We start from the raw sequence: 210,708 nt of genomic DNA on the forward strand, positions 1-210,708 counted from the left end.
TAAAAACATAATTGATATAATTTATCATCGTGTTTAGCTACAAATATTTACAAATATTTTCATTTCAACCTGTCTCGACGAAATCCAGCGTTGATATACATTACATAAAGTAATTCTAAAATTGGGATTAAGGAAACACGTATTGTTCTCAAACTTTCTTGAAAATTGTTATAGACCTTCTAACTTTTACCCAGAAACGTTAAATTGGCCATTACAGATAATTGTTATCTTAAAAGGGTAACTTCTTCCGGATTGTACGAACCGGAAGTCCGGAAGTGATTTCATCGAAGTTATGGTTAGTTAAGGTAACATCCGAAATTGTATTTGTACCATCATTTCCGCAAAAAAAAGCAAAGATTGTATCCCGTACGCCCAATTTGGCGAAGAATGGTCGCATTCTAGTGAAACCAGGAAGCGCTAGAACAATCAAACGAACTACGATGAAGATAGTCTATGTGAAAGAATAACTATATTCGAAACATTGTTATTACGATCCTCGTTAGCAAAGAAGACCATACAATATTTTAAGTCGGAATTGTAAATTTCTTCATCCAATTCGATATTACATTGCAAAATAGTGAGAAAAAGAACATAAAATGTTTCAATATTCTACAATAATAATATGTGAAAAATGTTGCAAGCTGTTTCAGAATGGCAGACTTATCATTTTGTTCGAATATTTACGAACTATAGCAAATTATTGTAACATTTTGGTAGCTGTGCTTCTACGTATTTACAGATGTATGAGAATATTATATAAACTAGAATTATCTATGTGCGAAATTTTAAAGTTTTGTTTCAATGATTCAGATTATTTGGAAATTATGAAGTACCTATATAAAATTGAATAACTATTCATGCTTAATTTAATGAATATTAAATATGAATGAATGAATATTTATTCATACTTAATTTTATAGTTTATTGAACTATAGATACATATCTATAATATGAAAAGTACGTATATCTTCGTGAACTCGGCGTTTTTGAGTTATTGAATGTTCTAACAAACATGTTCAAGTAGGCGTGAAATAACAATTTAATTAACTCTAATCACAATTTGACGTAACGTGCTCGTAATTTCTACGCAATTATGATAAACTCTCGTGTTACACATGTGATTTCACGTTCCGTTTACCTTGTTTTCCAGACTGATACACCGTCTAATCTTCTGATGCTACAAATGCTTTCGTGTTTGTTAAGATATATGGATATGGCTTCTTTTGTATCATAGAGTATAAAAAGTAATTCTAAAATACTATTAAATAAGTACAAAGAATTTTGTACATGCTTTCCAGCAATCAATTAATGTTATTTTAGTTTAATTAATAGTATTTCATTATGTTTACTTTTTATTATTATTGTTGTAAATTATATGAAGATTACTGAATTTTAGAGAATTTTTTATAATTTTAAGCATTCAAAAACTGTATCTACTATTTATTATAATATTTATGGGAAGCATCAAGTGCGATATTTATCTTGCTCATTCTACTTCACTAAACTATTGTTACAATTATTCTAACTGTAGTGTAACATTCACTTTCTATCACTAATGATGATTTTCTTCTCTTGAGCCTTCACTTACATCGCGTGTAATATAGTTTGTGCATTAAACCTCAAAAATGATTTCCTTATTAAACAATAATAAAATTATTTCATGCATTAAGGTATTTCATAAATATTATAATATCTGAAGGTTATTATTATGAGTAAAGAGAAAATATTTATGTAAATTTTCATAATTCATTCATTTTCTAAATACGAATAGGTAAGAATAATACAAATAAAACTAAATATTTATTTTACATTTTGAAAACATTGTAACTTACATTTTACTTTCAATATTCTGTATATTTTATAAATTATTGCATTCTGCTCGTTTTGTACATACCAATTCTTCTTATAAATTAAGTACGCTTTGTAGGTATGTTAAAATATTATTTCACTATAAGGCCCGATGCACATGAGCAATATTTTGACACACGACTTCATTGAGATCATATGTCAGTCTTCATTACATGTAATTAAGAAAACAAAGAAAAACATATGATCGCTCGTGTGCATTTACCGTTATACTGCTATGTCATATATTCTGCCTATTTCCAAATAATTATTTAGCTTGTTTTTCAAAAACTTCAAAAACTTGTTTGTTGCTTGATTAAATTGTAAAACTCCAAACATTATATAAGAGATAATAATAATACAAATTTGTATATTTCATGCTGTAACAAGCACAGTCCGTTTCGAGTTCCATTAACATTTATTTACTTAATTGACGTAATTTTATTCCTTCATTTAGAGATGGAGTCTGTTTTCCATGTAATAGTACGTAAACTTTTTAGGTTGTATCATATCTAAATAACATTCAAATACTTACCTGTACCTTTAAAAAAGAATTCCATATAAACAAATACTTTTAATAATTCACAAATACAACTTAATGAGATGCTAGCAAGGGAAATGAATTTTAATGATGCATCACGACTCACCAGTGTTACGCAAACGAGAGACAAGTTACTCTGATACCCTATTCGTAGATTTCTCTCCCGTTCTCTAACATCTTGAGTTCATTCACCCACGCATGATTTCGTTCAGATCAGAATTACTTAACACTTATAAATGCTTGTTTTCAACCGTTTCTCCTAGATACAGAAAACAAGAAAATGAAAATAATACCAACCACAAAACCAATGACAGAAACTTCAATGGGACAAGCGCAAACAGACAATTACAACACATATCACTCAAAATCATGCTGTCCAAGCAAACCTAGAACATGCGACATAATATGAAAACTGTGTTTCTGCTGTGTACTATGCTCCTAATAAAACACGCCACCATGTAACTATACCTCCACGTCAAACTAATGGTGAGCATCAGGAGAACATGATGCCGAAAGAGGTATTTCCAATTCTTAATACTTACGAATATGTTGCTCGGAATTTGGTGAAATTAAAGGTAAGTATCAGGAGAACAGGATACCGAAAGAGGTATTTCCAATTCTTAATACTTACGAATATGTTGCTCGGAATTTGGCGAAATTAAAGGTAAGCATCAGGAGAACATGATACCGAAAGAGGTATTTCCAGATCTTAGTACTTACCAATATCTAACTCGGCATTTGTCGAAATTAAAGGTAAGTATCAGGAGAACATGATACCGAAAGAGGTATTTCCACATCTTAGTACTTGCCAATATGTTGCTCGGAATTTGGCGAAATTAAAGGTAAGCATCAGGAGAACATGATACCGAAAGAGGTATTTCCAGATCTTAGTACTTACCAATATCTAACTCGGCATTTGTCGAAATTAAAGGTAAGTATCAGGAGAACATGATACCGAAAGAGGTATTTCCACATCTTAGTACTTGCCAATATGTTGCTCGGAATTTGGCGAAATTGACGGTAAGTATCAGGAGAACATGATACCGAAAGAGGTATTTCCAGATCTTAGTACTTACCAATATGTAACTCGGCATTTGGCGAAATTGAAGGTAAGTATCAGGAGAACATAATTCCGAAAGAGGTATTTCCCCATCTTAGTACTTGCCAATATGTAACTCGGCATTTGTCGAAATTAAAGGTAAGTATCAGGAGAACATGATACCGAAAGAGGTATTTCCAATTCTTAATACTTACGAACATGTTGTTCGGAATTTGGCGAAACTAAAGGTAAGTATCAGGAGAACATGATACCGAAAGAGGTATTTCCAATTCTTAATACTTACGAATATGTTGCTCGGAATTTGGCGAAATTGACGGTAAGTATCAGGAGAACATAATTCCGAAAGAGGTATTTCCCCATCTTAGTACTTGCCAATATGTAACTCGGCATTTGTCGAAATTAAAGGTAAGTATCAGGAGAACATGATACCGAAAGAGGTATTTCCACATCTTAGTACTTGCCAATTTGTTGCTCGGAATTTGGCGAAATTGACGGTAAGTATCAGGAGAACATGATACCGAAAGAGGTATCTCCAGATCTTAGTACTTACCAATATGTAACTCGGCATTTGTCGAAATTAAAGGTAAGTATCAGGAGAACATGATACCGAAAGAGGTATTTCCAGATCTTAGTACTTACCAATATGTAACTAGGCATTTGTCGAAATTAAAGGTAAGTATCAGGAGAACATGATACCGAAAGAGGTATTTCCAGATCTTAGTACTTACCAATATGTAACTCGGCATTTGGCGAAATTGAAGGTAAGTATCAGGAGAACATAATTCCGAAAGAGGTATTTCCCCATCTTAGTACTTGCCAATATGTAACTCGGCATTTGTCGAAATTAAAGGTAAGTATCAGGAAAACATGTTACCGAAAGAGGTATTTCCAATTCTTAATACTTACGAACATGTTGTTCGGAATTTGGCGAAATTAAAGGTAAGTATCAGGAGAACATGATACCGAAAGAGGTATTTCCAATTCTTAATACTTACGAATATGTTGCTCGGAATTTGGCGAAATTGACGGTAAGTATCAGGAGAACATAATTCCGAAAGAGGTATTTCCCCATCTTAGTACTTGCCAATATGTAACTCGGCATTTGTCGAAATTAAAGGTAAGTATCAGGAGAACATGATACCGAAAGAGGTATTTCCAGATCTTAGTACTTGCCAATATGTAACTCGGCATTTGTCGAAATTAAAGGTAAGTATCAGGAGAACATGATACCGAAAGAGGTATTTCCAATTCTTAATACTTACGAATATGTTGCTCGGAATTTGGCGAAATTAAAGGTAAGTACCAGGAAAACATGATACCGAAAGAGGTATTTCCAATTCTTAATACTTACGAATAGGTTGCTCGGAATTTGGCGAAATTAAAGGCAAGTATCAGGAGAACATGATACCGAAAGAGGTATTTCCAATTCTTAATACTTACGAATATGTTGCTCGGAATTTGGTCAAATTAATGGTAAGTATCAGGAGAATATGATACCGAAAGAGGTATTTCCAGATCTTAGTACTTACCAATATGTAACTCGGCATTTGGCGAAATTAAAGGTAAGCATCAGGAGAACATGATACCGAAAGAGGTATTTCCCCATCTTAGTACTTGCCAATATGTAACTCGGCATTTGTCGAAATTAAAGGTAAGTATCAGGAAAACATGATACCGAAAGAGGTATTTCCAATTCTTAATAGATACGAATATGTTGCTCGGAATTTGGCGAAATTAAAGGTAAGTATCAGGAGAACATGATACCGAAAGAGGTATTTCCAGATCTTAGTACTTACCAATATGTAACTCGGCATTTGGCGAAATTGAAGGTAAGTATCAGGAGAACATAATTCCGAAAGAGGTATTTCCCCATCTTAGTACTTGCCAATATGTAACTCGGCATTTGTCGAAATTAAAGGTAAGTATCAGGAGAACATGATACCGAAAGAGGTATTTCCAATTCTTAATACTTACGAATATGTTGCTCGGAATTTGGTCAAATTAATGGTAAGTATCAGGAGAACATGATACCGAAAGAGGTATTTCCAATTCTTAATACTTACGAATATGTTGCTCGGAATTTGGCGAAATTAAAGGTAAGTATCAGGAGAACATGATACCGAAAGGGGTATTTCCAATTCTTAATACTTACGAATATGTTGCTCGGAATTTGGTCAAATTAGTGGTAAGTATCAGGAGAACATGATACCGAAAGAGGTGTTTCCAGATCTTAGTACTTACCAATATCTAACTCGGCATTTGTCGAAATTAAAGGTAAGTATCAGGAGAACATGATACTGAAAGAGGTATTTCCAATTCTTAATACTTACCAATATGTAACTAGGCACTTGTCGAAATTAAAGGTAAGTATCAGGAGAACATGATACCGAAAGAGGTATTTCCAGATCTTAGTACTTACCAATATGTAACTCGGCATTTGGCGAAATTGAAGGTAAGTATCAGGAGAACATAATTCCGAAAGAGGTATGTCCACATCTTAGTACTTGCCAATATGTAACACGGCATTTGTCGAATTTAAAGGTAAGTATCAGGAGAACATGATACCGAAAGAGGTATTTCCAATTCTTAATACTTACGAATATGTTGCTCGGAATTTGGTGAAATTAAAGGTAAGTATCAGGAGAACATGATACCGAAAGAGGTATTTCCAATTCTTAATACTTACGAATATGTTGCTCGGAATTTGGCGAAATTAAAGGTAAGTATCAGGAGAACATGATACCGAAAGAGGTATTTCCAGATCTTAGTACTTACCAATATCTAACTCGGCATTTGTCGAAATTAAAGGTAAGTATCAGGAGAACATGATACCGAAAGAGGTATTTCCAGATCTTAGTACTTCCCAATATGTAACTCGGCATTTGGCGATATTGAAGGTAAGTATCAGGAGAACATAATTCCGAAAGAGGTATTTCCCCATCTTAGTACTTGCCAATATGTAACTCGGCATTTGTCGAAATTAAAGGTAAGTCTCAGGAGAACATGATACCGAAAGAGGTATTTCCAGATCTTAGTACTTACCAATATGAAACTCGGCATTTACCGAAATTAAAGGTAAGTATCAGGAGAACAGGATACCGAAAGAGGTATTTCCAATTCTTAATACTTACGAATATGTTGCTCGGAATTTGGCGAAATTAAAGGTAAGTATCAGGAGAACATGATACCGAAAGAGGTATTTCCAATTCTTAATACTTACGAATATGTTGCTCGGAATTTGGTCAAATTAATGGTAAGTATCAGGAGAACATGATACCGAAAGAGGTATTTCCAGATCTTAGTACTTACCAATATCTAACTCGGCATTTGTCGAAATTAAAGGTAAGTATCAGGAGAACATGATACTGAAAGAGGTATTTCCAATTCTTAATACTTACCAATATGTAACTAGGCACTTGTCGAAATTAAAGGTAAGTATCAGGAGAACATGATACCGAAAGAGGTATTTCCAGATCTTAGTACTTACCAATATGTAACTCGGCATTTGGCGAAATTGAAGGTAAGTATCAGGAGAACATAATTCCGAAAGAGGTATTTCCACATCTTAGTACTTGCCAATATGTAACTCGGCATTTGTCGAATTTAAAGGTGAGTATCAGGAGAACATGATACCCAAAGAGGTATTTCCAATTCTTAATACTTACGAATAGGTTGCTCGGAATTTGGCGAAATTAAAGGCAAGTATCAGGAGAACATGATACCGAAAGAGGTATTTCCAATTCTTAATACTTACGAATATGTTGCTCGGAATTTGGTCAAATTAATGGTAAGTATCAGGAGAATATGATACCGAAAGAGGTATTTCCAGATCTTAGTACTTACCAATATCTAACTCGGCATTTGTCGAAATTAAAGGTAAGTATCAGGAGAACATGATACCGAAAGAGGTATTTCCACATCTTAGTACTTGCCAATATGTTGCTCGGAATTTGGCGAAATTGACGGTAAGTATCAGGAGAACATGATACCGAAAGAGGTATTTCCAGATCTTAGTACTTACCAATATGTAACTCGGCATTTGGCGAAATTGAAGGTAAGTATCAGGAGAACATAATTCCGAAAGAGGTATTTCCCCATCTTAGTACATGCCAATATGTAACTCGGCATTTGTCGAAATTAAAGGTAAGTATCAGGAGAACATGATACCGAAAGAGGTATTTCCAATTCTTAATACTTACGAATATGTTGCTCAGAATTTGGCGAAATTAAAGGTAAGTATCAAGAGAACATGATGCCGAAAGAGGTATTTCCAATTCTTAATACTTACGAATATGTTGCTCGGAATTTGGTCAAATTGATGGTAAGTATCAGGAGAACATGATACCGAAAACGGTATTTCCAGATCTTAGTACTTACCAATATCTAACTCGGCATTTGTCGAAATTAAAGGTAAGTATCAGGAGAACATGATACCGAAAGAGGTATTTCCAATTCTTAATACTTACGAATATGTTGCTCGGAATTTGGCGAAATTAAAGGTAAGTATCAGGCGAACATGATACCGAAAGAGGTATTTCCAGATCTTAGTACTTCCCAATATGTAACTCGGCATTTGGCGATATTGAAGGTAAGTATCAGGAGAACATAATTCCGAAAGAGGTATTCCCCATCTTGGTACTTGCCAATATGTAACTCGGCATTTGTCGAAATTAAAGGTAAGTATCAGGAGAACATGATACCGAAAGAGGTATTTCCAGATCTTAGTACTTACCAATATGAAACTCGGCATTTACCGAAATTAAAGGTAAGTATCAGGAGAACAGGATACCGAAAGAGGTATCTCCAGATCTTAGTACTTACCAATATGTAACTCGGCATTTGTCGAAATTAAAGGTAAGTATCAGGAGAACAGGATACCGAAAGAGGTATCTCCAGATCTTAGTACTTACCAATATGTAACTCGGCATTTGTCGAAATTAAAGGTAAGTATCAGGAGAACATGATACCGAAAGAGGTATTTCCAGATCTTAGTACTTACCAATATGTAACTAGGCATTTGTCGAAATTAAAGGTAAGTATCAGGAGAACAGGATACCGAAAGAGGTATTTCCAATTCTTAATACTTACGAATATGTTGCTCGGAATTTGGCGAAATTAAAGGTAAGCATCAGGAGAACATGATACCGAAAGAGGTATTTCCAGATCTTAGTACTTACCAATATCTAACTCGGCATTTTTCGAAATTAAAGGTAAGTATCAGGAGAACATGATACCGAAAGAGGTATTTCCACATCTTAGTACTTGCCAATATGTTGCTCGGAATTTTGCGAAATTGACGGTAAGTATCAGGAGAACATGATACCGAAAGAGGTATTTCCAGATCTTAGTACTTACCAATATGTAACTCGGCATTTGGCGAAATTGAAGGTAAGTATCAGGAGAACATAATTCCGAAAGAGGTATTTCCCCATCTTAGTACTTGCCAATATGTAACTCGGCATTTGTCGAAATTAAAGGTAAGTATCAGGAGAACATAATTCCGAAAGAGGTATTTCCCCATCTTAGTACTTGCCAATATGTAACTCGGCATTTGTCGAAATTAAAGGTAAGTATCAGGAGAACATGATACCGAAAGAGGTATTTCCAATTCTTAATACTTACGAACATGTTGTTCGGAATTTGGCGAAACTAAAGGTAAGTATCAGGAGAACATGATACCGAAAGAGGTATTTCCAATTCTTAATACTTACGAATATGTTGCTCGGAATTTGGCGAAATTGACGGTAAGTATCAGGAGAACATAATTCCGAAAGAGGTATTTCCCCATCTTAGTACTTGCCAATATGTAACTCGGCATTTGTCGAAATTAAAGGTAAGTATCAGGAGAACATGATACCGAAAGAGGTATTTCCAGATCTTAGTACTTACCAATATGAAACTCGGCATTTACCGAAATTAAAGGTAAGTATCAGGAGAACAGGATACCGAAAGAGGTATCTCCAGATCTTAGTACTTACCAATATGTAACTCGGCATTTGTCGAAATTAAAGGTAAGTATCAGGAGAACATGATACCGAAAGAGGTATTTCCAGATCTTAGTACTTACCAATATGTAACTAGGCATTTGTCGAAATTAAAGGTAAGTATCAGGAGAACAGGATACCGAAAGAGGTATTTCCAATTCTTAATACTTACGAATATGTTGCTCGGAATTTGGCGAAATTAAAGATAAGCATCAGGAGTACATGATACCGAAAGAGGTATTTCCAGATCTTAGTACTTACCAATATCTAACTCGGCATTTGTCGAAATTAAAGGTAAGTATCAGGAGAACATGATACCGAAAGAGGTATTTCCACATCTTAGTACTTGCCAATATGTTGCTCGGAATTTTGCGAAATTGACGGTAAGTATCAGGAGAACATGATACCGAAAGAGGTATTTCCAGATCTTAGTACTTACCAATATGTAACTCGGCATTTGGCGAAATTGAAGGTAAGTATCAGGAGAACATAATTCCGAAAGAGGTATTTCCCCATCTTAGTACTTGCCAATATGTAACTCGGCATTTGTCGAAATTAAAGGTAAGTATCAGGAGAACATGATACCGAAAGAGGTATTTCCAATTCTTAATACTTACGAACATGTTGTTCGGAATTTGGCGAAACTAAAGGTAAGTATCAGGAGAACATGATACCGAAAGAGGTATTTCCAATTCTTAATACTTACGAATATGTTGCTCGGAATTTGGCGAAATTAAAGGTAAGCATCAGGAGAACATGATACCGAAAGAGGTATTTCCAGATCTTAGTACTTATCAATATCTAACTCGGCATTTGTCGAAATTAAAGGTAAGTATCAGGAGCACATGATACCGAAAGAGGTATTTCCACATCTTAGTACTTGCCAATATGTTGCTCGGAATTTGGCGAAATTGACGGTAAGTATCAGGAGAACATGATACCGAAAGAGGTATTTCCAGATCTTAGTACTTACCAATATGTAACTCGGCATTTGGCGAAATTGAAGGTAAGTATCAGGAGAACATAATTCCGAAAGAGGTATTTCCCCATCTTAGTACTTGCCAATATGTAACTCGGCATTTGTCGAAATTAAAGGTAAGTATCAGGAGAACATGATACCGAAAGAGGTATTTCCAATTCTTAATACTTACGAACATGTTGTTCGGAATTTGGCGAAACTAAAGGTAAGTATCAGGAGAACATGATACCGAAAGAGGTATTTCCAATTCTTAATACTTACGAATATGTTGCTCGGAATTTGGCGAAATTGACGGTAAGTATCAGGAGAACATAATTCCGATAGAGGTATTTCCCCATCTTAGTACTTGCCAATATGTAACTCGGCATTTGTCGAAATTAAAGGTAAGTATCAGGAGAACATGATACCAAAAGAGGTATTTCCAGATCTTAGTACTTACCAATATGAAACTCGGCATTTACCGAAATTAAAGGTAAGTATCAGGAGAACAGGATACCGAAAGAGGTATCTCCAGATCTTAGTACTTACCAATATGTAACTCGGCATTTGTCGAAATTAAAGGTAAGTATCAGGAGAACAGGATACCGAAAGAGGTATCTCCAGATCTTAGTACTTACCAATATGTAACTCGGCATTTGTCGAAATTAAAGGTAAGTATCAGGAGAACATGATACCGAAAGAGGTATTTCCAGATCTTAGTACTTACCAATATGTAACTAGGCATTTGTCGAAATTAAAGGTAAGTATCAGGAGAACAGGATACCGAAAGAGGTATTTCCAATTCTTAATACTTACGAATATGTTGCTCGGAATTTGGCGAAATTAAAGGTAAGCATCAGGAGAACATGATACCGAAAGAGGTATTTCCAGATCTTAGTACTTACCAATATCTAACTCGGCATTTGTCGAAATTAAAGGTAAGTATCAGGAGAACATGATACAGAAAGAGGTATTTCCACATCTTAGTACTTGCCAATATGTTGCTCGGAATTTTGCGAAATTGACGGTAAGTATCAGGAGAACATGATACCGAAAGAGGTATTTCCAGATCTTAGTACTTACCAATATGTAACTCGGCATTTGGCGAAATTGAAGGTAAGTATCAGGAGAACATAATTCCGAAAGAGGTATTTCCCCATCTTAGTACTTGCCAATATGTAACTCGGCATTTGTCGAAATTAAAGGTATGTATCAGGAGAACATGATACCGAAAGAGGTATTTCCAATTCTTAATACTTACGAACATGTTGCTCGGAATTTGGCGAAATTAAAGGTAAGCATCAGGAGAACATGATACCGAAAGAGGTATTTCCAGATCTTAGTACTTACCAATATCTAACTCGGCATTTGTCGAAATTAAAGGTAAGTATCAGGAGCACATGATACCGAAAGAGGTATTTCCACATCTTAGTACTTGCCAATATGTTGCTCGGAATTTGGCGAAATTGACGGTAAGTATCAGGAGAACATGATACCGAAAGAGGTATTTCCAGATCTTAGTACTTACCAATATGTAACTCGGCATTTGGCGAAATTGAAGGTAAGTATCAGGAGAACATAATTCCGAAAGAGGTATTTCCCCATCTTAGTACTTGCCAATATGTAACTCGGCATTTGTCGAAATTAAAGGTAAGTATCAGGAGAACATGATACCGAAAGAGGTATTTCCAATTCTTAATACTTACGAACATGTTGTTCGGAATTTGGCGAAACTAAAGGTAAGTATCAGGAGAACATGATACCGAAAGAGGTATTTCCAATTCTTAATACTTACGAATATGTTGCTCGGAATTTGGCGAAATTGACGGTAAGTATCAGGAGAACATAATTCCGAAAGAGGTATTTCCCCATCTTAGTACTTGCCAATATGTAACTCGGCATTTGTCGAAATTAAAGGTAAGTCTCAGGAGAACATGATACCAAAAGAGGTATTTCCAGATCTTAGTACTTACCAATATGTAACTCGGCATTTGGCGAAATTGAAGGTAAGTATCAGGAGAACATGATACCGAAAGAGGTATTTCCAGATCTTAGTACTTACCAATATGTAACTAGGCATTTGTCGAAATTAAAGGTAAGTATCAGGAGAACATGATACCGAAAGAGGTATTTCCAGATCTTAGTACTTACCAATATGTAACTCGGCATTTGGCGAAATTGAAGGTAAGTATCAGGAGAACATAATTCCGAAAGAGGTATTTCCCCATCTTAGTACTTGCCAATATGTAACTCGGCATTTGTCGAAATTAAAGGTAAGTATCAGGAGAACATGATACCGAAAGAGGTATTTCCAATTCTTAATACTTACCAATATGTAACTAGGCACTTGTCGAAATTAAAGGTAAGTATCAGGAGAACATGATACCGAAAGAGGTATTTCCAGATCTTAGTACTTACCAATATCTAACTCGGCATTTGTCGAAATTAAAGGCAAGTATCAGGAGAACATAATACTGATAGAGGTATTTCCAATTCTTAATACTTACCAATATGTAACTAGGCACTTGTCGAAATTAAAGGTAAGTATCAGCAGAACATGATACCGAAAGAGGTATTTCCAATTCTTAATACTTACGAACATGTTGTTCGGAATTTGGCGAAACTAAAGGTAAGTATCAGGAGAACATAATACCGAAAGAGGTATTTCCAATTCTTAATACTTACGAATATGTTGCTCGGAATTTGGCGAAATTAAAGGTAAGCATCAGGAGAACATGATACCGAAAGAGGTATTTCCAGATCTTAGTACTTACCAATATCTAACTCGGCATTTGTCGAAATTAAAGGTAAGTATCAGGAGAACATGATACTGAAAGAGGTATTTCCAATTCTTAATACTTACCAATATGTAACTAGGCACTTGTCGAAATTAAAGGTAAGTATCAGGAGAACATGATACCGAAAGAGGTATTTCCAGATCTTAGTACTTACCAATATGTAACTCGGCATTTGGCGAAATTGAAGGTAAGTATCAGGAGAACATAATTCCGAAAGAGGTATTTCCCCATCTTAGTACTTGCCAATATGTAACTCGGCATTTGTCGAAATTAAAGGTAAGTATCAGGAGAACATGATACCGAAAGAGGTATTTCCAATTCTTAATACTTACGAACATGTTGTTCGGAATTTGGCGAAACTAAAGGTAAGTATCAGGAGAACATGATACCGAAAGAGGTATTTCCAATTCTTAATACTTACGAATATGTTGCTCGGAATTTGGCGAAATTAAAGGTAAGCATCAGGAGAACATGATACCGAAAGAGGTATTTCCAGATCTTAGTACTTACCAATATCTAACTCGGCATTTGTCGAAATTAAAGGTAAGTATCAGGAGCACATGATACCGAAAGAGGTATTTCCACATCTTAGTACTTGCCAATATGTTGCTCGGAATTTGGCGAAATTGACGGTAAGTATCAGGAGAACATGATACCGAAAGAGGTATTTCCAGATCTTAGTACTTACCAATATGTAACTCGGCATTTGGCGAAATTGAAGGTAAGTATCAGGAGAACATAATTCCGAAAGAGGTATTTCCCCATCTTAGTACTTGCCAATATGTAACTCGGCATTTGTCGAAATTAAAGGTAAGTATCAGGAGAACATGATACCGAAAGAGGTATTTCCAATTCTTAATACTTACGAACATGTTGTTCGGAATTTGGCGAAACTAAAGGTAAGTATCAGGAGAACATGATACCGAAAGAGGTATTTCCAATTCTTAATACTTACGAATATGTTGCTCGGAATTTGGCGAAATTGACGGTAAGTATCAGGAGAACATAATTCCGAAAGAGGTATTTCCCCATCTTAGTACTTGCCAATATGTAACTCGGCATTTGTCGAAATTAAAGGTAAGTATCAGGAGAACATGATACCGAAAGAGGTATTTCCAGATCTTAGTACTTACCAATATGAAACTCGGCATTTACCGAAATTAAAGGTAAGTATCAGGAGAACAGGATACCGAAAGAGGTATCTCCAGATCTTAGTACTTACCAATATGTAACTCGGCATTTGTCGAAATTAAAGGTAAGTATCAGGAGAACATGATACCGAAAGAGGTATTTCCAGATCTTAGTACTTACCAATATGTAACTAGGCATTTGTCGAAATTAAAGGTAAGTATCAGGAGAACAGGATACCGAAAGAGGTATTTCCAATTCTTAATACTTACGAATATGTTGCTCGGAATTTGGCGAAATTAAAGATAAGCATCAGGAGTACATGATACCGAAAGAGGTATTTCCAGATCTTAGTACTTACCAATATCTAACTCGGCATTTGTCGAAATTAAAGGTAAGTATCAGGAGAACATGATACCGAAAGAGGTATTTCCACATCTTAGTACTTGCCAATATGTTGCTCGGAATTTTGCGAAATTGACGGTAAGTATCAGGAGAACATGATACCGAAAGAGGTATTTCCAGATCTTAGTACTTACCAATATGTAACTCGGCATTTGGCGAAATTGAAGGTAAGTATCAGGAGAACATAATTCCGAAAGAGGTATTTCCCCATCTTAGTACTTGCCAATATGTAACTCGGCATTTGTCGAAATTAAAGGTAAGTATCAGGAGAACATGATACCGAAAGAGGTATTTCCAATTCTTAATACTTACGAACATGTTGTTCGGAATTTGGCGAAACTAAAGGTAAGTATCAGGAGAACATGATACCGAAAGAGGTATTTCCAATTCTTAATACTTACGAATATGTTGCTCGGAATTTGGCGAAATTAAAGGTAAGCATCAGGAGAACATGATACCGAAAGAGGTATTTCCAGATCTTAGTACTTATCAATATCTAACTCGGCATTTGTCGAAATTAAAGGTAAGTATCAGGAGCACATGATACCGAAAGAGGTATTTCCACATCTTAGTACTTGCCAATATGTTGCTCGGAATTTGGCGAAATTGACGGTAAGTATCAGGAGAACATGATACCGAAAGAGGTATTTCCAGATCTTAGTACTTACCAATATGTAACTCGGCATTTGGCGAAATTGAAGGTAAGTATCAGGAGAACATAATTCCGAAAGAGGTATTTCCCCATCTTAGTACTTGCCAATATGTAACTCGGCATTTGTCGAAATTAAAGGTAAGTATCAGGAGAACATGATACCGAAAGAGGTATTTCCAATTCTTAATACTTACGAACATGTTGTTCGGAATTTGGCGAAACTAAAGGTAAGTATCAGGAGAACATGATACCGAAAGAGGTATTTCCAATTCTTAATACTTACGAATATGTTGCTCGGAATTTGGCGAAATTGACGGTAAGTATCAGGAGAACATAATTCCGATAGAGGTATTTCCCCATCTTAGTACTTGCCAATATGTAACTCGGCATTTGTCGAAATTAAAGGTAAGTATCAGGAGAACATGATACCAAAAGAGGTATTTCCAGATCTTAGTACTTACCAATATGAAACTCGGCATTTACCGAAATTAAAGGTAAGTATCAGGAGAACAGGATACCGAAAGAGGTATCTCCAGATCTTAGTACTTACCAATATGTAACTCGGCATTTGTCGAAATTAAAGGTAAGTATCAGGAGAACAGGATACCGAAAGAGGTATCTCCAGATCTTAGTACTTACCAATATGTAACTCGGCATTTGTCGAAATTAAAGGTAAGTATCAGGAGAACATGATACCGAAAGAGGTATTTCCAGATCTTAGTACTTACCAATATGTAACTAGGCATTTGTCGAAATTAAAGGTAAGTATCAGGAGAACAGGATACCGAAAGAGGTATTTCCAATTCTTAATACTTACGAATATGTTGCTCGGAATTTGGCGAAATTAAAGGTAAGCATCAGGAGAACATGATACCGAAAGAGGTATTTCCAGATCTTAGTACTTACCAATATCTAACTCGGCATTTGTCGAAATTAAAGGTAAGTATCAGGAGAACATGATACAGAAAGAGGTATTTCCACATCTTAGTACTTGCCAATATGTTGCTCGGAATTTTGCGAAATTGACGGTAAGTATCAGGAGAACATGATACCGAAAGAGGTATTTCCAGATCTTAGTACTTACCAATATGTAACTCGGCATTTGGCGAAATTGAAGGTAAGTATCAGGAGAACATAATTCCGAAAGAGGTATTTCCCCATCTTAGTACTTGCCAATATGTAACTCGGCATTTGTCGAAATTAAAGGTATGTATCAGGAGAACATGATACCGAAAGAGGTATTTCCAATTCTTAATACTTACGAACATGTTGTTCGGAATTTGGCGAAACTAAAGGTAAGTATCAGGAGAACATGATACCGAAAGAGGTATTTCCAATTCTTAATACTTACGAATATGTTGCTCGGAATTTGGCGAAATTAAAGGTAAGCATCAGGAGAACATGATACCGAAAGAGGTATTTCCAGATCTTAGTACTTACCAATATCTAACTCGGCATTTGTCGAAATTAAAGGTAAGTATCAGGAGCACATGATACCGAAAGAGGTATTTCCACATCTTAGTACTTGCCAATATGTTGCTCGGAATTTGGCGAAATTGACGGTAAGTATCAGGAGAACATGATACCGAAAGAGGTATTTCCAGATCTTAGTACTTACCAATATGTAACTCGGCATTTGGCGAAATTGAAGGTAAGTATCAGGAGAACATAATTCCGAAAGAGGTATTTCCCCATCTTAGTACTTGCCAATATGTAACTCGGCATTTGTCGAAATTAAAGGTAAGTATCAGGAGAACATGATACCGAAAGAGGTATTTCCAATTCTTAATACTTACGAACATGTTGTTCGGAATTTGGCGAAACTAAAGGTAAGTATCAGGAGAACATGATACCGAAAGAGGTATTTCCAATTCTTAATACTTACGAATATGTTGCTCGGAATTTGGCGAAATTGACGGTAAGTATCAGGAGAACATAATTCCGAAAGAGGTATTTCCCCATCTTAGTACTTGCCAATATGTAACTCGGCATTTGTCGAAATTAAAGGTAAGTCTCAGGAGAACATGATACCAAAAGAGGTATTTCCAGATCTTAGTACTTACCAATATGTAACTCGGCATTTGGCGAAATTGAAGGTAAGTATCAGGAGAACATGATACCGAAAGAGGTATTTCCAGATCTTAGTACTTACCAATATGTAACTAGGCATTTGTCGAAATTAAAGGTAAGTATCAGGAGAACATGATACCGAAAGAGGTATTTCCAGATCTTAGTACTTACCAATATGTAACTCGGCATTTGGCGAAATTGAAGGTAAGTATCAGGAGAACATAATTCCGAAAGAGGTATTTCCCCATCTTAGTACTTGCCAATATGTAACTCGGCATTTGTCGAAATTAAAGGTAAGTATCAGGAGAACATGATACCGAAAGAGGTATTTCCAATTCTTAATACTTACCAATATGTAACTAGGCACTTGTCGAAATTAAAGGTAAGTATCAGGAGAACATGATACCGAAAGAGGTATTTCCAGATCTTAGTACTTACCAATATCTAACTCGGCATTTGTCGAAATTAAAGGCAAGTATCAGGAGAACATGATACTGATAGAGGTATTTCCAATTCTTAATACTTACCAATATGTAACTAGGCACTTGTCGAAATTAAAGGTAAGTATCAGCAGAACATGATACCGAAAGAGGTATTTCCAATTCTTAATACTTACGAACATGTTGTTCGGAATTTGGCGAAACTAAAGGTAAGTATCAGGAGAACATAATACCGAAAGAGGTATTTCCAATTCTTAATACTTACGAATATGTTGCTCGGAATTTGGCGAAATTAAAGGTAAGCATCAGGAGAACATGATACCGAAAGAGGTATTTCCAGATCTTAGTACTTACCAATATCTAACTCGGCATTTGTCGAAATTAAAGGTAAGTATCAGGAGAACATGATACCGAAAGAGGTATTTCCACATCTTAGTACTTGCCAATATGTTGCTCGGAATTTGGCGAAATTGACGGTAAGTATCAGGAGAACATGATACCGAAAGAGGTATTTCCAGATCTTAGTACTTACCAATATGTAACTCGGCATTTGGCGAAATTGAAGGTAAGTATCAGGAGAACATAATTCCGAAAGAGGTATTTCCCCATCTTAGTACTTGCCAATATGTAACTCGGCATTTGTCGAAATTAAAGGTAAGTATCAGGAGAACATGATACCGAAAGAGGTATTTCCAATTCTTAATACTTACGAACATGTTGTTCGGAATTTGGCGAAACTAAAGGTAAGTATCAGGAGAACATGATACCGAAAGAGGTATTTCCAATTCTTAATACTTACGAATATGTTGCTCGGAATTTGGCGAAATTGACGGTAAGTATCAGGAGAACATAATTCCGAAAGAGGTATTTCCCCATCTTAGTACTTGCCAATATGTAACTCGGCATTTGTCGAAATTAAAGGTAAGTATCAGGAGAACATGATACCGAAAGAGGTATTTCCACATCTTAGTACTTGCCAATTTGTTGCTCGGAATTTGGCGAAATTGACGGTAAGTATCAGGAGAACATGATACCGAAAGAGGTATCTCCAGATCTTAGTACTTACCAATATGTAACTCGGCATTTGTCGAAATTAAAGGTAAGTATCAGGAGAACATAATTCCGAAAGAGGTATTTCCCCATCTTAGTACTTGCCAATATGTAACTCGGCATTTGTCGAAATTAAAGGTAAGTATCAGGAGAACATGTTACCGAAAGAGGTATTTCCAATTCTTAATACTTACGAACATGTTGTTCGGAATTTGGCGAAATTAAAGGTAAGTATCAGGAGAACATGATACCGAAAGAGGTATTTCCAATTCTTAATACTTACGAATATGTTGCTCGGAATTTGGCGAAATTGACGGTAAGTATCAGGAGAACATAATTCCGAAAGAGGTATTTCCCCATCTTAGTACTTGCCAATATGTAACTCGGCATTTGTCGAAATTAAAGGTAAGTATCAGGAGAACATGATACCGAAAGAGGTATTTCCAGATCTTAGTACTTGCCAATATGTAACTCGGCATTTGTCGAAATTAAAGGTAAGTATCAGGAGAACATGATACCGAAAGAGGTATTTCCAATTCTTAATACTTACGAATACGTTGCTCGGAATTTGGCGAAATTAAAGGTAAGTATCAGAAGAACATGATACCGAAAGAGGTATTTCCAGATCTTAGTACTTACCAATATGTAACTCGGCATTTGGCGAAATTGAAGGTAAGTATCAGGAGAACATAATTCCGAAGGAGGTATTTCCCCATCTTAGTACTTGCCAATATGTAACTCGGCATTTGTCGAATTTAAAGGTAAGTATCAGGAGAACATGATACCGAAAGAGGTATTTCCAATTCTTAATACTTACGAATAGGTTGCTCGGAATTTGGCGAAATTAAAGGCAAGTATCAGGAGAACATGATACCGAAAGAGGTATTTCCAATTCTTAATACTTACGAATATGTTGCTCGGAATTTGGTCAAATTAATGGTAAGTATCAGGAGAATATGATACCGAAAGAGGTATTTCCAGATCTTAGTACTTACCAATATGTAACTCGGCATTTGGCGAAATTAAAGGCAAGCATCAGGAGAACATAATACCGAAAGAGGTATTTCCCCATCTTAGTACTTGCCAATATGTAACTCGGTATTTGTCGAAATTAAAGGTAAGTATCAGGAAAACATGATACCGAAAGAGGTATTTCCAATTCTTAATAGATACGAATATGTTGCTCGGAATTTGGCGAAATTAAAGGTAAGTATCAGGAGAACATGATACCGAAAGAGGTATTTCCAGATCTTAGTACTTACCAATATGTAACTCGGCATTTGGCGAAATTGAAGGTAAGTATCAGGAGAACATAATTCCGAAAGAGGTATTTCCCCATCTTAGTACTTGCCAATATGTAACTCGGCATTTGGCGAAATTGAAGGTAAGTATCAGGAGAACATAATTCCGAAAGAGGTATGTCCACATCTTAGTACTTGCCAATATGTAACACGGCATTTGTCGAATTTAAAGGTAAGTATCAGGAGAACATGATACCGAAAGAGGTATTTCCAATTCTTAATACTTACGAATATGTTGCTCGGAATTTGGTGAAATTAAAGGTAAGTATCAGGAGAACATGATACCGAAAGAGGTATTTCCAATTCTTAATACTTACGAATATGTTGCTCGGAATTTGGCGAAATTAAAGGTAAGTATCAGCAGAACATGATACCGAAAGAGGTATTTCCAGATCTTAGTACTTACCAATATCTAACTCGGCATTTGTCGAAATTAAAGGTAAGTATCAGGAGAACATGATACCGAAAGAGGTATTTCCAGATCTTAGTACTTACCAATATGTAACTAGGCATTTGTCGAAATTAAAGGTAAGTATCAGGAGAACATGATACCGAAAGAGGTATTTCCAGATCTTAGTACTTACCAATATGTAACTCGGCATTTGGCGAAATTGAAGGTAAGTATCAGGAGAACATAATTCCGAAAGAGGTATTTCCCCATCTTAGTACTTGCCAATATGTAACTCGGCATTTGTCGAAATTAAAGGTAAGTATCAGGAGAACATGATACCGAAAGAGGTATTTCCAATTCTTAATACTTACGAATATGTTGCTCGGAATTTGGCGAAATTAAAGGTAAGTATCAGAAGAACATGATACCGAAAGAGGTATTTCCAGATCTTAGTACTTACCAATATGTAACTCGGCATTTGGCGAAATTGAAGGTAAGTATCAGGAGAACATAATTCCGAAGGAGGTATTTCCCCATCTTAGTACTTGCCAATATGTAACTCGGCATTTGTCGAATTTAAAGGTAAGTATCAGGAGAACATGATACCGAAAGAGGTATTTCCAATTCTTAATACTTACGAATAGGTTGCTCGGAATTTGGCGAAATTAAAGGCAAGTATCAGGAGAACATGATACCGAAAGAGGTATTTCCAATTCTTAATACTTACGAATATGTTGCTCGGAATTTGGTCAAATTAATGGTAAGTATCAGGAGAATATGATACCGAAAGAGGTATTTCCAGATCTTAGTACTTACCAATATGTAACTCGGCATTTGGCGAAATTAAAGGTAAGCATCAGGAGAACATGATACCGAAAGAGGTATTTCCCCATCTTAGTACTTGCCAATATGTAACTCGGCATTTGTCGAAATTAAAGGTAAGTATCAGGAAAACATGATACCGAAAGAGGTATTTCCAATTCTTAATAGATACGAATATGTTGCTCGGAATTTGGCGAAATTAAAGGTAAGTATCAGGAGAACATGATACCGAAAGAGGTATTTCCAGATCTTAGTACTTACCCATATGTAACTCGGCATTTGGCGAAATTGAAGGTAAGTATCAGGAGAACATAATTCCGAAAGAGGTATTTCCCCATCTTAGTACTTGCCAATATGTAACTCGGCATTTGTCGAAATTAAAGGTAAGTATCAGGAGAACATGATACCGAAAGAGGTATTTCCAATTCTTAATACTTACGAATATGTTGCTCGGAATTTGGTCAAATTAATGGTAAGTATCAGGAGAACATGATACCGAAAGAGGTATTTCCAATTCTTAATACTTACGAATATGTTGCTCGGAATTTGGCGAAATTAAAGGTAAGTATCAGGAGAACATGATACCGAAAGGGGTATTTCCAATTCTTAATACTTACGAATATGTTGCTCGGAATTTGGTCAAATTAGTGGTAAGTATCAGGAGAACATGATACCGAAAGAGGTGTTTCCAGATCTTAGTACTTACCAATATCTAACTCGGCATTTGTCGAAATTAAAGGTAAGTATCAGGAGAACATGATACCGAAAGAGGTATTTCCAGATCTTAGTACTTCCCAATATGTAACTCGGCATTTGGCGATATTGAAGGTAAGTATCAGGAGAACATAATTCCGAAAGAGGTATTTCCCCATCTTAGTACTTGCCAATATGTAACTCGGCATTTGTCGAAATTAAAGGTAAGTCTCAGGAGAACATGATACCGAAAGAGGTATTTCCAGATCTTAGTACTTACCAATATGAAACTCGGCATTTACCGAAATTAAAGGTAAGTATCAGGAGAACAGGATACCGAAAGAGGTATCTCCAGATCTTAGTGCTTACCAATATGTAACTCGGCATTTGTCGAAATTAAAGGTAAGTATCAGGAGAACAGGATACCGAAAGAGGTATCTCCAGATCTTAGTACTTACCAATATGTAACTCGGCATTTGTCGAAATTAAAGGTAAGTATCAGGAGAACATGATACCGAAAGAGGTATTTCCAATTCTTAATACTTACGAATATGTTGCTCGGAATTTGGCGAAATTAAAGGTAAGTATCAGGAGAACATGATACCGAAAGAGGTATTTCCAATTCTTAATACTTACGAATATGTTGCTCGGAATTTGGTCAAATTAATGGTAAGTATCAGGAGAACATGATACCGAAAGAGGTATTTCCAGATCTTAGTACTTACCAATATCTAACTCGGCATTTGTCGAAATTAAAGGTAAGTATCAGGAGAACATGATACTGAAAGAGGTATTTCCAATTCTTAATACTTACCAATATGTAACTAGGCACTTGTCGAAATTAAAGGTAAGTATCAGGAGAACATGATACCGAAAGAGGTATTTCCAGATCTTAGAGCTTACCAATATGTAACTCGGCATTTGGCGAAATTGAAGGTAAGTATCAGGAGAACATAATTCCGAAAGAGGTATTTCCACATCTTAGTACTTGCCAATATGTAATTCGGCATTTGTCGAATTTAAAGGTGAGTATCAGGAGAACATGATACCCAAAGAGGTATTTCCAATTCTTAATACTTACGAATAGGTTGCTCGGAATTTGGCGAAATTAAAGGCAAGTATCAGGAGAACATGATACCGAAAGAGGTATTTCCAATTCTTAATACTTACGAATATGTTGCTCGGAATTTGGTCAAATTAATGGTAAGTATCAGGAGAATATGATACCGAAAGAGGTATTTCCAGATCTTAGTACTTACCAATATCTAACTCGGCATTTGTCGAAATTAAAGGTAAGTATCAGGAGAACAGGATACCGAAAGAGGTATCTCCAGATCTTAGTACTTACCAATATGTAACTCGGCATTTGTCGAAATTAAAGGTAAGTATCAGGAGAACATGATACCGAAAGAGGTATTTCCAGATCTTAGTACTTACCAATATGTAACTAGGCATTTGTCGAAATTAAAGGTAAGTATCAGGAGAACATGATACCGAAAGAGGTATTTCCAGATCTTAGTACTTACCAATATGTAACTCGGCATTTGGCGAAATTGAAGGTAAGTATCAGGAGAACATAATTCCGAAAGAGGTATTTCCCCATCTTAGTACTTGCCAATATGTAACTCGGCATTTGTCGAAATTAAAGGTAAGTATCAGGAGAACATGATACCGAAAGAGGTATTTCCAATTCTTAATACTTACCAATATGTAACTAGGCACTTGTCGAAATTAAAGGTAAGTATCAGGAGAACATGATACCGAAAGAGGTATTTCCAGATCTTAGTACTTACCAATATCTAACTCGGCATTTGTCGAAATTAAAGGTAAGTATCAGGAGAACATGATACCGAAAGAGGTATTTCCAGATCTTAGTACTTACCAATATGTAACTCGGCATTTGGCGAAATTGAAGGTAAGTATCAGGAGAACATAATTCCGAAAGAGGTATTTCCACATCTTAGTACTTGCCAATATGTAACTCGGCATTTGTCGAATTTAAAGGTAAGTATCAGGAGAACATGATACCGAAAGAGGTATTTCCAATTCTTAATACTTACGAATATGTTGCTCGGAATTTGGTGAAATTAAAGGTAAGTATCAGGAGAACATGATACCGAAAGAGGTATTTCCAATTCTTAATACTTACGAATATGTTGCTCGGAATTTGGCGAAATTAAAGGTAAGTATCAGGAGAACATGATACCGAAAGAGGTATTTCCAGATCTTAGTACTTACCAATACCTAACTCGGCATTTGTCGAAATTAAAGGTAAGTATCAGGAGAACATGATACCGAAAGAGGTATTTCCACATCTTAGTACTTCCCAATATGTAACTCGGCATTTGGCGATATTGAAGGTAAGTATCAGGAGAACATAATTCCGAAAGAGGTATTTCCACATCTTAGTACTTGCCAATATGTAACTCGGCATTTGTCGAAATTAAAGGTAAGTATCAGGAAAACATGATACCGAAAGAGGTATTTCCAATTCTTAATAGATACGAATATGTTGCTCGGAATTTGGCGATATTAAAGGTAAGTATCAGGAGAACATGATACCGAAAGAGGTATTTCCAGATCTTAGTACTTACCAATATGTAACTCGGCATTTGGCGAAATTGAAGGTAAGTATCAGGAGAACATAATTCCGAAAGAGGTATTTCCCCATCTTAGTACTTGCCAATATGTAACTCGGCATTTGTCGAATTTAAAGGTAAGTATCAGAAGAACATGATACCGCAAGAGGTATTTCCAGATCTTAGTACTTACCAATATCTAACTCGGCATTTGTCGAAATTAAAGGTAAGTATCAGGAGAACATGATACCGAAAGAGGTATTTCCAATTCTTAATACTTACCAATATGTAACTCGGCATTTGTCGAAATTAAAGGTAAGTATCAGGAGAACATGATACCGAAAGAGGTATTTCCAGATCTTAGTACTTACCAATATGTAACTAGGCATTTGTCGAAATTAAAGGTAAGTATCAGGAGAACATAATTCCGAAAGAGGTATTTCCCCATCTTAGTACTTGCCAATATGTAACTCGGCATTTGTCGAAATTAAAGGTAAGTATCAGGAGAACATGATACCGAAAGAGGTATTTCCAGATCTTAGTACTTCCCAATATGTAACTCGGCATTTGGCGATATTGAAGGTAAGTATCAGGAGAACATAATTCCGAAAGAGGTATTTCCCCATCTTAGTACTTGCCAATATGTAACTCGGCATTTGTCGAAATTAAAGGTAAGTATCAGGAGAACATGATACCGAAAGAGGTATTTCCAGATCTTAGTACTTACCAATATGAAACTCGGCATTTACCGAAATTAAAGGTAAGTATCAGGAGAACATGATACCGAAAGAGATATTTCCAGATCTTAGTACTTACCAATATGTAACTAGGCATTTGTCGAAATTAAAGGTAAGTATCAGGAGAACATGATACCGAAAGAGGTATTTCCAGATCTTAGTACTTACCAATATGTAACTCGGCATTTGGCAAAATTGCAGGTAAGTATCAGGAGAACATGATACCGAAAGAGGTATTTCCAGATCTTAGTACTTACCAATATCTAACTCGGCATTTGTCGAAATTAAAGGTAAGTATCAGGAGAACATGATACTGAAAGAGGTATTTCCAATTCTTAATACTTACCAATATGTAACTAGGCACTTGTCGAAATTAAAGGTAAGTATCAGGAGAACATGATACCGAAAGAGGTATTTCCAGATCTTAGTACTTACCAATATGTAACTCGGCATTTGGCGAAATTGAAGGTAAGTATCAGGAGAACATAATTCCGAAAGAGGTATTTCCACATCTTAGTACTTGCCAATATGTAACTCGGCATTTGTCGAAATTAAATGTAAGTATCAGGAAAACCGGATACCGAAAGAGGTATTTCCAATTCTTAATAGATACGAATATGTTGCTCGGAATTTGGCGAAATTAAAGGTAAGTACCAGGAGAACATGATACCGAAAGAGGTATTTCCAGATCTTAGTACTTACCAATATGTAACTCGGCATTTGGCGATATTGAAGGTAAGTATCAGGAGAACATAATTCCGAAAGAGGTATTTCCCCATCTTAGTACTTGCCAATATGTAACTCGGCATTTGTCGAAATTAAAGGTAAGTATCAGGAGAACATGATACCGAAAGAGGTATTTCCAGATCTTAGTACTTACCAATATGTAACTCGGCATTTGGCGAAATTGAAGGTAAGTATCAGGAGAACATAATTCCGAAAGAGGTATTTCCAGATCTTAGTACTTACCAATATGTAACTAGGCATTTGTCGAAATTAAAGGTAAGTATCAGGAGAACATAATTCCGAAAGAGGTATTTCCCCATCTTAGTACTTGCCAATATGTAACTCGGCATTTGTCGAAATTAAAGGTAAGTATCAGGAGAACATGATACCGAAAGAGGTATTTCCAGATCTTAGTACTTCCCAATATGTAACTCGGCATTTGGCGATATTGAAGGTAAGTATCAGGAGAACATAATTCCGAAAGAGGTATTTCCCCATCTTAGTACTTGCCAATATGTAACTCGGCATTTGTCGAAATTAAAGGTAAGTATCAGGAGAACATGATACCGAAAGAGGTATTTCCAGATCTTAGTACTTACCAATATGAAACTCGGCATTTACCGAAATTAAAGGTAAGTATCAGGAGAACATGATACCGAAAGAGATATTTCCAGATCTTAGTACTTACCAATATGTAACTAGGCATTTGTCGAAATTAAAGGTAAGTATCAGGAGAACATGATACCGAAAGAGGTATTTCCAGATCTTAGTACTTACCAATATGTAACTCGGCATTTGGCAAAATTGCAGGTAAGTATCAGGAGAACATGATACCGAAAGAGGTATTTCCAGATCTTAGTACTTACCAATATCTAACTCGGCATTTGTCGAAATTAAAGGTAAGTATCAGGAGAACATGATACTGAAAGAGGTATTTCCAATTCTTAATACTTACCAATATGTAACTAGGCACTTGTCGAAATTAAAGGTAAGTATCAGGAGAACATGATACCGAAAGAGGTATTTCCAGATCTTAGTACTTACCAATATGTAACTCGGCATTTGGCGAAATTGAAGGTAAGTATCAGGAGAACATAATTCCGAAAGAGGTATTTCCACATCTTAGTACTTGCCAATATGTAACTCGGCATTTGTCGAAATTAAAGGTAAGTATCAGGAGAACATGATACCGAAAGAGGTATTTCCAATTCTTAATACTTACGAATATGTTGCTCGGAATTTGGCGAAATTAAAGGTAAGTATCTGGAGAACGTGATACCGAAAGAGGTATCTCCAGATCTTAGTACTTACCAATATGTAACTCGGCATTTGTCGAAATTAAAGGTAAGTATCAGGAGAACATAATTCCGAAAGAGGTATTTCCCCATCTTAGTACTTGCCAATATGTAACTCGGCATTTGTCGAAATTAAAGGTAAGTATCAGGAGAACATGATACGGAAAGAGGTATTTCCAATTCTTAATACTTAGGAATATGTTGCTCGGAATTTGGCGAAATTAAAGGTAAGTATCAGGAGAACATGATACCGTAAGAGGTATTTCCAATTCTTAATACTTACGAATATGTTGCTCGGAATTTGGTCAAATTAAAGGTAAGTATCTGGAGAACATGATACTGAAAGAGATGTTTCCAATTCTTAGCACTTACTAATATGTTGCTCGGAATTTGGTGAAATTAAAGGTAAGTATCAGGAGAACATGATACCGAAAGAGGTATTTCCAATTCTTAATACTTACGAATATGTTGCTCGGAATTTGGCGAAATTAAAGGTAAGTATCTGGAGAACGTGATACCGAAAGAGGTATTTCCAGATCTTAGTACTTACCAATATGTAACTCGGCATTTGGCGAAATTGAAGGTAAGTATCAGGAGAACATAATTCCGAAAGAGGTATTTCCCCATCTTAGTATTTGCCAATATGTAACTCGGCATTTGTCGAAATTAAAGGTAAGTATCAGGAGAACATGATACCGGAAGAGGTATTTCCAATTCTTAATACTTACGAATATGTTGCTCGGAATTTGGTCAAATTAAAGGTAAGTATCTGGAGAACATGATACTGAAAGAGATATTTCCAGTTCTTAGCACTTACTAATATGGTGCTCTGCTTTTGACGAAATTACAGGAATTTATCAGGAGAACATAATACAGAAGAAGGCATCTCAAGTTCGTAATGAATGCCGCAAAGATCAGCTTTTGATTAATTACGACGGTTAGTGTTAGGCAAATATTAAGAAGCAGCATTATGTGAAAATAAGCGGTAGTTCGAACTGAGATCATATTAGAAATTATAAGGAAAGGGTAAATGACAAGTCGTATGGATTATATATGTTAATATATATTTAAAAATGACTACTTACACATGTAAAATGACAAATATACAAAGAAGGAACGTTTTGTACTGTATTATTTACCGTAATACAAATTATCAAAGGAACTGACATAGTCCTAGGGTTAGGACGGAGATACTGCCTGTGGTTAATAAAAGACAGAGATATCTGCCTGTGATCGGCACTCGGAAGAGTCTGGCGCACATTTTTAATGATGAAGTATACAAAAGTATGGTATCTAGATCTTCGCCTGGTGTACACTGATAAACAAACGGTCGAATACGCACTTCGTGTCCTATAGTTTGAATCATGGAACAGGCCGTCGTTAAACGCGCTGCCTATTAAAAGTCAAGGTAATTGGTATGACCATCTTGTTCTTGTATTCTTTTAATTGTTCAACATGTAATACATGCATTTTTCAAGTGCTGTATATTATTTAAAAAAGAATTATATATTACTTGGAACATACCTGCACGAATGGAGCTATTGATATTAAAGCCCATAAAATAACGTTAATTATTCCAATCCAAGTGACAGGATTATTCTGTATCTCGCTATTGTCATATTGGAGCAACCATACTATTCCTGCAGCTGCCCATGATATATTTACAACGGTGTAGATACACACAGCTGGCCCCAATTCGTCATTGAAATATTTCAATAGCTTTTTGAACTCACATATTTCCTACAATACAAGAAAACTTATTAATGATTTTATTCTTATTGTCTTATGGCATGCAAGAGAAAGAACTGTAAAGGAGTCAACATACCCTCATCCAATCAATGGGAGCTAATGTATGATGGAGTAATTTTCCACGCAAGAAGTACAAATGTGCCAATAAAAGTTGTCCTTGTAAACAGTAACTGGTTATAATTGTTCCTTGAACCATATCATGCCATAATGTGCACACAATCAAGAATACCTTCAATGTTATTTTTACTTGATATGGACTGTGCAGAAAATAAATTTGGAAGAAGTGCAAAATAACGTAATGCATGCTGTGTAAATAGATATCTCAAAATATAGAATACAATTCGACGCTTAAATAGTTGCACCTTGCTATGCAAACGATAAACTTAATTTGTCTGACCAAGCCTGTATGTGTACAATTACCTGTGTTCCAGCCACTGAAACACAATGCTTCCTTGGGCCATCAAAATGTTTACTGTAACTAATGTCATAATTATCCATACAACACTGAGTGCTATGAATAACCATAGTATCCGTACAAGTTTCTTCTGATTTCCACGATTTACAGGATTAGAAGAGAGAAGGAATGCTCTCTCCATTAAATTCTGTAGTTGTTCATTTTCTTTAATACGAAATAAATATACAGTATATAAATATGCTGCTAGATGCAATATACTGGGAACAAAGTAACTGAATATAATATTTCCAAAGCAAGCAATGTTTTGAATAGATTCAGCAGTGACATTTGACACAAGTTGAAGTTCCAATGGTGGTGTTTTATAGCAAAATCCTCTATCTCTCCTAAAGTAGTAATTATATCTATGAAAAACAAGCATATTGTTAATGTATAATAGTTGATAGACTTACCTGAAGCATGCCATATATTGTAAAACATATCCGATGCACATGAATATTGTAACTTGTAAAGTATGAATATTCACAAGTACACAATAACAAGAATAACGATCAGAGTCATCACTGCTAACAGATCTTAGCCCCATCACTCCTAATAATCTAAGATATGGTCTTAATATTTTATGTTTGCAATAGTGAAGTACCGCAGAAGTGCTTAATGTCTCAAAATCTGGCATTTCAGTTATTTCGCCAACCTATTCTTAAAGAAATTATGGTTAATATTCCTGTAACTCTTTATATCATAGAAGAAGCTAAGAATATATAATATTACTTCTGTACTTTGCAGTTGTAAATCTGATAACCCAGATGGTGTGGACGAATGTGTCTGATCAAAGGCTTGCTGCGGAGGATCTTTCCCATTTTTTGAATCATTATTTGAACTGCCCTGTAAAATGTACACATTATATGACTGTATTATATTCATTAAATTATTTTATTTTCCGATATAAGAACACAACAGCTTGATAAGCAAAGTTTAGTGCAATAATTATTTTAAACTAATTACATTATTTGTAATATAATTGCTATCATCCATGCAAGATGATAATAAAAAAGAATTATGCAGTCCTACAGGTTTCATGAAAAATTTTAATTTAACTATGGACTTTCAAAACCAAAATAAACAGCGATATTAGTGGCACAAACAAGATCATCACCTTGAGTCCTTATCCAAATACATATCATAACAATTCTCAAAATTCAAACTTGATACAAATACATTTGATTAATATAGAAAGCTATAATCTGTAGCTTGTAACGTGGTAAAGAAGACGTCGTTAACAAAACAAAGGATTAAATAAAATGATGCACAACTTACCATTGTCATTTTTCTCGGCGGATGGGCACAGTGGTTTTGAACTTGAAAAGAAAACATTTGTATCGGCACCTCGTGTGATTCACCCTAACGTATGAATTTCATTATATCGCTCTTTTGTGATGACACTTCACCTCTGTCAAGATATCCATATGCATCGCGTTGAAACAAATTATTTTATCCTTCCTATAGGCAATCTGTTGTACGGAACAAGTTGGGGTAGAGGAGGATTTGGAGGAGGTAATCGTTCTTAGTACTAACGCAAGAATAACAGCGTAAAAACATTATTTACTTTACAAAACAAAAGTATTTTGTTAAAAAAATCAATACAGTAATAAATATTAACGTTTCTTTTTAAACAAATTGCCCGCTGGTCTCAAAAGATGTTTGTATTCTTTCCCGTGCCTTTTGACTTGCAATTTTGCGCGACCTGTTCGTCGTTTCTGTAATGTAAGCATGTGTATCAATGTATGACAAAAAAAATAATATGAACTTTGTAATATATGTGTATACGGATAAACAAATGTGTCCATATAAAAATACGTACTTTTTCGATAACAAAAGTCATTTCTCTGTTACCACGAGAACCAGAAACTGTAGCACTATGAGCTTCTTGAGTTTTTAATCTCTCACCCAAAGCAGTCCTGGATAACATAAAAATAATTGTACAAAAAATTCACGATACTACACTGTTTTTTGACAACTACACAATAATATACGTACTTATTTTGTTTTTTCACTACCGGTTTTGCATCTTTGAATTCCACATTCTCCTTAATTTCATAAAATTGCGGCTGATTTGCAGAACCTTGATTCTTACTTTCGGTATCGTCTTCATCCGTCTCTTCGTTTTGTCTTTCATTTTTCTTTATCAATCGATATTGTTTCTTCACTTCTTTAACCCACGTCTTTTCATCTTCTGAGCTACTATCATCATGAATGAAACTTTCGTCTGAACTATTATCTGAAAATATACAAATTTAAACATTGAAATAATTTTTCAAATAAGTATAAAAATGAAATTTAGAAATATGTAATACCTTGATGATCATCATTTTCACGATCAATCTCCATTTTTTGTTGCGCTTCTTCTCTAGCTAACTGAGCCTTTAATTTCTTTGCTCTGCTTCTTTCAAGTTGAGAAATAACAGGATTTAACAACGCATATTCTTCAGAGTTTGTATCCACTTGGAAGTCTGGGTTGCTAAACAGTGCTTTGAAACGATCATCTTTGAGAAGACTGGCGGAGTTCTTTTTCTTTTTCTTTACATTCATTTCATCGTCCATTAATTTCAACGCAAGTTCTTTATTCACATTGGGCATTTTTTGTATCTATAAATATGTAAAACGAATATGTAAAAAACATTTTAGGTACTAGTTTAAAATAGCTGTTATAATAGAAAATATATACATTACCTGTACTCTACTACCACAAGTCTCCTGTATTTTTTGTTGAATTCTCTTTTTCTTATATTCTTCAAATTCGAACGGTTTCATCACATCTCGTGCCTTTCTATACAACCGAATATCCATAAAGTATCCATGCATATAAGCTCTGAGAAGATTTGTACCCTTCAGATGTGAAAGTCCTAGTTCTTCTAATTCCTTCTCTGTGACAAATTTATAATCATCATAAATAGTTTCATAATTCATTTCTTCTAATTCTTCTGTCAGATTATCCAAAAAGCTGCACCAATAAGGAGCTGGTCCAAGACTAGGGATATAATAGGTTTGCATTTTGGTATTTTCATTGGCGATTAAAATCATTCCAGTGTTAGGTACAATGCACATATCATTAAAATCATTCTGTGCTTCTATCGACGTGTATAGTTTACCCTGTAAAATATGATTCCGATTTAAGAATTTCAAGTATTCTTGTTTGTTTCTGTTACCTGGATATATATTTTCTTACATTACTCTTTTCCCATATTTTCACTATGGAAGTGTCCATAGAATAAACCATATCCATTTTTGAATGAAAGTCTATGGACTTAATTGGCAATCCGTACATATGATCTTTTATCATGAATGGTTTATTCGAACGAATGTCATATAGTAATACTTGGCCTGTTGATGTACCCACTCCAAATGTTAAACCTCCTTGGAATTTTAAACTAGTAATTGCTGGAACTGCTTCTAATCTACATAACATTAAAATAATCACTATACTTCTAGAAGAGTAAATATTTTCTTTAGTGTATTAAATTATATCACTACTTTACTTGCTATCTTCTGTAACACAATGTAGAGCACAGTCCAAAGCAGCCACTTTATTTCTCGATCGAGGGTCCCATGCTTCAATCCTTCCATCTTCAGTTCCAACAACAAGTAGGTGATGCACTGGATTTATTTCACATTTATTTATGGAAGTTGACTCTGATGAGAAAGACTGTAAAAATTGCCCTCTCTCAAGATTGATTCTATAAATATCATTACTGTAACAAATTAGATACAGGTTAGCTGAATATTACCTTAAACAATTAGAAATAAAAATAATTACGGACCTGTCTCCTACTATAAAAAGGTCACATGATGGATAATGATATGATAGGTCTCTTCCAAATCGAGGTATCCTAAGTCTATAATATTTGCCATGAGCAACATGAAATTCAATATGTCGATCGCATTGCAAAAATACCAACTGAAATATAGAGTATACTGAAATACACATGTTCAAACAGTACTGTGTATAACATTACCTATGCATATGTTTACCTTACTGTAGTCATCTGACAATATATCAAACGCAACAACTTCAGCATCAAAACATCTTTCAAATTTTAAAGACAAGTTTTTTACATCATAACATTTTACACGAGGCTTATATATTCCTGTAGCTAAAATGTATTGTCCATCTTTTGAAACTTTAATATTTGTGCTAACTGCAGGCATATCAAAGTCCTGGATGAGTTCAATCCGACGTCGTATATCTATTAAAATATGACAATTTATACACCTTTTACATATAATTCTATTCTACAAGCGACTTTTTCACTCACCGACATTCTTCTTCAATAATTTCCGTCTTTTGCGTTCAGATAACCACTGGAGAAATAAAAAAAAAAATATAAAAACGATTAATACTGGAGCGACAACCGAACAAAATTAATACAATAAACTAAGTGTTACCTCTGGCAAAGATTTCCCAGCACTTAAATTATAAATTTTTACATCATTTGGACAAGACACTTGCATTGTGACCACAGATACGACAAAACTCTAAAATCTGTCAAAACTCTCGTTCATACTGTCCGAAAATAATAACTCCAAAACTTGAAAGCACGTGCAACATCTATTATGATACAAAAATTAGGTCCCACTTATGAAAGAGGTCGCTAGTATCGCTCTACTTCCAAACATAAAAGTTTCTAGAATCATGACATTTTCATCGAAATCTGCACACAGTAAATTGTTCATCACGATTCTCCGTTTCTACAGATCAGAAAATGCCTGATAATTCTATTTCAGAACGAATGCTTCAAAATAAAAGAAGTATTATTCTCAAAATAAATCCTAGATGCTTCACAATGAAATATCACTAGATCTTAAATTCGGAAAAATGGACAATCTTAACACCAGAAAAACGCTTTAAATTAAACGATGAAATAAAGAAATGAATGAATTACTTCATCACTTTACGGAAGAAGAATACAAATAAAAACAATTCAAAAAAATTTTTTTTGAAATGTTCCTTCTTGAAACTCGATCTGAATTTTACCCTAGATTTCGATATCTCGATCTTTTAGTGAAAATTGGTACCCCTGCGCGGCAGTCAATTTCTATCTAGTAATCGAGGGTGGGGAGAACGCGATGGTGAGTTCCACGAGCTGCGCGGGGGCCAGAGAGGTGAAGAGGGCGAGGAACGAATAATCGCGGAGGGATAAGGAGGGGTGCAAGAGAAGTGTGACCGGCGTTCGGCAGCGCATATAGGTAGTCGTGAGAGGAGTCAGTCGGTGACGGGTTGTGTCTCTAGTGCGGTAGTGAACAGTTTAGTCGAGCCACTTGTGTTAAAAAATGAGCTGGCAGGATTACGTTGACAAGCAGCTGCTCGCGTCTAGGTGTGTTACCAAAGCTGCGATCGCAGGACACGATGGCAATCTCTGGGCAAAATCCGAGGGCTTCGAAGTGAGTAGTCGTCGTACCCGAGCCGACAAAGGCCTCGGGACCTAGCTGTTACCGCTATTACTGGCCGACAAGAGGGAAAGTGCGCCTGTGAACGGTCGCCGAAAAGGCTTCGAGACGCATCGTGTGCCTCCTCGCGTTCCTCGCCTACCCTACGTCCTCTTTCTTTGTTGATCGCCGCGGTCGCCAGTCGGCTCGACCATCGAACATCTTTCTCCATTCTCATCCACACGCATATGTAATACATCGAATACAGCAATCCATCCAGGACCTCGTCCGTCTCGAGCGATCGAGCCCACGAGATGACTAATCGGCATCTCCCCCGACACGTCCGGCTGAAACGCCGACGAGTCTCACGGCCGCCGAGCATGATCGGTTTTCATTGTCAAAATACGCCACGCCACGTAGCCATTCCCCTGCGTGCTTTTTGAAAACAGTATGAAAGCTAGATACCCATCCAGCTCCTCGAAAACGTCGCAAACGCTCCGCGTGTTAACGCGGACCGGCATGATCGTGCCTCGTGCTACCTACGCCGGTTAGACGGGAAAGCATCGCAGGGCCTACGAAGTTTAGGTATATTCGTATCTCTCGAGCGACTGGCTCGAGTCGTATTTCTCGAGGAGTCCTCGATCCACCGCCCAAATGCGTCCGCAGGACCGGCCATCGTCGATCCAGCCCACGAATTGTCCCTACCCGGCTGAGGAGATTATGTCGGCGCGATAGGATCTACAGATTCCTTCGTTCAGTACTTTTTCGAGTGACGAACCCTGTTCGACCGAGAAAGGTCTCGCGCGACAGGGTGTGGCTATTTTCGCCACGCAGAAAAGTTTGCCTGGTCGAACTTGAATGGTTTTCGACAAAGTTTAACATGGCTGCCTGCCGGGCACGTTGCCTGGACGTCCCTGGCTCATGGAAATGGTGGCTCCTATTCATCGGTGGGACCGGTGCGTTCGTAAAACTCGCGATCCTGTGACTCGATGGGCGAAAATTTGTTGGAAATCGTGGATTTCTTTGGGAAGCATGACTCATCCCTCTGCCGTACCGCCTCTTCGCTTTTGTATAGAAAAGGACGCTAGGCGTGCATAGGTGCGACGCGTGAATTTCGCGATCGTTAGGTTAAATTTTGTCGCGATTATAACGCACCGTAGACACCGAAAGCGAGAGCGAGGAAAATCGTGCAGCGTATGGCGATAATATCGAACGAGATCCCTGAATGTCGATAATTCGATGAGTCAGCAGGCTCGGCAATCGATTCGAGGCACGGTTTGTGTTTTGGCAATCGTCGACCGTTCAACGGTGAAATTATTTAAAATTGTAAAATCGACAGTTCTAGAAGGGCTCCTGGGTCGATCGCCGCGCCATCCGCATTGCAATTCTAAAAGCTTTTGCGAATCGTGTCGGTAAATCCTCACGCTGCCGCGTGATAGCCAAAGGAGGCGAGGAACGAATCGCGAAATAGCAACTTTGTCCGTCACACGAATTTCTCAACTTCCATCCTACGTTCTAAGACCTCAAATTTCTTAACCGCCCATATTTTAAGCCTCTTCACGCCTACGGTCAGTTTTCGCGAATTAGGAAAGCTTAGAATAACTCGACCGTGAATCGTTGACGATGCAATCCGTTCCGACGTCTAAAGATAGCTGCGGAACGCGATTTTCGGTTACGCTCCATTGGATAAATGTCAAATAGACTCGGTTGCCATGTCACGGAGGGAGGGGATGCCACGCAAGGGACGAAAGTCGGGTGTAGTTACGAGGTGAACTGTTCTTCCAACGGTGCTCGAGGAAAGCTTTTATGCAGACGGTGAAACGTAGAGATAAAGGTTGCCAGCTGCAGCGTGGCCTCGCGCGCCGTGTCGTGTCGTGTCGCGCCGCGCGCACACTTTCCGGTTACGAATGCCAAAATGGCGATGCCGGCCGGCCGGTCGGTGGGCCGCCTGTTAGGCCAGCAACCTTCCACAGTGACGTGATTCGAATCGCGAAACGGGTGCCTGGGCGCCCAGACGAATCGAGAAAAGAGAAAACAGTTCATTTCGTTGCGTCCTTCGTCTCTAATATCTTCTTTTTCTCTCTAATATTATGTCCTCGGACGCATGAATCACAGAGCAACAATTTTGCTTCTCGAACCTCCCTGCGGTATAGACGCGCTATTCTATAATTGGGCGAGGCTTTTTCCAAAAATACCGCGTTTCTCGACATTTTCCACCAACCAATATCATTCTGCCATGTATCTGTGCTTGGAAAGTAAAACGACTTAGGTCACGTATTTCTATTTTTGAGATATCGACGTTCCAAATTTTGAATCATATGAATGTTGTCTTATAGGCATATACTTTGTTATATTCCCAATCTTTCGTAGATACAGCTGTTATAATTAGTCTGCGTATGATGGAACTACAGATTTTCCGTTAAGGCAAGCATTCAAATTTGTTAAATGTGACTCATATCGTTTTACTTAACAGCCACAGCTATTAATAACGAATTTAAATTTGTGCCATTAGTTTTGTAATGTGGGCTCATTATTGAGCATAGATGAGGGATCAGCTGCACCGGTGTCTGATTCATAGTCATCGTCAGGACTGCGCTTAGCTTGTTGTTATGCTGATAAACTCGCGTCAAGTAGACATTGACATCGTTCTTTCTCGTTTCACCTTGACGAGTTTTCTCGGTCTACTCGGAAAGCTGTGCAGACTATCGACTCTCAGCGGCGGTAGGACACATGCACGTAGGTGTTCGTTCAGTTCGTTAACGCGATTCAATGCGAGATCGTTTAAAGCGACCTTGAACCGTGATAAACGTGCCGGATTACGAGCCGTGTGGACGCGTATCCCTTCGTCGATCTTTCCTGTTGCTACTTGCAGATATGTTCTGCGTTCTGCATATTGCTATATTATAGAGTACTCTTAACAAGTATTTCCTATTGTCATCGTGTCTGATCTTCGGTATTTTTCTCGAATAGAAATTGGAATTGAAATACATATTACGAGTCAGAAAAAAAAGAATCAAGTAGGAATCTTCTTTTCGAGATTTTAACTCGCGAAAGCTATCAATGACCTCGCAAGTTAAGTCCTGGTCTTTTTTGTCTGTCCTCTGTTCGACCGTTACTTCGTAGAAAGTAGGTCTCGGTGTGCTATCTTTGCAAGGATTCGTTTCAATCGCGGCTCTGTCGTAATCGACCAAGAATCATAGCAAGATTCCGTGTTTTTCCCCTCTCCGAGTATGTAATCGCCCAGCTAGACGTCGCTGCGGTTGACTGCGTCAGACACTCGAAACGGCTGACGCTTTAAGGACTTTTTACGCGCAAGGTTCCTCCTCTAACTAGTCAACTTGTTATTGAGAACGACGCGTATGGACACTTGCCCATACCCGGCTCGACAGGAACATTTTTCCTAGATTGCCTTTATCTCTGCTAGTATCGCGGACCTTATTAAAACCGAGATAGCCAACAGTGGACGCGAGCACGAAAAATGCGATAATCTCGTCGATAATCGTCGCAGTAGGATTTATATATCAAACTTTCGAAAAATCAGTCTCGTACAAGGTCGTTGGGGTAGGGACCAAACCGAGGCACCATCCCTAAGCTCCTCTCCCCCTTTTAGAGACCCACAGGCGGATCTCGAGGGTGGTCTGGATAGTAGGAGGATTATCCTCCCAAAGTGCAAAGACCGAGGAAGAACGACCGCGTTTCCGTGAAACAAACGCGCACGTACTCTCGATGTTTGCCAGTTCACGCTCTACTAATCTTCATTTTCCTCTTTCGTTCTCGTAGTCCGTTTACGTGAAAGCGAACGCGTGACGATTTCTGTGTGCAGGTAAGTAAAGAGGAGCTGGCGAAGTTGGTCCAGGGATTCGACGAGCAGGACCTCCTGACGTCGTCGGGCGTCACCTTGGCGGGCAACAGGTACATTTACTTGTCCGGCACGGATCGAGTGATAAGGGCAAAGCTCGGCAAGGTCGGCGTACACTGCATGAAGACGACGCAAGCCGTGGTCGTCTCCCTCTACGAAGACCCTATACAGCCACAGCAAGCAGCGTCAGTCGTTGAAAAACTCGGCGACTACCTCGTGTCCTGCGGCTATTAGGTTGGTATATGCGTAGAGCGTAATGAGAAGCTTTGAAGCGCAAGGACGTTGACGGTGCCATGGATGAGAGGTGTAGTCGGCGGTAAAGAAAATTCGGAGTTGTAAATTACCTGAGTTGATAAAGGTCGTTTCCTCTTGAGGGGTCGGCCCAGCAGGGGTCCATGGTCTCAGTGTCGCATGTACAGAACGTACAACAGGAATTAATTTAACCCATCAAAGACCAACGTTGCGTTAATGCGACATTTCATTGGCAATGTTTCTTCAGTTATTTTATATAGCATTCTGTATTTTTAAGAATACTTTGTTACGAATAAACTACTATTGGAAGATTGTATTTCTTGCTTTTAAATTTTCGAATTAAATATATTTTTTTTGTAAGTTCTAAACGAATTTTCTGTTCTTTCCTATGTAATTTTGTAATAAATAAATAATTTTATGCGTTGACCCTGCATTATTTTACTGCTTGGTCCATAGCGGGTTACTTGTGTCTGTTATTGTAAGACAAAATGACATAAGTAGCATTTTCAAAAAATTGGGTTTATGACTTAGTGAAGTCAACAGAAAATAGGATTTGTATTTGTAATAAAAGCAAATTGAATTGAAGGAAGTCTTTTCTTAATGAATGAGGTTACACTCAAATATAAATCTATAATAAAATTAAAAATGTTGAAAGTCAATAAACTAGTCTCTAAAATAGAAATGTGATTTATGTCGTTTTGTTCTACAATCACAGATTGAACCTAACAGTGAGTAAGGCCCTGCTTCCATTTACGGCCCTGTATATTTTATGATTCCGAATTTTCTCTACCGTTGATTATACAGACTTACTCGTTATAGTCTCGCAACTCGCCTTATAGATTGAGCTTACAGAGCGTAACAGATATGTTCCTAAAATTAATTTGTGTTCCATGATTCGTATTTGTTTTATCAGAGATGAAACTGAAGAAAAACGGGAAGATCTCTAAAAGGAAAAGAAAAGTGGTGCAGATAACGACGAGCTTATACCGAGTAAATACTGTATCTTTGGCTGTAAGGCAGTACGACATAAGTTATACTTTGAACAGATTGAAGTTTATGACTTGATTCAGGTATGAAAGATAGAATTTGTAGTTTCTAGTAGAATGAGAATGTGTTCAAGGAGCTTTGTGCGTTGAAGGCAAGAATATGATAAAATCTATCTTGATGAAAAATTCATGTTCAAAACGTGAAACATTAGTATCTTGAAAATGAAAATATGTGACTTATGTTGTTATGCCTTATAAATAGATTGTGGATGTTTATGCATATTAATAGTTTTATAAATATTAGATTATTTTATAAGTAATATAAATACTATTTTTTTTTTAAAGATGAAGTAGAACAACTTATTTAGAATAATTTACTAGACATATGTAACCATCAATTATCTATATATTTTCTATTAGTTTCTGAAATAGTTTCTTATCTCTTTAATTTGTTCTTTTTCTTGTTCACTTATAATTTATATGAATGTTTAACTATTAGCATTTTGTAGAATTATTTGCTTTATTTATATCATCAATCGTATGGGTTAGTTTAACGAAATCTAAATAGGGATATATGTATTTTATTCTTAATACTTTATTTTCGATGTTTCGTATATTTTCGTATACTATGTGTATTCTGTTATCTTCTTTGAAATTTAAATTTCCTATAAATGCATAAGCATTCGTAGTCAACTTACAAACGTGGATATAAAATAGACCTATCACTTTATGAAAGTTCATGTCACTGAAACATCAACATAGTAAAAAATAAAGCCATTTATCTCGATCGGGATATTGATAAATTTCATAAACAGAAACCTATTATAATGTCCCTGCATTAGTAGAAAGAGCTTAAAAGGCATTAACCTCTTCAAAGATATCGATACACATAAACCTTTCAGTAGCCAAATTGCTTAACTGCACAAAATAATACATCAGAATTTCACATCATTTACAAACATCGTTTTTTAAATTTAAGATCAAAGTGGAGGAACAACAAGTGCATTAAATGTTAATCAGTTTGACTTTCTGACAACCTTATACATACATGCACATTTAGTTTCCTTAAGTCCAAGTATTGTTAACCAAGATATTCCAATGTATCAATATTTGTTACGCAACTCTTGAACAAGAAAATAAGAAATCTTGCAAATCCATTAAACGATGAAAGTAGAATAAACAAACAAATTAGATCATCTTTTTTCATATTAAATACATTCGTTTATGAAGAGGTTAAAGTTAAAGGAATAAACTAAAGATAAGTTAACTCACTAAGCGATTAAAAATGTTTTCTCTTTCACTGTTTCATCATCGCAGTTAGTTTCAATCCTTACCACCAACGGCGTTGCAATCATATTTCACTTCGAATCGGTGACATAAGGGGCCTACTGAGGCCCCCGACCGTGAGACAGAAAAATTGCATTGGATGCTAGGTCTATGCTATATCCGTCGATTATCCTCGATTCTTTGTTTCCTTTTCGCGACTCGACTTTCAAGAAGCAAGCGATTCAATCGAATCGAGGCGTATCGTGCGTACAAATCATCGCGAATAGCCGACTAGATAAAAGAATACTTGGTGCTTGAACACAGATGCATCGTCAATTCGACCAACGATTGGCCTGAAAGAAGTGGTAGATCCAAAAACCTTTAAGGGGAGGGAGGTAAAAATGTCTAAAATACATAGCTATATATTCTAACATTCTCTACACGAATTGGAATTAGTTTGTAATTTATATTTTAATATTTCTCTTTAATACTATAATTTAAATAATTTATTGTATATCTAACACATTTTTCAAAATGTAGTATTTTTTTTAGATGTTATTACTTTTGAGGGGGATGAAATCGTCACTTATTGGCCTTTCTTTGGATTCGCTACTCCGCGTATCGCCAACCATAGATAATATTACTAGCAATGCATCTGCGTGTTTAGACGCTAGGTATTTTTTGGCCGCATGAGTGAGTCACTCGTGCATAATTTCCACCGACCACTTCTTTGGCCCGATATATCGACTCGGCGCGGTGACTAATCGCGCGATACGCTCGCGCGTTCGCAGCGAGCAAATATTTTTCTTCGATGACCGAGACAAGACAAGAGCGCATTGCCTTTTATCCGATTTTTCTCGTTTCATCTCATCGTATTTTATCTCCCCCCCTCTGATATTTATTTATCTGAAGTAGGTGTGCACAAGTTCGCGATGCTAACGCTTAGAACGCGCTATAATGTCTCTAAATGGTCATGTAGTGAAATCATTGAATATCTCATATAGTTTACGATTTTATCTGACGCTTGGAGCACCTGGAACTCGAACTAGTCTGAAATAAAATTAGCAAACGTATGACTATCGAAACTGTACACTGTGTATAACACTTCGCCATGATGTTGCGAAATTGCATACAAAGTTTACTACGAACTTGCAATCAAGTTACACGATAGAAAAACAGCATACATATGTGATAAAATGTGAACAATTAATATTTGTACTTCCACTTTTATTAGAGAATATATTTAATAAAATAATGACTGAATAATTTATTACTATTTGCAAGTTGACAAAAAATGTTAAAAAATAAACTATGAAACAGTTTGATAGATAAAAAAGAAATTGTAATATTTATTACACATATAGTACATTCAGAGTAAAAAAGCCTTTTTGTCTTCTTCGGTTAATCTAACATGTTAATGGCGAAAATTGCAAGTAAAGTGAGCACTAACAGTGCTCACTTAGGTCAAATGACTAATCATACGGAGAATAAAACGAAAAATTAACTGTGGTTTCAAATATAGACGTATAACGTGAACTTTAGTGATATATTCAATGAATTATAAAACGTATTCACCTAGAGACAGATAAGATTAATCAGATTGTTCTTAAGAAAAATATTTGCTACTTACAAACGTCTCGTAATTTTTAACAGACAATGAAACACTCTTTACCGAAATTCCTCCTTTTTATGGACTTTCCACTAAAGCTACGTAACGATTTTAATTTCCACCTTATAAATTTCTTATATATGGCGAATTCGAAAATATTAACGAAAGTGTGTATACCTACCTCACTTATTTATTAATTTCACAACACTTAAGAGCTGCATCCTTACGATTGCACGCACGAGGAAATTAACGCGGCCCGTGTTCCGTTTTTTCTGTTTCAGTAACCTCTGGGACCCAACACAAATATCTAATATTAATATTAAACGATACGATCGATTATTTTAATGAACAGCGAATGGAATGCGTCATGCCGCACGAGTCGCGCCGGAACTGCCGCAAGCTTGCCGCGCGACACTCGATGAGAAGCAACAACACCACCGCAACAACAGCCACAGTAACAGCTATCGTACTCCAGTCGTCGTTCTCTCCTCTTCGATATTGACGCGACAATCTGGGAACAAGCCCACGTGCGATCCTCGCGGTTCATGAAAAAGCACGCGAGCCACGGGGCCGGCGCGGGGCGGATTTTCGAGCCGCGCGCGCGGAACTGTGCGCGAGCCGACGACCGCTCGCTTCTTTGTTCTCGCTTCGACGCAGCGCCTGTATCTTTCTTTTTTCGTTAGCGCGTCGTGAATCAGAAGCCCCATTCGGCGAGAAGTCTAATTTCAATAAACGATTCGACTTTTTTCCGCGCGTTGAGAGGAAAGGAAAAGCGAGAGAGAAGAGAAAAAAAAAAGAGGAAGAAAAACGCAGAAGAAGCTACGCGCGATCTACGCTTGTAAGGCTACGTGACGTCACACGTTCCTTCATTCCGCGAGCGGTCGAGCGAGGGCGTTGATTCGTCGATGGAGAGGCAACCACACAAACATGCATTAAACATAAGAAATAACAATAATAAATAATAGTAAACTATTGCGTTAGGTTTACGGTCTTTTGTAGAGCACGAGCGGATGCGAGAGAGGGAGAGAAAGGGAGAAAGAAAGTAAGGGTGAAAGACAGCGAGCGAGAGAGCGTGCGAGAGAGAGAGAGAGAGAACGAGAACGAGAGCAAGAGAGAATGAGAGTCAAAGACAGAAAGGGCGTAAGAGGAAGCGAGTGGTTCGTGAAGTAACCGGCGAGTTTTTGAGAGAGGGAGCGAGTGAGCGAGCGGCCGAGGGTGAGAGGGGGAGGCAAGACGCGAGGAAAAGAAGCGTAGAGAAGAACGAGAAAGCGATCGGAACGCGAGAGAGAAAAGCGTCGATTTTTGTTCGAGAGTCGAACACCACGGCTAGAGGGATCGAGAAGCGCGGAAGGAGGAGGCAAGAGGAGGAGGCGGTGTCTGAAGGTGTGCGAGAGAGCGCGGTAAATGAATAACGCAGAGCAACAAAGCGCAAAAGAGAGAGGATGGCCGAGAAGGCGAACGCGCGCGCGCGCGAGCGCGGTTTTTTGATGGCAGCGCGACGACGACGGACGAAGACGGTTTGACACGGTGACGGCGACGGCGACGACACGGCGACGACAGCGGACCAACGATATAAAGCGGAGCAGGCGAGCGTGCGGCAGCGGGTGAAACGGCACGGATTGGCCGCAGTCCTGGCCGCCTCCCCCAGAAATCGATACAGTCCTTTTAGCTATTTACTGTCTTTACTATTGCTATGTGTAAGAAGAATAAAACAAAACGACGAACGATGTGTCATAATTGCTAAGACTTTTATCGATGAGAGGGAGAAATACGAAAATGGTAAGGGCGTGATAAGAGGAATGAGTCGCAAGGCGTACATCAGAATGGTATACATAAATCTATATATGAATATATAGATATATATATATTATATATAAATATGACATACGCGAGCGCGCGCGACATGCATACAGAGGAACACACACGCAACACACACACACGATCGCGTAAATTGAGGGACTATGTACACGGCGTTCTTCCTCAATTTTGGCGGGAGTTCCTTCTTTTTCAAATCTGTTTCGTTTCGCCTGCCTATGTCTTTTTTTTCTTCTAATCTCTGTCTGTACTGTCTATTTCTATGCAACTCCCTACGATTTTTTATCATCCTGTAGGTGAGGATTGTTAGCCTAGCGGCATCGTGTTTTTCGTCACCAATACATTCGCACAAGTTAGAAAACGCGTCAGGCCGCCCATATTTAGAAGAATCTTTGTTCGCGCTGTGTGGATGGTTCTCCTTCGATTTGCGCCGGGGCCCTCGTAACACGTACCAACATACAGAGAGGCAGCCACAGTCATACCTACACGTACACACACACACGATACCGCTACCACTTATATTACTATGATACTACTGCTACTACTATTACTATAACTGGTTGCTTGTCGATTCGTCTGGCGCCAAGCAGCAACCCAAACTACTATGTAACGATTTTTATTGATAACAAAGAAAAGGAATAAACATTGAAATAATAATTGTAATTAAAGGTGACTCCCAGGCGTTGTCCAAGTATATCTGCATCGGTGTCGATCTTTTAGGGGCTTGTCCTTCGATACGAGAGAAAGACTGATATATATATATATATATATATCGATCGTTTCCTTCCGTTTTTCTCGTTCGGCCGTCGAGACCGACGGCGATGACACGCGTTCTCTCGCCATCTATCGTGCGAGCACAGTAGGAAGGAAAGTGAGAAAGAGAAAGGGAGGAGAACGAAAAGGTCGGGAGCAACGCGACACGCAAGAACAGTTTATACGCGAGAGACTTCTACCTCTTGAACGCGGAGAGGAGGCCAGTGGGTGAGCCTCCCGGGAGGGAAGGATAGGGGAGTAAAGAGCTAGCGAGCGAGCGAGCGAGACAGAGAGAAAGAACGAAAGAGAGGTACTTGTGTCGGTGAAAATATTAGGTATATGACATTGTAAAGCTGATATGGTTGATATCTTCCTCTTAAGGTTCTTTTGCATACGTCGATAAAAGTTTTGAAACCGTAGCAAGATTAATGTTTAAGAGAACAATAAATTTGTATAAAGCGGTGTAAACAAGGCGTTTTTTGCTTTTCATTTGAATATTGCACGCTGCTCACCGAGAGCCAACCGTTCGTAGATAGAGATCGTGAAAATTCCTCGCTGTTATCCGCCGGAAGTCGCGGTCGTGTCGAATCTCTGATAAAACGCGACACGTCTCTTCCGTTCGTGGACGCGATTAAACCGCGACTTGTCGTTTTTCGGCCCTTCGAACTTTATCGTTTTCCTCGTTCACGTGGCTTGCTATCGTGGCCGTTTATTTTTGGCCATTTCTTTTCAGCCCATTGAAGCGTGCTTGGTAACCTTTTCTAACGAATGCTCAGTGTCCCATTTTCGAATCACCGAACGACTCGATTCTTGTTTACGATACGTAACGTCGCCTATACGTTTCTGTGATAAATCAGGAGAAAGAAGTGGTTTGGTTCACCGAATCGATGTGCATGCAGCATTCACACACATACACAGAGAGGCATGCACACATGCACAATTATATACGGTGCCGTCTGCAATTTATTTTATAAACTTTCATTTAGTTTATTGGTAGATTAAAACGTCAAATAAAATTCTTTACAAAATTATGGAGGAAATTCACATAAAAATCGCTCTCGTTTATTCGCACCGATTCCATTCCTAAAAATTGTTATCCTCTAAAGCTCGCGAACGAAACGTTCCACTTGTCCTCGTATTTTCTCTATCGATCAATCTCTCGCGTCCATTTCTCTAAATCGTTCTTTTCAAACTCGCTCTACAAACGGATGACAGATCGCTGGGCCAGTTGTCTCGCGTTCGACTGAACATCGCTGACGCGGGCCCCATTTTTACCTTCTGCGCGAGAAAACGAAACGCTTCGGGAAAAGAGAGAACACGATGCGACGACGGTGCATTAGGCACGCGCGTTCCAACGAACCAATGGCACATACCTGTCCACGTAACTAGATCGATGGATTTTCACATGGTATATTTTCGGTTACGAATCAATCGGGGCAATATCGTCGATGTTAGCACCGAGACAATCGGGCGCTTCAAGATGCATCATATCTACGCGTTCATGCTCTTCCTTTCCTCCCTCCATTTCCTTCTTCTTTTTCTTCTCCCTTCCTCTTCTTTGAAGTGGTAAAGCTATCGATTTTGTACTAACCTTTTTTCACTACTCCCGGATTGGCCCGCTGGCCATTGCTACTTGCGCATTCTACATTTATTAAAGGGGTTACAGTAAGTTGGAAGCTTACACTTTTTTACTTTTTGTAAAACTTGTAGATAAATTATGGTCTTTCGATAGAAGATCGATTTGTGTTAAATCAAAATTTCGAATAAGTATTTTAATTATAGAGAACACACTGGTGGTAAAATGGTGGTCTTTATTTATGAATGTATTGTTTGCTTTTTGTTCGCGAAGAATTTTTTTGAAAAAATTAAAAAGTAAAGTAAGTAAAAGTTACTTCTGTTCTTTCAATTTTAAAGACTGTGTATCTAGTAAAAATTATTAGATGTATGCAGAAAAAAGTGTAATCTATGCGTATGTGCTCACCATTTTAAACAAAGAAACCAACTTTCTCAGAAAATAAAGATACGTTATCTGCAAATGATACATTCTTATACAATAGAAGAGCAAATTTTTCGTAAATGTTTGTTATCTACAACAAATTCAACAAAGAGCTCTTAAAATATTGTTTAAGTCTCCAATTTGGTGCATCCTCTTAATGGGCTCTCAGATAATCAATATTCATTGTCAATAAATTAATATCAGTAATGCTATTGAATATGAGGAAAATATGATATTCAAACTGAATATTAATATTTAATCCAATCAATGAAATTATTTGAAATCATTGATTAAAGTCAATTCACGAGACACTAAATTTATTAATATCAAATAAATTAATACAAATGCTGATCCCAGACGAATCATCAATATCAATTTTTTTAATATAGATTCAATATTGACAATAAATATCAATCGTCCAAGAGCCTTTTTAGACAAATTTTTTCCAAATATTCATATTTTACTTTCTCTCCAGTGTACCTTCGTCTGCGTCAATAAAAAAGAATTTAGAAAAAAGCTGCGCCCAACAATCCGGCTTTAACATCGCGATTGGTTACATTGTATAGCTTTCAACATAGAAACGACGAATCGCGAATTCGTTAGGTTCTACCGATAAACCAATCGTGGATAATCGTAGCGTAAAACGTGTGTTGCAAGATGAAGCGTCATCTAAATACATATGAAAATGCCTCCAAATTTTTTCATGCCGTAGTTTACAAGGAACACTCAGAACACTCACAAAGATCGACTGGAATTAAAAAAATAGATACGACGATGAGAGACACGAAACAATGCTTCATTTCGCGTGTCTCGATCGACGTGACACAACGTTGACCAGTATTTTCACCACTGATTGTCGATATTCCTTCACAATAGTCGAATCTCTCTTTTCCTCCTCTTCTTTCTAGCAAAAGGCATCGTGTGTACACAGAGGACTTCTACAGAGGCGAAACTGTTGCTTCTTTTGGGATTCAATTTTTAATGCAGATGTGTGTTTAAGAATCACTGAATCGTAGATATAACTTCAGAATTTAGTGACATTAATAATTAAATTAAATGAAATTCCTGAAATTATACACATATATTTTATATCTCTACATCAAAACTTTCATAAGTCGAAAATATGAGGAGAGTTAAAAGAGAATTTCTGTTTAAAAATTTACGCATTTACTGCGTTATGAAATTGACGCGAAGTAAAATTTACTTAAAAATTTATTTTATTAAATTAAAAATAATGATCAATCTGTGTGTTAGACAACCAACGGACTAAACTGAAAATTGAAAGATTTTTAACTGTGGCAGTTTCCTCGTAGGATTGCGTTTTCTTAAATACAATATTTGTAACTTAGATAGTAAGTTCTGATTACTAAACAGAAAATAATTCAAGTGCTCAAATAAAAAATCCACTTTTCACAGTTTTTTCTAGAAGTGCAACAAGTACATTAGCATCTTAAATTTTTGTTCAATGAATCAAAATTTGTTTAATAAAATATTCATCATATTACGTTTTTGATGGTATAGGTTCCACCTACATATATTGTGGAAAAGATGTTACAAAAATATTACAAAATGTAACAAGGATCATTTTTGTTGCGAGTCCCTCAATTACTTGTTGCAATATTACTTTTTAAATATTGTTATGCTTTCCACTCCTTTTGCATTGACTCTCCTTCTTCTATCAAATATGCAATAAAACATCGTGGAGTTAGACATATATTTCCAAAGAACCCATTAGGCTACCTGTCTGGGTTACCTCAAATTTCAGAGTCGCAGCATCAAAGGTTCCCTCAGAAGTGTCGCCTCTCTACAAGTCCTCTGGGCTGTTTCTTCCTCCCGTAGTCCCTGCAACTGAGCACTAGTCATTTGGAGCCATTTTCATCCCTCTACTCCAGGACTCTCGTCCTGCATCTCACAGCTGGCGTCTCGGTAGCATCTTCTCGAGGAGGCGCTTCGTCGTTCCGAGCAGCGCGAGGCCAACCCCGAACCGCGGCGATTCTTCAGTATAAGGCATACGGTTTGGTACTTAGACTCTAATCCCTCAAATCGACCCCATTCCATTCCTGTCCGATCCCTGAATCCACGCCTCTGCCCTTCATCCTTTCGTCAGATACATGATCGACGACGATCGACGCGCTTTTGCGCGCGCACTTGAAGGAAGCAAGGTCTACGCGAGCCACGGAACATCGAGTCACCCGGACGCGCGAGGTCGAGGGTCACATCGGTGATCCATGTTGCTGGATGATCGAGGATTCGACGTTCCGTTCTCCCTTGTCTCGATGATGCTTATACGACGAGACAGCACTGTATAGAGCTGATAAGTTGACAGACGGGAAGACTCAGAGGCAAGAGGAACAAAGCTGCTTGCTCCAACTATCTCCACCTTTGTCACGTGACGCTACAGCCACGGATTAGTAGACGTGACCGAATCGGTCAATAACAAAAGTTCGCGTTGTCCAACTCTATGATTGCGTCCGAATAGATTGACTTATCTCGCTACGACCGATTAGACCCGCATTTCTTCCGTCTGTCAACTTATCAGCCATGTACAGTAGGAAGTTGGGGGGGCGGGGCGTTCGTAGCGGGGTGCACGGTGGTGGGTGTACACAAAATAAGACACCACCCTCGGCGGGGGAGTTTGTTACTTGAAAAACGTTCGTTTAATTGGCATTAAATTTCAGCAGCGTTAACCTTTAATAAACTACCTTTAACGTATAGGGTCTTATCAGGTAGGTATTGATGCGTGCCAACGGATGTACGACAAAGCGCGGCCAATGTTCGTAGCTCGGCGTGGCCGATGCTTCTCGAATGCCCATTCTCGCCGTCCTGACGCGGATCCACCGAGATGGATCACGCGCGAACGGCTCTTCTCTACCCTTTTACGTCCTCTTACCGCGTATCACTTCGCCATCGTTATTTACAGGATTCCTTTCTATACTGTACACTGTAGCAAGACCGCGTTAAACCGCCGTAACAACAAAAAAGAGTCGCGGGAAAGAAGAAGCAACGACGCGCGTTTTCTGCGCTCGCTGGGGTCTCAGAGATCAACCAGACGAGGCTGCGGGGGAAAGAAAGATACGAGAAACGCGACTTGTTCGCCTCGTCGCGCTTCGTCGAGGGTACACGCGCACGTGGGTACCGTGTGCAGAGGTGTGCTCGCTTGTAGTTACGTTCAGCTGATTTGAGTGGGGAACTATGCCTGAAACGATGATTTTTTTAATCCTTTAGTGTGGTAGTTCGAGGAGTGTTCAGGTGTAGTGTATAAAAATCCTACAGTTCTGATTGTGTCTCAGTAGAAGTCCTGTGGAAAGCATTACCCTTGAGTTGTTCTGCGACACATCTTGTGAGACAAGAAGCAGTACTTCCACACTTATGGATGTTTTATGCACAGGGTGTATTGATCACCAAAATGACTATAGACTTAGCAAACGAAAGGTTAAGAATTGATTGCAAGAGAGAATGACCTATAGTGTATTTTTCGTTATGAGCTTCTGCTGTGGCCATTATGTTATTTTCATGTTCTTCTACTGATATTTTTGATAACATAATCCTGTAGTTAACTTAGAAAATGTGTTAAGTGATGTAAGATCATCATCAATCAGATATGAGCCTGTAATGAGGATGCACTACATCTTAAACATTTTCTCTCTTTGTAAGTTTCTTACATCATATCACGGAATTCAGTGACTTTGACAAAATTAATTTCAACTTACTGCGTCTTACAAATATTTTGACTTTAACTGTCTAGAGTTACATAACTGTTAAAGCTACTATATGTATAGAATAGCAAGATCCTTTTAATGAAGTGGAATCAAGTACAACTTTATTCAGATTACTTTTGTAAATATTTTTTATTTACACAGTGTTGTAATAAAAGAGTTAACCCTTATCGAACGCTGGCTTTTTATAACTTGTCGCTGAGTTATAGGTCACGATGTGGTAGGTGTCATCTACGTGACACTCGATTTCCACGATAAAGTTGCAATGTCACGTCAGAGGTGACATACAACCGATAAAGCGAAAGTTAAAAATAATCTGAGTAAAGTTGAAATTGAATTCTTTTTCATTATTAATTTGCTACTATTAGGCAACAATATATTCTTGTTATAAGTTTACTGCTATCCAATTCTTGAAATGACTGTCTCATTGACTCATTTTCACCTTTAACGAGATACCTACACATAACTTGTTTATGTATCAATTAACCACGAATGTGTCTATTATCTGTTATGAGCTCATTACTGCTAGGCATAAACCTTTCAGGAGACAAATTAATTAATTTTACACTTCACAAAATTTTTAATTTTAACACCTAAACGAGATTAATGGTTAATTTTTCAAAAACCGAGAAATAATAAAATTATTTGTAGTTGACGAATTTTTAGTTCTTAGTCAAGAATTTAATATTTCAGCTCCGAGACTAATCATCTTTTAAATAACTCACTAATTATATTACTTTGTTCACTTAATTTAAACTAAAAATAAAAAATAAACAATTAAAAATAAATTATTTCTCTTAAAATAAATCATTTGTTATTTTGCATTGTCAATTTTCTATATACTTGTTTTATAAAGATAATTGGCTTCTTATCTGAGTGACTCATACTTCAAAATAGTAACAAATAAAAGTTCGTATATACAACTGATTATAGATCACGCTGAGAAAACAAAATGGAGTAGTGAAAATGCCCTGTGTGTCTCTAAATCCGGAGTATAGCGTGTAATTACAATCAGGCACCTCTGTACACAGTATGAATGGGATCTCGCTGGATCCCCAATGGGTATCGAACGAATATAATATAGCAAGAAACGATAACTTTGTGTTTTGTTATTTTTTCTCCCTGTGCAAGTACAGGCCGAGAGCTGGACACACCGCGACACAATCTTTGGCATTCAAGCGACTCTCCGCGTATGATCGACTTTGTCAGATATCCGAGGAGAACCTGCTACATCCGAAATTATACTAAATATAACTTTATAGTTTACCGTTATTATCGCCACCATTCGTTTATATTATTATTGGCTATGTAATCTCAGTTGTCTATATGTATTATTAATAATATTAATAATAGTAATGATGATAATGATGATGATGACGGTGATGATGATGATAATAATAATAATGATACCGATTACCAATAATAAATATAGGTAATTAATTCATCCGTTCGTTAATTCGTAATAATTAAGTGTTATCGTTTCGTAATTGATGATTCGTTATCTTGTGCAATCAGCGTAACTTGCGTTTCTGCATACGTACGTCTTTCAATCGTCTCGGTAGTAATACTAGGTATCGATAATGGTGATAACGATCATGTAATAATAATAATAACAACAACAACAATAATATAATAATTCGAATAAATAATAATAAATAATAATAATTGCAATGACGATGACGACACTACGGACAATGGTCGAAAGGAAATAGCGATAGTGATGAAAATAACGTTAGCGATAGAAGCGGTCCTGGTAATAGCAAGTCGCAATAATAATGACGACGACATCAAAATAATTAATCAAGAAAATAATGGGAGTTCTATAGTTAACGAGTTAAACGCGTTTATAACCTTCTCGGGAGAAATTACAATCGTATCGATAATTATTCGTCGCACGATAATCATTGTCCCGTTCGTAGCAACTAGGTTTCCTTATCGCACACACTCACACGTTTCCTACGCTCTCTCTCCTCTCCTGCCCCTGTCACACACCGCCTAACGTAAGCAGACATTAAATACTCGAATACTTTAAATACAAGTCTGTTAATACTTTATTACTCGCTCTCTATAACGTGTCCCCGCTCTGAATACAAGTACAAAAAAGGAAGATGAAAGGGAACGCTTTGGAGAGCTCGACGACCGCGACCTCGCCAGCCGATCGACTGATCGATCGATCGACAGGTTGGCCAGCCACGACCGCCGATCCTCGGATGCGTCAATAAGAAAGTCGATTATTGCGTTTCTTGTAGCATTGCTAATCGAGTAGCCGCCCATTCCAATCGACTGATCTAACCTTCTACTACCGATCAGAAATCGCTGCTTAATCGGTGAGTTTCTGCAAAGCAGAAGTTTCGCGTGCCGCGAAGCACGGGGCATCCCCATTGAGCTCAGCCTTTATTGGGTTTGAAACGCGAGCGCGACAGAAAACTGAGCTCCGCCATGTTTAAACTTTGATTCAGCGGTCCACGGTACCAAGACAAAAATGTATAACACAGGGGATTGAATTTTAAAAAATGAAAGAGTGAATTGCTTTGTAGGTATGGGTCACGGCCATGGTGAACGTTTTTGGAAAGAAGCTACTCTCAAAATGTAGGAAGGAAGAAGCACAAGAGAGAAATCCTAGAATATTAGGCGACGCTCAGCTATTTTGGTAAAAGAAGTTGAAGATACAAATTTTTAAGTCGATAATCGACTTGGTTTTTTTTTGTACATTGTAGATCTTGATAAGAGAAGAAACAGTTTTGTACGAAAATGTTTTATGATTAGTAGTTTACTTAAAAGATTCAATATTTTTTAATAAAGAGGTCAGAATGCACCACAAAATGTCAAGTATGAATATTCTTCTTAAATATATTGTTCTCTGGTTTGCTAAGATTCTGTGAAAGACTTTTTATGTTTCTCTAGATGCAATTTGAGCATGAGATCTCCATTACTATCACTTTAATTGTAGTACCCTCATATGTATAATATTCTCGAACTTTTTTCAAATGTATACAAGAAAATGGTTAAAATAGACAAACAAAAAAATAAACTTTTGACTAATACGAATATTAAAAATTAATTTAATATTAAAATTAACGAATATTAAATACAAAAAGCTATGTGAAAGAAGAATATTCTTATAGAAAATCGATATTTGATCTATAGCTAACATAGCTTTTGGTGTATACAGAGTGATCCAAACAACTGAATTATATCTTACTGTTTTTTATTACGAAAAGAAACACCTATTAGAACTTTTTTTCCAATTGTAACAATAAAACAAATATAACCTAACTCAAATAGGCATATGTTAGGTGCTGCCTCCCAAGATGATTACTATCGTTAGTCTCTGAAGAAGATCGTCGTTATTCTTTGTACTTTCTGCGACAAGTGGAGGCGAATTTGAGGGCATGTGACAATGAGAAGCCATAAATTAAAATTAAGAATAAAATACTAGTTTCTGAAAAAAATCACGGCTAGTCTTGAGGTACGATTTTCTTGAAAGACAAAACTGTAACACCCTGTATAATACGTTTCATAATATACCAAGATCATAAATCCAGTCAGACGTTAAAGTAAATATTATTAATGATTCTATTTCATCGCATAATAACGACCATTAGTCATATACTACAATTCACTGTATGAAACCCTAAAACAGAATGCAGCACACTTAACTGAAAAAAAAGTCAAGAATTTAATCTACAACCTCATTATACAATGCTATATATAAATCTCTGCATCAGAAACCATTCTTCAAAAAACCAGCCGAGCGTTACACCTAACAACCTCTTCAAACTTTCCACATCTTGAGTGTAACTTCAACCAAAAAGCGCTCGCTGAGGTCATGACACTTGTTAACCGAAGTGTTAACCGATTTTCACACGAGTCCGCGGGAAAAGCAACAACACTCGCGTTGTCGAGCGTCCAACGGAGAAGAACAGAACGAACGAAGGCAAAGGGGCGAAACGTAAAGTACGGAAAGAGATTTACCCACGGGTCGGTGCACGTAGCAGCTCACGTGGGAGCTGGAGCCAGAGGTGGCCGCCGATCGGGCGGAGCAAACGGTCGACGAAATGGACGAAGATGGGCTACTGAACGATACAGCAGCAAGTGCTGTTCGCTAGAGCGCTGGTAGCGACGCGCTGCTGTGGGTAACGGTGCTGGTTCCGCTGCGCGTGCTTCTGTCGCTGGTGGCTCGTCACCCTGCCGCACCTGGGCTATTGGTTCTCCAGCGAATAGTGGCGGGACCTTTTCCAGAAGCCCTTGAAGAATCCTTTCTTCTTCGGCGCGTCCCCACACTCGGCCGCTGAAACAGAAAGATCCCAAGGTTTTCTGGATCGCTCGCGTCCACACTTTCTCCCACCTTGACTTTTCACACCTGAGAGACCGTAGGAGCGTCACCGTTAACGTCGCCACCACCACAACCTCCCCCCCTACCCTACATGGATCGCTTGCTTTCTTCGGTCGGAACATGCGCGCGAAATGTTTTCGACGACCTTTCGGGACCGTTGACCTGAGGGCTTAGGCCACCCTCATGGCTTCGAAAAATTCGAATTCTGTTTCCGTGAAATGATCATTTTAGCTATTCAATACTTGGGGAGTGTTTAAGCAATTATTACATACGAGTAATTCATAACGTTTCGTCTGATGTTCCAAAATGAATTTTCTTCCCCATCACATATGATTTTGGATATCGTAATTGATTTTATAATTATAAATAAATATTAACTTTGAAACTTAGTTGTTCTTATTTTTGTTCTACATATTGTTACTTTTACAATTATTGGAATTTGAAAAAATCTGGACATCATATGATAGCAAAAGTTTGTAATATTAATTCATATTTAATATTCATGCACTGTGGTGATACGAATACGGAGGACATCTTCTTTTCTTATTTATGGATATGGATATCAATATGAATGTGAATCTGTATTTTCCGTAGTTCCGTAAAAATTTCATTTTAAACAAGAAAATCGCTCCCATGGTATAAACTCATAAAAAACCATTCTATTTTGACGCCGCACTGTCCTCATTAACAAATTATGAAAATCCGTCTGAAGACTCGAACTCTGAAAATTGAAACTGATGGTAGATCTATATTTAACTCTTTACCTACCGATAAAGACTATTAATAGCCTTCTCATAGGGAAAGTGTTAAAAGGTATTTCACGTAAATAAAATGAAAACTGAAAATTCGTGACATTTTTCTGATGGGAAAGCGATATGCAGAGAACCCTAACCTATCAAAAAATACGAAAACGAGGAAATGGATTTTTTCAAAGATGTACGTGAAGTTTCTTCACCACGGCGAAACAGACTGTCCATCGGCATATGGGCTGTCATGTATTTTAGCCACGTTTTTACTCTCGCTATATGATAATAAGGGAAGCGTTGGCAATTGTTCGCTACCTGCATAATAATCGACAGTCTTTCCGGCCTTTGCTTCGAATCGAACATCAAGCGCCATCGATCCCCTTGTCGACGGAATCGGCGTTTGTCAGATGGAAATACAGAGGTGTTTGTAGTTACACGTTTTATCCCCAGTTACAGTTACGTGAAAAGTTACTATTTACAGAAGGAGTGAAGGCCATTATTCTATCGTATTCGCCCTCGATAGTATTTATTAAATATTTACACACTCTTTTTTTACTATTTTTTGAGGGTGTACCTTCTACTCTACATACTAAGTTGATTTTATTCAAGGACTTGAATTTAAAAAGTGTGGCAAATCAGAGGATTTAAAAAAGTTTAATATTTGAAGTTGTGAATATTTGAAAATGTGTTTATTTGAAACCTTGAAATAGTGAATATTTAAAAAAATTTAATATTTGAAACTCTGAATATACAAAAATTTGAAATGTTGAATGTTTAAGAGCTTGAAAATTTACTTTGATATATTAAGATATTGAATACTTAGAACAACTTGTGCTCAGAAAACAAAAAGCGTGATGGGAATGTCACTAGTAACTATAACCCCGAGTGAGAATCGTAACTATCACCAAGCATCCTTGTGTAACTAGATATCCAATTCTATCTGTGCAACTAGATCTAGGAGTAAACGAGTATTTGACCAAAGTGGTACTACAAGGCAAGGAGCAATTTTAATAGTAACGATCTTATCAAATTTAAACACTCAATCAAAAAACACTTTGCGTCCTAACGCAAATAAATTGCTAATAAGAAACCTATAAGGCTACAGTTACAGTGGATACGTGTTCTGACGAACTGCTGTTCTGAAGACTATGTTTGAACTTGTCTTGCTTGTACGATAAATAGTTAGAACATATTTGTCAGAACATCAGTTTGTCAGAAAATACATTCACTGTAACCCAAGTCTAACTCTGATCCTATGTATTTCATCCAGCTTTGCGCTACTGGTTGAATTGACAATGCATTTGTGTTGAAACTCAAGTTATTTTTTATCCGATTGTACATAAACGTGTTACCAAGCAGTGTGCTAGTCAACGTATAATATTTCTCAGAATTTAAATTCCAAATTATAAAAGAAAGTCCAAGCTTCACTGCTCCTAACAGTTTGATACAATTCTTCCTTGAATGATAGATTGCCGGGTGATAGATCACGTACTCCAAGATCGAATCACGTTTCGCAAACTAAGCAATGGCTCATGGTTAAACACCATGTTTGATCGTACCTCAACCGTGATGCACAGTGACAGTATGCCAATAACGATTCGTAACGCGATCACATGCAGCCTCGGACTACAATGTTCCCTCCTTATAGGTTCATTCACAAATATTCAATATGACTTGCCAGTAATAAAGTTATAGCAAGCAGCACACTTCTGAGATCAAAGATGTAAGTAACAAACATAACAAGCAAAACTCGCTTGTTTTAAATAATTTTAATATACAGTGACTATAACAACGAGCTTATAACGAAGGAATACTGTACTACCGAACAAGGTTACAAGTGTATGGTTTTCAGACACTAAGCTTATCTGTTCGATCATCGACCCTGGACTGGATCCCTCAATCTCGGGAAACTACACTTTACCCAGATAAGGAAGCAAAGTGGCGAGGAAGTGGATCCCTGGTTGGACTGCAACATGTCCAAGAGTACTAGGAAGTGGATGACTATTCGCGAAGGCCAATGAACGTGCAAGGAAAGAAAGGAGGTAGGAGGCAAGACCGCGGTGGAAGAGATATAAAGCGGCGAGAGAACTGTGCGTATGGATCAATACCAATAGCAAGCGGCTACACAACGCTTAGTAGACGCAGACTCTTGGGTGTGTCTGGGTTAGGTCTGACGCGCAGCATCCCGGCGCCAAGGTGCGCTCTGTGCGCTGCAACGCTTCGAACCTCGCTTGCACTGGGAGATGTCGGGACTAGGAAGACAATGGTACTGTCGGATTCTGTTGGTGTTGATCAACCACAAATCGATCTTACATAAAACGAAAGCTTTCAGGGTGATTCCTTGATTTCTAAAGGCTTTTAGCAACACGTATTTGTGGTTAAGTATCCGGAATCAAATGAATTGATTATACAGGGTTGAAATGAACTGATTATGTTCGGCTACAGGTGGGATAAATTTTGAGGAGTGGTTCTAGACCACATTCAGAAACTGGTTATATTCGTCTGAAACTTGGCAAATCGAATGATACGATAAGTAACAAAAGTAGATCTTATGTTGAAAGAATTGATTTGGGGACCAAACGTTAACTAGATGTTTTATTTTTTTTAATGAATGTTAAAAGCCTCTAATGTTCTAGACCTTGTTTTTTAAATACTCTGTGTTAATTGGAATACTGATATCTATAAAAATTATTTATTATATTCGAAGTATCAATACTTCTGATATTAAAACATTTGGCATGATCAAGTAATGCATGAGAGAATTTCCGTAGATCTGCTTTTGGAATTGCTTTGAGTACCTTGTCACGGATATGTGTATGTATGGTTGGAATGTTATCGTATCACGACCGTACGTGAATTTTTAGCCAAAAAGCAAATAACAGTGCTTAACCAGCCATCGTATTTGCCTGAATTGGCTCTCTGTAATCATTTTTTACTTTTAAAACCCAAAATTGTAAAATAAACTTGACTCGCTGCAATAACATTTTAGCTATACAAGTAACTGTGACAGAAATACTCCAACTGATTTCAAAAGCAAATCTTCAGAAATTTGTCGATAAATTGATTGGCCATGCCCAAAGTTTCATTAATACCGAAGGAATATACTTCGAAAAAAATGGACGATATTTGTTTTTGCAACTATGATCAGTGTATGAATTAATGTGCTGCCAATCGCAATTCCAATCGATTATTTTTCGAATTCTAGATATTTTCAGTAGTTTGTATGTATAACTATGTAGTCAAAATCATACAACTTAATTGTACAGTAATACTTTAATTATAATGTAATGATGACGTTACATTTTTTAATCTAATTAGCAAATAGTATTCGTTGCAACAGCGAAACAGAAAGACCTATTTAGTGAACTTCGTCCGTGTTCAGTCTGCAAGAGAGAATGCAATTATCGCGATGAAGTGTCACCTAACGAAGATAGTATCTCACTCAGCAATAATGAGTACTGAGAGTAGTATTTGAAACGCTTGAAACTTGTTCGCCTGCAATATGGGATATACAACAAATATGTATATTATACGCAGTGTTCATTACAGATAGAATAAACGATCAAAATTTATAGTACTCAGAATTGTAGATTGTAATGCAACACTTAATGATACATGTATGTAGAAACTAATTTTAATGAATTTATAAGGAAACTTTTGGTACAAATTACAAATAAGAATTCTAGTGATATTCTAAAATATCCTTACTAATGTCAGCTATTTGAAACTTAGTAACAATTTGACAAGAACAGGAAAGGTAAATAATGGTCAAAGAGATACACCGGTTTTAACTAATCCTCTCGGTGGAGTCTTTCATCATTTGAAGTAACGTAACAACACTCCAAAGGATACATTTTGAACTCTGAATTCAAAAATCAAATAACAAACAAATACCAACATACAGAAAAGAGATATGTACCTGGAAACATAGTTCCTAGCTATTGTATACACAAAATATATCTATTTATAACGTTAAAAGTTTCCAAATAGCCAAAATCGATTGCTGCAGTTTCTATTAAAAATATCTTGTTTTCTTTTAACCAATGTCAAAATAAAACTAAACATAATTATAATTAAACACTCCTTCAATTATATATCTGTCAAAAATTTCTCATTTTACCTTCCCCGATAAAACAATGCAGATATAAGTACCGATCGTTAATAATTCTAGTGTTGATTATTAATCTCAAACTTAACTCGCCCCAACTAAATCACTTACATTTCCAATATCTCTAAGCATCATATACAATGGACGTGGACACAGAAATTTGGAGTTCCCAAGAACTAGCCCAATGAAACGTTTACTCGAGGTACTACTGTACTTCGAACATGTACCATTGTCAAAGCCTGTACATAACCACAGTTCATCGACCATTTTCCAATACCTCCGTCTTTTGCTGACGAATACTCGAGCGCGTGACTCGAAACAGACAGGGAAACGATTATCGATCGGTTTACCGCATCGTCCCAGCTTGTCGGAAGTAGAGAAGGACGCGAGTGCTGTCGCGATAGGAAGAGGCCAGGGAAATTCTCGACGGGGAAAACCGTTTCGATGGATGAAACTAATCGCGGGTACGCGTACTTCATAAACAGGGTTGGTCTGTTTCTTGGTAAGCGGTAGTTGCCGAAAATAACCGGAGAATATTAATAGAGCCATTAGGTCCAGAGATCGGAGGAGAGTCGGACGCATTGGTGTTGAACCCCCCAGAGTGTGGAGAGGGAGCAGATATTTTCGAACTCCATGATTCTGTAGTTATGTTATGCGTGGTGCACGGTCGTATGCTAAATTCAGCTGAGATTAGGAAAAACATGTCTCGACTGAATGGTAGTACGGTGAAACCTCGATTCTTGTTCAGTGGTAGTGTTGAGCGCGTGTACAAATATCGAGGTCTTCATGATTACTGAGTAGTCTGCTATCGATACTAATTTATTGCTTTGCCACTTTTTTAATGAGGATTATAACTGTTGAAATTGGATTGAACAAATAACGATTCTACTCGTTAGGTTTTTCTTTTGGAAATCAATCAATTTTTACCTATGTTATACGTATCGGAATAATAATGGATTTTAGATGAATGTGAAATGAGGAACATTTTGAAGATTATCTTAAGAACATGATGTAAAGGGTTACAGAAAGAGCGGTTGAGAAAGAAACTGTCATATATCAGTTAATAGTACCTTAAAAATAGCAAGAATCTCAAATATCTAAGTACTATTTATTGTTGATTTTGAAAATTAAATTACGTTAGAGAATTTATTTTGAAAATTAAATTACGTTAGAGAATTTATTTTGAAAATTAAATTACAGTAAATAAAGGTGTTCAAATTTCTGGCGCAATGTATACTATAGAGAAAAGAACGATTGTACAAGTAACAATATCCACTCTAGTTAACTATGGTGAATTAAATTTCTCCAACAATATATGAAAAGAATTTTACTTTTCGCGAAGAATAACTTGTACTTAAAACATATTAATTTTGCTAATATTTGATCGACCTCGTGTGTATTCATTCATAATATCAAGTATCGAGATGGATTCGATAAGTTTTTTATGATCAAAACTAAAATCTGTACTTTATCTTCTAATATCGTTTTTATTTTGCTCATTCTTGTTATCGAGTAAACATATCCATCGTTTCCTTGCGAAAAGGAATCGTGATTCAGTAGCAAGTGACAAGGTTTAACCGTAAACCGCAATCGCCTGATTTAGAGGTGATCATATATCCTAAACATCGAAGTGGTTTCGTACTAACAATTCTATGAGTATACGACAAACAGGCGACTGTTAACGAAATGTTATTACAAACAATTGTGTTTACAGTGGCAGATATAATACGAAAAGAAACATGATAGTGATGCAACTGTCGGACAACAACACTATTATCAGTGGGAAGTCCTTGTAACAAAAATAAGTGCTTAAGTAATGTGTAATGAGCTTTTGCATAAGGATGGAGCTTGAGATATTGATAGTTAACGTTAATATTACAGATATGGATAAACATGATATGAATTATTCTCCTAACAAATATAATATCGTTAAATATGACATTAGTGCTGATAAAACAAATATAATTTCGACATATGATTTTTACAATTATTTAATGAACCTGTACTAAATATTTTATTTTCCAAAGTAAAAAAAATTTATTTCAATCACTTTAGTAAATATAAGATACAAGAGTGTCTGTATCAGTAAGCAACTCTAAATAAGTTAACTCTTTATCTTTACGTTAACCTTTGTAGTGAGATTTCATACTCTTTTTCGTTATACTTGATATAATCATTTTTTCCTATTTTCTCTAATAAATATTAATTTCTTATTATCATCTATTATTTATATATTATACAAAAAAATTGCACACAATGTTCATAAATTATTCTTCTCATATTAATTTTAATGTTTTCCTAGATCTATGTCTCGATGCATATCTTTGATGCTCAATAGCATGTAACGTGGCACTACAAAAACGTAAATAAAAAAGCCATTAATAATTAAAATATTCATTGAAAACTAATCAAATGAATTTAAAAAACACTACCATAACTAAGTGAATTCTTTTTTCCTATAAGAAAATAACAAAATTCAGTGCCTCAAAAACTATCAAGTTACAGAGACTGTTATGCTAACCTCCTACGGTGTCCAACGAGCGCAAAGGGTTAATCATGTATCCTCAAAATAGGAATACAGTATTTCCTCACTACAAGCTTATCACTTCTTATCAATAAGAAGGTCATAAAATAAAAGATACTTTTGTGAAACCATTTTCAGTATCAGTAAAGAATTTCTAACTCACTGAAGGTGAAAGTAACAGAAGAGATATGGAATACACGAGATGAGCCACAGATATAATAAAAACAACTACGAAAGCTTCCATCGAGAAAATACTGTACCAGCTCCAAAATCCCCAAGCTTCATCATCTCGCTAAATCCCACGTAAGATCGGAGTGAGATCAAGAACCTCCCTTGCAGGCCCTATCAGCCGATTCGAAATCAGCGCGAATTCGACCGCGGTGTCGTTTCGCCTCGGTTCACGCTCTAGGCCCGAGGCTGCCGCGAGAGAAAACTGTCGCAACCAAGGTCGCGGCGTGGTGCCGTTGCCATGTGCATCGCGACCGAAACGAGCCGCCTCTACACTCGCGGCGATCCAGTTTATTTCGGTCCCCGCTCGTGGGTCGTCGTCGTTGACAATATTTCGACCGTTTCTTAATGCCAACCCGACTCGGAGCAAAGTCTGTCACGGCGACTTTATAAATAGCCGACCGGTGCCACCCTCCTGGAAACGAGCGAGTCCTTCGAAATAGGAGGGATTTCATTGGACCCGAGCGGCGGCGACGACCGTGACGACGCAAATTTGATCGCAACCATAACGCTCATTTACTGCAACAATGATATAACTGAATGGTTTCGACCTTTTCTGATTTATCAATTCTGAGTACTTAGGCGGCACAACAAAGTGCGCGCTGAAAGGTCATAACAGAAACTATTCTTGTTCATTTTTGTTCTTTTCTTGGGGTAGCAAAACATACTCTAACATTTTTCATTTTTGTTTAGTAAATTAAGATTCTTTAGACTAAATATTTATTGTATTACGAATTATATTACGTTTTTGGTATAATAGTATAGGTTTACTATATATGTTATGAGGCCCAGTTTTGACCACTAAAATGTGTTCTTATTGAAGAAATCATAAAATCTGACAAGTGTTAGATATGGTAAGATCACAGCATTTGAAGCTAACTCAAAATTTTGTATTTAATATGACAATTATTCATAAATACTGCATGAAATTACTCAACTGAAAAATGGCAAATTTTCTGTATGCTATTTTTAATCAGTTTTTATGATAGAGTCATAATGGAAGATCCATATTCTGTAGTAGTATTAATATACTGGGTTGGTTTTATAGTTTTTAAATTAAATAAAATGAATTTACTTTATATTGAGGTAACACAAATAGCAGAATGTTAATAATTTATAAAGAAGAGAGAGATCTATTTCGAGTGGAAAATTAATTCTCACTGCTTTCACTTTTACTTAAAAATTCAATCCTTTAAGTGATCCCACTGTGCACGATATTAAAGTTAATTTCAGAAGCGCAACATCTTTTATTCATATCTTTTAAGAGATTTTGTAGAAACATTCTGGAAGGTAAATATTCAAGAACGAGATGGTTAATTCACATTTGCAAATTGTGAAAAAGTCCAAAAAACAGAAAATATATTATAGCGATGATATGGAACTAAAATCCACTCCAGCACAATGCAATATAACAGAAATATACATAGTTTTGTAAGTAAGAATAAAAGTTATAAATGCAAATACATATTATATTTAAGGTAAATTGTCTTACTTTACAGACTACTGATACATTACTAAAAGTCCATTAGTGCAAAATGATGTCTTCATAGCTCATTTTAAAAACTATCAGGTGTTACTGCTTAACCTTGTTGAAAGAACAATTTTTACACTACAGCAAATGACGATATAAATGCTAGATATTGGTAGTCAATAATAAAAATCAATTCCTTATTAAATTCGTGTAAACTGAACGGTGTATCAATAAAAGACCAGTCAATGCCACCTCGGGAAGATGCAGAAATTACAAAAAAATCTAGCTACTGATACGACACGACAGACGTGAATTCAACTCATTATCAGTTAATATTTATTATCATATTTCTCTTCAAATTATGAGTGTTTAATTACGTGCATCATTATTGCAGGAAATGAGCGATAAGTTATAATTGATTTCTACCGAGTTTCTGTGATGGAAATTTACACGTCCCTCAAGTAATTGATGAATAGAGTTAAACTCACCAGCGTAAGGGCCACACGGTGAGGCGTTGTCCTTTCCACCTTTGCCATCCTTGCTTCCACTTCCTGAAACAGTGAGCAAGGGTTCCCTCTTGCGATCATTCTCATCTTCGTAACACGACGTGAAAAGCCGCAATGATGCTCTCGATAAGCCAGCAATTATCCTACGGGATTCGGGCGAGCAAACGCAACCAATATGGCGGAAGGAATGGAAGACGTTGGAGGTACCGCGAAAAAAAGAACTCGAACGCAACAGTTAAGCTTACTTACGAGCACGCGAGTTCCTCTTGGGTTTTTGCCAAATAAAATCGGCCGTTTGCCGCATACCAAGTAACGACCACGCGATTCTGCGTAGCGAGCAGCGATTCTAGCGAAATTACGAACGCGCAGCCTTTGGTAATTACTTTGTGAGAAACGGGAGTTCAGAGACTGACTCATTGATGGCTTTCAACAAAGTCGATTCATAGATAGAAATCTTTTTCTTTCTACTGCTTTTCTCTTCCTATTTTAGGAGGTAATCTAAAACAGCAATATGTATACCTTCTATGCGCAGTATTTTTTCGTTATGAACTCTTTGTTAAATACTCATTTAGAGTTTATAGAATTATTTAGAGTAAACGAATTTTACTGATATAGGCACTTAGATATTTTTAGACATCTTAGACAATATTCTCTTCGTTATGAACTCATTTCCAGTGAGTGCTGAATTTATAGCAAGGAAACACCGCATACAAAATTGAATAGATTTATTAGTAAGACACAATAAGTAACGTGAAGGTCTTTAAAAATTCAATTTGAAGTATAAAGTATAAAAATAAAAATACTGGGATAAGTTAATTAATTTAGTATAAAGAATTCCTGCATCGCCTATGTTTTGATTTAGCATGTACTATTAGTACATTAACAAATTAACAATGTGAACAAAATACTAGCTCACAATTCATATGTTTTACCAGTTTTCATAAGTCACTCGCTATAAGCTCAGGATTCAGAATAAATAACGAACTCACATCGAATATGCGGTCAGTTCATGCATTGGTGCTTAGATCTTATTTTACACAGTTGGGTATTTTTAAAAAATATTAGTAACGAGAACATAACGAGAAAATAGCGTGATAGCAACAGCCTTTCGCAGAATTTTTACTTCGTATCAAAGTTAGTCATCGATAATGAATCTCACCGAGGTTCTTTGTCATATTTCCATCGAGTTTATTCGGTCACGAGTACTTTCTGCCCCCACGACTCTATTTCTAGGAAGATATTAATAATCTTCATCTTGTATCACCAGCTAGTATGGAACGACAAACCTCGACTTCCTTGCGAATAAAGTTTCAATTTTGTGAAATTTCGAGTCGATCAGTAAAGTCATTTAATTCTCCCCTAGCGAATGGAAAGTTTATTTGGACCATATTATGTGTATACTATAATAGTATTCTCGTGTACAGTAAAATTCCATTTATTCGAGCAGTGTTATTCAATACGTGACGCATTGCGGCTATGAGCACTTATTTGAACTGTTGTCCAGCATCACCCCGGTTATATGAACGTTTATACTAATTCGGCTTTAAATGGGAAGTTAATACATTGACATAATGAAATTTTAATTAATAAATTCAGCAGGGTTAATGTACTATATAATATGATTATAGAAAATTATAATCTTCCTATAATTCCCTTTTGAAATTTACGTGTTCTGAAATTCTATACCTTTCTTGGTATTTCTACTTTAAAGTTATATTTACACTGAAGCAATGACGAGGAACATTGTGTTGCCTCTTGTTGCTTATAACGTGTAACTAAAAAACTATGCGTTCTCAGACCTTTGTGCATTTGAACTTTTTACTTTCCTTCTTTGTGTGTAGACCCTGTCTTCCAAAAGTATCCTATGTTTTTCTTATTTTTTACATAAGAGGCGAAAAAATATTTGTCGTTGATTCAGTGTAGACGTAGCTTAAGATTGCAAATAATTTAATCATACAGGAAGACACGCTTCCAGGAGTATCGTAATTACATAATAATAAAGGAAACAAATTATTAAAATATACTATATTTGAAATTGTAATGTGGATAAACCTATAATGTAATCTTAGTTACAGAAAATTTCATAAGAATAGTAATAAAAAATTGAAGTACAGAATCAAAGATCTATTTTTCAAAGTAAATTTAAGTTTTAAGTAAAAAGTAAATTTATCTTAAGTGGTCTTGACTGACTTTGGAAGATGTACATGTTACAGGTCAATGAACTCATTTCTGAGTGGACTACACACGCCTAGTTCACATAAAGGGAAACCCGTTTCCTGTTACATGGGGTCAGAAAATCTCAAAATAAACCTCTAATACTATTAGAAGTAGAACCTAAAATTAAAGTTATGTTTACAATTCTACTTATGTGAAAGTTTTCAAAATATTATAAATAATATTTCTCAAATAAATTAAAAAAAAAGCCGAATGACAAACTGATCATAAATATTTGAAAACTCAAACACAAATCTTCAAAGACTTTGTAAAACAATTTTTGAAAATGAAAAAGCTCTTTAATTTTAACGTAAAAAACGAAAGCTCAAAAAATACCATTTGATTTTATCGTAAAATTAGAAAAAAATCACCAGTTTTGAATTTTAAAAATTACTGATGAACTATGTTGAAACTTACTTATTTTCAGCAGCTTTCACCAAATTCAAACTCATAAAAAACCTGAAATCCTAAAGCATCCTTCTTTAAGTCAAATAATGAAGACCTAATAACCTTATTATATGCACCAACCTAATACCTAACCGATTCTTTGGTTTTGTTCAATAGCTTTGTTCCATTGTCGCGTGTTTGCAACGAAGGACATCTTCGTGGCAACTGAACAAAGGTCGCAACAGTTCGAGTTAGCGCGCTACCTCGCGACGATCGTTTCGAGGTCACGGCCGTATCTAGGCTTTCTGTTCGATGCCATGGTCAGCCGAGCATCGTTTTCCTCGCGGCCATTCACAGAAAGAGATTCGGTCGATCAGATGGGTACGCGAGAAGTTCAAACACGGCGTTGCTCGCGATTCCGCAAAGCTGACTTCGCGTGCACTAAAACACTAGGATCAGAGATAGCGAGAGTGGCCGAGGACAATGACGCGTGGTGCTCCGACGTTCGTTGCTGGGGGGAGTGATCGTTCACCCTCGAATAGATCAATAAGTTCTCGCAACATCCTATGCACGGCTCTCTTTGCACTGGAAATTTGGTCGCTGCACAAATTTCGTTCACGATTACTGGGGATGGGTTTTTCGAAATGTTAAAACCTCGAAATTTTGCACCTTCTCGTGATTCGAAAGTTTCGAAACCCAGGAAAGAAAAAGATATACAAATTTAAAGAAATTATCAAAAAGATATCTTATCAGGCAATCATTGACGACGTTTTCTGAAAGACATTTCAATACATCTGGTACTATAGATAGTTGATAAGGAAAGAAATGTATGTAGATTAGATCCAGAAAGCATCCGGATGTTAGGGTTCTTGAACAAGTGGTATGAATAAATTAAGTTGAATTTTGGTTCATCTTCGAATTTTGATTAACCAATATGATTTACTGATGCACAAATGCACTAGAAGTTCATATTCTATTCTTTATAAGCTTATTGCTAAATAGTAACAAGTATGCTGCAATTTCTATGAATTTTCAGGTCACCCATGTGAGGGAGGTGCAATAATTCATAAATTCACACTATTTAAAATATTAATTGTGTAAATTACTGTGGTAAATTTTCTATTTTATCTATTCCACTTGAAATTTGAGTATTCACCTTTTAATTAGTTTTTTTAACTTTGTCATAAAGAGTAAAATATTTTTAGAAATAGGAGGTGTCAATTTAATCATTTTCTGTGAACAAATTTGTATGTCTGTGAAGATTTTACGAGATCACGAGCACTACAGAGCATTATAGATCAACATATATTGGATATTATGCATTATTGTTAGCTAAAAAAATTTTAGAATATATTTTGGACATGAATAAATCCAAAGAAAAAATGTTACAATTTTATGCGTTCTTGATTTCTTATACAAAAAACTTTTTCCTAATAACATTCGTCATTTGTTTTAATGCCATTCAACACAAAAAAAACTGATGTTCTTCATTCATCATTTTATGAAGTTACAGAATCCCCTAAAATATGTGTTAATAGTATCAACATAACAAATAAACTCACGAAATAATTATTTTTCATCTACAAACCAGTATACGCATAAATCTCGTACAAATGATGATAAAACTGTGTAACAATTTCCTGCCACTAAATGAAATTCTACTATGCAAGGGTTACTAAATTATACAATACAAATAAAAACTCATTTTATATACACACTACACCAAAACTCATTTCCCTTTAAAGGTGATTCCCAGTTTAATATTGGACACACTGCTCGTTGAAAAGGTAGTGAAATTAGTTGTTCAAGGACGAGTGGGAGTATCCCTCTCCGCACATGCTGAAACCAGCTGACGCCTCAATGCGCCTAAACGCTGACGGCTTGGCTCACCCAGCAGGCTGTCTACCCTTAGCTGACCTATCCTCCATGTTCACCGATCGACTCTGTCAAACACGTTCCTTTTCCAACTGTTTCCTTCTATACGATAGATCAAAGTAAGACGACAATTTCTCCTGTGACCCTGAACTCAAGGACGACAGGTCGGTATCGATTAACAAACAAGTGCGAACGAAGCAAATAAAGAGCACAGAAATACGTATCTTAACTGACAAATATAGCAAAATAAAATCAGATTCCCTCACAGGAGTAACGAAACTAATATTTGTGTTTATCTCGAGAACCTCACAGATAGAAGAAGAAACAGGCAGTAAAGAAGCGTAATGCTACACCTTTGGTATCGCAATGGGAGGGTAAAGTGTAAGATTACGTAGTTACGTTGCCATGAAACAAGCTCGATACGAACTCAGTCACGTTATTTAATATCGTTATTTGAACGACTTAACCATCGACTAAGGCTGATGAACTAATTTACACATATCCTGCCTGGGAAATGTACAGCAGCCTTATTATTGGCTACAGCGACGTCTATCGGTGTATATACACAGTCTGCATAGACTAAACGCATATCGACAATAATGGCAGTCAAAGGCTCAAACACGACAACAATAATCTTCAGAAAGCCAACCTACAGCAACTCTACCTCGAGCCACCCGTTAGATAAAGCACAGCCACTAACGTAAGTGCAGGCGTATCGTTGCGTCTTGCTGCGTGGAGTGCAACGACGTAGGTGGTGGTATAATTAGAAATATCGTGTCTGCAAAGGCATAGTTTCTCCGAAAAATCTGTGTCCCCTGCGTAGGCGTACTCCTGCAGCAGTTGTCCACCGCTGGAAACTCCCTACCAGAGAAATTGGGGGATACTGTTTTCTTGCCATCGAGGGCGAGAGAGAAAGGCTGGAAGTCAGTGGGAAAAACCCCAGCAAGAACAGAGAGAATCGGTATAGCAGGGGCAAAGGTAGTCCTGTATTTTCCAAGGGGTCGAGAGACTCTCACGGTGAATGCTCGACCGTGATGCAACCGGCTTTGGTAGGGGCGGTGTTCGGTCGGCTGGAGGGTTGCTAGTTTGCTAGACGTTCCAGCAGACGGGAGTAACGATTGCCACCACCCCTTGCGCACGACGAGCTAGTCACCCCTTCCCCACCATGTCGTTCCGGCTTCCCGCGCCCCTGCGCTGCTGCCAGCCCGTCGAGCCAACCGGCCGCTTCGCCTACTAACCGTCCCGAAAACATCCCCTCGCTGGTCAATCGCCTTCGCCTCGCGACACCACGATGTTCCTCCCCTCCTCACCACCTCGTCTTCCCTCTGTCCATCCATCCGTCTCTTTCTCTCCCAAAACATCTCTCACTTCCAGCTCCGCCCACCCTCTCTTCCGCCTACCCCTCCCACTCGATCGATTATTTTTAACATCCACGTTCCCGAACGTCGAGTTTTCCGTTCGGCTTTTCCTTTCGACGAAAGCGATCCCCGTTGCCCGAATGGAACGCGGCAACCAAACAGAGCCAAGAGCCGAACGAAACGACTCGGCGCTTGCGCCTCGACTCGCGGCGTGTCGCGTTCAAAGGCGTTTCTCTACCTTCTGCTATCGCGTATCGTTTGCGTGCGATATGACGCAAAACGATACGAACGATACGAACGAAACGGCGAGCGTTCGGCCCATCCACGGTATGATAATCATGGTACAGCTATAGCGCTATGTTTTCATTCTTGGAAGAACGTTGATCGATGGCAGACGTTCGGAGAAAATCGATTTCGATCCGAGCGCGAGGATCCTGCAAAAAGCTACGTGCCAACGAACCGCGATTGTTCAGACTGCTTTTTTCTGCAAAGATACCATGGCGTTTTATAAATAACCGACGGCGATAAGGCTAACGTACAGGGTCGCGCGCGCGCACAGACACACGTTCGACGTGTCCTCGTGTTTCGTTACCCGATCGGTCGAAACGAGGAAACCGAGAAAGGACGTGGGCCGAAAAGAGACGCGTGAACACTTACGTAAATGTAAACGCGAAAGAACGCGTCTTCGGATTGAGGGACACGTAATTTGCGAGTTTTTTCGTTTGGCTTGGAGAGTATGTACCTATTTCTCGATTTCGGATCGAATCGAGCTTCGTCGGTAATTTGAGATCCGAAGAAAACGGTGGGACACCTCGGACGACGCTATCTCTCAGCTTGGATAAGTATTGATCGGTGAGCGCGCGCGCGCGCGCACACCACCCGTCGTTTTCTCTCGCGACCAATGCAACCAAATTCTCGCTCGACGCGAATTGTTTGCGTGCTTACCCAACTCTTGCATTTAACGGCATTTAGTTCCAGAAAGCATTCGTCCCTCACGCATCCGGCGTGCGATGTAAAATGTTTGTCAGTTGGACAACTCGATGGGCTTAGGGGGAGTCGCATAATGGATGGACGAAGTTTTCCTTCCCAGTTATTGATAAGGGGAGCGCAAAGTGAGGACGGTGCTCGAAATTGCAACGTTTCTCCGAAAAACTCGTACAACGCGCGCGCGCGCGCGCACGTGTAAGAGAATCCGGTCTCCGCGACGTCGCTAGGTTTCTAGGGAAGGTTCAACGTTTATCTTTCTTATTATACCGGTTCTACGACTGCCCTGACTGGCGTATATTGCGCTATTCCAAAGGAGGGAAGAGCTCGTCCACGTTACAAAACTCGAAGACGATGGATCGTCTGGAACATGAAACAGCGCGAGGCGTTTTAAAACGAGGACTCAGCGAGGCTCGATAACGCCTCGAAAAACGAGGCGCAATGATGATCGCTCGTTTCGAGGAAGCAACGGAAGCGAATGACGCATGTAAATGTTCGGATCTGCCTGTGGTGTGTAGCGCGGAGCAGGCCCTGTTTCTCCGTCCTTCTCACCTCGTACGTTCGTATTTTCAAGGTCGGTCACTTCGGTACGCGAGCAAGACAAGTAATTTAGAAGGCGTCGCTAGATGGTGCCACTGCACGGGCGGGGAGACACGTGACTAACCGGAAACTAACCTATGCTACTACCGAAGATTAACTTTATCTTCTCTTCTGAGTTTAAAAACACAACTTCTTCGTTATCGTTTCAATGATTTCGAAAGAATTGTGCCAAGACTTAATATCTGAAAGCTGATAACTGTTTTAGTGTGCGAATGAAAGCATGAATGAAAACCTAACCTCTACGAAGAGCGCTACCAGTGAAGTTTAAATCGCCATCTAACCGCAACTGCACAAACTGAATTGCCCGCGCGACACTTTTGAAATTTGCTCGACAGACGATAATGAAATTAGTATTGTTGCAGTAAATTGAATGTAATTCCAGTGGCTGCGTTTCATTGACATTGCGGTACAGTTAAGAAATTCTACAAGCTCGCTGAAGCGTTCCAAAGTAGCAACTGAATAGTACAGCGTCTGAGTAAAAAACAAACTCCACCGAATGTAATTTAAAAGCGATGCAAGACACGCGTGCACAGTTTCCTAGAAGAGCACGTTGAGTAAGAAAGAAGCTGACTTTTTTATTGAGGAATAGATAAGGAGAATCCCGCCAATCAGTTTCTTTCTTACGATTATGCGAAACATATCGAAGCTGATAAAAGTTAGATATTTAAATGAATCTACGAAGGAGTAAAATAGCTAGAATTAAATTGGTGGCGCTCAAGTGCCACGAAAGGTCACGCAAGAAACAAGTCGGAGATACTTTTCGCGCGTTATGTTACGAGAGGTTACAGGTTCCGAGAAGGTCAGTCACTCGAAAACTCGATGCAGACGGCTTCCGAAATGACGACCGATAGACGATTATTTCGGAAGAACCGACGTATCGTCGAATCTACCAGAAACGATTCTTCTATGACAAATACAATTTAAAAAGCTCTAGACAAAATATAAAAAATATCTACAAAAAAAAATGTATTCTTTAATACCATCGTATGCGCATTAAAAATCTCTATATCTCTCGTATAAGCACACGCCTCTATCAGTACGCTGAAGTGGATGCGCAAGACAAGCCTCACATAATCTCTAAACAATAATTATCAATCGTCATTTCTGAAACCTCCTCGCACCAACGTGCGGTTCGCTATCGTGTTTGAATTGCGAAATGCCATTCTATGATCCACAACAAATTTAAATTCCATTTTCACACAGTATCTTAGTTTTCTTGACCACCATCAGGATGTCGCTAGTGCGTCGTTTAGGATCATTAAAACGGATTCGCCAGACAAACAAGAAATTGTTCGAAACCGAGTTGGTCCAGCGGTGGACATCGTGTTTCCCAGAGGCCCGCGATCGGGATCAACCTCGAGGTTGAAATCGCGATCGCGGGCTCTCGCAATAGCGCAAATTCCAGCGCTTACCTTTCTTGATGAGTAAGCTAGTGACCCTCCGTAGCGCCTCGCGAGTGCTGGAGGCGGAGCTGTGCTTACTTTGGCCGAAGTATTTGTTCGGTGTGATGTTCGTAGGTAAAGTCAATGGTTTCCTCTGGTCCCCAGTGCCTGCTAGCCTCGCGTCGTAGGCGTTGTTCAGCCGTTCGAGGTGCTCGATGGACGCTGGTCGCGGCTGGTTCGCTTTTCTCGTTGGATACCATCCTCGGTTCGGACCACCAGCCAGTCGTAGCAGTTCCGTGCCAATTATCGCCTGCTCCAGACCAGGGTTGTTTCTTCTGTACCTGATGCAAGGAATATTCATGAAATATTTCTTTTTGATGGTTTACTTGGGTTTAGATATTGTCGTTCGGTTAGAAGAGTGACATGACTGAGAGTTTGTATCCACATGAGAGTACATTACTGTATATTACTCTTGAAAAATTCTCAGATTTATGTGTATCGTAAAGAAATGTTTCTGTAAATCGATGTGAAATTTCATATAGTAGAAAATTGTTAATTAATTGTTACAGTGAAAATAAATGATTGTTACTGTTTCTATGTATTGCTTACTATTTAAAAGGGCTTTAACTTTCAGCTAATATGCTACGATCATAGCACTATACTAATTTAATTTCTAATATATGGATTGTACAAAAATATTATGATGAATAACTTACAGACCGTTAAATAGAATAGTTGCAAATTTTTTATATACTATTATAAATCAATGTTTTTAATAGAATATAAGTGATTCTATTGTAATTCTGTTGTAATAGTGATATCATACCAGTTGAGGGTAAAGTAACTCTACTTTGAAGTCTAACTTACTATGGCATGTAGAGACGAGTATGTATAGTTTTGTATGTATGTATAATATTTTATATGCCAGTGTGCATAGATTCTGCAAGTATTTTAAAATTAGTAATTTTTGAAAACTGTCACTTTTCTAGGCTATCGACGAATACGATTGCTATGTCTCGGTTCGAACATGACACTACACTCACTGTGTTTCTATATGAATGTTATAAAACAACAAACTTGAAAAGACTTACAGTTGTTAGTTTCTTCGTGGGATTCTAGCTTCCGACATTAAAATTTGTTAACAGTGTACGACGTTAAGTTGTGTTACAAATGGCACGCAGCCATGTTTGCGCGGGAAACGATACGTTCACGCATGCGCTTCACGCGTCACCATGATGACGAGTATTCAGGCGCAATTTTTTGAATACTCGAAATCTGGTTAATGTAACTACACCACTAAATTATCATGACATTCTTACATAGAACATTTCAGAAGGGTAATACAAACAGAAAGGAATAATTCTATATAGATAATTAAGTAAGGAATATACAATATTATTTTTAGATTTGCTTCTTCTTTTTAAATTAAGTTTAAATTTTAATTAAACACGCCTGTATCAAACTACGCCGTTTTAAATGCTATACCTAAATATCTTATTTCCCAATTTCAATTAATTTTTTTACGTAGGATCATTATCACTGGTCCTGCGTTTCCTGTATACTTCATTTTAATTTTCCTCTATTCACCAAAGAAGTATAGTGCATACTTCTGCGATTATACGGTGAAATGATATAAGTCACATTTTCAACAAAATTGGATTTATAGCTCAATTTAAATCCAAATAAAATCTGTACATTCAGCCAGAGAAGATTCAATTAAGGCAAATACTGTTCCCTTAAAAAACGATAATTATTATCACGCTAGTCCATAATACAGAACTAAAATTCGAAACTTGGAATGTCAATAACTCCAAAAGAAAAATCCATGTGTGTCTTATGCTATTTTACCTTACAACCCATGACTTCTCTACTATTGTATCATATTTCAGACAAACGAAACGGTAAAAAATTCGCAACGGGGAGGTTGAACAAAATTTGTTCAGGGATTCTTGAAAGTGACAACTCTCTCTTACCCAGTGGTCGCCGTGGTCGGAGCGTACCAACCAGGTTGTCGACGCGTCTGTGTCGGATTACTCGCGTGCTGGGGAGTCCTAGGAATGTCGCTTCCTCTGGCGAAGACGGGTGTCTCTGGAAGTGAGCAAGAAGTTTGCATCCCGGAACCAGTGGAGACGTTGCCACCAGTTCCAACACCAACGTTACTGCAACCACCGTTGCTGGTTCCATTTCCCGCGACGCTCCCGCCGCTGCCCCCGCCGCCACTTCCGCTAGAAGAGCAGGGTTCCGCTGACGGCGAGTGTCTCTTCGTGAACGGTCTACGTCGCGATGGTCCAGGAAGATCTGTCGGTAGAGTCCGTCGCTCCACGGGTATTTGCTGTAAATGATCGATTCGAATTAAAGACAGTCCTTGTTTTCTTATTTTGAAAATACATGAAATTACAAAATGGAGCCGTCAGAATGAAAATTGGAATCATTTTGGTCACTTTTGTGGGTGTAAATGGTTACACACTTTAGAGAATGCATTAATATTTGACGATTTAAAAAATTGATATTCAATTTTTTTTGTTACTTCCAGTTCTAAGCGGTTTAAAATCACCTCAACTTTCTAATGGAAATTAAATTCTGTTTTGCGAGAAAGATTAAATTTTGTTAGACAATACAATCGGCAATACTTGAAATTTTAACATTTTAGGTATCATGTCAGTTTTGTTTGTAGGATATTGAGTAATGTTAATTTAAAGAATTGCAAGTGGCTTTAGTGAAAAATTATAAAAAAAGATACTTGACCAACACTAGAATTATAAAACGAATAGAACTAATAATAAATAAACTTATTTAATGTTAGAACTATTGTTTATGTTTTAAACAAGTCGTCTACTGAATAAAGGATTAACAAAGTTTAATCATTCCTCATAATATTTAAAATTCCTATTTTAGAAAAATAATATTGTAAAATATCGTGGGATATGTATTACCTATCAAAGAAAAGACTAGCAACTGTGTCAATTGAAATTTAGTAGGAATATTTATTAATTACATCTGCTTAAAATGTTCATTAAACATCGTGCCACTTAACATTATTATATTAAATTGTAGTTATTGCTATACTTAAATAGCAAGCTATTACTTGATTTTATATTAGCTACAACTTCCATTATAAAGCAAATTTGATTAATATTTAAGACATTAATAGCTTCTAATATGAATAGCTATAACCGAATAGTGAATCACGAGGTTTTCTTTAAGCCACACAACATTCACCTGAGTCACTTTCAACATAATTACTATAATATATCCACGTTATAAATTTGTCGTTTATTCATTACAAGTTGAAATCACATACTTCGAGGAACTACGGTTTCGCTATTATATGTACAGTTTTACGGAAACTCATAAACCTATAACGAGAAAAATTCTATCTATAAGGGTATTAAACGGGTTCTAATTACATAACCCCCTCCACGTATTCATATTTGTATGTTTCACAGGATTCCTCATAGTCATAAAATGAGTATTAAAAAATGTAAGCGTAACAATAAGATCATTTTCGCACACGTTAAAATCGAAATAGTAAAAAAAAAAGAGAAGAAAGAAACCAAGTAAATCCCAGGCAATGTGCCTAATGAGAACTTCACGATTTAGCGAAGCTCTCTACACTAGACCTGCACCTTTTTATTCCTTTTTGTTGCCCTCTACCTCGGAACTTTTCTTTGTCTTTCTTCGTTCATAAAACGGGAACGTTACGAAGCTATTTTCCTCCAATTCAACGTTCCTCGCGATCAGTTAAATTGAATCGCGCGAGTAAAATTAGTATGTATCTTCTTGTGCCTCATTTTACTTTACACGCTCGAATCGTCTCCTCGGATCGATCAATTCGGCTATTATGATTACCACGGGAAAGTTGAGAAGTTCGTGATTCCGTTGCGATCTTATGACTCATTTTTTATTCTCGGGAGATTAATTACTGAGCTACTCGAACGGTTAACGAACGCAAATTGGACGAGGGGAGGTTGCATTGAGGATTTTCTTTGGCCGAACAAAGTCTACGAAGCGAACCTCTTCTTGGTTGCTTCGTAGTCACAGTTAATTGGACTCTTGTACTTCTTTCGTTTCGCGTTTTATGCAAAGCAACTCATGAGAAACGGAACGCATAGGTATTCTAACTCCAAGATTCAAGGCAGCACAAAATAAAATCACAGAAATAAAAGAGTTACAGAGTTTAACCCATTGTGGAGCAGCTACTCAATTAAGCTGTTGCATTGTACGTAATTTGTTAAAAATTACTATTCCAAGGCTTCTTTGGGTGGAAATGTGTGCATAGAATACATGAGACATTGTGGGGTAGTAAAGGCGAACTCAATAAATCCGAGTTTCGAGAAAAACGCTTTTTATTTATTTTTTATAAGGGCGAATAAAAAACAGTATTTTTGAAATTGTTGAGTTCTTCTTTACGTGTAAAGATATTAAATGATACAAGAAACAATAATCATTTTAAAGACTAAGTTTTGTATAACTTTGTCTCTCTCAAATTATGATCATCCGTTAGATTATTTAAAAGAAATGGATTTTTTCTTAAAGAATATCACAGACTGATGACTTCATTATGTGTACGTTACATTGGAAAAGATTCTCAAATTCAAAGGTTTAAAATTCAAAATCATTTGATTGGGAATCAATATTTACAGATATTTTGAAGAATAGGGAAAAATAAAACTTCATAAATTGTGCATGCATTTTAAAGTTCCCATTGCTGGTCCTTAGGCTTCTAAGTACAAGTTCATTTAAAGATCAGAACAGCTACTATTCGGTAGTGAACTACTTTTGACGTCAATTGAAACACGTGAAGCTAAAAATACACGATACCATTTAAGAAACAGTGATGAGCTTTGTATACTCCCGAAGACGATGTTAAAAGAGAATCTTCTCATATAAAAACACATTTATCCCTTTGAACAGTATAATTTTTTTCTTTACCAATTTTTGATCTTCATACTCAATAATACACGAATATACGATAAGTAAATCGCATTGCGCAGTTAAGCAAACTTCAAATTCGATTTTCTCGAAAACGAAACCTTGGAACAAAAAATTCTATGTAATACTTTTTCCTTATTTTTTTATGTTAAATAATCCTCTGGCTAATTATACTACGATTCTCCATTCACCCTGTATAACCTTTTGATAGCTACTTTCATTATCTTCGTGAGGCTACTATTAAATAAGACCACTGTATAAATCTCAATCAACGTTCCGCTATATTTCCATTCTTATTACATCCGATATGCGCAGTTAAAAAGCAAATCATAAAAGACGGAAATTCCGAATAACCGAGAGTCGATTAATCGACTTTCTGCTATACTCCATTCGCTGCCGAACGTTTACGGAAGTGCAGATTCCAATAACAAAATCGATGCTGCTTCCTGTCGTTCACGTTATCACCGTTCTCAAAATGTGACAAAAAATCGCGACGAAATCGGTACTGGCTTTCATTTCAGCCCAGAAGAACCGATTTCGGCGAAACGTCGCCAATAGCCACGATACCGATATATATCCTATCATCGAGCACTCGCATCAATTCACGTTTTCCGCTCGTGTTCTTCATCTCTCTCGTTCAGCAATATTCCGCGTTCTATCGACGAGTGGATCGCTTCCCTTCCGCCCGGTTGGGCCGCTTCATAACCATCGATTCTCGTTCTCCACGACGAAAATTATTCGGGCTTATTGAACGGGAAGCATCGCTCGACGTCAGGGAGCCAACCAGCGTCGCGACGAACGCTCGAGCGTGCCCTTGCGTCGGCGAAACTGCCCATTTCTCCGTTACTTTTAACTACTTTGCAGTCAAAGACGTCAGCCGTTGGCTTAGACCGACTCGTCGATTCGACTCGATCGGCCGAGGCGCTATTGACAGAGCGCAATTAAAGGGAATTGCCGAGACGTCTGCGTGGCATTCTTCAAATCTGTTCGGTTTGACGCGTTAGCGTCGCCCCACTGCTCGCCCATTGACGCGCTGCAGTTCTGAAAAGGCTGTCTGGCCGCGAAAAATTATATTTTGCCAGAAAAGAAATCTGGTGGTAGTAGTAGACGTTTATTTCATTGCCTTTCGAGCTTTGAAAGAGGGTTACGTAAATACATACATAAACGATATATTATACAATGTATTGAACGTGCAATTTTCGTATCTTTGACTTATTATTATTACTGATGTTATTTTAATTGTTATCATTATTAATATTTTATACTATTATAATTACTATTATTTCTTTTATTTATCCTTATTTCGTTTTGATGCTATTTCTCTTGCCTCCCAGATTTTCCTGATACATCTAGATCCTTCTCTTGTGTCTGTGAGAAAGTCTGTTATTGAAATCTTATTGTTTGTTCCTTCTATAGCTTCGTACTCCTCTATTAGGTATTCTAGCGTTTCTGGTTTAGTTTTGTATACCTTGCATAAATTATTCTCTGTTCAATTCCAGCATCTATTGCTGGAATTGCAGCCCTTCCTTCACTTCCACATTTAAATATTGAGATCATTATTTGGTCTCTACCTTTGTACGATGCTTGCAAAATATTTTGCTTTCCCTAAGAAATCTAGTAATACTTGAGAATAAATTAATTTATTGACGATTTAAACTTTGCTTTGTTAGGTATTTTCTAACGAAATGGAAATATTTGAAATAAGGAGTGAATTATTTAACTAAAGAAATAGAAATTCTAACAATGTATTATAAGTATTTAAGTTATAAACGTTTCAATTTGTTTATTTTAGAGATGTAGGTATTATTGAAAATTTTTAAGGCATAAAATCTCGTTCAGATTTTTGACGGCTTCCTTGACGTTCACACGTTTGTCAATTTATTTGAAAAGTTTGCCCTGTATGGTACAGTACACATCATGGTATACAGTATATATTAATTAATGTGTATTTCAAAGCAAGGAAAAGTTGAAAGAACGTCAATTTCACTTGAAGCTTGAAAGGATATTTCAAATCAAGTAACACAACACGTTCGCATTGGTCAAATTGCTCCAAATCATTTGTATTCAAGTCACTCGAATTCAACTAATTTGACTAATCTGAACAAGGCTTTATTAGATACTAACTGGCAATTATTTGGAAATTCTGTTACAGGGACAGAATATTTAATACCACTTCGCTTATAATAAAAATTGTACCAATGATGGAATTTGCAATAATGCTTTCAGCATAATCCCCATGCAGCATATTCGACAACAGGTGTCAGAAAGTTTCAAGAGTGATTCTACAAGCTAAAATTGAACGAAAATCAGGAACTACGAAATTACATTTGCAGCTTCCTTTCCAGTTATTACTTGTTGGAGGTACACCTAAAATGCGCCTGAAGTTTTATACTTGAAAGACTTATTCTACTGCCGCTGAACATTAGCCGAGTCAGACGCAACGACGCTAGTAGAATAAGACAGTAGAATATATCTAGTCAGACATACTTCAAGCGTTCTTTCAACTATTAATATCTCGAAAACGAAACCTCAAAGTCAGTTTCACTATTCTTCATTTTTGTCTTACTTTGACATGTAGAATCATTCTTTAAAATCTCTGATTATTGTTGTCGAACACTCCCTATAGTCTGTTAATAATAATTGCAAATAGGCAAACGATGTCCGTTATTTCCAACATTCTAAAAAAACGTAATAAAAAGTATCAGCTGATTTTTACAGAAACCAAAGAATTAAATCTAACGATAAACTACAAGTTAATGTTGAAATCTTTATCCCAGTGTACCAGAATAAGTTCTACTTTGAAGAGTAAGATACTGCACGAAAAATTGGTTACAATTTACATACTCTTACTTTTTAAGTACGTCTACTCATAATTTTTTAAATTTTTTACGTTCGTGCACAGAATCTATAAAGACAGAAAAATAATTCAATCTTAACAATAAACATAAGTCATTGAATGGTATTTTTAAAGACGATATTGTGTGGAAAATTGACCTTATTCGAACAATAACTTTTATAGACAAATAACATTTGAAATAAAAATCCAATTTAGGAACTTCAGAAGAGACACCAAAAAGTAAGTAATGTTTTAGAATCTTTTTCACAGCTAAATACTAAACGAAAAGTTTAGTTCTTCTAAGCTTTACTTTTACTTTTTCATCTTTTAAGCGTGAAAATATTATGAGGCAACATCAAAAAGGCAAAGTTATTGGCATCCTCCCTTAATGACACCAAAAATTAAATAATTAGAAGTGGTCAAAATTTTAATTTCTTCACGGCCAAACCAGCACTTTGAAATACTACGCCGCCTCCAGACGTTTCGTATCGGTTCGATAACTGGCTTGCTCTTCGTTCTTACGCTCGTTGCTCATTACTCGCTGCTCGTCGGCACGTTTATTCGGTTTTTCGCGCCGCGGTAATTGCTCGACGGTAATTACTTCGGTATTTTGTCCGTCTCTATCGTTGCCACCGCCTATCCTCTCTTCGCTCGGTGTTATCGAGGGTAAAGGGTGCGTTAAAAAGACGTCATTTTACTTTTGCTCCGTGGAAGAGGGCAGAGCCTATAAATAGGACGACCCCTTCCTGAAACGAGTCACGTTTATGATCCAATTTTAACGTGCCATTGAAACGGTGCATGAATGACGGTGATTTACAGGGTGACTCAGGGTCAGAGGTCGATTGAATTAACCGTGGAGGAATTGAGGAAAACAGTTTTGTTTGAGAAATGTACGATTTAGTAATAACATGTATCTCCCTTCAGAATATGTTGGAAAAATATAGAGATTTTTTATACTTTTTTACTGTATTCTTGTACACTGATTCATAAATGCGTTCCCATGTATGCATGTATTCAAGACGTCAGTTAATTGTAAAAATTATTATGGTATATTTTTCCTTGTAGTTTCTCTGCTTATAACTTTCATGTTTAATTCTTCTCTGGATTCTCTGATTTTAATAGAGTGAGTAAATTCTTTTAGAGTTTGAGTAAATGAATTTAATAAATTTTTGTGAACAAGTTCATGGGTGAATGTATATTTCCATAAATTATACCTTTATCAATTATCTTTTCAACTATTTATTATTCATTTTCTTACGAGAAATTGTCGCGAACAGTCTATCTCCGATTTGGATAAAACTTTGTAGGCTTGTAAAATAATTGTTAATAATAAATGCATACCTTTCTTGGTTTAAACCAAATTTAAAGCGTGATACTATTCTTTACAGTTGAGGATTAAAAAACTATTTTATTAAGTAATTGAAGGATAAATAGTGATAAAAAATGTGTTACCAGCGAAGTTGCTTAACTTTTGGAAATGGATTATATAACACCTAAAAACTTCGAGAAACCATAAATGATTCGACAATATATCAAACAAATACAGTTTCTTCAGTGTTTTGTCATAGAATGAATTTTTTTCAATCAAAAATTTATTTATATGTATAGTAAGCTAAGTTTAACTGAGAAATGCATAATCTGTTCAATTTTCTGAAACCAAAATTTAAAAAATAAAGTTATCTTTCACTGTTCAACGCTCATGATAATACTTTAATGATTAGTGGGAATTGAAAATCTTTTTAAGTATGTGATTATTTAAAGAAATATTCAAGAGGCATAATATGAAGTCACTTCATACGTATATGTAAGACTATGTTCACCTTTAAGGTACTAAATATTTATATCTCCTACCCTGACATTGCACGGCTATTTAATATTAGAGCTATCAACGATTATCGTATATCTATTTCTATCAGCGTGATTAGATTAATAGGTTTTTAAAAATATATGCAACTCAAGCGAATGATGCTCACTCGCGTACCTCATAATTTCATTTAGCATCAAAAGCATCTACTTCTTTTGCTATGTTGATTTTTTTATACTACAAAGATTTAACGTGGTTTAGAGAAAAATTTTCTTTTTATATGGTTTACTTTAAAGTAACATAATTCCAATAGTGTCTTTATAACAATTTTTATTTGAATTTGTTTCTGGAAAAACATTTCTGTTAGAGAAAAAGTTTCTAGAATTTACGTTTATAATAACATTCATAGTACCTACATTATAATAAGATATACACTGTGTGTACTAAAATCTTCATGATGAAAACTACATACACTAATTTTGCTTCAAAAATTTTCTCTATTTTATGAAAAAAAATAGTGTAAAACTTATGCAACTGAATGCATCTATTGGCACAAAATTTATGACGAATAAAATTTTATTCATAAGTGTATGTAAGTCACACTTTTCTGCACTTTGTATTCTTTAATTAGCGATATATTATTTTCTTTATGAATATTATGATAATATACTTTATACATGTTATTTTTATAAGTATATAAAACAAAAAATGTGTTCCAGTAAATAAAAATTTGCCCTTTTTGCTTGAAACCAACTTATTATTTGCACTGTTTTCACGTTCTGAACTAATTTTCTATTTTTCTATACACTATAGTTTTTTACACATTTTTTTGTACAGTTTTTTCAGGATTCTTATTTATCGTGTAAAAAGAAGATTAAGTGGAACAAATCGTTCTGATAATTAGTATATTAATATAAGTACATTTACAAGTTAATACCTTTACTATCAATACTTATCCCTTTTTCAAATTTAGATATCCATACATAGATATTACTTTTCAAATTTTACGAATACAGTATCACCCACTAATAACGTACTAATACAGCTAGTAATATGCATGCAAGATCAGTTATGTAAAAACTAAGACCACTTCGTGAAAGTTTTAAACAAGAACGGTTACTTAATGCATTTCAACTCCATTATAAGTTTGACCTCTTAACCCCAGAATATGAAAACATCAGCGGACGCAGGTGTCCGACCTAGCTGTGAAGGTGTTAAACTTGATATAACAGCTGGAACTCTAAGAAAACTTCCCCTATTTTATTTAATGTATATAACAATCTTCTGCGAGACTAGTAGGTACTATAGTACTCCCAAACATAATACATGACCTCGTATCTACCATATGATCTTCCTGTTTCTCAAATTATAGGCCACAACCTCCTATTCTTCTGTGTGCCAGCAGGTATCACCTGTTTAACCTTTCCCCGTACCGTGGGAACTACAATTTTCATTGTGTTTGTTGTCTATGTACATATATTCACGGCAAATATCATCAATTTTCGTTTCTCCTCTGAGTTTGACATCAAATAATTTTACTAAACTGAGTGAGGTACCTATATTAGGTGTACATGCATGATTAAGAACGCTTTATGATGTATAACAATGTACGAAATTGACAAGATATACATATTTGCAAAACGTACAATGTATCATTGTGTGCTTCAATAAAAAGAGAGCATTTGTGGTATAGGCAAGATCACCTCCACTTTTCTTATTTGATACAATGTTAAATATTTAGATTCAAAAATTTGAAAATTTGAAAATTATAACAGTCGAATATTTTAAAACTTCAAACTTTGAGGATTTAAAGATTTGATATTAAAATATTTTAAAATTTTAATATTGCAAAATTAGAATACGTTGCAATATTTGAAAATATAGTACATATTAGAAATTTGAATAATGAAAAACTTGAATACTCAGATATTGAAATATTTGAAAATTCAAATACTTACATATTGGAATATTTAAAAATTCAAATATTTAAATGTTGGAATATTTGAAAATTTTTAAATTACAAAAATTTTAATGTTTCAGCAGTTGAAAATACATATAAATATTAGTATTCGTGTTGGCAGAAACATAATCATAAACCAGTGTGAAAATTGTAACTACTAAAAAATCGACTACTTATGTTTCAAATGACAAATAAAGAAGTAGCCTATTAAACTAATAAAGAGAAAAGTATACTTCACTTTTAATTTCAACTATTTTTTTCACCCAGAAGCATAACACATCATTAGTTTGCTGCACCAATGACATAACTTACAAATTATAGTACAAGAACCACTTTTTTAATATGTATGATAATATAAAGATCGCTATCCCAGTTTTTAAGAAAACCTATATTTTTCATCCTTCCTAGACTCTTTCGCATTCGCAACTGCAAAGAAGTGATTCTCATCCACAAACCAATCTCCCAAGCACTCCATCCATATATTCCACCACGCAATCAAATGTATCTTTCTCCTTCCACAGTAGTAGATACACCAATAATTTTTTCTATAACAATAACTCTCAAAATCGCAATGTCATTAGTCATGCCACTATCACAGCAAATAAACAATATGCCAGAAAAACGATTACAAGATTCCACCAACGTAAGGAACTTTAATGTCAACAACCTGTCCGATCTTCGAGGGCAATTTTCATGCAGCAGCGATAACGGCGGCGGCGAAGACAACAGACCCGGCGAACCTGGAGAAACTCCAACAACGAGGGTATTGCGGATTCGTTTGAAGGGTAACCGCTCTTTCGAACGAACGGAATACTTTTCAAACAGAAACTCCGAAAGGGATGCAGAGGTGTGTTCGTGCGTCGTGCCGCGCGCACTTGAATGCCTAACGAGTTCCAACGAAGCCAGATGTACGCCGTGTGCCATGCGCCCACACGAACACGTACCAACGTATATACGTAATCTTAACTCGAATTCATTCCGTTTGTATTTCCCGTTTCAAGCGCTCGTCGGTTTATTTGCAGAGCCACGCTTACGCGGATTTATCCCACATATGTGCATTAAAGAATCTGTAAATGGGAGTGTAGCGAGGACTTTTTTCACCAGCACTCGTTCTTTTACGAGATTCTAACCGCTATCGAAATCTACGTTTAGAGACGAGGCTGAACGGTGGAGAGACCGAGAGATACCTAGCAACGAGGACCATTTTATTTGGCAGTAGTTTGCGCGATTAACTCGGTATTTCCTCGTTATAAACTCGGTATTATATACAGGATGTGTTGGAGTTATTTAGAGCAAATAAGTTTTGCTTTCATGTGGTTTCACTCGTAGCCTTGGCGAGATGAAAATGAGTTGTCAGCGGTGGGGTGACTTTAGATGTTTCTCGTTAATGAGTTTCGAGTCTATAGCGAGGACATAGTAAAGTGTTGTTTTGTATTAGCTCAACGGGTCATGGTTCGTGTGACCTTTGGCTTTGAGAATTCAAACTCGAGTTGCTGTTCCAGAGATTGATCTTAGTAACGAGTTTCCTGGATCTTTCAAGCTCCTAACTGTTTCCAAAATGCGAGCTTGTATCGAGATAATACTGTTGATGACGTAGTACAGAGGTTCCTCATTAGAGTAACGCGTTCTACCTCTGTTGATGGCCATGCAAAATACAGTAGAATTCGATTAACCGAATTTCAAATATTCAAAAGGTGCAATAACAATAATGATATAGTAGAGCAACTACTAAGATTTAGATAGTGAAATAATAGTAGTTTGCTAAAGAAAAAAAGCTAGATATCAAAAAGATGCTTCAGATTTGGATCTTATGGTATTTCGGATAATCGAGGTCTTACTGTATTTCTGTCACTTTTTTTGTTTTTTTTTCAGTTCGATTTAAGAACACTGTCCTGCTTCACTTATTTCAAATATAACTTTTCGACTAACTTTTAGAAGACTATCTACCTCTTCAAGAACACACTACTTCTGTTAAAAGTTCGCTACTATATTCGTTACATTTTAAAATTAGTTAAAAAAGCAAACAAGTTTTGCTTGTTATACACTGATAGTCGCATCTTTGATAATACTAAATTGGGCTACCAGCTGACCTCACAAATGTGTCTCTCGCTATAAACTTATCAAGAAATCATGAGTCTATTTAGTAATTTCATGTATGGATAGTGCCTTATCATGTATATTAATTATAACCGGGCATCTTTGTACTTCTACTGCTGACCAAAAGTCAAGTTTACTAATGTAAAATCAATGAAGAAATATATTACGCTCTATTGTAAAAACCTTGCTACTAGTAGCCTATAATTAGTTCTACGTGTTTCTTCCAGGTCTGTGATTAATCAACTTGACAATATATTTGTATTAGAACGTAAGATATTTTTGATTAATGCAACACAGGATTGAGCATACTTCTTCAGAGTCACTACTGTGAAAACCTCTCAACTATACTCATTTAGGAGATTAAATTACTACTATTCCTTTTGCAAGTAGCAAACTGTCCATTGAAATAGTCTTGAATTAATTTGACCAATAACCATTTTGAAAAATATTTCGTTAAATAACTAGCAAACGCTATTTAATAAGTAGTGTGAATCCTTTATAGTACGACACAGTCGTCAGTGTTTCAATGAAAAACTTGGCTCAAGTGAATGATAGAGGAAGAAAGTAGTTAAGAACCCACCTCACGTCTGGAATTATTGGCAACAGGCGTACGTCTTCCACGAGAGTATCCAGCGTCCATGGATCTCGTATTCAGCGACGTTTGATGATCTTTTGAATCAGAGGAAAGACCAGTCGGTGTACGATGTGGCGGCACCCTGGGTCTATACTCCATCGTTCGATTGCTATGACTTTTAGGCTTCGGTATAATCACAGCGCTTTGACCAATGTCTGAACTCTCCTCGTCGGCTTCCTCCACGGGTGAAGGTGGTAACGGAGGAAATTCGAGAACCTCGACACTTACCTGCAAACAGTCACATTTATTGAAAATACTTGAATGGAAGTTTTTAGTTAAAATTTATTTTTAGTTTATTTTGAAGTCTAATTCTGACAAGGAAACTTCAGTATTCTGAAAATTCTGATGCTTCTTTAGTTTTCCAATACTTGAAAAATTGATCGATACTTCTGAACTCCACTAGAAACTCATAAAGTTTTACACAAGGTAAGAATTTTCGGCATGCCAAAGTTTCCTCGTGAGAAAGTGTCTCATAGTTTCTTTAACACCGTGTATAGGTGCTATAAATTATTTATATCTTTAAAACTATGGAATATCTACACTTAATGCATTATAGATAGGAAGAGGCTTGTACCATTCTGCAAAAGCAGGTGGCAATTGGAGGAAGACACTTGAGAGCCCTCTCCTGTTAAAGTGCACTCGACTAGGCCGCTACACGTTCTTCCTTACCTGAAAATCAGGATTCTTCGAATCCTCAAGAATGGCATCGATCACATTCTCGATTTGCTTCTGATCGTTCTTATGGCTCTCGACGCCATTCTGTCGCGATCTTCTCCCAGAGGAATAAATATCCGTCCCATTCGCTCTCCTTCCATCCAAGTCCGTCTGTGGACTAGTCTTGGAGGTCTCCGAGTCGACATCTGAATCGCGGTGCTTCTTCAAGCGAGTGTCCAATAGGCCATCGATTATTTTCCGCTCGTTAGGATCATTTTCAATACTATTCCTCTTGCTTAACTTCGCGTCCTCGTTCCTCCACCGTTTACCCTCCCCATACGACTCGCTGTTCTTCACGCTCTCGATCTCCTTGATAGCGTCGCTAACCTTCTCCAGTTGCCGACGATTCTCCTTCAGAGCCTTCTTCACGATTTGGTCCTCGATCAGTAGATTCACTGGGATCTTCGAGACGCCTGATCGATGATCGTTATCAAGGCTGGGATTCGAGGACTTCCTCGAAGCAGCTTCTTCAGCAGCAATCGCAGCGTTTTTCGAGGCTGAAAGTGCGACACCGTTGCACTCGCTTGGCCCATTCTGATCGTCCATTCGACGCTGGTCATGGGACAACATTGCAAACGATGATGTCGATGGAATAGCGTTGGCGCCAGAGGACAATCGGACCAGCTGAATGCCTTCGCGCGTTTTGTCTTTGTCTGAAACGTCTGATGACGTCTCCTCTTCCTCCACCGTCACTTCCAGCTGTCCCCGAGTTCCGGTTTCGTCGTTGATAGCTGGAAGAGACACTACTCTGACTAGGTCAGGCGGAGGAACACTCGCCGTGAATTCCGTCGGTGGATCGTTCATGGGCTCCAGCTTCCCCTCTCTGAGCAGGCTCTTGATGTTGTCGAACGTGCTGGAGTACCGTTTCACGTCCGATAACCGATTCTCCTCGCCATTCTCAAAGGATAGGCTCCTGGTCTTCGTAGGCGCTTTTGGCAAAGACTTTCGTTCCTTCTTTCGGCCGCGACGTATCACGTAAGTGCCGTTCTTTGTCAGCTCACGAGGTCGAATTTGATCGAGTTCGTTTGTCGACGAGTCTGAGTATGGAGAGATCAGGTCGTCGTCGGTGGTGGAGAGCCGTGGATCCTGCCAGTCGTCGAAGTCGCGAAGCTTAGACGCGGAACCCACACCTGAAAGATTGCCAAGGTGTTAGAGCGATTAAGAGTGGTTGGAGTGTTATTGTGGTTAATGTTGCAGCCTGGTAAACACGTTCACTGAATTTTTATTTACTTGTACGTTTTTGTATTTGATTTCGGAGCTATACTTCTGGGTTCCTTGAAGGGAGAAAATTTAGAATACTTATCAGTTTTTTTCTTTCTAAATATAGATTATAGGTAATTTTGTCTCTTCAAAAATTTGATCTGTTGTGAAAATTTTTAACAAATTTTTTTATCTAGTACCAATTGTATTTATTTGATAGAAATATTGTAACGTGGACGCAAGTATATTTTTTTATATGATCGATTTAAAATGTAACAGCTTTTTATGATATGGAATCAATCACTCAGACTAAAAATTTAATTCAATTAGATTAGATTAAGCACAGTATCACTGATCTTAAGTGACTTTAATTTGTATGTCATTAAATTCTTCTTAAGAAGTAATATAAAATATTGGTTAAAAGTAGTTTCACTTATCGAGAGCTTTTCTAATGTACTAAAATTGTGAATAACTGAGATATGTATTTTACATAATAATATTAAAAGGAATAAGTATAGAAAGTATTCTTTAATTCGTGGAAATCATTAAAATTGAATATTTTTCTAGCAATTAATAAATTATTGAGAGATACAATATAATATAATGTAGAAACTCAAAATTTCGAAATGTTAAAATGAAATTCTCTATAACATTAACTTAAACCCTAGTTCTTCAAGTTTAATTCTTCAATAACTAATTCTATAAAAACTATTTTTCGTACCGTCTCAGATAAATTATACCTACATTATCATCTACACATATTTGGAGACTTGGTAGAATTTGTTTAAAACAATCATATTTTCATTTTGATGAACATCTCTCTAAAATCTTACGAATAATATGATGACTAATAAGCAGTTTAAAATTACACATCACATCATCCAATTTCAATTTGATCAAGAAATTGCGGGATGAAACTGTGTAGAACAGTGAAGACGCTCGGAAGAAGATTACAGATAAAAACGTTAAAAGAATTGCTGAACTACCTGACATAATCAACACCCTACTTGACAGGCTAAAAAGATATTTCATAATTTTTAACAGGTAACATGTACTAGTTCCTTTAGACATTAATAATACCTAGTTAGGAAGGTTTCCATTAAAATAAGGATATGACCATTTCAATCAACTTCCACCAAGTATCGAAATATGTATTGACAGTAATGTACAAATTGCCTACCATCACCTAAACTCCATCTATCTTCTATTAAAACTCTTAATCCATATTACAACTCTCCTGACCTAGATACGGGTCAGTGAACGTAACACGCTACAGCTATCCTGATCCAGATACGGGTCAGTGAACGCATTAAACGAAGCCATATCGCATAAACCCAACATAAACACGATCGCATCAGAGCAACTCTCGAACAACGACTTACTAGAGACATCGCTGCTCTTACGTCGTCTCCTACCGATCACTTTAGTACTTCCTGGAGCGTACAAAGGATCGTCTTCCAGGGGCACTTCCCAGGCTATAGAATGCCTCTTGCTGATCGGCGGCGGAGGTGGCAGCAGCTCTTCCAGCGAGTCATCCGAGAACCGTTCCTCCTCTGACTGTGTCCTGAAATCTGTCGAGTACCTCGTGGAGAAATCGGAGTTCCTGGTGGAGAACATATCCGAGTAGCGCTCCTCGGAGCACCTGTCTGAGGTTGGAGCCGAGAATATCTCGCTAGAGTCAGCCCTGATCGGCATAGGGAACGACACGAAGTCCAGGTTCCGAATCGAGAAGGGATCAGACGTGGGCACGGAGACACGATCGTTCGAGCTGGCGCTGGCGACCGCTATTGAGAAGTCCGAGTGGAATCTCTCATTCGAGGTTGAGTTGGCCCTGGAGAAGTCGGAGGAGTCGCAGGTGGCCCGCATCGAGAACCTCTCCACGCTGACGGAGCTCGAGCGAGGAATGGAGGATCTCTCGGACTCTGAATTCCTCGAGAATCTGCCTTCGCTGGAGTCCGAGTCTGTCCTCCTTCTGGCGTTCTGATCGGTCCTGTCGTGGTTCATCAGCAACCTGTCCTCCACGCTGCTCGACTTCATGATCTCGTTCTGACGCTGCTTCCGCAGGTGCGACGCCCGATCCTTCTCGAAGTTCTGCCGATGGTTCTTGCTCTCTCCTCTGTCGGCAGGCCCTTCGAGGACCTCCTCCTCAGAGGAGCGACGACGCACCTCACGATGCTTCTCCACGGCTGTCGGGTTGGTTCTCGGCGGGATCCATCCGAAGGACACCTTCCCGTCGTATGGCAAGCTGGCGAATTTGCTGGGGGGACTTGGAGGCTGGGCCAGCTTCAGGGCCTCGCCGTTACCGTTCTCCCAACCGTACGGTCTCTGGTGGCGCGTCTTGGGCTGCGCGAAATTACTGGTTACCTACAGCGTGTGCGACAATAGGCGGGAGAAGATTTGAGGGTTGGTTCTTAGTGGCGAAATGAGGTAAAATCGAGAGCGATGAAATTGTGGCTGAGCTCTAGGTTTGTGGTTGTTAATACTAGAAAGACTGAACTGGATAAGACAATCTATTCGGGATTTTCCGAAAGCAATTTTTTGTAGTGACAAGTAGTAGCATTTACAACTTGTTAACTCTGGTTGCATCTTGCATGTTTACTTATGTTTGTATTAATATGAGACGAGTTCTTTAATTATGTTTTTAATTATATGGAAATATGCCTAGAAGGTTTCATTGTACGTAACATATTAAATATATCACTGAGCTACGGAATTTTGTTTTTCAACAAATGAAAGAGTATAAAGAATGTCGAAAAATTACACAGAGTTTCCCATATTAATTAAAATCTACAAGATACTATTTGTACTTTTAACCAAGGAAACAAACTTTCTCCAACAAAGAAGCAAGAAATGTAATAAAACAGGAATTTGTACAGGGTGATACAGAGTGATCGATCAGTTTAACTGGAAACCTTCTGAGTGTTGCCAGCACTTACTTAAATGCTGTTAGCATTGTACGTGTTGGCAAAACTCATTAGAGGATTTCCAGTTAAGCTGATCATCCTGTAACTTCCCAATATACGTATTTAGCATATCTTCCTAAACTGATATAATAGGATTTGTGGTTTTTGAAGGTATAAAAATACCAAAGCTTCGGTACTTCTAGTATTACCACTTCTGACTTATAATGTTTTTTTTTAAAACACTTACAATAAATATAAACTAAATATAAATATAAATTTATGAAAAAAAAGGTTGTGTATTACTGAATCATAAAATATTATTTTTTTCTAATAGTATAAGTTGGCATAAGGAAAAACAGTGAAAAATATAGAAAAGTTGGTTGACAAAAAGCGTAGTAACGTTTAAAAAGTCTGGTAAAACATATGAAGCTTGGCAATCCGCCGAGCGAAGACCAGCATTCTCTGAGCCAGTAACCGAATACTATACCTTTATTAGAGAGGATATAGCGTGGTCGTAAAATGTGTGAAATGACACTAAAGTTAACACGTTTCAAGTATCAAAATGAAAAGTTTGATATTTTTTTGTTAAATAAGACTTTCAAACTTTACTTAAAGTCATATGATGCTAAATATGATTCGGTTTTCTTAATAAAGTGTTCTATATTTTAACAATTTCTTTCATTATGTATATTTTACGTTACATTATGTATATTTTAATAGAGTATATGACTATAAACTATTTTACATTATTTTTTATATTAAGCCGGGTTAAAACAAGATGAAATTACGTATTTTTCTGTGAAAATTATTTTTTAAAAGTGATTCAATTTTGAAAACGTTAAGATCGTTGATTATTATGTATTTATTACGTATGTCGTCCATGTAGAGATAGTAAAAAAAAGATTTCAGGCTATAACACAAATGCAATGGTAATTCAACCAATCGTAAGCCTAGAAAAAACGCGAAACAATCATAATTTATGTTACAAACAATCATAGCCTATGCCACTAGTAATTATAGCAGCAATTATTTCAAATTAGAACCACGTTATAAAGCCTTTCTAAAAAGGATAGAAATCTCAGAACACTTATTGCAAGCACAGTTCACGATGATAATCGTACTTCAACTTCTTCGACTTTAGCCATAGAACTGTAATATTAATGTAACTAATTCTCTAAATTAGGACACGTGAATCAACTCAGAATATTTTGTAAAGCATATATTTCTGGTCATTCGCATAAAATTGTGTCCAGACTACACACTCGTCTACTAATTCCATCAGATTCACTGAAACACCGAGCCTGAGTCACGACCCAAAATTCCAAATATCAATACATAAGTAACTACTAGCAAAAAAGAAAAAGAAAAAGGAATTTCATTGCTCCTAATTTTCGTCTAATTTTCTCATACAGAATCGCCCCTCAAATTTTCTCCCACCTGTTGTTGGACACCCTGTACATGAAAACAGCGCCGTCGTTGCGGAATCCTGCGTTCTTTGCGATGAATCAAAAAGCGAAGGACGAATTCCTTTGTCCAATTGAATAACACGATCGAACTAAATACTCACGAGTGTCGTTTGAGTGGTAACCGCGCTACCATTTCCATGTCGTATACTATCCTTCATGGCTACCATCCACTGCTGTCGTCCGTTTCGACGATCCGAGTCCGAATGGCTGCTCCTTTTCGACGAGTTTCCTGGGGATACCCTGATGGCACACATTAGTCGTTTTCGTGAAATGCGCCGAAACAGGTTCAACCCCGAAATTCTTATAATTTATTTAAACGAATCAATGAATTGGTCCTGCGTGCTGCAATACGATTAAGTCTAGATCAAAGGAAAGGGATGAACCTAGTGGATCGAGACGATCGAATCGATCGACCGGTTCTTGGCTTCCGACTTTTAGTGACATTCCCAGCGACGAGTCGAACGAGGGAACGAACGAATAAAAGAAGCTTGCTTTTTGCGCTGACAGCTTCCAGCAAGAGATAAATATTTCTGCTGGCATCACGACCGTTTGACAGAGAAGAAGTTCGTGGCAATGAAGCTGGAGACAAGGGTTCAGTATCATTATCGAATGAATAGTAGAAGCTCGCTATTTGCGGAGGAATTGTTTGTTGTACTTCCTTGAAAGAATAGTAAGTGAGAATATGGTGCAGGTAATATTGTTCAGAGGTACAGTGACTCACGAATTTGTTCACAAAGAATTATTAAATTCATAAATTGAAATTTTGGAAGTACAGTAAAGTTTTCTATATTTGAACCTTCTATTCTATAGAATATAGAATCATTTGAGTATTCTTGCATCTGAACAGAGTGTCTTCATACAGTCTTGCCTTTTTGTGTTATTAATATGTAATATTCAGCTGCATATAATACATGTATACTCTTACGTTTTTGTAATATATAATACGTAACAGATATACAGTAGGTACATGCATGTACATGTGCTTCCTTGTAATAAAGACGATAATAAAGACGGAGTTATTATGCATATAAACTTTATACCAACCAAAACAATAAACAAAATTGATGATTAAATGCCTTTCTTTGTCGAAGCGTTCCAGACTTTATGGTTTGAGATATAAAAAAGTAGTAACTCTATAAAATTACTTGTGTTGAAAGACTCATGCAATTGGGTTAAAGAAATATAGAATTCACAAATATTGCAAAATTGTCAAGTTTGTTGATTTGTATTAGTACAAATGAAATTTAGAAAACTGTCTTATCCGAACGTAGTAGAATTTTTAATACCCAAAATACCACGAGATTCGAACCTAAATCATTCTTTTGATAGCTAGTTTTATTATTATCAACAGACTGGTACTAGTGAACCATCGTTAAAGTTTCAATCAAAGTTCTATCATACTTTTATTGTTATTACTCCGAATATGTACAATATTGAATAACAGAAATTGTGAATAATGGAGGTGCTATTGTACTTTTCTCTGCCTATTAATTCGTACATGAGAAACTGCTGTATATTGATTTTTGTAACAAAATTAAAGAAACTCAACAGGGATTAAACGTTGAAACTGATAATGGAGTACATGAAAGCAAAAATACATCACAGCAGATCAGACCATTAATTAGTGCTCTGAATCCACATGAACGAATCTGTGAGTCATTGTATAGAGAGGACGTCAATCTCGAGAAATCTTCCAATTGTGAATCCACGCTGACCAAGGTTTGGAGTTTCTACCTCATAAAAAAGGTATGAACCTTCTTGTTCTGAAATCTCAGAATTGTAAGTTTTAGGGATCCCACTGTCTTTACGACCTCGCTATGTCACGTCGCGGCGCCTTGAACCAACAGTAAGGTTTTAATTATTTATACTCTAAAGATTTTCCATAGCATATTGAGCCAAAGCTACCTTTTAGAAGGTTTTGTATCGTATTCAATAAATGCTTCTTTAAAATATGCTATAATAAATTCAAGGACAATTGTTTCTGTTACCAAATTAAATTTAGATTATTTATAAACTCAATAGGAAATTACTACATTAACATTTACGCTGCCATATTCGACTATGATATAATCGAACTACCCAATTCGACTTCAATCATTTAATCCACATGTCGTTAAAATTTATTCTTATATTTCATTGTGACACTCATCAATGTTCTATTTCACATCTAATGAATTGTTTAGTATTTGAAATCCACTCTCGACCTGCTTTTACAATTGGAGTATAATACGTTTGAAAACTAATTAGAGAAATTAATTATGCAGCGTAAAGGTTAAAAATAATAATCCTTCAGGTAACGAATTGTTAAATGCTGTGTGAATAGTTGAAAGATAAAGAGTAAAACAATTAATCAGTTACTGTGACAATCATACCCTGATACTTGCACGTATTGGAGCCATTTTCTACGCTGATCGAGGTTTTGTTGTGTCACGTGCATGAGTGATCGCAATTTAAGAAATATAACTCATAATTGTATTTAAACTTACATTGGCAACAGGGTAGAAATGATTCGCTCGGCTTCTTCTGGTGGTGGAGGAAACTCCTGCGTAGACACACCCGCGGGATCCTGCGGTTCTGGGCAATCTGGTACTGGACGTAAAGCTATCAACGCCATTCTTGCTTTTCGTCCATTCATACTCATGTAACCGTCGTCTTCGGATTGGTGTCCTATAATACAACAAAAATCTATGTATTATTATTAAAAATAATTCATTTTTTAATCTTTTGCACTTTCATATCGCACGTGTTCTTCAAAAGTGAAATAACTTATAAAACGTAATTTCTGAATTACAGCTGGTAAATGCAACTCTATTCATTATAAAAAGTTAGCTAGTTAAAGATCAAAATTATAGAATTTATTCAAAGAGGTCTTCAAATGTAAATTAGAGATTATTTAATTAATAGGAAAATCATTTAATGCAAGTAACATATAACTATTTTTTAGACCAATGATATATTAATGAGATAATAAGATAACTTTCCTTAAGTAAAACTACTTTTTATATCAGTATTCTGTACGTATTTAGTAAATCATTTTCTCTTAAATACATAAATAGTTTTTTGTTTTCTCTCAAAAAAATTTGTTTGACTTGTGTTACTTTTGTAACATTTGTCTCACACTTGTTGACCAGTTTTTTTTCATTTAATTCTTGCATACTATTTGGGATATTCTAATCCGAAACTTAATTTTTATCTTCGATATTTTTTTGTTAATAAAGATTCACTTTACATGAATCATCTTCTATTTGAGTGTAGAAAATTTGAAATCTAAAGACAAAAACATAGAACCAAGCCAAATACAGCTCTAACCTCACAAGAACATATAAAAAATACAATTAATTATTTAATAGAATCTAATTTATTTGCTAAAATATAATCGAAATCGTCGCTAATGACCTAGGTATCAATGTGACGTTAAACTCTTACAAAACAAACAAAAAATTCGCTGATTTTGAGTAATAGTATTCAAGATATATTTTTTTTATATAAAAATACTACACTGCTTTATGAAATAGAAATTTATTCGATTATATCTGTACGTAATACAAGTTACTTCAACAATGCACAAGGATTAAAAATAAAAAAATGTTTTCTTCTCGACCTAATAATAGTATCTAACTAGTTGTTATGTAATATACTTTTTATTAAATAACAGTCCAATTTAAATCAGGATCAGTAAACAAGAGGCGTCCACCTTTTTTACATTATCATAGATATCAATATTAATATAGCTGGGGTTTATTATCATCGTCTATCACTATTATACCGTTATTTATATAGCCAATAAGGCAAGCTCGTTATGTGTTAGAAGGCTCTAGTCAGGCACACTTCTTGCGTGAAGCCAATAAATTTGATTCTAATGTCATTACCAGACACCTGTCGTATAAAGAGAATCACACGTACGTAACTACTGTTATACTATTAGCAAAGTACCACTAAAACTTGCGAATGACCTTAGTAACTCTAGCATTATATATTTATATTAACTAAATTTCGTGGCTTCTCTACATTATCGATGTTAAAAAATTGTATGAATAGACTTCATTAAACGATAGTATCTTGGTTTATAAAAATTTAGCTACTGTGATATATTCTCGATTTCATGTTAAACGCAGGAAAACGACTCGACAAAGCCATTATAAATCTCTCTGTTTCATTCAACCCTTAAATGAATGTCGAATGGGCGGAATAAACCGCGGTTATAATACAATAATGTACAGTTTAAATATTCATGCAGTAAAGGCCACAAGACGTACTGCTGATTTAATCTTTCTTTTTAGAACCATTAATGGCTTCATCAATTCCGCTAATATGCACGGATCAATTTACCCTAATACCTCTCCGAGACTATTGCGTAATCAATTTCTCTTTCGTATGGATCAGAACGAATTTTTCTTCCGTTAATCCGACCACCGAAATTGATAACATGCATATCAAAGCATCGAAACATAACGGCGGTTATGAGTAGATTGGGGGATGGAGTTTGATTATGCCTTTAGGGGAAACTGAAATTTGCAAAATATTACCTACAGAACTGATATAATATTAAGATTATAATATATAGACATAAAACGAAATTACGTTTAGAATCTAGTTAGACTATATTGTTTTATAATTAATAGATTTTTTGTTTTATTGCTTTAGTGCATTAGGCTTTCACTTATTACAATCTTAACTATGTCAGATGTGCTCTAAATTTAGATATTAATTTAACATATATTCCATATATTGCTATGTTTTGTAATTGTTATTTCTAATTACGCAAATACAGAAATATAAAATATAAGCTATAATATAAAATATAGAATATATGTGCCCTTTGACATGAATATTTTCAGTCTTCTAGACATCGCGATCTGAAGCTTATCACATATGTTAATACAATACTGCACTCTTCGTAATTCATCTTTCTTGTCCCTAGTTAGAATTTGTGTAATTTGGATAGTTTTGAACCTCGTGGGTCTAGTTTCTGCGTAAGCAGGGCACCTTAGTATTATGTGTTCAACTGTCTCAGGTTCCTCTTTACTGCACATTTAGAAGCTTCTCCTTCCTTAACAGTATGTAGCGACCTATCCTAGCTTCCTATTCTCCATTCAAATTTTCCTGTTAGTCTCGGTTAAGCTAACGTTCTCCTATGCGCTAATTAATAGAATATCTGGCACTGAGAAGAAGTCTCAAATCATTTTAAGAATTATAACGAACTAAACAATCTTTCATTGAATCAATAAATTGAAGTATTTAATTGTGAATAATTGTGCTCATTCTTTTGACTATGTTGCTAAGAAGAGTGTTGTAAATATTGATTATGAAACGGAGAATACTTATGAGAACTGAGGAGTGATTTCAAATTTTTATCCAACAGTAGATGTGTGTTGATTGCCTGTGTGGAAAGTGCAAATGATATTGCAAAACTGCGGATTTTTATGCAATTTCATATCTCTATAAACACAATTAACTCTCCGTTTATACTTCTTTTTTTACCGACGCCATCTGCAAACTGGGTCCATGCAGTTCTTTTTATGTTTTTCTATTTTAAAAAAATCTCTACAAAATTCTTAAATACCTTTTCAAATTTGTAGAATATCATCCAATAGTTTTTATTACTCTATGTTACCCTAATTTTTTTAGACAAGACAGAAGAAAATTCAAGAATAAAAATGGTCTGATTGTGTATCGTAAATGACCAGCTTGCAGACGAAGGGTCGAAGAAATGAGACGCTAATAAAAATTTGGTTCATCTTTCAAACACCATAATTTGCATTTTGCTTTTTATATTTTGTATATTTTTGGATATTACATATATGCATTATGTAACTTTTTATACATTGAAAGCTTCCATAAATACATAAAAATCCTCAGTCTAGACATCACTTATTTGTTGCAACAGTAACATACATATACCTACAATTAAAACATCGTGATTGCCGAAGAAATGAGGTAACATTACCATTTAGTGCAAAAACTTTCGCTGTACTAACAACTAAAAAATAGAAAGGTCTCTAAACCTCTATTACTGTAATTGTAATTTATTTCTAGCTAGGAACTAGTTAATTCTGTGTATAGTTTTTTTTATCAATATTTCATAAGCACTCTGTATATCCGATTAATTATTTGTATCGTTACAATTTCCTTTTTTGTGTGACACTTTAACTACCATGTTATTTATATACCAATAGCAGTCTTATTTGCACAACTGTCGGTGATATTACTTTATACAACCATAAATCAATTAAATGAGAATTCCTAATGGAGTCTAGAGGCCAGAAGAAACATTGCTTAATGAAACGAATAATTGACTAAAAAAGGGGTTTGCTTAAAATTACGATCTTCTATTTTCAGTAGAACCTGAGTTATTTGCTATCAGATTAAATCAGGATTCTGATGTATTGTACAATGATAAGGATAGTAGAATTTCGATTAAAATTTCAACTAAAATTTAACTGTAGCATGAACATGAAAAATTAGTCTATCCAAAAGTGACATCGGTTTTAAAATTGATGGGAAGTCAATTATTCCTTCTGCATTAAAAGCTTTTAGTGCGTCATGAATTTCCCACGAAAAAATGATCCACCAATTTTTTCGAAATATTTCAATTTTAAGATAACATAAACTTTTTTCTTTCTCATTATTGTATATGAAAAGATCCGAACAAAATTAAGTGTTATCTACTTGTACATAAAATTTCTTATTAAAAGAGCAATTGAAGTCTTTTTGTAATTAATACGTAATCACTGTCGTGGAGTGACCTAATAATTTTTCTCTTGATTTTTAAAATTTGTTTTCAAAGATATGATGTTGAGGCTTTTTATTAATTTTATCTTAATGCACTATTTTGACCCAAGTAGTAAGAATTACTAAATAATTCCCAACTTTTGATCGATCACTTATGCATTTGTCTCTTTCAATCAGTTAGGTGAAATTTTATTTTCACAAAAGGAACCACTCCATCTTTATAACAAGCAAAATAAACAATTTCTCGAAACAAGAGTGACTTTTGCTCCACCCCATTGTACTGAATGTCACTAAAATATTTCAAAATAAAGTTAATTAGCTTCAACAAAGAAACTGTGTATGCAAAAAACGTGTATGAAAGAATGCAAGTAATTAAGAGTCAGATACATAAATTTCTAGCTTGCTTTCTCTACTGTATTTCATCTGACGCGACCCAGACGGCAGTGACGCGGGAGAATAAAAGAAAATAAACTCGTTTGAAGCGTTTCTCATGATTTTTGAAACGGTTTAGCGATCTCACACGGTCTATCGCCCTCAAAAGAACTCTGAAACTTTGTCTTGAGAAACCATCGCGCTCGCTTTCGTTTCAAATAGTCTTTCCCAGAAAGATAGCTCGTTAAACCTTTGTCTCGAGCCGTTTCGTCTGTCCCTTTCTGCTTCGCGTTCGCTTCTTTCTTGCGAAAGTCGTTTTACTTCTTCGCCTGTCCATTCCTCATCGGCCATATCGTGCAACGTCCAAGAAATATAAACCAGCATGCGTTTAACTCGGTTTACAGGTACCGAGAGCAAATCGAGAGCAACAAAAACGTTAAGTATTCTCAGTGAAACGAGTTGCCCGTTATTCTGATCTCTAAGAAGTTAATTTCTCGTGCTTTCGTGCTCTGGGAATACTGTAATTTAGAAGTCTGAAGGACTGGATTCTTCCTGATGCGTTTTTCTTGCGGTTTGAAGTCTTGAAAGTGTCTTAAGCGGTACAGACGTTCGTAAAAATTCTACAGTATTACTTAGATAAATGTAGGTATCTACGCGTGCTGCTATTATTAAGGCGCAATTACACAGAGGCAACACCCTGCGACTTCTGGCCTACCATAATATTTTTTAAGTTAAATAATATATACGCATTTTACAATAACTGAAAAATTATTTAGAAACATTCTCGTAAACAGAGCCATGACACGATTTTCTAATTAATTCTTTTATCTATAATTGTAATTTAAAAGTTTACATTTGTTTCTTTGGAGGCTATGTTTCTGTGGCTAGCTAAGGTGAATTTTTAAGTGTTAACAAACAGATATTTTATTCTTCTTTTTTAATAAAATTAAGAAAACCGGACAAGAGTTGAATGTTGCAATTGGAAATGGAGCAGATAAAAAGCACTATGTCACAGTGGTTTATACAAAAAGTGGTGTTTTTAAGCTAGCTTATTTTTCTGTGTGAAAATTGCAAATTTTTGTCAGGGGATTAAATATTTCCCTTGTCATTGTCTCTGTTTTATCATTTGACTGCGGATTTCTATACATTCATGGAAATATGAAATATGTACAAAATTAGAGAATGCAAATAATATTAAAAAATATAGAAAATATGAAAATTAAAGTGAAATTATAGTACTTTAAATATGAAGCAAACTTTTATTTAGGTTCCATTTTTTGAACTATACTTATAAAAATATAATATTACGTAAAAATCTGCAGTCTATTCATCATATTCAATGTTATTAAATTTTCTCAATTTTTCATTTTCTTCTGGTTAATCTAGTTTTCTCTTGCCGTGTTGATTTTTTATATTTTCTGGCTGATCCAGTTCAAACAACAATGACATTGTAGTATGTTCAATCTAGTGATATCTAAGATAACTGCAAACAACGTCTAAATTATGTCTAAGAGACACAAGCTATCGTTTTTAAAATAATATTTTCAGAAAGTATTTTTACTTCTTTTACTTTAAAAAAGTATTTTTATTCCTTTCTGTGAAAAAGCGAAGTAATTAAAATTTTATATTGACCTAGAAATAATTTTAATAAAATTCTGAAAGCCAATACAGAATACCAAAAAGCAAATTTTAAATTCTTTTTGTTTTTTAGATCAGATTAATGAACAGATTCTTAAAATTGTTTTTATTTCTTTCTGTGAAAAAGCGAAGTAATTAAAATTTTATATTGACCTAGAAATAATTTTAATAAAATTCTGAAAGCCAGTACAGTATACAGAATAACAAAAATCAAATTTTAAATACTTTCTATGTTTTTCGGATCAGATTAATGAACAGACTTTTTAAAATTGTTTCTATTCCTTTTTGAAAAAATTGAAGTACTTAAAACGTTAAATTAACACAGAAATAGTTTGAATGAAATTTTTAAAGCGAATACAAAATATCAAAAGTCAAATTTTAAATTCTTTCTGTATTTTTCGAATCAAATTAGAGAAAAAAGATAAGTTTGGAAGTTATAATTGCTTCATGCTTCGATTTTGAAATCTACTGTATTCGAATTACATACAGTAAAGTGTGAAAAAGCTATTACGATGCATAATAATGAAGACATGCTAAGACTCCTACGTATTTCTGTGGTTAATTCCCATTTAGAATATGCTTTAATAATCTGGTATCCTAAATCCCTTAAGAGCATAGTGGTCTCAGAGTATAACCACTCCTTTGGTTAGAATTTTATCTCTCGAGTACAGGTGAAACCACAGTAAAACCACTTTCCTTGCTGGTCTCAAAAATGCAAAAAAGTAGAAGAGCGTAAACTTTTTACTTAAAATTTTATTCAACTGTATTATTCAAAATTTTGAAAAGTGTTTAAAAGAGATATGGGTTTTTTGAAAAACTAATTGTTTCAAGACATTTCTTCTTTCAGTATCATATTAAATTTAAAATTATAATATCATCTTTATAAAATAATAAATCTTTTATAAGGTTTATGCAATTGAGTTAACTATTTTGATTTGTGAGAGTCTCATGCATAAAAAAGAGAATACATAACTCCATAAATATATTTTACACAAATCCCTTAATTTTATTACTATTCTATTTTATAGTTTCTCAAACTGGATTTTCTACATTCTACTAATCCTTAACCAATAGTTGACTTAAATCTTTCTTTATGAAACTATTACTGGATTAGCAACTTATATCGCCAATTTTATTGCGTCAGTTAAATCTCGTCAGACTTTCCTGTTATTAGTAACTATATTGTGTCTTCAAAACTACAGACCTATTATTAGCAATCTTATCAATTGAATTACGCTCGAAGTGGATAATCTTGGTGACATCAAACTCTCTCGGATGCATAATCTCTTTCTTGAACTCTCTAACCGAAGCAATTGCTCGTAATCCTACATGTTATCTCAATTCTCTAATTTATGTAAACATTTATTGCTCACATGATGCCTATAATACACAAATATGATATATAAATTACATTGTCTTTATTTCCTTGTGACATACATCCTTTCATTCTATTTCTCATTTATTTTCTTGTTTAGGTAATTGTATGGCAAAAATACTAAAGAATTTTATTCTATGTTGGGGCTTACTTTTTTTTATATAAAATTATTTTTCTATTTAGGAATATGTGTATTCTGTTAGCCAAAAATTTGGAATTGTTTGCAAATTCTCATTAAACTTACATTGTATGACAAAATATTTTTGACTCGAAATTAGCACTTTAAAACATGTCTTGCATTTAATACAATGGATAGAATGCTGTGGTTGTAAGACAAAACGACCTAAGTAACATGTTTCTGTTTTCGAAATATGTATTGGTGTTTAAAGTTTTCAGCTTCATAACTGTCTTGTAGATTTATTTTTTAATGAAAACATTCTTTTAATGCCTTTTTTCCTGAAAATATAAATTCTATATTCCACATGTCAATTAAGACCTTAATTCAGATGTTTGAAAAATCTAACAGATCGTTTTGCTTTACAAGCAAAGAATGATTCTCATTATTTATTGCTATTCTATGTTCCATAAGACAACATTCATTTGTTACTTCTTCACAAAATGATTCCAAACTTCAGGCTAGTGTTGTACACGTATCTAAAATGTAAATTTAAACAGTTTCATTTGTAAATACATCGAATCCCCAAATTCGCCTCAATCGACTTGAAATTGAAACAAACTCCCATCGATTACCACCTAACAGCTCGTCATCGTTCACAACCGAGGATTTCAACCCTCGTACTAGCATACGTGCAACAAAAGGTAACAAGTCGAGACACAAAGCGAACGAAGGGGGCAAGAAAGGGCAGGAAGCAGAGGACGAAGGAGGAAAAGGAGAAAAGACGGTAGAGCCAAAAAATACCTAAAGACGGACTCTCGTCGTCGGGCGTGAGACCAATACTCGGTTCCGTGCTGCTTCCACAATCCCCGACGCCTCCGCCGCCCCCGCCGCCGCCGACGACTCCGTCGACGCCACCTCCGCCGCCTTCACCCTCAGCCTCGTGCTCGTCGTACTCTGAGAGCACTTTGTCCAGCAGCTCGATCGATCGTTGCACATCGTCACCTCTGGAACAAACGTATCGTTCGATTCTATAGAGATTACGCGTAAGTTTGAGTAGCCTCTTTAATTGCGCGCCTTTCAAATCGATCACCCCGGTTTAGTGATACACCTCTTCCCCGAGCTGGCCCCTTTTCGCCAGATCAAGATCGATTCTTTGATGGTGATTGCTAGGCGCCCGCAACATAACGTATTACAGAATATTCGCGTTAAACTTTCATATTCATTTTTAATATGTACCTATATGTAACAAATATCTTTTAAATTATTAATTAAAGATATAAATTATATACCTTGTCGAACGAAACTTTAAAGCTAGGAGTAGAAAGAGCATAAGAGAAAGGTACACTTTTGTTTAAGATCGTCACATTTTTGTAAGCTCCATTTTTAGAAAGGAGTTTTGTGTTAAGAATTCCTGCGTACTTATAATAGTGGGAAAAATAATAAGAAGAATAATGATAATAATAATACTATAATAATATAATGTTATCATATTATAGTAATAATAATACTATGATAATATAATGCTATAATACTATAGTAATAATATTAATAATATCTCAATAAGTGTTGAATAATATCTCATATTTTATATACATGTACAAAATAATAACAATAGTAATTATTATTATCGTTTAATTACTATAATAATGATTAATATAATATTAATAATATTAATATAATTCATATTAATAATTTATACATTAATATAATAACATAATTATACTATTGCAATATAATTATAACTATAAATAATACAATTATATTAATATTAATATTATATTATTAATAATTATCCTTATAGTAATTATACGATAATAATAATTACTATTGTTATTATTTTATACATGTATATAAAATATGAGATATTATTCAACATGATGCAGGTAGGATATACAGTATATATGCAGTGTAAGAGTGAACGAAATTTATTTCGGTTATTGCATCTAACCCGAAATTGGGTGTATACATTTAAACCGAATATACATGTATGTATGTATGTACATACATATATATATACCTACGTATCATAGAACCTATATTAATTGGACATCGATCATCTACGATCTCCATTATCCAGGCTTTCGGTTACACGACGTATCAGTGGTGGTCAATCCCACGCAATCGCATCATTTGAATTTTCTTTAAATTATTTCTTGCATAAAAGAATGTTTCCTCCTCTTCGATATGCTTCCCTTGACATCAAACAACTTTCGTTTGAAACATTTTCTCATGCAAGAAATAGTTTACAACAAAACTTAGGTGATACAATTGCGTGACTCACCCTGTATTTCATCTATCAAAACTATATACTTGACAGCCTATGTTGAAACGATATTTCGGAAATAGTTAAAATATTATATTTTAGAGATATAACGTTTGTTAAATTAAGAATGCATGCGTTTATGGAGGTATATAAGAGATGCATCTAAAGAAACCTTTTTTAGAAAATAGATTTATCATTTTAATTAATTTTTAATCTGACAGTGAGAACCAAGCTCGGACAACTTTGCTCAATTAAGATTTCAACTATAGTTAACTTAAAGTTTATTCGAAATAGGAAAATTAATCACCAAAAGGTTACCACCTTTCTATATTTTAACACTAGAAAAACTGAACCCATCAAAATGACGATTATTCCTTAGACACGTTATCATTTGTAAACTTTACTTTTTTTCTTGGTTAATGCTGAATAATATTAGAAAGATATATAAATAAATGTTATTTCTGCGAATGATGTACTTTTACAGAAATTTGTAATTGTAACAGATGGCTGAAGATAGACATATATCAATCACGGTTATTTTACTATTGAATCTGACGCTAAGTGGATTAATCAACGTCCAATTGCACCACATAATCATCTCCACTGAAATAGTGATTAAATGAACGAATTAACGAATTAAATTCTGATGAGTAAATGATCACGAATGGCAATGAATGAGAACCCAAATATACTAGAATCTCGATTAACGAATCTCAATCACTCTTAGTCCTTTTTATTCACGGTTACGTTTATTCGGTATAATGATAATAAGAATATCGTAGAAATTCAATTCAGACAGAACTATGATTGAACACGTCGACACACACACTACCGCCAGTGGAACTTTCCTCAAGTGAATAAATATACTTTACAATCTAGAACTGAAATAGGATACCGGAATAGAAACTGGAAACTATGAAAAATTTAACACAATTATCACTTTCCTATTATTAGCTTTTAGACGTGTGGTTCATACATGTGCTAGAACAAGCCTGGAAACTGTGCAGAACACTTAAATCGATGAGTTACAGAATGACTTACATTTTAAAATAATCTCAAAAATATATGTGGACTCTAGAGCCAAAGTGTATTAAGCTACACAGGAAACAATTGAACTTAATACACTCTGGCTCTAGGATCCAGATACGTAAAATACACAGAACTATACGTTGAGATCAAATATCTTAAAAAGCGGTCTTTGAATTGCAGTCACCAATTCATTTAGGTAAGATATAGCTTTTTCGTGAAAACAATTTAAAATAACCAATAATAATAAAAAAAAGAAAAAAATTCTGATCCTCTGAAGTTTAAACTCGATTTCTTCATTCAAATAATTCCTGAGATTTCCCCAATAAGCTGAAATTCTGCAGCACCCAACGTATTACTAACAGTCTATCAAAAGCACTAAAATTAGCTATCAAGAGAACACTTCACCTCGCATCAAAGTCAGTTAATCAAGGTCCTACTATAACTAACAATCAATACCACCCTCAATAAATACATCTCCAGTTCCCAGCAAGGCAAAGATTAATCAGATCTGCGAAGTCTGCGTGGTCGATTTGCATACATAATCATACATTTAATTAAGTGTGGTGCGCTCGCGCGAGTGCGTGGCTGAACAGACTAGGCATCGAAGCCAGAGGCTCGGGGGGTGGCAGGGAAGAAGAGGGTTGGAAGGTTCAGCCGACTAGGAGGAGCCGTGAGGTGCAGGGGAGCGGGATAGCACGCAGAGGTCAGGGAAAGCAAGAAGGGGTGGTGAATAGATGGCTGGCGGAGATGGAAAGCGAGGACGCGGGGGTGCGTCGTTGGCGAGGAAAGTTGCGAGGCGGCACCGACAAACCCACCACTCCACGCGTACTGACGCAATGCGGTCTTTGCCCGAGACGAGTTGTAATCGCGATTGTTAATTACCGCGTAGACACGGCGACTTTGTCCCCGGGACGAAACGGAAAAAAGCACCGCGCCTCGTACCAGCTAATCAACGATCTGCGACTCTAGCGTTCCTCGAGGATCGCCCTTTCTTCGATTCACCGTTCCAGCTTTCCATCCGCCACGAGGGTAGACTCGCGCGTGCATTCTCGACGGGGAACAACAGCGTAACGAGAATTAAACGCGCCGACCGCCTTGTAATTACCATCCGCTGCGATCGCCACCCTCCTCCCTCTTGGCCCTTTTTGCTCCTGCTTGCCAGCAAGTGCCCCGTGATCGATACAAGACCATTCGATGCCCGTTTCGCGTGGAAACTTCGCGAGGGAAGAAGAAGATGGGGCCGATGGAATAATAGCTGAGATTTGTTAGTTGGCAAACGGCCTTCACGAGCAGGCAGCTTTCTTTGGAACTTCGTTAATCGCTTTAAGGGACGTTGTTGCTGAGATATGGGAGGAAGGGATATCTTTGGGATTTTGCAACGTGAAGAAGAAGGTTTTGTATTGCGGTTTGAAACTTTTTAGATCTCATTTTTGTACTTTATTGAAGTGTGATTTATTTTAGGGAAATGTTAGTAGAAGATAGTTTTGAAAATTAAAAGCTTGAAGAATGGAAGGAAAGATTGTAAATGGACAAGGATTGTAAATGATAAGGATTGTAAATGATAAGGATTGTAAATGATAAGGATTGTAAATGATAAGGATTGTAAATTGTTAGGGTGTTAATTGTTTTGTTATCACTCGTATGTTTTCATGTGCATTAGCCTTTAGCAGGTAACGCGACATTTAGTGTAATAGGCTAAGATGAGTACTGCCCATTGCTTATTCTGGGTGACTGTGTTATTGAGATGTATTATATAAAGTTTATAAATGTTCAAATTAAGATATAAGTATATTCTATTTACTAAGAAAGTTGTATTGTTTCATTTAAATAATATATTGGTGTTAATGAACGAACAAAGGACATTATTTTTTTAACAACATAAATGTAAAGATTGAAGGGCAAGGATTGTAAATGGAAGGAATATTGTTTTTTTCTGTTTTTTGTTAGGAGATTTGAAAGTTTTAGGGGGTAAAATATGATAAGACTGCTTTTGAGGGTCTCCTGATTTTTATGCCATATGGTAGGCGAAAGAATATTCAAAAGCTATAGGGGGAACACCTGATAAGACTACTTTTGTTGATTTTCTGATTTTTATGCCATACGGTAAGTGAAGGAGATTATGTTAATCTGATATAGTGGAAAAGAGGGAAATCTATTACGTTCAAAGATAAGCCTGTTGAAAATAGGTGTAGAGGGAGACAATTTCGTCGAAATTCAGGAAAAATTTAATACGTCTAAGAGAAACTCAATATTGTTACAATGTTAAGCTATTGAGCTCAGTAATATGAACCTACTATGAATCTTCTTGCTATTATGAAGATCGAAATACCTACATGAAAAATATCCAAAATTACCAAGATTATGTTTAATAAAGATCTATTTTCTCATAAAAATTTTCGATTTTAATTGTAGAAAAATGTTCAAGATTGAATTCATACTAAAATCCTTTTGAAGGTTTACAGCACATCATCTCTTTAATGAGTTTGCACATGACACGTGTAACAGGGTCTAATAGCACATTCATGGATGACATCCAACAATAAAAGTTGATTAGTAGCTGCTCATTTGCTTTAGCTGCTCACCCATTCAATTCATTCTCTGGTACTTTATGCTGAAACTTGTATGTTTTGGTATATTTTAGAATCTTATTTAAAAATAAATGATTATTTTTGTTACATCGGTACTATTATTGTGTCAGTAATGTAAAAAGACTTCATATAGAAATCCTTTTTGAACTTACTATACAGTTAACAAGAATAAAACGTAATAAATAATCAATATACCATAGATGTAGTTTATAAATAAGGCAGATAGTAGTATGACAATAAAAACTTTTCAAATTCTGTTAATAAAGTCTAGAAACTTAAGGAATCAGCTTCAGAATATTCTTTCATATAAGAAAAAATTGTATGTTTAACATAGAATGTAAAGTTATCGCAATGAACTTAACCCTTATCGAACGTATATCAGCAACTCAGGTCTGAAAATATGATGTCCGATAAGGGTTAATCCAACAATGTGCAATTCTTTACTTTGATATAAAATAATTCTTTCCTATTGAAAATGTGCCAAAAATTAAGGGAAAAACATTAAAAAGATTATTTTTCATATTTTTATAGTAAAAATATACTGTGATTTATATATGCATGACTGCACACAAGTATTATATTTTCTGCAAACATATTAATTTTTATGATCAGCTTACAATTTGGTCATTTAAACTTACAATAGGAAAATATTAAGAAAAAGCTAGGATAATGGATATCTGCATCACTGCACACTATGGGATTAATAAATCTGATGGTATCTCAAATCGCAATATCACACACTCTGGCCATAATTTCGCGCCTCCTTTATACTCTAATCTAACCCTAGTTCCATATTGATTAATAAATACTGGATCAAACTGGAATAAACGCGTTTATGTCAATTGGTGGTCACAAGAGCTCATTCGAAATGATCACCATTTACTTTGATACGATCTTGCAGAGGCTATGGCTAGACAGCTATGGCAGTAGAGACTGTTTGTCAGAATATTTAACTAACAGCTTTTGGTAAAGCATTCTTCCAGCTATCCAAATTTCTACGAAAATTTCTGCATGATATATTTTCTAATTCTAATTACAATTTGTAATCCAAAGAATTTAAATTTCAGCTATCAAAGGGTAATAAATACAGGAACGGTGTTTCGTAACCTTTCTTGTGTGCTGTTTACTTTGTGAAGTGAGACAGAATCCTGTTGGGGAATCCTTTGTCTCAAACAGAAAATCACTATCAGAAGTTTTATTAGTTTCTTTAGTAAGTACATCGATTTGCTAGATTTTGGCTCTAGTTTTAACATCTTTCTCTTGCGAGAAAATTTCATTCCTACAAATGAAAGGACGTAATACCTAAACGTCCTTAGTGGCAGCTTATTAGCTGCAGCATTTACGAGCTTGTACCAATACAAAGAGTGATCATTTGAAATAAGACCCTCGAATGCTTTCCTTCATTACATATCGTACACTACATAAAAAAAATAAGTTGAAATTGAAACAGTAAAATAATATTTTTTGACATCGCTATTACTAGCTTTCCGCTTATATCACCAGTTCTGAGACACCTTGTGTTTTGGTAAACATATTTTCTCCAGTAGTATCACTTTCCTCGCGAGTCTGCAATATCTTAATAAATGAACTGCAGATTTTTATGCATTTATGGAAATGTTAAACGAGTAAAAAATTACATACTTCATACAGTACTAAAAAATATATACAACATAAAAATAATTTGCATAATTATCATATCATAATTAACATCGGGTTCCAAATATTATAATATTTGAGGGATAGAGCAAATTTTGATTTTCCTTCCAGTTCTTTAACTATGTTTATGAAACTATGAAATTCCTTAAAACTCTAAAGTTTCTTAAAAATTCGAATCAGTTAGAGATTCAATCGTTTCCCACTTCCTTCACAATCACTAATTCGAAACAAAACTTAGATACAGCAAGACTAGCTACGGTACATTTGCTTACGAAGCGCCCGTCTGAATTCGATCCAACAACAGTAGGACGGGAAACAGTTAAGGAGTTAACTTCTTCCCAGTTCGGACCAGACTCCACTTCTGCAGACTAACTACCCTGACGCTCTCTAATTATCACGTACAACTGTAATGTACACAAGGAGCTCTCCCCCCCCGAATAAAATAAGAAAACAAACAAGAACAACGACTGGCGCGCGTGCGAGGAGGAAAACAGAGATTGCTGAATAAATAAGGACGATTCGTCGAGGACAGCTTAGAGTGGGAGGTGGCAGGAATTCGAGAAAGCTTTCGAGGGCTCGCCCAAAGCGAAAACGCCAGACCCCACGGAACAAAGCGCGGAAATTCATCTCTCGTTTCGTTCCCTTCGCGTTCTCTCTTCACTCGCTCTCTTTCCTCGGTCGCGCCGTGTGTTCGGCTTTTCAACGCCGACGCGGAACATCTCGTCGTCGGGCTCGTTAACGTTTGATTCATTATTCAAGATCGTAATTGGCCGAAAGCTACAAGGGAAAGATCGCGAGCATTCTTCTCCCTCGAGCTCCACGCGACCCTTCGAACTCTCTGCTCCTGTCTCCATGTCCTTTTCCATGTTGCATCCTTGGAACCCTCCCCCTCTGTTCTTCAACGCCCCGCCACAGCATTTATTCTTTGATTTTAAACGGCTTGTCGCGTCTTTGCCGATGCTCACGAAGCTCGTCCACTCTCTGCTGCTCGGGGAGCGCGAAGAGCCGATTTGATCGCACTCGATGGCCCAAGTGGATTTAATACTCCTGTGCCCGCGGTTACTTCCGTTCTAGGGAATTTTCGAGCCGTCTGTTCTGTTCTGCAGAGGCTTCGAGTGATCTTAATTTAAATGGTACACTGTGTACGCAACGATTTTTGATCCTGCGTTGTTCATGGGGAAAGTTTCGAGAAACTATTTACGATAACTTTCGGGGGAAGCGAATACCGTTATCAACCGCCTCGTGACCTCGTTCGACAATCGATATTGGATTTTCAGGGGAGCTTCATATTGAGAATGTTCGAATGGGTTAATTAAGCGAGCGTTATAGGCGACTGCAGTGGCTCTTCAAAGCTTCTGTGTATTGCATTTGCAGTCTTTCATTTTCCGTCGTTTGTGGGATAATAAAGCTTGACGACATCTCTATTGGCACTGTCTTCTTTAGGATTACTGCGTTTTATGTTTCCACTTTCACTTCTGCTGAGGTAAACACGAATTACACTGTTCAACAAATTTTGACTTTTTTTCGATTTTGTAAACGTGAATAAACATTTCTTATAGATTTCAACATGCTGATTACGAATCTGCAAACCGTTTTTATCCAGAACGTACAGTTTTTGAAAAAATCAATTTTGAAAAAAATGACAAATTTTCAACTTTGGGATTTTTCTGTGCTTTTGCCATAGTAGTTATTTAGTTGCTCTTTGCACGAAATGATTCTGTGAACTCTCCCGAATAAAATAATATAAATATTTATTAGATTATAAACATCGAAATAGGTTTAAATAACAATTAAAGTGAAAAGGACACCCAAAACGCACCCATTTTTGCTGATATTTTTCACTTTATTTCAAAAAGTAAGGGTCTAGGAGAAAATTTGACTATAACACGCGATAGTGCAAACCTTTCCACTAAGGACAGCATCAAGCGAATGTTCAAAATTATTTTTGTTTTCAATATAGAAATAAAATAGTTTGGCGAAACGCGCGGCGGCGACAGTGGTACTCAATGACGTCAATGCGTATAGGGTCCGCGGAACGGCAGGCGATAGGCGAGGCGTCCACCAGCGCGCGCCGCCGTCATTGAGTACCACTGTCGCCGCCGCGCGTTTCGCCAAACTATTTTATTTCTATATTGAAAACAAAAATAATTTTGAACATTCGCTTGATGCTTTCCTTAGTGGAAAGGTTTGCTCTATCGCGTGGTATAGTCAAATTTTCTCCTAGACCCTTACTTTTTGAAATAAAGTGAAAAATATCAACAAAAATGGGTGCGTTTTGGGTGTCCTTTTCACTTTAATTGTTATTTAAACCTATTTCGATGTTTATAATCTAATAAATATTTATATTATTTTATTCGGGAGAGTCCACAGAATCATTTCGTGCAAAGAGCAACTAAATAACTACTACGGCAAAAGCACAGAAAAATCTCAAAGTTGAAAATTTGTCATTTTTTTCAAAATTGATTTTTTCAAAAACTGGACGTTCTGGAAAAAAACGGTTTGCAGATTCGTAATCAGCACGTCGAAATCTATAAGAAATGTTTATTCCCGCTTACAAAATCAGACCCGTGTTGAACAGTGTTATTAACTCTAGGAATACTGAATTCCGAGTCGTCGCGCGAAAGCCTAAAGGATCCTCGAACCTACATTCCTTACATATTTATTCTGAAAATATTGTTTTAAGGGAGTCTATAGAATTTTTTTTATTTTTACAATATCAGCAGGCGGAAATATTCTATAAGCTGGTCTGATGGCATAGGACTCTAACAGATCCCCAGTAGTGTATGATGAGAGCTTCTCCACTGAAAAACTCTCGTAAACCTCACTTGAGGTCAATTGGCAGGCTCTTTTCAGTCTTAATTATATGGAATATTGAAATTAAAGGTGTGAAAGACAGTAAATAGTTTTCTTAAGAATTTTTTACTGTAGGGGAGTAACACCCCTGTCTGAAACATCACTTTTTAAAGGAATGGATAGATATTATGTGTACATATTACTACATATTTATATTAAAAATTTTTAAACATGGGTACTATAACTATTTGAAGATTTAAAAGGAATCCTAGATTATGTCACTAGCGTATTTAAAAATGTATTTTTAGTAATATTATCTATGATTACTTTTAAGTTTTTAGTATGTCGAATAATGAAGCGAATTGGTACTGTCTTTGTTTTAGAGTACAGGATATTCTTAATCCAACTGTGTTTGGAATATTCCAGTCACTCAATTTAATTTCTTCAATGCAACTGAAGGTCATTTCTCTGTTGTATCTGCTTTCACTCTCTCTTGCATTTAGTTCTTCAAATAAAATCTTCTCAAATCAGTTTTGTGCGCGATAAATAGACGATAAATAGAAATGTCAATATAACCAAGGACGTGAATACACAAAAGGGGGTTAAAATATCAGTTTTTGTATTAAATGATAATATTATCTTATTTTCTTGAATATATAATACTTTTCTATATGAAAAGTTATAGACTCAAAGTAATTTTGGTGCAATGTGAGAGATTTGAAATTGTTCAAAAAGAGAAAATATTTTTTTCCTCTTTTTGAGTCACATCAACTTGGGTGATTATTAACGACGTCACCATTGATGTAATCGGTTCTTAGTATGACATTTAATTTGTTTATGCTTTCTAGAAATGCAAGTACTCTTGGAAGTCATCTTTGTTAACTGAAGAGTTTCGAAACTGGAAGATAAATATTCTGATATTACTTTTCCAGCACCAAATGTGGGTAAGAAAATAAGAACCTGTTGACAGTCAGTGAATAATAACTGATCTTCTTCTGAGATTAAGAAAGAGTGTGAGAATTCAGTATGACCTTTCCTTAATTGTGTTAAGATGACCTGTTCCTCTTCTTGTAAGATAATGACTCAGACTTTTTTCGTCTATATCTGACCTCGATCATGTAGTTTTCTAATGTTTCCCTTTCTCTTCTCCTTTTCTTCAATGTTATCCTATTAGTTTCTTGATGTAATTTATTAAATCTTTATATAGAATTTTGAAGTCTTTCGTGACAGTTAATAAGAATTCAGTCCTTCCTACAGTCTTGTCAGCTCTTTCATTTTGTGAAACATTTACATGTGCAGGAATTCACGTTAATGAAACAGATTTCTGATTATTAAGAATTGTTTTGACATATAATTCTTATAGATATTATGTGTATATTTTTATAAATTGTATATTTGTCAGGTATTCATAGATCTTAAATCGTTAATAATGTACTTATTGACTCTGTTAAGACTAAAAAATATTGTAAATTAAAATTAGATCTTAAAATGGTTTACAAGTTGCAGGTAGCTTTGTATATACTTCAGATATTTTCATTACAAACATCTATTTTCCAGATCTATGCGACAAACGTTCTATGTGCACCTATTTTGCTAAAGCAGTGCTGTATTCTGCATTTCTACATTTACATACCTCATTAGCATTTCAAATACCTACATACTACTAACCAAAGACCTCTGCAATAAATTTTAGATCCATGTTACTTGCATTAAGAAAATATACTAAAGTAATCCGTGGAGTGTAATTATGATAATATTCATGGATAGTGATCGAACTCATAGAGGACCTATGAAATATTGTAAATAATAATAAATAATGAAATTACTGTATTATAATATTCTAATTACGAGATATTCATACAAATTAAGTAAATTTGAATAGTCAAACCAGTCATTATCTCAGAAAAAGAAAAATTATATGAAATAAAAATAAATACAGTAAATTCTTTATTTTACATATAAAAATGACTATTAAATTTATTTAATAGATAACACTAGACTTTTTAGTATTATCTATTAATAATACTGTTATTAGAAGAACTTCTAACAGTTTCTGACAAGAATCACTGCAGTTTAGAGCTACTTGTGATTGGCAAACAAGATCAAACACGATCAACGTTCATAAAAACAAGTGCCATCACTTCAATGCCTTTGATTCTGAAGTCTGAAGATACTATACACACGTTTCGAGATTACATAGATAATCACTCCACACCGTGCCTTGAACACCCATAGGCGTCAGGGAATGTGGTTATTAAGTAGGAATAAAGGATTTCCGCACACAGTGCGCTCTACTCATTTGAATATCAACGCTCGAAGGGTTAACGTGAATCGTACGGAGTATGGATGACGAGAGTCATTTTAAGCTCTACGAATGATACGTTCGTGCGTTTGTTTCACGGTAAAAGGACGGAAGAGAAGAAGCCGGGAGGATTAATTTTTAGAAAACGAAGGAGAAATTCGTGTGAAACAGAGCTATTTCTGCAACGGTTTTATTCAGCTAGGACGGGAATAACGACGGGAACAATACCAGCAAACGAGCACGTTTACTTCCGTGAAAAGCCTGTCTCGGTTGTCTCCGCGGATGCAAACAGAGGACTCGTCATCGACGTTAGTTAGCATACCGTGGAAACTCGCCGCGATAATTCAATGCAGCTAGGTACCCCATTCAGATATACCTAGTAACTAAGCGACAATACGACACACGTGCCTGCTTCGATACTGCCAACTACGATTACCGTAGATGCTACTCCTAATGTTGTGCCACCTCGTGTTCTGTGTTAAATAAAAACTGAAAGAGCTAGTTCGTCGATAAAAACCAAGAATAAAAATAATTTTCTTTTCTCAAATGTCACCACAATCTCTAATCTTCGAGATTAATCCTTACTTTTTAACTCTTAACTTTAATCCTTTTTAACCCTTAATGTTTATTGCAGGGATGGTATTTTGTCCTGACACCGAAATTCAGTTTGATTTTGGTACACTTTTTCAAATAGACGGTATTTAATTCGGTTTTTTATGGTGCTGTTTTAAAAACCTTATTTATTGGTTTTACAAAACGGTCTCCAAATAACCAAATTAAATTTCAAAGTAAATTCTATTTAACTTAGTACTGTACAAATAAGCAAAGAACACCTTATGCTGTAGTACAAACGAATTATTAGTAAAATAAGCTATAATTGGTAATAAACGAATAAAAATTCCAAAGGCTTTTATAACTAACACTCGAACTAGCGAGATTAATCTATATCCATTTTTAACAATGTCCTAAAATTACAAGTTTTTGAAGAAGTGCATAATTCACAAAAATAACATTTATTTATTTACTTTTCTAGTTTCACATATCATTAATTGCGAAAAAATACCGCTTACAAAGATTAAAAAATAGAGCTCTGATAACTGAACTATTAATCCTCGGTTGTCACACCTATTCTGCAACACACGGTTCAATTTTCAAAGAGCAACTATTGAGAAAATAGCAGTAATAATCGATAGAAAAAAATTTAGAATATAGTTTGAATATTGTAGAATATATTTTGATTATAAAAAATTAAGTAATGAAGTAACATGTTCTAAAAAAAATTCTTAGGACTGTAAGTATCAACAAAAAACAGTTTCGTGGAAAAATTGTAGTTTTTCCATATTGTAACCAGTGAAACTACAAATTTAGCTTTTAATTTTGCTAATTTCAAGCTAATTTTAACTTTAGCTTTCAAATTTGCTATTAAAATGTGCTGTAGCTTAAGAAAAACAGAATAGCTTTTTAGTGCAGGTTTAAAAAAAAATATTTATTTGACGTATCGAAAAAGAGACATTTTTGAATAACAAAAGTGGTGTGATTATATTCACCACAAAATTTATCATCAAAAACAGTTCCACAACTTTTTCTGTTTAATTATTGTTTGGTATTGTACCGACCCAGAGTGACAACCGAGGGTTAGTAAAACATTTGATAAATGACTTTACTTAGAATTGGAATAACCGTGTTGAGCAGATCCTGAATATCACAGCGAACGACACAGCCTGTGCAAGGTTAAAGCCGAATCATTTAAACCAGATGTCTGCGATAAGCGCCGAATCGATGACAGTGCTTTCCGCGCGTTCGTCGTTCCTCGTTCGCGGAAACCGAATTTCCGGCAGTCGTTGGAAAATCAAATCGCCTCGACAGGAAAAGAGAGCGGCAGCCTAACAAGCCAAACTCTCCAATCAGCAAACGCGAAAAAGAGCAGAGGAGCAAGCGTTCCAACCAGATCCTTCAATTTTCGAATTATCGTTGCAAACAGTCATCGGTTCAACTGCGAACCGAGTCACAGTCAATGTTACCACCTGTCCCCCTCTCTTGTCCATAAGTACACGATCCTAGATTGCAATCAGAACAGTTTACATACGAGTCGGTGCTCTTTTCGATTAGTCACGTTCGCCTCGATCTCTGTTAACCCCTGCCGAACCCTGTAACACCTCCCATCCCTCTGACCAACCGTCTCTAGTCGCCAACCGGATCGTTAACTTCATTTTGTTCGTTAGAATCCGAGGAGAACTGTTTGGCCTCCCGTTTACAAATGACGACAGACTGAGGGCGCTTCCGGTTTAGACGATCCAGAACCGTCGATCGATCTTCCAGTCTTGCACAGTGGCAAGCTTAGACTGCGGAAGATTGCGAGATTACTCTTGGTTGGCAGGCCAAGTACCGCGCTAGTACCCCACTGCAGAAGAGGGATGAAGATCGAGAAGTTTTCACGGCTTATCGACTCGGCTCCTAGTCGGGTTTTTCTCCTATTTTTCTGTCTACCCAGCCATTCGATGACCCCCGAGATACCGCGCGCGCAATGGTACTCGCGGCGTCGAATCGATTAGAGTTCAATCGCGTCGAATGTTTTCGAGGGACGAGGGAGCACGTGAGTTTTGGCATGAAAGGCACTGTTGGGAGCAGCCGAGGTTGAATATGGTTATTAGTTCGGCGGCCAATGACGCGAAGTCTGGGAAACAGTGGCGTTCATTCAACGATGAGTTATCTAGCCATAGATCTATCTCTCATTTTGTTGTAACTAGGTAACTTTAGTTGGATAACTCTATCGCTCGCATTTAGACTAACTAGGTAACTCTATTTAGATAACTTTGAAATGAAAGAGAGTGACAACTAATAAATGTGTTAATAGTAATTGGAATCTCTTGCAGTTAAGTGTGCTCTTTGTGGAGGTTCCATGGAAAACAGAGTTTGTATTTTAGAAACTCTTGGCATTTAACGAGAGCATAAAAACGTTTCAACGTAGATCCTAAACTCGACTCTCGCAGTACGAAATACAATTTTTGATTCATAATTACAAGAAATGTTTCATATGTTTTCTTTTCATCTGAGTACAGGGTTATAGTCACGCGTTTCATCTCGGTTACAATTATGCAGGACATTTCTACCACTGTGCTCTATTTTCTCGATTCTTGATATGAATACAGAAGTATCTAGTTTAATTATGATTTTCACTTTATGTTATAATTACCTTTTATAACTTCACTTGTTTCTTCTTTGTTTTTTACTGTGATTAACTTCGGACTGTTTCATTTTAGCTAATTAATACCCAAATTTTCAGACTTTCAAATAGCAACAATGTTAATACCTAAGAATTCAAGTCTAAAAAAATTTTAAATACTTTAATAGATAAATTTTGAAATATTCAAACACTCATATATTTTACTATACAAGTTTTCAATGTCTTTTAGTACGCATAGAGCTTTAGAGCTTCGAAATATTAATAGCCAAATAAAATGAAATTTATGACATTGTAAAAACAGGTATTCCCATTGAAGGTATAATCTTTAATGAACAATATCACTTGTTAACAGACCACTAAATAGAAACAATTCCTTTTTATAAGCGTAATCGCTTGAAATATCACTGCGTTTTCCACCTTTTCGCTATTGTCTTCTTTTTCCTTGTTTATTCATTGGCCGATAAAAAGTGATGTAGGTGTGTTTTTAAACAGCCCAACATACCCTGTGTGGAATATCTCAAAATCTTGGGACACAAACATCAAACATTCCGACAGAACTTTCCTTGCGGTACAAGCTTATTCCTGGTAACAAGTTACAAGACTATAATAGCGAGTAAAGACAGTATGCTACGAGGTAAGGGGCACTCTTCTCAACCTTAATTGTACAAGACTTCTACTCAACACGTCTCTACTTGTCATTCTTGCTCACGATACAAGATAGCACACCAGCTAACAAACGATAACATTAGGTTAATTCAGGGTGATGTAGCTAGTCATCTAAAATGATCAATTGAAGTACAATGACCCACGAATTTGTTCACGAAGAAGTATAAAGTTCACACGTTCAAATACTAATTATGTTTTAATTCTATAATAAAATTATGTACTACGATAGGTTACACAGTGATAAAGAATTCTAGTTTTTCCACATGAACTTCGTCAATGTGTAAAAATAAGACTAAAATGTTATATAATAAAAAACCCATAAGTAAATGATATGATAGCACTATTTTTTCCTACTTTAATAAAGAACAAGATGAAAGATGTCACAGTTATATTATTTATTGATAATGTGTAGTTGATTTGTGAAGAGTGATTCAACATGCTAAATTAAGAGTAAAATGAAGAATGACGAAATTTGATTTGAAGCTTTGTTCTTAGGATATTAATTACTGAAAATACATCTAAAATGTGTGTGAAACGAGTCTGATTTGGAGGCTTTCTTTACTGTTGACGCAGATTAGTCAGGCGAAACGCAGTGATATCAGTAGAATAAGACGAATCAGACACATTTTACCCACATTTTAAGCTCATTTTCAACAATCAATAACCTGGAAACGAAGCCTGAAACCCATTTCCATCACTCTTCCTTTCTATTCTACTTTAGCATGTAGAATCACCCCTTCAAATATCTGCCACCTGTTGTCGAAACCCCCGTATATCAGTGATCACATACTAGATCCTCAATACCACCAATCTCTATTACCACTACAATAAACTAAACCAAAACATAGTGCTATCTAGATGAGATCGCTGGAACATTTCGATTGGCCATCTTCCAATTAGACGACTGTCCATATCACCTCCAACTACCCCATCCCTCAAACTCTACGTTCCAACAGATGCAATCAAACTGAAACTGAACTACTCCCACCTGTAACCAATAACTGTGTCACGATCGAAGCATTCGAACTCGAGGTTCCAGAGGTCCGTGCCGATAATTGAAGCGGCGAAATACGGGCATCCTGGCATGGGAGGGCGACCTTGAGCTTCCCAGACGCCGACTCATCGGAAGCTGGGTCTCCTTCGGTTGCCCATCGCGAAGGAAAATGGCCTTTGAACGAGTGCGCAAGGCCAAACGCCTGGCAACCTACGCGTCGCGTAACTCGAATATCCGTTGAAACGTTAAGTGCAGGGCGCAGAATGCGTGAAAGGTACGAGGAGGGAGAACGGGGGAGACAGACAGATGGAGAGAGATAGGGGAACAAGGCGAGGGAGGGATGGTGGAAGAGAGATGGGGCGAGGGAGTCGTTTCTCTCGGCTGCGTTGTGTTATCTAATTCAGCGAATCGGTGGGTATCGAACGGCGCAGCCGTTTCCGTATGTGGGTCAGTGGTCGATACGCGTGTCCCTGCGTCGCTCGGCGCGGCGCGGCTCCACTCGACGCGGTGCACCGCATCGTATGTGGGACATAGGCGCGTTATGGTTCGTGGTCACTTCAGCGAGCACGTTGCCGCGCGTTTAGGCAATCTATCGCGAGCGGACTTAACCCTTGAGTACTGTTCAGAGATAGATAGAAGTCGCTTGGAAAGAATGGGGGTCTGATTAGTTCTAAACCTCCTTATAGGCCACCTTTGCTAGAATCGAATAGGGCAGGAACATTCTTTTGTTCTGTTAATCGAGTGTATACTTTAGTATCGCCTAGTATTGCCTAATATCTCTTGGTATCACCTAGTATATTACCTAGTATCCCTTGGTATCACCTAGTATATTACCTAGTATCCCTTGGTATCACCTAGTATATTACCTAGTATCCCTTGGTATCACCTAGTATTGCCTAGTATCTCTTAATATCACCTAGTATCCCTTGGTATCACCTAGTATTGCCTAGTATCTCTTAATATCACCTAGTATCCATTGGTATCACCTAGTATTACCTAGTATCCCTTGCTATCACCTAGTGTCACCTAGTATCACCTATAAAGTGACACTTAACTCATAACACAATTCGAGCCAAATGATATGTTTGAAACCACTTAAAATTATTTCGAATCTATCTCTCATTTCAACGATTGAATAAGAGTCAAAATAATTCAAAGTGGTCTGGCCCCACCACTAATCGCGAGGCATGCCTCATGGCAGATCTCATCACGTAGGGGATACTTATACTTAGTGAATAAGAGATTCGTTACCAATTTGTAGGTAAAAATCTACAGTCAGAGTTATATGAAGTCAGCGAAGATCTGTACAGAACTGGAAAGAAAGTCATTTGGAAGGAATACGAGTCTAATTGATCCTAGAAATTATATTACCACTTCTGTCTGTGATCTACCTTCGTTTTTAATGAGATATGTTAATGAATTTGGTTTTACTAGCCAAATAAAGTTATGTGTTGTGTGTGTATATGTATAAGATTAGAGATTTGTCACTAATTCATAAGTAAAACAATACAGGCAGAATCACGTGGAGACTTAGAGGTATAACCTAATACATCTTTTACTTCTGTGTCATGCAAGATAACATTTTTCCAGTTCTGCTCACTACTGACACGCAGTCTTTCAAGAGTATGTTCGACAACAGATGTCAGAAACTGTCAGGGACAATTTTGCATGTCAGAATAAGACGGAAATAAAGAATAAGGAAATTCCATTTGGGGCTTTGTGTTTAAGATATTAGTAGTTGAAAGAACGCTTGTAGTGCATGTGAAGTGTGTCTGGCTAGACATATTCTATTGTCTCATTCTAGTAGCATCGCTGCGTCTGACCTGGCTAATGCTCGTCGGAAGTAAAATGAATCTCCAAGTAAGACAGATTTCCAGCACATTTTAGGTGTATTTTCAACAAGTAGTAACTCGCAAATGAAGCTTTAAATGCAATGCAAAATCATTCTTGATTTTTGACTTGTACAATCACTCTTAACTGACACCTGTTGTCAAACACCCACTAGTGAAGAGCATTAGTACCTATTAGCACAGAGTCAGACTAGCACGGAGTCAAATTAGATTTTTGTTAACACGTTAAGTGCCACATAAAGAGAGCAATTGAAAGGTTCGTATTAGAGACAATCCTTGTTAAATTTTACGTTTTTTATAATAGCTAGAATGTTATATTTAATAAGCACATTCTAGAACTTATATGATCAAAACATAATACACACAATATGAAGAATATTTTGTAAAAAACAAAAAAGAAATAGTCATCAAAATACAATAATTCCAATGCCTGCAGAAATTTAGTTACAGCATAAAATACTTAATTATCTGATTATCTCAGAATATTAAAAAATAATTTCATCAAATAAAATGGAATAATTGTATTTCGAAAGCACGATTGCTATAAAATAAAATAATAGATATGTCACTTGAAGTAATACTTTAAATAATGTCATATCAAAAGTTATCCTATTATTCATGTATGTATCATTTTTATCACATCTTTCATAAAAAGACTACCAGCAACTGAATTAGCTTTAAAAAATAGTCCCTCCATATAACCTCATTATAAGTCATGTCATGAATCATGAACCTGTAGCGGAGAAACTTCATATAAAATTCATCAAAAAGCTTAAGGGAGTTTTTAACAAATCGATATTAGAATCATATCGAGCATGTATGGTATTTAATGGATCAATGCATAATACGCAACTATATTAATAAACTCGAATATTAACAGCTAAATTTATTGCTTTAATGCGACGGCATATTACATCTTGCGCTCAGCGATACATAGGTATTGTGTTACTGGATGAAATTTTGTTTTCATATAGACACTGGATTTAATGGATACATGCTCGGAATTAAACAGACACTCCCTCTTCCAATTAGTCCGTTAACTCATTGGTTGAGGCACGTTCCGAATGAAAACGTTACCGTATACTTTCCCATAATTTCTACGTTAACTAATGGAGTAAAAAACACCATGCAATGAATACAAGAGATAGTTGATATTTAAGACTAAATATAAACGGCCCTTGTACACACAGGAATTCCTATATTTTGCAAGTAAATACATCTCTTTGATAGTAGGAGATTACTTTTTTAGTACGTATATTTACAGAATGAAGAGATTTTAATGGGTTCATTTACTTTTCTTAGAATTTTAAGTTTAATCAAGATTTTACAGGGCAAAATTAATGTACTACTATTTCTACTAGAATTAAAAAATGATATTTCTGAAACAATATATATAAATTGAGAAAATTGTAGATTCGTAATAGTAAATTCGTAAATCACTGTATACATATTTTTTAGTTTAATTCAGTGTTAATTTAAAATTGTTAAAATTGACATAATATTCTTCGAAATTAAAGTATTGGTATACGAATATAAATAATTGCATTATATCACAGTTATATTAGCTATTCTAGTAGTGGTATCGTTAATGTTCATACCAATCGTCCTACAAAATTATGAAATAGGCTGTTAAACCACACGCAGCATTCATTGAGAATGAATCGATTCGCCTTTGACACATTTGCGTCACTGATAGCCTACGCTGAGCTCTCCATTCAGATCATCAGATGTTTTGTCCCAGAGTATTCTGTGTTTCTCGTTGACCATAAATCGTTTAAGTAAATATATTTGTTTTATTCTACAGCGAATTGTGTACGTTGCCTCTTCATTCTGATAATAATTCATTTTCAATTGTCGATGGTACACACGGGCTATCTGAATGACACCTCACCCAAAATGGAGCAACGTGACACCTGTTAGGTATGTGAGAGGACTAATTCAATCACCGATGATTCTTCAAAATATGTAAATACGAGCGAGAATCGAAATCTAAAAGCAATTTTTCAATATAACGATAACTGGAATTTTGTTATTATTCTTCGATTTCCACTCGTATAATAGTAGCGGTACTCAGTAAATAATTATTTTGTAACATGTACATATGTATATAAGTTCAAACCTTTTTTTATTATTTACCTAACTAGTTATAAACTTTTCATAATTATACACAACCTTTTACCACCTTTTATAAAGATGTACTGGCTTATTTAAGAAAAAGTTAACGAGTTATGAATTAACGAGTTATCCTCAATAAATAAGTCTAATTTGAAATAAGACATTTTCAATACCTGTAATTCTTCTATTCTTTTTGTACTGATCATCTACTTCTAGTAAGACCCACTAGGAATTATTATCTATAGACTTTATAGTAATTTTCAGTGATTCTAATACTTTTTCTTCTAATCTCTTTTAAATTGTATACAACAATATTAATTGAAAATGCGAGCATAAATATTTATTTATGGGTAAATAATTATTCAATTATTTTCTAAAGCATTTGATGTATCGACCTGAACAAATTATTTTACGAAAAAATTAAAGTGTCAAATTTCATGAACATTCTTTGACATTACTACCTCACTTCCCTAACAAACTAACTGTAATGAAAATTTCGCTTCTAGTACAAAATTATATAGAAAATCCCATTTCGAGAGTAGTGTCCCTGCTTGGCAAATAACTCATTTAACAACTTCCTATCGCCAAAACTGCGTCACTTTTTTACAGCCTTTGCTCTCGGAGAAGTTCGTCAAAACTTCCTCAGATATTTGAACCTATCGCTATTTCCGCTGGTCCTGTCATGAATCTTCGACGCGAACTTTAAAGCAGCCACGGCCAATCCACTTTGCAGCGAATTTACGTAGAAGTTAAACTTACAGACCCGTGACCGACCAATTACGATAAATTTTCAAGGGAATCTCGCGTCGTGACCAAAAAGAACAGTCTTGCTCGTTTCACGAGATCCTTTTCGCCAACAGTTTCTTCGTTTCAGAGGAAGCTTTCTTAGCTGAGGACCGAACGGAGCAGGCTTCTAGACGAGCTGAGGCTTAACGAACTTTCCGATGCACCTTTAAGTGGCGATAAGCGAAACGATATTACGCCCCCGTGGAAAAATAATGGAGATGAATAATAGCGAGCTAGTCGCGACCCAAATCGAAGCGTCGATCGATTAAAAGGACGAGTTCTTCGCGAGTGCATTAGCATGGGTTGGGTATGGGTGTGTCTGTGCCTTCGTCTATTATCGGCCCTCGTTAACACGTTCCATGACCCATGGACCATCAGTGACCCTTCGATATTTATAGAAAATCGAACCTTTGAACTTCTGAACCTTTGAACTCTCGAAGGTCCTCCTGTCATTGAAATTACTCGAAACGGAGTTGTTCAAAATTGTGCAACCTAAAAGGTTTTAAATAAGTATGAGACTGTCAAAGGAAAATGTCGAAGCGCGAATATTTCTTTTTATTTCATTGGGAAATCGCGAAGAGTACTTAGCATCGAAATATTAACGAAGATACAAGCTTTTCTGTAGCACGCAGTAGTATCTGGTTATGCTATCTGATTTCACATGGGAATGCCGTATGGTTATGATAGAGGAAGTGGACGATTCTGTTGTGGGAATTGGAACTTGGAAATTAAAGCAAACGAATGGACTTTGCAAATTAACAAATTTTAACATCAGAAAATTTAAATAGGAATATGAAGAGTACTAGACAATTTTAATATTGAAATATTGAGATACATTTAATATCGGAATATTCTAAAACTTTAATACTGACATATTTGAATATTATAATATTAAAATATTTAATACGTTGAATATTACAATGTTCGAAGAGTTGAATAACGAAATATTTGAATAGGTAGTGAAATATTAAAATAGGTATTGTAATACTGAAAAATTATTTAATAAGAAATAGCTCGTTTTCAGAAAATAAAAAATAATTATGTCATATGAAATTATAAGTCAAAATTAGTGTAAAAATCGTAATTGTAATCAGGCATTTCTGTATAATTTGCATGTACTGCAGTTATCGTTAGTACAATTTTTTCATTTTTTCACCGATGCAAGAAAATTAAAAAAAATTGCAATCTTAAAAATGTAACATTTAATTTTAATAAATCTTCAACGTGAATAATTTATATCATGCCCCACAAATGTTGAATTCAAACATTGAGGAAATTTCTACAAGCACTTACACGTCTAGAGAATAAAAAATCGTTAAAAAATAATATCACGTTATAAATTATAAATATTATAAATTTAACTCACTATTTGACTTGATTTAATCCTGCTATGTTCTTCTCGAAAAGTTTGTGTGAAACAATAATAACCACCAGCACATCAATATGGATACAATTAAAGAACTTTTAATGTAATATCAAGAATGAGAAATGTGGATATTATTTCACATTTTTCTCAAATTTAAGGAATTTGTTCAAAAAACAAGAATCACAAGCAGTCAAAACCAACCTCAGCAACGTAATAGAAGTAACTCAAACCTTGAATCAAAATCTAAATTTTTTGAAGCTTCTCATTAGCAAACATTCGATTCACATAAACTTCACTACCTTTTAGTAATAATATTAGAAGCATAAATTCTTCAATGAAAATACGTCCTGCGTAACGTACATTATGTAACAGAAATGAATTGAGTTATACTATGCATGGAGAGTAGTAGAACTGCAGTAGCTATTTGAACACACAAGATTTAACACACCCATTACGTGTCCATCATCGAATATTGCGATCTCATATTTCAAGCAATTTCTACTCTCTGACTTCTATAGGCATCCGTATCTTCTATAGGCATTTTGACGATCAATACACTCTGTGCGTTGGACGCCTATAGGCGTCAGTGAATACGGTTCACAGATACGACTACAGGATTTCCGCAGAGGGCACGTGCGAAGTATTCGAACTTCAGCATTCAAAGACTGAGGCTACCATTGAGACCCTGAAATTCTGACGTGCAGCGGAACTGCGATCGGGCGAAACTTCCGTCGTGAAATTCGCGTAATGATATCGCCCCCATCGACTCGATCCGAGGGCGACGATTCTTGAGGAAAATAACCTCCGGTTAAACCGTCGCGTAACAAGGTCCGAGGCCCTCTGGCTACGAAACAAATCACGTTAACGCGTCGGCTAATGGCCTAATCGTCCCCAGACCCATCCCCGAAGCTCTTCATCGGATTACCTGCTGGCTAGACTCGGGAATATGCATGCGCGCGCAGACCGCCTACTAAATCGAATTTTCGCGTGTTTACGCGCTTACTTTTCCCGATACAGAGGGTGAGAGCGCGAATGTGGAGCATCCTCGCGGGATCGATCGCAGGCGTTCAACTAATAACAAAATTTATGTAGACACGCAGTGACTTTATTTTAGCGAATTTATTTAGGAGAAATTAGTTCAGTTATCGCTAGGGGTGGGTTGGTGCTCGAGCCTCGGTTGGGGTTTTGCTGACTCGGGGCGAATCAGGTCTGGGACCGAAAGTTTCTGATGCTTAGAGATCCGAAATTTTAGGGTTGAAGTCTAAGTCGCAGGTTATGCAACAGTGGGTATTAAGCGTTCTTCAGTACTCAACGCGTCAAGTATCAATTATTCTTTTAACGAAGCATTTAGCTGTACGTCGCGCCACAATTGTTCGAGCAAAAGGACGCCCTTGCCACGAGAGTGAAACGATACCAGGCTCGTTCGATGCCGAGCTGTGAACAGAACGGGGATCGCAATGGGCCATCGTCATGCTTGTGATTTGAATACAAAGAAACGCGTGCGCTTTAAAAGTCTGGGCCTGGCGAGGCTATAGCTCTAGGAAACATTCGTGTCATCGTGAAAGAAAAATTATGTGTTGGATAGGTCGGTGATAGTATTGTAAAGAATAATTAATTAATGTAAATGAATGTTGTAAAATTTAGGAAGTTCGCCTTGAATTTTAAAGTAAGACATTAATGAGTATGCTATGAGTGACAGGAGTCATCAAGAAATAAATGATTACTTACTATGTATTTAATGTGTACTGACTACTGGGAAACTTTTTCTAAAGGACAAGAATACACAATTTGCAAATATTATACTATTATATTGTTATATTATATTATTAGATATACAATATCTAAAATACGTGTTTGTTATATTTTTTTTTTAAATTGAAATAAAATTTCTGCTTCTATTTCATAAATATTCACGATCTAGTAATGAGCTTTTTTCCTTATGCATATTGCGGGATTTTTACTACTTGTTAATATTTAACTTTGAAACTTTTGAATACGAAATATGCGTCACAGGCAGAGTAACATTCTATTCTTTTCATTAAATAAGTTTCTGAATATTTAATTATAATTTAGACATGGTTACATTCTACTGTTTGGAAAATCATTGGTGAATCTTTATTAAAATCTATTTAATATTACCAGAGTTAATAAGCTATATTTATACTGTAAGTTTATTTTATTCTAATTGGCATGAGTTTCGTATAATTAACAATTATACAATTATACAAGTATTGTATAATTGATAGTTGTTGGATCAGTGTTTTGGATCAAGCTAACGATTAAAATTCTATTACTTTATGTGTTATACATAGTGTTTCATATCATGTAGACATAAGTTTAGTAATTAATAACCATAAAAAAATAATAGGTAAAAAGCGTATAAAAACATAGAAATTTCATTTTAATTGTAAATTACCTGCAGTTTTGTACTTCATTATTTTTATACAGTACATTAAGTCCCGATATTAAGTTTATGTGTTCTGAAACATTAAATCATGAAGTAATATGTACCTGTACATTTTATACTAATGTTATATACACATACGAATGAATACATCAATTTGTTTTATATTATCTACAAATGAATTCAATAAAAATAAAAAATAACTTTTCCAGAACCCACTTCATATTGTACACTTCGTTACAAAAATATAGATTTTCCAAGTTTATTACAAGATTCAATAGATATTTCTTAGAAAAGAATTCCATATTATGCTTTTCACGACTCATATTTCAAATCTTTCTTAATATCGTGTATTAGTATACCTACAGTTTTAAATAAAATTTACTCAATCCTCAATGTAACTACGTACTCTAAGTTTCTACGTCTCTAAAATTCTTATTTAGTAAAATTTTGTTGAAATACAATGTTCTATTACGTTCCCTAGCTTTTTAACGTCGCTAAAAGATCGCTCCCTAATTAGCCCTCTCCTTACTCCATCTTCTAACGGTCACTCCTACGTAAACGGTAATTAGTCTGTCATCTCAACTGAAACAGTAAATGCGCAGACACTCGGACACGTGGCAAGGTTGAATAAATTGCTCGCTCCCCTTCACGGACGAAGTCGAGCAAGAGTTTGATTTCACGCATTCGCTCCACTCGCTTTTCAATCTGAGCAGATTAACGTCAACCCAATTTCGAGCCTAAGGGCGAGTAGACAAACAGCAGAGACATCCTTCGCTTTGAGATCAATTTCGCGTTACGCTAGCTTTGTGTCGGGAACATCGCTTTTCTCGACAGTCCCTCTCAAACTCGACGCTACTCGATATCTGCTCTCATTTTAACCTCGGGGTTACTGAGGTACATTTTTATCAGGTGCTAGAGCAGAGTGCAATAAACCCCGATCTCTAAACTCCATTAAGAGTGAAAATTCAATTTAGAAGATTGATTCTTCGAAGGTGTATTTTATGGAATGATGTCAAAGCAATGTTCAATCTAAAAATAAATAATTCAAGAACTGGATGACAGAGTAGTTTTATAAAAATTGTAGTTGACATATTCGAAGTATGCAATGCTATTTTAGTTTATTAAAGGAAGTATCTTCTAAAATAATAGAGAGGTAAACAAGAAGTAATGGAATCTACAATAAAATATGTAGGTTACTACCTGTAATTGGATGTACAGATGAAGTCCCAAGAGCAGAAATATTACTCTTAGCTATTTGGACTACCCTAAATTATTTGAGCATCTCTATGTATAGATACTTATTTATAATATCAAAGCAATGTTTAATCTGCAGATAGATAATTTAAGAACTGGATGATAGAATAATTTCATAAAAATTGGAGTAAGCATATTCGAAATATACAATACTACTTTAGTTTATTAAAGGAAATATCTTCTAAAATAATAGAGAGATAAACAAGAAGTAAATGGACTCTACAATAAAACATGCAAGTTACTGTTTGTACGTGTGTATAGAGACGAAGTCACAAGAGGGGAAATATTCTTAGCTATTTTGGCTATCCTAAATTGTTTGAACATCTGTATGTATGGATACTTATTTAACTTGACTACCACAAGAAATATTAACGATTGGCATTTTGAATTTGAACGTACACAATATTTTTTTAAAGGAACTATGACGCAAGATTCTATTCACAAGATTGTTTTTTTGTTCTTTTTTTAGATTGCAATTTCTTCGAGAATGTTTTTCACTTGGTCTTATTTTTGTTCAAATTTATAAAAATAACAGAGGTACCAGTTGCGACAGAAAAAACCTGTTACCAAAATTTTTGGATCGGCTATTTCTAGCACCATCTGTGTTTTAACTGAAATAAGATTTTGATTTGCTTTATACACTGGTATAAGTGACTAATATTAAATTACTAAGCAAAAATTTCATTACTATTTTATTTCCTAGCTTTCAAAGATGTTAATCCCTTAAAGTATTTAAGATAAATAAAACACACGTGCCTTTAAAAATGATGTAAAATAATATCAAACTACGTACGTTGTTGAACCATCAAATATCTGTGTTTAGTTATAACTTAAACATATTGCTTGGTAGCCACAGAAAAGGAAATCAAATTTTAAAAAATGTGAATATAAAAGACGTGAGCATAATACAGAATTGAGATTCAGAACTTCAAACTTAAAGTTCTTGAAACTCAAAATGTGTGATTTATGTTTACCTTTAAAGCAACAAATATAGGTACTTACACAAAAAGTATACAGAAAATTGTATATTTAAAATTGTATACGTACAGAAAATTACAATAATATCCGTATCAACATGTAAAAGAGAAAATCATAAATCACTTTATGTTTATAAATATAAATTAGGAAATATTTAAAAAATTTAGTGAGCTTCGTTTACCCCAATAATCAGAATCCACGAAATTGAATAAAATAATTTTCTATCGCCCCATAATAATTAAAATTACGCTGCACCCCATCTTATTAACGCGTCAGATTAAAGTTCCCTCCTCAAACAGAGATATTCGACGCGAAAGGGCGACTCGCCGAGCGAAAACCAGTTAGAAATGCGCTCAGTTCCCCCGTGGATTCGTAAGCTAATATCGCCGAGGATCGTGGCACCGTCACCCAGTAGCCGATACAGTTCACCGCCATGGAAAGTCCTGCAGGCTACGATCGAGAAAAAAGTGACCACGCCGAGTGAAATAGAAAAATCGAAACCACCAACGCCGCGATCGACTTCTACCGCATATACTTTTTTTAATGCATCGGTTCGACGATTTCACTATCGAAGCCAATACCGTTCGCCGACTTCCCTCCCTCTCGCGTGCATACAGGCACGTATTGCACGCTTTCTCAATAGCTATAATAATAATGAAACGTTTCGAATTCAACACGTTAGAGTGAATAGTAAATTGAGACGACAGCCTAGGATTCCTTATTTATAGGACATTTTTATGATATTTGAAAGCTCCTTAAGGTACACTCGTGTTCAGTTACTCATGTACATTTCAGTGTTATTAATTGTAGTAGCATTCCTCGAATAAAGTAGGAAGTTTTACTCTAGTTAAGGTTAGATGAAATTGATCTGGATCTTTTGAAATAATTTTATTTGAAATATTATTTTTAAACTGCGGATGTTTAAGCAAATTCTTGTTTACATTAATATAAGCAAATAAGCGGATTATAATTAAAAATTCATTTTATCCTCCAAATATTATGAAATGAACTCTCGATATTTTGTACGCTTTTGTGTATTATATTATGATCACTATACTTTTCTTACATACTAACATTTTTCATAAATGCATAAAAATCCGCAGTATTATTATTATAGTTATTTTATTTTGTTACGAAGAATAATTTTGAATATAATCATTTTACTATCTGAAATAAACAGTTGAATATTCTATGCTATAAATAAATCTACCAGACAAAGTGAGATTATTTTGATGAATATTTCCTTTTTAATAAAAAAAAATGTACTCGTCTATGATACAGCACACATTTACAATCTATAGAACACATTATAACGTTGAAGCATGCCATTAAAAAATCATATGTCAACATATAGGAAAGATAGTGTTTCTCGTTGTGTCTGACTAATACGGTTACTTCTACTGCCTACTGTTATGAATCAGAAGTTTCATAAATGCATGTTCATATTTCATGGAGTGAATACAGACGCTAAAGCAAGTGAGAAACGTCATATGAGTATATGGTTCTACATACCTTAGGCTTCCAGTTATGAATAATTAAAGAAAATGACGGAACTGTCCACCTCACACCTCAGCGCGCACATCTACACACTTTGACACTGACTTTCGCACTCACTCGAAAATAGTCTGTTGTGAACACATAAGATAATGTGTAACACAGTTTCTAAAGTCGTCACTCGTAACTTATTAAAGAATTTCAAAGTCAAGACCCGGATTTTAGGTTAAATGTATATTTGGTGAGCTCCAAAATGAATCTAACACTTCTGCTATTTCAGGGGTACAACGAAACCTTCGTAGGTTGGAGAGGGGTCACGTCACGACATCAGGGATGGGGAAATCAACATTAAGAAATTCTGTCACGGATGTCATTGGCTATTGAAATTTCTGGGAATTTCTATTGGTAGTTTCATTTCTTTAGAATGCTTCTACCACCCAGGGTAGGAAGTTAAGTGGTCAATATTTTTTCGTCACCGTCATAAAACTTACTCGAAACCGTTTACAATATCCCGTAAAATGATAAACCTATCAGACCGAAAGTTGTAAAAAAGTTATTTGGCAACAGAACTGACAGTACGAAGCTAATGGTAAGTAATAAAACTATAGGGGACGGACTGAAATTAAAAGCACGTATCCTGCCATGACATACGTAGTTTTAAATCCATTTTTTATCCTTTGTTGCAGATTGCGCATATTGTTCACTCGCGTTGAATGCAGAATATATTTAAAATGGCTTCGAAAATAAAAATCCAACGAATTTAAATCAAGGATGGTGGAAGTCGTACGATAAGGCCACACTGGCCTATCCATTAGTTCACGAAGATAGGAAATTCCGTAAAAGAAATGAAAATAAATATCTTATTTAACCCAGATGGGAAAAGTGTTCCAACATTTTCTTTAACCACCCATAACTCAAAGATTAAGGTAAGTAGGACGTATGTTCACTTGACATTTTTTATTGACTCCAGTGTGTCTATAAATTCAGCTTCCAATGTGTGGAGATATAGAGGTGAAGGTGAGTTTGTGGACCACGGTAGTATGAACCAGGTCCTTATTTCTTTAATAACTGCTGGGATATGTCAGAAACTGAAGTAAACACATCAATTGATGTCCTTTAATACTTTCAGGCAGAACTGGCGCGATTCTAAAAAGTTTTTCATGATGAGATTAATTCATATGTTTCTCATATTAACTAACAAATGTTAAATGTTAATTATAGAAACATAACTAGTCACAATATTGAGCTTCAAAATGTTGTGTATTTAGTTATTTGAAACTATCTTTCTCATGTCGACATTTCTAAATTCGAAATTATTCTGAAAAATGGTAGAAGGTGGTAATATTTTCCTGGTGATGCTGTTACTTTATCATGTTCTGTTCTGTTCTTTTCCTTTGTTTCAAGAATGAGCTCATTCCTTATACCCTGGATCTAAAAGTGACCCTTTTATTTATAATGTTTGTCAAAATAGAAAACTTTCATTAAATATCAAACTTATACAGAATTTCATTAATTACAAGAAAAAACTTGTTTTAATATTAAAATACGAAATCCGCAAAAGAATCATTTTAGCATTTTATACTTGCTCAGCTCTGGTCCATGTTACCACTCCACTTTCTAAAACCATGTTTTTGACACAATTTTGTAAAAGCGACATAACTTCAAAATAGAGTAAGTGTACCTAATACTAAACAGTACCTAATATTAGACATCAGCTATATCTTTAACAAATAAAATGCAACATAATGGCCAAACTGCAAAAGTAAAGAAGGCATTTCCTACTATCACTTTGGCCATTTGCTCGCTGTTTTGCATTTCATTTTTTAAGGACATGACTAATATCCAGTATTAGGTACACTTACTCTAGTTGAATTTAAAATGATACATTGTCTCAAATTTATGAGCTACCACTTTCATCTTTCGTTCACCCAATTTTTATATATTTAATATATCTTTTCTCCTCAAAACACAAAAAGTGGCCCATATTCCCACCTTCTCTCCCTTTCATAAATCATCTTGTATACCATCCTGTATGCAAAAGGACCCAACAATAGCGCAAGAGCCTCGAAGCAGTGCCCTCCTCTCGCCCATGGAAAATGTCATTCCCGTAACACAATTAATTCGCTCGGAAGCTCCTCGAAGGTTTTCCTTTCCGAACGAGGAGAGCTTCCATCCGGTATTCCGTCGGTATCGGATACTTCAGCAAAGGACACGCGAGGCAGCAGGATGGACGGCGATATTAACGTCGGAGCTCTCTGAGATAATGCAATTCCTAGCGTCTGGCAGGATTTTCGGCCCTGTCAATTACCGAATAAAGCGACACCGCCGCGACTCCTCTACCTATCCCAGCTATCGTAGGTCGCGCGCGTCTCCAGAGGACGTTGAACCCTGGCCCGATACCACTCGGCTGCCGTCGATTCCTTGAATCCTTCCACGCGTCAGACACGCCACTTTTCCACCCGCGGTCACAGAGAGATCCCCCGTCCGTCGACGACAGATTCGTCGGATCGAGGCGCAATAATTTCGATTCCGAGCAATTTCCGCTGGATGGTCCAATTTCTAATTAAGCCTATGGATTCCGTTGCGGCCGATCGATCCCCCTCGTAATCGCGCACCTCCAATCTCGACGGGGGATATTAGCTGGTGGATTTTCCGCGGCGGATACACGCCGATCGACGACCTAATGACGGGTCGACGAGCTGATCGATGGCCCGCGAGAATTTCGATGGTTTAATCGGCTGCGTTTTGTTGTTCGATTGCCGAGGACTGTGCGCCGTTTTAAATGTGCTAATAACGAGGGGAGGCTTCGAGCATCTCCGCTTCCTATTTTTATCTGCTTTTTGCAGGATGACGACGTAACAATGCGTTCTATGGTTTAGGGAGGAGTAATGGAAGAGTAATTGCTTATTCCAGGGAATAAAAGGTTAATCATGAAGCTAGCTTTTCTATGTTTTTTAATTCTATGGATTATTTTTATTGAGAGGATAGGGCGTAAGAAATTAGATCTATCTTTTTTTTTATGATAGGTATATGTGTTAGTGATATTATGTTAAAGTTTGTATGGGAAAATATTACATTACTATTATTATTATTTTAGTATTATTCATTGAGAACATCCATATGCATATATATAATATTTTAGCCTTCAGTCTTTTTGTGTGGAAAGTTTCATCAAAATTAGTGTCTATCGGGTGGATGATGTCTTTCATAAGAAGCACTCTGCAATATTTCGCGAGTCTTCGTTGTCAATTAATTTCAAGTGCTCTATCGAAAGAATAATAATTATATTTTAACACGTCGGCTGTCATGCAATTTTCCACGTTCTTCATGCACATGGATGTTACTAAAAATATGAATATGTTATCATTCTATAATGTAGGATTTGTTATGTCATCTTATCATTATTTAAAAATTAATACCTAGTAAAAGAACAGACACTGATCATCTTAAAAATATTATAATCTCAATAATGTTTATATAAATTCATATTATCATAAAAGCAACTAAAGGACAGACATTAAATAAAGTTTATTTTACTCCCCAAATATAATAACGTGCATTTTACTTTCGAAATTTGTAAATGTATTTTTGCGTATTATGTGCATTTCCCCAAAAAGACCAGCATATTATAACTGTACTTTATTGAAAAAATCTCTTAATATAATGCTAAAAAGCCTAAAATAGTAGTTTTCAGTTTTTCCAAAACCTCCTTGATTTTTTGAAAACTAAATATACTTGAGTTAAAAATTGGCTTTTAGTGCAGGAAATATGTGTGTGAGTACGATTTTATTTTGTAAAGAAAGGGTGTTTATCAGGGGATACCTAGAAGATTTCAAGAGCTTTGACTAAGCCATAGATTCTTCTTATAAATGGCCTTTCAACTCTCTTGATACCCACAAGTCAATATATTGGCTTCAGCATATTGCCTAGAAATATCTTGAATCAATGAATCGTCCTCTTTTTGCTTTTAAGGGATCACGAATAACTGTGGAAATGAATACCAATAAAGTATTCATGGTATTTTTAAAGAGAAGTCTCTTGACTTTATCAAATAAATTGAATTTCAGAAATTATCGATGAAGTTAAAAGAAAATCAATATAATAACAAAGACCTATGTCAAAATGATTTATATTTTCATCTTTACTTCGAGTTTCAATTAACAACCATAGTAAAAGCTGACAATTTATTACAATAATTTTTCCGTTTATTAAAAGGAATTTTAATTTTATATATTTTTAGATCTGCCAATTTTAACGCGATAATGATGACACTAAACGAGTCACTAAAATAATTTGAAATAGCTGAAGTAACTGTTTCTATTTCAAAAATTATCAAAAATTAACTCAGTGTATTTCTGACTTATTTCTTTTGTCCAAATTCCACATTATATTATTCACAATAAATAAACACTAAATAAATGCAGTACTATTCAGATCATTTACTGTACAGTATTTAAGGTTACGAATTAACACGTTCATACGTGCACTGGACGTGTATTCAAACATTCGTCTAAAAAATACCTATCGCTAATTGATCTTCCAAATCAATTCAATAACTGATTAAGGTACTTATCGATCATTGACCTACCGCTGACCTGCCAAAAACGGGTAGGATCAACAATAAGCTATTTATATTACTAGCAATGCACTTGTGGAACACAAAGTATTTTTGGACCAATTGTACACAATCAGTGATCCGGTTGAAACAACTTATATATAGAATCTCGCCAGCTTGGACTTCAATAACATCGACCTCCTTCTGAGTTTCCTCGTGCTTCTACCAATAGCGTTTAAAACGCTTTATCACGAAATACATCTTGCCAATCTACCACAATTCTTTTTTCTTCCCTATCTTCCATCATTCATCTTTCCTTCATTCTGACGGAAAAGTTCTTTCCCTCAATTTTCAATTCTACTTTATATTCCTCCTACAGATTCCCCTCGCATTCACCAGAAACTTGCCCTCGACAATAAACAATAACAATAACCGTAGATGAACATTAAAAGGGATTAAGAACCCTTTCATCCCTGCAGAAGGAGAATCCCAATGCGACCCAGACATCGACCCACTCCAGCATCAAGAAACGGAGCAAGGGAAGGAAAAGCGATTTCGGCGATCCAGCGCATTATCCGCGAAACAACGTTTGCTCGACCAACGAACAGACCCCTCAGAAGTTCGAATTAAAAAGCTGCTCGCCGTCCATCTCCCCGTTCGTCTATTTACCCGCCGAGCTGGGGGCGAGATCCTTTCGCGTGAATAGACGATAGAGGCCGATTCGCGAGATCGACTGGAACCTGACCAGAGCTGAAAAGAATCCAGCGAGCGGAAGCAGACGCGCGTGTCTATCTCGGTCACGGAACGTACGCGCAGCGGGCGACTAGAAAAGTTATTCACCTCGAATCGATCCGTCCGATTGTCGAACCGATGAAAGCCTGCCTAAGTAGTTAATTGGTCTGCTGCCCGATACAGGCTACCCGCACTCTTTTGCTCGGCTCCCATTCCGCGCCTTCATAGCCCCCCCCTCGGCATCCCCTTCGCCACTGTTCTCCCATTCTCATTCTCGCTTCCTCTCCCCGAGGAGCAATAACTGATAATTAATCCGTGCCGCTGCGTCGCGTATTAATCGGATCGTGGAAACGGAAGGACGCATTCTTTTCATCTGGCTCCTCTGTTCCCCGTGAACTCGACCGAGCCAGACGGGGCCAGGAGCGAGGAACGGGTCACGACGCAGCCGATAACGAGATGTTTGCCTTCTTCACAAACGGGCCGAACAACGGATGGAACGCGACACAGGGTCCCTCGCGCCTTGTCTAGGCAGACGAGCGAGATCGATAGCGGCGAGGAGTTGGTGCCTACGCTCATCGAGCCGTGATACCGCTTACGGGGCGAATTTCCACGGGACCAGGCCCTCGATTATTCATAATCAGAATCGCGACAGAGCGTCCAATCGAGACGCGGGACTTTGATCAAAGATGCCACGATCCGACAAGACTCGAGCCTCCGTCTTCCGCTTTCCCATCGAGCTCGAGGGGGCCGCCGTCGTGGGAGTAGCGTGCTCATCGATTTCGCAGTCGGAGAGAGCCAGCCTTCCACTCGTTTCTCTTATTCCCCTTTCCGAGTGCCGAATCGAAGGCCAATGTCGGCCCGAACGCGACCACTATTTCTTTCGGCGAGATCGTGAGTGACTCGAGGACTCTGAGACTAGTACGGGACCTGGCGAGGATACCAGGAGCCCTGGAAAGCTGACAAGGGATGTTTCTGACTCTCGATTTTTAAAACGGTTTTCTACTGTAACACGTGTCTTCTTAGGTTTCTTTTGCAGCTTTTTATAAATAAACTGTAGAATCTTTTGGTCGTTAGAATTTTTATAGATATTTATTTATATTTCTGGAAGATTCACAAATTTATTCTAAAAAAACTGAAAATGGAGACACTGTCATGTAATTAATTATAAAATAAATCTTCTTGAGACTTTCATGATATATTATAATCTACTTAACATATTGACTTTTAAGAATTAATGAAAATTTTTCAATCTATTGGTAGGTAAATGGTTTGAAGAAAATGAAGTAATTGATGGTGAAACTTCAAAGTACCGCCATTTCTTTCTTTTATTCGGGCAGATGAAGTTGTTAAACTCATTCAAATTAAGAACTTTCTTAATTTTTTTTTATTTCTGACAAAGAGAATAATTGAAATCAGAGAAATCTAAATACTCTTTCTTAAGTGATTGCATTACATTTTCTTCAATTTTAATTAAAGTTGTATACTAGTATTGAAATATAAATAAATATATACACAAATACTGACGAGCAGAAGTTTTCTGATTTGTTTGTAAATAAAAGGCAAAGGAAGCTTTAAACAACATGTTCTATAGTAGAAAACCCTTTTCATGAGTTTTAGCACAGTGATAAAACTTACAATAAAGAAGCTAAATAGTGATATTGGACTTTAGATATGTAACAAGAAATTTAAATTTGATGTATATCTTAAGACATTCAATTGTTTCAAAATTACATTTTAGCACCTTAATTTACTTAGAACTCAGAGTTTATCTACTTATACGACATTTGATGATTTACACTACATTCTAACTTTTCTAATAATATTTACACAAGAGTTTATATCCAATATGCTATGAAAATTCTGTTTTTAGGTAAGATATACTGAAGAAATATTGATTTACCCATTAGTATTACAAATATCATACCAAACCTACTTGCTAATCCATCGGGTACTAACTTCGACTCTGTATTCAAAAAGCCAGGGACAAAACCGCTCGTGCCACGCGTTTATTCACCATAAGCGTGCCCATTAACATAACTACAGCTCTACAACTTCAGCATAAAGTATCTCCTGAACTATTAACCGTCCACACCTAAAACCCTATATCACCAGGTTCAGTATTTCAAGCCCTATCGCTGTGCAGAAGCTCATTAAAAAGTGAGAGTTACATCTCTGGTGGTTCCCTCGCGAGCACAGTGCACTGGCGACTCTGCGAGGGATCTACTTACTCTGGAGGAGGATTTCTCCAGCGTTGAGTTCCAAACCACGCCATCAGGCATCGACCGCCTCTGGCCTGAAACAAGCGAAGCACTCTATGAATTTTGGCGGTACCGCAACGAAGGGGGAGGCGGGTGCGAGGCCAGGACGAAGCTGGCGCAAGCGGAGGCGAATAAAGCCATTCTCAGCGTTCAGGGGATTCGATCGCGTCCCTCGAGACCGGCGTTTACGCTTATTACGTAAGCAACGGGATAGTACGACTGGCAACTCTGCCTAGATCGTGCATATTTTAGCAAAGTGCTGCCACTTGAGACTCGCTCGCGTTTTTTCCCAACTGAATCTCTTCAGCCACGCTTGCCCGATGCTCGAGAGCCGCCCAGCCCACCCCATCCTACTCCATTTCATCCCGTCCCATCCCGACGAGTCGATCCTCGCTGTTTCCTTCGTTGAGAAACACAGCCTGCTTCCCCTGTTCATTTTTCTTTTCAATCTCGCCGAGGTAGAGGCGTTTCTTTACCTCTGGCAGTGTCGTCTGACAATGCAACGCGATCGCCAGCCCTCGTGTCACGCAGATCGAGGTCTCGGTGCGGATTATAGCTCCACTGCGAACGCGTGCAAACTACCGAGCCCGTACAGTTGGCGACAAAATATTTTCCTAGCAGAGAGGCAGCGCCAATACGATCAATCGCGGGTCTGGAAGAAACTGGTAGGATCTGTTACTAGCAATGCGCCTAGGTTAGAGCGTCAGGTATTTTTTGGCCGACTATACGCCAGAGTGGCGGACTCGAGAAGCCACGCGGAATCGCGGTAGATCGGTTAGTTATGAAAATTTTTTGCGAACGCAGCGAAGCAGACGCGAGAGGGACTCGCAGTTTCAGCAGTAATACGGCCGCTGCTCCTCGAAACGCGTGCAGGCTACCGTTTTTCCTTTTCCACTTTGCGTCCCTCTCCCTCTGGCATCCACCCCTTTGCCGTTTCCCTCCGTGCTCTCCCCTCACCGGCCATATCTGTCTGTGTTGGCGCTTTAGCTGCTACTCCCAACGTCGCTATCATCCCCCACCCACCATTCTTTCCACTTTCCCCTTTCCCTTTTCCACGTTTCACTTCACAACCACGCTGCTCCCTTTCCCTCTCCGTCTGCTCCCCTCCCACTTCTCCTTCTCCCACCCCTTCGCGACGGACGAGGCGGTCTTCTTCTCCTTTTCCTTCTCCCTGCTCCTGACCTTTTCTATTCAAGAGACGTGATTGCAGCTTGCATATTTTACGAGACCAACCTCGAACCACGCACTCGTTCCTATCCATCCATCCGCGATGGATCCATCTGTCCGGCGTCGGCATAACCTAACCTTGCACTTTCCACTGCACTGCCAAGATTTACCCTTTCGCACGGCCTCTCTTTCTCTCTAGCAGATACTTGTTTGTTGCAATCCCGATCGTTGCGCGACCCCGCGTCTACCCCGAGGTTGCTCCCCTTTCCTTATGTAACCAGATTTCATCCCCACCTAGCCTCCGCGCTGGCGAATTTCTCGAGGAGAAGCGTCCTGGGGAGTGCAGCCTAGCTATCGATCGAACTATCGTTTTTCTTCGTTATCGCGTATTTGAGGCCCCTTAAAGGTGAGTTTGTCTGCATGCCTGCTGCCGCGTGATCTGTTTCCACCACCTGCTGTTACTAGCTGAAGCCAATCGCGGAGTATTTACGTAGTGACTGAATTGTTAGCGTGACTAAACAATTGCTTTGAAATCTCGGGCAACGTGTAGTAAGGACTAAGTAGTTGACATAGATTTTTGTACAGTGGACATCCAGAATAAGCATTAACCTATAGTGATCGAGATATGCAGAATTCAAACTTGTCTTGATATTTTTCTATTGTAAGTTTGAATAACAAAACTGTAAGCTGTTTTATACATGCATTTCATAAAAGCTAATATGCTTACATAAAAGTTAAGATCTTCATTTTAATTTAATTGCAGCTCCATCAGAAGCTATATTAGAGAGGATATAAATTTTTTCTTATCATGTTTTCGTTATTTTAGTAACTTGGGCACTACTTCAAGCACCACTTTTGTATAATTGACGATGAGGTTTCTGTAGGATAAAATATGAACAGTGGTGTTGAATCCATCTAATCGTGACTGAGAAACTGCTAAATAGTAAAGTTTATTCTCATAAACTATAAAAGTTTTAATGAACTACAACTTGGACTATGTTTCATATTTTTCTTCCTCTTTCTTCGGTTGTTCTTCTTCCTGCACTGAATGGGTTAACAGGCGCGACCGAATTCTATTCATTTACAACTTTTGGAGTATAGATATTTATGTGTGTATTGAAATAATCAATTCAAAATACTTGATTGAATTAAATACTAACACACTGAATAAAAACACGAGAAATATATTTCAAAATATAGTTGAAATAAGTTTGTGTATATCAATTGTAAAGAATAACATAGTTTCTGCTCATTATAAACTCATGGCTATTTGTATTATTTTTTAAAACTGTTGTTCCTTTTTTTCTGAGTATCTCTTTTGGTAAAGTAAATTAGGTTTGTCAATGTATGTATGTTTTATAAAACGTGTATTTTATATTTTATAAGTTCGTTGCTGGGAACAAGTTAGAAGACCATAACAAGGAGTACCTATGTGAGCAAATGTTCCTTTCTAACTATCTTGCATAAAACCTGTATTATTCTTTTAATGCCGATATGTTTGCCCAGAGACGTTATTAATAATTTACGATTCACTATAAGATATGAATTAATATTAGTAAATATTACCCTTAAACTACCCTTAAACGTTACATAGTGCTTACGTACCATGAAAATATGCATAAATAAAAGATTCTTCACCTCATTCATATGTTTATTTCTATTTCTATATCCAAGTTTAATATTTTTGACATGTTATGATTTAGGAAATAGATTGTTTAAACCACACCGTTTACACAACAATAAACAAAACCTTATAAAAAAGTATTTAGAAAAAGATTCAACAAATTAATCTATAAATGAATTAGCATCACACAAAAACTCCATATAACGAAAACTATCATACCTATATGCAAATGGTGCGATTTAGATAACTCTCCCCTATATGATCAAACGGACCTCATCGATAGGCCCCACTGGCTTCTGCCTCCTCACAGTTGGCCAACATGCCTATGCATCAGTGACACTGTCCCACGGTATGTACATACATACATCCTGCTCCACCATATGTCTGTCGCTGTCTAGAAGGCGTTCGTTCATTGACATAACAGGCCAACGCACACGAAGCGATTTTATCGCGGTTTTACTCCGCCATGGATCAAATTTGTAAAGAAAACGTCACGTTAGTGACACATATATGACGGACTCCTACAATAGCGATTTCTCAATGAAAATCGAAATTCACATGTGATAAATCAATTGTATAGCATCGATGTTCAGTTTTTGCACGCAGATCAATTTGAAAATTCAAATTTGAAAAATTCAATCATGTCATAATGTCATTTCATACTGATACGCGATTATTAGGAAACGAATTTTTATCCAAATCATCAGGCTCGTCCTTTAGCTCATTTAAAACAGAAATATGGCTACGTCTTTGTTTCTTCTTTAACTAGTTTTTTATCCACTTGGAACGACTTTTACGTGTATTAGACACTAAAGAGATGGCACTCTGATACTTCAATCATGGCACAACACAGACATTTTTTCTCATTACTTCGTTCTGTGGCGCGATGCACACGAGCGATATTCTGACGCACGATCTCGTTGCGATCATACGTCTGTCCTCGTTGTTTGTAATTGGGAAACCAAAGAGAAACATATGACAACGCAGAACACGAGCAACTGATGTCACACCGAATGCCGATACGTCGGTTCTTTCTCCTCACGTGTTAACGAAGATGTGCAGTTTCAATCGTAAGATTTTGAGACATCACTGGATCAAAACCGCTGTAAAATCGCTTCATGTACGTTGGCCTAATCTGCCACGATAAAAAACCACCCCTTACTCGCGATAGTGGAGCAAGTTTGATCGATAACGACGGCTGCCGCGATACAGTTGAATCGGCATACGCGGCGACGGGAAAAGTCACCCAAGCGTCGTCGACAAAGCAAAAAAGGAAACGGGCCCAGGCGTAGAGGAACAAGGGGAAACGAGGTGTCGAATAAAATGAGAAAGGGAGACAAGAGATAAAAGGGGCTCGAAGGAGGGAGATGCGAATGGGAGAAGGGAAGAAGAAAGCCAAGGGGAAACGAAGGGAATCTGCATTCTGGGGCGTCACTATGGAGATTTGCTAAGTCGGGGAGCCAGAGGTCCAACATTCGGGTATCCCCGCGACTCGTCTATCTCGGTTCCCGATGCTCCAGCCTTATCCCGATTCTAGTAATAACATTGGCTCGCGAAGCGTTCCTTCGCCCTGTTTAATCTTCGACCCCCTACCACGCGATCCCCATCTACCACCCCCTAATCTTCGCTGGTGATGGCGACCTGTCGACGACGTTGCGTCTTCTGGTCGAAAACAATTTTCGAAGCTGATTTTGATCCTAGTCGACGGACGTTGACTCCACTTTGCTCTAAGTGTCTAGCTTATACAGGGTGACGAAAAGGGGTTTGATGCTTTGAGTGCTTGTAGATATTCGGATGATCAATATTTATTGTCGATGTTTTTAGTGTTGATGTTATTGAACGTGCGAGGAGATGGATTGATGGATTGTCAATGGCTTGTATGATAGAGACTGTTGAAACGAGATGAGTTTGGGGACTTAGAGTATTCGTCGAGAGGAATAAAAATATTTAATTAATGAAAATCGTGAGTTGAGTTCTTGCTGCAACTGATACAGATTTTTTTATTGAATGTTGATGAGAAATATTTTCTGTGTCTTCCTTCGATTTGAATACGACATTCTTTTGTACAGTTTTCTGCTACCGTACTGCGTGAAAGTAATGTATCTAGAGAGTAGTACTTTTGTTTTCATTGAATGTTCTGTGAAAAGACTTACGTTAGCGAAGGATCGTGAATACAGAAAGCAAGTTTTACATTGAAAAGACGGATTTTAGGATCTTTATTGATGAAGCTAGTTTTACTCTGCCTTGAGAAAAGAAGGTACATGCCTCTATAGTCTTAGATTCCAGACTTTTTAACAACCAGTATATACATTAAGGAACTTAATTTGGATTGTTCCATAAGTAATGTTGTCATTAATTTCATATTCAAAGAAGCAGAGATTTCGTGAAATGGAACCACGAAAGTTATGTGGTTTGATAAAAACAGAAGTACTTATTCAAATCAATATTTTTTAATCTTCTTATCGGCAAAAGTAAATAATCCCATCATGCAAAAAATTGACTACATGGGCAAACTATAATAGTCTATCTCATAAATCTAATATTAAACACTCGTGCAGACTGACAAAATACTGGATGCTTAAAAAAGTGTTGATACTTATGAGAAAAGAACTTGTTTTAGAAATTAAAATTGATAACAATTTATCACACATACAAACTGTCTACATAAGTAATATATTTCTAAAGCATCTTGTGTAGTATTAAATTAACTACTTCTTTGGTTTCTTACTTTATTTTTCGTAACAACGAAGCTCAAAAAAGTATTTATACAGGTTTCCTGTCAGTAGAATATAATGAATTAAATGCAAAATCAAAAACGATTAAATCTTCAGTAAATGTTCATCGTGCCATGTGATCTACTGTTTATCACACTCGACAATATTCATTTGACAATAAATATTGATTGTCTGAGACCCCTTAGGGATGACACCAAATGATGGTGCTAGCGCAGAGATTATAGCGCATAATGCAAATTGAACCTACAGGGAGACAACACTACTTATGTGCAAAAGTTGGGAAACTCTCTGCTACGAGTGCTTGCTTCAACTACCATTCAACTGTATTTACTCTTCTCGAATCGGTCACAGTAGAAATTTATCCCTTCGTTTATCCTGTATTCATAACTCCACATTGTATTTTGGAATAATAACGTATACAGATGATAGTTGACATTTTGGGCTACATGTATAATCAGATTTTCATATTTATCTCTACAGTACTTTGCAAACATTTTTTTATAGTAATGGCATTCTTTACAGAAATGTTTCAATTAGCTTGTGAAGTCCTTATTTTAAAGTTTATAATTCTGACAATCTTACTATGGTCAGAACACATAAAAGGAAAACAATGCAAATTAAGGTGGCCACAGACTATTTCATTAAAAAGATACTTAATTGATCAAAAATGAGATTTGAATAGAAACACAACATACTAGACTTTTTAATACAAAGTACGTTCCCCTTTGACAGTATATCAACAGACTTTGCTACATATAAAAATTTAAGATGAGTACTGTATTCACATTAATTCGTATAATACACATTTTCATAGAACGATTAAAAATTATACGACATTTGAATAACAAATAAAAGAAGATAATAAAACAAAAGTTGTTTAATAAATATACATGTTTCCCATTATGGACATTCAACTATTGCTTTATTTAATCTTCTTAAAATAAGCACAATGTGTTTTCTCCAAGTGAATTTAATGTTGTGAATATAACAAGGAGTTTATAATGAGGAAAAATTGTATTTCTGATTTTGTTTTATTTGTCAGTTATACGTTTTCAAATATATTTAAAAAGGTTCCAGACCTCTCTAACAAGCGACACACTACGCATCGACCGCTTCAAATGGCAACTCATAGCTCACGTTTCTATGGGATTTCAGTAAAGTTTCAAGTAATAAATTGCATGTCGTCCAGCACAGCGACCATGTTATATAATCCTCATATCTAAAGTTTAATACTCAGTAATCGACGATATTAAACACATTATTCACATAAATAACGTGCTTCAATTATTCATGATACTTGGGAGATTTATTACCTTATTCGAAAATAAAGCAAGAACGTAGCTATACAGAAACACGCTTTTCATCTCTCTGCTATTGACCACTAGATTATTAACTCTTAATTGTTAAAGGTAATCTCAGGAACCAAATATGTTCCATTAACTACCCGCCAAAATTACCTTTTAATAAGCATATCGTAAAATGTAATGAATTCTAATTTAGTTCTATAATCTGAAAGAGGGGTAATATTCTGATAAACTTTTCTCTCGGTAAAAGCTCACTACTTGGAATCACTTGAAAGCTCTGAAAATGTAAGAAACTCGTTTCTACGAAGAATATCGATTAAACTATTTCTAACTTTAAGATTTCAGCAGTTAGATAAAATGTACGTCTTCTTGAAATCTTGAGTATTCATATATATGTGTACGTGCTTTTAGTAGTGCTAATAGCGACTCTTTTCGTTAAATATTTCACAAACAAAAGCCATTATCATTAGACAGACCGTCTGTTAGTTAAGTAAATTATTTACTGTTATTATCTGAATTTTTAACATTTAATTGTTACATTCAAATGCTATGGCAATGATTATTCAAACATCTTTACTTTAACTTATTCATTAATTAAGCTACCTGTACGTTGCACATGAAATTCATATGTCTCTTTTCATTAAATTGAAATATTTTACTTTGCCTCGAAAATCCCTATTTCAAAGAGATAGCGAATAAACACATCATCACTAAAAAAGATAAAAAGAACTCCAACAGATCTCATGCAACAACATTCACTTCCATTCGTGGTATGGATATAGAAATTCAATTTTCTACAATTTAATGTAAAACTTTTATTATCAAAATCTCACGTAAAATGAAAATTGTAAAGAAAGTACCTATTTTATCAATTTCCAAATTAACAATATAAATAGCTTTTACAGAAGACAAAAATGTAGAATACAATATACTAAAAAATATCCCCGATTTTGTTACTTTTGTACTTTTTGTATGCCACTAAATCTTAAGCTTTGAACCTTTCATTTTACTTCCACTTCCCCCACAACTTTACCTCGCCCGTCAAGACCCGAAACCCCCAGAACTTCTTTATCTTCCCCGCAAGCCAAGTCACATTACGCTAACCCGTATTTCCGAATCACCCTGTACGCACAGATACCATCCCCAGCCAAATAGCTGAAAGAATCCTGGCGCCACGCGTCTTCGCTCGAGGAGACGATATAACCACGAATGGTCGTACGAGTTCGAGGTACATAAACGTTTGAAAGGTAAGACGTATCGAAGGAACTGCATCGACCGTATGAATGGAAGAGGGAGGGGGGGCAACCAGTGCCAACGCTCATAGGCGTGCAAACGAACGAACTCTCTTGATCGTGGGCGCTATATCTGTCGGTGATTCTGTCGAAACTGCCACGCGAGGGGCCACCGTCTCGCATGCAAAACCGACGGGCCGAATAACCGGGAAGAGCGTTTCGAACTCTGGGACGACGTTCCGTCTCTGTTGGGGATCGATATCCATCGCTTTGGCACGAACGCGGGGCGCACGTTCTCGGGGAAACCAATTCGACCTTTCGTGCCCCGCGAGATGTAGTACACAGTATTTCGCGAATCGATTTTATCGATACCCGAACAATATCGCGCCGCTAACTGTCAAAGCTTGCGCGGGTCGAACGTGTCACGGAACACCATCTCGATCAGATCCCGATTCTATTTTTCTATTCTGCGAGTAGGGGCCAGAAATGGATTCAAATATTTTAGACTCTGCAGCTGGGGCTGGTTTTTGGAGCTTCACACATTTATCTTGGGAAATGAATTTTGTATTTTGTTTTTTACGTTTTGTTTTGTATTTTATTTTGTATTTCGTATTTATTACATTTTACTTTGCATTTTGTCTGTTACATTTTATTTCATATTTTGTATTTTATTTTGTACCATAATAGAATTACAGTAAAAAGTACAGGCAACTAGGTTTAATTAAATTTTACTGAAATTTACTGTGAAAAGTTTTCTAGTCGCTAACTTAAGACTCTGCAGCTGGGGCTGGTTTTTGGAGCCTGACACATTTATCTTGGGAAATGAATTTTGTGTTTTGTATTTTGTTTTTTACGTTTTGTTTTGTATTTTATCTTGTATTTTGTATTTTATTTTGTATTGCGTATTTATTACATTTTACTTTGCATTTTTTCTTTTATATCTTATTTCATATTTTGTATTTTATTTTGTATTTCGTATTTATTACATTTTACTTTGCATTTTGTCTTTTATATCTTATTTTGTATTTCGTATTTATTACATTTTACTTTGCATTTTGTCTGTTACATTTTATTTCATATTTTGTATTTTATTTTGTACGATAATAGAATTACAGTAAAAAGTACAGGCAACTGGGTTTAATTAAATTTTACTGAAATCTACTGTGAAAAGTTTTCTAGTCGCTAACTGAAAGTGCGACTAGAAATGGGAGTAAGTAGAGCCCGAATGGTCAGAATACATACTTATACATGTATGTAGAAACGTTGCGTTGAAGAATTACAATTGAGAAATAATATTTTAGGAAAATGTCGCCGACCTTGCTATTCATTATTTAATGGCGAAAATTACAAATATAAAAACATAAAGCCCTGTCTAATAATAATAAAACTGGTGAATAAGCAGACTACCCTTCTACACGAATGATTTAGTACTACGGCCTCGTAAATGCAGCGCGGTCGTAAAAACAGTAGGACACTGCAGTTAATAGCTGTCGCGTGCCTGGATAAACGAAAGTGCCATAAACTTTGGTTTCGAAGAAAAAAACCTGAGTCAGGGTCATCGAAATAATGTACTACGTATATGTATATGAGATAGGTAGGTATACTCTTAAACGAAACGAATGTTCATACTTGTTCACACTTACATTATGATTTATAATTGTCAGAAATATTAGAGTAGTATAAATGACTATCCCAAGACAAGAAAAACTTAATAATATTTTTGCGTTATAATATCCTAAAATAAAATGCTGCATACGAGTATGAGGACCCCTACATCAATGAATGTCGCAGGTCACAAATTAAACCTTTATAGTCGTTCTACAGGGTGTTTCATAACATGTGGGACCTCTTTTTGGAATTGACTGTATGCTTAAAAACGACGAAAAAGAGTCATATAAACACACGTCTTATCTTTCGTCGTTTATGAGATATAATGAAATTTCTATTTTAATTACCTTTACAGAAGATGCTCAAAATGACCATCTTGCATTTGAAGACAAACCTGCACTCATCTTGTCATCGATCTGGTTACTCTCTTTATCATTTCTGGTGTTTCTCGAATTTGTTGGAAGCTTTGCTTTATTCTATTTCGTAGTATTTTAGCATTTTCAATCGATGTTGCGTATACAACAGATTTTAAATGTTCCCACAAATGATAATCTAATGGATTCAAATTCGGAGAACGTGCAGATCATGGAATAGAATCTCTACAACCTAGCCATTTATTTGCAAAATGTTGATTTAAAAATTGCCTAGTTCAGCGACTAAAATGCGGTGGAATTCCACCATGCATAAACCACGTACGAAGTCTAATATCGACTGGAATTTCCTCTAATACTTCGTGTAAACGTGTGCTCAAAAAATCAACGTATTTTCTGCTTGTTAGTTTCTCATCAAGGAAAAAAGATCCAATTAAAAATCGTGTTTACGAACTATTGCGGTTTATTAGAAGAGTTTATTAGAAAGACATATGTTTATATGACTATATTTCATTGTCTTTAAGCATACAATCAACTCCCAAAGTGGGTTCCAAATGTTATGAAATACCCTGTATAGGCTGTAAACAATATACGTTCCAATATTTTAAAAGTTGTACGTTGCCCAATCTGCTCTATTTTTCAGTAATAATCCACTAAAATTAAGAGTATAATTTTGAAACGAAGAGTAGTTTGTGGACATTGGTAAGACAAATACATTCAACTATAATAAGATCTCGATTATCCAGCTTATCAATGAGATTCACACTTAAAGCACTCTTCTACTAGTAATTATATTTTATTATTTACGCGAGATTACTGTTAAATGACAATTCAAATTCCAATCGATAATATTCTGTACTCTTATTGGAGGTACACTAAATAACGGCAGCTCCAGAATAAAAGAAGCTGCGAATAATTGCACCCAGTTAATCGAGTATCTATTGTAGGTAGTTGAGCTAGGTAGCTGTTCGAGAATGTGTGTGTGCTTGGAAGGCCCTTACAATTTCTTATTGTAGTGAACAGGTCAGGGTTTTTGACCGAGATTTAGTTTCACAGGTCGCCTCATTTCTGCGAACATCGTGGATATTGAAAACTCCAATCAGTCAGCTTCACTTTAATCCTTAAACAAATTCAAATAAAAATAAATAAAAATAAATGAAAATCTTGTTAAACTAAATCCTCTTTCCCTGGATACCTACATAAATATCATACTGTATGCACTAGGATTTTAGGTGCAAAAAGACTTAACTAAAAATCAATACCTATGTAGGCAATTTAGAGAAGTAGCAGAAAACTTAGGCGACGACAGAGGTATGGTGACCAGATTGGGGAGCAGATGTCGATTTATGAGGAGAACGTGACTTCCGACAAATTCAAGAATTCGGGAACGGTTTATGCATTAAGCGTTTTACTGTGGAAGATCTCCGAATTTGGCGGGCTTCATTAAGGGGATTGGAATGGCCAGAGACTGGTCATAAAACATCTGCACCCCAGACAGGGCCTTAGGTAGCCGACAGGAGTCCAGGTGGATGTACCCCACGCGATCTATGTTCCCTCATTTCACCGACTCCAGAGGGTGGATATTTCCGAAAAAAGATTTGACTGGGTGCCGAAAAGACAACACCTTCAGGAAAGTGAGGACAAGAACCCTAGCTCGTCGGCGACGAGGCGATTAGTAATTTTCCCAAGTCACGAAAAGTGGAATCTGTATAGAGTTGCGTCTAACAATTTTATCCATAATCATTGTACGCCCTATTCTAATATATTTCTTTTAATACTATCTTCTTCAAAGAATTGTGATTTCGAAGAACCCCTCTCCATCCTTACACCTATAGAAGACAACAAAGCATCCCACGTGAAAAAATCTCATATGTTTGATCCTCAATCATGATTAATCAGCGTCAAATTACAAGGAACGAGTAACGAAAATCATTAAGGATCGCCTATGAAGAAGAATAGTTTCTAAACTAGAAAATTTTGAGCCGTCTTACTGGATGATCAGGAACACTAAAAGACGTCAATGACGAACCTCGTTAAAAGCGAGATTTCTGTAACTACAATTACTCTGGTAGCCTTAAACCATTTTCGTTTGGATTAACCTGGTCCATCTTCTACTCGACTCTCGGTTCAACGATCGATTGATCGAAGGATCCGATCACGCAGTGCAATCTGAACGTCTTCCATATTTCTGTGTACGATTCCAAAAGAAATTGAGGGAAAATTGGATAAGGTGGCCGCGTCTCCGCCCCCTCCGAAATTAGTTTCGTTTCGGTGCTCCCCGATCAATGATCACACGCTGGAGCAAAGCATCTCCACGTTCCTTCGCCCGAATCCCACTTCACCTCTGATCGTAACGACGGGCCTCCAATCTCCCGATAAGCGTCAGGTTTTCCGCCTCAACGACCGGCCGATGTACGTCTCCGAAACGAGACGATATTTTACAACCAGTAACGATTTGTGTTGATGGAAGAATTCAAACGATTACTGCGGCAAAGAGTTCTGCGAATTTCCTGGATGTGACAGTGTTGAGCCTTGTTTAGATTAGTCAAGTTACTGGAATTCAAGCAGCTTGAATGTAAGTGATTTGAAGCGACTTGATCAATGTGAATCTGTTATTTTACTTGACTTGAAATATCCCTTCAAGTTTCTATTTTGTTTAAGTGTGTTCACGTTAGTCAAGTTAGTTGAATTCAAATGACTTGAATACGAGTGCTTTAGGGCAATTTGACAAATGTGAACGTGTTATATTACTTGACTTGAAATACGTGTTAATTGATTGTACAATTCAATTAAGTATAGCATGTGCTGGACCATAGTTCCCTTTGGGAGAATTTTGACAAATAATTTTTCAGTACTTATAAAACACGTAAGAGCTATTCAGTGTAGACAACACAAACTTTCTAATGATACATAGAATTCTAGCTTTTCTTTGTGGTTGTAAAAGTGGTTGTACCTCCCTGAAGGATTAATTCAATTGTAAATCATGTTACAAATAACAAAATAAATGTATGTTAACGCGCAAAAGATTCTTTTAAGCGAATACTTTCTAGTGTTAAATATGACTATGAAATTTTATTTTTTTATTCACGTTCTTTTCGTATACATTTTGTGTACACATTTCGCTATCACTAACTAACCTCTTGTTTAAAAAATTCAATGGAATTCCATAACGTTTATAATATAAATACTCATATGATTGCGAAAAACCTCACTAAAGTAATTGCAGAGTAAATAGTAAAAACTGAGTATGTAAAATAGAATTTGTTAGGATTATATCTATGATAGTAACAATCTAGAATTTAAAATATAGAACCTAGAATTTTTATTTCTAAGAAGAAGAAAGTACATTAAAAGAATTTATTTACTTAAAAATAATGATTTAAGAAGGCACAAGACCATAAGACAACACTGAAGTTGAAAACTTTAAAAAAGACATGTGATTTATTATTAGGTCTTAGGTCACTTTGCCTTAAAACCACAGATTAATGGTTAATTTTTCCCAGGGTGGAGATTACATTGTATCAATTATTAAACCGGCTGCTTGTTGATGCAAAAATGCCCTCGATCCCTTTGCGCCAACGACGTTATGGTTCCTTAGGGAAAAGAAAAGACAGTTTGATAAACAGGATACTATCTTTTTAGCCTTGCCGTTATGAACTATTCAGTGTCCTTTTTTCATAAGTGTATCGTTATTTTACTGCAGCGTCGTCGTTGATCTCAGATCGTGAGGTTATAACGAGAATATACTGGGGAAATACACACGCGCGCAATGTGACGTTAACTAGACATGGTGGAGAAAATAGAACAAGGGAAGCACCTTTTATTAACAAGTAATGTTAAGACAGCGCTATCACATACAATTTTTGCGAAATAAACCGGTTTTTGTTTTCATAATCTTGGAAAATTGTTTGAACCAAACCATGAGTTTGACTTTTATGATTTCTCTGTCGTATTTTCGAAAGAATATGGTCTTTCCCTTCCTATAATCCTATAACATGTTATCAATAATAAGTTCATACATTATGAAGTACTCGTTTTTTAAATTGATTATTGATGATTCATGTTCATCTTGTGAAAGATGAGACTATAATCAAATATTTTCAATAAATAATAGAAACAATAGTGTGCTTTTGACAAGTAAACATCTTAAAAACAGGTAACTACAACTGTAACACACAAACTTAATTCGAGTGTGTCCAGATGTGCTAGACACTTCATTAAAATAACCAATTATAAGTATACAGCAGCTCTAATAGTTAGAAATAAACTAATTTGTTAATGTTTTCATTTATTCATAAAGAGCTATACCTACACTTTCAATCGCAAACGTGTAAATTAATATTATCCATAATTATGTAAATGTGGCTGTCACCCACAAACAGATGATGTAACAGATACGTTAACCCCTTGAAAGCGACAGGTACCTGACTCAATTGAAACACTGCAGACGTGTCTGGTAATAATAACTAAGGGTAATATCTGGTTACCTAAGTTTACCTAAGTAAGTAATAGTTATAATCTTATTCATATAATCATAGTAAGTAATAGACATAATTATATTTTGTTACTTTCCTTAGCGTAACTGACTTCAAATTTCAGAAATATCCAAATTTCAAATATTTAAATTTTCTAATTATCAAATGTTCAAATATTTAAATTTTTTAATTATCAAATGTTCAAATATTTAAATTTTCTAGTTATCAAATATTTAAAATTTCTAATTATCAAATATTCAAATATTTAAATATTCATACTTTTTAAATTTCAAATATCCAAGTATTAAGAATTTCAAACATTGAGAATTTTTTTTGCATTCAAATTTTCACTTAAATTTTTGAAATTTTTATTTATTCTAATTTCTGAACTCCTGGAACAAAATTTCCTATCTCCTCACAAATGATTGAACTACATTCTTTAAAAAACGTTCCAAAACTTCGATATAAAATTTGAAAAAAATAACTGTATACATGTCACTCTTCGAAATAATAAAAGACTTGAATATACGAAACGCTAATTAACCTAAAAATAACTGTTACACTTTTCTCATAAAATATTAATTCTGTACTAGATATCGACTTTGGTGTCAAGGGGTTAATTAGGACAAGTTCCGATGCACCACAACTGACAGTTTTCCCCAAACTGCTTCCTTATTCTGTCCTATCTCCTCTAATTATCCGCTTCCTATCAAGTTTGCATGACATCGCAGTAGCACTTGCATCAGTCTCGCAACAGTACACGATGTAAGCTCGACAAACATTTAAATTTCAACCTCATAACGAGAAAACGCCACAATCCAACACGGATGTCGTTGACCAAATGCAAGCCATCTGCGAGAGCAAAAAGCAGTGGCGTTCAACTGTCTGCATGTGCTGACGTTCGTCAAGCCACCCATTATAGCTTCATTAACGTCACTGTCGATTTGTTGCTTTATCAGCGACGCGTGAATCGAAAAATCAACCTCCACGAACAGAAAGATGCTCTCGACAATTCATTTTTATAGAGAACACTGCATGGCACGTATTTCTTGACAAAAATCTAATTTTTCAGTTCTAACATTTCCACAAAGTCATATTTTCTTTAGAATGGTATGCAGCCATCGAAACTTCAGAATCTAAATATACTAATGTTGTCAAATAATTATGTGACCGATGATAGTGATTCAATATCAGAGGTCTTGTACTGTTGATTATTCATCTCAGAACTGTAGTGTAAAACTGTTCCCAAGAAAGTTCCATTAAGTCGAAAGTAGAGATAATTATTTTAATTGCTCATGGAACATCAGAATAGAGGCATGTATTACCCTTTAATGCATTTAAACGGGTATACTTAAATTACTTATTGTTAATTGTAGTGCTAGCAGTTTTTGTAAGTCGTTACGAACAATGCTGATTCTAGAGCTATTTAAAGTTTGAAATGGTTTTTAACATTTAAATTACCAAAGCTGAAGAAATGATTGGTAAGATTATTTTATTTTTTATCTATTTCTTTCTCAGGTAATGCAGAATTAAACTAAAAACATGTTATTCCTGTGAGTTGTATACTTTTTCAAAAAGTTGTAATTTTGGTACAGTAAAAATAGAAATACATTAAAGCCTCTATAGTTTTTGTGTTAAAAAATTGAATAAAAATGTATGATATTGTTCTCAGTTTTTATAGTACACAATTGCTAAAAAAAATTGCATAGGTAGGTAGTTCTTGCTGCAAATTTTTTAAATATTTTGAGTTCTGTAATGACTGTTATTTCGTAAGTTAGAAAGAATTGTAAAATAATTTAAGGCGACGAATTTTCAAGACTGCAGTTACACTCATGCAGTTAATTCTTCATCGAAGTTTTATCTGTAATATATACTCTATCTTTTGACCCACAATTATCAACAGTAACGTCTACATCTGCATTAGGAAAGATATAAGTGATGATGAAGAAGCTCTGATAAGAATAATGGAAAATATGAAAAGAGAATGTATCGATGCTTGATTATTTCGGCAATTTAGACTCAAACTCTATCGAATTAGGACATCTGTATATTTCATTCTATTTCAATATAAACTAAAGGTCCTTTTCGTCTTTTATTTTTCTTTATTTTAACTAGAATAATTGCACTCTCTAAACACAATTCACTGCAACTGATTGAATTTAAATTTCACTTGTAGAGTTAAAAATAAATTTCCTTTCAGAAATTTTTTTATCAATTTTGGCCAAGAAATGGTCTTTTCAGCCCGCTACACACAGCCCAAGCCGACTCGTTCTCAGCTCCCCACCCACAAGATAGGCGAAGCGTAACATTACGTAAGAACGCCGACAGAGAAAGTAAGCGATCGAAGTAGCAAAGAGCAAGATGAATTTTTTCTATAGTACCTCAGCGAAAAAGATCTCCTGAAAAACTTAATTTCCTCTTATATCGATCCAGGTATCGAGGCCAGGAGGATGGACGTCGGCCATCTTATTATCAGCCGCTGCGTGGTCGTTCCGCGGCCCTCTCGCTCGCTCGTTAATACCCACGCTAAATTCGAACTCGGCGCAAGCGAGGCGAAAAGAATAGCTAACGCAACAACGGATACAAAGCGAACGGTATTTCATCGGTTAATGGTTTCGGCGCATGCTTTCTCTTTCTTCTTCCCCCCCCCTGCTCCCGCCTATGTTGTTTCTTCTGCGGCTTTGATAGACCGTCGACGCGATGGCAAGCTTCGTCGAGCCAAAAAAGATATGCACATGCACGTGCACGTTTAGGCGAGCAGAATTCTCTGGATGAACGAGGAGAGAAAGGTGAAACAGATCGAACGATATGTCTCGCGAAAAAACAACGAGCATCGAGAGAGGAGGAGGGTGGAGGACGCGGGGGCCTCGGAGTAGAAGAAATACAGGACACGGCGTTCCCACATCTTCTATTCGCTGCAGCCACAGGCACGAGGAGAGCGAGGCACATCCGCGTTTCACCGTTTCGTTCATCGACGGTCGTGTTACGTTATTACGATTAAAGCTGCCCGAGTCTGATGCTTTCGAAGCGCTAGCTAAGCTCGAGTCACGACTTGTCGAAGCGATGTCTCAATTTGGTCGAGCTTACGTGTATTTAGACAAAGTGGGGAAGGGTCCGTGGATATCTTAATGGCTTCCTCATTAAATAGTTCAAAGGGTTACTGATAAGGGGAAAAGGGAAAAGAAAATTTGCTTAATCGTTTATGCTTTAAGTGTTTGTAGTGATGAGGAGACTATGGATGTAAAATGCAGATACAAAAGTGGGAGAAATGTACGTAGGGACTATACAAAAAATATGCGAATAGTAAGTTATAAACTATGTATGCAAGATGTGCCTATAGTTATGAGTTATTTTGTTGTCCTTTTACTTATCTTAAAATGTGTTACAATATATATACATGGTATTCGACAACAGGTGTCAGAAATTTTAAAGGATGATTCTACGCGTTAAAATAGGACAAAAATAAAAAATGATGAAATTAAGTTTGCAGCTTCGTTTCAGAGTTATTATCAGAGTTAGAACTTTGAAGGTTAAAGAATATCTAATTTAACGTAGCTATTTCTATTGCTATTTATATTTCTAATAAATTTTTGAAGAAGTATACAATTTATAGATATAATATTTAGTTACATATTTTTTAGTTGTACTCCTTAATTATTTAATTCTGTAAAAAATTAAAATATTTGTCAAAAGTACGGCTCTCTTGGTTTATCATTAATTGTTGCAATGCAAACACGTTTAAAATTCACTGAAATGTGCCTGACTTTTGACTCATTTTACTGTCAACGTGCATTAGTCAAATCAAACACAGCGAAGTCAGTAGAATAAGTCTTAAGTAACACATACCTCACTCACGTGTATTTTAGACGTTTTCTTATAATCAGCACTAATAACTCGAAAACGAAACCTGGAACCTGAAACACAAATTCATTTATTTCTATTTCTGTCTTACTTTAGCGTACGAAATCACCCCTTAAAATTTGTTACCCCTTTCGTCGAAAACCCTGTATAATAATTGTATTTTCAAAACTTTTCTACCGTGAATCGCTCCATTTATCTAAAAAAAATTAATTTGCAAACAGAAAATAATCGTTTTCCATTACATAATAGAAGTCTGTCGTAAGGCAAAACGACCTAAGTCACATGGTTTTCTTTTCGAGACATTGGTGTGTAAAGTTTTCAGTTTTAATACTGCCTTATGGACTTGTCTTCTTGAACCCTTATATTAGGTGAGAAATTCTTTTAATGTCCTTTTTTTCTTTCTGAAAATATAGATTTTCGAGATGTCAATTAAGACATCATCAATTTACATCTCAAATTTACCTTACAACCACAGAACTATCACGTACTCAAACGTACTCTAGTATTCTGCTGAAATGTTCTTTGGTCATTTTGCAGATGTACGATTCAAGATTTTCGCAATATTTGGTAGCGAATCCTAACTAAGATTCTTCATATGATAAGATTAAAATTTTTTGCTTCATTTTTTCTTTAATAATGTGCAAGTTGACTAATAAAACTTGACAACGCAGTCACACTAGCGCACTCGAGACTTCAGCGTGTAATCAAGAGACCCATCGACCCCTTCTACTCATGTCTAGAGGAAATCTGCTTAACAGAGATTGTCATGATCATGAGGCGCTTAACGTACAATAAATCAGCTTTGAAATACAGTGTTGTGTGGTAAAAACCTACTAAGAAACAATCTTATAAAATCTCTATATAGAATCATTGCCTTTGTAATTATAATTAAATGAATTAATCTTGATCATCAAACAATCGCGAACCCAAACAATTTACTAGATTCATAATTAATACACTGACACCACACTCCTCTCTAATTCCACATAATTAGGATAAGATTACAAAAGGCTGCTAAGTTTGCGTGGTTGACCTATAATTCCATTCATCATCCATTTTTATATGATTCCATTCTATCAATTATATACACTAGTTCCAATATACCTGTTACACCTAAATTTCAATGACCAAGCCCCACTAATTGAGCCGTTCATTTACCAAATCGATCAACTCCACAAATATTTATATTGATTTTAAAAACAGAAAGTTAAACATCAATTAAGTACTTTTCCACTAAAATTTAAAAAAAAATTCAGAAAACTAATCTAGAGTTAATTACTTTGGCTCACGAATAGCTGAGTGTAATCTCAACAGTATGTATAACCTAAATCTATTGAAACCTATTCGAACTCCAGCTCTCTCCTGCAACATCTCGACCTGTTACGCGAAGACCATTATGCAGACCTCAAACTCCATTACAATTCAAGCATGCATTATTGTATTCATTATTCTCCAAATCGTCACGTTTCTTCAAACTTGGTCGCGCCCGAGCTAATTCAGATCCTCAAGGTTCTCTGCTATCTGAACAGCTCTAATTACAAGCTCCTCGCTCTCACTCGCATAACTCGTCGCCGCGAGTTGCTGAATCACAAGCGAACGACCGTTTTTACGATCGTTCTTTCGTTCCTTCCCTGGGAATCTTCGACTGGAACACGGACGAATCGCTTTCACGAAAAAGAAACGCGGGCAGCTCTCCGCGGAATGGAGGCAGCCGCGGCGGCTCGAGGGAAAATCAAATTAGAAATAAACCGGCCAGCGCGTTTGGGCTCGATTTCCCGCGCTCGAGTCGGCGAGGGCACTCGACACTATTCACGCGTAAACAAAACTCCAGCGGCATCGTGGCTACGAAAGAAGCTGTCTGCTGGATGCGTATTCAGACCGCCACTCGATACATGCTACGAAACGTGCACCTGCGTTTACCGTGGCAACGAAAAAGCTCAGCTCCCACCCGAACCGCGCATTAGCCCCACGCGAAAGCGAGCGTGTTCGTTAAATGCGCCAACGTAAAGGATGCTGCCTTAGACATCCGTCGAATGCTCGGTTACCTTCTTTAAGGAAGGATATACAATTGGAGGGGCCGAGACAGTAACAAGCTTCTTTAATTCTTTCTTTCTTTTTTTCTCTCGTGCTTTTTTAGGAAAAAGAAACAGAAAATGTGAAGATCGTTGTACGTATACAGGGTGGAGCGTTTAAATAGGAACACCTGAATATCTCCGTTATTTATTCATATTTTTAAATGGCATACTATAACTTCTTTTTGATATCCTTGTAGGGTAGGTGTTCCAATTAGTGTCACGTTCAGCTTATCGTGTAATTCTATTTAACTATTTTAGGAGTTGTTTATCAACCTATAAATCGTTGTGGTTTGAAGCATAATATTGCTTAGTATCTTTTTTATAAAAGAATATTTTTATAGACGTTAAATATGATATATTAATAATTAAACAATTGAAAATGTACAAAGAAGTGCAGTGTCCCTATTACTGTTAATTGAAAAATCGTGCCTGTATACCTGCTACCATAATTCTCAGTCCCACTGACTTTGATTCGATGACTGACAGCCCCTACTATTGATACGAAAACCTAATTACAGATTATCCCTATTAAACGTAAGTATATATTAAATGACAAAAACAATTAATAAATTTAAAAAACTTACGAGTACAGGAATTAGATAGTTATAAAATGCTACTTACATGTGTTCCTTCAAACAGTGCAACTTTGTTCTGAAGATATTTTTCATAGAATTATAAATGATGGAGATATACAGGTGTTCTCATTTAAATGCTCCACCCTCTTCATTTCTTTCTAGTTTAGTCATAGCTTTAGGCACAATAATTAATTCCTTACATAGAAATATTTGTATAAGGTGTTTCAGATCTCAGCCGACAAAATTTTCCAACATGTTCAGGAAATCATTTTAAGCAAAAAAATATTATATACACTATGAGTCGACTTGTCTTCATTTTCAAGATATGGAAAGGAAAGTAGTATAAACCACAAGTAATCAGACGCAGTCAAACAAGTTAACTTTTAATTATAACATTTTATTTGAAACCACGTTTTACACTGATTTGTATTCATTTAGACTGACAAACTAATTGTTCAAAGTGATCACCTCTTGTTTGTATGCAAGCAAGTAAGCGTGTTTCCATGGATCACATGTACTGAATATTAAAAGCAGCTTCACTATCTCTGTTTACACGCGTATATCTCGAAAATGAAACCGAATCAACCCAAGGTGTATCTAATATTTTTGCTCAGGATTACCCCCCGAACATGTTGGCAAAGTTTGTAGCTTGAGATCTAAAACACTGTGTATATTCCAGTTATAAACGCTAGACTTTACATATTTGAAGGGGAAAACTAATAGTTTCTAGAAGTAAACTAATAAATGTTATTTTTAACATAGCTATCTTTTAAAAAGTTAATTTGTATGTAAAAGGTATTCTTTGAATCGTAATTTCCATTTTCAGATATACAAATTTGCAGTTCTTATGTTATAGAAAAACAACTAAAGAATTAATTCGTTTTTTACACTGAGACAAAACCTATAACTACAATGTATTTCAAACATTTCTGTGTAAGAAAATGTATTATTATACTTAAACATATAATTAATGAAAAAAATATATAGGTATAATAATATTTTAAATACCATCTACTCAAAAACGAAAAAGAATTAAGAAATATCGTTTTTGTTTCAGTCTCTCCAACAGTATGTTCAACAAAATGTGTTAAGAATTGTAAGGGGTGATTCTATATGATAAGATAAGACGAAGATGAAAATAGACGAAAGGATGTTTCAAACTTCGCTTCCGAAATATTCGAATTGAGAAAACGCCTGAAATACGTGTAAAATGTGTCTGACTAGGGACTTATTCTACTGCCGACGAGTACTAACTACTAATCAAGTCAGACACAATGAAGTTAGTAGTGAAACATATTTTGTACGAATTAAAGAGCTCATAACAAAAGTGACCCATATCAATTTTTGTCTTTTTCTAGGGTACTGAAAAAGTACTGTAACATCTTTTATTCTAGTTCAATTGATTAATCCTTTTAGAGTTAGTGTATATTACAATATACACTGTCTTACTATTACGATATTTGACTTGAAATGTTAAAACTGTGAGTGCAATCATGTACATCCCTTTCCTTTTCTTCTCCTGAAAAGTCAGGTCTAAAAAGGTTAATGTCTCTTTAACAAAATATTTGTCATAATACGTATACTGCGTTTTTGATGAGGATAGATTTCATTATACTGTAAATCTCGTTTATAGCCTCTTTTAAGGCAGTTCTTGCCGAAATGTGAGCCTCTGTTCATGTATATGGACTCTCGTTTAGTTCTTACTAACAAAAATTGTAAAATTTGACAAAGGCTGTTTTTATTACGAGCTTTTCAATTTCAGACGTTTCCTCAATAAATCTAAAATAATAAATCTGAAACGAATCCTTCCACGTAATTTCGTCATGCTCGATTTTCGTTCTTATCGCTCATTTCCTGCAATAACGAGATAACTTAAGGAATAACTATTTTCGAGTTATTAGTACAATAAAAACAGGTCCTCGCGTGAAATGAAGTTATTGCTTCGTTTCACGAAAAATTATGATTGTTGAGGTACTGCAGTAAATGAGCAATATATCCTCTGTTAAGGATGCTTTGTTCCTCCCCACCCCGTCAACCAAGCCATTGCGAACGCCGTCGATGACAAACGACCCAGGCATTTTTCTGTTTGCTCCCCGCGCTTTCGTCGACGACGACATTTCTGCGTCTTAAAAATTCGGTCTATGCTCTTTGTCCGAATTTTAGCCTTGGAGTTCTGCAAAGCGCTCCCTTTCCCTCTTCGTCTCCACGCCCGTCTACAACGCGGTAGCACGTTCTTCGGCGTCGACGTTTCAACGTTGACCCAGAGATTGAGGTTGCGACGGAGGGATTCCTCTCTAAGGGACACTTGGTAGATTCTGTCGAGCTTCCCTTAGCGAGGTAGGCGAATTTTTTTCACGCTTCACTGGGCTTTATGGTCGAGCCATAAGAGCGGGAGAGTGAATCGAGAATGAGGGAGAAGGAGGGACGAGGCGTCTGAGAACAATGGAGCCATAAAAAGGAAGGTCGCTGTAGAGTGTATATTAATAAGTGTAACAAGTTTCATGTTCCTCGTTAGAGCTTCATAGAAATGGAATCGATGAATTTCTGACGCTTTTCTGATGAAAATGATACCAAACACGACGTTATTTAAAGTATCTTTAACCCTTCAATGACAACGTATTTTTGCCTGGAAAAAGATTGTACAAATGGAAATGAAAATTACGTCATTAGAAAGCACGCGTTTTTTAAGTGAAATGATTCGTGCATATGTTATAATGCACGAAGTATTGTTTAAAAGAATTGTCTAGTTGGGTCCTAAAATGGACCCTAGTATGGTCCATTTTATTTATATTTAAAAATGATGTAGGAAAAGATGGAAGTGCATACGAAATACAGATCCCGTCGTTGAGGGGTTAATAATACGGTTAGTCTCTGCAATATGTAAATTAGTTGAACAAGTAGCAACGCTAGAAATAATAGGAATAGATTGAAATACGTTATATTTTGGTACCATGTTTATTGGAAAAGTGTTATGAATTCAGTGAAGTCACTCCTTTCTGAATAACTAGTGAAAAATGCAAACCTCGATATTTTCACGAGTGAATGATCAATTCTAACCTCACTTTTTGTGGCTCTGTTGCACTCGAGCGTCAAGCACTCGTAAGCAAAGGGTCTTGCAGCCCAGTAAATATTTCAACGTGGCGGAAATGATTCTTCTATCGAGATAAAACTAAAATTTTTGCAATGCAAGCTGTACCATTTCATAAATAGCAATCGAAGTCTATAGCAGAAACTTTTATTTTATTTTGCAAAAATAAGCTAAGGCGTAATGGGATTAATTTGTAAAAACCTCTGCTATAAACTTTGATGGCCATTCGTGAAATACTGCACACAGACACTCAATAATTATAAAGATTTAAATAAAATAAGTTATCTAACTTTGTTATAGGAATATTGTGAACATCAATTCTCCTCAATGAAGTGTCTTTAATATAAAAAACGTTTGTTGTATTGAGGATTAATGTGTTGGACTTCCATTATCTATTAAAATTTTTCTCAACTTGATTTTTAAGAAAGGTAGAAAAGAATATTTTCCCCGTGGATAATAGAATTTCAAATTTTAATTCTCAGCATATCTCTGTATATCTCCAGTTCAATTGGCTCCCCGCGTTATGATCATTTTATTTAAAAATGTCTCCAGTTATTGTATGACTAGGTGTAATCAGTAATGGTAATGTAGTCGTAGTGATGTTTATGATGATAATAGCACAATTACATGATCTACAATATTTGAGTTCAACAATTTTAATATATTAATTGGGTCGGCCTTTAATTATTTAAAAAATTTTCTGGTACGTTTAAAATATTGAATATTTGAAAATCATTGTAAATGAATTAACTCACTTTGCCTACAGTGTACTATAAATATAAAGGTTCCTAGCTATCAAATTTTCACAATGAACGATTTTTATTTCGTACAATATAGAGGTATCTTAAAATCTCTGAAGAGGAAGGAAAATTTGTTGAAACTGAGAAAAAGTGATTTAATTTTTTAAATTGCACGACATATCATTTATTATACATATAACGAAATTTTCACCCCCTTTTTAAGATATCTCACGTTAAGCATTATAATTTGTAATTTATCATACCTTCATATCTTCATTACTAGAAATTTAGTCACAACAGGCACTAACCTAATTTCCTTGCTTAATAGCTTAATCATTTAGATCTTAAAACTTGAGTATTTATGTCTAACATTCTACAAGTTGCAATAGGAAACAATACACCACTGTTTTACCAAAATCAAAATCAAAATCAAAATCAAAATCGAGGAGAAACAAATTCAAAACTTCCTTCAAGAGAATAACATTACTGCAGATACGTATATACTGGGACATGATTATTAATATTTCAACACAGACCCAAACATGACGCTGCAGAAGTGGTCCCCATTCACGCCTTAAGAACACGTTATGCGCAGTAACACGTCGGAACCGGAAGTGCCGATAGAAGCTCTCCTACGTGATTGGCACGTGACCGTTACTCGCGAACAACACCAGAAGAAAACGGAGCATCGACTGCATCCTGTGGCCTTCGGTTGAAACTTGAACGTGTAAAGAATAGAAGGAGGGCAGTAGGAAGAGGACAATTTCGGCAAGAGGGAACTGCACCTAATAATAACCAGCAGACCCAAAATCTCCGTCGGTTCCACGTGCACGCGCTATTTTGTCGCGTCGACCCAATGACCTAATGACAGGCAACCAGCCACACACAGCATGCAATAACGTTCCTCGTTCCAGTTTACCAACCTTTCTCTAATCGATCGAGCGTAATTGCTAAAAGCAACGACTTCGCAAGCGTCCGTGCAAGCTTCGCCCCGAAATCGATGCGCTTCACTTTGCTAATAACATCTTTGTCAAACGTCACTGTGCGCTTGTTCAAAGCGGGGCAAACCCTTAATTGCTCGCGTAGTATGGCAAATATTTCCAAATAGTTGTAACAGATGTGGCGAAGATCAGAATACTGATACTGATTTCATTTTTAGTGGGTATTTAGTATTTAAAATATCTATGGATAATTTGGAGAGGTTAATATAGCAAAAAGATTATGAAATCTCGGTGAACTACTGTTAACCCTTCAAGGATTTCCATTTTCTTCTACATCACTATGAAATATGTATAGCATGTACTGTAGCATGGTTCTGTTTAGAAAAACTTGTAAATAATCGTTCAATAATTATACTATGCATATGAATGATTTAACTTAGGAAAACTAAACTGTGAACTTTTGTACAAGTGCATATTTTCGAAAATACTGTGAGGAAATGGGACCTAAATAAAAATTTAAATAATAAGTATACATAATTTTTTACATGTTTAAAATTTTCATAAGTACATGGAAGTCTCATTGCATAGTGCTCCTGCAGTAGAAAATGTAGAAATACATTGTCAGTAAAGGGTTAATCGTTTTTTATAATAAGAACACAGTGATCTTGCCACATTCTAATACATACTGACACTATGCCAGCTGAGAGATAAGTATTTTTTTATTACGACTAATTAACTTTATTTTTCAAAATTTTTTATTCTGACTTTATGACTATTCTGAACACTTAATACTCCTTGGGTCTCATTGTTAGTATTAAAATTAATTTTAAATGAATCTATCCGCCTAAACAAGTATTTTTTCAGATAGCTTTTTTTACATACCCTCACATCTTATAATATTTCAACTACATACAAACACATATATATAGTTCTAACGAGTACACTGCATCTTATAACTACCAGCTTGAAGTATCTAAATCGTATGTCGCGGTTTATTCGCTCTTGAAAATGTCAAAACCTCGAATTTGGTATTAAAATATTACAAAATATTTAGCCTAATATAATTTCAATCACAAGATACAAGAACTAAACCTTCTACAGTGGTCATATAATTCTGAAACGCAGTAAACCTCTAGATATGTACCTATACGTATGCATATAAAATAGCATTTCAGTAGATGATGTGGTTCTCTAGTATTGCTAACAAGCGAAACATGGCTACTAAAACAAGATTTACCCACCACTGTCCTATAAAATTGACTCGCGAGAGATTAAACAAGATCTCGTTGCAATAATGAAACTCTGAACTTGAAAAATCGAGCAAAGAATCGTTCGAAACGTACGCGAGTAATTAAGGGTTCAAGGTGTCAGGGAAAAGCGAAGTGTATCGTACCTTAACTGATCTGCGCTCTGCTCGTGGGATCCATGGTTGCCTCGGAAAAACGCCGTTCTGGAATAGAAAACGAAAACCTCCGATTAGACGTGGCTCGAGCGAGACGCGAAAAGCGAGTGTCGCGGGCGATTAACGGGAAACGAAGAGAAGGAGAGCGATGGAGGGCTGCGCCGAGACCGTTCTCTATCGATAGCGAAGCTTAACGAGCGTTGCCGCGGGCAACGCGAATGGTGTACGCTCGGCTCAATGACAGTTTGCGTTAGAGGGTAACAGATGTTGGGTACACAGGGTGCGCGCGCTCAAGGACAAGGGTCAGAGGACTTTTTGTCCTCTGCAACCGACGCTTTACGGGCTTTCCAGTTCTATTAGACTGCCATTAAACGCGGCACAGTCGAGGCACTGCAGTTGGTAGACCTATCACATTGCGGGGCTTGACGTTGGATAGGTATCGACTCCGTGAAACATCTATGAATCGTTCAGGTCGATTATAGATAATGGAAAATTGACGAACATGAAACAGAGGGTAATCGTTTCAGTGCCAAAGAGTGGCTACCCAGATAGCACACGTCTTGAAGGCGTCTATTTTATGTCCATTTTATGCCTGAACGTTTCACGACATAATTTGGATGTCTTAAACTTAAGTGCACGTCTTAGAAACATCTGAAATTTACGCCCATCGGATGCTTTAGACACAGTACATGTATGCATTATATCAATATATAATGGTTTCCAGCTTTTTTTTTAATCATGTCTCTTAATTTGTTTTTCTTAATTTTTCTTAATTTGCTTTTATTCCAATATGGTGTAATAAATTAATAATATCGTTTACTAAGATATTCATCCGTATTTCTGTGCTTTTGGATTAAAATTATTCTTGAAAAAAGAATTTTCGTTAAAAGTAATATTTCTTTGTAATCTTACACGTTAATCAGTACATTTAAATAAAAAGAATAATTCCTGAATTTATCTATAAAAGTTCTTTTTTTTATAAATAATGTTAATCTGAATGCACAGAATTAGCTACGATCACTAGAAATATGGACAAGTACTCTATTATTGAAGTTATGTAAACGAAGAAGATAATTTAGAAAAAGATCCAAAAACTTTGGGTCAATACTGCATACTTCTGTGTACAAGCGAAGGGGCTAAAAATGTTGAGAAATGCACGACGGTGAACGCGTAAACATCTCGCCATTAAAAACAGGTCCCACGCCAGAAATTCCTCCAAATTAAAACAATACCCAAGTGGCCAATTTCTGGCCACTCACCTATCCCCATGCACATCCACCTTCTCCCGTCATTGGCAGCCAAATTGTGTACTTAAATCCCCCATTACGCTGATGCGCACCAAGGGGCAGCACCCGCTTAATAAATAAATAAATAAAAAGAAAGAGCAGCGGAAGCGTTTCGGTTGGTCGAGCCGATCGTGCTTTACGCGCGACTAATTTTATCCGCTTCACGTCGGTCCCCGCGCCTGCTGACGCCGACACCGTGTAATTCGTCGTGTTGTATATATTTGTAATCCCCTGGCACGGTATCGCTGTTGAGATTTAGCGTACGCCGCGAACCGTTCAAGCGTCGCCAGTAGACGAGCAGGACGCTGCTGCAGCCAAATGATCCTTCGTCTGTTCTACGCGACAATAGGCGCGCGCCATGCAACGAGAGGCAGGGGACAAACGACAAAAGAATCGGTACAGGGTGGACCAAAAGTCACCTCCTTATTTTGGAAAATCGTACATTTTATTTGTAGTAGCTTTTGCATTTTTTCGTTTCTCAAGAATAAAGTTTGGCAATTGTTTGTTATAAGAGTCTCACCTTGGACTGATGATTTTCAAATATGAAGGGCGTTATATTGAAGAGCTTTTCTTTTGACAAAATTTGCAGATGGCTTTAAATTCTGATTTTTTTGTAATCTTCTTCCGACTTTTTATTCTATTTAATTAATCTTAGAAAAATTTGACTCAAGTAGCGATGGTACATTGAAATGCAAACTTTAATAGAGATCCCAATATTTTTTCTGATTTTTTGAAAGCTTAGGTCAGTAAAAGAAATAATCGCGGACAAAATAGATTCAATGTGCCCACGAAAGGTGGGAAAATTAAGTGTGTCGGAGCGTTAAGAATATTGGGATTTTCTATTACAACAAACTTCTGGAAAGAGTTATGTAATTATAAAAGAATTCCATAAAATGTTAATGAACCTTGTTTTATACCCCATTAGAGGAAATAATTCATTGAATATTTTACCAACGATATTAATTACTTATTCTTTCTTTGTCTTATAGCTTTATATTAATTTGTGTATTGTTCCAGATGCTATATTTTTCTATTGTGTTTCCAGAATTTCCTGGAATTTTTAAAAACTGTCTACAGTTATCAAAATAAAACATAGCGAAAACTCTTCTAAAAAATCTATATATATATAAATCTATATATATATAATTATATTAGGTGCACGTTAATCCTATAACAACTTAATAAAGTTGCAAATTTTTGTAAAAAAATGTTTTCTAATTTTTAAAATACTTCTATACATTGTAACAAATGTAAAATAGATGTTTTATTTTTTATTTTATTTTTATCAACCCCTTGTCATGTCTGAGTCTCACTCGGAATAAACAGATTGGCACTTGAAGCTATACTCGAGTCTCACTCGAGATGAACTATCAAAGGGTTAAAGTTATATACATTACAGTTAAATCAGATGTATCTTAAATGTATATCCGTAATAGAATTTGTAAGAAAAGCGATTTAGTACTGATAATTTACTTTGCAGAGTGATAAGTTCATTTAAAACAATAGGTGTTGAAATACTTTTAAGAGAGGGTGTGCGTTACCATCGTATGAAAACAATTGTGAACGTTTACTTCAAAAGCAGCTGTGCTATTATCTCCTCTCAACGTAAAATTGTCTCCCCTCAGAGACAATTTCGATGTGATTTTAACATTATAAATATTAAACTTCGTCTGTACCTTGCATTTGGGCGTTAATTGCCAGATTGATAAGTTAGTGATTATTTATATCGACGAGCTGAATCTAGAGCTATGCATGATACACAATTGTAGGTTATTAATAAATGCCTAAAAATAGTTTTTTATATTTTCAGTGTTACCCTATACATAAAACATTGAATACAATTTTCTCGAAATAATATTTTTCGAGTTAGCATTAATTTGCAAATCTAATGACTTGCAGCGCGCACGTTGTTCCAGGTTCCAGATCTGCTATTAAAATTAGTTAAAAATATGAAATGCTTTTTTTTAAATAATAAAAATTACCTACACTCTTCTGATGCTTCGTTATCCTGTATTTTAATATTCACCATTCTGGAATTTTTTGTCAGAGGTACAATGTTTAATCCGGTACCAGATCATTTTATGCCATTATTTACAGAGATGTAAAAGTTTACTTCAAATTTTTGTTCCTGGCAAAATTTAGGGGAGATATTAATTCCATCAGCTTTTTTAAATTATATTTTCGTCTCCATTAAAAACCAATGTCTAAAAAACGGCACTTTTTCAACATGTCAATGAGTGTGCTTCGTTCCGCGTTTTTCAATAAAACTCATGCAACGTCAACAGCTTCCAACTTTGGTCTGATAGAAATGTGCGATTTTTGCAAAATTCGACGAAGCTGCGTTTGCCCTTTTGGCAGAGGAAGCTTTCGAAATCTATTCGAAAATCTAAAAGTGAGCAGTTTTTTATGGTCTCAATTAGCAACTGCGTTAACGATCACGATGAGAAGTGAAAAAGGAAGAAATATAAAATGTTGTTTGTGCAGAGGATCGTATCTTTGTAAATGAAACGTTACTTTTTTCAGTGCACGATTTTTCCGCATGAATAATTTATCTCTTAGAGCGTGTGCACAGGGTGTCTAATATTCGTTGGAATATTTGCAGAGGCGACAGAAGAGTTCGGATGGAACGAAAAATGACCTATGACCAGTAGAGCTGAACTACTATTTGAATTACACAATTGCTGGCATTTGAAATACACAATTGCTAATCAAATATTTTTTAACAAATTTTTAAAAAATAAATATTTCAGGTAGATATTTTGGAAATAAATATTATATATTATTTATACTACATATTTTAAAGTAGATGTTTTATTGATACCTGAATAAATAGAAATTGAATAAAAATATGAATTAATTTTCGACAGCTCTTTAAATGAATATATCAATTATGTACATATCTTGTTAGTAACTTACATGAATTCTATGTAAAAATAGATATTTTATTGTCATTTGAATAAATGTTGTGGAAAATACATACGTGAATTTTAAACACATTCTACTTTGCTAAAGTATACTATTCAAATATTACTACAATAGCATAGTACAGATATCAATTAATTTATACTACGTAACATTATTTAAATTATACATTTAGAAATTAATTTGTGCTTTGTACATAAACAATTTTAATTTGTAAATTAAATATAATATCCACAACTTCTTTAAGTTAAAATCAATAATTTTTTCACTTTTTCCTTAAGTAATATTTTGTGTGCAATTTGTTATTTTCTATTATCGATATTTAAGTATGAGAAATGAAAAATAATAAATGCAAAATGAAACGAAACAAAAAAAAACAGCTATCTTCGATATCCATGCCGTTATTTGAAACATAAAAGTAAATATTTTATTTACGTCAGAGTAAAGTGAAACAATATTTCAATAATACTGACTAATATGTACATTCATTTTTTACCAGTTCCACTAAAATTGCCAATTCCTCCAGCTCTGCCACAGGCACTAAATTCAATTTGCTGTTATTATTGTATAATAATTGGAATAGAATACAGAGAAGAGAAGAGTAGAGAAGAGAAGAGATGTAAAAAAAGTCTTTAAATATCAGAAACTGTAAAAAAAAGTATAGACATTGTTGTGCATTAAATCATCAATGTATACTCTATCCGCGACATAGTTGCAATGATTTTAAAAATTTGATAATAGTGATAACGTTATACTTGTTTAAAAATTATTTATCCGAATTCTAAACATACAATGTTGGTACGTTTTTATTCGATTAAAAACGGGAAGAAGAAAAAATAAAATAACTTCAAAAAACGAGAAATTCGAAAGAATTTATAAAAAGAAAACATTATACTGGGATTCCTCGATATAATCTTGTGACTTGCTACGAGCAATGAGCTTATAAAGTGTAAAATTTACATTTTTGAAAATAACTAATGTGTCAACAGTTTATTCGTGTCTTCTGAGAGATAGAATGGAAAAAATGGTAGTAATTTCAGAAAAAAATATAATTTTTATGAACTTATGAAGAACAAATAGCCCATAAACAATCGATACGTTAGCAATATATAGGAATTGATGTATATTTAGTACTCAGTAACCACACAGATACGCATGTGCACATTTAATACACATAACGATACGTTACTATTAGAAATCAATATTATAAGTCAGAAATATTATACCCGTCATTGCTATTGGTTACCGATAGCTTTAACGTTTTCATTATTTCTCGCAACTAGCAAGTAAATTCTCTCAATTTTCTCCATCGCGAAGCATGTAATCCCCCACAGCTTTCCTTGTGCTTGTGGTATCGATTATACTCAGAAAGTCGCTGTGTAATTATCCCAAAGGGACAAAAACTAAATTGGATCACGTAGAGGACGAAAGTTCAGAACTACTTAGATCGCTTATTTTACAAGACAACCTTTTTCTTTACAGTTACAATCAAACTAATTGTAAGTGCCTATACAACAAAATGAGTGTAAAAAATATAAAAAAGGAAACGTACACTCCCGCTGAAAAGAATTACGATACCTACTATGTATTTCCAATAAATTTTCACTTTGCAGATTGAACTATCAAGACTCAATAGCTTCTCTTTATAAATGTCATTGCAAACATTTAAATCCACGACATTGTTAAATGTTTATTGGACATATCTTCGCTGTGGTTCATTCTGCTATTTTCAGACAACTTTTAAAAATACGTTTTTAATATTTATATTTATTTACATATATTTCAATATTTATTTTAGTATTTCTAATGAATTTTGACTTTGCAGATTAAACTATCAAGACTAAATAGCTTCTCTTTATAAATGTCATTGCAAATATTTAAATCCACGACGTTATTAAATGTTTATGAAACATGTCTTCGATGTAATTAATTCTGCTGTTTTCAGACAATTTTTAAAAATTGTAAGAAACTCTGAGAAATAATAAATACGTGTACGGTATACCATAAAAATTAATAGACAGGATGTTCAGAATGATAAAAGTAGCAATAAAAGTACGACGTAGGTACATGAAAGGAATATAATATCTTTGGTAAGATGTTTAATAGATTATTTACTGAATAGATGCATACCATAATATGATATGTAAAAAGACGCTTAACGTTCAGTGATATTTATGGATGGTTTCATAACTTTTTTTAGATACATATCTGTTGTGATCAGGCAAGCGTTTTAAAACTTTCGAACGGGGTACTCTAAGTATACTAAAAGCTTCTGTTTCATGTCTTGAATCGTTCCTAACGTCAACAAGAGCTATCGACCTCCTTTCCTTTATTTTATTATTCTACACCGTACGTATCTGTCATAGTATTCGATATAATTGTATAGTTTGATATTACCTTTTGGATTGATTTTTATTTCATTTTACCATAATACTTGTTATCCACATTTCTGATTCCTTAATATTATACAGGATATTCAACAGTAGACGTCAGAAATTTTAGGGAGTGAATCTACATGTCAAAATAAAACAAAAATAAAGAATAACAAAATTATATTTAAAGCTTCCTCACAGAGTTACTAATTGATGAGAAAACGCTTGAAATGTGTCTGACAGGTCTGACTGGAGACTTATCCTACTGACTTCCTTATCTAACCTATCTACTGCGCGTCGACAGTAGAACAAGTCCCAAGTCAGACACATTTCACGCACATTTTAATCGTTTTTCGTAAAACATTAAATCTTTCGTCATAACACTTAAAATTAACTAGCATTAAAACAGCAACAGGAATGTCTAAATTAAATTAAATGGAGCAACCTCTCACACAAGCTAATTTCCGCCACCAAGTACCCCTTCAACTTTCGGTGATGCCTTGAATCCTTGAATGCATTAAAGCACTTAAGCGGAAATCCTTCAACTCTACCTATTAACCATGCAGTACACCTTTGGTCGTTTAACGCGCGACCTCCAACTTTCATGTATTTACAGCGAAAGGGGGGGGCTAACGAGACCCTATCGCGGTCTCGTCGAAGCCAGGCCCAAGAAGGAGATTCCCCTGGTTCGGTTTCAGGCACAAGCACGCGCGCGTAATGCTCGTTGCGAAACAGAAGGATACAGGGTCCGAGCGCGCTAGCGCGGCTGCATCCAAGAATAGCCCGAGCGAATCGGGTCACGTTCAATGCTTGTGTTTTTTCGCGCGAGGAACGGGCGACGACGCTCCGCGTGCTACTCGATCACGGAGCGAAGGAACGCGCACACACGCGCGCCACTTTCGATTTTCCTGCACTGTCAGTCGCGTCCGGTGGCATCGCGTGTCGTCTCGACGGAAATCCATACGCAAAACATACGTTTGCGCAGTTGAAACCCGAATGCGACTGACGGTGTAAAAGCGAACGAGCATTTCACCACTTGCATCTTTACACGGTATGGCAAGTAGAATGGGCCCGCGACTCGTTAACAGTAACGAGCTTTTGTAGAAAAGATATGGCTCTACAGGCGGTTCGTGTATGAATAACTAGCAATTAATTAATATTTACAGTAGTATGAATAACTAGCAATTAATTAATATTTACAGTAGTTACTCGATGGAAACTGGCGTTTCAGTGCGTTAACTACAGAATTTGTGGAGAATAGGAAGTGTACGCGTATATTAGTCTTTTGTAGTCAGTTGAGCGGTTAAAAAATTATTTGTCTTTTGGCAAAGATGAATATCGTTTATGAAAAACAATTATATTGGCTACAGTCTCACAATTTGATAACACCATTATTTACAGTAATTACTTGTAAACTCGCGTTTTAGTACGTTACCTACAGAATTTGTAGAGAATAAAAAGTACATGCTAATAGTCTTTTGGAGTCAGTTGATCAGTTAAAAAATTACTAGTCTCTTCTCAAGTATGAATATCACTTGGGTAAACAATTATTTTCGTTATAGTCTCGCGATTTATTACCAGAAAGCGAGATTGTATAAAATGAGACATCTTTTAACGTATTTTGATGATCACAATTCAAAACTCCCTCGTCGGGGAAGAAAGTAAAACAAGCAACGAAAATAATCTCAAGGAATAACTTTAATGTATTTACTTGAAACAAACTTGCGATTTAATTGAGAAAGTGTTGTACTTATAGAAAATTGGTAACTTCTTTATGAACTTAAAGTATATGTTGATAACTGATTCATGTTTTATGATATGCGAATACATGTTACTTATAAAGAGGAAATAGAATACTCACTATAGTCTCATAACTTGTTACTAACTATGAGCTCCTATAAACTGGGAGACTCTGTTTCAAACTCGATTTATGCACCAATAATTGATTCTATCCTCGTCAAATAGGAAAGCAAAACAAAATGCGAGAACATTAAGAATCACAAAGTTCATCCGCTATAGTCTCGCAACTCGTTAAGTACTAACGCGAATCTGTAAAGTTTGAGATATTCATTTCTGAGATCGATACACCACTTACAGTCTCATGTTATAAACTGATGACTAGCTAATTACTGGGAACAAGTTACGAAACTATGACGAGTACAGATTATAAAGCACATTGATAACTGGTGTTTATCTTGTCGGAACTCGAAAGTGAAATGAGAGAAAATGGAACAATGTCGTGGAAAAATAAACAGCATAAACTTGAGCAAGTAAGTACTAAAGGATACAATGACGAGTCTATATCGAATACATAAATACTCGATTCTGTCCTCTACAGAACCATTGATGCTGCGATTGCTTTTCGACTTAAATATAAACAGCCTCTCCACAGAGAATCGAATACGAGAACGAGATAGAGACTCACGAGAAAGGCGAGAAAACGAGAGAAGCTACAACGCGACGCAACAGCAAAGGTTCAAGAAAGTATCGGGTTGCGTGCATGCAAATCCAATTTACAACCACGCCGAGAGGGCACAATCGTAGTCTCGGACAGATGAAAGGTGAATCACCGCGATTACGATAAGACGTCGGAGACGCGCGATCTGCACGTAATTGGATTACGTAAGCGAGCGTATAGGCTAAAAGGGAATTGCATCTATAAGTGACAGCTGACAACGATCGCGACGATGAGCCAGTCGAACAAACTTTCCTTTCTCGCTCCTCGCTACCTCTTCGCCAACGCTACCTTTTCTATCCCTCCCCCCTGCTCTTAACCCCTCTTCCCTTTTGCTCACCTCACCACCCACTGCCCCCTTCCTCGCACCCGTTGCCCTCAGTCACCCTTCTCTCCCCTCCACGCGCAGTTCTATCAACCCCAGACAGTTCTCAAACTTTCGTGAAATTAAAATGTACAATATGAATGGAGATACGATATGTAAGATAAAAAATTGAACTTGGCTTCAGAGTTATTCGAGCATTCGCAGCTTAAGAGTAAGAAACGCTTCAGCATGGGTCAGTAGACTCACTAGGGTCACGATCTCTAACGGCGGTCGCGGAAATCGCGAACCATCATCGAGACAAGATGAAGGAAAACAGTCGACGGATCCTCGCAGTTTTAACTTGGAGAAACACGGATGCGTCATTGGCGCGTTACGTCTGATCGTCGTTTTCCTTCGGTCGAATCGCGGAGGCGTGAAATTATTAGGCAAACAGAGTCCACGAACCTTGACACCGATCTACGTAGTGTCCTAGCTGAATGTATAATACTCGAGTATGATAGACTTCTTTCGGTGATGGATCCGCGTGGGCGAATTCTTAGTGTACGTCGAAATGACAGAGGAAATACGTGGCAATTCCTCTACCGATTTCTTAGTACTACAGCCTTTACTCGGTATAATCTCGCAATTCCTAGGAAGGAATTTATAGAACGTTGGAATCGTCTACCCAGGATTAATTCAATATTTCAGTAATTCACTTTGTTTCCTTAAATACTAGATTCTGAAACAGATTAATTTGTAACCACAGTGTTTACTAGCAATGAACTTGTAGCGAATATAAATGTTCTCGAGGTCGATTCATGTATCAATAATTCAGTTTTGCTTTCGTTGAATGTCAGGATGTGCTACTGATCGGTAGTCACAGGCTTCAGTCATTATAATCTCACGACTCATTACCAGAAAAAAGCTTATAGAGAATAGAAACTTTTAGAAACTCATTCAGTATCTACATACATCATTCATTTTTGTCTCCCTAAAGATTAGGTAGTACTACTATTTCGAGTGAACCTACAGTCGCCACTCGATATAGTCTCACAATTAGCAGCAACGAGTCTATAACGAATACAAAATACTAAAACTCAACTTACGTTACAGTAGCAATTAATTCGAGTTCCCCGAATTCCAAAAATTAAAAAAAAAAAAAAAAAAAAGCGAAAACAACGACGAGCCTATAACGAGTAAATACATCATTCCCCAAGTTCGAATAGAACGCGACAGCCATTTCCCGACATCCTTTCGAAATCTTTACACGATTATCGAGCGGCTGGTGTTTTGTTGCACAAAGCAAAGCGTGCCCCGTCGACTCGTCGCGTCGCGGCTCGTTCCCGACGCGACGAGCTCGCGACAGCATTCCTGCCCCCGTCTAAATAGGTGCGAACGCGTCAGGATGAGAAGTAAACATGGCACACCTTTTCAACGAGAGTCTCGCGCCTGGACAGCCCTTAGAACACGATGCGATAATCCAATATGGCAGAACGCACACATGTCAAAACAAATCACCGAGCGGCGCGGGACGACGCGACGGCGACAGTGGCGGCGACGCTGCACAACTTTCTGCACAAACACACGTTCGTACTTTCTCACTTCACCGAAACGACGGATCGATACAGTTTCCAAACAGTTTTCGTCATGCTCGGGGATGCGGCTCGTTCAAACGCGTGCAGTTGACACCGTGCCGATCCTCGATGGTCGGTGCACGAATAGCGATCGCGATCGCGCAATCGTGTCGCAGAGGCGCGCGTCAGCTGAGGACACCTCCGCGAGTAAACTCCGTGAGTGACTGGCAGCGCGAGCCGACGCGCGGCGTCCCATCGCGTTGCGTCGCGTCGCGTAGCGTCGCGCCACTCGACGGCGATTTCTTCGCGGCGACGGGAGCCGAGGGGCGCCGAGCGAGGCCACGGCGAGCCGAGGGGAGGCGCTGCTACTCTCGACGCCGTTTGTACGGGACCAGTGACGCTCAATTCGAACGTGGTGGAACGTAGGCCTCTTCTTTCGTGTTTCTGCCACTGTTTCCTTTTTTTTTTCCCTGCTTCTGTCGTATTTTCAGGGGTGAGACCGGTGCACTTGGGATCGATGGGATCGTTGAAAGGAAACCTTACTGCTGCGCGACGTTTTGAACGACCGTGAAGCAGTTTCCAGGGATAATTAATGGTCTCGTTGTTCAATCAGATTCGAGGCTGGGATAATAATGATGCGAACCTGTGCACGGAGGACGAGAAAAACTGTTTATCCCGTGGATTTCTTACTCATCGCTCTTTCGAGATTCTTTCTTTGCGTGCATGTGTAGATGCTATTGAAATTGAAGCTTCTTCGATGCAGGCGCCCTTCGATATTATTTTTTCCTACGCGGTATTCATTGCTTTTAGTTTATTCGATCCTTTTGAGATCGCTAGTTAGGTGGAGGATTTTATGTAGTTTTCGTTAGGTTTTGATTTTATCGAGATAAGACAATACAGTACCAAGATTACTCTTGGAATCTCGTGCAGCACTAGTAGGAGCCTTTTCTGTAAATCTGATTACGTTGTCTTATCGAAGTTCTGTTTCAGTTTTAGTTCACTGTGAAATTAGTTGTTTTTTATGGAGTTCAACATTTAGTCGCAATAAACCTGTGACGCGATATTAATCAGCGACTCGAGTTTATAAAGAGTAAAAGACATTCTGAGAACAATTGATGTATTACTAGTCTTTATCTTATTAAAAACAGGAGAAAAAAGTCAAGAGAATACCTTCAAGAAATGAAATAGATAACAACGAGTTTATATAGAAGAATTACCTCCTCTATTGTATCATCGTTTATATTTTTATTTTCATGTTTCTATCAAAAGATGTATGTGAAACAATCCTTAAAAGATATCTAATAATGAGTATTAGATATATCGTTTGTAAAATATTGTTTCTAAATATAAAAATATTTTGTTTCGCGTGTAACATAAACGCAGCTTAAAAACATTCCACTATGTGTATTATCGTATCTATTTCTTAAACAATACTTTTTTCAATAAACATAGAAATGTACCTATGAATAATAATAACCAATTTTTGAGCGTTACTTTAATTATATCTAGATACATTTATTCATCAAATACCATACCAAAACGCTACATATTTCAAATACGATCAAATACAATTGGTTAGACTGGTGATGCATCTGAGATGGCGCAGCACTATATTTTTGTATCTCTCTACGAAGAAACGAAACGGTTTATCTCGACGCAATAGCGGACGCTTGGAAGGATCTGTTGTGGACGAAGAAAACGGTAAAGAGCTCGACGATTTCAAGCGGAATAGTTGTAAAGCAGAACGCGAAACGAGTCGGTAGGTTAACTGACAAAACAGTCTGCTCGAAGTTAGACGACCTCTTAACCTTCGAGTTACACAATTAGGACACCTAATTACTCATCTCGTATACGGACTTTGTAATTGACGAATGGCATGAGTCCAAAGTTTTAAAGAGAGAACTTCGAATGATTTATATGTGTAATAATACTTTGTTAGAATAAAGTTTGGTAAATTGGGATGCAATTTTAATCAGATACGTCATAAGATATCAAAATAATATATAATATATAAAATAGGGTGTTCAATAACGGATGTCAGAAATTTTAAGGGGTAATTCTGCATGCTAATTTATGGCGAAAATGAAGATAGACGAAATTGTGTTTGGGGCTTTGTTTTCGAGTTATTAATTGTTGAGAAAGCATCTAAGATACGTGTAAAATGTGTCTGACTTTGGACATATTCTACTGTCGACGCGCATTGGGACAGATACAGTGAAGTCAGTAGAATAAGTGACAAGTCAGACACATTTCACGCTTATTTTATCTGTCTTCATTTTCGTGTTATTTCAGCATGTAGAATCATCCTTTAAAATTACTGACACCTGTCCTCGAACACTTTGTATGCACACATTAAAAAGATATGTAAGTCTGATATACATATTATACACATACTTCTTTATTAATTTCGTACAAAGTATTATATAGAAATTCTTTTCTTGAAAAACTGAAGAGACTTACCTACAATATTAATTAGATGACTCATCTACTAGTAAAGATGATTCAATACAAACGTTTACATTTTGTCGTCAGATTGTCGTGTTATCATATGAGATTTAATAGTCATGGTTGTAAATCAATTAAGAGCCAGAACTTTAAAAGACGCAAAATAAATGTTAAATTTCGCGTCCTGTACAGACTGGGTTAAAAGTGATGGTCGTTGTTTCCAAGAGTGAAAGTAAATCTCTAAGTAGATAGTAGTTGAACATTTCTAAATTGGATATCATAAAATTATACATATACAATATACATAGCATTCTACTTATGGAGAGAAAAAGAAGTTTCAAATAAAATCATATGTCATAAATTTTGTTTCGACAGAAAAAAGTGAAGATTATAAATTAATACTAATGTTTGTATTATGTATTATTAATGTTTATATTAAGACTTTAATGTTTAATATATAATAATAATATAAGTAAAATTATATACATAATTTTACACCATTTTCATTACAAAGTCCCACCGATCTAGAGGTTTAGTTTCACCTTAGAGATTTAGTTACATAACATACCTAAATAATCACCATTTACTGTACACTGTTTAAAGTACATCTATCTTAATTAAGTCTAAAAAGTGGAAATTTTATTTTTGACAAGAACATTGACCTTAAAAAAGTAAGAATATAACAAAATACAAGCCCATAATATAAAAATAAAATTCAAAACTTTCAACGTCAGTATTTCGAAAATAAAAGTTTGCAAATTATGCCTTTTCGTCTCACATCTACAGAAATTACGTTCTCCATTCCTCACTTATCAATTTATTACGCCAAGGTACCTACATGTCGCAATAACAAGAATTTTTGAAGAATCATTGTTGTCTTCCCGACTTTCACTGACAATGAGCCAGCTCCAACTCTTATCAGCTAATTCACATCCACGCGCATGAAATCAATATATGATCTCGTATAACTGAATAAATAGACAAATCCCTCTAGCCCATATTACGAACGTACGCGTGTGTATATGTACCTGCCCGACTCGCCTACATCGAGGCTTCACGTCGTCCATTCGCGCTTCCTGATCCATAAGCTGCAATTAAGTCAGATGAATACGAAACAGGATGTGTTTTCGATCCACGTAACCGATATGAATCATCGAAACGCGAGATCAAAAGAGAATAAAACCGTCACGGCCAGGAATGAGTCAGAGACTGGTACTTATACTTAGTACGTACGCGATTTAAGTGGGCTCAGGCGTTCCCGATACCGATCCTCCGTCTCGATTCGAATAAAAAATCATCCCTCCAGTTAGTCTAACCGACCGAGCTGATCGAGAATAAATCGATTTCTTCTACATGAACTGCTCGTTAAATGGTAATTATATCAGTGATTGTATTTTCTCTGATGGAATGGGAAGGGGGTCATCAGCCTGCTCGAGTGGCTTTTGAAGACACTACATTCATTTAAAGTGGAGGAATTGATCAGTTATAACGACGTTTTGTTATTTTTGGAAAAATAGTTTTAACACGTTGGCTGTCATAATGTTGTTAGTTGAAATAATTTCTGTTACCATTTGTTATAGAGATGACATGTGAAAAAAACGTGAAATATGGGCTACATGTCAACTGTAAAAGCGGATTAGAGAAACATATGTGTAAAATGAAAAGAATAAATATTTGTATTTGGAAAGATATAGATAAAAAAGAAGATATATTTATATTTGAAAAGATGCATGTTACTGAAATAATATTTAGTGTTATTTATGTTGTAAGGTTGTAGCAGGTGTTCGAAACAATAACCATTGTCCTATATGCAAAGTCAACTGTGTACGTAAATACAATAGCAATTGATGATTCTCGATGATATTTACCTACTTGATTAAATATTCGTTTACCTTCCCGATCAACTATTTAATGTCTCGACATATGCTTAACTTAAAAGAAATTTAATTACATAAATATAATTTAATTGTATTCGTTTTCTATGTACAGAGTGCTCAGAGAAAACCGATTTGTACACATTTAAAATTGAAATATTTTTGATTCTTATATATCACATAATCTCAGATTCTTAGACACGTCAGAAATTTACATCAAGATATTAGGAAAACCAAGAAATAATGACAAACCTTAGATAATTTCAATTATCAATTAATATAGGAACCTACATGTATAATTATGGAAAGCAGTAAATACTCATCATTTTATGAAGTTTTCATTTCTCATCTTGGAAAATTGTTGTGGTCATATTTGTTCATTCATTTTAAATGTATAGATTTCATGACGTTTTACTTAAATTAGTTACATATTATTAGTTTGTTATTTATTGTGTAAATAAATTCCCACTAAGAAGTCTACCTGGACAACATAACTGGCATTTACTACTGTTGTTAGCTCACAAGTTATCTCTTTGCCAAATATAACAGTAACGAAGTACTTCAATCGATTTGAATTCTCGCATAAAAATAGTGGACCTCGATGGATAAAATAAAAGATTTAAGACTGTAGGAAATCGTTTGAACAAAAATATCCATTACACTAGAGTACTAGACGATCAATGGCAATTGTATTCAACAGTTTTCCGCGAAGAATAAATGCCCTTTAAACATTCATTGCTCTCCTGTTCCACTTTCTCCTCGGTATAAATAAATAACAATTGTGTTCATGCGCTGCCATAGTAGAAACCGCAGTCAATTTACGAATTTTTTAAACGTCAGAGACCACTGTGGTTCTCCCCCACTGAAAGTCGACACGTGTCCAAATTACGATTCTATTCCTCCCTCACGACTTCATGCCGCCACCGAGATTTACCATAAAACGAACACTTTATCTACGTCTCAAAGTCACTTTGGCAACGTGATCGAACACTCCGAGCCTCCCCAAGTTCGTTAAGAAAGAAGTAAAAGTGAGCTTTTTTGTTTGAATTCGTGTCGGTGATATTTCTCTGTCATGGAATCCCAGCCATCGTTGGTCATGGAGCAATTAATCGCGCGTAGACTATCATACGGGCTGGTCACAGATCAACGTTTCCTCCGACGACCTACGCACCAGACCAGTCATGCTTCCGTGATATCTAGCGAAATGCTCTTTTGCAGGGCGATGACTTTTCGCAATGGCGAAATCGATAACCATCTTTTTTAAGAAACCATGATTGACAAGGTTACACGCGTTATTTCAGACGCAAATTCAATGTGGGATATTGTTAGCGTTTGGTTCTGTCAATCGAACTTTATCTTCAATTGCTACCTTACAAAAAGATGGCTTAATTGGGTACAATTGAATGCTTTTGCTTATGAAAAATAAATTGCAGTATGGACGAGTGACAGGTATTGTTATTAGTCATATCACACATGTACTTCAAAAGTGACACTACTTACAAAACGTGATTTTTTAATTGCAGCCATAGATCGGTTTGGTAAATGCATTTCTATGCATGATAAAAAGTTAACTAGTTAAAGATTAAAATTATAGAATTTATTCAAAGAACTTTTCAAATGAAAATTACAAATTATTTAAATAATAATGAATATTTAATAAAGAATTAATGATGAAGATTTAATAAAGAAAACCATGTAATGCAAGTAATATATAATCATTTTTTAGACTAATATTTAAGTAAGATAACTTTCATGAAATAAATTCCTCTTAATGTCAGTATTATGTATTTAATAAATAATTTTCTTCTAAACTCGTAAATAGTTTTTGCTTCCCCTGAAAAACATGTGCAATATGATAAATTCAAAATTTTAGTGCTATAAAAGGTATTGATATTGTATATTTTACTGCGAAATTATATTTTAGAAAGCATAATTAATCTTTTAACTCGAAAAGCATTCTCCACACAATTTCTAAGTAAGTAGGTACCATTCAATTTCGTTTGAATAGTTGTGTACACCGTGGCTATATTTTTAAATATTAATTATATTCTTGTACATAATTGTAAGTTTTTTCAAAAGGTTCAGAAGTTAATCAACTTGTCTAATATTAAATTTTAGGTTTATAACTGTAATTCTTTACATCTCTAATTTGTTACTACATTTTATAAAATATTACAAATTTATAATATACATATAAAGTTTGATAATTAATTATTTGTTACTCGGGACAAATTTTTGTAAATTTTAGTATATTATTGATATCTATGGTTGGTATTATAAATTTATACATACTTGATAATGTAACATTTTTTCAGTTAATATTTAATTATTGATACATTTAAGAAATATTTTTATTCTTCTTAAACGTTTACAAAATAAACTAATAAACACAGTAATTTCTTCAAGAATAAATTGATTAAAATTAGATTCATTTAATTTTTTCAATTATCTAATAAATCTATGTATTTATAGAAGAATTTCATGATAAATGTTTGTTCATTGTTACACAATACCAACATTTAAAGGAGTCATTCAAAGTTATTAAATTCTGAAAATATGAAAACTATACGAGTATTAACAGCAAAAACTAGAAACGAAAAAAAAATTGGAAAAAATGTACATCACGGTATTCCACATAATTAATTTTTAAGGTAAAAATATAAAAATGAATGTAACATTTTTTTCTATGAATGTAACAATTAATTTATCGAATAACTCATTTAGTGCTTTAGTTCTGTATTAATGCTTATCCACAAAAAGTGTTTTTCATGAAAACATAAACATGATAGTAGAATTTTCAGAATGTGTTTACAGAACCCAAATGATTTCAACCTTTTATTCTCCGTTCAATAATCGTAATAATAAAACTCGATCGATAGGAATATGAGCACGTAAAATTCGAGCTAGATGACGCGACGCGACGACGCGACGCTGTGCTACAGAGGGTTAGGGGGCACATGAAAGCAAATTATTACGTCAAAAAAGAAAGCTAGTGGCACCCCACGACAAAGGGACGCTAAGTCCTAATCGCGAAACCTCGTGCTCGATCGTCTGCTTTCAGCCCGCTCCTGTCTCCTTTCGACCCTTCTCTTTTCCCTTCTCGAGTTCTTCGAGACCTCATACGTGACTGCAATCCTGATACGTCAACAAAATTTACCCCCTGCGATGCAGCGTACTCCTGTCTCCCTACAAAGGACCTCGTGGAGTCGAAACATTCGCTGATGGTATTTTCATCCGCGATTAAACAGTGAAGGGCAATGTCAGACATGCACTGGGATTTTTTACCAAGCAGATTTTTCAATATCCTGACGACTTTATAACTTTGTAAATTTAAATTTCTAATGTTTTTTTAATAGACGATTGTAGTTGCAAATGAAAAATTATTTATCTGCTATACTATTACTACAGTTTTAGCTTTGCACCGTATGTGCAAAAAGGGAAAGGACAACTCAATTTTTTAACCCTTATTGTAGAATTATTCTTTTGATGATAATTAAAGCTTCTTCACATTCCTCTGAAAATTAAAATTGCTATCGAAAAAGGTAATGGTCATGATTGTGTTAGAAAAGAATCTAAAAATATTCAAAACATAAAGAATGCAGTATTCATGTACCTGTTAAGAAACAATGAGGAAAACAGAAGAAACTTTCATCTTACACTGTGTAAAAAATGAAAAAAATTGAAAAGTTGTCAGTAAAAACGTGTTTTTAAGAATTTCATTCTCAAAAGGTTTCGCTCTTGAAAAAGAATTCCCACGTTTCAGGTTTTATTTGTTGTGTAATCCTCTTTGTACTCGACTAAAATGCGTAAAAGTTGTGAGGAACGCAAGGATAACTCACTAACTTTTTTTAAAGAGGTATACCACACTGTTTATAATTTTACTCGTAATGGTATTTGAGATTTTTTAGAAATCCTATCTACATTCTGCTTACTACGTTCTATGTTCATATTGTTTGTAAACATATAGCTATATAATAACAGCAACACAAAAAGAAAAAGTTCCTCAATAAACTGAAGAAATCGATGCTATATTTCGATAATGGAATTAATTTCTTTTAAAATAAGTTTTGAAAAATTATAGACATTAAATACTAGCTGAACTGAATACATAAAGAAATATTCATAAAGTTAATATTTTAATACATATCGATGAATGTATCTACCTTCAGAGTAAATAGCGATGCTCCATTTTATTAATGGAATTATTACAAATGAGTTGAAATCATTCGATCATTTTATTATTAATTTAAAGAAATTATTTTCATTTTAGCATACCTCTTATCATTATCATATCAAATCTTCATGCTCCTCAAAATTCCTGATTTTTCATTCTAATCATATGAGACTCTAAGCAATAAGCAGATACGAACAGATAATATTATCATACGAATACACTAGGATCTGGATCAATTGGTTTAACATAAGATTCAAACTTGAAGTTCCCTTCTTATGGTTAATATAATTATTTTCAATAGCCTCTTATTAAAACATACAGCAACTTTTAGTCGATGTTCTATTGTAGTTTAATTGTTAGTACATGAAATAGATTTAATCCTAAATAGAAAAAAAAACTAACAATAAAAAGAAATAAGACCCGGTTAATCGAGGTTCTACCGCATTATTAAAATTGAAAAAAACTGGTTAGCCTGAAATAATTGATTCACAGATCCATGTTAATTAAACTTCGCTCATTTCTTTTATTTTACAGAATACTACATACCCATACAATTCTGAACTACCTTTCAAAACTATCCATATACCTCAATAGATGTTGCTCAACAAAGACACTCTACTATTAATGATAATATAAGTCTGAATACTTGTCCAAGAGAAATTGTCACCTGTACTGATGACACAGCAGTCAACAGCTCGCCTTGAAGACGCGTGGCGAGTATCGACCGAGCCGGCGCGACTCAACCTGACTCGACCCGACTCGACCCGACCGACTCGCACGCAATCCAACCTGATTCAAGTCGAGTCGATTCAACGCGACCTACGGACCTCTTCGCGTACTCCTTTCGACCGAGAGTCTAGACGACCCCGTGCTTACTTCTCTCTCCCCGTTCTCGAGCTTTTCACCACCCTCCGATTTACCCCGCTCGATACTCATACTCCAGCTCTGCTGACGTTCAAGGTAAAAAACGCGCAACCTTCACCATGCAAACCGAACCCATCGAACCCCCACTCAATTAAGCTGATTAACGTTGCATCCACCCTTACCTTTCCCAATCCTCTTCGCTTCGACCTGATAGACTCCAGTCAAATGGTTGTATAATACTACAGTATTTATTCGGTACGAATTCCTCATTATATCGCAGACTTGTATCGTTTCTTGAGATTAATGTTTGAGTTTCTGTTGGATATATTTTTGGCAAGATAAACACAAGTTGTTAATGTATTAATTGATTTCAGATATGTATAATATGTACTCGTTATAAGGTTGCTATTGCTAAAGCCCTTGTCTTAAGAAGCTTTCTTAAATCACACGCATTGAAGTTAATTTAGTAATTAATTTGAACTTAAATTTATTTTAAATTAGCTACCATTAGCTACGCGAAGATATTACCAGTTTTCTATCTTCATTTGTTCTAACATCTGTATCAATATTTGGTTCGTAAATCGTATGATGAGTGTGATTCGTTACAAGGCTAGGGGTTCTATTATCTCTTGCAATCAATGTCCATATTCTCTACTTGTTAGTTTAGCTTCTGACAAGATGAGCAGGAGTCATCAACGTATTAATTAACATCAGGAACGTGTAACTTACGATATGTAAACTTGTTAATAGTAACCAGTTACGAGATTATAATGAGAAAAAATTCTACCATCTGATATTGCATGAACTTGCTATTATGAGTGAAGGTTGTACACAGTGTTTCCTCGCTGGATGTTTAGTTCTCATGTATAATGTACACACGTCACATTAATTATGTTTGCAGAATGGGAATCGAGGAAATTATGCAAATACAACGATATTTGAAAATTTTAAATCATGAATTTTGAAGAAACAAGAAAAAAAGTGAAAGACGTCATGGATAAATACAAATCGAAGCGAAAATTGCAAATATTACTGATTATTTGCATATTATTACTGATAGTTATTAACAAATAAGAATACATATAAATACTAATTTATTTTATAATTTATTTTAAAGAAATATCGACACTAATAGCATTAATAATGCTATTATTAATATTAATATAATATCATTACTAATATTAATCGTAATCAAGTTAGTTTAATCAATTCCAAATCTAGAAAAACTACATAGAGCCAATAGTATCTACATTACATTGAGCAAATGCATTTAAGGTAACATAAATATTGAATCGGTGATGGAACAGTACAATCCCAAAATTAGCCATTTTCAAATACATGACCTCAAAACTGTATCTAGACCCGAAGACCAAAAAATATTAAGTCACACGAACAATATTAAGTCATTCTAGGGTTCAGATACGTAAAATGCACAGAACTGGTACTGTTCTTCAACTCACCGATTCAATTAGTACCTCTAATCCGCTTATACAATTTTCCCCCTTGTGCTGTGTCTCTACAAAAACGCAGTCCACTGTGCACAAAACCAATATCGCGAGCCATCGGTGTCTGACGCTACACGCAGCGCGTCAAGAAAACTATTTAGGGAAATAGATTGGTACGAGGAAGAGTCATGTACGAAATGCAATGTAGTCCAAGGAAAGAGAGCGGAACGAGTAATCAAGCGCGTGAACCAGCGAGTAGATAGATAGGTGAGTAAGCAGATAATAGACAGATGGATAGGTAGACAAAGACAGGAGAATAGGCCAAAGGAGGGAGCAGGAGACGGAAGGGGGATGGCGAAAACGAAGTTTGTTACGTCCGTTGCGAATGAGCTTGGCAAGCTTGCGTGCGCCCTACATGAGTCACCATGGAAACAGAAAGGAAGCAACTCAAACCCAGGAATTTCTCTCAAGGAAAGCACGGCTCCAGCTTTGCAGCGTATCTCTAGAACTGCGATACTACGACTCAATTATCCAGTGGGAGGATTTGGAAAGTGGGGGACCTCGAAACCACGAGTATAGATACGAAGGGTAGCTAATAAACATCTGGAATTCATTTATAAAATTTATTCGAGTACTATGAATGTTTAGAGTATTTGTTGAAATAATCTTGCCTCTTAATATTTTATTCCATCGATACACAAGCTTTGCTACATGTACTCACCGAATGACAAGAGTTTGGTGGTGAGGCGAGCCGAGGATTTACTGGTAATCTGTTTTCATTCTACTCTAACGACTTTCTAACAATTGCTTATTGAGGAATTTAATCCCCTTGTCCCATCCCTAAACTCACAGCTTTGGACTATGACCTGTGTAGTTCATTGAAAGTAACACCAATCAGGATTTGAAGGAAACTGTGCATATATGGCTTATTTCTGAGCTAAATCCCATAATACGCTCAAAAGTTGATAGAATAGAATTTTTTGTAATTTAAACCCCCTTTGGGATATATTGCCTGTACATCCACATCTATCCTCTGCCTTTAATCGAATTTTTTTAAACTAACAGCATCAATGTCCCATATACAGAAGCCATCATACCAAATTTTAGGAAATTTCGATAACCCAATCCAGAAATGTATAGCAAAATAAATGCCAAAACTGAAAAATAATATTGCTAAAAAGACATATTGAAACTAATGTATTGATATAAAAGTTCAAAGAAAATTGTGCAACGCCACGATATCTTTGAATATTGGATTAAAATAAATGTAGAATTGCAATCTATTTTTTTATACACAATTCAAATTAATTAAGTAAATTTACATTTGCTGCTACTATAAGACGCTCACGATACATTTTTTTATATAGAACATAAATTTTCTGCTTTAAACGTTCCATATTTTCAATCGAAGTAGCGTAGACTATAGGGTCTAAGTAACCTCACAGAAAAGAAACAAATAGAAAAATCTAAGACTGAATATGAAAACAATCGTAGCATTATGAGAGATGGAGTAGTTTATTGGTACATACTTAGCAATGTGAATCTTTTGTTTCCTTAGTGCTATATGAAGCAAACATTTTTCAATGTCTCTGTAGCAAATGCCTTGCTCTGTATGTATGGATGATAAAGAATATTCAGTTCGAGTTATTATTAATGGACATAACTACTATCAAATTTCTCTATGTTATGTCATATATTCTTATATGTTATTCATATCGTTTTCGTAATAAGTACAATTTTCTTTATTTCTTCTAACTCTATTTAATAAAAAAATATTTAGAAAACGTTATGGTCTCGTTGGAAGAACAAAAGTGAACATTCATATTTTTAAAAAAAATGTGGATAAAGAAATACGAATTTACGAAAGTTACACCGATATAAATATTGCTGATTTTTGTACAATTTAGGAAAAATTTGAAATATTCGTGATAGCACTAAAACATCCATTAAAACACCAGGATGAAACACCCTGTATTTATACTCGCTACAGTAACATAGAAAATCAAAGGGTAAAGTAAACAAGTTTCAGATGCCAGGGCAAGCAAAATGGCAGAAATATTAGGGGATAAGTTCCTCAGACTCTCTCAGGACTACGATCCGTTGTTATCTATTTACAGTAGACGATATCGCCAACGCCACTCCATGCGTCAATGTACCACGTGATATTTCTACCGTAACTAGTCGTAAATAAAGGTACTATATGCACTTGATTTATTTTGACAAAATATAATTTGAATCCTAAATAGAAGAACTTACAGATTTTACTATTTTTTATTGGTACTATTTTTATGGTGTGTGTAATAAAGTATCGCGATATGATAAAATTAGCTTTCATATATAAATTAATTTATCTGCAATGAAATGACGAAATCAGGCCTATAAATGGCAAAAATAGTGATGGTATTTTGTTACATAGTAACGACATATGGAGGTGCTTGCAACAAGCTTGGAACAAAATTAATTCAGAAACAATTAAAAATCTTTTAAAGATTTTTAAAAGACTTTTAAAAAAACAGTTGTATCTAGAAAAATTACCTTGATTAGTTTAAACAATAACATTTAGCCGTGAAAAAAATGCTAATAAATCACACATTTAATTTAAACCTACTACTAAGCTTTAAAATCAATAACTATTGATTTCAAGCTTGTTTATCGTATCAGAAAGTGACGAAAATTGTTTTTAATTACTATTTTACAGATTTAAGTAATATTCAAGTACTATGTATTACTTCATGTTCAACTTTTTCGAAACCTTTTAAGTAATATGTGTATGGAAGTAGTATACATATGCCAATAGTGTACACTTGAGTCTCTTTTCACACGATAGATTTGTACAGTACACGGAAAAATCATGTAAAAATTGATTGACAAATTATAAAACAACAAACTAGTAAACTAATTTGTACGCGACTTTTTTTTTTATTTGGTACGCATACATACACCATGTAAAAGGAGACCTAGGTGTATACGGGAAATTTCAAAGCGTGGCACTTCACGCTTTCCACAGAAAAAAATCCGTATTCGCAAACATTCCCTAATTCCTGACTAGCCCTCCAATCGGGAGCACCCGGTCACCAGAATCGCGTTTACGTAACCAAAGCAGAAACACTCGAAAGGCCACTACGGTTACGCCAATGGCGGCCACTCGCGCTCATCCCTCACCGTAAGCGCCGCAACTGGCGGCAATGTTTTTAAAATCGTATTACGCGACCAGACAACCGGAATCACCTGGATTAACCGGAACGACACAATTCCCCTCGTTCGTCCGCTTCCTCCGCTTCGTCCTCGAGGTAGTTTTCGAAGATGTAATCTCTTCGCGAAGCTTAAGCGTCACCCACAAAGAAACGCGTCCCTCTGTCCGTCTCTCTCTACCTTTTGCCCTCTCTTTGACGAGCGGTTCTTTTCACTCGAAGCGTTTTCGATTCGTCTGGACTAGGATGACAAGGAAAGGACAGGGAGGAAAAAGTCCGCGGTGGCAAAGGGAGAATGAGGGCTAGAGCGTTGCCTGACGGATGGAAGGGCGAGAAAGGGAAACGAGGGAGGAGGAGGAGGCAGGACGAAACGCAGAGAGAACAGTTTTACGCGCAAGTATGGAGAGAGCAGAGCGACGGATGACGAGTGCAAGGAAACTCTCCAGTTACAATACAGCCACGTCACATCGTACTCGTGGACGTCGACCGTGTTTCCCCTTCATGGTTTCGCGACTCTTCAACCCCTTTGCACAGCCTCTTGTTACACGGTTACCCTGCCCTTCCCTCTTTAAGGCTTCGTTTAGGATGGGGTTACCGGTCGTTACGGCCAGTTTCGAGGGTACTCTTTCCACGCGCACGACACGGCACACGGACCTGCACGCTAAGTAGGCGCATCAAAAGAAGAAAACTCTTCCGCTCGTTCTTTGCTTTCTAACTTAGACCTTCTCTGTGCCTCCCCCTCCCCTGCCCCCCCCCCCTTTCACCATTTCCTCCATTGCTACCTCTGGCCCTCGGTTCCCACCTCCCTTCGCCGAGGCAAACCCTCTCGATGAGTATAAAACGTAGCATGATGCAACGTTGTTGGCAAAGTAGAAAACAATACCTGCGTCTTCAATTGGCGTGGATGCGCCCAAAGGAGGATCTTTTTCGAGGAACGGACGAGGGATGAGCGTGGAGAAGACACGCGATGAGTAAACGATCAGGGTTTCTTCTCGTGGAAGTTTTGCTTGAGGAACTTGGGGAACTTTCGCGAACAAGCACTGGTAGACGCTGATAAATTTTAAGGGGATGATCTCATTTGGAGGAAGCAGGAGATTGATTTTTTTATTGCACTTTCTTCGAGTATTACATTTTGTGTGCCTAAAATTCTGCGCCTGGGTTCGAGGAAACGACAGGAAACGATTTCAAGAAAATTGAAAGTGTCAAAGTAAAGTGTAGTAGGATTCCTTAGTACTCTGATTGTGAACCATAGTTGCAAAATTAGAAAGAAATTATACATATGAATTTGTTGTGGAAAAGGAGGACCCTCTTTGGTCAGCGAGAATACTTTTCCTATATGATGAATACATACTAAAAAAAATCGTGTAAGAATTGATTTACTACAAGGTCTCCCTAAAATGTTCCAGAGATATTCAAATTCGAATTCTTACATCTTTTTTCTCTCTTTCTTACTAGCCAGTCCAGAATTCGAATTTTTTAAAGATCAAAAACTGTTTGTTGTCTCCACAATATTAACGAAAGCGTACTCTTTGTGAAATGTAAAATCATATCCAGCAATTCTCATCCTAATTGTCCATTAATTACTTAGTATGATTCCTAGATTTGCCCTAGTCATTTTCCCGTCCCTAAATTAGATATCTATTTTTCTACGAGGGCAATGCCAGCGCAAATTATAACGTTGCAACCTGCAGCTACTATTCATTGACGCCTAGTTAAACAGAAAACCATCAATTATCCTTCAACTGATAACCAGTTAGATTTCAGTAGGCGATATCAAGTACCCTTGCCCTAATACCAATCTGCTGAAATCTGTGAAAATATTTACTACGACAGAATCGAAAAACATTCTCCTCGTTTTGTGGTTCCCTTCAGAGTCAAAATAAAACTCATCTGCTTTCAACTGTATGGTACAGGCCGATGGGAAAGCAGAAAAAAACACGAGGCGCGACGATAGCCGATTTATAATTAACGAAAGCTAGCTAGCCGCGCAAAATAGTTTAGCATGACCGTGTTTGCGGACTGTCATTATTTGATGGTCGTCTCGTGGCAGGAGAGCACGGTGAATTGACCGGCGCGGCGCATTGCGACAGTTTGCCGCGAACCAGCTGGCAGATGTATGTAAATTGTTCAGAAATAACGTGCACACCTCGTAACTACCGAGCCTCGCTCTCCCCCTCTCACTGTCTCCTCATTTATTCATGCGGTTGTACTTGTATCTTGCTACAGAGTTCGGTCGAGTGTATCCTTTTTATCGCTGCTATTGTCATATATTTCGTCTATGCCAGCGCTGCACGTGTCAAATCGACCGGCGATCACCTTCCCTTTACCTCGGGTCAATGGTTCTCAAACTTTCGACCATGGTAGTCTCTTTTGTAGCCTTTAGTGCCAGGTTAAGTTGAAATTGAGATCGAGACTAAAAAATTAGTAGATTTAGAAACTAGTAATCAAGATGCCCAGGTAACTGATATTTATAAGTGAGGGAGAAGAGGGTAAGATGGGGATGCTAAGAAAAATTACTTCACAGCAATATATATATTACAAATAATTAATGTACAGAAAGAACTTTAGCTTATCTGCTGAAATTCAGAAAATAAAGGAAAATCTGACGAGTCATGAGAAACAAAAAAATGATCATTGCATGTACCTATAGAAATTTTCTATGCTGTCAAAAATCATTGGCATTGTGCAAACTATAAATGTTTTTCTAGATTTTAGAGGTTTCAGAAAACTGAAAATCTTATATGCGTAAATAAACACTACATCCTCATTTTTTTAAGATACAGAAATGTACACGTATATTACTTATGAGACGATCTAAAATTAAAAACTCCCAGTATATACTAATGAAGCTATATGTACATTTTGGTCTAAACTTGTTTTTAGTTTTTATTGGGTTGTAAATTACATTAAAGCAGTTATGAGATAAGTTAACTGTAGTTTCAGTGCGGTTGTGCTATTCTTGTAAGAACAAATTATGATTTATGAAAGCTCCCCTTTTTCTGGCATCTTTCTATCTCCTGTCCCCCTCCTCTCCTTCCACTTATTATGACATCATGACCTCATAAAGGGGCGCGCCCTCAGGTTTGAGAACCAGAGCTTTAACCTTTTTGCTAGAAGCACATGATAGTCGATGAGCACCTAGGAGCCCCATATGACCCAGGATGGACTATATTCGACCTTCATGTTAGATACACTAGAGTGTCCTAAATCTCAATCAAATATGAACCGTCGAAGAATAATCGTAAATACAAATAGTAAAATTTTCAGTATTTGAAAAAGCTTTGTGATCCATTTTATGCACAATTCAAAATTTAATACCTATTTTATTATAACAAATTTCTGAATCTTTTTGAAAGCATAATACATGACTTAAGTTATAATCAAGATCCAGTTGTTGCATTCTATTCATTGGTACAACAAAAACGCTAAAAGATAATTCCTATGCTTTTCATTTCTTTAAATTCAAAGATAAAATGCCACACAGTTGCTCAACTTTAAACTAGTGTTTTCCACTTTACATATTTTATGACCTGGAGTTCATATGCATAGTAGTAAAGGCAAAGTGGAGAAAACCATTTTATTCGCGAGTGAAGCTTGGATAGCACTGCTTTGTACTCTTACTGCTCTGATTTCTCAAGAGCTGCTTTTGTTTGCTAAATCAGCTGATTTACAAATCTTTTATGTTTCCCACTACTAAATATGTATACCTATATTTGTTCGGACATTGTTTTATGTTTATTTCGCCATTGCTTCCTGATTCTTGAGGATAATAGGTACTAGAATTTAATAATTGAGTTTACTATTCTACAGAAATTTATTGGCTTGGGTGCATGCATTTTATCAGTTCTTTGAGCATCAATAGGTTTATAGTCGATTCATAAACTCGGAATATTTGAAAACCACGAAATCATGAAAACAAATGCCGGAAACATTATTCACTAGTGAATATAGTAAACTTAGATTTCCAGGGTCTTCTCACTAAAGAAGATACAAAAATTTCAAATTTTCCAACTGAATTTTTTATGTAATATCGTTCAAAATAGTCCAAATTACGGTGTATTTAATACTATTTTCGTAGAGAAGAAATTAAAAATAAAAATTCAACTCAACCTTATAAGGTCTAATACGAAATACCAGAATTAATACGTGTACTTTGCACGGCCTTCTTTATAGTGCTAAATAAATTAAATACATTGTTTTCATAAACCTTTAAAAAAATAGTAAGGTACAAGAAATTGTTCAAAACAAGATAAATTTAATAAATGCTCCTTTTTGTTCTCCAAATATGGTCATTATTTTCTAAATTTCTTCAGTCAATAATTCTTATAATTATTCTTAAAATCTTTATTTCCCAGGCCCAGAGAAAATATCTGCAGATTAAAAAACACAATTTTACGCGAAAGTTATTTTTTTAAAGAAACATCATTAATCATTCAATTATCGAAATAAAAATTTACACACATCTAGTGCTCAGAAAAAACAGCAATGTTCCTCAATTATTCAGATAATTATATATTATCAGAACTAGTAATAATAAAAAAGCGACTTTCCTGTAATTTTTTTTATTCTAAGTTCCGGTAAGGAATAATAAGTATATCCTCTTGTAATGTAACAGTCCATAACTGGTCTCTATCGTACCAAAACATTCAAACTAAAAATTCCCGAATTTTCGATCCGTCCAAGTAAGGAACCGATACGTGATATCACTCTAAAGAACAGAATCTAGAGGGGAATGGAAAGCAGCCGTGAATTGGCATTGCGTTAGTGGCGGTGTCGATAGCTGGCTGCGCGCGAGCGACGGGAGAAGGGTGAAGGTGTTGGTGGGTAGGCGCTGCGCTGCTCGCGGTAACGATGGTAGATGTGTCGGTATACGGAAAAGGATCAATGAGCAGGTTCAATAACCTGAAATCCACTTGACGTCCGACTACCGTATTGGTACAAGCGACTGCGTCGCTTCAACAACCAAAATAGATATTCATTTTCCGAGAGTGCTATTTTCCCAGCCAGACACAAATCCAATACTGCTGATTTAAGTGCTCTGTTCGGGTCAAAGACCCTGCCAGCCTCTGATCGCTCGTTGTGGTTCTCGTCAAAACCGCGTTACAATATCTGTCGCCCGCGATTGTCAAATTATGTATGCGCTCTGACAGCTTTCCATCTCGCGACCTCTCCCCGACCCAGACACCGTGAAGACAACGAACGCCCCCGTTTGGAGAACGTCGAACAGTTCTCTTTGTTGACATTGATCTCGCAGGGGAGCGCATATCGAGGAGAAAAGCAGCGAAAAACGAGGAGCAAACGATCGATTCGATCTACTACTTTTCCTACAGGGACAGGGGGGAGAGGGGTTGCGCACTTACCTCGCGCCTACCCTGCACCTGCGAGCAAGAAGCGCGTCAAGTTAGTTCGAGCAAAATAGTGGCAATAGCGACGCGAATGCGACGGTTGTTCGAGAGCCAACGCGGTATCGAGCGTCGACGAGGGTTTCTTTCATCCCTTCATCCTTTCTACTCAAGCGCGAACGATTCGAACGGCAAACAGCCTTTATCGCAGCATCGAGCGCAAAGGGTGCAACAGAGTCGCCCTGTCCCGATCAAACTTTCGCCACGGTCGCGGCAAGCATCACTTGCGAACTGAATATTCAGGCGAGAGTGGACTCATTGGCGAACGTGAACCGTGCTCGCTGGAGAGGGTAAATGGGCCAAGAGGGGCCAAGAGGGTGCGCGTCAGGCTACGGGGGCTATAAAAGAGAGCGTTGTCGCGACGAGAACGCGCGCGTATTTACGCGACAAATTCGGGGCGAGTGTTAATTCCGAGGGAAACAGCCGAACGTCGACGTAACCTCGATCTGTAACTGCAGCTACTGCGAACTGACAATAATTCAAGAGAAACAGGATTAAAAGCGGATGACTGTAATTTGCCTAAGCAACGCTTAGTCTCGGGAATAAAAGCAAACACGCAGGATAATTGTTTCCCGCGAATCCTAACTCATTCCTGAATCCCCATATCTTCAAATAGAAGGATGGAATCCTCGAAGACGTGACCTAACCTAGCTAATTGACAAACGCAAATTGGTCGAATATGCGTTCAGCAGCGCGTCCACAGGAACCAGAACCAGAACCAGAACCACAAAGAACACAGACGTCGAACGAGGATGAGGACGAAGATATTACGTGTTGCCATCGAATAACCATCTGTCATCCTCTAATACGCGATATCCTTGTAACGAGCCCTGTTTTCAAGCGCCTGGGGCTACGTCTGACATGGGCAAACTTGTTCTGGATAGCGACTAGCATGGGAATGGTGTTACTCGGCTGGGCGGTCTTGTATTTCCTCCTAGACGACGTGATGCTTCCGAAGAGAGACGGCTTCGGTCTGTACGTTCTCGTAGTATTTTCTTATTTTCTCGGCTGGAGCCTGTATTATATCCCTTGGCTGAACCTGCCGCCGGTGGTTGGGATGCTGCTGGCTGGCGTAATCGTTCGAAATACCGGCCTCTACGATATTCACGAGGAGCTCGGCGTTGCTAACACATCCAAGATCAGAACATTCTGCCTGACCTTTATCGTGATGCGAGCAGGACTTCAACTGTCGACCACCAGCCTGCGAAGGCACCCTTTATTCATAATGATCGTGGCAATCCTACCCTGCACAGTCGAACTGTTTGTCCTGGCCATAATTTTCAAGTATATTCTACAGTATCCTTGGGACTGGGCCTTCATGACTGGGTAAGCTGAAACCGAACGATTTCTTCTTCGTAGTTTCTTTCTTATTATCCCACTGCCCTCACCTCCTTCTTTCTTTCCTTTGCTCCCTGCCTGACCCCTTCGAAGAGCGATACTCGCCTGCATGTCGCCGGTCGTGACCGTGAACTGTGTCCTAGCTCTGGCGGAGAAAGGATACGGCGAAGACAAAGGGATTGCTAGCGTACTGTGCACCGCTGCCTGCATCGATGATGTACACGTTGTTTCAGTCTTTGCAGTTTGTTATTCGATTGTTTTTGCAGATGGTAAGGTAACCTTGTTTGTAGAAGGTCACACCGAAATAAGGAGGTCCTACTTTGGTAGCGTGTTCTTGCTAGGGATGAAGAAAGATAATAATATGTAAAGGTCACCGTGAGTCAATTTTAGTAACTTGACTAGATTTTGTTTAAAACAATTTTTTCCAGATTAGCAGAAATATCTAAAGAATAGTGAATATTGTTAAACTACACAAATTTCGAAATTGTAGAATTTATTCAAATAACTCTTTAAATATAAATTAGAAATTATTTAAATGATGCAAATAAAGCATAACTATTTTTCAAACGAATTATTTAAGCAAGATAATATTCAGTAGATAAAACTACTTTTTACGATAATATTATTTATGTAGTAAATAATTTTCTTCTAAGATTATAAATAGTTTTTTTGCTTTTCTTGAAAGAAAAGAAAACGTATTTTTTTAAGTTGGTACTTTTGAAGTACATGTGTGATACATGGAACCTTTTTTCATCCTTATAAAGTAAAATATACTACCAATGTGTAATCACCTATTTTAATGTTACCCTATACACATAATGCTTTCATCCATGTCTAAGAATGATCTTTCAGCCAGGAAAAATGAATTTGTTGAATGAAACAAATCCATTGATCACAAAAACTTAGTGCCAACACGCACACAAAACGATAAATATGATCAAGAACTGAATTCATTAATACAGTAACAACCCCTGAAGTACTGGTTCTTCAAATTTTCTTGCATCTTCCCGTATCTTAATCCAGTTCTTGTTTTTCAGTTGTGTCGTAAATTAAATTATAAGCCATATTATTTTTCACGAAGCAGTTATGACGTACAACTTGAAAATTCCTTTTTTCTGACACTCTCACCGTTCCCCTTTCCTTAAAGCTCTTAGTTCAAGAGCGAGAGACGTAAAATAGCTTGAACTTTTCAGAGGAAGCTAGGTCTGCATGGTGGTTCTTCATACCTCCTGGTCTCCGAGACTTTACTCTAGGCATCATGCTAGGCGTAACCTTGGGAACCCTGTTCGTCTTTTTTCCTCATCGTAGTTACGTGAGTCCCTGTAGTTTCACTCTTCTTTCTATTCTTTGTTATTCTCATTTGCATCACTGCGAATCAGAAATACGTAATTCCGCACCGCATGATCTTTCTGGCTCTTGGATCCTTGCTATGTACGACAAGTGCCGCAAATTTGGCCATCTCTGGCGGAGGGTACCTGGCTAGCCTTATTTTGTCTTTCATCGCTATCACGGGTTGGAGGATTTTGTCGACTTCTTTTAAAGTAAATGTCCAAAGTTTCTTATTTATACATTATTTAGATCCAAATACAACTTCTACTCTGCAGACAACTCCGTTTCGAAAAGCGGCCTACATCATCTGGCACCTGATGCAGCCAATCTTGGTAGGAGTTATTGGCGCAGATATCGACTTTACCGACTGGTCTTTATCTAGATTTGGATTGCACTTGCTCTGTATCTTCATAGGACTGTTGGTAAATTGTTTTTATTTTGATTCGAATGAAAATTCGATTTTACATTGAATGTTCCATGTATTATAAAAACAGGCTCGATCGATTGTTACTTTTTTGACGACCTTTCATACCTCGTTTACATGGAAAGAACGATTGTTTTTCGTCGTAGCCTGGTTACCTAAAGGCACTCTGCAGGTATTTGAGTATTGGCATTGATATTAAAGCTGTGTTACGTCTAAGAATGTAATACAGAATGTGTATTTATTGATTCAAACGTATAAGGCGGCTCTTGGACCAATGGCTTACGAACGAGTTCGTAACGAACCAGATAATGAAAACATCGAACTTGCTTTGGACGTCGTAAGAGTGTCCGTGGTTGCTATTTTGTTCTTGGCACCAATCGGTGCCTTTAGCATCAACACTCTTGGACCAATTCTTCTGAATCAGGTAACCGCAGAAAAATATGAAAGAGATCGCGCATTGAGTTATCTACGCATTCTCAGTCTTCAACCTTTTCAAGTGCCTGGCGAAAATGAACAAAAATTGCCAATTTCCACTGGACTTACCCACACTGTTTAAATACTTAAACTAATTATTTATCTCCTACAAAAAACGATATACCATTTCTATCCTTCGAAAGAACTTCATCTGAACACGAAGGAATGTATTGAATCGATTCACTTTCTATATCGCAAGTCGCTGTAACTCGTTATTCAATGCAGGCAGTGACATCTATGAAGCAGAATACAATTAGTCATCATATTTCATTACTTCTTTACCAACCATATGTTATACTTTTGAAGTATTTAGAGTATTTACTACTACTGTAATTATGCGTTATACATTCCTACATTCATTATTTCAAACGATCCTACAAGTAAAGATTGACACTTCTACAGTCAATTAATGTATTAATAACTTAGTTTTATCTTGTCAAAAGTAAGAGTAAAAGAAAATGAGAAAGTAATAATAGAAACAGCAATAGGCTTATAATGAGTAAATACTGAATATCGTTTATTGTACTATTCATTGTATTCAGAGTTTCAATAAATCATGTATGAAATAGATGATAAAAGGTACTAATTGCAATAAAGTAGCGCAGTATTATTACCATTTATATTAAAAATTGTTATTTTATAATTTCATTGAATCCATACCATAAGGACATCACAGAACGAGAATAGGAAAACTACACTCTTTCCTATTATTGAATATATTGTACAAACATAAATAGCTAATGTGTATGAAATTCAATAAATTGGAAGGAAGAAATGAAGCGAGACATAGTGACTGCAGTGGATTAGCTGAAATGAAAAAGATTTTTAGCTGCTTTTACATAGTCAGCACCGTCCCAAGTTCAAAGTATCAAAGTAGCGCTATGATCTTCGCAAACGTTTACGAATAATCTTCCTGCTCGCTGTCAGCTTGTTGCATGGAGGCCATTTGCGCCACTGCTTGCAATTGCTGCCACTGTTGTTGTTCAGCGACTGCTTGTTCTTCCCTTGCTTTCGCGAATAATTCTTGCTGCTGTCTAAGAAGTTCCTCCTCCGGAATCCCCAAGTTTTCTAATCTCGTACTCTGACGTCTTCGTTTCGCCGCGACGGCTTTGCAATCTCGTAAAACTGCTTCCGCCTCCGCGCTATAGTCACCGAATCCGAGCTTCTCGAGCGCTTGAAGAACATGCTCTGCATTTATAGTTTTCTTCTGTTGCTGATTACAAATCTCGTTCGCTTCAGAGGAAAGTAAGTGAATGAACTCTGTGCAACAATTCAATATCAATTCCCGAGATTCGTTCGCGACGCGGACGTGTGGCAGGATCTCCTTGATCATTTTATTGATCGATGCACGTGGGAGAGTTAGCTCATCATCCTCGGTGGGTGATATTGCAGCCGAGGCCATTTTCTTTCTGTAACATTTAAGCACCAGCGATTTTTTCTTCGTTATGATCCACCGAACGTCATAAGTGAAGAAAAATGGAGGTAAAGAAAATGGAAAAAATAGAATCTTTGTGTTTGCTTGAACTTTTGGATTCTGATAAACTATTAAGTATCAATCAAGACGCAGTAAAAACTTTTATCAAGCCAAAGTGTACTACATATATATGTATGAGTTTACATACCCAATATAGTGATAAACACTTTTAAATAAAAAACATTTAAATATTAAGTACTGAGATGCTTGAACTTCTTTCTTTCCTTTCTTTCCGTATAGACGACACTCTGAATTGTTATTATTCGTTTAACGAACATTTCGATCGATCAAAAGATTCTTTCATCTAGTATGTATACACAACTGTAATCTTAACTTTAAGGCGTTAAGCTTATCGTCTTATCGCGTACTTGAGGCAGTTTTGTACGTTCTCGGATTATTATCAGATAAAATGTGAGGGAATAGTATATTGTGCAAAAGTACATTTCATATATATTTGTTATCTATTTAATTTTGCAACTATACACAGCGCAATACTGTCTGTTTTTGTTCCACTAAATGCCATAAAATGAAAATGAAATGTTAACGAAAATTCGATCGTTAACAATATACGTTACGCCTATTTTGCTCTGTTTATGTGCTGGGAAACATGTGGAAAGTGCAAGTGGATTTGTTGGTACTGTTAGTAATTTAAGTGTAACAGCATTGTTAGATGAAAGATATGTAGAAAACAATGACACATATAAATTCCTAAGGCTGAATATATCCTGGCTGCCTCCAAACAACACCAGACTGCCTTCCTCCTACAGGTAAATAATTATAAAGAAAAATATAAAAGAAAACTATTTTACAAAATATTATTTAATGTCCATATATTGTAGTGTTATAGTTACTGGCATACAAACAGAGAAAGATACAAACACCCTAAATTGTCGAGAAAAGTCAATTTTTTATACAGTGAACAATGGTAGACAGCAAAGTGTGTTGTTACCTACAAACAACATATTTGTTGACATGCCAGATTTTCATATTCAACCAAACTGTTCTTATAAGGTACAAGTTATTGCAAATCCAAGACCAAAATTTTTAATAAATCCAGCTGAAGTAAGTCTTTTTTTATGTATTCTATAACAAACATTAATACACCTAATAACGCAATAAAGAAGCATGTCTAATAAACAACTTTTAAACTGTACAGATTGTTTATACAGTTCCAGAATGCATAGGTCATGAATGTGCTTGTATTAATGCCAAATTGACGTTACCAATTCCAAATGTAAATGTAATTCAAAGAGGAAATCAAATAGTTATAAATTGGAATGTAACAAAGAATACTCCTGATGTTCATTTTTATATTATTAGGTGGTATTGCATGTTACAGACAAAATATTAATTTACAATTAATAATCTTCAATGTTCAAAATTAATTAAATATCTATATACAAATTCACAGTATTGGTGTGCCTCTACTATTATCAAACAATGGACTGACTCTGTATAACATGACAAGAATAGGAAAAGTATCTGCAGAGAAAAGTATGTTTTTTTGGGACCTGAGATCCAATAATCAAAACATAGACATAAAAGATGGATATAAAGTAGCAGTTATAGCTATGAATAATCATAGTTGTTTTGGTACAGAAGGATATTTTATCGTACACACTGCATCGTCTGATACAAAAATTGTAAACTACAATGTTGTAAGTTATTAACAAGAGTAATAACAATTGAAACTAGTATTTAATAAACATAAATTTGATACACGTATAAACTCATATTTCAGTGGTTCATTGTAACAGGACTAATGATTGCTTGTATTTTACTTGGAATCTTAAGTTTTTTATTATGCCATAATAACCATTTCTTTATGATGTATTATCATAATTCCCGGTAAATATTGAAACAGCAAATCAATGATTAGTTTAAAACGTGAAATAATGATGTTATGTGTATTGTCATTTACTGTAGGATGCGTTCAGTTTCCAAATGTAAGTCACAATGGGTGGAAACACTTTTACAAAAACATAATATTTTATATGTTCAATATGAATCTGAGGTAAGAAAGTAATCTAATATTTATAATATAAAACATCTAAAATAATCAAAATTGCTTAAAGGGTGACTGTAAAGAAGAAACAGATAAAATGCAAGCGCCATTCAAAACTGTCAAGTTGATAGATGAATTAGGTAGTGGAAATTTTGGCAATGTATATCTTGGCCATTTGGATGATGCAAATAATACTTTGGTGGCAATAAAAATGTCACAAGAAACAAATATGATCCCCATATCTGACATACGACAACAATTCATAGAAGAAATTGAAATAATGAAGAAGGCAGGAACTCATCCGCATTTAGTTAGTCTAATTGGTTATTGTATTCAACCTAACAAACCAATTTGTATTTTGCTTGAATATATGCAAGGTGGAGATTTGCTAACATATTTACACCTTAAAAAGAAATCTCAAGTGGACAAAGTTATCAATAATGAAAGAACTCTCAAAAGTTTGAACATTTCACAAAGTATATATTTTATAAAATAAGTCTTCTGTAGTTTATGGCTTTACTCAATCTCAGCTACTTTATATCTTTATTTTCAGTGTTATATTCAAATCTGAGTTCTACCACATCTGAGAAAACAAATATTTACGAATTGAAACAATATGTTCCCACATACATGAACATTAACAATAATTATAATAAGAGAGAAACAAAAAATGCAGAAGAAAACTGGACTCATCAAATTGAAAAACACCAATTTTTAAAATTTGCTACAGAAATTGCCATGGGTATGGAACACTTGGAAACCAAAGGTATCATTCATAGAGATCTTGCAGCAAGAAATATTCTTCTTGATGCCAATTTAACTTTGAAGGTAATTAATTTAAGGTAATGACATTAGTGTATAAATAGGAATTTTAACAATGTAATAATATTCAGATTTCTGATTTTGGACTTTCACGGAATGGAATATACGTAATCAAAAACGACAGAAAAAAACGTCATCTTCCCATAAGGTGGATGTCACCAGAAACTATACAGGACCGTGCCTTTTCTTCAAAGAGTGATGTGTGGTCATATGGAATCGTACTTTGGGAAATTGGCACTATGGGTGCTTTCCCTTATTCGAATGTGTCAGATGATTGTTTATCACGCCACATTATAGGCAATGGTCGTCTAGAACAACCAGATGGTGTTTCTCTAGATATCTACAAAATAATGTGCTCTTGTTGGAGCATGGAGCCTGAAGATAGACCAGATTTCACGCAGCTTCTTTCTGAATTACAAGTTTTAACCACTTCAAACTCCTTTACATCTGTCCCTAACCCTTCTTACGGTCTGTCATAAAATGAATACTTGTAACATAAATTTCTCAATGATCAAAACAACGAAGATACGAATATAATTAAGTACGTCAAAAGACTATAAATACATCGCTCACTTGTTGCGAACATGACAACTGAAAAGTTGTCATCAAAAAAACATTTAGTTTGAATGTTTTGAATGATGATAATTTCACCAAACCATTGTGTTTAAATGCAAAATGGGTATATTAAGATATCGAACTGGGACAAAAGTATTATAATATCGTCATTGACAATGAGTGAAAGAATCATTCCTTCCATATCAATGACTCAAAAGTGACAAATTCGTAGTTATGAATCGTATTATCAGATGAATGTAACGTAATGAAATCTTACTTACTAATTAAATATTTTAAATTCGACGCTTCCTTCAAATATCGTATCGACGTATGGAATTCCTAACCAAAACGTCAAGAAGTGTTCGTGAACGTTTCCGTACTTAAAAAACTAACAATCATGTAATAGCATATATTTCCGGTATACTAAATTGAACTTTATATCTATTCAGTATTTTTAATATTACACTATACACAGGAACTGCTCAGCTGTATCATTTGCTTATGATGGCGGATATTTATAAATAAGAGTAAAACTTGAATCACGAAAAATTTTACTCTTTTAATATTAGTATTCGCTTCGAACATTAAATTAAAATCAATATATCTGTGTACGTACAGGTAACAAAATGAATCGAAGTAGAAAAAGAAAGTTTTTTAAAACTTTTGTTAATTAAAAACCAGCCTTTTAAGTTCGTTATATAGGTATTTATTTACATTGAATTTGTAGATACGTCATGTCGGAGCCATCTAGCGAGTAAATTTTCGAACTAAAGACTACATTCGAAATACGTAATGGAATAAGAACGTATTTATTTGTTTAAATATTTACTCTTTTATTCTGAAGCACAAAATGTATCACAAACGCTTCATAACTTGTGCAACGAATTAGAATAATAATTTTGATAGAATAGTCTTCAAAACATTTTAAGAAATTCGGTAAAAAGTTAGATTAATGTTAGATAGGTAAATATATTTTCTTTCCATCGATAAGGAAGGAACTATATTTAATAAATAGTCTACTTTTGTTTTGATCTCACAATTTAAAGAAAAGATACTTTTATATCTATATTTTAGTAATAATTAATAGAAATCATTAATATTTACAAAGATTTCTATAGCGGCCGCCATAGGGCGCTACAAGAAAGCCACATCACGCACTAAATAAGCAGCCACAAAGGGCGCTAAAAAATAAATTATGTTGAATGGATTTTCAATTGTTTACTCATTCGATAAAATTGAACACGATGCGTGAGTTACAACTAGGTGCTATTAATACTCGTAATGAATTTTCATAATTCATTGAATTAAGAAGTTCCAAAAGATATATACAGTAAATATGAATATTAGAAGTAATTCTACTAAAGAGCTCGATTGCTGAAGATATTTGTTAAATATAGAATATTGTGTACTTACATTGCTTTCACCATTCAGTAATTTGCATAATAAACATGTTGCTCACACTTATGAAAATCCTTCTCAAGTTTTTATTAACACAAAATGATAAAGACAAATCAGCCTTTTGTTTTCCACCATTTTGTTTATACCTGAACAATAAAAATATTTCACATTACACTTTAAATATATTTTTTAACTTAACACGTATTGTATAAATAATTTCTCTTATGAACTGCAAAACTTAAAAATAATAACATGATAGATGAGTAAAAATAAGAGATTCTCAAAGTAAAAACTGTAATCGTCACTAACACTAACTCGTTCAGTATCGTGTTACTCAACGCGAAATTAAATTTCAGAACATTATAACTGTATTCAATGATAATAATTAATTTTTATATACATATAAATGATAGAGTGACATTGAGAAATTCTTAAAGCAAGATTACAATCCCATCCACCTACCGGCATTTTCTTATTTCAGAGCCTTCTTCCTTACATAGTAAACCAGAAAGCACTAAAAACCGAAACTGAAGCTACAGAAATCAACACTTCATTGAAAGACAAAGAATTTATTGTTTGTGCAATAGAAAAATAACTGAAAATCAGAACACAATCCTCACATCTGAATGAGCATAAGAAAACTGTTACAAATGCAAACGCGGATGCGCAGTAGGAACCACGTAACCATGCGCATGCGCTAATGCGACACATGACTACGGTTCAAATGTTTTTAGTTCTCTAAATAATTACAATTTTTTATAAAATTCATATTTAGTTCTAACATGTATTAAAAAATGCATAAACTTTTGCTACGTACTAGCAAATTCCGCAATAGTACTAAAGAAAACTTACTTTTGCGACGAGTAATCTCCAGCATCATTCAACCCGAAGTGGACTGCGTGCGCAACTTCGAGAATCGAAAGAATATCTTTCGAGTCGCCATAATATAAAATCTCGATCACTTAGAATTTTCTACCATCCAACTGTAACATACAACACAAAATATAATCAAAATTAATAAAATACATGGAATACTATTTACACTTATCATTCAGATATCTTATTTCATAATTTCATAAATTCTACACTTCCTATAAAAGTATCAAAAGCAATATGTAAATTTCGACGCCATTACCTTTTATTCGTTTTTATAATTCTGTGTCAAGTAACTATAGAATGAAACCGAATTTAAAAAAAATATATAGTATATCACTTACAATTTAATATGTAAAATATAAAAGTAATAATATTCGAAATTCGCTAAATCCACATAAAATTAATTTAATCTTGAGTATAATGTA

At 36.1% G+C, this 210,708-nt stretch overlaps 7 protein-coding genes across 17 annotated transcripts; 3 read left to right on the plus strand and 4 right to left on the minus strand.

Annotated features, from left to right (window-relative positions):
- Nucleotides 1–28,526: 28,526 nt before the first annotated feature.
- On the minus strand, nucleotides 28,527–31,091 carry LOC143180524 (uncharacterized). Its single transcript, XM_076380310.1, has 7 exons — nucleotides 30,954–31,091; nucleotides 30,408–30,521; nucleotides 30,089–30,330; nucleotides 29,645–30,022; nucleotides 29,301–29,481; nucleotides 29,000–29,215; nucleotides 28,527–28,868 (listed from the first exon to the last, which is right to left on the minus strand). Exons 1-7 carry the CDS (start codon nucleotides 31,008–31,010, stop codon nucleotides 28,629–28,631), a joined length of 1,428 nt encoding a protein of 475 aa, XP_076236425.1. The 5' UTR covers nucleotides 31,011–31,091; the 3' UTR covers nucleotides 28,527–28,628.
- Nucleotides 31,092–31,218: 127 nt separating this feature from the next.
- LOC143180523 (nucleolar protein 10-like) lies at nucleotides 31,219–43,318 on the minus strand. Of its 2 annotated transcripts, none has more exons than XM_076380308.1 (11): nucleotides 43,214–43,318; nucleotides 33,950–33,995; nucleotides 33,666–33,880; nucleotides 33,455–33,591; nucleotides 33,173–33,385; nucleotides 32,863–33,091; nucleotides 32,367–32,786; nucleotides 31,991–32,282; nucleotides 31,674–31,914; nucleotides 31,498–31,594; nucleotides 31,219–31,393 (listed from the first exon to the last, which is right to left on the minus strand). In XM_076380308.1, exons 3-11 carry the CDS (start codon nucleotides 33,840–33,842, stop codon nucleotides 31,292–31,294), a joined length of 1,908 nt encoding a protein of 635 aa, XP_076236423.1. In that variant the 5' UTR covers nucleotides 33,843–33,880; nucleotides 33,950–33,995; nucleotides 43,214–43,318; the 3' UTR covers nucleotides 31,219–31,291. The 2 variants fall into 2 exon arrangements, with proteins under 2 accessions (XP_076236423.1, XP_076236422.1); XM_076380307.1 differs by lacking the exon at nucleotides 43,214–43,318 and adding an exon at nucleotides 34,080–34,233.
- Chic (profilin chickadee) lies at nucleotides 34,834–45,520 on the plus strand. Of its 2 annotated transcripts, XM_076380311.1 has the most exons (3): nucleotides 34,835–35,075; nucleotides 38,884–39,153; nucleotides 43,314–45,520. In XM_076380311.1, exons 1-2 carry the CDS (start codon nucleotides 34,965–34,967, stop codon nucleotides 39,151–39,153), a joined length of 381 nt encoding a protein of 126 aa, XP_076236426.1. In that variant the 5' UTR covers nucleotides 34,835–34,964; the 3' UTR covers nucleotides 43,314–45,520. The 2 variants fall into 2 exon arrangements, with proteins under 2 accessions (XP_076236427.1, XP_076236426.1); XM_076380312.1 differs by lacking the exon at nucleotides 43,314–45,520 and having other exon boundaries at nucleotides 34,834–35,075; nucleotides 38,884–39,597.
- An 8,885-nt stretch (nucleotides 45,521–54,405) lies between these two features.
- Nucleotides 54,406–180,392, minus strand: LOC143180522 (uncharacterized). Of its 9 annotated transcripts, none has more exons than XR_013002141.1 (14): nucleotides 180,119–180,392; nucleotides 169,272–169,328; nucleotides 142,053–142,117; nucleotides 105,614–105,816; nucleotides 97,064–97,244; nucleotides 94,679–94,817; nucleotides 91,591–92,572; nucleotides 88,964–90,138; nucleotides 88,241–88,522; nucleotides 76,005–76,363; nucleotides 74,062–74,372; nucleotides 65,214–65,276; nucleotides 63,287–63,669; nucleotides 54,406–55,603 (listed from the first exon to the last, which is right to left on the minus strand). XR_013002141.1 is itself a non-coding variant. In XM_076380304.1 (11 exons), the coding sequence occupies exons 1-11, from the start codon at nucleotides 122,377–122,379 to the stop codon at nucleotides 55,515–55,517; spliced, it is 3,861 nt and encodes a 1,286-aa protein (XP_076236419.1). In that variant the 5' UTR covers nucleotides 122,380–122,397; the 3' UTR covers nucleotides 54,406–55,514. The 9 variants fall into 9 exon arrangements, 4 of the variants coding, with proteins under 4 accessions (XP_076236419.1, XP_076236420.1, XP_076236418.1 ...); XR_013002140.1 differs by having other exon boundaries at nucleotides 180,047–180,392; XR_013002143.1 differs by lacking the exon at nucleotides 142,053–142,117 and having other exon boundaries at nucleotides 180,047–180,392.
- Nucleotides 180,393–200,267: 19,875 nt separating this feature from the next.
- Nucleotides 200,268–203,235, plus strand: LOC143180046 (sodium/hydrogen exchanger 9B1). Its single transcript, XM_076379572.1, has 7 exons — nucleotides 200,268–200,914; nucleotides 201,020–201,195; nucleotides 202,120–202,238; nucleotides 202,306–202,467; nucleotides 202,531–202,677; nucleotides 202,750–202,851; nucleotides 202,939–203,235. The coding sequence occupies exons 1-7, from the start codon at nucleotides 200,268–200,270 to the stop codon at nucleotides 203,233–203,235; spliced, it is 1,650 nt and encodes a 549-aa protein (XP_076235687.1).
- A 515-nt stretch (nucleotides 203,236–203,750) lies between these two features.
- Nc2beta (negative cofactor 2beta) lies at nucleotides 203,751–208,516 on the minus strand. The gene is made up of 2 exons (XM_076380233.1): nucleotides 208,291–208,516; nucleotides 203,751–204,562 (listed from the first exon to the last, which is right to left on the minus strand). Exon 2 carries the CDS (start codon nucleotides 204,553–204,555, stop codon nucleotides 204,052–204,054), a length of 504 nt encoding a protein of 167 aa, XP_076236348.1. The 5' UTR covers nucleotides 204,556–204,562; nucleotides 208,291–208,516; the 3' UTR covers nucleotides 203,751–204,051.
- Nucleotides 205,165–208,534, plus strand: LOC143180047 (uncharacterized). Its single transcript, XM_076379573.1, has 10 exons — nucleotides 205,165–205,394; nucleotides 205,467–205,689; nucleotides 205,784–205,947; nucleotides 206,039–206,270; nucleotides 206,369–206,475; nucleotides 206,554–206,641; nucleotides 206,703–207,108; nucleotides 207,186–207,460; nucleotides 207,526–207,922; nucleotides 208,485–208,534. Exons 1-10 carry the CDS (start codon nucleotides 205,165–205,167, stop codon nucleotides 208,532–208,534), a joined length of 2,172 nt encoding a protein of 723 aa, XP_076235688.1.
- The last annotated feature ends 2,174 nt before the right edge of the window (nucleotides 208,535–210,708 follow it).

Source organism: Calliopsis andreniformis, chromosome 6, assembly GCF_051401765.1.
Source record: "Calliopsis andreniformis isolate RMS-2024a chromosome 6, iyCalAndr_principal, whole genome shotgun sequence".
Lineage (NCBI taxonomy): Eukaryota > Metazoa > Arthropoda > Insecta > Hymenoptera > Andrenidae > Calliopsis > Calliopsis andreniformis.

Bases quoted from the DNA above. Each gene is read 5' to 3' on its own strand.
- LOC143180524 (XM_076380310.1), bottom strand. From the start codon at position 31,010: ATGTTTTCTTTTCAAGTTCAAAACCACTGTGCCCATCCGCCGAGAAAA. The intron at 30,522-30,953 runs GTAAGTTGTGCA...TACATTTTACAG, and splicing joins CGCCGAGAAAAATGACAATG to GGCAGTTCAAATAATGATTC. The intron at 29,482-29,644 runs GTAATTGTACAC...TTTTCTGCACAG, and splicing joins TTTCAGTGGCTGGAACACAG to TCCATATCAAGTAAAAATAA.
- LOC143180523 (XM_076380307.1), bottom strand. From the start codon at position 34,145: ATGCAAGTGTCTTGTCCAAATGATGTAAAAATTTATAATTTAAGTGCT. The intron at 33,996-34,079 runs GTAACACTTAGT...TTATTTCTCCAG, and splicing joins CTGGGAAATCTTTGCCAGAG to TGGTTATCTGAACGCAAAAG. The intron at 32,283-32,366 runs GTAATGTATATA...ACATATTTATAG, and splicing joins CTTGTGGTAGTAGAGTACAG to ATACAAAAAATGCCCAATGT.
- Chic (XM_076380312.1), top strand. From the start codon at position 34,965: ATGAGCTGGCAGGATTACGTTGACAAGCAGCTGCTCGCGTCTAGGTGT. The intron at 35,076-38,883 runs GTGAGTAGTCGT...TTCTGTGTGCAG, and splicing joins CAAAATCCGAGGGCTTCGAA to GTAAGTAAAGAGGAGCTGGC.
- LOC143180522 (XM_076380303.1), bottom strand. From the start codon at position 122,379: ATGCCAGGATGCCCGTATTTCGCCGCTTCAATTATCGGCACGGACCTC. The intron at 105,817-122,281 runs GTGGGAGTAGTT...CGTTTGTTCCAG, and splicing joins GACACAGTTATTGGTTACAG to AGGTGACGATGTGCAACGAT. The intron at 92,573-94,678 runs GTGAGTATTTAG...CACACGCTGTAG, and splicing joins TTACCACTCAAACGACACTC to GTAACCAGTAATTTCGCGCA.
- LOC143180046 (XM_076379572.1), top strand. From the start codon at position 200,268: ATGCGTTCAGCAGCGCGTCCACAGGAACCAGAACCAGAACCAGAACCA. The intron at 200,915-201,019 runs GTAAGCTGAAAC...ACCCCTTCGAAG, and splicing joins GACTGGGCCTTCATGACTGG to AGCGATACTCGCCTGCATGT. The intron at 202,239-202,305 runs GTGAGTCCCTGT...ACTGCGAATCAG, and splicing joins TTTTTCCTCATCGTAGTTAC to AAATACGTAATTCCGCACCG.
- Nc2beta (XM_076380233.1), bottom strand. From the start codon at position 204,555: ATGGCCTCGGCTGCAATATCACCCACCGAGGATGATGAGCTAACTCTC.
- LOC143180047 (XM_076379573.1), top strand. From the start codon at position 205,165: ATGTTAACGAAAATTCGATCGTTAACAATATACGTTACGCCTATTTTG. The intron at 205,948-206,038 runs GTGGTATTGCAT...ACAAATTCACAG, and splicing joins GTTCATTTTTATATTATTAG to TATTGGTGTGCCTCTACTAT. The intron at 207,461-207,525 runs GTAATTAATTTA...AATAATATTCAG, and splicing joins ATGCCAATTTAACTTTGAAG to ATTTCTGATTTTGGACTTTC.